Raw genomic sequence first — 255,890 nt, 5'->3', positions numbered from 1 at the left:
TGGTTTAAATCGTTTTTTGTTAACCGTCAGGGCTGGAACGCCGCATTCTCATGGGTGGCAGGTGACGTTTCCCATTAGGGAGACTAGGCCTGGTGCCCCACTTCTTCCAGTCAAGGCCTCCACCTCTTCTGGCTGAGGCCATGCCCCCCACCCCCACCCCCACCCTCTGTGGGGGAAAGGGGCTGAGCGCTCAGGCCCTCCTCCCGCCATGGCTCCGGCCGGGGCAGGGGGTTAGTGGAGATGGGGTGCTGAGAGCTCAGCTGCGGCCAGGGTCGAGCTATCAGCCTCAGCCAGGACCATGCCGGAGCGCTCGGCCCTGGCTGGAGCCCCTCCTCCCACAGCCCCACCCCTGTTCCACCCATGGCCTCGCCCCACTCCACCTGTTCCCCCCCAGGGCCCTGTTAACTCATTCCGCTGCCCCCCCCCCCCCCCCCCCAGCTGCAGCCCCATGACCGGAAAAGCCCTGGCCATAGGGCTGTGGTGGGGAGGGAGCACTCCTGAGGCCATGGCAGGCAGAGATTTTTCCAAGGGCTCCAACTCCACCACTGCCCACTCTCCTGGCAGTGCAAAGGCTGGGGAGGCTTTGCCTCTGCTACGCCCTGCCTATGCGCGATCTAGGATTCCCTTCGCCACCTGGACTTATTCCCACCTCTTCGTACTGCCGGGTGGTCTTGCTTCTCCCCCCATTCCCCACTTCTGTGCTCTTGTCTTCTGGACCTATAGCTTACACACACACCCCCCCCCACCTTGCCTGCCTCTGTGCAGCCACCTCATGTTGGACCATGGGCTCTGTCAGAGCTTCCAGCTGTGCAGCAGCTTCAAAAAGTCCACGGAGCGGAAGGATCCTACCTTCCAGGGCTCGTTGGCTGATACATCAGGGGTGATCTATTAGGTTATTCCTCACTTAATGGGAACATCTTCCTCCTCCACGATTAGCCTGTTCCCTCAGTTAGGAGATGAGAGAGAAAGAGACTCACTGAATGGATACTGCTAGGAAAGCAGAGGGGACTCTGTGACCTGGGAGTAAAAGGAAGGGGCCGATGGAGTCATACGATGCCAGGAACAGCACAAGTTTTGCCAAGGATCAGGGGGTTTTTTTGAGTCCAATAGGTGTCTTTGTAGCTACTGCCCCATTGAGAACTACTGCCTTTCAAAGGCTAGCCAAGCGTCTCCCAAGGGCATTGTCCCTGCGGATATGTCAGGAGGTAGGGTCCAAGCCCTAAAGTCTTTTCAAACACGGTTCAGCGGCATCTGGTTAGCTAAATGGGTGCATTCCCAGTGGGTAACCCAGGACCTCGCCTTCAGGCCATGTTGTCTATTTAAGACTAGCCCTGAGGCTAGTTTGAGGCCTCCTAGAGAAATCCCAGCCCTGGAACGGAAAGCTGATGCCAGCTCACTCTGACACATAGGGAAGTGCTGTCAGCTGTGTGGTGTGGTGAACACCAGAGAGAGACCAGCCGGACAGAACAGAGAGGACTGACTCCGGAGGAGTGCGAGGCTCCCGTGCTACTCTACACAGGTTCCTGTACTGCACTCATCCCTTCCAGGAAACCGTAGTGAACGGCTGGTGGGTGTTTGTTCTCCCAGCCTTTCCTCAGAGGGGGCAGCAGACACAGTGGTTGTAGGGGTGTTTTGGTTTTTAAATATACACAGGATAGGGCAGGAAGTGACAAATACTGCATCCAGCTGAAAACTACAGGGAGCATAGATGAAGGCGGAATGTAATGTGCTGTACTGGAACTCAGCCAGGTCATCAGAGTTGACACTCCTACTCTTACAAACCATCATAGGTTCTCCAGTGACCACACATGGTCAGGACCTCCAGCCTGAGGCTCATCTTCTCTCCTTCAGCAGGAGACTAGGGCTAGTCTGGGCACTTGGCTCATTGTGGACTCAGGGAGAAGGCGGCTGGGTAGTGAACCATCAGCTCCATTGTCTCCAGCAGCTGGATGGTCCTGATAGGGTTTTCCTGCAAGTACGAACCCAGCTCAATGCTTGCGTGAACAGATGACATGTTCACCTTAAGCATGTGTGTGACCCAACTAAGTAATCTACTCTCTCTCCTGGCAATTTAGTAATTCACCCAACACAGCCGATGGGACTGGTTTCTTCCAAGAAAAACACTGTTTCACTCTCGGTCCTCCAAGGAAACCTCCAGCAAAACAGGGAAGCTAGGACTTAACATTCCTGCTATTTCTAAGCTCTAAAACAAATAAATAAAGTTTTTGGTTCTTCTTTAGTCAACTCGATTTATCTCCCCTCCCTCCATGTCACTTCTTGCCATGATCTAAACTGATGCTTGTGAGTAGGAAGCACCTCAAAGCTGGGAACAAAATATATCTGGTGGGATGAGGCGTCGGGATGCTAAAGAGTGACTATGTTTTTCATTTGTTACAATCCATCATTCTGCCTCAGAGAACTTCCAAACAAAACACCAGGCACCTGTTTCCGTGGCACTCACCGCAGCTGCGTCCCCTCCCCTGTGGCTTGGTACAAAGGGTTAACTCACCCTGCAAGCTGTCTGGACAAACGCCTGGGGCCCAGCAGAGCCCACTGATGCCCGGGTGGCTCCAGAAAGGCACAAGGGGCGTGCCTCAGCGGAAGAGCTCCAAGTGAGGGAAGAGGCGCACATGCCTAATGGCCTCCTTGCCGATGGTGCTGGGAAACAATCCAAAGACGGGCCGACTACACTGCAAACAAAGCGGGAAATAACTGAGCCAAACAGGAATGGCCCAGAGTGGTGAGAGAAGAGCCAGGTGGTTAATTCCAATGACTGAGTGCTAACAACTAGATGTGGGCCCATGTCCCAGTCTTTGGATGCAGGGCCAAATGTTCCCCAAATTTATAGGGGGCAGGGACTCAGTATTTTGGGTTGGCCCATGTCAGAGAAGGGTCTGAGAATAAAATTCAAGGTTTACAGCCCTGGGAAGAAATGGGTTTGCAGCAAGGCCTTGGGTCTAAAACCAAGTAGCTCCCACCCTTTCCATCTCCCTGGACTCCTGAATGGGTGCCTCAGCCCCACTGGGCCATTTCCCACCAGTGCCCGATGGTTAATCCGTGTTACTTACCTACTGCTGCAGTTCTCTTAACTGCTTCCAAACAGCTCAGTGCGGGAGAGGGGAGCATGCTACAGCCAGGAAGGGAATACATACAAATCAGAATGATTATTTTAAAACACGGGGGCACATGGGTCGCATCAGGCCATTGGCCCAGCCAGCTCTTGTGGCGAGGAGCATGTCTAGCATCAGCTAAATACCGAAAGCATCTATTCAGCCAAGCACTGGAACACCTGCTTAACTGGACACAGGAGACTAATCCACCCCCCTCAAGGCTTGTTTAAGACCCTGCAGAATTACTCACGTGCTTAAGGACGCGCTCAACGTTTTGTGCTTTGCTGAGCCACAGTCTAATACATCTTCTCCCAGGGGCGTCTAGTGCGTCCTGGCAGGGGGATGGACTCAAGGAGCTAATAAGTAGATTTCCCCCCATCACTCAGCTCTAGGGTCCTAGCTGTAGCCAGAATCTGATATGTCCATGGATGGGGCGCTCCCCCTGGTAATGCCCTTCCAGCCGGATTCAAAGCCCACAACAGAGTCTTTTGATTGACTTCTATGGGCTTTCGATCAGGGGCCTAGACAGTGGTTTAGCACTGCAGCTGAAGGGGAAGGTTCCTCCCTGACACCCCCTGCTCCCCACCATCTTCAAAGTAGCCGCTGAAAACCTTTAATTAATTAATTGCACTTCTCTTACAACTCACACCCAAGCCAAATGGATTTGCATTGTATTTTATTCATCAGTCGTTGTTCTGGGGCTGAGGCCGCGGCTGCCGCAGGCCAAACCCTGCTTGCCATTACACCGGAGTGAAACCAGAGTCTTGCTGTGGAGCTCAGGCGGACGATGCTGGGTTTGCCTGGGTACCAGCCAGGAGATTTTTCTTTCCATGGCACTAAACACCTTGGAGATCAGAGAAAAAGTAGCCCTGCCCCCAAGCCATAGCAGCTGAGAGCTCTACCCACTGTGGCCATGGCCCTCACCACAACTGGCTTCCAGCAGTGCCGACTTGGCTACAGCTCCCGCTTCCCCAGGCAGCTGGCTTGTTGTGGTGGCGGCAGAGTGGTAACGAAGGGCTGGGGCTGGAGCTGGAGCAACACTAGGGTCATTTGCATATCTTATTTATATGCTAATTGGGCCTGAAAGAGCAGCTTGTTTCCAGGTCCTCCCGTCCTTGTGCGTTCGTGATCATTAGATTCATCTGGGTGAGGATAGGCGCGGATGAGAGCAGCAGCTCCGGTCCCTGCAGGCCCACTTGTTTCCTGGGAGAGCAGTGACGGGCAATTTTCTTGAACCCCCCATGTCCCTTAATGGGTTTTATTTCAAATTAATGACTCACCAGGCTACCAAGGAGCCCCTGTGAGCGCTGGACGAGGAGACGGCTGCCCACAGTGCTCACTGTGCATGTGAATTCACTGGTTAGCGTGGCAGGAAATCCCTACCTCATTAATTCACATTGAAGGCAGCTGGCCTTATGGGTAAGGCACGGGACTGAGACTTCAGAGATCTGAGTGCAGGTCCCTTCTCTGCTACAGACTCCCTGTGTGACCCTGAGCAAGTCACTTCAGCTGTCTGACCCTCAGTTCCCCATCTTCGAAGCAGGGACGGTGAGATACCATCTCAGCCGCATTGTGTGTGTGTCTCGTCTATTTCGATTGCAAGCCGGTCAGGACAGGGGCTGGAGTAAGGCACAGAGTCTCCAGCAATCACATGAGGAAATGAGGCTCTCAGCTCCCATACAATAGGAAGTTTCTACCCAGCTGGGTGGGAAAGAAAAGCTTGAAAACGTGACCCGAGTGTAACTGACACAGTGCGCTTGAGACAACAGCTCCGAGAGGCACAAACTACCCCTTCATGTCAAGGGGTGGGGAATAAACCACAAGACTCACTGCTCTGCGGAGTCCCTTCACCAGCAGCCCAGCAGGGGACTCCAAGGTATGTCCATACCACACCCTAAGCCCAGGTTCCAACTCAGGTTCAAGCCCAATCCCCCACTTTGTCCACACACACATCAGGTTGACTCAGGTCAGGAAGCACCCAGGTCCCAGGACTCTGCTGGGGTGGGGGATGGGCCAGAGCCTGAGTCCTGCTGTGAATCGGGTCCAAGCCCTGTCATTTTGCTGTGTGGACATAGCTCAAGCCACAGACCCAAGTCAGAAGGGCTGCATAGACGTGGTAGCAGTTTTGAGACCAGGGTCCATCCATCATAAGCCCAGGTTTACAACGCAATGTGGACGCTCAAGCGGGGGGTTGGAAACACGGAGTCCAGAAACCTGCGTCCCAGGGTTTACAGTGTAGTGTAGACATACCCTAAGTGGCAGGAGAAGAGAGCAATGGGCGCAGGCAGATATGCCCTGGCTGCTGCCTCTGCCTCGCCAGGCAGGGAGAGAGAGAGGACCTGGTACTCTAAAGGGGCACTGATTCCTTTTTGCTGCTCTTGGGGGGAGGAGGAGGATGGGGAGCAGACTCCCCCGCTCCTGCCATCTGCCTCTTCAGGTGGGGATGGGGCCATGGCGCAGGGATGGCCCATGCGTTAGGGCCCCGGATTGCATGAACCTAGTCCTGCACTGTCTTACTCTGTTTCAGAGTAACAGCCGTGTTAGTCTGTATTCGCAAAAAGAAAAGGAGGACTTGTGGCACCTTAGAGACTATCCAGTTTATTTGAGCATAAGCTTTCGTGAGCTACAGCTCACTTCATCGGATGCATACTGTGGAAACTGCAGAAGACATTATATACACAGAGACCATGAAACAATACCTCCTCCCACCCCACTCTTCTGCTGGTAAAAGCCCATCCAAAGCGACCACTCTCCCCCCAATGTGCACGATAATCAAGGTGGGCCATTTCCAGCACAAATCTAGGTTTTCTCACCCCCCCACAACACAAACTCACTCTCCTGCTGGTAATAGCTCATCCAAACTGACCACTCTCCTTACAATGTGTATGATAATCAAGGTGGGCCATTTCCAGCATAAATCCAAGTTTAACCAGAACGTCGGGGGTGGGGAGGGTAGGAAAAAACAAGGGGAAATAAGCTACCTTGCATAATGACTTAGCCACTCCCAGTCTCTATTTAAGCCTAAATTAATAGTATCCAATTTGCAAATGAATTCCAATTCAGCAGTTTCTCGCTGGAGTCTGGATTTGAAGTTTTTTTGTTTTAAGATAGCGACCTTCATGTCTGTGATTGCGTGACCAGAGAGATTGAAGTGTTCTCCGACTGGTTTATGAATGTTATAATTCTTGACATCTGATTTGTGTCCATTTATTCTTTTACGTAGAGACTGTCCAGTTTGACCAATGTACATGGCAGAGGGGCATTGCTGGCACATGATGGCATAGATCACATTGGTGGATGTGCAGGTGAACGAGCCTCTGATAGTGTGGCTGATGTTATTAGGCCCTGTGATGGTGTCCCCTGAATAGATATGTGGGCACAGTTGGCAACGGGCTTTGTTGCAAGGATAGGTTCCTGGGTTAGTGGTTCTGTTGTGTGGTATGTGGTTGTTGGTGAGTATTCGCTTCAGGTTGCGGGGCTGTCTGTAGGCAAGGACTGGCCTGTCTCCCAAGATTTGTGAGAGTGTTGGGTCATCCTTTAGGATAGGTTGTAGATCCTTAATAATGCGTTGGAGGGGTTTTAGTTGGGGGCTGAAGGTGACAGCTAGTGGCGTTCTGTTATTTTCTTTGTTAGGCCTGTCCTGTAGTAGGTGACTTCTGGGTACTCTTCTGGCTCTGTCAATCTGTTTCTTCACTTCCGCAGGTGGGGATTGTAGTTGTAAGAATGCTTGACAGAGATCTTGTAGGTGTTGGTCTCTGTCTGAGGGGTTGGAGCAAATGCGGTTGTATCGCAGAGCTTGGCATTTCAGCAGGAGAGTGAGTTTGTGCGTGGGGGGGGCGAAGGGTGAGAAAACCTGGATTTGTGCTGGAAATGGCCCAACTTGATTATCATACACATTGTAAGGAGAGTGATCACTTCAGATAAGCTGTTACCAGCAGGAGAGTGGGGTGGGAGAAGGTATTGTTTCATGGTCTCTGTGTATATAATGTCTTCTGCAGTTTCCACAGTATACATCCGATGAAGTGAGCTGTAGCTCACGAAAGCTTATGCTCAAATAAACTGGATAGTCTCTAAGGTGCCACAAGTACTCCTTTTCTTTTTGTCTTACTCTGTGTTTGCAAACACAACAGGGACCTGAGCCCAGCTGGCCCCACCATAATACTAAGAGTCAATGAACACTTGGCTGTTCTAGGGGCTTAGGAACCTGTTGGTTTAAAAGGGAGATTTGGGTGCGAGGGGCCCATAGGACAAAACCTCGGGCAGGGCTGCTTTTCCAGCACTGCAAAGCCACGTGACCACAGGCAAGCCTCTCCGCCCCCTCTGCAAACAGGGGCTCGGGTACCAGTCAGGTGACTTCCATGACTGCCGGCTTGCAGTATTCATGGCAGGGACGCGGCCGCACAGGAGAATCCAGCCCCTTTTGTGCTGGCTCTTGCACCCAAGCAATTCCTTCAAGGGGCCACAGTAGCACTGCCCTCCTTGTGCAAAGTGCTTTGAGATCCTCGGCTATTGTGTAATTATCCTAGTGAGCTGTGCCCTGGCTCCACTCTGCCAAACCAAAGCCTCCCAGTCCCTGCAGCAGGGATGAAGGATGAGGAGACTGCCTGAGCCACCAGCAGGCACCGACAGCGAGCACCTGGCGAGACATCAGGGCAATAACAGGGGGCCATATCACGCCCTGGATGTGCCAAGAGAACTCCCCAGTCACAGCAGAGCATTCCAGTTAAACAGTGAGGGCAGGACACAGGACTCTGCACTCTTAGGTACTGGCTTTTGAGGGCAGCGTGGGGCAGAAGGTTTGAAACACCCCCTGCCTACAGGGCCCCTGCCTGTCCCCTCACTCCCATCCTGAACCAGCTCTGCAGCATCTCCCCCCACCAGCGGCTCCCAAACTCTTTTGGCTCACTGCCTCCCCTTAAAACATTGATAGTGGAAGGCGAGTTTCTCCTTGTGCACATTTCTTTTAGGCCTTAAGTGACTTGATTTAAGTATTTATGTGCTCGCAGTGAGACACATGTTGAAGCACGGTCCCCGGAGGAAATCAGGAGAGAAGAGAGCCTGGCCAGGGAAGTCCAGGTGGAAGCGCAAGAGAACATGAGGTTAGGAACTGGTCAGGAATTTTTCAACAACATGGATTTGTTGGAAGATGCTGAGTTGTTGGAACCAAAACTTTTTGCAGGAATGTTCCCGTTTCAACAAAGTTTTCACTGGGAGAGGTGTCTCAGGACCTGCCTGGGAGCTCTGGCCAAATGCAGAGACCCACCCAGAATAGGCTGGTAGTCAGGGTATGCACCTGAGATGAGGGAGACCTAGGGTCAAGCCCCAGGTCTGCCTGATTCAGAGCAGCACTTGAACCTGGAACATGTTAGTTATTCCAGAGGTGTGCGTGTGTGTCTTTTTTCACAAAGTAACTTCAAAATGGGTCTGTTTTGTCTTGATACAAAATGGGAAACCCACTGGAGCGCAAGGGGACTTGGGCAGCTAGTGAGCACAAAAGCACAGGGAGAGAGAGCTCAGAGGTGAGGGGAAAGGAGTATTGGTTGAAAGCAGGGGCTTTAACTAGGCACAGGGCAGCTTCAGCTCCAATCCCCCTTGATCCCAGGTTATGGGTTCCCTCCAAGCCAGAGAGCTAGGCTAGTTCCACTACAGCCCCTGGCCTCTCTGGAGAGTCTTTCCCAGAGGGGTCCCCCAGACTGGTCCCAGAACAAAACTCCTTCCTCTTGGTTTAGGGATGTCACACCTCTCCCTTCATTAGGCTGTGCCACAAATCAGGCAGTGCTCCCCTGGCTCTGGACCCCAGTCCGGGTTCTACAGACCCTCCCTCAGTGCTTGGACTTACCCAGCTTGGTTGTGGCACCCCAGAGCCCTTTCTCTTGGGGGTGGGCTGTGATTCAGGCAGGCTTCCCCAGCCCCCCCTTTCTCCCCTTCAGGTTCTGATTCCTGTACCAGGGAGCCTAACTTGCTGCTCCCTTGTAATTCTCTTCTCTTGAGAGGTTTCAGAGTAGCAGCCGTGTTAGTCTATATTCGCAAAAAGAAAAAGGAGTACTTGTGGCACCTTAGAGACTAACAAATTTATCTGAGCATAAGCTTTCGTGAGCTACAGCTCACTTCATCGGATGCATTGAAAGCATGCGATGAAGTGAGCTGCAGCTCCCGAAAGCTTATGCTCAAATAAATTTGTTAGTCTCTAAGGTGCCACAAGTGCTCCTTTTTCTTTTCTTGAGAGTCACCTAACAGCTGAGTTAGGTCAGTTACTGAGATAGCTCCGTGATTAACACCTGGCCCTCATAACCCAACTAGTCTGCTGCTCTCTTGAATACTTGCTTCCTTAAAGGGGCCATGGAAGGGGGGTTGGCTGCCCCGGGCCCCACTACTCCTGAAAGGAGACAAACTACCCTGTTACAATGTACCTTTTCCAGCAAGCTCAGGTACCTCAATATGGGAACCTTTGCCTTAGACCATAGACACGCAGGGCATCTCAAGCTGTCCAGGCCCAAATGTGGGCGCTGGGGGGAACCCACAGGAGATGCTCAATCAGGATGTAGTGTTCTTTGTGTCTTATTCCCCAGTATTCAGAAGAAGAGAGGAGCCAGTGCCAGCCACCCAGTTTTACCTGGTTTGAGCATGTTGGGCCCAGCTATAAATATTCCCAGAAGAGTCGATGGTTCCCAGGACATTCCCCTCATCCCTGGTCAGGCCCAAGGCTCAAACGCACAGGGGGGCTTGAGCCTGGGGGCATAAACATCCATGATAATGAAGGAACATCGGTGCAATGCAGCACCCAGAGGGAAAAGATACAGGAGAGAGCCAGCCCCTTTCCATTGGACAAATGTCTGGCTGGCAGGGGACCTTGAGAAGTCCTCCTGTCCAGCCTGCACCCTGACGCAGGACGAAGAAAACCTAGAGCATCCCTGACAGGTCTTTGTCCAACCTTGGGGCAGTGAGGGCCCTGTGGTGAACGATAGGAGACAGCCCCCTTGCACTGCCGGATGGGATGGACTCTGGAAGGATGTGGGAGTGGTCTCATTATTGCAGCATGCATCAACTCTCACCAGATGGAGCGTGGGGGGGTAGGTTGGCCAATTGCTGTTGCGTAATGTTCATAGCCATCCAGGCACATGGGGTTAGCTGATCACCTGCCTGGGCAGATAACCCAGCATAGAGGGCAGGTGGCATAAGGTGGTGGCAAGGACGCACGGGGCAGCATCCTCTTGGTCAGTCTGGTGCCTTGCATCCTGGAGGATTTTTCTGCTCAGAGCTGCTCTCCTTCCTTGAACACGAATACTGCCATTCAGAGAGTTAAACCCGTGCCTCTTTGGCGGCAGGTACGTGGCTGGCTTCAGTGTAGCACTCCTTCAACTGGATTGTGATGAATGCCTCGGCCCCCGTTTCATTTGTCAAACATCCCCGCCCCCCCCTCCGCTCCGGTCTGTGACAGGCCAGTTTATAACAATGTTCTGAGACGTTCTTACGGCACAGATGGACCCAGCACCAAGGAAATTATTTGCTCAGACCTCGCTCCTCCTCTCCCCTTCAAAACCACTATATTTCTTTCACGCGTCCACTGACTTGCAGCACGGATTGACATGCTGCATGCGTTTCCCCCTTGGGTTTAATGGAAAATCATGGCAACCGCTGGTACTTCTACGGCCAGAAATGCCAAAATGACGGAGCTGGACACGAGCTCGGTGCTGTTGATACAGGAACGTAGGCAACTACATGGGCTAAGGGTCCAATCTGCTACAGCAAACGCTTGTGCCCACTGGACCAGACCCAACCCTTCGGAACAAGGACAGCCAACAAACAGTTGAATAAAACCCCTAGCAAGCTGTTAAAGACTCTGACTTAAAGCCCTCACCCAACATCTCCAGCCTCCTTGGCACTCCCTAGGGGAGTGCGGAGAGCCCAGCTACTGAGCCTGGTGTAAGCAGGGCAAGATCGTGGGCCACACGCTTTCCCTGCCCCTCCGGTTCCATTGTGCCCTCGGTGAAACAAGCCGTCCAGTTCCACGGTGAGCAGGCAAGGCTGCTCGCGGCTTGCTGAGAAGGGGGCTAACATAGAAACTTGGTGTACTGCCCTCATTCCTCAGACCAGTCACTGCCCGATGGACCTGTTCAGGTGGGTCCCCGCTGGCCACACAGCCAGCTGCTTGACCAGATGAGATGAGAACAATGGGATTCATCCCCCTTCCCCCACTCCCATTGGGGCCAGTGGGCGCCGGGCCAGCACAGAGGAGGGGGAGTCGTGGCTAGAGGCAGGAGTGAGAAAGGGACGGAGATCGCAGCTCATTTAGTGACCTGCGACAGTTCTCCGTGCAGCAATGGCGCTCCCAGGCTAGGGAAGGGCACGCGTTCCCCGGCGGTCGAACTCCTTGACAAACAGCAAGAGCAGCCAAGCGCAGGCCCTTTCCCCTGCAGACATTCCATGAGCTTTTTTTTCTTCCTTAGCCGAGTTAAACAAAGAAGTCGCCGCCGCCTCCTCGATGATACGGTCACCCAGGAAGGGCCCTGGCCAAACGGCGGCTCTCGGCCGCACCCTTTCGGCGCGATGCAGTGGGAGATTCAGGCAAGAGTCCAGGTTGGCTGGCGGCAGGCCTTGCTGGTGCGTGCGCATGCTCATGCAGAATGGAACGATGCCACATTTGGGCCAAGCGAGGCAGCAGCTGGCGGGTGCGTGGGTTTGCGAGGGAGAGGAGGCTGTCTCCATCGCTGTTGCCGTACGCTGAACGCTGACTGATCAGCCTACACTGTGGCTGAGGGCTTTTTGAAGTTAAATTGGCTGCGGGTGCCCTCCGACTCCTGAGAAGATCAGTCCCAGGGGAGAAGAACATTGCTCCACGCCCATGATCACTTAGCCTCATTATTCAAATCCCAGTTCTGGTTTAACCCCTTCATGCCCAGTGGCAGTGACTGGTGGCGCAGGTTGTGTTAATCAGACAAGGAGGTCCAGGCCCAAAGAGCATCACGGGATAAGAGGAACGACACACCCCATGAGCGGCTTGGTTCGGACTCCATGGAGCCTGTTGACATTCAGCCTTTTGTCCTTTCTGCTCCAAGCTCTAGGGAAATGGTTGCTAAGCACGATGATGCTGCCTCACGTGGACACAGATTCTTATGTTGGTTCATGCCCAAGTGATGACTGGGATCATACAGGGCTCTATGTTGAGTCATCTACATCAGTGTTCCCCAACGACCGGTCCGTGGATGGGTGCCGGTCCCTGAGCTCTCCCTGATACAGTTTAAGAAGGCAGCAAGCTGGTCCCGTGTATCGAAAAGTTTGAGAAACACTGGTCCACTGCTACCAGGAGCAGAGGGAGTTCTGCATCTAGCAAAGGGTGCTGAGCACATTGCAAGACTGACCTCTGTCTATGTACAGGGACATCTCAAGAGGAACTCTTGCCAAGCCTCAAGATCAGGGAGGCTTGGTGTCTGCAGTGAGTCGGGGCAAGGCAGCACTGCAGCCCACAGCTGATTTGATCGGTGGAGGCAGGCAACTTGCTGAGCGTGGCCCGCATTACTTCATTTGGGAGGAAGATGAAGGATTCGGGCTGGAAGACATAAGAACATCAGGCAGGCCCGGGGGGAGAGCATGGCTGCTGGAGGCTGGAGTGGGAGGAAGACGATGTTTAAGGAATCCCCTGGGATCCATTTAGCCTCATGCTCCCTTGGTTCTTTACCATTAAGTGCAGAAGCAGCTCAAATCTCCACTACACCATCCCATGCACCCTTTGGTGTAAAAGCATCGTTTAGGTCCAGATCCTTAAAAGGTATTTAGGTGGCTAGCTCCCACTGAAATCAATAGGAACTAATCACCTAAATACCTTCGAGAATCTGGGCTTTAATAAATGCTCCATTATAAATCTGCCTTCACCCCAGAACCATCGTTTCGAGCCATGTCTCCTCCTGGTGGTAGGGAACGTACACACCGTCTCTACCTCCATCCCCACGGCTGCGAGGCTCCAGGGAGAAGAGGCAGTGACGGGTGCAGCATTTCCAATATGCTGGGGCTACAGGTGCAGTGGCAACCGTCCTGAGTGCAGCGGGGCTCCCCCAGGCACACGGCAAAGCTCAATCCTGAAGAACCCCATGGAGCACGGACTTGGGGTCAGAGCTCAGCTGGGCTGTTTTCCTTTCAAAAGGGAGAGTTGTTTCAGGGTTGTGTTGTCCCGCCATGATACAAATTGGATTTTCCTGCCCTGACCTCTGCTGTTGGCAGCGCAAAACCTGCCAGTACCGAGGAACAGAGTCATTAGTATAAGGACCAAAAATCCTCTGCCCTGGACTTCATGTCATTATCTCTAGCTCGAAGCAGCTCGGATTCCTAACAGCCTCCACGGATGTGTTTCAAACCGACAGCTGGCAGAGGGCTGTCGCCTAGCGCCCCCTGCTGAAGCTGTGTGGCACACTCACCCCCACGCCATGCAGCTCTTCACCAGCAATCATTCCTTGCCCCATTTGGGGGCCTCTCGCGTGAGGCGTGCACAGTGTTTCACACATGAATTAAAGCACGCAGCACCCTGGTGCGCTCAGCGTCACCAGCCTCCACGTTACGGATGGCACCAAGTTAGTGACTTTCCCAAGGTCACGCAGCAAGTCAGTGACAGAGCTGACCACAGGAATCCAGCTAATGGTCCTTTCCCCAAGCGGCTTACCTAGAATCTACCCTGGGCAACCACAGAAATCCAGCCCAGCTGGAACAAACTAGACCATCCAGAAAGAATCCTTGGAAAGGAAAGAATCTGGACTGGATTTCTGTATCCACACGGCTGAGGTTCTGCTCCACTGGCCAGCTGTGAGTTGTGAGACAACGCTGCACGGAGAACATTGCAGCACTTTTGCAGCTTTAGCAGCAGATTGGTGGCGCAGCCATGCAATGGGTCACATGGGAAAAGCCGTCTCTGTAAGCTGCTGCCTCACTGGAAACCATTTCTTTTTTAATATTGGTTCCCATGCCTCTAAAATCTTTAATCACCACCATGCAGTTGTCACTGACCCTGAAGGCAATTCATAAAACTCATTCCTAGAGTCATCTATTTGAGATGCTGGTTCCAGAGAAAATGAACAGCCCCCCCATTTGCTGCCAAAGTTCACTAGCAACAAAGAAATTGAAAAATAAAAAAACCCCACAAACTAAATAAAAGCACTGAAAATGCAGGATGCTGCCTGGTACTGAAACCACAAGGTACTGACATTTACAGCCTTGGTTTAATCATCTTTCATCAACAGAATGTGGGGTTCGTTTAGTTAGCTACCCAGGAACCTCTTGGTTCAAGAACACGCACACAGGCCAACACCACCCCTGGAGCCAACAGCCCCAGCTGCAGCCTGCAGAGAGGAATCATGATGCTTTTGGCCACCCAAGGTAAGTCTACATGGGGGGGGATAAAAGGTGCATTCTTAATGTGGGTTAACTAACTCAGGTTAAAATAAGAGTGAAGACACAGCAATCCAGCTTTTAATTGGAGTTAGCAGCTTGAAAAGCAGAGTCACATCCCATCTTCACTGTTATTTTAACCCGAGTTAAGAACACTTTTTTTTTGGGGGGGGGTACAGTGTAGACACAATCAGACTCCAGCTCCAGCTGAGGCAGAGAGGTGAAAGGTCATATTTGGTCAGTGGCAGAGCCAGGAATAGAACCCAGGAGTCCCTAGCATGCCAGTCCCCCTTCTTGTAATCGTGGGAGTATACTTCTCTCCTCGTTTTGAAAAGTTAAGGGGTAAAGCCAATACTTTATTAACATTCTCTATAAACTATTTGTTCAGGGTCAAAAATCCATACCAACAACTCTTAAAGGGGATGAGCATCCTTGATTCTTACAGCTACAGCACCTTGGACTGGGTTTCCAACAAACTCTTTAAACTAACTTTAATGCAAGAAATGAAATGAGAGAAAACAGAAGAATGTTTGTGTTTCAATTAAAACTCACTGGACAATTCAGAAGGTACTAGCTGACCTTGGACAAATATTGAAATTTCGATTAAGGATGCTGCTTGAGTGATCTAAGGGTTTATTTGCATAAAAAAAATCTAATTAAAGCACTGCTTGGAAAAGTCAGACTCCCTGTTCATGCATACAGATGCCATTTGAGCCAAAGGCAGGTTGACACTGCTGTAGTTTCATAAGCCCTTGGGACTGTAGGCCTCTGAGCAGTTCTTAGAATGAGCTCAGATTAGACCATCTTTTATCACAGAGACCCTGGGAGAGTTTCAGAGAGTCAGCATTGCCTCCAAAAAAAGGGCTGTGATAATATCCTTTTCCTATTGACCCTGGGACCAAGGCCTCTGCATGTTAGACTGAAATGTATGTTTTGCGGGCAGGAGATGTTAAGAGGGGCTTGGCAGTGATGAGCCAAAGCACAGTAGAACACATGTAGCTGAAAACCACAGTTGCCAACTTTCACACAGTAAACAAGAACCCCGGCTTTCACAAGACAAAAATTAAGCTTATCCCATTTCAAAACAAGGCCAAAACAAGCCAATCCCTAAGAACCTCAACACTCTGTGTGACTAGATCTCCCCAGCGTGCAGTCTGGGACTGTGGTGGGCCCGCTGTGCACTCCGATTCTATCCCGCCTCCCTTGCCCCTGCTTGCTGGGAGCCAATAAAAAAAAAGACGCAACAAGCAACAAGCTAAACAAGCTACAAGCAACTCACAAGCCAATTAAGCCAAAAACAAGCCCAATTTCTGCGTTTTTTCTACGGGTTTGGCATGTCTGCTGAAAACCTCTTGGCATGGAAGAGGAAATGTGCATTATTTGTATATCACTGCCCAGCACTATTCTATGGTTAACAGCAGGAGGCAGGACTCCTGGGTTCTTTTCACAGCTCTGCCCCTGATTTGCTGTGAAGCTTTGGCTAACAATGTGCTGGAACCTGGCCTATTGGCTGCTCTCCAGATTGTGAACACTTCAGGGCAGGGGCCATGTTTTTGTCCTGTTTGTACTGTGCCTAGCACAATGGTCTCCTGATCCATGACTAGGGCTCCTACAGGCGGCCATCATATATAAAATTAAGAAGAATAAAACAACATCTCCTGGCTGGAGAGAGGAGAACGCTGCCAGGATGGTGCTGGAGTACTCATCTCCTGATTCAGCGTTCCTCAGACTAAGACGGAAGAAGCAGGAAGTAAAACAGTAGCGTGGAGGACGGGGTAACACGGATTTCAGATTTCTATTCAGTACAAACGCAGTGGTTGGGTGGTAAGTAGCCATGCCACAAACAGAAACCTGCTGAGGCTCAGCAGGTATGATCTAGAAGGAAATAGGGCTGAAAGAGGTAGAAAAGAATGAGTGGGGAGAACTGTCGGGAGCTGGAAACCATCAGAATGACCGTGGCAAATCGCATCTATTTGGGCAAGTTGGCCAGCTGTGTGAATAGGAAGCTGGCCTACACCTGACAGGATTTCTCTCTGTGCCAGTATGAGTTCACAGATACGAGGCACGTACCCTTCTCCCCCCCCCAGGTAAACCTCGATAGAGCGGACACTGTTGTAGATGGCACCTGGAATGACAGTTAAGGGGAGGGCTGTCAGCGGGAGCCGTCTGTTATATCCTGAACACTGCGACACGGCGTCGTGGGCTTTGCACAAGGACCGGAAGGCCTCACTCCCACCTCAACTCTGCTGCTGGCTGAAGTATCACTTCATCTCTCTGTATTGTGAAGTGAGGCTAAGTCCTTAACTGCCTAACAAGGGAGTCAGCAAAACTAATATGCTTTGCAGAGGGCTTTGAAGATGGCAAGTGCTACTGTCAGCCTCTATCAATTTCCATCCAAAGGCGCTATCAGACTAGGCTTGTTTTCCTTCACTGTTTAGGAAATCATCCCCTTTCCCTTGAGACTCTGCTTGTACCTACAGATGCCTTTGAAACCCCCCCCGCGTCTTTCAAAGCTCCACCTTCAAAGAGCAGTAATTGTAACCTGATAGTCCTGGCATAGTGCTACCATTAACCACCTGGCATTGGCTGTCAGCTACCTTCTGTCTTCACTTTCCCCATCTAAAAAAAAAGAAAAGGAGTACTTGTGGCACCTTAGAGACTAACCAATTTATTTGAGCATCAGCTTTCATGAGCTACAGCTCACTTCATCGGTTGCATAAAGTGGAAAATGCAGTGAGCCTAAGTTACAACAGAAAAACTTCAAAACCAGACTCCAGCGAGAGACTGTTGAATTGGAATTCATTTGCAAATTGGATACAATTAACTTAGGCTTGAATAGAGACTGGGAATGGTTAAGTCATTATGCAAGGTAACCTATTTCCCCTTGTTTTTTCCTACCCTCCCCCCACTGTTCCTCAGACATTCTGGGTAAACCCTGGATTTGTGCTGGAAATGGCCCACCTTGATTATCATACACATTGTAAGGAGAGTGATCACTTTAGATAAGCTATTACCAGCAGGAGAGTGGGGTGCGGGGAGAGAAAACCTCTTGAAGTGATAAACACCCATTTTTTCATGGTCTGTGTGTATAAAACATCCTCACTGCATTTTCCACTTTATGCATCCGATGAAGTGAGCTGTAGTTCACGAAAGCTTATGCTCAAATAAATTGGTTAGTCTCTAAGGTGCCACAAGTACTTCTTTTCTTTTTGCGAATACAGACTAACATGGCTGCTACTCTGAAACCTTTCCCCATCTAATTAACTTTTATCCCTCCTGCTTTCAATGGGGGAAGACTCAGGTTTTTGTTATTCGTAGGGAATGGGAGCTTTAGTGCAGAAGGTTCTTGAGAACCTGCTAAGCTGGTGCTAACCAAAGGAAACAGGTTTCTGCGACAAGGCACTTCAAAGGATGTAGTTCTGCTAGGAGGAAGTAGCACTCTAGCATTTTTCAGGCACTGCAGAATGGCCCCTATGTCCTCCCCCATTATACCTTCTGGATTTACTCAACTGCTAAGGTCTTGCCTTGGCCAGGATAATGGCCAGTGCCATAGGTAATAAATGAAGAGTCCAGCTGCGCTGACTTCCAGCTAACCATCCAGCCCTTTGGACTGTTCACCGACCACTGAGAACACTCCCTGCGCCAAGTAGCTTGAAAGTTAAAGTGAATTCTGCATCTGTGTGAAATGTATCATAAGAAACACAGTCCCCGGGGCCAGGTCTGAAAAATGATAAAGGCTTCTGGAGCGACGGCCAGCTTGCAAGAGTCTGGGCTAGAACAGGAGCATCCGTACCTGAGCCACAAGCCGGAATGCCCAAGCACGGGAACAGAGTGTATTTGTGACTGGCATGAAATACTCTGTCAACAAAAGAAGCTTACAGGTCATCACAGACTCCTTTGAACTTACACGTCTGTGATTAGGGTTATACCATACAGGTTTACAGCCAAAGGAAGGAGGTATTATCAGACCTGCTAAAATGAAGTGCGGGGGTGGGGGTGGGGGAGGCGGAACAGTTATGAGAAATGAAACTTTTTACCTCTAGGACACTGGTTCTAATCTGGTCCTGGTTAGTAGTGGCTGCAAGTCATTAGTACGTAGCATCTGTTCAGTAGCCTGTGTGAAATGGTTTGGCCTCCTGCTGGTTGCTATAGTGGACAAGCATTCACATCACAAACACTGCCACAACTGGCATCTTCCACAGAGAGGCCAGAGATTAAATGATCATGGAGACTAAAATGCCCTCTGATAGTGGTTTCCCCAGCTCAGGGCAGAGGCAGATTTGATGCTCCACAGGAACGAAGCTTGCGCTGCTGCTGATGCCCATGCCATAGCTACATGGTGGAAAGAGACTTCACCCTCCGGGGCTGTCTCAGTGGCACTCACTGGTTACCAGCATTCAATTAAAAAGGTAACATTATCCCAAGCCTGTCTGATACTTCAGCCTCCCTTCCCGCCACCTCCCCACGTTGCTGTTGCTCTTTGAAGTGCGGCAGAAGACTGAATCCATCCCTAATGCCACTTTGATTTCAGATTTACAGTCCAGCCAAAAAATTCCTCCACTGTCTGTTGAATCCTTAGAGAGAATCATGGGAGGAGAAAGTGTTTATTTCCATTGTAAGGATGTGTTCTAATATTTTCACATAAATCAAGCTGGGTTTTATGACGCTAATAAATTTGCCAGCAGAAATTTCATTTGCTGCCAGAGGCGGTGGAATGATTCAATTTGTTTAGTTCTGAGCGTAAGGGAATATAATTGAGAAGGGTACAGTACAGATGTTTTAATTGAGTTTTCAGAGAACATCTAGAGATGCAGGAGGCTAATACACTGGGACAGACTAGGGCCTCAATTACTCTGAGCTGTCACAACCACCCCTGCCCTCTTTTTCTGCCACCTCCCAGCCTTCCGCTGCTCCCATGGACTGATTAGATGGTGGAGCCACCACCAGGAGAAATCGTTCCTTATGCACACAAGAAAAGGCCAAAGCAAGAGAGATGCAGAATGTGCGTTTTATTTGTATGCCTTTTGGAGAAATAATTACACGCTGGGACAAGCTGAGTACGGCGTGGTGAGGATCAAAACAAACCCCTGTCATAATAGCCATTTAAAAATATCTCATTCTTAAACCAGACAGGAGACGAGTTATCATGCCACACCAAGCCAGGACAGCAACTGGACCCCTTCTGCCCCCTGCTAGCTCTGCATCTAATGAGACGGGCAGGGACCAAGCTGAGATATTTGCTCTGGCTTCATCCATCCAACTCCCTGTTTTCCTTCAACTTTTTGAGGCATTTCTTGTTTCACATTTTAAATGAAAAATGTTCTCCCCTGCCTTCCTCACTGTGGAGTGTCTGCCATTGGGAGGGTTGATTCTTTCACTGATTGAGGACAGCAGGTGTCTGGAAAGTCTCTCCAATGTTGCTTTTCACGTGTAGCAAGGAGAGCATTCCCTGGTGAGGTGCCAGGCAAGACACCCATTCTACAATGAGCCAGACATCCCTCGCTGTTAAGCTACATCTCAGATCAAGGCTGGTTTATACCTGTTCACAGCTTACAAAGGGGCCCCACGGAAACCACCCTTGTGCAGCATTCCAAAGGAAGCTTCTCAGGAGCAGAGTTCATTGAAGCCAGAGAAGAAAAGGCACACTGTAACTGAAGTCCATTAAAACTAATTCTGCCCGTCAGAAGGCAGACAGCTGTGGAATCTCAGGTACCCATGCAAGAAGGGGTTAGTGGGAAAAAGGGAAGCAGTACCATGGTTTGTAGTACAAAACAGGACACCATGCACTTGTGCTTTGACAAACACCACTCCCGGACCTTTTTGGGCTGGAAAGTGGAAATTTCCTGGTGGTGGGAGGGTCACTGCAGTTCTAGACTGCGCTTGCCATAAGATCATGAACCAAGCTATGCTGCCTCAGGCCCAGTTCCCAGGCTCCGGGCCAGCAGCTTCTGCACACTATACGGAGCTTGATGTTTGCAGCTGTACCAAGGAGAGTGCTTGGTGGAGACAGGCTCACTCTCAGAGCAGAGGTTTACTAGCAACTCTGCTCCCTGACCTGGACAGGCCAAGGGTGGGCGAGGAAAAAGGAGAGCAGGGTCTTTGAGCATTTGGCAGCCCTGGAACAGAGAAGGAATAAACGGCTAATTAAAGTTGCCTGATAGCTTCTGGACACTTGGGACGTGGTGTGGTGCTGTCTGTGGGACACAAGGCAAGAAAATCAGCTCACTGCTTTGAGGGATTGAGATGGATAGAAAGACCCTCGAAGCCAGTTACCAAAAGGAGCCTTGTGCCATGTACCATTTCCATCCATTCTAAGGTCTTTCACAGGCTCATTTCTTTGCTGCAAATGTGCAAAACCTATTCCTACCAGTGCCCGCCCCTGTGCTGTACAAGAACCGAAGGGCCCAATGTGCCCTGCCATGGTGTCTGCGATCTGTCCCATTCCTGGCTGTCAGACATAACAACCGTGAGAATGAGCAACCGAAGGAAGCAGGTGCAAACTCCTTCACTACTCCTCGCAGGTGGCTCCGAGCTCAGCTGTACTATGGATTTGCCCTCCAAACTGTTTCTCTGTGCTTTTGAACAATTCACTCTCACAGCCCACTCAGTAACCTGGCACCAAAAGAGCCATATCAGCTTCCTTGTAGCACTCAGGGCCACGTAGGTAGCTGAGTGATGCACCAGCAAGGGCTTCCAAATACTGTTTATAATTGGGAGGAGAGGGGATGTCAGGTTTATTATGCTGGAACCAACTCCCCCCACCCAACTGGCACATCCTGGTTTACACAATGTTCAAGGACATCTTTGCATCGCTTAAGGGGGTGAGGGGTTTTCCCCCTCCTGCTTTTAAAAGAAAGCTGCTTTTGCACAGCCCCAGCCACCTTGAATGTTTCCATGGCAGGAAATGCTTCATGTCACGTAGAAACCTGAAACTTTTATTAAAAAGAAAGCTTCATTAAAAAAAAAAAAGACAGCATGCCCAAGCTTACCGTTGGTGAAGTATATAATGCTAGAGACTGGCAGCTGTCTTTGAACCTGGCTTAATCACAGCGAGCGGAAATGTTTTAAAATATTTAAGGTAAAAAGTTTAAGAGTAAATGTTCTGCCTCCTGGTATTAAAGCCTTTATTGTATGATCTTTGACCCTGGGCCCTCAGCTTGCTAGAGTAATAAACGGGTCACTTTGCAGTAAGAGCGTTAGTAGCCCCAACAGCACAGAATCAATCAAAAGACTGTCGGTATCCAATACAATAGACAGTTCTCCTGCAAGAAGAGAAGTGTCTCTCAGCCTGTAAGCTGGGGTAAGGTGTGTTAAGTGGAATGTTTTGAGGGCAGATGATTGTTAAACTCTGTCTCAAACTGATGCAAGAAAAATTCTTAACCCTAGGCAGAGGGAGAAGTTAGAAGCAGGATAATAGCATTATGGACCATTTCCAGAGTTCCTCCATATTTTTACTCTCTCTGCTTATACTTCTGAGCTCTATTTCTCTGAGACAGGCACAGTGAGTGGGGCACTGCTGAATTCTCCAGCTGGCACTACATTCTCCCCTGAGTTTCAAGGCTAATTACCCAAAGCAAGAGACTGGAAATGTCAGTATGCCCAGCAAGTGCTCGAGGGTCTAATGCAGGTCACCGATAGGTAATTAGCACCTCCCAAGGCCACACAAATCCTGACTGCTGTGTCCATAGTCTGCCCTGCTGCTTCAGCACTTGTGAGATCTGCTCTGACAGCTGATGCCACTTAGCAGCACCAAAGAGCTAACGAAGTGAGGAAGAGACTGGGATCCAGAGCCCCGTAGAATGGGTTTGCCTTGGGAGGGAGAGTTAAGGCAACCAGAGAAAGCAGTTAGGAGCAGAACTCCAGGACCAAGTGTTGGTGTAATCTTATCGAACAGGCAAATGAGCTAATCCAGACCCATTGAGTCCACACTTCTACCCCATAGATCACACTGCAAATAAAACAAAGGCCAATGTTTTCTGAAAAGGTAGTAACAGAAATGGAGAAACTGTGAGAAAGACTTGTAACAGGATCAGTCATAGTATCCACATAGAAGCCCATTGCTTTCTACAGTCTCCTCACCCATCCTCCAGACATGCCACCAGTTGTCATCCCTAGTTAACCGGCTCCCTCACCATGCACCTGAAATTCTTTAACAGAAAACAAAAAAGTCTGCTACTTCCTTGGTGAGGGGTAAGTGGATCACTCCAGAGAACTGCTGTTGGATTGTGTTAGCAGTTATAACAGTTCCCTGTCTCTGGCAGAGATATTTGTTCAGCTCTCATGGGGAGCGGATGCAGTCCAGACAGCCTTCCATGTGCTGAAACCTGCAGCACCGTAAGGAGGCTGCTCCTGGACAGAGAGGAAGATGCTCTGTAATGGAGCTCCCCCAACTCAAGGCAGAAATGGTCAGACACTGAATAACCAGGGAGGCCTTCTGAGAGCTCCCAACCCTGGCTTCGCATGATCAGTCTGAGAACCTGAATCAAAAGGAGGTTGAGCAAGTTACATCAGCACCCAAAGTGAAGAGGGGATAGAAAGTCCTGACATCCAGATCAAACCTGCATCAACAAGCCGATTGCTTGCGAAGACCAGGTTGTTGGGTTTTTGATGACTGAGTCTGAAACAAGAGCTGAAATCCTGGAATCTCCTCCAGAGCCCTGGATGAAGAGCGCTGCTGCCCCATCATCAGAGTTTTGTCTCACTCAGGATGATATTTGCAGTCACAAACACAAAGCAGAAAAGACTCCAGAGCAGCACGAACCAGATCCAGAAGATATGCCGGAAAGGGGACAGATGATTATTGACTGTGCCACTGCCGAAGATCAGCTGAGTGTCCTTCCGACTACAGTAGGCCAAGAAAGCTGGGATGATGTACTGGATCCCATTGCCAGCATAGGCTCCCGTGATGCCCACCAACGACTCCAAATCGTGTGTGCAGACAGCCACCAGCACAGGGGGAATCAGAGTGATTGCTGGAAAGACAATCCTATCCACCACCCATGGGTACGTCCCACCTTCCCGGTGGAAGAGGGTCTTCCAGTTGTTCCGCAGGGTCACAGCGATGATTGGGAAGTTTGTGCTGATAGTGAAAACAGGAAAGAGGCCCAGGAAGTAACGAATGAAGGCGATGTTGGTGATATTACAGTTGGTGAAATTGAGCGTGTACATGTCCATGAGGGTCTCATTGCGGAAGCAGTAGATGGCCGTGAAGGACAGGAGGCTGTAGAAACCCAATATTAAGATGTAATCCAGCAGCACCAGTTTGTTTACATGTTGCTTCTTGGAGATTGGAGTGATGAGGGACGGCAGTGAGTGCTGGCACATGAAGGAGTAAACACACACCCCAAAGAGGTTGGGGATCCCCGAGAGCTGCGCCAGGGGTGGGTGACCTTCCCCTTCACCCTTGCCGATGTGGATGAGGGCCAAAATAATCATGACGACAAAAGCTGCAAAACAAGAGAGACAGAGAGAGAGAGAGAGAGACACTATGGTAAGCCATGCCAGCATCCAGGCTCCCAAACACAGCTCTCCTTGGTAGCGCAATCTCTGCACTAGATCTCGCTACATGTCTACAGCTCAGGAGATAAGGAAAACCACTTCCCTGTGGAGAATGTGGCACTGCATATCAAGGAGGAATATACAAGGGAGTTACCACTTTATTGGCTTTCAACATGAGGCTGTACATCAGAGAGAATTCATATGGGAACAGCCTTCTGACTTGGTCTTTAGCAAGTATATCTAACCATCACCCTCTCTCAGGAAATGGGCATCCTGTGCTCTACGAAGTCCAACACTGCTGTCATTCATCACCTTTTCACTGCAGGGTCTCTCTTCCTATCCACCTTGCAGAGGTATGTTAAACACCTTCCAAATATCCCCACCTACAAAGTTAGCCTAAAGGGTATTTGAGAGAGATTACTCTGTGCAGGAGGCAAGATCCTAAACCTGGCCACAGACACCGATGCCACTCGTGTGACTTGCTAGTTGAGGTCCCCGAAGCATTAGCCTACAGGGTGTGTGTTGGGGATAGGGCAACACACAGCTGCTATCACCCGGGAAAGTGGGTGGAACAACCACAAGCACTGGCTATTTCTTGGGCAGGAAGAACAGGCCGTCTACTGCTAATCCCAGAGTGGGGAGAGAGACTAAAGCAACATTGAAAAAATACTATTAAAATTCATCAGTTCCAGGCATAAAATCCATTTACCTGCCCTTTACCCGGATAATGGGAAAAAACCCAACTAATGATATTTGACTAGCCTGTCAAAACAAGGTACTTGCTATGGACAAGAAGAAATATGAATGGCTGGGTTAAAGTCTAGGCAGGAAATGAAGCCTTTATCACACTCTAGCAGTAGAACCTGGGCTAAAAGCAGTTAGCCACGTACAAGGAACAGCAGCCTAGCAATAGGCACAGTAAGAACCACATCCTGACATTATGGAAGTCACTGCAAGCCTGGGAAAGCTGGTCACTGGCTGAGTTACCGAAGGGTGAAACGCTCTGCCTGCTTGACAATGAAAGACAGTATTTTCAATCTGAGATTGGTAACGACTGGGAAGACAATTGCCCTGGCTCTTGTACAGCTCTGTCTCCGGCATTGGCTGAGAGGCCTAAAGCACAGCGGTGAGTTACCAGGTAATCAAAAATAAAGTAAAATGCTGACATTCCTATCAGACAGCTTCGAAAGTCAAATAAAACAGCAGACAAACGAAAGCAGCAAGTCTCCACGTGGAGCATCCCAAAGCAGGTAGGCCAACTGTGTGCTAAAAATGCTGGGTGCCTGCTGTAGGGGAACAAGGATGCTCATTTGTTCAGCAACTGTAATGCCTCCTACACCCACCAGCGCCTGGAGATTGTTCTGTGTTGCTGATGACCCCTTGCTGGGAGTAGATCTAAGGAAATATTTGATGTTTATGGAATAAATTCACAAGCACTCTGATTTATCCAGTCCATAGAAGGGAACAGATCAACTTCATTCAAAGCTTCCACTGATACAGAACTGTAACGTCTTTTCTCTTAAGCCAGGGGCAATTGTACTTCCCAGTATCCAAACGAGTCTTGGCACTAAGTGTGCCAGTAACTGGGCCTAACACCCCAAAACATCCATTTACCCATTGTACTGGCCAAACTCTGATACGTACCCTACTGCAGAGAGCCTAATGCAATAGACTCATTACCCAAGGACGATGACGACTCCTAAACTCATAGGGTACACATTACCCACTTCATCCCGTATCAGAAGCTGTTACCCACCTAATCCTTTATCGTATCTAGTTATCCACCTATTACCCTACAGCACACAGTTTCATTCCCTCTTTAATAATGTCCCCCTTGTACCGACCCTCTATCAGTAGGGCCCTACCAAATTCACAGCCATGAAACGTGTCACGGGCTGTGAAATGTGATCTTTTGTGTGCTTTTATCCTATACTACACACAGATTTCACAGGGGGAGACCAGAGTTTCTCAGATTGGGGGTGATTCCCCAAAAGGGAGTTGCGGGGGGAGGGGGGGTCACAAGGTTATTTTAGGGGGCGATCGTGGTATTGCCACCCTTATTTCTGCACTGCCTTCAGAGCTGGGTGGCCGGAGAGTGGCAGCTGTTGCCTGGGCGCCCAGCTCTGAAGGCTGCACCCGGCCAGCAGCGCAGAAGTAAGGGTGGCAATACCATAGCGTTCCACCCTTACTTCTAGGCTGCTGCCTTCAGAGCTGGACGGCTGGAGAGTGGCGGCTGCTGACTGAGGGCCCAGCTCGGCAAGCAGCAGTGCAGAAGTAAGGGTGGCAATACCATACCATGCCATTCTTACTTCTGCGCTGCTGCTGACAGCGACGGCTCTGCCTTCAGAGCTGGGATCCCGACTAGCAGCCGCCGCTCTCCAGCTGGCGAGCTCTGAAGGCAGTGCTGCTGCCTGCAGCAGTGCAGAAGTAAAGGTAGCAGTACCACAACCCCCTCGCTACTATAACCTTGCGACCCTCCACCCCCACAACACCTTTCTGGGTCAGGACCCCTACAATTACATCACCATACAATTTCACATTAGCGGAAATAATGAAATCTACTATTTTAAAAATCCTATGACCATGAAATTAACCAAAATAGACCATGAATTTGGTAGGGCCCTATCAGACTCCATGATGCATTTCAATCCACCCCACTGCAGTTAGCATTTTATTGGCCGCATGAGCTACCTACTTCAGATTTTTCATCCCCTAGTGAAAAAGGACAACGCTGGCTGATAATTTCGCAGGGGGTCTAGAATATAAACTGGCTGTTACATCAGACCTATTACATAAAAGCATTATTGGAGCAAGGTCACATTTGGAATACCAGGCACAACATCCATCCCTGAGACCGGACCTAGTGGAGAGAGCTGGGGGGATTCAGAGCTGGGTATTTACACACTTGCTCCAATTCTAATTTGAGCCAAGGAAAAAGATGCATTACAAACCCAAAGGCAATCATCACAGGAAGGGTCTTTCTAGTTCTCTGATAAAGTGTTCCCTCTCCCCAAATTACCACTGAGAGAAAGACTCCAGAATGCTTGTTAGCCACTCTAGTAAAAGCAGAAAGACCTTCAAGTCATCCAGAGCCTGCCTCAGGACACTGAGTATACTCAGCACAGCTGACAGTGAACTTGGACAGACTGACAGGAACAGGAAAGGAAAAGTGAGAAAGGAGAGGACACAAGGTTAAGGAACGAACGAGCCAGACAGGTTACACTGCTTGGGAAATGCAAATAGAGAACATTTCTCTCTCTTTTGGGAGAAGTGCTCGACTCATGAAGCCCAGTCTTGTATCTCTGTCACATCTTAACTATTTTTAACTGCAAGAGCCCTGCACCTCTTTCCCCGCTGAAGAGTGAGTGCGAATCTCTACCATCTCTGCTCAGTCAAGAGCTGACCTATCAGCTCTCATTCAACAATGCACAGCAAGATCAGCTGAACTCCCTGGTGAGCCTCAGAGTTTGCACCCCTTTTCAGAGTCTTTGTACAGCAGAATGGTAGCCTTACTCAGCTGCTCTGTGTGGACCGGAGCGCCAGGTGCTTTATTCACACGGGACTCTAGCAGTAGAGCCTTGCAGGCTAGCTTCTGTTTCCAATATATGCTCTAACAGCAGGGGAGCAGTGCAGGATCACATTTCCACTGCGCAACCTGTCAGAGTCAATCCCCACCAGTACCCCTGCCTCACACTCCATGCCTGTTACAGAGATGGGCCACATGAGACCTGGCACAGCTTTCTATGCAGGTGACCTTCATGCACACAAACACCAAGCTGTGGAAGGAGGCTAGGTGGCTGCTTCCAATTCAGAGACAAAAAGAAACAACTCTCCATCTTGCTTCTGGAACATTAAGATTTTCTGGATTAGAATAAAAACTGCTTGAGGCAGAACCTGAGTTGATTCCCTACTTTTTTAGGGTTCAGTGTACAGCCCCCCACTTTCACATTCTGCCCATGTCAGCCTACTCCAGTGATTCTGCTGTTCACCCCACAGTCCTTGGCAAGATCAGGAGAAACTGGTGACTTCCTTTATAAGAAAGCCATGCTTTGTTAAGCTGGGAAGTCTAGGGCTTGATCTAAAACACAGTCAATGAAACGGCTCTCCACTGACATCAATGGGCTTTGGATCAGATCCCTAATGGGGAATGATGGGGTTCCTCAGCACAAGGCCACCCACAGTGGAGACTGTAGAACCTGCTAGAACTACTGGTGCAACATGTCTGAAGCGTTCGGAGAACCTTGGATAGAAGACTGCAGAGAAGAGCAAGCTATTATGTTCTACAGAATGGCTGTATTGCCTAAATGAATTCTCTTCCTGACGCGGCTATCCCAGTGAAGCAAGTCTAACAAGAGGGGTTAAAAATCTAGCAATAGCTTGTCAAAGCAGAAGTGTTACTGCTCTGCAAGAAGCTCTCAAATGAAATGTTCTATCTTGGTGTTGGCACAATGTAGGAGTGCGATCCTTTCCAGTGGCTCATAGCGTACCCATCTCCCATCCGTTGAGGGGCATGGGCTGGCTGGGTGAACTGGGAGACTCCCCTACTGAAGTCCCGACCACAGATAGATCTCTCTAGCAATGCTTCCCCAGCAGTTGTGTTCTCTCTTGGCCATTGAAGTGGAACAGTGTCTCTCTCCTGTCCTGGCTGCTGAAATTGGAGAATTAAATGTTCATATATTAGATTTATTACCTGTCCCTGGGAGGAAGTAAGACACAAACGAAAATTCTGAAACCTAGTTATGCTCAATGATAAATCAAGATGAAAAGAGGACGACAGCCTCTGACTGACAGGCAGTCTCAAGCAGATGAGAAAAGGATCCCGTGTGTATACATGAAGCTTCCTGTTCACGTCCTTTTATTCTTGGGATAACAGGCTGAAGGCGAAGGCAAAGCCAAAATACTCCATTAAAGCAGCCTACGGCTCCAGCACTAACATTCCTATGGTGCTCCTGCACCTGGAGGGAACCTGGTTAGCAGAGAGAAAATGTGTTAAGAAAATTGCTCATGTGTAAGGAATAGGTTTGGGCAGGAGGGACTGAAATATGAAGCAGGGATGGAAGAGACCTTCAAACACCACTTCAGAAGGATGAGAGCCAGAGAAATATAGAAGACAAATATAGCTTTGGTCCAGTCCACACTAGTTAGCAGTCACCAAACAAAAAATGGTTGATAACAGAAATCTAGTACACCTTCTCCAATCAGCGTGGACTGGGATTATTTTTCTGAAAACTGCACTTGTCAAACCATGCTATAGCCTATACCATCCACACCCCACCCAAAGTAATGTACAGCTTGGTCTTATGCTGATCCAGGAAACTATGCTAGAACCTTGTTTAAAAATTCAATTGCCACTAGCATGATTTTCAGTTGTTGCACAGACAGCACCAAAACTGCCACCATTTCTCCAGGAAAGGTAGGAGAGAAAAGCAAGAGGATCAGACACCTTCATAATTGGGAGACAGGCCTCAAGAATGTCAAGGGCATATGTAAGATGCCTGTAAACCACTGGTTTTCCAGGTGTGTTTCATGGAGCACTCCTGGTGACTCCATCATGAAACACTTTGAGACCCAAGCAGTGGGAAATAAAAGTGGGGGGCAAGGAGGAGGAGGTGGTCTCTATGAGAACATTTCTTAGTAAGTGCATAGGAGAATGAAAGGAGATGGAGAATGGCCTCTCTACACCATGTGATGAGAACCATATAGATAACCTACAAGGGGGGAAGGGAGACAAGAAAGGAGGGAAGGCTAGAAAGATCACAAGAGACTATGAAAAATGAAATGCAACTGTAAAGTGGTGGCAATATGGTGCAGCATCCTGCCTCTGCTTCCTCCTCCGTCCCCGACACCCATGTGAACTGCAGCTTCCTTGGAAAACAGTGTTGTTTATGGCTGATTGACTAGTGTGACTGTGTCAGAGAGGCAGATTACATGATTTCAACAGGTTACTGGCAGGTTACAATCACCTCTTACACTTTAAACATATTTGAATGTTTAGAAATAAATAAAATGAGCCCCTGTACAAAAGCAGTGTAAGAGACTAATTCATACACACCCCAGACAGCTCATTTTCCACACACAGTGAGACAAGAGGTTCTGGGAGGGACATTTCCGCATTCCACCTTCTTGAGAGCACATCCTTACTGGTGAAGGATAGAAAAGGGTTGACAAATAGAACACAGCATGGCTTTTTAATTACCATCCCCAACCAAGGTTTTCTGTTGTTCGTGGGGAGAGGACACTAGCTCTCTAACTTGAAGACACAGGCCTCTTCTGAGTGGAAAGCTGAGGCTGTCTGTCCTCCTTGACCAAAGAGATGTTGATTTTAGAAAGATGACAGCTCTGCTATCAGGCTCTCGCAGCCAGATGAGTGAATACATAAGAACCTATATCCGAAAAGCGGCCCTGATGGAAAATCTGGGAGTCTCGGGATATTTAACATTCCATCTCTGCTCTAGTAGATCGATAACACAAAGCCATATAGGGAAGTGAGAAAGTGAAATCAGTCTTTCTGAGCTCATTTCCTCAGAGCCCAACTGGGATCCCTCCAGCAGCCTCATGCTTGCCATGCATTCCTCCACAGGGGAAGGGGGGATGGGCTGGGCTGATCTCAGTCAGTCATCCATCCCTATCACAGACAGTAGAGCAGGGAATTGGGAAGTCTCAGGCTCACCCCATGCGGGGAACTGGAGGCACCATGTGGGTGTTCCCAAGTTTGCTCTCCATCCCCCTGCAAGATGCAAATGCTGGAAGACAGCAGTCTCAGGTTGGCTCCTTGTCCCAGGTTCCTTCAAGGCAGAGGGGTGAGAATGTGGTATGCTCAGATCCCATCCTCTCAGTGCATGGGGAGCAGGGACAGAAATGCAGTTTTCCCTTCCTCTCTGTCCTAGGAGCAAGTCTGGGACCTGGATCTCTGTCACTGAATGGTGGTGGGAGAACACAGCCTTCCCATGTTCATACTCCATCCCTCTGCATGGAGTGAAGTGGCCAGCGTGACAGTCTTAGGTCACCCCTCTCCACCACACCAAGTTTACTCTTCACTCTCCACAAGGAGCAGGTGTGGAAACAAAGCATTCACCAGTCTGCTCCTCCTCTGTCTCTGCCACATCACCAATGCACCGCAGGTAGCAGCTTTCACCAGGGGACAGGACCTGGGTCTCTCCAAATCCTGGATATTTAAATAAATAGCTGTTAGACAGAATTTCGGGAGGTCAGAAGTAAACAGTGTCTCCATTTTGCCATTAAATTCATTATGAATATTGATGATTGAGACAGGGTGTCCTGGAGTCGAGTGCCTGGAGTGTTTTAATTCTACTTAGTTGCCAAGGAAGGCTTTCAACATTCATAATAATACATAAAAATCATAGCTGCGAATCCTCCCAAGAATCCAATTCCACTGGTGCTTTCATAAGGCAAAAGAAACCCTGTCAAGCCTGAAAAGCCACCGATAAGCCCTCCCCAATATCTGCCCTTTAGCAGTAAATCTGCCCCCCTAGAGCTGTTGCCCCAATATCATGCTCCACAATGATTTTCTGACTTCACCTTTCCTTGTAGCCCATCGGTGCAGCTCCGTGTGGCTGGACTGATGGAGCAGAGGCACTATGTTTAGAAGAGTTTCGGAGAGAAAGTTTTGCCTGGAAGGCAGAGAAGTTGCAGCCTTGCCTCCAGAACATCTTTATGCAGATGGAAACAGGAAGGTCCCAAGTCAAGATGTGCACCAAGAAAGAGGAAGAAATGTAAGGAGATGCGCCAATCACATCCATCAGATACAGTGTAACTGGCCAGGACCATGCAGCAAGTTAAGCCTCATTGGTGTTAGGTGATGGAGCATTTGCTCTTCCAGTCACTCTATCTCTTCAGTGACAATCTGAAAGGTGCCATGTTACAGACTCTCAGCCTGCACAGGTGCCCCATAATGCTCGGACAGCAGCCAAGAGCCAGTGGAGCGGACTAGGCTTTGTGCTGAACTCTGACTCTAAACACTGTGCCTTCCTCAGGCACTTCCAAGCAGGAATGTCTTAATCACCTTTGGGAACTGCTCCCGAGCACTCATAGGGGTAGCAGGCTGCAGATCAGCGGCAAGCAGTCATACTTTGCAGAGCAACCTCTGTTTCTATTTTCAGCTGGCATTATCCCCTTCATGGAAGAGAGACTGCAACAGGGATACAAACAGTAAGCAAGACGTGGATAACTGCATATATTTGCTGCAGTCATGAGTTGTGCCCTTTCCAACAACCACCATTCCCTCAGCCTGGAAACCATGATTAACACTAAACGAGCATCACCAGGTTACGCAGACATCTTGCTCTACATGTCATCCCTTCTAATGAACCGGAGCAGCACAGGGTGTGAAATGCTGCCACACCATCTTGCTATAAATGGAGGCCCCCTATGCCTCATTGCCCCCATCCACCCATTTAGAACTGTTTGTTTAAGCAGGCGCCCTGTTACAGCTTTGACACATTTGCAGGAGAGCCATCCATCAGTGCTGGCTGACGGTGTGACAGAGTTTTCCTCTCGAAGCAGAGAATCAATATGCCAGGGGATAACAATAATGAATCACTCTCTCGCAATGCACACTGCTCGCTTCCCATTTCATACGCAAGGCAGCGTGATGGATTCAGGGAGGGAGGTGGTACCAAAAGGGGAAGAGGAGGGGAGTAGGCATAGTCTCCCGGGGCCAGCTCCCTTTGGAGATGATTCTGGGAGAAGAAACCACCTCCTTTTTCTAACTCATCTACCGCAGTGATCTTCTGGACCCTTGCCAATCCAAAGCACGTTTTATGCAGACAGAGCACACTGGCTGGGAGCCCCAGGGCGGCTAGGTTGTCCTAAGAGGCGTGGTGGTAGCAGGCAACCACTGGAGTTTGGAGGGGCTCTATCCCATTCCAGCTGAGAAGTGAGAGGGAAATAAACTGAACAAAAGCAGAAGACAGCTAAGCTGTCTAAGCCTCAGTTCTGAAATACCTAGACACACTGGCAAGACAGGATTCAACTCACTTCATCATTCCCAAGGAGAGTCATTGAGTTGCACATAGCTTACGGTGTGGTTCTTTGGCAGGAGATATTAAAAAAAAAACAGAGGCCTTGTCTGCTCTGTGTGGACATTAAAAATCCCAATGGCACTTTTTGGAAGGGCAAAAATTTGCCTTGTGGGGGTCCTTACCCAATGTTGTTGCTTACCCATTGCCACAGAGGGCACTATCCACCTTGCTGTTTCCCTTGACCTGAGGAAGTGGCTGCCTTTCAACAGTGCTCTGTGTGATTAAACCCACTGATCCTTTGGGATCAGAAGGTGCTAGAGTTGTACTATACATGTAAGCTGTTCAGATAGCTCACTATTACCAGTCACACTGGTAAAACAAACCTCTGAAATTAGAGGCTTCTGGAATAAGCCCCGATCTGACTCCTACATTAACTCACGTGTCCTCCCTAGAAATTGTATGATCTCACCCAGTCAGAGTTCATGAGCCCCAGGCCTCTCGTAGCTGAAATGGACAAGCTGCTCCACACTTTAGTGAACGGTTCTGTATGAGAGGATGACAAAAACATGAGGTGGAACCACAGGGGTCTAGGCACAGTGATAGAAGCAATGAGTGGATCTGCCTCTGTGGAAGTGGGAGCTAGGAGGCTGTCAAGAACCTTTGACCCGTGTGATGGTGGAGCCTTGAAAGCACAATGCAGGCAAGAGTGTCCCTAACTCTGGGGAGACATGGGGGCTTGTAAGGAATACAGATGGGCACCTGTGCCCTGTGAGGAAAACGAGTCAGAGCCATTAGGGGGAAGGTGGCATCTCTGCCTCTGGAAGAGGGTTTTACTAATCTCAGACTAGGAGGGGGAAGGAAGAGATTTTGGTTCTAGAAAAAGTTACAGAGCAGTCAGAAGGGCTCATGGCCTCAGTGTGGACAGTTCATACAAGGTAAAGCAGGACTTTGGCTAGGGGACAGTTTGAAGTCTGAGGCTCCGTCTACATTGCATGGAACCGTAGCTCACCCAGGCAGCAAAAGTGCAATGATACATGCTGAACTTCTCCAGATCATACAACGTGGAGTGTGACTTGTGGAGAAAGGCAAAAAAAGGGAGGTCAGGGGAATAGAAACCGTGCATTTAGTGCATCTCATCCGTAACACCGATCACCCTGATGTTCTACCCAAGCTGTCAGCTTTCACTAATACCCTCTGCCACCCTGCCAGAGATTACTGCTGCCCTGACCCTGGCAAGATGCAGAGACTGTTTCACTAACAAAACCAATTATTTTTTAACAAATGAATCAAGTCTTTCCGCTGTCAGAAGCTCTAGGATAGGATTTTACTGCTGGAAAACACCAACTCTCTGCTTCTTCCTTCCCTGCTCATGGCAGTGTTTGCTACAAGATAATCAAGCAAACTTACAGTAACCTCCTCCAATTGCAACTCCTGCCATTAACTCTGTTGAACCATTCCTCTCTCTGATCCCATATCAGCTGACATGCTGTACATATGCTGCATGCCGGGGCACCTCAGGGAGAGAAAAAAAAACTGTTTTGTACCCTGGTGGTATCACTGCTCCTTCATCTGTTCATATGGGAGAGGAAAACTGGTTAGGGATATTTGTTCACTTCTGCTGGAGATCACATGTAAAGTTATTTTCTGCCAACGCTCCTTGGATCTCCTATGGCAGTGTCCTTAAGCCATTAGACCTGGTAGCTAATCCCAACTCTGCTTCTGGTATCTAGACTCCTGGTATCTAGACTCCTGGTATCTAGTCCCTGCTCTGCTACTGACATGCAACGTGACCTTGGATCATCCATGTCATTGCTCTGTGCCTCAGTTTACCATTCTGTAAAATGAGGATAATACTTTCCTACCTCACAGAGTCATTGTGAGGTTCGATTAACATTTGCACAGTTGGAGGTGCTAAGGCAGTGCAGAGTGTCTGAGGCCAGCGAATCTGCCTCGAAGCTCAACAGCTCTGGTTTACTTGGGCCCCCATCCAATGAAGTGTCACTTCATTTGCCAGTGATTTGCCATGTCTTGTCTGAATAATGCTCTATATTAATCATCCTTATAGACTCAGTGGAATGCACAGTTGCTCTCACTGTTGATGTACACTCCCTCCATCCCAAAATCTGCACAGGTGTCCTCATTCTGGATGTCTTCACAGAATACGGAAGTGGGTAGTGATCTGCTCCAGTATTCTTAGCCCTCCACAGACCTTTCTGAACAGGTTCTGCACCCCGTCACAGGCAACCATTGCTTTATCACCTCCTGACTGGAGATGACGTTCTTTTCAGGAACATTAACCCCTCTGGCAGGATCTTAGCAGTCCCATCCAGCACTGTGTGTCACTCTCAATTTGCATCTGAAGCTATCAGGTGCTTTCAGTCACGCCGGCACCATTTCATCCCATCCCAGCCTGCAGACAACACTGAAACAAGCTCCTCAGATATGTTTAAAAGCAGGCACAGCGGAGAAGCATGGCCTTTTAACTAACTCTTCATAAATATATTCTCTTCTTAGTGAATTATTTATCCCAGAGGGCTCCTAAAGCAGCTTTCTCCTCTCCAAAAGAGACCAAAAAAAGCAGAAGGACTTGGTGAAAGAGTGACATCAGTGTCCTTAAGGCAATCAAAAATGCAATACAATGTCCTGATTTATAGTTCAACTCCCTCCTTCCCCCTCCCAATGGAGGGTGTAAAGAAGAGACTAAGGGCAGAGGTCTAACTGGTCCTTCCTTAAGCTGCCACAGTAAGCTCTGTTTTTAATCACCAGAAGAGCAGCTGCCTAGAGAACTGTACAGGAGCAAACTAATCTCCTTGCAGGAGATTGAAAATATAAAAACTTCAGTTATAATAACTTCAGTTATTGTCACTACCCCTACACCAGCCATGGCTATAAGTCTTGTAGTCTCCCTTCCCCATCTGCTATAACTCGTGTTAAAAAAAACAGCAAACTGGCCCAAGGATTTTAGGGTGGATGACCTCCAGCTTGACCAGTTTAAATTTGAATCAGGACAACAGTGACCAAAAGTCACCACAACATCTGAATTCCATTCAGTGGTCTACAGGACATGATATTGGATAATTCTCAGTGGACAAATGTCTGGTACAAAAGCCTCCATCGCAATTGTTACACCCTTGGCGGTCAAAGTATAGATGCCGAGGGATGGAATTGGTATGGAAAATGACCTACCCTCTCAGCACAAGGAACACTGGGGAGGTTATTCTTTACTGCCTATGTTGCATCTGTTCTGTGGATACAGAAAGGACTTCAGTGTCCAGGGCTGTGAATCAGGCATCTTGAACCAACACTAAATTCAGATGGGAGAAAAGAAAACAAAAAGGAAAAGGAAAAGAAAACCCACAACAGCCTCAAAGCAAGCAACTAAATTCCATGGTTCCCAAGGACTGGAAAGGGAATTTTTTAGGTGGCTGAGAGGTCAACTGGAAGCCAAAGTGACAGATGCCAGTTCTGAAAGGGAAAAGTTAAGCTATTTTACGATCAGTAGGGTCTACCTACAACACAGCTTCTTCTGACAGCTGTGCTATTTTCCAGTACGGTTTGACTAGCAGAATTCTCAGAAACCACCTCCCTAACCAAACTGGTCTACAGCCCTGCCAGCAGGGTTTCAACTATATTTTGGAGCGAATGACAATAGGAGACGTTCTTTCAGAGAAGCCTGGACCTTTGAGATTGGAGGGGATGGTGGTGGTGAGAAATTAAATCCTGGTCAAATGACCCATTGTGTTATTGTTTAATTACTTAAAGTTATGCAAACAGGTAAACAGATATGTAAAGCAGTATGAAACGTTACTTTTTTGCAATCAAGTGGAAGAAGACAGGCTATCTGCACCTTTCTATAGGCAGGGCAAATTTAGCAGAAGGCAAGTCTGCCCATGAGAAAATAACGTAAATACTGAAATTACAGATGGAAAGAACTTATGAGATCTTAGTGCATGCCCTCGAGTCAATGAAAGATTGTTCCCTACGGTAATGCCCTGGCATTTGGGATGGGAACAATGGCAAGCCCCGAGATAGCGTGTAGGGATTAGAATAGCATATCTGGAGTCAGGAATTTTGGATTCATTCTTGCTTCTAGCACTGATTCACTGTAGGATCTTAGACCTCAGTTTTCATATCTGTAATAAAGGGGCTAAACTTACTGAGGTGTCATTACTCAGGGTTCCTAAAGCGGTTTGAGGTCCTTTAGCGAAGGTATTTCTAAAAACACCTGTCACCAGCCTATCTAAGAACAGGAAAAAATCAGTGAAGGATCTCGATCGTTGAGCCTGGAAGTGGAAACTGAGCATCAAAAGCTATAGCTGGGTATTAAGTGTCTGTGTGAGGTGGAGGCAGAGAAGGAGGCGGCAGCAGAGGCAAAGAGAAAGAGGAGAGATTTAATTAATGGTCTCAAGTTTATCCCCAGAATTTGGGCCAGGATTGTGACTGACCCACTTTAAGAAGTGCAGTAAGCAGGCCTGATGTGCTAATTGTCGGATCTGAATGCACCACAAAGCATGGTGGGGGGTGGGGGGGAGAGAACACTGCAAGCCAGCAACAGCCAAAACTGTAGGAAGTTTATTCCTCTCCAAAATGGATCTTGATTAAAATGCAATATTTTCTAATAACTACAACTGGAGCATCTGGAGCAGAGCATGCAGCAAGTGTCCTGAGTGAAAGCTGTCTGAGAACAGTTGCCACTGATGATACAATAACCGAGGCAAGACTCATGCTGTCGCAATCTTTAAAGCCAGAGGTCTCTGCTCATAAAGCTGGGAGATCCCGGCTGTAACAGGTTGCAATTAAATCGGTTTAGCTGCTGAATACACAATAGCTCAGTGCTTGCCCCTGAGCTCCAGCCTACCAAACGCTGTCCTTGTGTTATCTTTCCTAACCCATATCCTTCCCATGACACTGCGGGACGCAATCATCCAACAATGCAGAGCATCGCTGTGTCCTGGAGTGCCCCACGGTTCCCACTGGTGGAACACCTTGCACTCACCTGCATGGCTTCAGGCCCTGAGATTTTCGTTCTGCCTTTGCCAGATTCTGAGCTGTGCCCTGTGATACCCAGTCACCAGTACCCAGCAGAGGATGTGGGATATTGCTGAAGAAGGTGGGGATAAGGCGGAACCGTGGCACTGTGAACCTGGCCTCCTTGAGGGCTCCAGGGTAAATGATGGGCTGAGGCACTAAATAGATCACTTGTAAGTACAAGTGTGGGTGGGAATACCCTGCCACCAGCACCTAAGAGAATGCAGTAAGAAACAGGTCAGCTCTAGAAATAGAGTAAGAGAAATTCTACATGGTCATAATTCTGGGGGACCGAGTCAGGCTGCTGAGACCAACCTAAATCATTGCCTCCAGCCTTTGTCCTCTATCAACACAGGAGGAGGAACTGCGGACCGAATAAAAAGCAGAGTATTTCTTTGGGATATTTTGGGCATTTTAGATAAAAATCAAATCTCTCAAGGCTGTTTCCTTGACCAGGGTGTAAAAGCGATATTATTCCAAGAACTGGATTAGCCAAACTGCATTAAAGGATCCACTCCAAGAGTGCTTTAACCAGGCTAGGGAACAATCTTCTTGTATCATCTCTGACAATTTTACAACAGTTTTAGCTTACTTCGGGGGTGAATGCGTATAGGAAAGGGGAAAGGATGCTACAGCACAGTTCCCTGTAAAGAATCCTTGGCCAAGCTGATGTGAGAATTGGTACTAGCATTCTATGAGCAACAAACACCTTTCAATGTTATAGCTAGCAAAGTTTTGACTTGTAGTTGTACTCTATAAAAGTAAAAATATTTGAAGAGGGCTGAGGCCCAAATCTTAGAACACTGTTTCACCTTGCCAGCATGAATTATTCTACAACTGTCTTAGAAAATAAAAGTTTTAAGGTTAGCCCAATTCAAGACCTAGGCTAAAACATTGTAATCAGAACCTGGATTCTTCCTGCACTGTCGGATGTTGCTTAGGGCACCAATAAGGCTTCACTATCCCTGTCTATCTTAAGAGCATAAGAACGGCTATACTGGGTCAGACCAAAGGTCTCTCTAGCCCAGTATTCCGTCTTCCGACAGTGATCAATGCCAGGTGCCCCAGAGGGAATGAACAGAACAGGTCATCATCAAGCGATCCATGCCCTGTTGCCCATTCCCAACTTCTGGTAAACAGAGGCTAGGGACACTATCCCTGCCCATCCTGGCTAATAGCCATTTATGGACCTATCCTCCATGAACTTATCTAGTTCTTTTTTGAATCCTGTTATAGTCTTGGCCTTCAAACCTTGGGCCACTCTTTGCATGTCCCCTCTGTTGCTAAGGCCAGTAAGTTCTTCCTCTAAGTAGTGTTCCATGGAGAGATTCGTTCAGTCAGCCCCTTTTGGATGTTCCTCCAGCTTTCCAATGGCATGGACAGGGAACAGAAATACATTTTTCTGTATATACTGGCAAAAAAGAGCCATGTTATACCACAACCGTATCAATAGCACAACTGAGCCCTGTGTTAGGAAATTTTTTGGATAACCATCTTGTAACCTACTAGCTTCCTACCTGGTCTGTTAGAGACTGCATCTATGCGGAGCACATTCAGAAATTCTCCAAGGGCTGGTCTAGTCAGTGCAATTCACTGGCCTTAGCAATAGTGAGAACACTAATATAAACTGGGCTATGGGATTTTTAACCACTGTTATTTAACCTGTTCAGAGCAGGACTAGACAACTGTTAAAAACATCTGAGCTTGGTTTACGCTACTGCTCCCACCATGGCAAGCACTGGTATTTGGCCAATTCTGGGAGAATTTCTGAAAATGACAAGGGGAAACAAGTGTTAATTATTTTATTGCTATTCATAAGCCCAATACAGTGATTTGAAACAACGCTTACAACTTTGTAACGAGCTGTGTTTAAGATGTGGCTCTCGAGAGGTGCTAACATGGTTTCAGGTCTCCATATAACCCGAGACTTTAGCCATTGCATGTTCTACTCCACCTGATGAAATGTACTTGTGCCCTCAGGGAAATGCTTCTCCATACTAGTCTGTTTTCAGAGCAGTTCTTTGGGCCCAACCAATAGATTCCTGTCTGTTTGGTATCACCAATGTTATTGCACTTGTACTTTAAAGCCTCAGATCATTTCAAGAATTCCCCATACCCCTTGGCCTTCTGGGTGCTTCAGTATGTATCTGCCTCAGCTGCACACAAAGAACTTCCATAACATCAAAAAAATAAAGAATGCCACAGCTGGATGCAGCAGCCCAGCCAGAACAACCCAGGCATGGTTGTTCCTCTGAATTCTCTGACCTGGACCAAGTTTTCTTTGTGATGCAGGTGGTAGCGTTCTCAAGGTAGCTTATTTTTTGAAGTCTTTACATCTCATGGAGAAAAATGACCACTGTAGGCTTTGTTACTCCAAGTATTGCTTCTGAAGAGCATATGGCTCTGCGAAGAGGCGAGTGACATTTGATCATCACTCAGATCAGAAGGGGAAAGAGAAGAAACAACTTTCAAAGGCAAGGATGACAGCATTACAAACAAAAGTAGAGACGACCTTCACATGCAGCTCTCTCTCTCTCCGCTGCCAAGAGTCATCCTTTCCGCTACTGTCATCTTAATCTTCAGTACACCCGGGGCAGTGCAGACTGATGTCAGCCCCTGCGGCTGGGAAATCCACAGGCTTTCACTGAATGGGGGAAAGGGTGCAGTGTACGTCCTGCAGCAGACACACTGGAGGCCAATATTAACCGCTAAGGACAGAGTGTACAGATGGGTCAGCTGTGCAGAGGACTGGCTCCCCACAAAGCTGAGGCAAGTGCAAGTTCATGCACTTGTCCAAAGGGGCTGGCTTGGTCAGCCTATCTGAAAGGGGAGGTGAAGCGCAGCTGGCACTTTCTGAAAGAGGAGAAGCAGATGTGTCCCCTTCACTTAGTAAAAGCCAATGCGGATCAACCAGCCTGGTAGAGTTGCAGAGTTTGGCTCTGGTGCTCAGGATGGGTTCCAGAAACTACTTCAACACCACTCTGCTAGAACAGGCCAGGAAATGCAGTCACAGATCCTGGAGAGAGGGAGTGGTGCCTGGCCTTAGTATATCAGAAGGATACAATCAGCACACCAGGAAGCCCAAACCAAGCACAGGGGCTTAATCCTTCCTCTAACTCTGTTTGCAGTTCCCCCTCTCCTACAAGCTCTGCAGTAGGAGCCTAACCTACCCCAAGTACATGATTCAACCCCTCCCCAAGCTCTGCGGCAGAATCACCCCAAACCCAAGCCCTGCAGCAGGACTATTGCTCATTCACCTGCACATCCACCAATGTGATCTATGCCATCATGTGCCAGCAATGCCCCTCTGCCATTTACATTGGTCAAACTGGACAGTCTCTACGTAAAAGAATAAATGGACACAAATCAGATGTCAAGAATTATAACATTCATAAACCAGTCAGAGAACACTTCAATCTCTCTGGTCACGCAATCACAGACATGAAGGTCGCTATCTTACAAAAAAACCTTCAAATCCAGACTCCAGCGAGAAACTGCTGAATTGGAATTCATTTGCAAATTGGATACTATTAATTTAGGCTTAAATAGAGACTGGGAGTGGCTGAGTCATTATGCAAGGTAGCCTATTTCCCCTTGTTTTTTCCTACCCGCCCCCCCCAGACGTTCTGGTTAAACTTGGATTTAAACTTGGAGAGTGGTCAGTTTGGATGAGCTATTGCCAGCAGGAGAGCGAGTTTTTGTGTGTGTGTGTGTTTCGGGGGGGTGTGGAGTGAGAAAGCCTGGATTTGTGCTGGAAATGGCCCACCTTGATTACCATGCACATTGTAGGGAGAGTGGTCACTTTAGATGAGCTATTACCAGCAGGAGAGTGAGTTTGTGTGTGTATGGGGGTGGGGGGGTGAGAAAACTTGGATTTGTGCTGGAAATGGCCCACCTTGATTATCATGCACATTGTAGGGAGAGTGGTCACTTTAGATAAGCTATTACCAGCAGGACAGTGGGGTGGGAGGAGGTATTGTTTCATGGTCTCTGTGTGTATATAATGTCTTCTGCAGTTTCCACGGTATGCATCCGATGAAGTGAGCTGTAGCTCACGAAAGCTCATGCTCAAATAAATTGGTTAGTCTCTAAGGTGCTACAAGTACTCCTTTTCTTTATTTACTGTATAAACCCACTTTCCTTTTAAGAATCTTCTTTTCTAATAAATCTAGTATTCATTGATTCCTTTGCAATAAGTAACCACTGAGGTACTACCAGGGCCATTAAACATCATTATCTGGGACAGACATCCCCTAATGGCCTGACAGGGGAATCAATCAGGCTAAATCATGAATTTCCCCTACACCTTACCAAACACGTCTGTCAAGGAAAGAAAACCTTTGGGCCAAGGTTTAATGATCACCCTCCCTATTCTGGAGGCAGCTGGCTAGGGACAGACCAACGGCAGGCCAGCCAGGTGCCAGGTTGTCTCAGAGACGGGAGGCTTGACTGATGCAACCGCAGGAAGAGAGGAGACTGGGTGATCGGAAATGGGCCAGTGAGATGAGAAGGGATTATATTTTTTGCTACCTTTAATACCCCTTTAATGAGATAACCCCTCCTTCTGGGGAGCATGGGGCTTTCAAACCTTTCATGTGCTCAGGCAACAAAGGAGAGACACTGACATTTGAGATTTTCACACCATACGGGGTCAGTGTTCGTTATTTCAAACCGCTCAACATTTGAGGTTCTGCAGCTTAATCTCTCATCCACCGTGGGAGCTTCATTTCCCTAAGCAACACCACAGATAAACCTCAGCTCAGATATTCTCATCCAGCTCCCCTTGAGTACTGCTGGGGGTTTCAGATCAGGATTACAGGCCTTTGAACTTGGCTAACCAAAACTGGCCTTTACTGCATACAGAGTGATACTGAACAGGTGAAAAAGTCCCAGAGGCTGAACTAGGGAAAGTTCTTTTTCCTTCCTGACATGGGCTGATGATAGCTATCAGTTATCGAATCTGGGTCTGGAGTAGACTGAGATAAACAATCAGAATTATAAGCCTGGGCAAAACAGTGTGCAAATATGCAAACTCTTCCTGAAATATATGCACATGGCCCAGATTCACTGCCATTAAGTCCTTGGATGACTGACAAGATTCAGGGTGGGTTCTCCATTAAATGCATCAGTGCTTCAAAGAGAAAACTAAAGTAGTCACCTCCTGCCACAATGAACTCTATCCTGATGGAATGGATTGATCCCACTTATTTCCAAGACCTGGATCCTGAAGAAATTGACCCAATGTTCAGGAGAGTCCATGGGGAGAACTGCCACACAATCCAATAGCCTTATCAAAAAGAAACATCTCTAAAATGCCCATCCTCCCCTGCCTTGACACTGGAAAATCCAAGTGTTGGTGTTTCAGTTGCGAGATGGCCAGACTGTCAACATGTATAGTACTCTGATCACAAGAAGCAGAATTTCCACACACCCCTCCAAAAAAAAAAAAAGCTTCACTTTTTAGTGAGATACCATAAAAGACACACAAGGGGCTTAGGGAAGAAGGCAGAGTGCCGACTGAAAACAGCTTGTGTTAGTTAAGAAGTTTCTGAGGCAGCCTACGGTGCACCAATGGCAAGCCACTTGGGATTCAGCACCATTTTAGCAAGTGTTCACTTATAAAACTCATGTCTAAAATGAAGGTGACCCTGGCTTGAAAAAAAAAAATCAAAAATATCTACGGTTGACTCAGGTCTTTGAGAGGGCATGATGTGCAGGCCATGACAGAGTTAGTCCAACGTCTATATACAATACCCGTGATTCAGTTTCCATCAGTAGGGATAGAGGTGGAGGCTTTCTAAAACTGAAGAAGTTCATGGACTCACCTATCCATCGCATCAGGGATGTCATGATCTGCAGATACTTGGTCTTCTGGACATTAAAAAAGGTGAAAGGACCCAGTAGTAGAGTAAATGCTGCCTGGAAAGAGAAACAAACAAACAGGAATCAGGCTAAAAATCAGAATTTTGCTAATAAGGCCAAAAAACAGTGAAATAAACTTCTTCTGGAAAGCTCAGCTCAGACACAACTTCTGTTTGGTACCAAGATTTCTTCACTAGTTTTAAAGCTGGATTGGCTGAGACACAAGGAAGGGAAAAACTAATTGCTTGATGTCAGATTATATGCCTCAGGCAGACAGAGCTCAGGATCCTCTTAGCTTCTTGATGTTTGCTATCACCTGTACAGTACGCAGTTACTGACAAATTTTAGTACAAGCTATCAGTGTAACTTTACAGAACATTAAATATTAAACCTCTTTGTCTGGGTATATGCTCAATTTAGGTCTTGGTAGCTGTAGCTGTGACCAGTCTGGTTGAATTAACATTGATGGGCCTGCCTTGAGGTGTGCTAGCCTGAAAAACAGTGGAACCTGCCACGTGACAAGGGTGAACCAGCTCCAGCTAAACTAACCCTTGATGTGCTACATTTTCACTTTTACAGTAAAGCATTAACAGAAAGTAACATGTGCAAACCACACCCATGAACTGAAAACTCTGAAGATAAAGAGCCTCCCAGTGCCTTTGCTGTTAAGAAACACTCCATGCAGAGTCCATGCAAAGCTACCATCAGCAAGTGCCCTTATTAGGCATCCTGCAATTTTAATCACAGCTACCAGACAGACCGCAGAGGGGTCACTAAAGGCTAACCTGGTGGACACTGCAGCACCAGGATCCACTGAATATCTGACAGCTTCCCATCGCACACTCCTAGTCACTTGGCAGAAAGCAGGACTAACTGAGAAGCCTTATATTTCCTTAGACATCACACATCCCCCTACAGCTCCTCCCCAGTGCAACAGAGAGACTAAACAAGTGACTGAGCCGTGACCTCTTATCCAATCTCAGGTTTCAGAGTAGTAGCCGTGTTAGTCTGTATTCACAAAGAGAAAAGGAGGACTTGTGGCACCTCAGAGGCTAACCAATTTATTTGAGCATAAGCTTTCGTGAGCTACAGCTCACTTCATCGGATGCATCACGAAAGCTCACGCTCAAATAAATTGCTTAGTCTCTAAGGTGCCACAAGGACTCCTTTTCTTTTTATCCAACCTCAGTGGCGGCGGGGGGGGGGGGAGGGGGGGGGGGAGGTGCTGCTTACCTAACAGACTAATTAGCCAAATCAGATAACAAGAAGCACTTTAAGAACACACACAGAATGTCAAGGGCTTGAAAGAGTTCTGAGCACCCACTGAGTGAAGCTAATGTGGTATCCAGAGGGGTTGCTTCTACTGAGAAGGTTGGCGGAAGGGAGTGATACAGGAAGAGAGCTTTGCCCACCCTTTGTTTTTGTGGGGGGTGAGAGCGTGACAATCAATCAAGAACTGACTCAGACTCTCATCAGTAACACGTGCAAGCAGTAGTCTACAGGACAAAGGCCCAGAAGACACCAGCACACACTGTGTCCATTTGCATGGCAACTAGTAAGATTTTTTAAAATAAACAGAGCAATAAATACTTAACATTTACATAGCTCTTTTCATCCACACATCTCCGAGCACTTTACAAAGGAAGGTAGCACTCCACTTTACAGATGGGGAAAACTGAGTCACAAAGAGGCTATATGACTTACCCAAAGTCCCACAATGAACCCATGGAGGAGCTGGGACAGAACCCAAGTTATTTAAAGACCCGCACAACTCCAGGAAACTTTTCTAAACCCGTTCCAGAAAATATGTAATGCAACTTGAATGATTTCACAACACAAATATTGCCAGGTGGCCAAAATAAACCCAGGGTGGGGACTGGAAGTCAGGACTTTTGGGTTTTATTCCCAGCACAGTCAATGATTTGCTGCAACACCTGGGCAAGCCACTTACCCTCTCTGCACCTTGGTCTCCCTGTTTGCAAAACAGGAATGCCGTTGGGTGTGTGGGTGAGGATTAAGGTTTAAGAAATGCTTCAAGATCCTTTGCATGAGATCACCCAGGAAGCACAAAAGATATTTCAAATATAATTGACAAGTCTTAGACAGCAAAAAGAAATATCAAGGACTTTTCAGTTCTAATACAATTGAATTAAAAGGGTTATAGAAATTAGATTTTTTTCCTCTGCGCTTTTCCTTCGATCTCCTTTTTGTGTTATGCTCCCTGAATTCCCTCCATCCCCACCCAACCCACAGCCTCCTTTCTACTGACTGCCATTCAATCCCAAAGCAGAATGCAACCTCCAAGGGTCAGAAAGGTGGGGATATCATCATCATTAAGGATACAGAGACAGCCCAATGCACATGAGGAGAATGCAGGTGAAAGACCTGGACCAGCACCAACAAAGCAGAAGCCAAATCTACCACCACCGACATTACAGACCCATGCCCAAATAGCCTCTCTTAGAAACACACACTCAAACTGTTAACATAATCCCCCTTCAAAAGGGATGATTAGCTCATGCATTACTAATAGCTGAAACGAAGCGACAGACGAGGGATGGTGATAATTAAGGAACAGGTGTCTTGTGCAAATTAGAGCACACCAGAACCAACTGGCAGAACAGCACCTTAATCCAATGCACGGACAGACAAAGGGCCCTTAGGTAGCAAAGAGGCAGGGTTTGAAGTCTGTATCGGTCTCTGAGCACAACTGCAGCTTTAGTGCTTAAGTAGAGGATGCAGGGCCTCATTGGTGTGTCCATCTCTAGACACACTTGTAAACTGAACCTGGAGAGGAAGCAGGGAACTGAATTTTGTAACAGTTGTGGGTAAAAATATAAGAAGTCCTTTTGGGGTTTTCCCCCTCTAACTTCTGTACGGTTATAAATTCTCCAGCTCCCAAGCAATCTTTATCTACTAAACCCATTGACAGGTTCCAGAGTAGCTGCTGTGTTAGTCTGTATCTGCAAAAATAAATAAATAAATTTGTTAGTCTCTAAGTTGCCACAAGTACGCCTTTTCTTTAAACCCACTGATCAACTTCAGAGAATAGCTTCAAACTCTCCCTCTCTCTCAAGGACTCTACTCCTCAATTTATTAGGAATGAGATGAACACAAATCATCACGCATGAAGGTATGGATTTCCCCCCACCCTTTTATAACAAACTATCTATTGTTCATCATAAAAGCTTGGTTTCAAGGAATGAGGTGCGAGATGAGTTCAAGAGCAGTCTAAATATTACATTACCTTCCCCATCCAACTCCCATCAATGAATCATACTGGGCTTCCAAGGATCAGTAAGAACAATGCAATGGCTTTGACGGAGATGAATCAGGTTGCGCAGATTTGAGAGCAGACCCAGTTTATAAATCAAACAGTGCTACATGCTGAATTCTCTTTAAATGAGAAGTAGACAGTAGTGGATGGGATTAAATAGCAAAAATCAACCCCCCCAGAACCCCGCAAGTTCCATGAGATTTGAAACAGGACAGGTAATGGCCACCAGTTCCAAACCAGAAGCTCTTCCATTTAGCTCGTAAAGGAGGATCAAGAGATCAGTTTTAGTCCAGTGACTGGGCCCATCCTGACTAGTTCAGAATTGGAGAGCTGAAGAGACGGACCAGTCTTTTCAAAGATGTTTCAGATACAAGGCCTTGCAGCTGATTGGAAAGGTGTGTGTAGGAGAGGAGGAGATAAATATGAATACATAAGCCAAGATTTTCAAAACTGGGTGTTCAAAAATAAACATGCCGCACTGCCCCATCCCACCCCACAAAATAAAGATTTAAGTACCTAATAAGTAGGCTGTGGTGTTTCTCTCGGGGACGGGAGAAGTCAGCCATATTTTCATTCCAAGGATTTTTCAAATCATTGTGTCTTCTTCACAAGCTGCCAAGTTCACACTGATCCAGCTTCTCCTCCCCAAGTAGTTAATTAACTCCATAACTGCCGTTATCCCATTACCTTCTTCCTGAAGGAAAGGTGAGCCTAGACTGGCATCTAGGACACAAGCCACCTCAACTGCCAACAACATTTTCTAGGCTCAGCTCTTTCTCTAAAGTGAGCTGTTTTACAAACCTTGACTCATTACATGCAACAGTTAACAAAGCCTAAATCTGTCCAGAAAAACGGCATCAGTTACCCTCATGGAATTCAAACGGCACTACACGTTACACACCAAGGAAGAACTCTTGCATTTTCCAGTTCAACTCCCCTACTTTCTATCTTAGAAATATCTAAGGCCTCTATCACCTTGGCTACTAAATTTTATCAAAATAACCTTAGGCAGAAGGAACAGACAAATCTTTAACTGAAGTGGATTATTATACTCTGGTGGTTTACAACTACAGACAACGAATGGAGGCTCGTTCAGTTCAACATGAACAAGGAAGAAGAGACATCAGCCTTTCGGCTAAGATGAAGTGCTGTGTCTAAGAGCAACTATATCCCCTAAGGGTGTGGGAGAAGAGAATCCTTACCATGCACTTGCAAGCGATTGGCTCACTTATCGGAGGGGGTCATTCCCTAATCTCTCTCCTCCAACCCCGTCCAATACAAAAGAAAAATTAAAAAATATATCCGGGCCTGTTGAAGTCATGCAGAAAGTCAGGCACAAAAAAATGAAAGCCTCTTCTCCTTGCAAACTCCTGTTTGTGTTGCCAGCATGACCCAGTACATAACTAGATGGTAATGAGTTTGCGGCTTTTACTGAAGATTATGTTTCCAGTCAGAGAAAATTAGAAGTTTGCTAGCACAGAAGTGAAGACAACAGCTTGTCTCTCTGAATTATGCTCTACCCTGCAGGCCAGCGAACTCGATAGTTGGGCAGTTCTTGAAGTGTTAGGAGGCCTCCCCCCCATGCCAGCTTTTATTTCTGGCTATAACACTGCCAAGGTTTGGGAGGTTACAAAAAACAAACAGGAATCCAGCTGTCAGTGGCTTCCCAGCCTCTCCCTCTGTCAGCTCTTAATACTTCAAAATGAAAGACAGGCCTGTTGACTTGGAGCCTTCTTGCTGCAGGGACCAAGATGGGATTTGCCGTTATTGCCAGAAACACACACAGCGACTGAAAAAGAAATACAGTCTTTGTATTGAAATTTGCATGCCAGGTAAGAAGTAGACAAGCCACTTACGATAAGGTTAGGCTTACAAAGAAAGATCACAAGAAGGTACGGGTAAGTACTAATGTGGTTATGTAAACTGGATGGCTGTAGTGCCTTGGTCAACATCCACTTGTGACGATCAGCTGAGATGCTCCAAAAGAATGTTTCCAGGTATTAGACATATTGATCAAGAATCGAACCAGTGTAGAAGGTGCCTTACGCCAGAGTCAAAGGGTTATGCTGGTCAAAAAGGCTCTTTATTGGATCTGGAGGGCGAGTACGTCATCATAGAATCATAGAATATCAGGGTTGGAAGGGACCCCAGAAGGTCATCTAGTCCAACCCCCTGCTCGAAGCAGGACCAATTCCCAGTTAAATCATCCCAGCCAGGGCTTTGTCAAGCCTGATCTTAAAAACCTCTAAGGAAGGAGATTCTACCACCTCCCTAGGTAACGCATTCCAGTGTTTCACCACCCTCATAGTGAAAAAGTTTTTCCTAATATCCAATCTAAACCTCCCCCACTGCAACTTGAGACCATTACTCCTCGTTCTGTCATCTGCTACCATTGAGAACAGTCTAGAGCCATCCTCTTGGCTCAAGTCCTCAGTGTTCAGAATAAGCAGGCCGCACTTTATTGAATTCGGCTCTTCTCTCTCAGCTTTTTCTAAAGCAATGGGTCTCAGGGACTAGAACTAGCACCACAGACTCTGCAGGTAAACGTCTGTTGTGCTGAGAGTGTGAATGCACACGCCTGCCAAGGGACACTGATGAAAACAAGTTTCATTCACAACTGCCATCGGAACTTGCGTAGTTGCCTTCAAGATCTAATCTGCAGAAAAAGCATCCACAATGTTTAGCATTTATTGAGAATTAAACTACTGTATCTTTTTGATTCAGAGCCTGGAGGATCCCCAAATTCCGAGCAATGTTTGCTTAATGTGAGAACTAACCCCACAACCCCTGCCCTCTAAAACTTGAGCCAAAGCAACAGCCAATCCCAAATCAAATCTTTGCTCTGAGGCTCCTGGTTCTGACTAGTGGTAGAAGTGCAAACATCTCACATGCAAGGTTGTTCTCATGGTAATTTTCGCCCAGTGTCTCAGACATCGGTGACTGCACATCACAAGTTCCAAGCAGCCCTTTTCTTCCCACTGAAAGGGGTGAGGGGATACAAATAAACTCTCTAAACATGGAGAAATCTGACATTTACAAGCATAAGGACTTGAGATTTAGATCAGCTGGATCACTCTTTGGTAGACTGCGTTGCCTCGGCAGGCTAAACTGGACGCTTTACAGACGCTGCAAGGCTATGGATACGGAACGTTCCCATAGCAGAGCAGAAGTTAACAAAGACAAGTCCAACTGTGACACCTCCGAGAGGAAACTGGTCCCTGTTAAGATTAGTTGTTTAGAAACAGAAGCAAAGAGTCTCCTTGAACAGAGCAGAAAAAGCAGTCACTTAATAGCTGGTGTCAGATGAGTAGTAATTCTGATGCCAGCTCTGCCTGGGCAAGATGTCCCTGAGCTCATCAAGCTACTCCTGCAGCCTAGGTGAATGCTGGAAGCGATGGAGACAAATGTACCACAGCTAAGAACGGCCTCTGACAGCCAGCTGGCCTAGCAGAAACACCTGATGAGCTCCGTGACATCTGGCCTGCTCAGGAACCAGGGCCCTGCTGCAAGGCGTGAGGGCTGTGTAAGAGCCCCAGCTCTGGCTCCTGCCTGCATCAGGTTCTCTCCTACAGATGACATTTAGAGAACAGGGGAAGAGGAACTGAGTTTTAACACTGATGACACAGGCAGAAATATATGATTTCATCCTCTGATCTAGGGCCTGATCCAAAGACTATTGAAGTCGACAGGAGGAGTCTTTCCACTGATTTCAGAGGGCTTTGGATCAGGCCTTTGGCGAGCATAAGGACACTTCTGGAGCCAGTCAGAATGGTTTAAGGCACACTTCTGCCTGAAAGAACTTACCAGGTTTTAGGCTCCTCACAACATGATGTTTCTGTTCATTGTCGCTGAGGCTAGAACAGCCCAGAGTGTTTAGCCACTAAAAATGTTACCACTAGTGACTTAAACACACCCATTTGCAGCCTAGGTAACTGCCAAAACAGTGCCACCACTCCACTGTGGCACCCACCACCCTAATCACCACCCCAGCAGCCTCGGCCAGTCACACCACAGGTTGCAACACTTATAAGGACCAAGCTGCTACAGATTTCAAGAAGAGAGGCTTTGTGGGGCTCACTTCCTTGCAGTGCCCCCTTTCAGACCTCCCTCCAAGCCTCCTCTGCTGTCCCCCCTCGTGACAGAGGACACACTCGTCCCTCCTGCGTGATTTCAGCTCTCCAGCTAAAGTGCCATCTGGCACTTTACTTAGGGCTGTGTTCCAAGTTTCATCCTTCACCATCTATGGTAAGATATAATATATGGAAAAGGAGACTGATTGTTCATACAAGATTCCCTCGAGACCCTTTATAAAAGCTTAAAGATGAAAGATGAAAAGACAGAGCCCCCCAGCGGCTGGCATGTGGACCATGGCTGCTGCTGTGCTGACAGGCAGGAAGTTATCAGGAGGCAGGTAATTATTGACTCTCATTTAAATTGGTTAAAATCATTACCCAGCAGCAGAAATGGGATTGCTCGAAGAGGCTGAGAGGGTTTTGAACCTCTTCTTCCCCCCTCCGAGCAGTAATGAAGTTCCATGGAACAATGCTGCCTCCGTTAGACACTGCATGAGGAATACTTATGGATAAAGTGTAACTGGCCTCATTTCTACCCCCTAGAGTAAAGGAGAGCTACTTTGTCACAGACTTCTGCTGCCAAAGTATTGCTGGTAATTAACATGCAACTCTCAGGATACACCAGGGGAGTTTTTACAGTCATAACTCATAGGGAACATATTGCCTGTACAAAGAGCAATCTTCACAGCTGGCATTCTCCTTCGATATACGGGATCTACACAACATGGCTGGGTCGGAGGTTGAATATTCATCTAGAGCCAGAGCTACAGCTGCCAAAAGCTGGGATAGCTGCACTGAAGTAAGGGGAGCTATGCCTACTATGCCAACTGTGGACGTAGCCCCTAGTGACCTGAGGAATACATAGTGGTGGCATTACTGCCTCATGGCTGGTCAGTGGCCTACATTAAATGCATCTGTTTGTTTAAATCCAGTTCCAAGTGGACAAGTGTCCATCCCATGAAAAACACTATCACAAGTCTTGACCTCGTTGGGGGTCTCAGAGAGACTAAGGACTGAATGGACCAGAGAGACTGAACCTCCTCTGTGGCCCCTAGTTACAGCCCCTCCGCATCAAGGCCGCAGCACATTGAAATGGCAGCGGAGTGAAGTTGGCATGGTGCTGTTCTGGCCGTACCTTTGATGTGGATAAAGAGAGGGCTGTCAGAATCCTGAGCTAGCACATTTCAGTGAGAGCCAAGTTCACTTACTCTCCCCTCAAGCCCTCAAAACACCCAACACCCCCTCCCAAAACCAATCACTCAATTCCCTCCCCTCCTAAATTAAACAATCCAAACACGGCGAAGTGTTTTCAAAAAGTCCTCCTATGCAAAGATTGCAGTCCCTGGCACACACAGCCAGGATTGGAGCCAGCAGCAAGCTTGCATTCTCTGGTGTAAATATGCTTCCATAGTCATTTTTCATAAGCAAGAGAAAGATGGAGATTGGCAATCTCCCGAGGTGACTGCCATCTAATTCTTCATCGATGGAGTATTTATGGTACAGTCATCTGCAGTGTCTTGTAGTCACTTTAGCGCCACCTTGACCCCTGACCTCCCATACTCCGCATCGTCTAATTGCATCCGAATCGAGAGGGAGGGGAGCAAAGAAGCTGATCGCAGTAGGAGAGCGGAGTTTGAAAGTGGAACATCAGGGGCATGATACATAGCAGCCCCGCAGAGCGAAGTTGCAGAGGTGGGCCTGGCTGTGCCCTCCACAGACTGACCTCAAGATGGATCCGAAATAGAACAGGAACCTTCCTGACACTGAGCAGCCTTGAGGATTTTTTGCAACATTAGCGAGCACGGCTATAAACAGATTAATGAGCTTCATCTAATAAAGTGTGAGCGCACAGTCATTACTACCCCCCCGACAGACACTGCCCTACATCTATGCAGATAGTGGAGTACTGGCAGCTAACACGATCTTTCTATTTAATATAAACCCCCCTCAGGTTAGGTAGTGTTAAGGTGGGAGAAACAGATAGGCTGCGTGGCATATAGGCATGGAATACCCGCAAGCATGCCTCTCCATGAGCTGTTCAGTGCTAAGGGCTACCTGGGGAATTTACTCATTCTGAGCCTTCCTCTTCCCCTACCTTATCTAGTGCACACTACACAGACTGGTGCAATAAACCATCTGGATCACTTCAGGGATAATTTCTGCCCAGAAAGGTGACACCGATCACAGTTTGCCATAGGACAAATCTGGCCAGTCTTGGGTTATCTGTATTTATGGTAGCGCCTATAATTTTGTCATCAGTAGCTGCTGGTTTGGTCTAAAGATCACAGCTTTGGTCAAGATAACAACCAATATTTCACCAAACAAAAGCAACAGCTCACAGGATCATAGAACTGTAGGGCTGGAAGGGACCTTGAGAGTCATCTAGTCGAGCCACAGCACTGAGGCAAGTCACAACCATCTTCAGAGCACCTCCCTGACCAGTGCTCCCAAAGGGCTGAATAGATAGATGTCCCTCCCTTGCTGGTTGGCTGGAGGTGGCTGAGGGAAGGACTCGTTATTAAAGCCCTTTGTTAGGAGAGCTCTGGAAAAAGCTCAGTGTCAGGATGAGTGACAGTGTAATCTAGGCTTCGTTTAAGAAGAAAAACCACTTCTCATTGTGAAGCGAACAGACAGCTCTTTGCAAAAAACATGTTTCAGTCCCCTGCACTATCGATTTCTCTGTAGTAGGAGACAAGCTAATCCTTTAAAGCCAGTCACTTCAATCCACGTCCTTGCAGTTTCTTGGAGTTCTTCCACTGTGTACCAAAGGATCAGTCTCCTTCCCCGAGTCCTGGCATCAGGGTACATTCGCCTTCCATCTGATATTCCCCTTGTCCTAAGGGAAGGGAGGTTCAAAGGAGGCTAGCAAATCCAATACCAAAAGCTGAACTTTAGAGCTAGGGATACTGACATGACAAGTCTACATCCCGCTTGTGAAACGCTGCACAGATCTCAGCCACTGTGTGAGCCAAATCAATTACAAACCAAGTCTCGCTCACAGAGGCTAGGCATTAACCAAAGTTTTTTTTTTTTTTGGTTGGGAAACGTTGAGGGGAAAAAAGCCTTGTGACGCTGCCAGGTGATCTGTCAAAGACGCATGATGAGCAGGCAATAAACTGCAACAGAGACAGAAATTAATGACAAGACCGAGGGAAGAATGGCCAAGAAACGAGGGGTGAATTCAACCTTAATTAGCTCCATGACAAAAAGCGGAGAACTGCTTTCATTTCCCAGACACCATTTATTTTGGTGGAACTCGGCTCCCAGGTTTTGCAGCAGCAGCTTCAGGGCAAACTGACCTCACTTTAAAAAGTTGATGAGATGGAGACAGGAATGAGACTCCGAAATCAGCCCCTCGGACTGGGTTTTTAGTCCAACAGTGCTGCATTATCGAGGCATCTGTGGCAAAAGTTAGTGCACTGATTAGTTACACTTAAAGCAGGACTTCAATCGTTCTGTTTCTCACATACCCGCATACGCTGCAGTACTCCAGAAGATGACGTTGCAGTGTTCTGGATCACTAATGTAGGTTCTTCCTGCCTTCCAGTACTGTAATTGCCCACAGGAGTAATAGCTACCATTCTTTTACACTGACAGTCATTTGTTTTTATTTCCACATTCATTTTGCAATAAAAAGCACTGGAGTGTTTGTAGTTAGGAACAACATGCTCCAGCGCTGGCGAGAGAATCTTGCTAGGACACATCCCTTCTGAGAAGACAGCACAGGAGGCTCTGTACTCTGCTGTAACCCTGCTTTGGAATGTCACTACAGAACACTGCTGTGTGCGTGTTCTAGGTGATTGTTGTAAGCAAACAGGCATGCTGGCTTCACATCAGCACAATAAACTTCCCCCAAACAGTTGTCCTCATGATCCCTCTCTGCAGGCTTAGGCTTAGCACACCCAGTAGTGGACTCATACCAGGTGATGATGTAGGAGGTCAACACTCCCCTCCCACGTGTTCTCACTTTCTGGCTCTGAAAGTCTCTAGGCCACTCCTGGCACAGAGTCCTGCAAGAATAGATACCCGAGACAGCAGCTATGATCTACTGATTGCTGGACGTGACTGCTGTGGGGCACAGTGGTGAAAGGTGGCAGAACACAGGGAAAGTCTTCTCAGCTGCAGAAGGGAACACTCAGAACAAGAGCGGGTCTCTCCTCAGAAGATGCATTCAATTCAAAGCACCACCTTTCAACTCAAGGACTGTTTCCAGTACCAATGGACTTGGGGTGAAGAGTTAGATCAGCAGCTCATGCTGGGACAGCATTGCTACTAACCACTTACATCATATAAAGCTAGTGAGATCTGTACATGGGGACACCTCCACCATGGATGGACACCCCTGCTCCCTCCATCTAGAAAACTCAAAAAATGTGTGCGCCCCTGCCCTGAATTTTTGCATAGCATTTTTGGGTGCTGCTGAACAGCTGACACGCTCCACCACACAACTGGCTGCACTTCAGCTCCACCGCGTGGTGAAGTGATCCTTTATATATAGTTGTAAGGCAATTTGAGATCCTTTCGGCTCAAAAGGGTTTGTGCTAAGTGTAAGCTCTTGAGAGCCAGCTGGGGCTGCAGCTTTGAAAACCTCTCTGGAAAGGCTTCATCCACCCAGGGTTGTATGCAGCACAGGGGCCATTTGGGTTAAATAGTGGTCCCGGCCACCCCAATTGGCATTAGCATGCGAGGAAGGCAGGCTGTGGACTCAGGTGCTCGCATGTGGAAGAGTTTTGGCTTAATGGGGGATGCCCTTCACTAAAAGCCTCTCAACAGGGAGACTGCACATTGCTTCTTAACAGTAGAACCTACAGAAAGACAGGTATGACAAGGGGCCGAGCCCTACAGGGGGGTGAGTGAGGGCACACAAACTAACAGAGACATGGGTCTCTAGTGAGAAATCAAGGCATCTCTATGCCCAGATGAGAGGACAGATTCCCAAATGCAACCTTATACCCACAGAGGCAGACATGAGGTTACAGTCACAGCTGGGGGGGGAGGGGGTGGAGGGAATGCCAAGAGGGCAGCTCTAGAGCCAGAGAAGGGGGAACAGGGAGATGAAGAGACAAGAGAAAAATAGCCCTACAGATTGCAATCAAAGAGAACCCAAGCAGGAAGTACCATGCTGAGACAAGAGAAGAGGGGAAAATGCATCTACATAAAATGTACTAATTCAGCCTTACCCCTTTCAGGTTAAATTCTGCATCTAACAAGAGGATATTTGTTCCCCTTGATTATCTCCCCACCCTTCTGCACCAGCCTCTCTCAGTTTCAGACAGACCCTGCTCTGGTTGCTCATTATTCTAATCAGAATGTCAGGCTGGGGTGACATTGTCCCTTCCTGAAGAGAGATGGTGAGTGCCTGAGAGCCCGCTCATTTTATTCACCGCACAAGCACATTTCCAACTGGGATAATCTCCATTAAACCATCTGTGCTCCCCTCTTCACTTGGCCGGCACCCGCTGGGCTGCCTGCGATACTGCAGCATCTGTGAACCTGTAAAAGTGGATGCCATGTACCTTTCCCAATCAGCTAAAAACCAGCACATCCTCCCATGGAACAGCTATACCCGACATCCTTAAACACCGCAATGCCAGGCTAGGGAGAGGATCTTTTGAAGCGCCTTCCTCCAAAATGGCATTTGCTTCCCCCATTTGGGAGTTTTAGTCTGTTATGGGAAGAAACTGGGCTCCTGAGTTACCAGGAAGGGAGGGCTGATGGAAGAGAGGAAGCTAAAGCATTTCCGTCCGCCCCAGTGCAGAACTGAGGCAACATTTGCCACGGTCATGTTTGATCAGAATCTCCAGATGGCTGGCGATTCCCACCAATTTAACCCCTTATTTCTTTCATGAGTATTAATCAGCCAGCTTTTCTCTAGCAACAATATCATTATTTCACCATATCACTAAGGAAGGGTAACTTCAGGACTGTAACAAGAAACAGGTATGAGTCCAATGCAGAGACGGTTAAAGCTTAAATCCACTGTCCCTTCCTCCGGTCCACACAGAAGACATTTGGCTGGCCTTAAGGGAAGTGTTATAAAAGGAATTGCAGCAGGGCTCGATGACCCTAAATCTGTAGACTAACTGCACTATGAAACACACACAACAGCAGAGACTCAGATTACCTCCTTTTACAGCTCATTCCAGGCTGCCCTTAAAAATGGGCATAGAACAGCCAAATGACCCAGAAATCATTCTGGCTGCAGAAGACGCCACTGTGCTGTGACTAACTGGTTTGAAGGGAAGAACAGAAGTTACCAATTTGCTTTAACTGCAATCAGCATTTGCCATCTACAGGACATGGAGCCCATGCCTCCCTTACCAGCCGATTCACCCTGCAAGCTGCACCGAGTGCACTCATGCTGTGCCTTTCATAACCCCAGCTTCCAAACCCATCCAGGCCTCCCAAATGTCCAACTTAAGGAGGCAAATGCAAGCATCGAGTAACAGGACAGGAAGGAGGGAGTACAACTGAATAAAATCAACACTTTCCATGACCTGTTTATATCACAAGCCACCCATATTTTGGGACACAATTTACGACCAACAACACTCAGTCCATGGAGGATGAAGGTTATGTGGGCCTGGCAGGCTACGTGTCGTCCCTGCAGCCACACATAGGTGTGCTAGATTCTGTAGCAGTAATAGAAATACTGCACAGGCACGCAAATCTTCAGAGAGGGACTTAATCAGTCTAAACAGTCTCATTATGTACACAGTGCTCAACATCCACTCCCAAAAAGCAGGAACGGAACCCATTTCTGGAGGAGTTTTGGGACATTAAACCATGAAATAGGATTTTATGTCCATCATTTTCTCCTCCCTTTCCCCAGCCTAAAGATTCAGTGCTTGAAACAGTTATTACTGCAACTGAGAAAAAGGGAAGGGAAAAACAGAGTCCTTGGGAGAGAGGCAGGACTGATCTTCTGCTGACAGGTGGCATTTGAGGTGAAAAATGCCCAATTGGTATGATTCTTGCAGTTGCCACAGATTCTGCAGAAAACATTACATTTACCATTTAGCCTGGAAAAAATGGAAGTAAAAACGTTGCCAGTAATTTGCTGGCTGCACACACACAGAAAAAGGTGGGAGCTGAGGGGGGATTCATTCTTACTGAGGGTAGGAAGCAGAGTGCTGGCTACGGTGGGACCTTGGCTGGATTGCGCTGACCTGCTTAGACTCCCTCAGAGCTGAGCCTGCAGCTCGGCCACTGGGAACAGCCAGGAAAGATGAGGAAACTAGAGACAAGAGCTCAGGAGACAGAGCCTGATGCTCCCAAAGAGCAGTGCTGGTTTCTTTGGAGGACAGTGTGCCTTTCCTTCTAAGTTCTCGTGTTGTCTTTTTCCTCCTTCCCATACTGGGATTTAGTATGCAGGAAAAGCTCCTTGTTTCAGCTGCCTGATTCAGAACCCATTCACAAGAGGGAGAGTTAGGACTCCAGAACAAAAGGGCCCTAGCCTATAGGGACATTTCTCATGCTAGGGAGGAGAAGGTCCCATTTGTTTATGTTCTTGAGAGGTTTATTCCCCTTCTCCACTTCTAAATGGCTTGTTTCTTCCTTTGCATGGCTCGGCTCTGGCTACCCTGCTGGTCCTAGAGGATCCACTTCTGTACACAAACATGACAGTTTAAGGTGACAGTTATTCCGTGCTGAATGTAAAGTGTTGTGGTAGAGAGACATGTACACACACACGGATTCTGAATTAGGAAACCGCTCTGCCAAATTTTGATCTCTGAAGTATAAAACGTTTCACATGACTGCTGATCTCAAGTTTTAGTTTTGTACTACATGCAATATTCCAATTAAGCTTGGGGGGGAAAAAACACTTCAGGCAATAGGCCTCTCAAAGCACCATCATGTTTTGAGAAGGAAAAGCTTGACTGCACTGCAACCTGCTCCATGGAAAAATAAGTGACTAGGAAAGAGTTTGAAACAATGCAACAAGAGACAAGAATAGCAGTCCTTTTTCATTTAGTGGAAGCATTTGCATTTGAGAACGTGTCATTCAGTACTCTGGTCTACCCAATTCTGCATTACCGTTTGGCCACAAAGCCTACTTTCCTACAGCACAAATTTCAGACTGTTCATGCTACTTTACTGAAGGCTGTTGTGGTTTTGAACAAGTTATCCTTTCATCCCTGGAATTTTTCAAAGTGAAATTCCAACAAAACAGGGTAGATAAAAATCATTGATTTTTAAAAATAAATAAATAAAAATCTGATTTTTTTTTTTATTTACATCGGATTTTTTTGATAAAATGCTTTTTGAGGAAAAAACCTATCTAAAGATAGCTTTAATTAAGAAACATTATAGCTCAAAGATATCTCATCATGGAATAGGGATTATAAATTCTAATTCTTTCATGTAATGTTTAAGAAAAGTTTTGTAAAGGAGTTCCAGTAGTTCATGGATTAGTGACCCAATCTTATGGGATTCCACTGGCTTCTGTATAGATTATTTGGGTTAGTTTTTCTATCTATCCAATGGGACACAGTGCTTAGTCTAGAAGATACCATCAGAGATGCTTAGTTTTGCAGTTCTCAAACTGAATGTGTCTCCCCAGCGGTAACATGCTTGTTAACAGCAAAAATGTTTTTAAATAAATAAATATATAGAGATGAGAAATAACAGACCGCAACTCTATTGTCCCTCTGCAAATTTGTGTACACAGAGTCAATCCCTTACCTCTCTCTAAAAGTGCAAAGTTTCAAAAAGTTCAATGAATAGAAGATTTGTTGGGGGGAGGAGGAGAAGAAGAAGAATAGATCTGGACAAGGAGAAGTCTGGAGATAAATGTGAGAAGCGAGGGATATATGCTTTTTTGTTAAACTATATGTTTGCTGTTGAAGAGAAAAATCCAGAATACTTAATGCTGTTGTTTTAGTTAAATAAAACAATTTAAATGTCTGCCTGGTGATGTTCTCCTCCTAATACAGCAAGGCAAGAAAATCCTCCAAATATTAATGATTAACCTGTTGAATTGGAGATCCTTCACATAAATATCTGCCTCAATTACCTTTGGTAAATAAAATAACCAATCACTCATTTTCTGATAGAGCTGTAAAACTAATCTGAAAAGTTTTCAAAATAAATCACTGTTTAAAAATGTATAGTGTGTACCTTCTAAAAATGAATCCTACATCTATCTCAGAGTTGTGAAGAATATGTAGTAAGCTTGTAACAACCAACAAGAATGCATTTTTATTTAGAAAACCATGATTAAATAGAGTCTTCCCGACTATGATTTAAATCAATTTGATTTAAATCAAATCCACCCTGCAACAAAGCTAAAAAGGGAGAAGAAAACTTGTGTTTTATCAGGCCTGTACTGAAGCATTTCTAGCTCCTTACAAAGTAACATCTGATTGACACTGGGCTGTTAAAATGCATATTGCTATAATTTAATGATATCCTGTAAAATTTGCCACTTTGCAACACGAAGGAAAGACACCTTTTTTTCCATGGACAAATATAACACAGACCTACCCACTGGTCACCTGTTGTCTACAAGTTATAACAGAACAATGAAAAAGATTCATCAGCACCAAAGTCGGTTTAACTTTTAAACTCCCTTCAGAGCTGTGCCATATGAAGAATAGTTCTCCTGACCTTGACAACAACAACACTTCTTGCAGCGGATCTCCATGTGCTTCATAGACAGCTAAGTGTCAACACTCTTGGAGCTTTGTTAACATTATCCTCCTTTTACAGAGGGGTAAATTAAGACAGAGCTTAGGTGACTTGCTCAAGGTCAAGCAGCAATTCAACTGCAGAGCTGGGAATAGGAGTCTGGATTTGTCCTCTTAGACATACAATGTTGCCCATATGCTTATCTAGTGGGAAATGGTAGAGCTGTTAGTGAAGATGTAACTGAGCTCAAAGGTTGCACTGACAGTTTGGAGCTTTTCTGTATGTTCAGCCCATCACTGGAGCAATTCCATTTATTACCTAACCATATCTCATAGCATCACATAGCCTTGTTCCCACTGAAGGCAAGTGGAGAAAAGCACTGAAACCTTTTTCTTGATTACTCAGAAGAGAAAGGGTTAATCACTGCCACAGACATTAGAGGATAAAGTAACCTTCAAACCTAAACAAAGACAAGCCGGGGGAATAAAGTTCATGAAAGTTGCCCACAGAGACAGCAGCAAGTAACGCTTTTGTTTGTTTGGGTTTTTTTAATTTTTCAATTATCTTTATGAGTTATAGGTGTAATATCTGGGAGACACAGTTAGTAATTAATGCATTTCTGCCTTTCCTGACAAGTGCCTTCTGTTCGGTCAAAGAGTTATTGAAATTCAGAGAGAAAATCCTCAATCATGTAGGTTTTCAAAGAAATAGGCCAAGATGCAATTTAATAAAGCAATAATATTTCTTTTAAATAATTAACCAGGCTGTGACATTTACTAATATTCCTGAGATCTAGCTCCTGTTCCAGTGTTATTATTGCAATAGTGAGGAGTGCTCAGGCATGTGATCCAGCCACCACACTCTCCTTAGGATGGCAACTGAAAGCATTGCTTACATTTACTCCTGCCCCTGGGTTTACCTGCTGGCACTGATGATCTGAAGCATCCTTCCTCCCTCTCTTTTCCATACCGGTTTCTATTTAAACCCCCAGCTAAAGTTCCAGCAGGTCTGAGATTCAGGCTGCTTTTACTTTCAAAGCTATTAAAGCTCTTCACCTCCTTCTCCCCACTTCTTACCCCAGACAATGGTTTCTGTCTTCGTGTTTAACTCCTACTGAAGTCAAAGAGAGTTTGATTCTGCCATGCAACAGAGCCACAACAATTTGATACTGCAGTGATGGGCTAGAAAATCCTAAACTAGCCAGCCATGCTATTGAATGGTACAATAACAGAAACAGAACAATGTATGGTGACATGTTCCCCCTCAAAAAGCAGAAGTTTGTATAAAACTACAATATTTCACACACAGAAGATTTTAAAGACACACAAAAGTTGTTGCAATATAGGAACAGATCTAACACTCATATACAGCTTTGCATTAAACTTTAAGACCTCTATATAAAGTCAGAATCACTTCACCAAGCACTGAAGTGCAGCCACTTCTGGATTGCAACAGCTGTTTAAACAGTACTGAGATAGACAGCATGCAGGACGGAAAGTGAAGAATACTGTATACTAAAGAGAATGCAGGGGAAATTTCGCTTAGCACAATGTGGTTAGCCAAACTATAATGTAGTCAGGCTATCAAGCCTGCAGTTAGAGCTTTCAGCAAATCAGACAGGGCTGATGTCAGAATTCCATACCTTGGCTGTTCATCTGAACGCATTATGCCATAGAAACCTGTGTACATCATTTCAGACCAAATATGATATACGGACCACACCAGTCATCCAGTTCTGAGCACTCACCAGATAGAGTCTGTAAGCATCAATCCGCCTGATTGGCCCCCAGCACTTGTCTGTATCGTTATACTTCGTGCCATCTCCAACACCGCAGGAGTGATTGCCAGTTACGCGACTGAGAATGCAGTCGGGGGAGTGGGAAGAGAGAGAAACAAAAGCAAAACAGTAATTAACATCCCTCTGAATACACTAATTGCGTCTTCCTCTCTCCTCCAGAGAAAGAGGATGGGGCATGGTGGAGACAGAGACATGCAGAGACTTTCCCCTGATCTTGCTGCTTTATCACAGGCCCCAGAAAACATAAATCACTCTGAATTATGTAACCATAGATAGATTCTTGGGCTCTTCACAATTATTTGAAAATGCAGGTGATGGGACTAGATGGTTGAAGTTACTAATAGTGCGATATAGAGACTTGCACCTCTAGGACACTATTTCAAATTGAGCCCAGAGCGAACTTGAACAAATGTCATTCTTCTCTGATAGTTACTGTTACTTATGAGGAAGGAACTGGTCTCAGTCTAATTCTTAATGGACACCTATTCATATCACAAAAGGACTCAAATCTCAGCCTAGATGGCCACCTCAACCAACAGGTCAAGAACTTATTAAGGATCACTCCTGGGAATGGTCCTTCAATAACAAGGAAACACAATAATGAGTTCACACTGGTGCAGCCACTGCTGCATTAACCACGTGGGTAAGTAGGACTTAGGTCTGGCCCCAAAGTTGAATCTAAGTCAGGTCACGTGACTCTCCAGTCAATTAATGCCAGCTTAGCCGTCTCCAGTAAAGGAGGCGTCCAACCTCACTACCCCATCTGTAAACACCGATGACCTGTTCTTGGGTCATCTCCCTCTCTGGCTTCCAGAAGTCAAGGGCAAAACCAGGTCCACTGAATATTCGTTAGCCCTCCATCGCAGAAGCACCCAAATGCAAAAGGATCTGTTCCATCCTCTGTTGTCAGTGCACTAGATTCCTGGCTTACAAAGAACGGCCATCACTCACCAGGTCACCTGCATGAGCGAGACTGGCACAGCAGCTGCGTAGATCGCTAGGTCCCCATAGAGGTAGATGATTATACAGAAGTAAAACAAGTTGACCCCCACTGTAAGAAAAGGAAACGCATTAATAGGAGGGCTAGGGCCAGGTGGGTCCTTGAACTCTGCTCCTAAAGGAGTCAGTGGTTCACATCACCTCCTTGCCAGGGGGTTTTATTATTATTTTATTTTCTCCATCAATTTATGTATTTATTTGGTGATAAATTGCATGTAGGTGAGAGGTGCCAAGCTAGCTGCATTGGAGGCTGGAATCTTCTGCCCACAGGAGATGTACAGCATAGGCAGAAGTAATACAAGCTTCCTCCCAAAGCCCTGTCAAGAATCAAAGTTTACCTCTGACTCATTAAATCCCTGGCCTCTTCACTAAGATGGCCCACAAGGGAAAACAGTGACAATTGTGATGATGGCTCTGGTGCCATGGACATCCGCTTGCTAGAAAGTGGACTGAGTACAACCAACTCCTTTCACATAAGCTACATGTCAGGTGGTGAAGGCCCTCTGACATGGGACAGATATAAGCCAGCAACCTGAAGGTAAAAGGTGCCCTATTCAGGTAAGAACATGCAAGCCCATTCAGTTCTCTCTTCATTCTCCCCCACTCTTTAAATAAACTTATTCACTAGCGCCAGGGCACAATTCCTGTGTGGAAATTGTCTCACTTGAAAATGAGACGTGCCAAGGGACTGGTGAAGTTGAAATGCATTGAGTCACACCCCTGGGATGCAACACAGCATTGAGGTAGTTTAAAGAAGACTGAAGGCATGGAATACTCTGAATACCTACTCATTGCAGAATGGTCCTTTAGCATTGCCCCGACTTGAAGCTCTGCACCTACAAAGCTCCTGAACTCCTCAAGAACTTAGCCATGAGGTTTTAGTCATGCAGAGCTCCCAAGTTCTGCAGGGCTGAAGCTAAGCTTCTTTGGAAGGCTCCTGCCGAGTTTATAAACTTTGAGCTTAGTTTCAACCCTGTGGAGCGTGAAAACTAATTCTGCAGCACTTTTGATGTTAAATCTGAGTTTTACAAAAGTTTCACACATTCTCCCCTGCTCACAAAGCCCTTCATCACAACCAGGTTTTACCCGTTCTGCATTCAGCCGGAAGGAGGAAGATGAAATAGAGAATCTCTGCAACAAAGCTAGTTTTACGCACAAAAAAATCTTAATGGGGCACAAACAAGAAACTCTGCTGTCGTGAGCTGAAGCCAATGAGGATAAAGAGATGCCAAATTACACTGACCCAACTTTGAAGAAGTGGAGCCAGTCTAAACAATACAAAGTGAATCTCAACAGATTTTAATTTCAAAGGCAAGTGAACCATGAAAAAGCACGCAACTGTTTCACTTTAGCAGGAAAAAAAGAAAGCAGCAAGCATTAGAAGAGAAGAGCATGAGGAGAACACAATGTTTTGACAAGTCTGTGCACAGGACTGGGAATGATGAACTTGAGTTCAAATCCCCGGGAATGCTAACTCCCCGTGGCTTAGGCAAGTCACTTTACTTCGCTGTCTCACATACGCTATCTGTAAATGAGGCTAGCACCACTGACTACTTGCAGTAGGGAGGATTAATGCTCATACAAGGCTTTGTAGTTTAGCAGCTCTACCATACATTTAGATAATTCTACTGCACTCATCACTGTGGTATTTGGATGCTACATTCTGTACATTGTTTCTCTTTCTCCCTCTAAACCAAATATTCTAGGTTTTGTGGCTCACTTGATTAATGACCTCCTGTTTGGAAGGCAGCAAGGCACCTTCTCTGCCAAAAGAAATCAAAATATGGTCTCTATATTATCGTTACAGCACCAGCATCCCCTACCCAAGTTTAAAAATTCCCCTATCACTGGATCCTCCAAGATGGTACCTCTCAGAGCTGAGGTGACACTCAGCTATAGGAGAATGTCAGACTCTCTCAAGATAGATATGGGAGAACTGAAGGGGAGGTACTGGAAGAAAGGCGGGGGGGGGGGGGGGGGCGTGTATCTTGATGATCTGCCTGAGATACACTGGTGCTGAGATTATGTCCATATTACAGAGCCACAGAATCAACCTCCAACCAGCTTCTCATTATAAACCCAATCTTGACCTTCTCTTCTAACTTCCTTAAAAAGCTGTTTCTCATACATGTTCTGTAGCTACAGGAGGTTAGTTTTTCTTTTGGCAAAGTTTGAAAAATGAGGTCCTTCTCTTGGAAAAGTCTCTCTCCTCCCCCCCTCCCAACGTCATATTTAGTAAAGGGGAACTGCAGGCGCTCAGCCCCTCTGAAAAAGAGTCAGACCACGAATTCTAGAAACTCCCAATTTATTTTTGTTTTTTCCCCCCGTTGTCCTCACCGAGAACTAGTGCCTTGGGGTATTTTTAAGATGGTCACATAGGGATAGTCACTGTGCAACTTTGAAAACCATCAGATTCCAGGAGCAGGGGGAAGGACAGTTAAAAAAAATAGTTAACCCTTTAGACAGAGCTGCTATTCCAAGATCTGAGTTTTTAAAGATCAGTTTTCAGCCCTTTGTGTTGAAATGAGTCTTTAAAATGTAAAGAGAAGGTTAGGGCTCAAAGTCTGATTTTCCTAGTAATTACCTCCACTTCTTCCCCATTCAGTTTGCATCCAGTGTAACTGTCCTAGTGAAGGAAGTGCCAACTCCCGCCTCTGATGACTGCCCATGCAGTAGCTTTTATGTAGTCTTTGTACTTAGTTCAAGAAACGTATGGGAATAAAGCGTTAAGAAGTTGGTGAACTTGAAACCCCAGATCCTTAAAAGTCTGACTTGCTGATCTCTAGGATGCAAGCAGGCACCATCCTTTGTCCCTTTTGGTGCTCTGTGTTGCACTCAGGCAGCTCAGCTCAAAGAACATGCAGCGTTCCCAGCTTGACTTTCTAATCAGTGAAGTACAGGCAAGAGGTTCCCCCATCTTCTCTGACTGCAGGTGGACTTCAGTGTCAGTTCTGTTTATAAACTGCCACCAACCCTCCCTGATCAATACTTTCATTACTGGACACAAAACGGGAAGATCAATGACTTCCTGTGAGGACGGAGAATGATGAATGTGCACAGAATCCATTATTATGATAAATGACACCTGATCCCTGGCAGAGAGAGCTCAACATTGTGACCAGAGAGAGACATGCTTCAGAGCAGGCTCCTTTAAAAAGAAATTGGTGGGGGCCCTTTATTTTTCCTTGCAGCCCAAACAAGTCAGCACCATTCAGAAAACAGATGAAGAATCAGAGGTGGAAGATTTATCTCCAGCTTAACTCCGAGATTTGCAGATTCACATCCCGTCAGATTGTTAAACCAGTCAAGGGAAATGAGCAGAGAGCTCATTAGCAACAACAGGGTTTTTCCTTTTAACAGGCCAATGAGTCTCATTGGTAGGAATCTGTGACAAAGCCCCCCTCCCCCCTTCTCTCCAATGGCCATAGAGCCCCCCGACACCTCATGTCTGCCTGTGCTACACAGCATCTTGATCCAAGCAAACATCAGAGACAGTTGCTAATGGTACAATCGCGGAGGCTAATGCTTTGAGCTAGTATTTTCAAACTCCAGCTTCTGACAGCGTAGATTTCTCATTCCCTAACCAATATCCAACTGATAACTGCACAACCCCCTCATTCAGGGCCCTTTGATCTCTGTGGAGCCTTTCAAATGACTGGTGTGCTATGACAGTCTACAGAGAGGCATGTTTAACTTGGCTCTTCTCTGATCTCTTAGGTTTGAGCTTTTGTAGCAAAAACAGTGGGGCACCTTTGAACGGGAGCTGAGCAATAGTAAAGACCAGGCTATTACTTCTGACCAGGGAGGGAAAGCAGCAAATAGATTCATAGATACTAAGGTCAGAAGGGACCATTATGATCATCTAGTCTGACCTCCTGCACAACGCAGGCCACAGAATTTCACTCACCCACTCCTGCAAAAAACCTCTCACCTATGCCTGAGCTACTGAAGTCCTCAAATCGTGGTTTAAAGACTTCAAGGAGCAGAGAATCCTCCAGCTAGTGACCCGTGCCCCATGCTACAGAGGAAGGCGAAAAACCTCCAGGACCTCTTCCAATCTGCTCTGGAGGAAAATTCCTTCCCGACCCCAAATATGGCGATCAGCTAAACCCTGAGCATATGGGCAAGATTCACCAGCCAGATACTACAGAAAATTCTTTCCTGGGTAACTCACATCCCACCCCATCTAACATCCCATCATAGGCCATTAGGCCTATTTACCATGAATATTTAATTACCAAAACCATGTTATCCCATCATACCATCTCCTCCATAAACTTATCGAGTTTAATCTTAAAGCCAGATAGATCTTTTGCCCCCACTGTTTCCCTTAGAAGGCTATTCCAAAACTTCACTCCTCTGATGGTTAGAAACCTTCGTCTAATTTCAAGTCTAAACTTCCTGGTGGCCAGTTTATATCCATTTGTTCTTGTTCTCACATTGGTACTGAGCTTAAATAATTCCTCTCCCTCTCTGGTATTTATCCCTCTGATATATTTATAGAGAACAATCATATATCTCCCCTTAACCTTCTTTTAGTTAGGCTAAACAAACCAAGGTCCTTGAGTCTCCTTTCATAAGACAAGTTTTCCATTCCTCAGATCATCCTAGTAGCCCTTCTCTGTACCCGAGTCACAGCTCCCCCCGGAACAGCTAACTAGGTCGATCTCCTGTCTTATCTGGAAGTCACAGTGTTTTCATGCTGTGTTCCATGGCAGCACCACCTGACTTCCTGAAAGAGCTCTCATCCCATCATCATCAGGACCCTAAATATTTCTGGAAGGGGATCCCTAGCATCTAACTCTGATAACTAAAAATAAAACTTTAAGATGGGGGATTAAATGTAAAGCATTAGGCAAGTAATACAGTATTGTGAGGAAATTTACATGTAGTTTTTCTTACTCGGGTTAGAAGAGAAGCACATGTACTCCCAGCACCCTCTACTGGGAGACACTGCCTCTAACATCAATGATTAAAGCTTGAGATCAGCTGCAGCCTCCTAGAACATAGTCTCCCTTATAAACCCCACTCTCCAGTACTAGGTATTGTAGTCACCACCATTTGCTCTCCAATTCACTTGAAGAGGTTTTGCTAGCGATTTGAAATTTGTGCATGCACTGGCTGACCTGTTGCCCCCTTTCTGCAACATCCCCTTAATCTAGCAGGCTACACCTGCCGATATAGACAAGGATCCAAAACAGTATTGCTAGGCAACACTTACACAGCATTCTTCATCTTCAAAGTGCTTTACAAATATTAATCCCCAGACAACTACTGTGAGGTAGGTAAGTAATAGCCTTGTTTTGCAGATGGGGAAACAGCCACAAGCGAAGAGACTTGCCCCGAGGTGCAGCAAATCAGTATCAGAGCTGGGACTAGAAGCTCCAGGCCTAGGCTGAGACCACACTGCTCCTCCGCCACCATTAGAGTGGGGCACTTAGAGCTCTAAGGTGGGAATGTCAAAATAGCTAAGTGAGCTAGGAGCACAAGACCTGCTGAAAGGATTCCCATGCACTTTCAGCGAGACTTGTGCTTGCAAATGACACCGGTGCTTTTGAAAACGTTCCCCACCCCGGATCCTGATTCTCCATGGAACGCAATGAAGTTACATTAGCATAAAACTGGTGTAATGCCGTGGAAAAGGCAGCCCACTGTGTGCTAAGAAAAATACCGGTGAACAAAGGAACATGCCATTCACAAGACATTTGACTGCAAGAGACCAAAACTGAACACCATGGCATGTGTCTGATTGCAGAGACAGAAAACATGGGATTTCTTTACTAACACACTATGCTCTGAGTGTCATCTCTCTCGTTGTCTATGGCTTGTATCTCTATAGTGTGAGATTAATATAGCTTTATATTGCAGCTACCTTTGTAGGGTTTTCTTATTTCATTCTAGTTATAGATGTTTTTTATTGTATGACAGAAAACACATTTAATACAAAGACAAGATGCCTGCATCCATCAGGTGTGCACAGGGGACCCATTCAGACTGAAGCTCAGGATTAGAGAAGCCCTAGAGGTCACTTACTCGGCCACAGTCAAGTGCTCTCAGAAATGCTCCTCACTGACCTCCTTCCTTCAGACTGAAGCTAACTGATTGTGGAAATGTTTGGTGTGCTGCATCTTAAGAGTGTCAGGAAGGTGAGAGCAGCACACTTCCTGGCTCTGCTGCTGTGGACCATGTTTGCAGAGGATACAGAGAGAGGAGGTGAGCACTTAATGCATGGAGAGTCAGGGTCAGAGCAGTCATGCTGGGCAGAAGCAAGTGTTACTCCTACAATCTTTATACTCATGTGCTAAGGGAAATCTGCCCATTTTGCTTCAGGACTTTTTTGGCTAAACCTACTACAGCCCCTCTGCCTTCCCTGACCTAGATTCTGGCGTAGTTCCCTTGGCTGGGTTGGAAATGAGTCCATAACATCACATTCTCTGCAACTGCGATGGAGGACAGTCAGTAACAAAAATCCTACAAAAAGGATGGGGGCATGTTTGGCTGGGACTGTCAAGTCCTCAGAATCAGGAGGTTTAGAGGGAACCCAGAATTCACAGCAGCAGCTGCTTCCACCACCACGTTACAAGTGCCCAGGTTTAAGGAACAACGACACCTACTACCCTATTCAGGAAGATCTTTGGGAACCCTTGAGAAAGTGAGATAGTTACCTTTATTGAAGAACATAGAGGCCATCTGACCCATCTCCACCCTCTCAGTGATTTCAAAGATATTGGGTGAGCCACGTCTCTCTGCAAGTTGGAAACAAGAAAGTTCCACTCACTCTTCTTGATTAGCCCAAAGGAAGGACAGGCAGCATCTGGGGACATCCCACCTATCCTGGTAACACCATCCAGGATACGTACACCCCCTGCCATGCAGTCCCCACACCATTTATAGCTTTTCAGAGGAAGACATTTATGCCTCGGTGACCAGATGGAATTGTTCTAGGTAAAAGGGGAAAGAAAAAGCCTCTTCTGTTTGGAAGCAACAGAGTAAAACTAGCTTCATCCATTAGTCCATCTTGAAATCCATAATGGCATGAACTAGAAGAGAGCTCGTGAGATGTAGGCATGTGGAATTCATCTGTCATTAAGGGCTTGTCTATTCCAAAATAACTGTTCTTTAATAACTCTATGAGTGGATACTCTTATTATAGATTAAGAATGTCTTGTTCCTGTTTAGCTTAATCCATTTTCATGGAGCTATTCAGGAATGGCTATGGTGCTTTAAATTCATACCCCATCTCAATCCAAATTAACTTTCAAGTGTAGACAAGCCCTCAGGGTGAAAGGTGGAGGAGAAAAGTCTTACTCCACTTACAAGAGGGCAGTTGTAAAGGGTTTGGTTCCCACAGAAGTGGGAAAAGCCTTTCGTTCCCTATTAGAGAGCAAGTAGCAGCAAAAGTTGGATACTTACGAACTGACAGGATAGGCCGTGTCTCTGATCGTTCATAGCCATCTGGGAGGAGAATATCACTATCAGAGACCCCAGAGGAAGAATCTTCATCGTCGTCTTCCTAGAAGGTAGGAAGATAAGTGCAGCTGCCCAGGTTCTGCTCTGTGATGTGTGCTACCTGAGGCACAGCTTGTGGCAACAGTACAAGGAGGTAGAAACAACCCAATGAAAAAGCCTCAGTTCCATGTGCTCATGGTGAAAAAGAGAGGGGGACTGGAAGGTACAGACCGGTGAGCACATGGGGAGATGGCAGGGAACCATATTTTCTGGTCTTGGAATGTGGGGAGGGCACTCTCGGGAAGGAGGACAACACTGGCAGGGCATTAGGAGGTTAATGACAAAGTGAGCTACTCTCTTTCCGTGTGGGACATATACACAAGAGCAGAATGTCCATTCAGTAAAATCATAAAGACACTAGCAAGCTTGATGCAATGAGTTTGTAGATTTGGTGTCCAGATGCACAGTGTGGGCACCAGATTACATTTTCTTAAAAACCCAAACCTTTGCATTTCCCTAACTAGGCAGAGCAGGAAAACCCACTCCACAACTCCACCCCACCTTCCTACTGATCACGATTAAAGTCTGACCAAAAAATTATGCCTTGTACTGCATCATGAAGGTCACTAAACCCAGGAGCTGACAAACCCAGCAAAGGAGTAAATTCTACAGTCAGGACAGAGGCCAGAGAGAATGCCCAGCAGGAGTCCCTGGGATAAGACTCCAATGACTGATAACAAGAGCATTCCAGCTAGATCAACGGTGCCCTGCAGTGGCTGGATCTCACATAATTTAAGGATTTATAGATCTTAACACACCTTGAATGATGGATTGCTCTCCCCAACTCCTCTAAAGAGCATCTCAGGCCAAAACCAGCAGCATGAAATTGGGAGACACATGGGCAGGGTCGGGGATTTTTAAAGCAGGAAAAGAAAATCCTGGGTTTTATGAGCAATACCACAGAGAATGACCACATTTTATATGAAGACGTTAAGTACAGTGGAAATTTATTCCTTTATTAGACTTACTAATGAGGGGAGGCAGAGCCAGAACAGTAAACTGAGGAGAGCTTTTAGGGACTGAAGAATGATAGAGATTGGAAAATAAAAAGCCACGACACAAACCTTGTGCTTTTCCATTCTCTTCCAACGCAGCTGGGCGTTAGCAGCGGCCATGGCCTCCATCACAAACGTTGTAGTCATGTAACTAGACGGGAAATTAAAATTAGCAATTACTAATAGCTAACAAGGACAGCAGAATAGATCACTGCAAATTACTTTGACTGGGCTTTCCGAGGGAGACAGGCTCTTCATAGCTCTGGTACGTGCTGCAGCCTCCACGCTGTTGCCGAATCAAGAATGAAGCAGTGCAGAGGCGATTTTCTAGGGTTTGGGGATTCTTACATTTCTTATGTGAAGTCAGTGTTGGTGAGATGCTGGACTGACAGCTCTGGGGAATGAAGCATCTTTTGCATGGAACAGAGAACAATGCAGACAGCTGCAAAGCAAGAGTCTGCACTATCCTGCTAGTACCTGAGACCGTATTTAGAGGCAAGGGTCTCTGCGGCGCATTCAGCCCTGGGACTCTGATGAGATTGCCCCAGGGGTGTCAACTGGGATGCTGTTCTGCTAAGAGCTGGACTGAGACAGAGTTTAACAACTCAAATCTCATAACCTAGAAGTTCTCACGCATTAGTGAAAACAATGGCACGGAGCCCTAAGCATCAAAGTTTGGAAGTTTTGGACTCCTTAGATCCACAGGCAGGATTGAATCCTGACAGGGCTGACCCAGTCCTTTGCCTTTATGACTCAGATGAATGAAGTATTGTGTAGTTCACTGTGTGAAGGGTCTTTAGGGTGAGACCTTATAAACCAGAATCCTATGAGTTACGTGTAGCCCCTAAAGATCTCCTAGCATGTTTTGTAAGGGTAGGGGTTTGTCCCAGCACCCTTCACCAGCATTCCCCTCTTTCTCTTTTTGTACAGGGAGTTCTACCTCAGTTTGCTGCTGTCCTTCAACCCAGAGACGGTTTCATTTCAGTTGTGCTGTGTAGGCACACAGTATGATGCAATTTGGGATGTAAGGCACCACACAGATGTAAAATATTCATAAGAGTACTTCCTTATTACTGTTTCGTAAGAGTAGAAACAGGCAAGAATATGTTTTTTCTTTTGTAAACTAAAAACCTGGAGACAGCTATGGTTGCTTCATGGTATATTATCACATTCATGAGAAGATCTCATTTGCTGTTTGTAATTATTTTTGTTTAAGCATTTGGGCCTGGTAGACCCATTAGTCTCAACCAAAATGCTTGTGTAAAAACATGTTAAAACATCACAATAAAATCACAGTTAGGTGCAAATATCAGTAAATAAAAGGAGCCTCTTATTTTTAGGACTATGTCAGAGGTGCTCAAACTTTGATCAACCAAAAACACACAGGAAATTTGTCAGGAGCATGAAGCCTGCAACTAATTTGCATAAACGGAGCAGGCATCTGCCTATATCTCCAGTACAGGTGTGGCCCACAGATTACATGCTACCTCACTGCAACGGGGGTAGGCTTCTTAGAGGAAGATGGAGCATTGCATGGTAGGGTTTGTAATCCTGAGTCAGTTTCCCCATCTGTAAAGTGGGAATAATGCATACTCCCTGTCCTCACAGTACTGTTGTGAGGCTTAATCTTTTGGTAGCTGTAAAACACTGCGAGACCCTCAGAAGGAAGGTGTTACTGAAGGGCAATGGTTTATTATTGTTGTAGATTTCAGAGCAGCAAGCAAATTAGGACGTACACCACCAATTTTGCCAGTGACTGTAGAAGAAGCCGTCTAAGGAGTTAAATAACGAGAGGGAACTTTTTTTTAACCCAATGCCAAGGAGACGGCTAGAATCACTCACCCATCCGAGGTCCCAGTTCACCACTACAATCCACTTTGACACGTTCAGGAACGGACTGTCATTGTCTCAGCTAAATGACCATTTTAAGGTTTCTTTCCCCTCTACTGCTTTTTTTTTTTTTTAAAGTAAAACTAAAATCAATCTTATTTAAGGTTCAAAAACAGTTTTACGGCTTCACAAACTGAATTCATTTATCAAGTTCAAATGAGAAATTAGGTTTGCTAGGATAAACGTACAGCAGCCCCCTCCTGGACGCCACATAATGATTGCCCATGTAGACTCTCACTGCACTGAAAGTTCTCTAGAGGTTATTAGGGAGTTAGAAGCGCAAACACAGGAATGAGAGCAACAGGGCAACTAGGCTTACAAAGCACTTAGCACCAGTGTGCGACATTTCAAGTTTGGCACAAGAGCATCATGGACGAGCCAGCAAGATTTGCACCTCCTGCTGGCACTAAGATATAAACTGAGGAAGAACCAGAGCAGACGGTAGGGAGCTCCATACATGAGCTTCATGATTTGGAAATAAGGTATTTAAAAATGGATTGCATCTAAATCCAACAGTCACTCGTACTTCCAGAATTTATGTCTGTCAATAATAATTAACCAGACTTTTATAGAGCGTTTCTTTCACAGATTTATTGCAGTTTACAAATATTAAGCCTCAACACACCTGGGGTTTACAAAAATGATTTCATTCACCACTGAAATGCAGTTTCCTCTTGAGTGAAACATGGACTCTGTTTAATAGCCAAACAGTACAGGACAGGAAAAAGTTGTATCCAATCAAAACTGCAGAAGGAATTTAGATTGGCAAATGGAGGTACCCATAACAGAATTTGGCCAGGATACCAGGATTAAAATCCCAATACTCTTACAAAAGTGAGAGGGGACCTTTCATGAGCACCAGTGATCCAGACAAGGCTTCACATCTCACCAGAAAGATGACACCATCAACTACTGGAGTCTCCAGGCTGAATGTGTAGATCACACAACTATAGCAACAGCCCTTAGCTCCACCTCCAGGGCTGCAACTGCTGCACCAGTGCAGAGGAAACCAAGCTGAAGTCTGGTCAGCTTCAAGTTAGCCTCAGGGTTTCCAAGATCCCAGACTGGTGAAGGGGAAGAATGAGGCAGGCATAGTTTTACAGGAAGTTGCTTCCTCCTGTACTCCTGGTAGCAGATGGGAGATTACACCATCTGTGAGTTGCTGAATCACTACCAAACTGCGCTCCTCTGCAGCTCTATTCAGGCATCAGCTTAAATTGCTCGTGTCCAAGAACAGCCATGGGGCAGATGGGTTTGAAGGACCCAGGTGATCTTTTAATTATTCTAATGTCTTCTCACTGCAACATACCTAAAAGGTTATGGTCCCTACACAGAAGGGATTGACGTATATGGAATTTATAATCCGAGTCAATCCAGTCCAGATTCAGTTCAGTTCTAGAGCCAGAACATGCTGATTCTGCAGAAGGAGCAACATTTGAAAATTCCGTTCGTCTGTGGTGAATAAGTAGCCTTCCCTGTTGAGCATGGGTGAGAAAGGCTGTGAAGTTCACCTTCCAAATGTAAGTCAGTGCAGAGCTGCCTCCCCAAATCTGCAGGCAGACAGAGCTCCAGTGCCCCCTTGCTCAGAACCCTGCTAGGAGCCAGAGTGAAATTGACATGACAGGTCAGTTTCACGGCCGCCATTCAAAATGCAGTCAGCAGAAGTGAAATTGTCAGGAATCACATCAACTTTGTGTTGCTACTGGTGACTGGGAAAGATATCACTAGCAAAGAGACAAGCACTGGAGTTATCTCTGGGGGAGGAGGACGACCCCAAAAACAGAGGCTGGTTGAAGGGTACAGTAGTGAAGCTCATGCTTCAAGGTTTCAGCTGGCCACCTGCAGGGGTCTGGAGGGGGTTTCCCTGCCCAACATATTCTGGAAGCCTCAGGGATAGCCATGGCTGGAGATGGGAGATTGGGTGTAGCGGGCCAGAGCTCTGATGTGACATGGAGCATTCTCTCTCTCAGGTACTTTGGCTGACTGGTTCCTGCTCAAATGCTCAGGTCTAACTGATTGCCATATGTGGGGCTGGGGAGGTATTTTCCCCCAGTCAGATTGGCAGTGAGCTTGGAGGTTTTTCCACTTTCCTCTGCAGTATGTGGGTGTGTGTCACTTGCCAGGATCATCATTTTCCTGCCGGGTGGGGGGGGAAGAGGTTGGACACTACTGCACCTCAGTCTTTCCTTGTCTCTGCCTGTAGCACATAACAGACTAGTCTCCCATGGGCTGTAATGCTGCCATCTAATTTAAATGGCTGGGTTTAGAATGCGAGTGCTGGGTGGCATTGGTGGCCAGTGATACACAGGAGGTCAGAACAGATGATCTGGTGGTCCCTTCTGGCCTTAAACTTTACGAAGACCCTCTGCCATGCAGCAGCCAGAAGGCTCTAGAGTGGGCAGTGGAGACAAAGTACACTCCCTTCTACCAGCTAGAGGAGATGTAGCTCCACATTGCAGACATCCATTAGCCAGAAAGTTGATATTAAAACTACAGCCTCTAAACAGGATCCAGGTGCAGCACAATTGTGAAATCCCAGCAGCTGGGTGGCAGAGCGGCTGGGCTTCTCACCAGCATGCTGCCCCCAATTTCTTACATGTAGCCCTTAGAATAAAACCAAGCCACACTCCCAGCATGCTGAAGACAGGCAAAGAGAGACACCAAAATCCTACCTCATGAAGCCCAGGAACATTATGAGAATGAGGCTGACGAGCCAGCCAGCGGTAGCAAAGGCCTTCGGCATGGTTAGGGCTCCTGTCCCAACGATAAGGTTGAACATGTAAACCAGGCCAACCTGCAATCATCCAGATAATCAGCATTAGATAATGCAGCAGCCCTGGGGATCAGCTAAGATAACTCACTGACATGGCAGGTTGTGTGTGGGGAATGTGATCTGTATGCATGTCTAGGAAGGATAAGCACAAGATAAAAGTACATACAAGTGGAGGGGAACACTCAGAGTCAGAAAGGTTGTGCAGTGGATTAGTGCACTAGCACAGCACAGGTCAGGATTGATGTTCCCCGCCAGATTTGTTCTATTTACAATTTATGGAATGTTAAAAAAAAAAAGAAAAGAAAAATTAATGGAATCTTTAATAGACATCTGAAGTCTATTTAATAGACAATAGAAGTCTGCACTCCTGCCTGCACTCCTGCCTGCACTATGCCTGGTTGAGGCCAGAATGATCCTACCTGATTTTCATGAAATTCATTTCATTATTTTATTTTTTAAATTAAAGGAAATTCGTTATTCAGGCAGTAAATTCCTATCAACAGCTAGGGAGAGAAGGCACCTTCCAGCCACCCTAGAGAGAGTCAGGCTCCAGGGATTAAATCTTTGCTGACGAGCATAAATGCAAGAGGCACCATCACTACACACAGGCTGCCCTAGTGAAGTCAGTGTTTAACCTGAAACTGAAGGTCTGGAGCTGAAATAGCCTCGAGCACTAGACACTTTCCACTTCCATTGTCCTACCACCATTCTTTGTAAAGTATGGCTGAGCCAGCAAAACCAGATCTGCTGACCAAAGGAGACTGGCCTCCAAGCATCTTGTGACCTATACTGTTGAACAATATTTGTGGTTGGAAGCCCTCAGCTTGGTGCACATAATTCTCTCACTCAGCATCTTTGTGCTTGGAAGCCCAGAGACAGAGGGGCCCTTTGCAACAAGAGAGAATGGACTGTGTCATGATGTGGTCCACTCATGTTTCCTCAGAATCAAGCTATTCCTTTATCACAAGCAGTTTTAATTAAAGTGCAGCTGAGGCCTAATCTAAACACAAAGTTGCACTGGTTTAACTAAAGATGCAATTTTAAACTGATTTAGTTAAAATGGTGAAACTTTGTGTGTGAATATCCTTCAATTGATTTAACCTGTCTTAAATCAATGTAAGGGCGTTCACACAGGGATTTGCATTGGTTTAATGTAGACAAGCCCTGAGAGTTGTAAACTGGTCAAAGTGACTGCCAGATTGAAGGCAAGGAAATAATTTTCCTCCATGCTGCATGACTGAGGAGTTCTGCCTTTTTCCTCTGAGACACTGAGCAAGGATCGTAGAAATGGTGGGCAATTCCTCCACAACCTACTTCCTTCCACTGTACAAGGACTGGTCTATCCCATTTCCTGTTTCACTGTTTCTGTTCTAAATTGTCCCCACTTCAGTCACATGTAGTGCTTCGGGTCACCACAATGCAAATGGTGGAAAAGAAACAGACCCCACCTGCTGTGCTAAAGGAAGAAGGTGAAGACTGAGCAAAGGGAGGAGACTTTGCCCTCCCATTCTTAATGCAAACATGGTATGGGACACACCCTGAGAGTCTCCCCACTTCCTTATAAACCATGAGAATTTTTGTGTAAACGAGGGAGAAACCCACATGTAGTGCTTGGCATGGCCAGAGATCATAGGAGCCAAGCTTGGAGACATCATACAAAACACAACGCAAAGTCTTTTTTGTTAAGCTCACAACGAGACACTATACCTTTTCGCTGTTCAAACATGAACATCAGCTGATCCCCCAAAGGACTAAAATGCAGCCTTCCGCTTTGCAGAGAGGCTCATGTCACTCAGTTGGCAGGCTCCCATTTCCCGCTTACTTCCCCTTGTGTTCAGAGTGCCCAGGGGCCTGACTCACTTTGCAATGAAGGACTTGGACAGAAACCCAGATGATTTTTCTTGGCTTTGGTTGAACAGATGCCAAGACTGGCATCATGTTACTGTCCTCAGACTCTGGGGTAGAGATAGCCCAGCATCCTCAGAGGAAATGAGATAGCTACAGTTCCCTAGAACTCAGACTCCAGGAATTTCTGCAACACTAATATTTTGAACTATGCATGCAGTCAGAAAAGCAACTAAAAACATCTCAGGATTCCATATTCCCCCTCCATGGGGAAGATCAAATTGGGTTGGCTTACTAGTCAAAAGATGATTTTGCCAATGTCAGTACTGGAAATTCACTTAAAATAAAGAAATCAAAACCCATTAAGAAGAGAGCAGATTTCCTTCTCAACATAAGTCTTGAAAGCTTTAGTACTGGTTCACCAAAGTGTTTCTGCTCTTGGCAAGTCACAAAATACTGGACCTTGAAAGTGAGCGTGACAACTACTTTATTAGTAGTTTGTTTTTTTTTAAATGTTGACTATGAAAAAATGTCAATAGTTTCAAGAAAAACATTTAAAAAGGTACTTCTGCACCAATTCCCTATTCTAGCAATGTCTGAGATGTTCATGCTATTAGTGAAGTTAAAAAAAAGTGACTACTTCACATTCTCTCACATAATATTTTCTCCACCTAACTGAGCCAACTGGAATCTCTTGAACATGAAAATGCTTAAGACCACAAACTATGCAAAAGCACAAGACAATAAAAATTATCAAAAAACTGTAATCAGGCAGGAAATGCTTAAAATCAGGTTTTTCTGATTACTGTGTTGCTGCCCCGCCCCCTTCACTTTTCAGTTCTGGCCTGCTTTTAGCTGCCAATACTCTTATGAGCATAATGCCCCGTTCTACCCTCAGCTTTTGAGGGTTCCTAGACTCGAGATGAATGTTTTTAGCATTTGAAAGCTGAGATTCCTGGATCTCAGGTGGTGGAAAACATTCGTTCTATCTTTAATGGTTCTTGAGATAACCATTAAGATCGCTTCAGAAATGAAGCTATGGGGAAGTAATATGTGACAATTTTATTATCTGATATTTTGTGAACCCCCATTAGATATAAAAAAATCAGCATTCCCAATGGTGTACAGAACTAAATGCTAGCATTGTGGGTTCATGAAATATCTGATCTTAAAATGGTCACTAGTGCCCCAGGCTAGCCAGGCATTTTTAATATGCAGGAGTTAATACAGCAAATCCCACACTTCAGACTCGTATTTTAGATTCCTGAGCTATGCTCTGCCATTTATATCATCACCATAATAAATCAAGAAATCCAAATTTAACTACTAATTTTGAGATTATGCATAAGAAAGAATAGACTCTAGCTTATGCTCACAGAGCTGTATTGTCTTTGCAGGGCCCAGGCTGAAGAGAAGTCAAGTCTAGTGTTCTGAGCACAAGGCTGAGAGGCAGAAATACCTGATGTTCTAATCCCTCTAGTAGTGACTGTCACTTTACTTCAATGCCTCAGTTTCCCCATCTGTAAAATGGATATTATACTTACCTACCTCATAAAGGATGCTGTGAGGACTGATCATTTGGGACATCCCATTGAAAAAAATCACTTCTGTCTGAATTTTTTTATTTATCATTGTTACAATTAATATGTGAAATGACTAACAAACAGATCAGAGGAAAAAAGGTTTGCCCCCTTAAGCTTTCAATTTGTTTTCTTTTTATATTTGACAATGCTTTGTAGATAGTGAATTTCAGCATCCCACACAGCTGCACCTATTTGTGCAAGTCTTTCACATGAGATCAGGGGAGAGAAGGAAAAGCTTGTTTTAAAAATGTGGAAGTAAAACCATAAAAATGGGCAAGGGGGCTCAAGGGCAAGTGTAGTATCAAACTACTTGTAACTTATTTTTTCAAATCGATTAAGTATCAGGTTGATGGTGTCCCTTTAAGGTTTGTAGAGTAACTGGCGATGTAAAACAATACGCAAATACTATGCATTATAACTGATTATTTAAAATTAGTTTGTAACAGTGAACAGATGCATCTCAAAAGACACATGGACCAGAGACAGGCAGTAAGGTGACGCCATTTTCACATTCACATTTCTGACCATAAATACAGATGAAAAAAGGACCAAGCCAAACTTAACATATAAAGTCTCAAAGATAGGATGAAAGTTCTCTAAGCTAACTCACTAAACTCTAGATACTTGGGTCCCTTTCAAACTCTGAAGTGGCCCTTGTTGTGGTGTAATTCAAACCAAGATCTCTTGGGCAACAAGCTAAACATGTTCTACTGCCCTTACCCTAATATCTTCTAGCATTCCTTGCAACTTTGACATTGATTACTGTGTTCATCGGGAACCAGGAAGATAAGTAACAACATACCCTGAGAATAAGCAGGGTTGTGAAGAGAAGACACTGAACTAACAGCAGTGGTACATCCCAATGGTAATACTCACGTAAGGAGAGTACAGCTCCCCTGTGTCGGTAATGCCACCCGCCATGTTTGAGGATAGAGGGGCCTGGAACGGAGAAGCAGGTATCTTCTGTCTTTGCTATGTCTGGCCTAAAGAGACAACATGTCCAAGCCTGGTTATCATTATCAGCAGCTGCTCACGATGCCACTGAAAGACCGATGGACAACAATGGGCAAACAGAGAAAGATTTGAGCAGAATTGCAATTGGGACTCTGTCCTGCCCTGGGATATGAGCACACCTCCAGATGTCCCATCCTCCAACACACTGTCCTGACACCTCCGTTCAAAATCCTTAACGTTTGTGCCCTATGTCAAGACAGTAATCAGATAGCCCTACTCTTTTTCCCTGCACATCAGATACTTACCAGTTACGAACTGCAAGAAGCCGGCAGTACAAGAGAGGAGCAGATCATTCCATAATTGCCCTGTTCTGTACACTCCCCCAGAAGCTCTAGTATGGGTAACCGTTGGAGACAGGATACTAGGCTAGATGGACTATCTGTCTGACCTATTATGACAGCTCTTATGGAATGTACCAACCTTCCTGAAATGGCCATCAAACCAGGGATTTCCACTAACCCACTCAGTAGGAAAACCATGATTCTATAAAAGGATGATCTAATCATACTATCACCCAAATAATAATCGATATGCTTTAGAAATATACTGCCATCACGAGTTATTCTGCAGATTGCTACAATAAAAAACACCCAACAACCCCAATCTCTCCCCATATACTTTCCAAAAAACAGCCAGCTAACACTCTGAATGTAGAAACAGAATACATTGAAATTATACTTACCTAGGCCTCCAAAATAAAAGCATTTGGGGAACTTCACAACAGCAATAAAAGCGTCTGAAAAAAAGCCCTCTGAAGAATTTATAAGCCGTTAAAGAATTACAATTTGCCAATAAAATCACAACTCCAGTTACTTGAGAACTTAATCTAACTCATCCTGCTATATAGGAGAAACGATTTGGGCCCTGTCTTATCAAGTAACTACACCAGCTGGCACAAATTATCAGTACAAACTCCCTCCTAGTCCACACACAGAAGAACATTCAACTAACTTCTGGCACCACCTCAATCACAACAATAAACATCTCCACAGCAGAGTAGTAGAGGAGGAAAAGCTAAAATCAGCTAAGAAATAGAACCCACTACTAGATCACGATCTTGTTCTGGACAAGACAATATTCATCTCCAGTTCAATGGAGCAAACAACCCCACACAAGATAGTGATGCTAAAAACACTAAAGCAAAGCCTAAAACAGATCAAAACCAAGAGAGACTGCTACCGAAGCATGCCCAGAATTATCATGCTAGCAGACATCTCATCACAGAAAAATGTGCAAATCTAAGGTAGACTCTCCCCAAATGCCCAGTGACAATAAATTAGAGGTGGGAACAAGGAGAGACAAAGCAAAGAGGAAACCCACGTGACACAGACTGATTTGGAGACACAGTCTACTCCCTTGTCCAAAATACAACCCGGGGGGGGGGGGGGGGGGGCATGAAGAGAAACATCACACCCCACATCCCAACCCCCCAGCTCCCACCCCAGAGCCCCCCCCCACATCCCACCCCACTTCCCAACCCCCCAGCTCCCACCCCAGAGCCCCCCCCACATCCCACCCCACTTCCCAACCCCCCAGCTCCCACCCCAGAGCCCCCCCCCACATCCCACCCCACCTCCCAACCCCCCAGCTCCCACCCCAGAGCCCCCCCCACATCCCACCCCACTTCCCAACCCCCCAGCTCCCACCCCAGAGCCCCCCCCCACATCCCACCCCACTTCCCAACCCCCCAGCTCCCACCCCAGAGCCCCCCCCACATCCCACCCCACTTCCCAACCCCCCAGCTCCCACCCCAGAGCCCCCCCCACATCCCACCCCACTTCCCAACCCCCCAGCTCCCACCCCAGAGCCCCCCCCACATCCCACCCCACTTCCCAACCCCCCAGCTCCCACCCCAGAGCCCCCCCCCACATCCCACCCCACTTCCCAACCCCCCAGCTCCCACCCCAGAGCCCCCCCCACATCCCACCCCACTTCCCAACCCCCCAGCTCCCACCCCAGAGCCCCCCCCCACATCCCACCCCACCTCCCAACCCCCCAGCTCCCACCCCAGAGCCCCCCCCACATCCCACCCCACCTCCCAACCCCCCAGCTCCCACCCCAGAGCCACCCCCCACATCCCACCCCACCTCCCAACCCCCCAGCTCCCACCCCAGGGCCCCCCCACATCCCACCCACTTCCCAACCCCCCAGCTCCCACCCCAGGGCCCCCCCACATCCCACCCACTTCCCAACCCCCCAGCTCCCACCCCAGGGCCCCCCCACATCCCACCCACTTCCCAACCCCCCAGCTCCCACCCCAGAGTCCCCCCACCTCTCACTCCAGAGCCCCCACAATACCCAACTCCCACCTCCCTTGGGAGCCCCCCACCTCCCACTCCAACTCCCCCAGCGCCCATCTCAGAGCCCCCCCAGCTCCCACCCCAAAGCCCCCAGCTTCCACCCCACCCCAGGGCCCCCGCACTGCCCAACCCCCCACATGTCACCCCAGAGCCCCATCTCTCAGACCGACTCCAAACCCCGTCCCCGCCCCACAGGCAGCTAGCTCCTCCCGTACCTGCGCTCCCAAGGACCCGGCCAGCACACCCGAGACGCCACCCTCATCCCGCGGAACGTACAGAGCATGCGCGGACTCACCGCGCAGCGGCAAGACCTTCCGCACGCGTAACGGTAAGACCTTCCGCACGCGTAACGAGGCCAACCCTAGCCCCTGCTCCGCCGATTGGATGCGCTGGATCACGTGCGGCAGCGCGGAGCCGTCCGGCCGCACTCGACTCGGTGGCATGCGCCCTGGGTGAGGCAGTACGGCGGCCCCAGCGGGTCGGACCAAGACAAGAGGTGCCTTGGAGCCCCAGGACCGCATGGGCTAGATATCCCCCCCCCCGGGCTGGGCGTCCCCCCATGGTCCCCCCACCCGGGCTGGGTGTCCCCCTCCATTGCCTCCCATCCGCAGCCCACGGGGGGCCAGCTATCCCACCTGGGGCTGGGCGAGAGAGGGGCTGGATGCCACCCCGGCTCCTTCCCCCCCACCTGGGGCTGGGCGAGAGAGGGGCTGGATGCCACCCCGGCTCCTTCCCCCCCCCACCTGGGGCTGGGCGAGAGAGGGGCTGGATGCCACCCCGGCTCCTTCCCCCCCACCTGGGGCTGGGCGAGAGAGGGGCTGGATGCCACCCCGGCTCCTTCCCCCCCACCTGGGGCTGGGCGAGAGAGGGGCTGGATGCCACCCGGCTCCTTCCCCCCCACCTGGGGCTGGGCGAGAGAGGGGCTGGATGCCACCCCGGCTCCTTCCCCCCCACCTGGGGCTGGGCGAGAGAGGGGCTGGATGCCACCCCGGCTCCTTCCCCCCCACCTGGGGCTGGGCGAGAGAGGGGCTGGATGCCACCCCGGCTCCTTCCCCCCCACCTGGGGCTGGGCGAGAGAGGGGCTGGATGCCACCCCGGCTCCTTCCCCCCCACCTGGGGCTGGGCGAGAGAGGGGCTGGATGCCACCCCGGCTCCTTCCCCCCCACCTGGGGCTGAGCGAGAGAGGGGCTGGATGCCACCCCGGCTCCTTCCCCCCCACCTGGGGCTGGGCGAGAGAGGGGCTGGATGCCACCCCGGCTCCTTCCCCCCCACCTGGGGCTGGGCGAGAGAGGGGCTGGATGCCACCCGGCTCCTTCCCCCCCACCTGGGGCTGGGCGAGAGAGGGGCTGGATGCCACCCCGGCTCCTTCCCCCCCCCCCCACGTGGGGCTGGGCGAGAGAGGGGCTGGATGCCACCCGACTCCTTCCCCCCCCACCTCCCCTCCCTTCCCCTCCCCCCACCGGTGCTGGGCGAGAGAGGAGCTGGATGCCACCCCGGCTCCTTCCCCCCCACCTCCCCTCCTCCCTCACCTGGAGCTGGGCAAGAGAGGGGCTGGATACTACCCCAACTCCTTCCCTCCCCCTCACCTGGGGCTGGCCGAGAGAGGGGCTGGATGCCACCACGACTCCTTCCCACCCACCTGCCCCCCCCACACACCCGGGCCTGAGCCTGAGAAGGGCTGGATGTCACCCCCGACTCCTTCCCACCCACCTCTCCCCCCCCCCCCACCTGGAGCTGGATGTCACCCCGGACTCCTTCCCACCGACCTCCCTACCCCCCTTGGGGAGGGGCTGGATGCTGCCCATTTCCTCCCCCCTCCTTTCTGGGGCTGGAGAGTGATGGATCTGTGTCCCTCACTGCTTGGATGTGACGCAGTGGTGTGGGGGCAAATGGCTGCTCAGTGCTGACCTGTCAGACTAGGGCCAGTTTTGGTGTGGGGCTCGTCTCTTGCATTTTCTCATCACCTCTTACAGGTGTCACTTAGCCAGTGTCTCCTTTGCTGAAAAGACCAGGATAACCCATTAGGGGAGCAGAAAAATGTATGTTGGGGGCGGAGGGGGGGGGGGAGTTTGTAAGGAAGTAAAAAAAAAAAAAAAAGTTGGGGCCCATTATTTAAAGGGGTCTCAATGAGAAAGTGAAATTCATTATAGTTACTCAGTTTCAAAGAACAGATGTTGATGATGTACTTTTCCCTTGGCATCTTTAAAGACTTCAGTAAGTTACTTTCTGTCTCTCTTTCAGGTTGGAGACTATGAAGATTAACCAGAACACAGTCTTACAGGGGAAAAAGGTGACCCTGGTACCATACACCTCTGCTCATGTATGCCGGTATGTAGCCTGACATCTGTTTCTATTTTTAAAGTTCAACTTTATTTTTTAAGGGAATTTAGCGCTCATGGAAGGCTCTGGGTTACCAGCCCTGGGGCCTGAAATGATCTCTTTGTCTGTGTAAGTGGCACAGCACAAGCAGCAGCAATGCCTATGTTGGCTTGCCCCTATTCCTTGCTTCTGCTCCGGAGCAGCCATGCCTATGTTGGCTTGCCCCTATTCCTTGCTTCTGCTCCGGAGCAGCCACCTCTAGGTGTGAGATGGCAGCTCAAGGTCCTTTGATCCTTCCCCTGAGACTGTCATCAAAGGTGGACAGCAAATGTCAGTGGTGATATTTGTTTATCCATGTGGACACTTGTCCAGTTAGAAGTGGGCTGAGCCCACTAGCTCATTTCACGTTGGCCACCAAACAGTCATCAGAACTGCTGCTGTTTCAGTGCTCGCTATAACTTTTTCCAAATTGCTTGTGAACAGTGAAACTTCAACTCATAAAAGCTGAACTGGTCTCTGAAAAATTTAAATGTTAAGCCATGAGTTTGTAAACTGCAGACTTGGATGATTGCAGTCTCAGTGCAAAACAGACTCAAGTGAGGTGTCACACACCCCTATACTATACTTCATTTGTGCGCCTGGGTGAAGGAGTGTGTGTACTGATGCCTATGTTATTTCAGAAGTTACGTGAGTCTTGCAGCCCTGGCCAATAGGGCATCTATAGCAACTTGTAGTTTTCTGAATAGGTTCATGGTAGGGGGACAGTCTGACCCTTAAAGATTTCAGTGGAACACAACAGGTGATCTTCTAAATAGGTCTGCATTCAGTTTGTGGCACTCTCCATCAGGTACCACGAGTGGATGAAATCGGAGGAGCTACAGCGACTGACCGCATCTGAGCCACTGAGCCTGGAGCAGGAGTATGAGATGCAGCGCAGCTGGCAGGAGGATGCAGATAGTGAGGTGTTTGAATGTTTTGCAAGAGTGGAAAGGTGTAGTGAACGCTTCCGCCTCACTGTTGTTCGGAATCACAGCTAGCTCTGAGTTTCTGGCAGGTGTGATTCTACAAGGCTATACTGTAAGGGGTGTGAGCCATTATAGCAGGGCAGTAGCCCCCCTAGAGTTAAGGGTGAGACTAGCTTACTATTTAACTTCCAGTTTTGTTCTAAATGCTCTAAAATCCACGTGCTTAATCCGCTTGTCTTGAAAATTGCTGTGTCTCAGGGGGGTGGGGAGTAGTGTTAGTGGTTCAAATTTGGGGTCATTTAAGGAGTAGGTTCTCAGGATATAACCCTCCCTCCCTTAAAAATTACGTAACCAGCATTTCTGGGTCTCACTGTCATCACTGGAACCTCTGAAAACCAGAGGTTAACCCTTGTCTTGGTCAGTAGTGACAGCACGAGAAGACATACTGAAAGGAGCCAAGGGATAGACTAGGTGACTCAACAGGTTGCTTCAGTCTCTTATGTTCACATTCAAGGTTCTTTGCCTGAATTTACTGTAAAAGGCGATGAAGTGGGGAAACCTAATCCACATTAATTTTATATATTGCATCAAGTTAAAGTATTTGTGTGAGCCCTGGGTCCATGCAAACTGAAACCAGCATAGATTTTCTAGGGTGCTGCTGGTAGTGGCAGTTGTGATAAGCATGCCTGTCTGGCCCAGAGCCCTGATTACTGGTTCATACAGGCTATTAATACATGCAGGATGTTGCTTCTCTGCCCATTGTCCATCTTTATTGTCATACTTCAGTAATTTGTGAATGATTCTTAAACATGCCCTGTGAGTTCTGCTGCTGTCTCATTTTCCCCAGAATGCACGTTTATTGTACTGGAGACTGAGAGGTGGTCTGGGCAAGCAGGTACCGAGGAGGACTGCATGGTGGGGGATGTGAACCTGTTCCTCACAGATATGGAAGATCCAACAGTGGGAGAGATAGAAGTCATGATTGCAGGTATAATTAAGCACAGCCCCAGGCTGCTAATGCCACTATCACCCTAATGCTACCCTCTGCCCTGCAATAGCTGTTAGGTACGAAAGCATGCAACTGGCTTCAGGGGGATTCTGACAACTCTCCTCATCAGATAGTGGTAGCATTGGCTACAGCTAGATGGAAAGTAGGCAGATAACATACAAGCTTCCTGTGCTCGGAGCTCTACCAGTGCAATTCAGTCCTTATCTGCAATCCGCTTTCTGCTAGTCCAGCACATGACTGAGTTACAGGGTTTGTGTTATATAGATGGACACCAACGTCTGTTCTTGTCTCTTTTAGAGCCCAGCTGCCGTGGCCGAGGGTTTGGCAAGGAGACAACTCTGATTATGATGTTTTATGGTAAGGATAGCTAAATGTGGGAGGACGGAAGTGATGTGATAGGGACACACAGGCACACGTGCTCCCGTTGGCTGCTCTGCATATGTGGAGAGGGTGGTGGATATATACACCAGCCCCCATATTTAAGGAGCATGGGAATCTTGCTAGTCTGCAGTCATGACACAATGCAATGTTATGGAGATACATGTGTGCAGCTAGGGGTTCTTATCTCTCTTTCTCGCTTCTCCTGTAGGAGTAACAAAGCTGGGAATTACCAAATTTGAGGCTAAGGTTGGACAGGAAAATGAAGCTAGTATCTGCATGTTCAAAAAGCTTAATTTTAAGGAGGTGAGGTACCAGCCTGATCAGGAGAGCCTCCCCTTTTGAAGCAGCATTTAGCTAAGGCCTGAGATCAATCTGGGTTGTTCTTACCTTGTATATAGGTTGCCGTGAACAGGATCTTCCAGGAGGTGACATTGAGACTGGATGTGAATGAGCAGCAGAAACAGTGGCTCCTGGAGCAAACTAACCACGTGGAGGAGAAAAACTATAGTGTGTTGAACCTACAGACTCGTGCCTCTGAGACCTGACATCTCTTCCAGAGGCAAGCAGTCCACACCCCTGCTAAGTCTCCAGGGAGGAAGGGTTTGACAACATTACTGAGTGCAAGTATGGAAAACACCTTGGGACCAAGAGTGAATCAAATGACAAACTGATTTGTTATTACTCCACATACCTGGTGTACCACCTGTGAAATGCTGATCTTCCACAGCAATCGCGACAGAGCATCTACAGCGGCATTCCTTTGCAATAGTGCCTGGAAGCTGGGATGGATGAACCGATGCTAACAGGTTAAGCATAGAAGTACACCTTGGCTGGGAATGGCCCTTTTAGTCACAAAGCTCCCTCTGCCCTGTTCTAGGAAGGGACTGTCTACACCTCCAGGGCCTATAAACATCAGTGAATCGGCCAGCAATGCTGTTAGTCTATGGATGAGCAGAGTAGACTGGGTTCCTAGCTAAAACCTCACCATCCGTAGCAGAGTTCCTAGTGTCACAAATGGAGTCTGAGCCACAGGAGACTCTGGCCTGCTTTGTCATATGAACGGACACATACAATGCGACTTAACATGATCTAGTAGGCAAAATAGCTCATTTGCCATCCGTGGCTGGTAAAGTGGTGGATACAAGATTAAAAAATAAAAATAAAGTCAGTGGATCTGCTAGACAAGTTGTTACTATTCCAGGTACTGCAGGCACCAGGTTTTCCCCTCTTGGCTTTGTGCTTAATCTTGGTGTGCCGCCATTGGCAGCTGTCCCACCATCCACTTGTGCATGTTTTAAGCCGTTGTGTAGCTCATCACAGCTCTTGGCTAGTGTGAGCACAGCTTAATGGGAGAGGCCAGTACAACTAAGATCAGAGAGGGGTTGAGTGCCCTCCTCTCCCATTGAAGTGAATTTGTGTCGTGGGTACTTCATAAAGGACACCTGGCTGACTTCCTTCGAGCCAGCCATGGTAAACTATAACATTTCTAAAAGGTTAGGAACTAACGTGCTAAACTGCCACCATGTAAAGAGAGCAATCAAAGAGGATGGAATCAGAGTACTAAATTACCTCTGTGCATCAGACTTTAGCAGACGACGATTTTTGATAGGTAGAAATGCCTGTCTCAGTGTTGCTTGGTACAGGTACTGAAAAAGGGCCATCGCTGTGACAGGGTATCCATAAAAAGATGAGTGAGAAAATTAAATTGCACAGAGGATGTAAAGAATAAAGCAGCTGATCTGCTACTATGCTTATTTAAAACCATCTACATTACAAGACAACCAGAGAATGGCTAACCCCGAACCCAGCCTTTAAGGAAGCAATAAATAAAACCGGTGGAACTGACTGCTGCAAGGTGGTGTTGACACCTCTTAAGTCTCCAAACCAGGATTAGTGCTCAGGTGAACAAGAACATGCATTCTGATACCATAGTAGTCGCTACTGGGTCCAGTTGGCCCACCTTGATTATCACTACAAAAGGTCCCCCTCCCCCGCTCTCCTGCTGGTAATAGCTCACCTTTCCTGATCAGTCTTGTTACAGTCTGTGTTGTAACACCAATTGTTTCATGTTCTCTGTGTATATAAAATCTCCTCACGATATTTTCCACTGTATGCATCCGATGAAGTGAGCTGTAGCTCATGAAAGTTTATGCTCTAATAAATTTGTTAGTCTCTAAGGTGCCACAAGTACTCCTTTTCTTTTTGCAAATACAGACTAACATGGCTGCTACTCTGAAACCTGTCATACTTTGAGGTGGCGTCCTTGAGGGTAAGTGGTTGCTAGCAACCCTCCTCCATTATTTGACTGCAAGCTTTATAACTCAGCAAGGGAAATCTGACTGGCTCCCCTAATAGAATTGTTTAGCCATTCCAAAGAACAATCAGATCGTCACACATTAGCAACAGGCACTGGGCAGCTACTCAGAGCTAAACTGGATCAAGGGCAAGGAGGTGTAGTCAGTGCACCTAACACTCCCTCTTCAGAAAAGGCTGTTTGCAGTCACAGGCCAAGTCCCAGAGGGAGCAGCAATGGTTTGTTTCTGTTGTGGGGCAGGGTAGTAGGTTTTAACTGGCTTTTTTTTAAATCAGTAATTGTTGTCATGTGGAATTTTTAGTGCTGCTGTTTGTGGTGTTAGACCTAGGGCTTTCTATGCTGATTTTAGTTCATGTAAATGCATTTATTCCTATGACTAACATTAAAACCAAGTGCAGCAGAAGTGGATTGTGGCATTTTAATAAGTGAGTAAGTATTTAGTGTGGATTTTGTTATAGCAAAAGCCATGTGCAGTGTTGAAGTGAAGAGGAGCTTTACGTATAGCTGGGATTAAATTTACAAGGGCTAGTAATCTTCATGCTGTTTGATCACCAGCTGGAGTCAGGAATGAATTTTGTCTCCCTGGTACAATTTTGCCCAATAAGCCAGGTGCATTATGGGCTTTTCTCTGCTTCCACTAAACCAATTGCTATACACCTTTGCTGCAGAGAGAAATGGGAACTGAATGTACTTGCACTCTGGGATGCTAGTTTCTATGTCTGGATAGCTGCATTTTTCTCCCTTAAAAATCTACTGCCTAGAAACGTTGTTTTAAAAGTGCCACTGCTTACGGCATGAGGCCATTGAAATAAGGTTTATGCTGCTCTAGCAAAGTAATGATCGTGATTGCACTCAGTAGCTGGATGGGAACTGCATGTGTGTGAATGAAGAATTTTCTGCCTGAAGCTGGGCCTGTTCCTGCTGCAGTGAGAAGTCAATGGCGTAGTGTTGCTATGAGCAACGCTGGAACTAAACCCAACTGAAATGGATCAGGAAAATTATTTTCTAACTTCTATATAGAATTCTCCCAACTTTCTGAAGAGAGGCCTGGGCTGCTGGACATTGTTGTAGAAATGTAGTGGGGTAAAAGCCCTACTTTGATTACATTGCATGGAGTGAAAGACTTTGAATGGTGCTACTTTTGTTCCTCCTCTGTGATGCTGAAGTGGGCTAAGGCCTGTACGTGAGGTCTGGCAGCTAGTTGAAGTCAAACATTATATTCTAATAGAAATAAGTAACCCTTGACCCTATAAATGGAGCCATTTCATCCCATCCCTGCCACGTTATCTGTGTCAGGGGCATTATTAAAATGAGACAGGCTCCATAGTGGACAAAACCGGGGGCAATTTGCTGTTCCCAAAAGACCCATTGGGGGTGCATGTAAACAACCTAGGCCTGCGTGTTGCCCTCTACCTTACAACTGTTCCTTGTGCTGGGCCTGAAATGGTGCCGGACCGGGGGAGAGAATGGCCTGCGGTTTGGTATGTGTGTCGCTGGAAATTGTTCCCTCCTGCTCACTGGTGCCAAGGTCCTGAAGATGCCTGCTGCCCTGTGTCTGAGTTGTTCAGTCCTCACTTCTTGCTGGATTGAGGGGCTGAGAACACAAAAGACTAATGCATCTGTGTTGCTGCCGGTAGCTGGGTTCCCTTAGCAGTACCTCACCCTGTCTAGAAGTGCTAATGAGACCCAACCCCTTTCCCTGACTAGAGGCTGTGACATGAATCATGAATTTCCTCCTCTGACTCTTGGAGCCCTGCCACCCTTCACAAAATCATATCCAAGTGAGAGTTATGAGCAAAGAGATGATAAACTTTGATGACATCCTCTCCTGCCCAAGCAAGTGCTTTCACTGCATTGGAAACAGAGCTGCAGAAATGTAACTGGGGATGAGGGACGGATGCAGTTTACAGTCAACAGGGCATTCAGAGGGTTGGAAATCTTCCATTTCAGCCTCCTGCTGGGCTTCATCTAAGAGGTACACAACAGCCATCCCTAAACACACTGCCTCCAGGTGATGGGACCCAAGCTGCAAGGCATATAAATCCAAACGAAGGATTAGGGATCAGGGTTCTTTGTAGTAACACGGTTATGATGTGTCACACCAAGAAAGTTAGCTGGGGCAGTGGGTTGTTCGGGGTAGGAAATTCTGATTTCTAGATAAAGGAGTTGAGCGAGGATAGGGAAGGCCTCAGAAAGCGACCCTGGAAAAAATGGGAACAGCAGCCATGGCACCACCACGTCAAGGGCCATGCGTCAGTGTCTACAGGAGGAACCGACTGGGGAGCACACAGGACACAGTTCACAAAGGGAATGAATGGGCTCTTGGCACTAAAGCCAGGAAATGCAATGGCCAGATGCAAGTAGCAGACACAAAAACACAGCCGTACGGACAGACCAATGCATTCAACCATTCTTACCTTTATAATAAACCTTTTAATTTAGTTAGCGAAATACATTGCATGGTTGTGTCTATAATATGTGTGTACTATAGCTGGTGTTAGTGATTAATTCAAATAAACTCATTTTCCACACATTCTTTAATGCCATTAAAAAAAAAAAAATCATCCAGGAGTTGATTCTCAGGATAGAATTGTTCAAGGGTAGCTACTGCACCTGCCTTTGTTTCAGCCTATTCAGGAGAGTGTTCCAAAGCGCTGGGAAGCAACTGACAAGTCTCAGTCTGGGGGATCTCAGCAGCAATCTGGGGAGAGCTTCTTCGGGGGTGGTTGCTCCAGCTGCCTTTTGATTAGCCCATTTCTGTGAAGGGGGGAGGCCGTCAGCACTACTATTGAGAAAGGGACGGACTTGCTACTGAATCATCAGCCATCATATCTCTTGCAGTTCTTATGAAACTGCCCACTTTATTGTTCACTTCTGAGGGGAGCACCACCATGTAATGATTTTGCTGGGTTTCAGCTCTGCCCCAGCAACTGGCATCACATGCCCACTGTCGGACCCCCTGAGGAGTTGGGAACAGTGGCATTCTGGTGCACTGTGCTGGAGAGGGGTGAAGGACTGAGCTAATGCAAAGATTTGTCCTTCACAAGGACAGCCTTTGCCCAGCAGGGTAGATGCTGTGAGTGAAGCACTCTTTGGAAATTGAGAGGCCTCCGTTTCCAGGGCTGGGACAGGAGTCTGACCTTCCCTTAATGACCTGATTTCTACCTTCGTCTCATTACACGTTCTCAGCTCCTTCTGTTTGCCATGCTCTTCTCTTTAAAGGGATTTGCCTCTGAGGAACTTCATGGCACAAACTGCCCTGCCCCTCCTCACTCTTTGGTCTCCACTTGCACGAAATGCCTGGTGCCTGGGTAAGCCTTTGGTAGAGATCAGTTGATATTGGAGGGCCAACCAGCCTGGATGCACACCCAGCCACTGGGTGAGGTATCCCACCTGCTGGAGGCTGCTGGACCAGCTTGTGCCCATCAGTGGCATTGCCGCTGGAGACCTTGGCCCTGTGGGCCCTCAGTCTGACCAGGGCAGACTCCGGGAAGGTGCTGTAAGTCCTCGGTAGCTCTAGCTGCTTAACTGATGTCACCTTCTCCCCCTGCAGGCTCTTCTGTCCCTTCTTGTCATTAATTCTTTTCTGAGCCTGTTCCAGACCCCTCTCCAACTGGCATACATCCTCCATGACTCTAATGACCCGGTCAAACTGGTCCAGAAGGTTATTGACTGCAGAGGGTAGACGGTCCAAGTAAAACTGTACATTGTATGGCTCCGGGACAGGGCTCTCTGAAAGGGCCAGCTCCTCTGAGCTGCAGGAGCTGGAGGAGATGGTGGAACTGGCACAGCGGAAGATGGTGCCAGCAGACAGGAGGCGGGAGCGTTTGGAGTTCCTGGAGGAGTGTGAAATCAGGGAGTCCATCCCTTCAAACTTCACTTTGTGGCGGAACTGAATGACAAGGAAAAAAGAGGAAATCCCCTGAGAATCCCAGAGCCTAGTGCTGCTACCTTTGGTGGGGTAAGAGGGCCCGTGAGCCCCAACAGTGCGCTCTTTCCTGCAGTGTTGGTTATAGGCTTTTCCATCACACTTTATATTAAGGTTCCATTTATAATGGTTTAGGAAGGATTAATAGATGGTTTAAATCATTAGAGTCCAGGTTGCTTACAGCCATCTTTTCCACATACTAGAGAGACAAGGTGTGGGAGGTAATATCTTATTGACCAACTTCTGCTGGTAAGAGAGACAAGTTTTTGAGCTGCATAGAGCTCTTCTTCAGGTCCCCTTGTCTCTTTCACCAACCTAAGATGCTACCTCATGCACCTTGTCTCTCTAATATCCTGGGACCAACATGGCTACAACACTGCAAACATACTACTCTCTCTAACATGCTTATAACTTCCATTAACCATTTATGAATGGAGCCTTAGATGGGGAAGCTAAGGCAAGTGACTTTCCCAAGGCCAGGGAAGAAGCCAGCGCAGGGAAATGAACCCAGATATCTCTTAGCCACAAGGCTGTCCTTCCCCTCTCCAAAGAGAGGAGCAATCCAAGATCGCCTTGCATTATATGCTCCACTCTCTGCTTCTTCCAAGTCTTGACCTGCTAGGATCAAATCACACCCATGTAATCCCACTGCAGCCAGTAGACCGACTGGGGGATAGCAGCTGGGTAAAAGCTGAGCCTTACTATCCAGAAGGAGAGGAAGGGGGAAAAGCGAGCCCTCTTACATGGAAGCTAAATTCCCTTCTCTTCCTAAAAGGCTGGTCACTCCAGGGCAGGATAGAGGTTAGGGAAGGATAGGGGGCTGGAGTACAATCTCAGAAACAGTGGTGTAAAGCCGAGGGACCCCACGGAAGGAGTTAATCCAGATGTACCCTGCTGTAAGATCAGACTTTACCCCAGCCTAAGAGTTGAGGGATTCAACCAGTGCTTAATTTGTAATGAAAAAGAGGCCAGGGCTCAAGCAATTTTTTTACATTCATAACTGATGCAACAAGCCCAGAGGTGCCAGGGCTTGAAACTGCCAGGCCCAGAAGTGCCAGGGCTCAGCCTGGTCAAGCCCTGACACAAATTAAGCCCTGGTTTCAGTTCACCTTGCTCTGATGCTGCAGCACCAGACTCGGGCTTGCTGGCTGCTCTACACCCATGTTTCCCCCTTTCTTACCGCTTTAGTTTTGCTGAGCCCCATCCACAGTTTGAACCTCTTCACAAAGAACTCGATCATCTCGTAGTCCTGCGGTTCAATAGCAGGGCGGTACATTTCAGCTTGGACAGTGCGGTAGCTGTGAAGGATGATAGCACAAAGGAAACGGCTGCCAACGCAGAGCAAGCTGACCGTGAAGCTGAGGACGTATGCAGTGCCGAGGGTGGGGAATTCCTGGATCACGGACAGGAGAGCCACTTTCCCATGGAGGGCCGAAAGCAGTGCATAGACAGCACATCGGAATGTTCTGAACTCCTCTACTGTAGCAGAGAAGGCCTGGGAATGAGAGAGACAACGTAAGGGTTATCACTAGGAAAGGTGTCTTCACCATTTCCTGTCTACAGCATCCTGAGCAATTGCACAAGCCCCCGTTGCCCTCATGTGGGGGTGGGTCGCTCCCAGTCAACTTTCCAGTTCACTGATGAAGCAGAGCAAAACAGACGGCGTGAATGCACGTGAGCACTAGACTCTGATCTCATCTCAGCAGTGGGTGGGTCCCTCTTGGGGAGCAGTGGAGAGACTGACTGAGGAGCTCTGGGGAAGGGTGGTCCTCCTCTGACAGAGCTGATGCCCAGCGGCAGAGTAGCAGGGAGACAAACGCATTGCATTGTTTTGTATCAAGCCTATACAGGAATTCACTGCATAGTGCCTTGTACCGGTAAGAGTCATGACCACGCAGAACCCCATCCTACTCTCCACACACACTCCCACTGCTGAGAGCCAGTCTCTGCATAACCTACCAGACATCCACACTGGGCATAGACAAGGAGCAGCAGGAGGAAGAGGAGCGTGGCAGCCACTAGCTCTCCCAGTGCATGCTGGAATGTCTTCCCAAACGCAGACCATCTCCGGACAAAGCGCAGCTGCCGTATGATCTAGGGGGAGAAGGTCCATTGCGGAGCACGAAGCCTGGTTAGATGTCATCAGAAAAGTGACATTTCAAACAGCCCCAAGTATATTCAGTCTGCTCTGTCTCACACGAGGTGTCTGAGGAGCCTGTGTGGCCAGGTGAGGGAAGCCAGGCGAAACAAGGGCATAGTCTTTCTCAAAGGCCCAGCCTTCGTTCTGGCTATGACCCCCAGTCGCAATGTGGCCGTTAATAGCTGCAGCCTGGGCAGAATCTTCCATGCCCCTGTAACCAACCAAAAGCTGGCGTCTGTTGAGAGTTTTAACCTGGCTATGGGGTTAGGTCCCATCTACACTACATTTTAACCACATTGCAACCAGGTCATAGGACAGCAGTACCATAGTTGGGGGCCTTATGTGCTCATGCTGCACTCCCTGAATGGATAATCCAGGCGCACACAAGCCAGCTGGTACAGGGGGTCCCCGGTATATCAATAGGGGAACATGTTCCGATTCACATCGGTCCTGATCCACATATCAATCGCTTCTCCTTTTGCATGGCTTTTCTTTGGGTGCTTCCCCTGGCATTCAGGAGATGCTGCGAGGGAAAGGGAGGAGCAGGGATTGGGCGTGCTCGGAGGAGGGGTGGAACTGGGCAGGAAGAGACAGGGCAGACCATTATTTCTTATGGGGAAAAATTCTCCGGTATCCATCGTTTCAGTATCTGTCGCCCTTTTCAAGAACGCAACCCTGATGTATACTGAGAACCCCCTGTATGCACTCATCTGGCATGCACACTCCATGAAAGCGGTGTCTTGGGAATGGCCAGCTCTCCGATGTGATCTCTTGTGTCAGAGATCCCCATCCTCCCAGCTCTCCAGGGGGCTGCTCCCGGGGTCCCTTTCTCTTTACTGACTCTCCAGCTTTGACTCCCAGCAGCCTTTATCCGTTTGTTTGCTTGCTCGCTCTTTTATTGTCTATGCATTAAGCAAGTAATGGTCAACAGCGAACCATAAATACAGCAAGCCTGGAAGACAGCAGCTGGGCCACTCGGCCAATTCATTAGGAAGCAGGAGAAAGGAATGAAGATATTACATCTCAGCAGCAGCCCCAATGACAATTATAAGGTCATAGTGGCATAATTTAATATATGCATGCTAACGAGAAGGTATACATCATCCAGGCTGTTAGCAGCTCAGGCCTGACACTGTCTCACACCACTTGCCACCATGCACAAGGGCTGCTGGATGAAGAAGGATGTCCTACTTCCAAGTGGTGGTGAAGATATTATTACAGAGAGACCAGATGGGGCCAGAGCAGCTGGGACTCTCAGAGTAACAGAGAGAGCGATGTGCTGCAGAGGCAGGTTGGGGGATCAGCCATTGATGTCCGGCCAGAGACTTCAGAGTCACCTGGTTTATTTATGAGAGAGAAACCACTTTGGCTTCAAATTCACCCTATGATCTGCTCCCACATAACTCTCCATTGGGGTGAGCGGTGGGGACTGTTACCCAAGGGAGTTAGGGACAGCTGGCAACAAGGGTTGTGATTGCTGAAGGCACCACGAGTACAATCACATACCCCTTCATGTAACAAGAACCAGGGGTCACCCAATGAAATTAATACGCAGCAGGTTTAAAACAAACAAAAGCAAGTACTTCTTCACACAATGCACAGTCAACCTGTGGAACTCATTGCCAGGGGATGTTATGAATGCCAAAAGTATAACTGAGTTCAAAGAAGAATTAGTTAAGTTCACACAGGATTGGTCCATCAATGGCTATTAGCCAAGATGGTCAGGGACACAACCCCATGCTGTGGGTGTAAACCTCCAAGTGACAGAAGCTGGGACTTGATGACTGGATGGATCATTCGAAATTGCCCTGTTCTGCTCATTCCCTCTGAAATATCTAGCACTGCCACTGTCAGAGAAAGAATACTGGGCTAGATGGACCATTGGTTTGACCCAGTATGGTGGTTCTTATGTTTTTATCTCTCTACAAATTCCAGCCCATTTCCAGGTGCCCTCGCATGCTGGTGATGGCAGATGAGAATCTGGAATGTGTTTAGGTCATGCAGCCTGGCAATGATTGCGGGGTTACACCAATGTAACGGAGATCAAGATCGGCCCTGATTTATTCCTATGAACACCACCCAGGTGGCTTTCTAGTGATGGCTGTTGAGTAGATAAAATGTTTCCCACAACATGTGAACTAGGGCTCAGACTGAACAGAAAACCAGTGGAAAGGCTCAGATTGAGATTTCTGTGGGAGATGAGCCAGGCTGTTAATCAGCAACTTTGGAACATTGGGAATGGGGTTCCCGACATACACCAAAGGACCCTGGGGAGGTGTTAGAGCTGGGGAGTGGAAGTCAGGACTCCTGGGTTCCATCCTTAGCTCTGCAACTGACGTGACATGTGACCTTGGGGAATCACAGAACTCTGTGCGCTCACTCACCTTCAGCGTGGTGATGGTCAGCAGCAGGGCCGAGAGACAGACTTCCATCCGAGCCAGCTGTGCCACCTCATAGAAGCTGGTGAAAGCCTGGCGGTGTCCCCGGTAATGCTTGAGCCGCACATCTGCCAGCCAGATGTGCGCAAAGTGCAAGGCGCCAACTGCAATGGAGAGCAGCGCCAGGAGCAGCTGGAGCCAACAGCGGCTCTGACCAAAACAGGAGGCCCTCTCCTGAGACAAGAGCGACAGCTCTGGCAGGAGAAAGGCCACGCTGAAGACGAGCAGGGAGACCTGAAAGAAGCCAGAGCAAGTGAGAGAAGAATCTGCCTTCCTGCTGCGCATTGGGTTAAGTAGCAAGGACAAAGGTGGATACAGCAGGAACCTGGTAGCTATGGTGCTACTTCTGAAGCCTAAACAAACAGAGCAGGTAACTAGCATCATCCCAACAGATACAGAGTAGCTACTGCACACAGGAATTACTCTGTTGTGTGCCACATCATAAGGGACCAGAGAGCCAAGGTACACCACCCTGTCACTAGGAAGCAGAGCCTTGGATAGATCCCCCTGGACTATCCATTGGGAATGCACTCCTGGGATTCATCTTATCAGAGACTGTAACCACCACAGACCCACATACAGTCAGGCAAACATTTATTTGGACTGTAATTAGCTACCACTGCGGAGCTAAGGTTTCCCTGCAGACACCTATGATATCATACAGCAAACTCCTCCTGCTGAGACTGTTTGTGACACAACCTCTGGAGGAAGCAGGCCCACTGGAGTGGGTTAAACATTGGCTCCATTCTGCTGGGAGACAGCCCCGAGCCTTGGAAGCATCTCGCAACGCAGAGTACATACCACAAGGGCAAGTGGAAGGTCCAGCCGCGTGTGTAAGCGCAGCATTTGGTAGGGTAGGATGAGGATGGAAGGAACAGCCGGTCTGACTGATGGGAGCTCGAGCAGGAGCATTACGGCCACGTACAGGTTGACATCAGTGTTGTATTGGGTAAACTCCAGAAACACAGCTCTGGTCCTGTCGTGCAGGGAGAGAGCCAAGAACAGCGGGCTGAGAAGAAATATTTTCCAGGGCTCTGGAATGCTGGGTAATTGGGCCCAATTCTTGGTCCTCCTAATGGGGACATTTCAATCTGATTGCTGGGAAACACTGTTTCGACTTTCCACTTTCAGGGATAAAGTTGGGATACCCCTAACAGGTCACTAGCCATCAGATTCCCTAGGCTGTGCACAGACATACAATGCTACGTCAGCTATCCACCACAGAGGCAAATCACCTGCCATCTATAAATTACACCAGAAACTCCCAATGTTGCCATTATCTGCATTTATTCAGTCTCTCTCATGCCATTCGGATAAGCAAGGTTGAACTGAACCATTTCTGTGAGTGATCTCAGCCTTATGGTGATGCTTTGGGATTCTCTGAATATTTTGAGAGCCTCAATTCCTACCCTAAATCAGGGTCTCAGCCATGCTGCCTTTCGGCCCCCTGGCAGCCAGACTCAGAGTCAGGGACCCCCAAAATGATGCTGTGAAACCTACTGACCCCAGCCAATGGTGTATATATAGCATGTGAGCCAGCTGCAGTTACTGGGTCCCAAGGAGTCCCAGATGCAGTGGAAATAACAGTGCATTTTGTCCTCACAAACCCTGATTTTCCCATCTGGAGGTCCTCCATCCCCAGGGATTTGCTCCCTTATTCTAAGTGGCCACCGCTGGCAATGTGCCCTCAACCCGATTGGTTTTGGTGGTTAAATTGACAGTCTGCTCTCCAACCCGTGCCAGTCGGTGGCTCAGCAGTTCTGGCCATTGCACTGTGCAGTTCCGTGGCCTGGAGGATCTCTCTCTTTCTCTGAGTCATCTGGAGTTGCTCCGCTCCACTTCAGAGCAAGGGAATGGGGGCAATGGAACAACAGTGGCCACCACACAACAGGAGAGAACAACCGACATCACCTTGCACTCTCAGGATGGTCATGTCCCATTCAGACGGCTAGACAGACAGAGCAACTGCAGGGGAGAAATAGCCATGCAATAACCCTCCCTCCCACAGGTAAGCACTTAAAGCACCCAAAATGATGCTGTGAAACCTACTGAAATTAATTTCAATTTCCACTTCCCAGCCCAGTTGTCAAAGAAAAAGGTAAGGCCCTGAGTGACTTGCCTTTTGTTGATCCAGTTGCTGGCTCGCAGGTCAGCCAGTGTCCTTTGGGCTTTGGCAGAGCTGTTTCCAAGCTCCCTCCAGCAGCCAGTGTTAGTGTGGTAAACTCTGACGTGCCCCCAAATCCAAAACCTAGAAGAAATGGATGGGGAGACCAGAAAATGTAGCTGTGAAACAGAGTGAGCGAGAGGCTGGATTGGGAGCCCTAACTTGGGCTGTGATCTGGTCAGATCCCAAGCTAGAACAGGGATGGACCAGCCCCACATTTAGATGGGATACCTCCAGGGAAAACCCAGGGTGCTGCAAACAGGTGAGCTAGGGATTCAGGCCATAACCCTATTATCTGAGTCTCTAGTGACCCAGTGCTTCTGCATAGACCTTTGGGTAATACGTGAATTGAAATTCATGGCCAGTTGTTATTAAAGACTGCATGGCCTGTTCACTGAGAGACGAGATCTTTAATCCTTGTGTCATGGCCAACTTCCAACCTAGGAGGCACATATTCTGCCTCCCTGGATTTGCTCTGTATTTCCAGCTGGCTGTGGTCTTCTCCTTCACTTCCTCTCTTGTGCAATTGCGTAGTTGTTGTTGTGGGCTGTGACACAGTTGCTGTGTTCCAGTGTCTCCTATGTGTGATATAGCTATATCTCATCTATCCTGGAGTCTGCGGCTGCAAGGTGTTGAGCGCCTCCTGGATGGTACTGAGCATCCTCACCACTCACTGAAGTTAATGGAAGTTGCAGATGCCTAGCCACTTGCAGGTTCAGGTCCATAGTTTGTGAAATGCTTTGGGATCCTTCTGAATATTTAGTCCTGCCTCAGTGCAGGGGACCGGACTAGATGACCTGTCGTGGTCCCTTCAAGTCCTACGAACGACTGCTATCTAAATAGAAGGAACCTTACTGCTGATTGTCAGCTAGCACTCAGGGAAATTGGAGATGCCACAGCCCTGGGTGGGGAAAGGGGGCAAGAACTGGGGTAAATACGTCCCCCATGGAGTCATTGTAGGATTGGGACACTCCCCTGGAAAAGTTTCTTGTAAAAGCAAAAGTGGAACCTTCCTGGTGGTTCAGTGTGAAGCAACCTGGGGCTACTAGACTGGGGACTCCTGAGCTGACCCATGGGACGGGGAGCCCAGAAGCGGAAATCCACAGCCAAGCGTCTTGGTTGCATAACTGCACCATTCCTGCTCTCAGCTGCCAATTAGTGCCCACTCCGCCCTGTGCCAGCGTTCTTACCCGATAGAGTCATGGGATGAATTCTGGAGACTGGGATCAGAGCATGCGTCTCTGTCCACTTGGCCACTCCTGGAAACCTCTGCTCTGGGCGCTGACAAGTGGCAGAGGGGACAGGTTCTGTTAGTGACGTGACGTGTCAAGAGAGACCCAAGCCCAGGTTGGGGGAGCACTGAGGGTGCAGAAAACCAGAGGGGGAGGACGAGATTTTGGGTTGCACATTAATAAGTTCAGATGCCCATTTAGAAACAACACTCCTTATTTTGCTCTCCAGATCTAGGTTATCCCAGTGTCTCCCCTCTGCACCTAGCCTGTGTCCTCCACCTCCTCCATTGCCCTCCACCCCCTCCTTCCAATCCCAATTCCTTGTTTGTTTCGCGTTCAGCTGGGTGTTCCCCCATCTTCGCCCTCCCACATTGGCCAGCAGGGCTTGCTCCAAAGCATCAAAAGGGGGGCCTGAGCCTGCATTCCTGACTCAGACCAAACTCCCATGAAGGTCAGTGGGAGGCAGGACTGCAGGATCAAGAGCAGGGCTCTCTGTCCTGTCCCCGACCCTCCTTCTGTAGGAGCTCCCTTCGCAGCACAGTCAGCCTCTGTTGGCTCAGGAAGTTCCAGCCCTGCACCAAGATTCAATGCCTGGATGTGTCCAGTGATATCCCATAGCCACTGGGATGATCCTTAGTCCCCATGTCCCCGGTGACTTCACCTCCTCTGTGCCCATGTCTGGACCTGCGGGCTTTCCTGCCTTTCCATTCCCCTGTGTGCCGCCCTTCAATGCTCAGTGTTTGGGGAAGTGGCTGCTGGGCTGTGACCCCCCCAACCCAGTATTACACACAGGCTTCAACCCCCGGGACTGTAGAGAGAAACCAGTTAGAAACATCAGTACCCCCTAAACTTTCTCTAGTGGTTAGAGCAGTGAACAGGGAATCTGAACCCTCAGATGTTATTGGTAACACTGCATGATCTTGAGCTTGTCATAATCCTCCCGTGCCTCAGTTTCCCTACCTGTCAAATGGGGGATGATGCTTCCTTTCAGGTCTATACTCCAGGCTAGCTAAAATGGAGCAGCAGACTCTCTCTGGCTGGTCCATTTTGGGGCCCACATTCCTCCCCACCCAATACCCTTCTCCCAGCCAGCAGTGGGGGTGATTTTACCAGCCCTCACCCAGATCCAGAGGTACATTCTCAGCAGAGCTCTCCTGCCGGAGACGAGGCACCCCAACCAGGGTCAGTCGGGGATTGTTGTAGAGGTAGCTCAATAACACAGAGTCTATCCACTCCCACGTGTCGGTGTAACTGCAAAACAAAGAGGCCAGGGGAACAGGTGCATTTCACCCCAGTGCAGTATAACTGGCTGGCACCCTGTGTACCCCACCATCCCACCCCTGCAGAACATGCCCAGCTGAGTGGAGTCCTGCTGTGGACTCTCAGCTTTCCTTATTTAAGTCAGTATGTTTGTAGCCCTGATGGTTGTGAAGATAATCATGAAAATAGGAACTGAGCACAAACCAACTTAGCGTCGTCTTCCCTGAGTCTGCAGAGAGCCTGACACGCTCTGAAAGGGGTGAACTGCCCCATTCGTTTCAGTGGGTTAACTCTGAAATCTAAAGGGGGCAATTTAAATATCAACCCTGTTAACCATTTCACCGCTGATCATTAATATTATTTAGTGTTTGTATTGTGGCAGCACCTTGCAGCCTTAGTCATGGACCAAGGCCCCATGGTGCTAGGCGCTGTACAAACTCAGAACAAAAACATCCAGCTCAAATGAGATTATCCCAAAATTCCAAACTGCCTCCTACCCATCACCAGCTGACCCCTATCCAGCCCCAGCTTCCCCCTTGCTACTTCTACAGTGAAATTATTTGTATATTACATAGTGCCTGGAGGCCCCGTTGTGTGAGGTGCTGTATAAATATACTGTAAACAACAGGCCTTGGCCCAAAGTGTTTACAAGTTCTGCACCGGCCATTCAAAACCTGCAGCACAAGGAAAACAAACAATGTGTGGGTGATGTAAAAGGAATTACATTGACTATCAGTAGAAACATACAGGGGATGCTGCGTTAGGGGTCATTGTTAGTTCCATGGTAACTCATGTCAAAAACATTCCATATTTAAATTGCATCAAAGCCACCACCAGGTTTCCAGCCTGGTACCCTAAAACTCCACAGATTTCAGGTGTTCTCACTCCAGGGACAGAGACAGTCTTAGACCAGAACTGTGGTCCAGCTAGCCCATAATCCCATCTCCAGTGACCAGCATCACTACAGAAGGCAGTTATGTCATAACCGGCACATGGGGAAATTTTCTTCCTGAAGCCTATTAGTCAGCTGTTGATTGATGCCCGGAAGCATGAGTATGTGGGGTCTTCAGTATAATACAACTCTACATACTCAGGCTTCAGGGCATCAATCAACAGCTGAACAACAGGCTACAACAACACATCACTGCTCCGCCCCTTACCCCGCCTGGGGTCCTCACCTGCGCACAGAGGAGAAGTTGAGTCCTCTGTTATTTGGGGCGGCGACGGCCTGTCTGACAGCAGCGTGCAGGAGATGGATATTGCGATGGTGGACGCAGCTCTGGTAGTTGACAGTCAGAACCACCAGGAGAAAGAGCATGTGGGTGAGACAGCTCTGGGGAGAGGGAGAAAATGGAGGATTCAGGTAAGGAAAGCTGGATCGTGGGCTGAGAAAGGGGACTCCGCAGGATGGGAACTGCCATACAAGGGCAAGCCAAGGGTCAGTCGAGCTCATCTCCTGTCTCCAAGAGGGGCCAGAGCCTGATGCTCCAGAGGAAGATGCTAGAAACCCCATCATGGACAATCTTGGAACAATGGGAAGCTTTTCATTGCCTGGCCATCAGGCCCAGAGCCCTGCATCATGAGCTTTGGAGAAACAGCCAGGAGTTTGGACGGGATCCAGCTATCTTCAGGTGCAGCTAAACGGCACAAATCCAAACTCACACTGACATCTAGTGGCCACAGTGAGCCCTTCCAGCTGTGATTCTGCCTTTTAGTTCAATACATCACACATCCTCCACCCCACCCCTGCCGCGGCGGCCCCTTTGGCTTCTGGTACAAAACACAGCCAAGGCTTCTGGGCCTGGATGATGTATAAAAATCCACGCTGGCCTCCTTCTCTTGCCAGTAAACTGGTGCTCTCCTGTAGCTCAGCTCTGAGCACGGGGGGTGCATTATAACACTGGCACTGCGGTCGGAAGGAGGGGCTGGGTTCAGTTGCCAGCTGGTGCCCTTAAGTTGTAACTGGAGAGCTGGTGCCCTCAGGCAGGGTTCACTGCCCAGCCGGAATGCAGCTGGGGGTGAAAATAGAGAATGGGGACAGCAGAAAAGAAGGGTCTAGGTTAAATTCCCCGTGCGCCGTTCCTCAGAGCATAAGTGCGGCCCTCCGTGAATGTCCTGTATCCCTCCCTCGGCATCCCAAGGACTCCCTAGGAGCTGAGTGATGGGGGTCCCCCACTGGCTTCTTAGCAGCAGCCAAGTGAGGTGGGGCGAGTCCCAGGGGAATGTGTTACCCTCATCAGCGCTCGGAGTGCCCGCACTTTCCTCGCCTCCTCCTTGGCTTGGAGAAGCCCGTATCCACAGGGCACTCGCACCTTCCCAATGCGCTCGGGCATTGGCTTTACTATCGGCTCCTCCACCAGCCCCTCTCCTTCACTGTCCACCGGCTTGGTGATGAGAGCAGCATGCAGGGCCTCCAGCACCACCTGCCACGACAGGACAGTGGAGAGTGTCTGAGACCCAGCTCTCCAGGGCCAGGGGCTGTTACTCTTCTAAGGCCGCAGAGAGCAGCTAGTCACCCCGACCCACAGAGCAATGCCCCATGGGTGGAAGTGGGGGATGCCCAGAGTGAAGGGGGAGGGGTGTTGAATAAACCCTCAGTGGGGGAGGGCAAAGTCTCCAATCTCCACTGAATGCCCCCGGCTTGATTCCAGCAGGGTATGCAGTAGCTCCCATCCAGCCTCCTGGGATAACTGGGACAACACTGCCCCAACTTTACAGACTGGGAAACTGAGGCACAGAGAGGGCCAGCAGCTTGCCCCAGGTAACACAAGTGAGTCAGTAGTAAGCAGGGATTCAAACAAAGCCAATAGGCAAGTGTGAAACAGTCCCTCCTCTAAGTCTGTGTGCAGGAGGATCTGCACTGCGGTCTCCGGAGTTCCATCCCCACTGGCCACTCACTCACTTGTGTCACCTTGGGCAGGTCATTCACCATTTCCCTGCCTCAGTTTCCCCATCTGACAATGGGGGCAGCGTCATCCCACCTTAAGGGTGCTGTGAAATAACAGATGTCTGCAAAATGTTGTGTGGCTCTCAGCTGGAAAGGGCTGGGAATGGGCAAAGCCGGAGGGTTATCTACAGCGCTGAGAGGAGTAGGGGCCGTTACCTTCAGTGGCTCCAGCAGCACAAAGGAGGTGATGAAGGAGAAGACGCAGGAGATGAGCCACATTAGGGCAGTGTGGTCATGGAGGGAGGAGCCATAGAGGATGGTGACGGTGAAGCAGCCTGCTAGAAGCAGGAAGATGAAAGCATAGGTCATGGGCAGCACCCAGCCAGGGAAGAGCCACTCCAAGGGTCTGCGGGACACCCCTGCAGGAAAAGCAACCAGAGTTGTTGTTTAAACCCCCATCATCACTTGGGCCTCGCAGACTCAACATTACCCTCCCCTGCCCACAGCACTGGGGCAGCCCCACTGCTTCCCCTTGCACAGGGGCAGGGTTTGGCATTTCTAGGGCTATAGAAACCAATCCAGCTGCTTTCACTTGGCTTCCCTTCCTCTGTGCTGGGATCCAGGCTCCCCTCTCCTCCCTGGTTGCTGCCTCTCCCTGGAGATGCAGCCGTTTCAACCTGTGTTTGGAGTTATTCCTCTCGCCAAGCATGTGGTGGCCCAGCGGCAGGCATGTGGGCCGCAGCTGCGAGATTTGGCTTCCCTCCCAAACTGGTGCTGTGGGGCAGGAAACAGGGATGCACCGTTCACTTCCCAGGTGGTGCCGTGGGGGTGCTAGGTGCAATCTCTGCTTGGAGCAGTCAGAGAAGAACGGGAGGAAGAGGCGTTCAAACCATGACCTGCAAGTTGCCAACAGATGTTAGATCCCCGCAGTGACCCAGCCTTAGGGTCCCCCCGATGCGAAACCATTCTCACAGGCAGGAATTCTCTTCCTTCCCCCCACCTCAGCCCCATTGGTCCAGCTCAGTTAAGGGTGGGTCCCCTTTTCCAGGTGCCTCACACACCGATCCGGGTGGAGAAGGACGACACTGGGGCAGACAGAGGCTCTGGATCAGGGTGCAGCGCGCTGCCAGGGCTTGTCAGGGCGGAAATATAGGACAAGGACTTGTGCAGGAAACCCCAGCCGCTCCTCCCCTGCTCTGGGATGCCATCGGACCAGGTGCTGCAGGAACTTTCCATACTGTAATGGGAGAGAGATGGTGGTTCATGATCATCAACCACTGAGCCTGGGACTGGGGAGAAGCCCCCTGAGCTGCACCAGAGCCCTTGGAGATGGGCGGGACATTAAATACCCAAAACTAAAAGAAAACAGTACAAGAATTCTGGGCTCTGAATTCTGAGCTCACAAAAAGCACCACCCCTCGGGGTCGGGGTCTACAGGTGTCCCATTCCTGGCAGTGCAGCTGCGGGAGAAACGATCTCGGAGAAGGTCAGACTAGATCGTAATGGTCCCTGCTGGCCTTATGCTCTATGAATCTCTCTGGCCTGGGCTCCCCACTTAGTTTTTTGGGGGTGCTCTGAGCAGGGCCTGGGTACGTACACATCGGAGACTAGATCCGCCTCAGCTCGGGGCGAGAACCTGCCGCTGTCGGACGTGACGCAGTCCGAGGAGCTGCTCCACTGAGTCTCAGCTATGATGGAGTTGAGCAAATCTTCCTCTGTTAAGTGGAGAGGGAGAGGATGGTGCTCAGTGAGACAGCTTTGCAGCCAGGGCAGGAGAGGAAAGACAGGAGCACCTTGGGCTCAGTTCTAGCCTCACTGAGCTCAATGGCAAAACTCCCCTCGGCGTCAGTAGGAGCCAGGGCCATTCTGACTATTGTAGCAGCAGATGCATTTGTCACACTAAAGCTGGACCTGCACACTGTGAATCCTGAGCTGGAGAACGAAGATGGCAGTGGGAGGGGGAGGCTGGGAGGAGGAAAAGGAGAAAGGAGATTTGTTTGGGGTACCAGAGTGGGTGAGGCGGTCGCCACGGCTGTCTCTCCTGCTATCCTCAGAGTCCCCTAAGGAGAAGGACAGGGGGTCATCATCAGAGCTGGATGCGGACTCAATTCCCAGCTTCAGCAAGGCCTTCTTCCTCTTGAGGATCCGACTTTGGCTCACCAGGGGATCTGAGTTCAGAAGATCTGGGATGTCGAAGATGCTGTCGCAGGAGGGCCAGTGTTTCGCGACCCTGCAGAACCAAAGGGGCGACACACTGCTGAGCTCTGGTCCTAGTGCAAAGGAGGTCCCTTCCTGGCTCGGACGTTCAGAGTGTGACAGTTCTGGGTTTGGACAGGAACCGCCCTCCTGCCTGGCTGGTCATCGGTCATGAATTTGTCATCTGCAGTCTAACCATCAGACCATCCTATTAACATAGGCCCCGTGTCCCCTCTGCTGCATGGGGCTCGCATTTGTCACCTGTCTTTTTATGGGCCTGTGCAAATTCCTCAGTCCAGACATCAGCTGGAGAGGGTTTATAGACCCCTTCCACCCACAGAGATATCTCCATGGACTTGTCAAAGCTCTGAGGAGTCTCCTCATCTTAGCTGCCTTGTAGTTTCCCCACCGGGACCCTCCTTGATGCTCTGCATTGCAGCCCCATCCTTCTGGCCAAGCCCCCTACCGCCCTGGCTGGCTGGATTACTGGCATCAGAGCCCGACTGCAGAGCTGCACCAGCCATTCCAGTGCCACTCCAGGCCCGCACAACCAGGGTTACTGTATCTGCCGGATGCCAGCGCAACTGCAGATTCGTTAAAGCACAGAGGCTGAGCTCTCCCTCGATGTAAAGCTGACTTGGGGAGTCCTTCCATGAATGGGATGTAGTCGGAGCTGGCTGGGGAGTTAAGTTACAAATGCCTGAATGCAGGTTTTTCCAACAATGCTTTGGTTCAGAATATAATGGGTTAATTTTCACCAGCAAGCAGAGACCTGATGCTCTCTTGCCAGCATGGGTGTGTTACTGGGGCTGTTCTCTCATCCCCATCTTGGAAGAAAGGAGAGGGTCACCCCATCAGCCCCCTGCCTGCATCTGCCTCTCTGCAGCCATGTCCCCCCTAAAGCACTGATTCAGAATAGACACGAATCTCCTTCAATTAAGGGCACTGCATCCCCTTGTCCAGCCCCCTTTGCTGCAGAAGTACCTTGCATTGCCCACTTCGGTGAGATTCTCCTGGGTGGACACTGGCCTCCTACTCCCAGGTGACTCCTGAAAAGGAAGGGATGAGGGGGGTGCAGATGAACTATGAGGGGAGACAGAAGCCACATGGTCAACAGGACTCCTGGAGAGTGTCCCCTGGTACCCATCCTGCCTTAGAGCAAGACGGCCGTTTCCCTTTGGCTTCCAGCCCCCTATGAAGCTCTTTATATGAATGACCATTGCCCTTTAGAGAACACACCCTTCCTTGCATCCAACCAAAGAGAAGCTTCCAATAACAGAGAAAGAGAGGGTGCTGCTGAGATTGCACCCTGTTTTACTCTAGTCCAGCAACGAAAGGATTAAGAAAAGCCCTCAGGATGAAGTGTGAGGGGCTCTCCCCTCTGTGCGGGACCTGCCTCTGGTAGCTGGAGACACTGGGTTTGCCCACACTAGACCAGTGAGGGTTTGTATTTGCACTCTCATAGCTCTGAAAGCAGAGGGGTCAGGGATGAGGGCTCTGCGAGGAGAGTTAAGGAGTGACTCTACTCAGCAGGTAGGATGGCCTGGGCTGAAAATGGTGCTGACCTCCAGAGAGTGAGCAAACCCACCCCATCTGCAAACCAGGGCGTCCTGACTCCTGGCTCCTTTGCTGGAGCTCAGTTTTCAGAGAAGTCATCTTTTCCAAAGCCCAAGGGCAGTGGTGTGTGTCTAGAAATACAGTGCTCACCTGGGAGGGCAGCAAGACAGACAGACACGTAGCCCCTCACCTCCCAGGGCCTTTTCTCTGTACGTCACCAAAAGGTGCCCATAGAATGGCCTTTCACTTACACCACTGACAGAGCTCCCGTCCATGATGGACTCCACCCCGCCTGGGATAGACAGGAAGGAGGAGCTGCCCCGGTCAGCGTGCTCCAGGCACACATCCATCTCCACAGTCTGAGAATCCTGCACAGGTGGGTTGGGGTCTTCCACAACCACCTGTCAGAAACAGAGGAATGAGGAGTGCTTCCTGCCCAGAGGCTGTGACCATCCTGAGGGCATGCGTAGAACCAGGTTCCAACCCGGTCCCTTTGCACTGGCGCATTGCCCTTCTCGGAAGATGTTGACATGTGTTAGATTCGGTCACCTGCATATGCACATGCTAGTGTGTGCCCAGATGTCAGTGAGCGCATACGAAGCAGCAAGTGCACAAATGGAGGCAGGGGGTCTGACAGCTGGACCCTAAGAGTTACTATTGCAATTTCAGTTTGGCATCGAGAGAATTCCCCTAAGTGACAGACAAGTGTCTAGGGGACTGTGCACTGAACAGGGACACGGGAGACCTGGTTCTGTTTCTGACTCCGCCACTGACCTGCTGGGTGACCTTGGGCAAGTCCCCGCCCCTCCCTGTGCCTCAGTTTCCCCACCCGTAAAATGTGGAGAATGATACTGGCCTCCTTTGTAAAGTGATTTGAGAGCTAGTGATGAAAAGTGCTGTATAAGAGCTAGGTACTGTCATTACTCCCTAACTGAGCCTCTGGAAGTCAGATCATGTGGAAGAGCTTGGCAGCTGTGTGTGCTCATGGCAGAATTTCTTCTGCATAATTTCCAGTTCTCCTATTATTATACTCAGATTGTAAGTTCTTTGAGGCAGGGGCTGTCTTTTTGTTCTGTGTTTGTACAGCACCTAGCACAATCGAGTCCTGGTCCAAGACAGGCTCCTAGTACAAATAACAACTACTATTAATAATATTATAACCCTGTTCTAAAAACAGCCTTAAGGGCTTATATGTAAATCTGGTCAACATTTTGAAATTCTTAATTTTGATGAAGGTTTTTTTTAAATCAATTTTTTAATTTTATGAAAAACAGACAAACTTTTTACAAAAATCACACCCGATTTTTTGACCAACTCTAATTTTCCACTATCTTTGGCCGTATATTTAAGCCTCATCTTCCTACCGTGTCTGTAAAATAAGATGGCAACATTTCAGAGCACGTCCTTGAAAAGATTACATGGATTTTGTGCCGGTGAAAAGGGATCTGACTGACAACCCTGGATACTGGCATGTATTATTAAATATTTATGCACAAAACAGGCACTGCAGAGGTCCTTCACTCTCATCATGCCAAACTTCCCGTCCCTTAGGGTGGGGACGGATGGACCCTGGTGGGGTTGTAGCAGCAGGTTTGGTGGGTCATGTAGCTGCGGGGAGGAGGTTGATTAGATGTTGTGCGTAGAGGGAAACTACTGTAGTACCTTGCTGTGAGTTTTCCTGAAGATGAAGGTGAAGAGAAGCTGTATTGGGAAGACCACCACAGACACAACCATCCCCACAGCAATGCTCTCTGCTGTCACTGAAGCCTGGCTCCCCAGGGGGACACTACTGGAGAGAAACAAAGCCAGAAGAGAACGTGGTGACTCAAAGAGTCCTGTGTTAATAGGGAGTGGTTCCAGACACTGGGACATTCATACTGGGCAGGGGCCCACATTTTGCACAGGCCCCTCTGGGCGCAGAGCCATCACACGAAGACTGAGGATCTATGAGGAAAGGTTAAAAAAATCTGGGCATGCTTAGTCGTGGGGAAAGAAGACTGAGGGGGCCTGATAATCTTCAGATATGTGAAGGGCTGTTCTAAAGAGAACGGTGATCAATTGTTCTCCAGGTCCATGAAGGTAGAACAAGAAGTGTTGGGCTTACTCTGCTGCAAGGGAGGTTTAGGTTAGATATTAGAAAAAGCTTTCTAATTCTGAGTCATTAAGTCTGGAATAAGCTTCCAAGGGAGGTTGTGGAATCCCCATCACTGGAGCTTAAGAACAGGTTGGACAAACACCTGTCAGGGATGGTCTGGGTTTACCTAGTCCTGCCTCAGCGCCAGGGGCTGGATTAGATGACCTCTTGAGGTCCCTTCCAGCCCTACAGTTCCATGAGTCTAAAGCATCAGATACTTCCTCAGCACCTGTAACACCATTCAAGCTGTGATTTTCAAAGGCATTTAAGAGAGTTAAGACATCCAAATCTCATTGCAATCCAGTGGTATTTGGGTGCCTAAGTCCCTTGAACTCATTTGAAAATTTCAGCCCCAGTGGCTTTCCCTTTCCTCACTCACTACTTTCCATCCCTCCCTCCCTCCGTCTCTTTCTGTCTTCTTGCACAAAACCCTCCTGTAAGAGACAGAGATGCAGTGGGATTCACCTGTAGCCCTCAACTCCGATGGCTCCATACCAGAGCACACATATGGTCAGGAAGAGGTACACAGCAAGCACGCAGCAGGTAATCCTCTGCACCCGGGTGAAGCGGCTGTGGGGAGAGCGGCCCCAGACGGAGAGCCACACGTGCCAATCAGAAAAGCCAAGACGCAGCTGAGCAGGGAAAACTCGAGAGAAGCATCTCAGCTCCTGTGGGCCTGGAATCAGCATAATGCAAATGATCAGCATTCCCTTCTCTTCCTCCTTGGGGATTCTATCCCTACTCTCCTTCCCCTCCTGTGGGCATTTCCCTCTAGCTGTCACCTCTGCCATCACCAACACCTTCCTTCTTGATCACCACCATGAGTTCTTTTCCCGTTGTCTTCTCTGGTGTCTCCATTGCCACCATCACTTAGAGAACTCCTTCCAGTTAGTCTGGGCACCAGCGGCACCCGCGCTGCCAAAGATACCTTCACTCCCCGCCCACTGCCAGCCTTTCTAGTGTCCTCATACCCGTCTCCATTATCCACTAAGATCACATTCAGCGTGTGGCCTAGCGGACAGGGCTTTGGAATGGGACACAGGAGATTCCCTGCTGACCTGCTGTGCAATCCTGGACAAGTCATTTCCCCTCCGTGTGTCTCCAATTCCCCTCCTGCCCTGGGTCTGCCTCGTCTATTTACACTGTCAGATCTTTAGGCCAGGGACGGTTGCGTACTGTGTGTTTGTGCAGCACCAAGCACAGTGGCTCCTGACCTGGGTCAGGGCCTCCTGGTGCTACTGCCGTAATAATGCTAAGGGACTCTTTGGATTGCCTCTAGAACATAGCCCCAGGGGCAACGCTCACATGCAGCCAAGACTTCCTTTTCAACCAGCCCTTCGTTTTTCTCATTTTCCACGGACAACCAGTCATCCACCAGGAAGAAATACATATGGTCGGTCTGTCTGTCCCAGATAATGACATGCTGCAGGTACCAGGAAGGGTCCAGCCCTGGGGACACAGAGGAGGAGAGAATGACGCACCTGCGTTTCTAATGACTGCCTTCCCAGGACAGTTACAAATGGATTTATATCCTGGCTGCTCACTTCTTTGCTCAGTCATCCTTCAATGGAGGGAGATGGAGAGGAGAACTCTAGCCTCTGTCCCATTCTCACCTGAGGCAGGAGTCCATGGCCATCTTGTTACAATATGTGCTTTGCAACGTAATCCAGGAGCTAAGAAGCTGATTAGTTCTCAGGATGGATGTACAGAGGCTAACCTATTCTAGTGAGCTACTGAGTTCCTCTTGGTCAGAAGCACTTGGAAACTTAGTTTGTGAGTTCTTTGGAGCAGCAACTGCATCTCACCCAATATGTGTGGGACAGCAGCTAGTGCACTGTGGATGCTACAATCATGCAAATATAGAATGACGGTAACAATACATGGATACATTGTTGTAATTAACATTCTAGCTTGCAATTGTCTTTTATTGGGACTGAGCCAAAGCTGTGTCTGTAGAACTGCTAGTGAGGGATGGGCTGGCTTATAAATTAGTAAGACCACTGCTGCCTTTGATCCCTCACCCTTTTGTGTGGGTCATTAAAGTGAATCATTTTGCTCTGAAATGTAAGTGTGTACCAGACACATTATGCACACCGTGCAGGCCACAACCAGGGAAGAGAAAGCGCGATGGAGTTAAACACGAAAATGTGTCCTGATGCTATGGGTCAGCTCTAAGGCACAAAATCGGGGTAACTCAAGGCTAAAGCTAATCACTGTTCACAATTCCACCGGTCTGCACATGGCTTGCAAAGAACAGAGGGCGCCTCTTTATACCAGATGTGCTGTTAAATTATAGGTGCAATGAGACAAATTAAGGATAGGATTTGAGCTTTAACTCTGAATTTGCTGGCTTCAGTTTAAAGGAAACTTTATTAGGTCAGACCCTCAGCTGGTGAAAATCAGCCCAGCGCCCGTGAAGTCAATAGAACTACACTGATTGACACTAGCTGAGGATCTGGCCCTTTATAGTTGGGGTGGCCAAGATTTTTAGCAGTGACTTGTGATTTTGGGCACCCAATTGGAGACCCCTTAAGGGGGCCTCTATTTCCGAAGGCGGGTGCTCAGCGCTTCCAAACATCAGGCTCATTTAAGGGCACCCAAAATCTCTAGTCACTTTGGAAAAATCATGCCCTGGGACATAAAGGCTAGTCTGAAAATTAACAGAGTTAATCACTACTAATGAAACGTTAATGACACGTAAAGAATCTACGTGTCCCATTGACCCCAGAACATGGCAAGAGCCATGCAGAGTTTATGCGGAGAAATCCATGGCCGATGTGTGCCTTACCAGTGTTGTCATGCCAGATGCGGATCTTCCAGATCTCTCCCAGATTTGCATCAGTCTCCACCTGGAAAATATCCTGGCTGTTTCTCTGGAAGGCCCAGCCCTTGTCCAGGTGGCGAGAGCCACTTTTGTTCAGCCCATATAAGCTGATCCCTACATGTGCAGTGGTACCTAGAACAGACGTGTAACGTGATAGCTGACGTATCTATTATCCCCATCAGAATTCACCCACCTTGTCCCACCACAATCCAACTCGGCGGCCAATGGCTGACACAACAGATGTTTCGGCCTTTAAGTGCACACAATTGGATGCCTCCAGGTGGTGTGGGAGAGGGGCATTGGTCTAGCTGCCTGAAAGAGGAGCAAACTCGAACAGGCATTGGGGAAATGTATGGTTTCCAAATTTATTCTACCCTGGGCCTCCCCTTTCCTGTCTATCCCCCTACGTGCACTATACACAGCTCCACCAATGAACCCTGCCCTGTCTTCAGAGACAGCCCACCGCTCCTGGGGCAAGGGAGGAATTAATGCTGTAGGCCCATTCCGTTCTGGGCTTTTCGTGCACACAGCTCCATCGAGGGACTGATGCCACTGGGCTGGAACGATGGAGCATGATCAAGAGATCAACCTCTGCTCTTCAGAAGCTTTCTAGATCAGGGCTGCCTGCCTCAAGGTTCACATCACTCCTCCCAACCCCCTGCAATCCGGCCCTTGACGGGAGCAGAATGAGGCTGCCCACCCACTCTACCTGATCCTCTTTTCCAGCCAGTCTTCACCATTACCCAGTACTTGTACCGTCCGGGCTGGCCGCAGCGAGGGACGATGCCCACCCGGGTGATGTCAATGTCGTCCAGCTTGTGGGCGATCAGCACCATCCCCAGGTAGATGGCGAAGAGCACGCAGCAGGTAATCACCACCAGCGGAGCCTGCCTGGAGCGCTTGCTCTGAAACCCCAACACAGGTGAGGGTAGAAGCAGGTGGAGGCGGGCTCCATCGGGTGCTACCCACCCATCCGCCCCTGGAGACGCAAGAGGCAGGAAGCATCTGTGCTACCCTCATTGTCATTACAGCAATTCCAACGTGCCCATCACTCTGGCATCTGGGCACCTGAACGCCTTCAGATAAATTAATGAATGGAGCAGTTGTGGGTTCCTGCGGACCAACGGGCACCACTGTTAGAGGGAGATCTGGCGTGCTGGGAGCACTAAAAGGAAAACAGCCCCGAAGGACCAGGAGGGAATATTTCCTCCAATTTCCTACCTTCGACTATGAGAGAGCGGCTCATTTTACTTGGAAATGGAAGCTCCTGGGCATGGGGCAGTGGGGAACTCTGATCCTAAAACACTACCCCAGAGCAGGAGTGGCTATTCAGACAGATCTGGTAATGCACGTCTCTGCTGGTGACGTGATCAAATAGGAGACGAGTTGTTCTCCAACAGACCAAACTGACTTTGAACCTGAGCCTGGTGGCAACAGTGTCGGTCTTTATGTTCAATCACGGGGTGCGAACATGGCAGACCTAGCCAAGATCCAGCTGCTGATCACTGCACAAGGGAGTCTTGCTTTCCCTTCATCATCTCCCCTCTCCCTCTCTTTGATGAGGAAATTCACCGGGGGCTAGGGGCGTCACAGCCTAAGACCTGTTATGCACCATTCAAGTCTCCTTGAAGTCTTCAAATCAGGGCATACATGGGCTCAGGTGGTGTCTAGCCCTTAGCCTAGTCCCCTCTGCACAGGGGAGAATTTCACTCCCCCCACCAGTTCTAGACCCAGGTGAGCCGGGTCCTTCCTCGCTGGGAGAGAGCAGACAGTTACAGGATAGCACACTCAATAAGGCTCAATTGATCGAGCATGCAGTGTGGAGACCAGGCTTCCTGCTTCTACAGCCTGGCTCTTCGCACAGGGAGCCCCCACTGCCTTTGACGGGCGTTCTGCCTGCAGAGGGTCTCAGGCTGCCACTAATGCAGTCACTGGTCCGTGTGTGTTACGTGCTCCCCATCATAGCCACAGAGGATAGGAGCTGCGACAGCCCCAGCCTGGCTCATCAGCTCAAGCTGCAGAAGGGCAGCTTTAGCTCTGGAGGTCCCCGGGTGCTGGCCAAGATGCCAGCTGTCACCATTACACTGACAGGGACAGTAACCAACCATCTCCTCCTTGCATGCCCGGGATGGCCAGGCCCGGCTTACCGGGGGCAGGAAGAGGATGCTGTGAGGTGGCACAAAGAGACTAGCTCCGAAGACGGTGAGATGTTCTGTCAGGCACACAATCTCCTTCTGGCTGGTGGCGGCTGTTGGCCTCAGGCCCTCTGTGCTCCACTGCATGCTGGGGAAGTGGAAGTACTGGCAGAGGCTGGCAAAGACTGTGACTGCGGCGCTGACGGGTGCCTGGGAGAAGCGGTTGGTGATGTTGACGTGATAGTCTTGGAGCGTCCCGTTGAAGCGGTGGCTGGAAGGGAGGGGACAGCACAGGGGTGAGCTTACGGTTCAGTAGCATCACTCAATACAAAGGATGCCAACGCCCCCCCTTACAGACTTCACACACCACTGAAGTGCAGCCCCCGCTGGGGCAGGATGCAGCCACTGTTTACCATGACAGATGCACAGTTTAGGACAGGAAGTGAAGGGCAGCGGATCTAAAGCAAACTGCAGGAGGAATGTGGCACAACGTAGATCCCCGGGATTCAGCCAGGACGCTGAGCTACCATCAGGCAAGTCCCGCAAGCAGGGCTGGCCTCAGCCATACTCCACATGTGGGGCTGCACCGGCCCCATGTTGTGATCACACTTTCCCTGCCTGCTGTGCCTATGAGCTCCCCAACCTGCTGGCCTGGTTAGCAAACGTTAACACAGGGATCCAAACTTCTGACTCCCATCTTGCACCTCCAAACCCCATGCCAAAAGCCCCTGATCCAAACCCCCAGCCCTGCCCAACGGCAGCACTCTGAGCTCCTCCAAGCCCTGCTGATGCTCCCTGGAGCAATGCCAGGCACCCTGACTGGCCCCCACCGCACCCCAAATGTACCACACAGTGGGCATCTGCCTTCCCCCCACCCCCACCCCTGACTTTGCAGAGGGCCCCTTAAACCCCATCCTCAGGCTCCACAAAGCCAGTGAAAAAGGGGTGCACCGTGCAACCCAAGCAAAGTAACATCACAGCTGTGCGCACTGAGGTTGTTGCCCTATAGTGGTTAAGAGCTATGGATCTTCCCCTCTCCCTTAGCTCCCAAATACCCTGCTAATCCTTCCCGGAGAGGAAAGCTCTCCAATGAAGTAGTGTCTTTTTGCACAGGGAATGGATTCTCTTTGCTGCCCTGGACTGGGTCACTGCACCCCCTGGGCTCATCCCCTTCAGAAGGCGGGCTCTGATGTTGTGCTGGGGAGGCAGGCTGCAAGAGTCAGCTGTTTCTCACAGACACCAATTATTCCCCCCCCCCCCCCCGGCCCCGTCCATAAGGCAGGTGAAGCCCTCAAACCCCAGGGAGCAATGCTGCAGGAAGGAACCTGCAAATTCCAGCACAGGGGGTGAATGGATACTCACGGAGATGAAAGCAAGATGGTGACCTCCCTGCTGCTGCCTCCTTGCAGGCTGTCAAAGATGATTTCTTCCTTCCAGGCGTAGTGGAACTCATTGGGAACCAGGGTGTAGTGCCCGTAGAAATGGATCGAGGGCTCGCTCTCCTGGCTAGGGTCAAAACCTGTAAGGAGAGGGACGGTCACTCCCCATGGGTTTGAAATATTCAGCCAGGTCTGGCACTTATTTACCTGGGCATGGGGAATCTGTGCTTCGGAAGGGCACAGCAGCAAGGAAGGGGACTGATCTGGAAGGGCCACTTCCTTCACCCGAATGAGAATCTGGGTGTTTGATGCGGAGAAAAGCAACAAACTGAGCTGACTGCGAGTCACCAAACCCATGTCACTTGTAGCCTCCATTTGCACTCCGGCATGCACCAGAGGGCATGTGTGTGAACAGGTGGATCACTGCCCTCTGCTGATGGCATCAGGCTCATTCCAGGGTTTGTGGCTGTGTCGCCCCCTAGGGGCTTGCCTACAAACGGGCTCTATGAGTCCTAAAGGGCAGCTTGTGGAGAGTCTCTGGCTAACACTCGGATCCCTATTGTCCCCCACGCCGTAGCTGAGGGTCATGGTGCCTCTATGCAAGAGGAAGAGGGAACCCCAGTGCTAATCTGCATCAAACTGCCCCCCTCCACCAGCTGGACAAAGCTCTGCCCATCTCAGACCACGAGCAGCTCTTTGTCCTGCTAACGACTCACCCTCCTGCACAGTGACGCCAACACGGATGTGCACCCCCTCAGCATGGCTTCCCGCTGAGGCCCTCACTGTGAAATTGCCTGACTCCCCAGGAGGGAGGAGGATGAGCGTCGGGGGAGAGGTCCGCTGCTCCTGCTGCCCCGTCGGCAGCCTCAGCCCGATAGCCCTCTCCCCGGCCAGGTTGGAGACTGGGATGGGCGCCCCTCCAGGAGTGGTGAACTCCAGCAGCGCCAGGCGGGTGGAGATGGAGGAGTTGGCGTAGTAGTTGAACGGGAAAGGGTTGACGGAGATGTCCATGAGCACCTGCACCACCTCCTGGCTCCCTGCCAGCTGCCCGGCCACCGCGCTGGGCACGGAGAAGAGACACCGCTCAGAGGGCGCCTGGCACAGCAGGTTGGGGGAGTCGGCCCTCTTGCCCTGTGTGCGGATCTCCGAGACAGACAGCGACAAGGTCTCCTCATTCAGGACCCGGGACCTCATCAGGGACTTCATCAGGGCCCGGGTGAGGTTGAAGGCGGTCAAGGCCGTGCTGAGACCAGGGGCCCCAGACAGAGGTGGGTGGGGGGCCGTGTCCAGTGCTGATAATGTGCTCCCTGGGAAAGATTTCACACCCCTCGGTTAGAGTCCTGCTGCTTCCCCTGTTCCTCCCACGGCCCCACCTGTCCTCACATCTCCCTTCACTAGGGCAGCAGCCCCACCAGCAGCACAGAGCCCCTTAGTGTCAGACTTCACCTCAGGCCTGGCAAGGCTGCTGAGAACGACAGTCCAGGAAGCAGAAGGCTGCTGTGTCCTCAAGGACACATCTGCAGCACCCAAAATCACCGAGCCTGACTGAGGCACTTAGAGCTGGGCTGCTACTGGATCAGAGAGCTGCCCAAGACACTGGGGGAGTCGGTGGCAAGAGGGCAGAGTCATGGACTCCCAGGGATACGGCCCTGCTGCCTCCCCCGCCCTATCACGCTGAGGTGGCTCGTTGCTTACCCAGAATCCCCAGGATGCTGTTGCCGGCAGAGGTGGGCGTCTCGTGACCCTCCTCCGTCTCCGAGCTGATGACTTCAATCATTCTCTGGGCTGCTGCCAGGGTCCTGGCCTGGCTCTCGGGGCTGAGCTCTCCTGGGAACGCCTGAAGATAGGAAAGGGGGGCCCCCGGGTCACACTCCAGCAGATCTGTCCTACCTGCCTCAGCTTCCCCACCTCACTCTCCCCCTATCACGGCCGTATCCCGCAGACTTTGCTCGCCCCGACTCCCACTCTCCGTCACTGCCACAGCCAGCCGAGACCTGCCAATCTCCCCACCCCACTCCACTCTTCCCTTCTTCTGTCTAAGACGGGGAGGCGTTGAGAGAGCACCCACCATTGCAGCGCCCCTCCCTGTCCCTATAGCCCTACCCAGTCTGCCCGCCCTGCAACAGGGTGCCAGCAGGACGTGCTCACTTCTCTGTCTCCCAGGCCTCTCTCCAACTCTCCACTGACCCAGGCAGCAGGAGCCATCACCACATACTCTCTTGTCCCTCTTCTCCTGCACCCTGCTCTTTCACCCCGATGGGAGGAGGTTGGGGGGCACTGGGCTCCCGGATTCCCTCTCCGCCCATTCCTTAGGCAGCTGTCCCAGAGGAGGCCCTGCCTCCACAACAAACAGCCCCATGCCAGGGGGCTTTGTGAGCACATGGGGGGGACCAGGGGGCTATTCACACCCACCCAAAGGGGCACATTTTCAGTCTGGTGCATGGGAAAACGGAGGCAGACAGCGAGGAAAGGGAGGCTGAGGAGAAGGGGCTTTCCTCAAAGCAAGGAGCCTGTCTGCCGCCACGGGAGCGACAGTCAGGGGAAAAGAGATAAGAGCCAGGTCCTACCACACACTGCTGCAGCGCCGCGCTCAGCTGGGCAACCTCCTTCACACTGGAGATACTGAGGGAGGCCAGGGCTGCGGTGACGTTGCTGCGGACGGCGATCCGGTCCCTCAGCTCCTCCTCATTGCCCTGGCTGCCCGAGTTCTGGAGCACACACGCACTCGTGAGCGAGGCACTTCTGCTGGGAGAGGGGAGGGGCGTGTGCACGCACGTGCAAAGGTCAAGCATGCGTGTGTGTGAGTGCGTGTGCATGCAGGTGTCAAGGAAGAAGGGGGCTACCGCAGCGGAGCCCTTACCTGATTCAGCAGGGTGATGAGGGCCAGGGAGTATGGGATCACCTCCTGGGGATTGCCCTGCTGGACCACACCCCACAGTGCTGATTGGCTCTTGTTCTTCAGCCAGCTGGTGACGGTCGGGAAGCCCGCCGGGAGGACCGGCATGGCGAGGAGCAGGGTCCTGGAAGGAAGGAAGGAAATAAAGTTATCCCAGCCAACTCCAAAGGCTTCATTCCTCCCAGCAGCCGGGGACAGTGGGAGCTTTGGACCCGTCAGTGGAGCCATTTTCGAATCCAAAGCATAGTCCAAAGACACTATCGGTTGCCTCTCTGATCTTTCAGCTTCCAGGACGCACACCTGTGCCGAACACCGGCCAGGCTCATCTCCTCGTGCGCGCCCCTCCTGGATCTGCCCACACTCACTGATTCAGGGCCAGGGTCTTCGCCCCTTGCGAGTCCTCCAGCTCAACCAGGACATTGACAGCGGTGTGCCTGCCACCTGTGGCCGCAGGGAGGAAGGTGCCGAAGGAAGATTTGATCCCGCGGTAGAGGCAGAAGTGCTGGCAGTGCCTGCCGTCGGGGGGACACCTTTCAGCAATCAGGGTGTAAATCAGCTGCACTGGGCTGCTATCTTCATCCACCCAGCCTGAGAGAGCAGGGAAGGGAGACGTGGACGGAGGAAGAGCAAGTGTGACTTAGCTGGGAGTCCAGAACACGGGCACCCACCCAGTCACTGCCTCTTGGGCTCCTTCAGGCCATGGTTGCATGTGCGACCTGCCAAATCCCCCGGCTCGCAGCCCAACTGATTCCTCCCTCCTCTCTTGGCAGGACTCTCAGCCTCAGGCCTCCCTGTGTTCCCAGTGCCGCATCGGGCTCTGCAGCTATTGCTAACATATGTTGCAATACGGAGCACCAAGAGCATGTCAAAATCACCTGGCTTAACCAGGCAAGTGCAGAAGGCTGGCGGCCGGCCCCAGAGACTGTCACCTCCCGAGGCCCTGAGAGTCTATCCATTATTGTATGCACAGAACCCAGATCCGCACCTTGCCATAGTCACAGTTAGCCAGGCCAGGTGCATTGTCAGCATGCCCATTCGCTCCCACCCTGGGGGCTTTGTACCGGGGACTCGGACTGAATATCCCTCTCACCCTCCCATGTACATTGCACTGGGCTGGGAGCTTCTCCCTTTTCGATGGCACTGTGTACTCTTTGGTGTCCAAATGACCAACTTCTGCCCTGTGCATGCGTGGGGGGCAGCTGCCCAAAGGATGCCCTGGCAGAGTTACCTGTGCACTGGTATGAGACCAGGGTCTCCAGGAGGTAGAGGTCGTGTTCAGGTGTCAGGGTGCAGACCCCTCCCCTGGGCGGGTTGTTGGGAGTCAGAGTGATGCTGGATCCCCCCTGCAGCTCCCCGCCAGGCTGGGAAGCTGACAGCGTGAAAGAGTAATTCACCCCATCCCGCAGGACCCCTTGTCTGATCACCAGGTCCCGGTTCGAGTCCCCCGTGGAGGTGGTCACATGGTCCAGGGTCAAAGGTTGTCCATCTGAACTCTGAGCCGTCCACTTGTACTGCAAGGGTCAAAGAGAGAGACATGGGTGAGACAGCAGCCCAATAGGGGAGCCCAGAGAATCAGACTGTCCCTTCTATAGTGCCCATCATCCAAGCCTTTCCCAGAGCTGACAAATCCCAATGCATGGAGCCTCACAGCACCCGGCGGGCACATTATCCCTAAAATTAAAGAGGGGAAATCTGGGGCACAGAGAGGTTAAATGACTTGACCAAGGTCACCCAGAGAGTCAGAACTAGAACCCAGCAGTCCTGCCTTCCAGTTTCCTGGTCTAGTCACTCAACTATTCCTTCTGCTGTAAGATTTATCCTCTCTGAGTTATCTCCCAGCACCCCTTCCCCAGTAACACCCCCTTTCCTCATGGGCCGGAGCACCTCGAGTATGGCTAATCAGAGTTCACGTTCCCTCAAGCTCCACAGATCAGCTGGCTATTCCAGTCAGTGCAGAGTCACTCGTAACTGTAAGCTCAAAGCAGCACCATGAGCCTACGGGCATTTATGGGGCGAGGAATGGGGGTGGGGGGACAGCAGTGCTTGGAGAGCAGGGATCTCTCCACTGGGGTGCGCGTTAAAGTCAAACCACCAAACCTCCTCCCAAGTGGCAGGAGCTGGGGTGTGAGCAAAGTACAAGTGGCTCCATACTGGACTTTTCATGCATCAGCAAAGCAAATCTCACTATGGTCCTGTTGTCACAGCTCTGGCACTGTCCGGCCAGAGTGACGTGGACGCTCCTGCTGATTTCATAGCTCGACAGGGCGCTGCAAGAACGGCACTCGATGGTCACGGGCAGGATCTGGCCAGCCTCGATCCAAACCTGCAGGTGGACGGCAGGATCATTCAAACCACATAGGAAAACAGCCCTCCCCTGACGTACACCCCTGTGGAAACGGAGCAGCCCCAATGCAATAGAGGGGATGAGCTCCTGGGACACAGGGCGTGAGCCCTTGGTGACAGGCGAGTGTGCCTGGCACCCAAAGCGGGAGACACAAGGCCCAGGCCCTGGGGCTGGGGTCAGGTGCCAGGGTGGCAGCACAACCACATGGCTGCTGGCTGGTATCTGCCCAGCACTGAAGGCACATGGACCAATCCACGCACTTCCAAGCTGTAACCCCATTTCTTGAGCAGCCACAAGGCTCAGCGAGGGGTCGTCGCCCACACGTTCCTGCTGAGAAGGCAGCAACTGCCTCCGTGACGGGGCTGGCTCTGTGCCAGTGAGACTGAGGGTCTGGTCCCTCAGCGTCCTTCCCCAGACTGACCCCTCCCCACTCGAAGCTCACCGTCTGGGCCACGGAGACTGGTTCCTTCCCCGGCTTCTTCACAGTGAGAATGAAGCGATAGCCAGTGTCTCTGCAGAGCACAGTGCGGGGAACGGTGACGCTGGCCCCTCCCTGCAGGCGAGGTGGGGCACACCAGGGCGAGGACACATTCTGAGTGGGAGACACACAGAGAGACCTGATTAACTCACTCCTGGGCTATCTGTCCCTGTCCCACGCCTGAGCGGGAGGACGGACGGACCCTGGACAGCAGGCTGAGGATTGAGTGATCAATGGGGGCGGGCGTGGGATGAAGAAGTGGGGAGCTGTGAGGTGGGGGGGTTTGGAGTTACACAGTATCCTACAAAGGAGGCACCTGCCCTCCCCTAGACTCTGATCCAACCCCCTCTGCTCCAGGGCACTCAGAGCCCCAGCCCCTCCCACAGGCGAGCGGAGATGAGTGATGACAGGCACTCCTGCTGGGTTCCCTTTGTTACCTCACAGCTCCAGTGATATTCCAGGGAGGGGTCTGCGTCCCTCCCCACGTCAGGGTCGTAGGACCCGCTGCCATCCAGAACCAGGTCCAATTGGGCAGACCAGCTCCTCCACGACCCACCTCGGATGAAGGGAACCAACTTGCTGGGGATGACGGTGATGAGCAGGGAAAGCGTCCGGGCCAGAGGGGTGTGCTGGAGGGAGGCAGTGAAGCGCAAGCAGTGGGTGCCGATGTCCAGTGAGAGCTTGGGGAGCATGAGTGATGGGGTGAGCAGGTCTGTGTGCTGCAGGGGCACCTGGTCGGCCTCAGCCAGCTGCTCACAGCTGGGGCTGCTGAACACCTCCCAGAGATACAGGGCCTTGTAGGTCGTGCAGCCCTTCAGGTCTACGCTGGCCTCGAAGTAGCTGGTGCGGGATCTGGGGACAGACGAGGGCGGCTCCACCAGCCTCACCATGGGGCTGTCACACCCCAGCTCCCGCACGGTGACCGTCATCTGCACCAGGACAAAGCTGACCTCATTGTAGATTTTCACCTCCACTAAGAAATCCCCAGCACGGACATAACGGTGAAACATCCTCTTGTCCCCGCTGCCGGCAAAGGTCTCCTCTGAGTCCCCGAACTTCCACACGGAGCGGAGATCACTGCCACCCATGACCTCCAAGTCAAATGCCACCGTCTGATTGAGGAAAGCCCCAGTCCCATTGCTGGACAAGGTGGCTGCCTCTATGGGCACCTGCAGGGCCACAGTCACCGTCAGAGACGCGGCACAGAACGGGTTACTGGCCTCTACATGAATGGTCAGGTTACCTGCTCCGGGTGGCATGTACCCAACCTGCTGGCCTGCTGCTTTATAGGCAGGGTGCCCAGGGAGGTGAAAGATCCAGAAGAAGGTGACATTCTCCCCAGCTCGCACCTGTGCCATGAGCGCCAGCTCCTTGTTGGACTCCAGGACGGCTGGGCAGCAATTGGGGATGTGCAGCCCCCGAACCTTCTCCAGCACCTGCACCACAACGGAGGCCAGCTGCACGCTGACGTTGTTGGAGGCCGACGCCAGCACCCGATGAGAACCCGCCGCCGGGAAAGAGAAGTGATGCGTTCCTCCACGGACATCCAGGCTGAGCCCCAAAGAGGGGACGGCGAGAGCAAAGCTCACATTCGTGCCCCTCTGGGTGTGTAGCGTGAAGACTACCCTGTCATCGGTGCACACGTCCTGCTTGTCCACTTCCACTGCCAGCCCGGCCACGGGATCTTGGACGGCCACAGGATGCTGGACTGTGTCCTCACTGACATCGTTCCAGGCTCGGAGGTCCACCTGGTAGACTCCAGCCGCACTGAATTTGCAGGAGACGTTCTGTCCACAGAAGAGCTGCTGCTTCTCCTTCCCCCGCAGCTGCCACTCCCACTTGACATCAGAGCCTGCTGCCACCGAGCCCCAGAGCTGCCTAGAGGTGTCTGACATCAAGAAGAAGGGGAGAGAGCTTCCTTCCACTGTGAAGCTCACCCTGGAAACGGGCTCCTGGACTCTCAGCTCTGTGGAGCCGTTGCTGGAACCGAAGACGTTGGAGACGGTGACAAACACCAGCTTGGAGCCCAGAGTGGAGTAAGCGTAGGACAGAGAGGAGGAGTTGGTGACCAGGGGCCGGACATGTTCCTCAATGTGCCAGGAATAGAACAAATCAGTCCCAGAGGCCACAGAGACAGACAGGTTCACTGGCTTTCCCAGAGCCACGCTGTCGCTGGCAGCCTGGACCTTCACACCGCAGACTCTCGCCACCACCTGCAGGGTGCGGCCAGCAGACGCCTCTCCCAGCACATTCCCAGCTCTCACCTCTACCAGCAGCTCCCCACTCGCATTGTAACAGTACGTGAGCGACTGTCCCGTTGCGGTGAACACTCGGCGCAGCCCTCGAGAAATCACCCAGCGGAAGGTGAGGTTGGAGCCCTGGGTAACCTCGGCGGTCAGCATAAAGGGCTCGGCAGAGGCCAGGTACCTGCCCTGCACCATGTTCCTGCTGTGGATCTGAACCCCCTGGGCTCGCTCCTGGACCTCAATAGTGACATTCGCCTTCTCCGTGCTCACTGCATTCTCAGCTGCGACAAAAACCACGAAGACACCGGTGGCAGAGAAGGTGTGGGAGAAAGTGGAGGCCCCCTTCTGAAAGCCACATGGCTCTCCAATAGCCCAGAGGTAGCGCACCTGGTCTCCTGATGCTAGAGAGGCGTGGAAGGTGACCTCCTGCCTGACTTCACAGACTGGCCGCTCAGTGCTCAGAGTCAGCAGCTGCACTGGGGCCAGGACCGTAATGTTGAGCGAGGAGTTTCTATGGCTGACCTGGTTCTCTCCGGTCACGGTGACGGTGATGTCTCCGGCTCCACGGTAGGTGTGGGAGGTGCTCTGACCTACCTGCGGCGGAGAATGGTCTCCAAAGTTCCACACGAAGGTGGCCGCACTGTCCCAGGGGACCTCAGCCATAAAGAGGTAGGAGGTGCCCAGTGCCAGAAAGCTCCCCGTTTCACCGCTGTGGAGAATGGAGATGGTGCCAATCGCCCTCTGAGCCAGGATATCTACTGAGGCATTTTGCCGGCTCACCGTGTTCCACACAGTCACTGTCACCCGGTATGATCCTCCCTCCAGGTAGGTGAATGTGATTTCTGGAGACCCCGAGGTCACTGGGTCCTCACCAACACCAAAATCCCAGTGGTACCGATATTGGTGCTGGGGGTCTGGCACTGGAACAACCTCAGCCTGGAAGCACGTGGGTTCCCCTAAAGCTAAAGCCAGCGTCGGTGCCGTCAGCTTAACCGAGCGGATTCGATCCTCCACGCAGATGGCCAGTTGGCGAGAGGTGGTGCTTACTGTGCCACGTACAGTCAGGTTCAGCTGGTAGCTCCCCGCTGCTGGGTAGCTGTGAAAGACCGTGGGGTCCCCGTCCCCAACAGAAGGGGGGTTGCCATCTTGGAAATCCCAGAAGAACTGAACTCCTTGGCTCGGCCCCGTTACCACTGCTTGGAAGGGAGTCCGTTCCCCACTGGAGAGACAGTTGGGTGCTAGGATGTTGGTGATCTGAAGCCGGTACACCTCTGCAATGGTGGAGACACGGGCAGAGGTGGCGGCATTGTGAGCCATCACCGTCACCGTGTAGTTGCCTTCCTTGGCGAAGGTGTGAGAGATGAAGCTTAGATTCAGGTTGCTGTAGACGAACCCGTCCCCCATGTTAAAAGTCCACAGGACATCTGTGCCAGAGGCCAACACGGCACTGACAACTGTGGCTGAACCCAGCTCAGTAGGTCCGCTGGCCACCAAGCGGAGACCCGTGACACCTTCACTGACCATCACAGCCACATCAGACGGCACCTCACTGAGGCTGTTGTTGGCCCGCAGCACTACGTTGTAAACCCCGCTCTTCTCAAAGCGGTGGCGCACCAGCAAATTCCCTCCCTCCTGCGTGGGAGAGCCATCATTGAAGTTCCAGGAGTAAACAATGCCGTAGGGGGAAGGGCGGGGTAACGCCTCAAACTGGGTCACCTCGTTCACCAGCGGGGAGGCTGGAGTCACCAGAATGGTCACGGAAGCTATAGGGCAGACCGCACGGACTTTGGCCACCCGCTCCACTCCATCGTATTTGTTGACGGCCTCTGCAGTCACTGAGTAGTCACCTGTGGAAGCAGAGAGGAAAGGCAGTGTGGGAAGGAACCGAGGTTTCTAGGACTCTTGTGCCTAGAGAGAGAGAGAGAATGTGTCACTCCCACTGTGCTCAGGCTGTTTCTCTGTACTCATTTGAACTATAATTGAGACGGTATCTCTCTCCCATCATCCTTCTGTCTTCCTTTCCCATTCTCTCTCCCTCTACAACTCGTGGACTAAGAGCCCTTCTGAGCCCAGGTGACCCCTCAGGATCAGCCCCTTTCTTACCTGGTTGAGTGTACGTGTGGGTCACTCTGGCCAGCACCTGGACCCTCTCTCCCTGTGGATCTGGACGTGACAGCTGAGAATCGTAGGGGGGAGACAAGAGGCTCTCCACCTCCGGGCTGCCATCCCCAAAGCCCCACCTGCAAAGAGAAACAGCTCCATCTCACAGACAGGGGTCTGGTTCAGAGACTGGGCAGTTGTGTGAATATCATGAATTCTCAGCGTTAGAACAACAAATGCAAATGTACATTTTGGAAGGGACATTAAAGCTCGTGTTTCAAGGCTAAAGCCAGTCTCTATCTAGAAAGGATCAGGAAGAAATCCAACATCGGGGGAGAAAACAGATTATCTCACATCAGAGAAAGGTGCAAAAAACCCAACCCCACTGTAGCCGAAGACAGGAGGCTGGGCGAGACGGACCTCACATCTGATCCAACATGGCAATTCTTATGTCCCACTATCAGTGCATCTTTTCCAGCTCAGTCTCTGCCTAGTTTGTGGTGTGGGCTTTGCAGAAAGTTGTTGCCTAGAGAGCGCTCCTTTTGGCATTTACTGACATAGCTGGCCCAGGCCCTCCAACGCCACATCACCTGAGAACATTTCTCACCAGAGCCACTGGTAACTTAAGCCCGTTGGGGGTGGATCTCAAACCCAGCCAAGTTTTACAATTCTATTTTCACCCCTTGAATAATCTCCACATATCCCACCTTGGTTCCTCATTCCTGATGAGAGATACCAGTTTCAACCTGCCACCTCTTAGAATACCCCTTTACAGCCTTGACCCAGTTGCGGGGGAGAAAGAACTCCTGTCAGAGATCACACATAAAGAGGCACTGATACAGGATGTCAGCAGATGGTACAAGGAGTGCTGCCCATGAAGGCTGGTCTCTCTAGGAAGTTCCTTGGTGATCCGCTCTGGGATCAGACCACATTAGTCTGCGGGAGGAATTCTCCTTTCTTGGACTCCATGGGACTCTCACCTCACAGTGACTTCCATGGCAGTGTCCACTTCCACTCTGAACACCAAAGTCTGGAGGGTGTCAACTGCCACCACCCCAGGGAGCCCCAATATCTCAGGGTTGGCTAGTGGATTCATAGCCTCGGCTGCCAGTGCCACTTCCACCACCTCCGAACTCACAGGGTTCTCAGCTCGCAGCTGTGCAGAAGGAACAGAAGGGCATCAACCACGCAAAGAAATTTGAACAGACAGCATTCCCTTCTTCCGACTCCCCATCTACTCCAGACCTCTGACCTCCTCGCCCACTCCACCAGGACCGTCGATGCCTCCCACCCCACAGTACCATGACCACAGATTCTCCTCCCCCCTTGATTTGTCTCTCAGACCCTGGCTGCAATGCACTCCCATGCGACTCGCCCCACCCATGTGACACACTCCCCTGATTCCCAGCATAGTGCATCCTGCCGCTCATGTTGGGGGAAGAGGTCCAGGGAATAGTAGCACTGCGGCGATGTTCTCATTGGGAGCACAGGGAGAGTGGGGCCCGGAGCCAGGAACAGACGTTGGCCTGAGGGTCAGGAAAATACAACACACGGAGATGTGCAATGGCGGCTAATCACTGCCCAGACAGCACCCTCTGGCAACTCAGCAGCGGCAGAGTGGAGCATACAATGACTCCCATCAGAAGTTAAGTCTCCGTGGGGGAAAAGCAACTGGGGCAAGTGTGTAGAATTCAGAGTCCTGAGTCAAGCTGCTACTATTTGACAGTGGCTGTTCCGTGCTTCTGCCTGATGTGTCTTGAGTCCTGCCAGGCCTTCGGCTGAACGAGCAAGTTTTTACACCCTTGTGTTTTGTTTTTAATAATAATTTGCATATTTGTCTGCCTATCCATCATTCCTCCCAAAAGTATCCCTCTGGGGGTGGGGACTAATACGGTGCTCCTGACTGAAGGGTCTCCTAGCATTTTATAAACATTTAACCCCTTCCGAACCAGCCGGTGAGGGGGATATGAATTACCGCCTCCTTTTTACAAGCGGAGAACCTAAAGCACAGAGTGTCTTATTGAAAGTCACACAGCACAGCAGTGGCAGAGCTAGAAAAGGCACCCAGGAGCCCTGACTCCCCAGTTCCTTGTTCTGACTCTGAGACACTCTTCCCTTGCTTTATGATCTGGGCCACAGCTGAAGGAACCTAGGGTTGGTTCTCACACTTGCTCACCTTCAGCTGGTATGTGGCAGGCCTCTTGAACTTGACGCTGTAGGTCTGTCCATTGTAGGCGAACATGTCCATGTTGTCGATGACCCAGTTGTAGGAGACAGAGGAGCCCTGGGTCAGCTCTGCGGAGAACACCTGCCAAGCAAAACAATCAGCAGTTTACAGCAGACCTATGGGCTGGGCTCAGATTGCTTCCTCTTGTGTTGAGTAGGGCTAAGGGGTGGAAAGTGCCAACAGGCCTAAAGCAAAGCGATGGAAGACTTCACCCACATGGAACATCGGCATTTGCCTGCTCCCCAGCAGCCATGCAATGGACGTAACACAGCCGGCTCCCTGACACTGAAGCAGGAAGGTGAGACACACAATGCCCCATGCTAGCCTGGCTTTTGGGGCCCCAGTGCATCCTGAGGGAGAATAGGACAGGCTCCAGGGCTACCCTTCTTGGAAGTTTCTGCTGGATGAGGACAGGTTCATCTTGCAGCTGCGTGACCATAGGTTTGGTGTTATAGTAAAACCTTCAGGCAGCCCATATGCCAGCATCCAATAGGGTGACGGAGTGGCAGCGGGGCCAGAGATGTTGGAGGGATGCCCTTGATGATAACCCAGCCGTGATAACAGCAGCAAGATGACCTACCTGAGACACATCCACTAGCATCCTGCGGGGGCCAGGCGGCACCACCCGGAGCCCTTCGATGACATTGTATGACTGGATCTTCACTGACAGCTTCTGGGAGCTGATCTCATTGGACACCAGCACATTCAGCATCTCCATTCTCGGCTCCTCCATGCGAAGCAGGGCCGAGGAGAACCAGGTATCTGCAGTGTCTCTGTGGCAGGCGGGGACATGTGCTACAATGCTGCCCGGGCAGGTGGCCTCAAACAACACCCCAGCCTTACCCACGGGTGCCATCCAGCGAGCCATGGCATTACAGCCAGAGAGAATCTTGATGACAATCAGAGTCTCTCTCTTGGTGGCCACATTGAGCTTCCCGCTGACCGGTGTCGGGTGGATAATCTGCAGCCCACCGACCTTGGTCTGCACCTCCACCGTGCAGTTCACCTGCCTGCTGCTGACCGCATTCCTCACTGTTGCCGTGTAGGTGTACGCCCCGTGTGCCAAATGCCTAGCCAGCCGCGGCATGGCTGCAAAGCTCCAGGTCTTGCCCACAAAGGTCACTCGGAGGTCACAGACGACATGGTCCACCCAGGTAGGGCTGGCAAAGCTGCTGATGCTTCCCTCCCACCAGCCAGCCTTCGCGAGGCTGATATAGCTCTGCCGCCAGGGGGAATGGGAGTGCTGCCGGCACCAGAGGAGGGAGCTCACCTCTGCGTTATGCTGTATTCCAATAATGTCGTCCGGAGACACGCTGATCTCCTCTCTAGGCAGGAGAACCTGAAACACGCAGAAAGAGTCGTCTCCCATTGCAACCACAGCCTCTGCTGTAACCAGACCCCGGCCTGCGCCTAGTCTCCATGAAACATCCTGCCTCCCCACGTTAGTGGTGGAGAAGAGAGCACAAAGAAAGGAGCAGGAATCAGGGGAGAGCAGGAAAGGAGAAGCCAGGGGAAGGAGAGTCACAGGGCTGGCCAAAATTCCTGTGACATGCCTTCATTTTCCTGGGTCCATCCCAGAGTTCATTTCAGGCATTGCAATGCAAGTGTGAGGGTTGTCTCTTCACACCACCACGTGGTGTTGACACAGAGTGACGGTGTGTCTCAACATGATGATGTGGCCTGAATTACACATCACCACAAAGACTCATCATGGTTTCAGAGTAACAGCTGTGTTTAGTCTGTATTCGCAAAAAGAAAAGGAGGACTTGTGGCACCTTAGAGACTAACCAATTTATTTGAGCATAAGCATGAAGTGAGCTGTAGCTCACGAAGTACTCCTTTTCTTTTTACTCATCATGGTGTCACAGTGGGATTTACACACGCACACACACTTGGAAGAAAGGGCAGGAGATGACCGGGCAGTAGAAGGTGGGAGAGAGAAGATGCAGCAGAATAAGGTCCTGAGAGCACTTACCTGGACATGCCTGTTTGTGCTGCTGGGAGCGAGGAGCACGGGGAGGTCAGCCACTGGCTGGTAGAAGGGCGGGGTCCCGCTGTAACGTGGGGGGTTTCGGATGGGCAGGATGCTGGAAGTCACATTCTCAAAGGCATAAGAGCTGCAAGGACTGGAGATGTTCAAGCAGCCTTCTCTCAGTGGGCACCACTGCTGCCCGCTGGGGCAGCGACCCGTGCTGTTGCAGAGCGGCCGGGGGTGACAGCAGGCGAATGGCGTGTGAAGAAGCTCGCAGCCTGGGAAGAAGCACACGTGCTGCAAGATACGCTGGCCTTGGAGAGCTCAAAGAGGGAGCAAACTGAGTTATGGTTGTATGGCAATGTAAATTGGTAAATTCTGGCTCCTTCTCAGGCTCAGGTTGGCCACCCCTGACTTAGGAGATACAGTGGGGAGGACGGGCAGAGAACGAGAAAGGAGTGGGGGAAATGGGTGTGAAAAGGAGGAGGTTGAAACACAAATACAGAGAATGAAAAAAAGGAATAGGAAGGAGAACAGACCAATGAATCAATTAATATGGCCCACACAGTGATTACAGGGCACTAGGGCAGGAAATGAACTTCCTGTCACATGAACATTTTCAAGATACGGGTCCAAATTGGAAGTTTCGAAAACTTCCATGAATTGAAAAGCCATTGCAAAAAATGGAAACATTTTATTCGGAACATTTCAAAATGCTTCATTTGGAGTTTGACTGTTTTTCTCTTTAACCCTTTTTTTTAGTCTAAATTGACTCACATTTCAAAATAAAAATTGTATCAGCTCAAAAAAACCAGAGTTTTTGTTTTGAAAAATTTGAAATGGGAAGTTTAGACAATTTCAAAACATTTTCCCCCCCTCAATAATTTTTTGAGTTGGGAGATTTGTCAACCCTGATCCAGTTTCAGTTTCGACAAATCTGCATTTTTCAGTGAAAAAACAGTTCACCGAAAAATTCCCGACCATCTCTACAAGTCACCTAGTTGTGGGAGACTCGCTTGTCAGGGTTCTTCTGTCCCTTCCATGCAACCCAGAGGGGCAAAGTACGCAGATGAGGTCTGGAGGGAAATGTGAGGATGAGCCCACCAGTTTATCTTAGCATCCCACCAAGAGTCAAACAGAGCCAGAGGCTTTAAGCATAGAGACTATCAAACAGCTATAATCTCTCCCTGTCCTTTTATAATGTCCACCAACCCACCAGCACAACCCCATTGGTCTAGGCAGATGGTCTGTGAGTATCAGAGAATAAGAGACAGAGGTATGGATGCTGAACTCTTACCAGGAGGAACCAAGTGCTGGTTGGGGTTGCAATGTGGGCGGAGGATCTGGAACCGGATCAGAACAGGCTTCTTTGTCCCTCGTATCCCGAAGTCTACAGAGACTAGAATACCAGCGTGGCTGAACCAGAGGCCTGGAAAGAGCATCAACTACAAGACACAAGACCAGGAAATAAACATGTGAAGGAGGGAGGTCCAAAGAGGCCTCCTGGAAGGAACTGGCAGGGGAAGTTGAGGGTGAGGTGGTAATGGAGGGACCTGTGCTGTTGTGATGTTCCTGTGTAGTTCAAATAAGCTTCCTAAAGATCAGTGCTTGACCTGAAGCGTGGCCACGGTTATCTGGTTTGGGAATACAGAGCCTGGCTCTCTCTGATGTTTCCCATAACCCCTGGGCCATAAATATTGAGAGAACAGCCTCATCTGACATGGCAATGCTCCTGGGTTGATTTGTGTTCTCTTCCCAAGAGTTTGCCCTATCCCAAAGGCTTCTCAGCAAGTTATATAGACTAGAGAGGGAAGGGAGAGGAGGTCTCTGATGGACCCATCCAGCGTTCACACACACCAGCCATCTTGCTCTGTTTGCACGCTACCTCAATGCTGTCAGGCCCCAGGAGAGGAGGCAGCTGCTCAGTGCTGACGTTCCTCACGTCGTAGACTCCGCTGAACACCGGCACGCCTGTCAGGAACACATCTGGGCTGGGCAGGGTGACTGCAAAGACAAAGCACATGGACGGTCATGTCCCAGCTTAAAGCTCTGTCGGGCCCTGCTGCAGGCTTGCATCACAGATGAAGTGGCAGGCTTGTAGGATCCACCTGGCTGCGCTGCGGTCTTGACTCAGCAAATCTGTAAACACGTGCTTTAGCTGAACTGGGGCCTAGATCTGCCAGGGTGGGGACTGGAAGGAAAGGGCATGTCGGGGGGGAGCAATAGGGCCCATGTGAATGGGCTGAACGAACACAGAAATACCCATGTGTATATTCAGAAATATACGTGGCCCTGGCATACACCTGCCATCAGAGTACACGGGAGTCTGCCAGGGTCTGGGGTAGAGCACTACAGAGCATCAACTTTCAGGTGCTAACTGTGGAGAGGAAGAGTGGCCTTGTGGTTAAGAGATTGACTTGGTGCTCAGGGTTCTGTTCCCAGCTCCTCCACAGACTCCATGGGTGACCCTTGGGCAAGTCACTTAATCCCTCTCTGCCTCAGTTCCCCCAGTTTAGAACAGGGATAACAACACTTCGGTCCTGTAAGCTCTCTGGGGTAAGGGTGGTCTCTTGCTACATGTCTGTACAGCACCTAGCGCAATGGGACCCCAATCTCCATTGGGAGCCTTAGGCATGACTAATATAAATACATATTAATGACAGGGCCCTCCTCACTGGGAGTTGGGAGGCACTCCGCTTCTCATAGCATGGGACCATGGCTTGACCTTGGTCCTCCAGGATGAAAGGGCAGTATAAAGCAATGGGTTATGATACCAACAGCCCGCCTTAGCACTCGGCTCCTCCAGGGGCTGCAAGGAAATGCCTTTTTATTCCTGTTGGCAATGGTCAGCAGCGTAATCTCCCAGTCCAGTCAATAAACACATTCCCACCCCCAGGTGCCAGCAGGACATATGGTACCTCCAGCTCTCCTCTCACAGAGGAACGAGGACTTTGCAGAGCACGGACTACTGCTCCAAACCCCTTCTGGGTCGAGGAGGTGCATCTGGACACAGCCCTCCTTGCCCTCGGGGCGACCGAAGGGGGTCCAGTTCTGGAACGAGTCCACAAGGCTCCCATCGACCCAGCGCAAGGAACCCAAGGAGCTGAGCCCAATCCAGACCACACCAGCGCTGCCAGGGAGAAAGACAGAAAGAACCTCTGCTTAAAGAGAAACAGCATCAGCAATGCAACACAGAACGCAGGGAGTGGCTGGGAAAGGGAGCAGGCCTTGGGGCAGGTGGTGGTGCGGTTAGTGCCTTTGACCCCAGTCAGCAGAGGAAAAGCACCCCACCATCTAACACTGAGGAAAAGGTCTGACATGTCAGAATGGGTGGCCATGGTTCTGTCTCCAGGGATACCCCAAAAACACAGACCCCACATTTCCTGGAGGCTCCTCTGCACTAGAAATGGCTCCTATTGCAGCCTGCCCTGGTGTGAATGAACTAGTGCGTGCTGCAAAGGCCCGAGCCATCTTGATTTGGGTGTGCCACATTCACTCACAGGGCTCCCCAAAGCCACTGCCGGGCGGCTGGGTCGTTACACCTCGCCCATAATTCCCAGCACAGCTGCCTAGAGGATCCCTGAAGCGTGTGAATAAGGTTTGATTCCCAGGGGTGCTAAGCACCTGCCGCTCCCTCCCAGGGATTTTAAACGGAGTTGTGAGCACTCAGAACTTCCAAAAATCCAGCCCACCATGTCTATGGCTCAGAATGGCTATTGCGCTTGTCCTGTTGCCTGCTTTGAGTGGATCTGTCTTTGTCAGGATCCACACGTGCTTTTTAAGGGTGTGAGCTACATTCAGCTATGTCATCACACAACCACACCCGGACAGCCCGGCGAAAGGCTATTATTGCAGCACACATTGCCTGACATTGCCTCTAGGCCTGGCTCACTGTAATGTACCCAACACTACCTTTGGGCAATGGGGCTAGGGGAGGACAAGGAGCTTGCCTGTATTATTGCCATGGTGCCTGAACAAGAATAACTTTAGTAGCAGTGACTTCACCATTGTAATCAGAGCAAAGAGAATGGGGCTGGAACAGGATACGCACCCAGAGAAAGTCTCCTGCAGGAAGCTCTGCACCTCCTGAGTTCTTACAACTGCCAGATCTCCACCAGGGATCCCCTGGCAGAGCCTTCTCGCATCCTGCCAGGTTTCCTTGGCGTCGCTGAGCCAGTAGCAGTTCAGATTCTCTAAATGGATCCGTCCACCTTGAGAGCAACAGGATTCATCTAAAAATTAAGAACAGCAGCTGAGAAGGGTCCCCATGCTGCCAGAACTTCCGCTGTGAACCTTCCGGGCTCAGCCTGACACAGCACTCGCGGTAGAAGGCGAATCACATTCCCGAGAGCCTAGCACTGCCAGCTCCTCCAGCTGACGTAGCCCAAGGAGATAAGTTCTGGCACAGCCACATAGACTGAGGAAGGTTACCAGCCGCTTTGGTAGTGCATTCCCGCAGGTCCTTATTCCTCTCTGGAACACTTGGCCGGTGGAGCGTGTCAGGAGGTGGTAACTAACCCTCTTGGGCTTCCTTCCCCAGCACTATGACCTAGCACGTCACCATCTGTGGTGTAACATACGGCAAGGAGAGATCTGCACCATGGCATGAGCCTCTTCCACGCCCAACAACGCCCCCTCTGCAAAGGCAGCATCAAGGCCTGAAGGAGCATAGTGAGGATACCCCCCATAGCAGGAGCTCCCTTCCCTTCAACACCCCATTAGCTCTAGTTGTCCCAGTGCGGAGGCAGAAGGATCAAGAAGGGCCAGCGTTGATAATGCTCTGGCTCTCCCTCTCTGTTTGCACTCCAGAAGCAGATGGAGGCCTGGGATAAAGCTCTTCAGGTGACAAACCTACTTGCCTCACGGAGGAAGCAAAGGAACTGCAAACGGCTGCTCCAGAGGAACTATTCGGTTTGAGACAGGAACAGAAACCCAGAGCCTCACCTTGAGGTGCTGCCATCCAGCTGACCCTCAGGAGAAAACAGAATTGGGAGTAAAAGGACCTTTTTCTGTAAGGGAACTTTTGCAGCACATAAAATCCTGGGTTTAGGAGGAAGGAAAACTAAACGATAGTGAGTGTTACATCGAGTTGACATCTTTCACCCCATAGGATCCTAAAGCACTTTACAGATTTCAGATACAGGAATCACTTCAGCCACCACTGAAATGCAGCCACCTCTGGGGTGGAACATGGCTGCTGCTTAAAAGCACACAGGGGTAACTTAGGCAGGAAAGCTAGAATATCCAATGGAAACTGCCTGGGGAAGGTCATTGCATGAGCAGAAAACTACGCCAAGACACTGGGGCTTTAAATGGCTCTCTATGGTCAGTATTAGGTTTCATTATAAAAGAACCCTCAAATGTGGGGGCAATGGAAGCAGGCAGTAACCCAAAGGAGATATCCTGCGTTCAGGTTTGGAGGGAGTGAGCTGCTCTCTCTCTGCCCCCCCACTCCTATTTCTAGCCCGTCTGTGCAATTCCCCCACTTCCTCTGCTGTTTAACTCCTTCTGCTGTTAAGAACCCCGGAACTCATCTCCCATTTGCTGATGTCCCAGCCCAGACTCCAGGCTCTGCATTTTTCATGGCCAAAGCCCAAAGCCTTTTGTTCTCTTGTCCAAAGAGAACGTATTTAACTTGGAGAGAGCCAGGACAAGCAGGACTGGGGAGAAAATGGAATTTGGTATTTAAAGCGCTGCATCGTAAGGGGTAGGAGATGACGAGTGTGTTATTACCCCAGCGTCGGGAACCTAAGCAACGGTTGGCAGGCCTAAGCGCCAGCCTTCTGAGCCCCAACATCCCTCTGTTGAAAACACTTACCAGAGAATAAGAAAAATCCAATCCAATCAATGAGCCCGTCACAGTATCCAGCGTGGTTGCCGGAGAGCCAGCGAGCGCCCTGTCTGGCATTCCTGGGTCTCCTGGCAACAACCAAAATGCCCCTTCCACAGGAAGCCAAAGAAATCCATTGCCATGGCAACCCTAAACAAAGTTTGATCTGTTCCAGGCCCCCATCAATTCCTCCAGCAAGGGAGGAACCTCTCCTGGCTCCCCCGTCCCAAGGAGCGGCATCCGCAGGCTGCTGGCAGCGCTTTGGCTGGGCCGTTCTGATAGACCAAGCCCTATTGAAAAGTTTGCTACAGTGGGGTGGGGGGGGCACTTGGTTTGGATCCCCGCCCTCCCCGGTGGTTTCTGCTCCCTGTCTCCCACTCCTCCCTGACAAGAGTGGTATGGGATGGAGGGTGACTCGGACGCTTCTGCCTGCACCTATAAGACTAGGATCAAAAAATCCCCTCCACTGTCTGTTCTCCCAGGCACAGCGCCCTTCTCACCTTCAGGCAAATACAAAAATCACACTCCCACCTGCAACACACCCATTTCCTCCTCCCACACCCACTTTCTGCTCTGCATCTTCACTCGTGTTGTCCCTTGCATGTGAAAAGGTCTCCCATCTCGATCTGGGAAGCTGCATGGCCCCATCACCGCAGTGCACAAACACCTCATCTACAGTCACAAATTTCTCCCCACAGCAGCCCTGTGAGAGCCCAAGGAGCAGAGAGAGTAAGTGACAGGCCCAAGGTCACACAGGGAATTGGCGGCAGAGCCAGGAACTGAATGCAGGTCTCCTACAGCCCAGGCCACTGATTTAACCACAAGACTATCCTTTCTCTGGGTCCAGAGCCCTCGCTCTCCTCATTCCAATCCCTCCCCAAAGCCTTGTCCCTCAGGAAACCTTTCTGGGATGGTCTCCTCAGCATTCAGCTCTCTGTACTCTCCCCTTACTGGACGGTTGCCCTGTACTTGGTCTGGTCTGTGTTGCCTCCTCAAGGCAGAAATGGGGGGTGAAATCCCAGCGTCGCCAAAGTCAACAGCAAAAGTTTCATTGAGGCCAACAGGGCCAGGATTTCACTCTGTCTTTTCCGTGCATCTCCAGCACTATATAAATAATGCACCTGCAGGGCGCAGGGCATGGTCCCTCCTGCCCCATTCTCCAGGGGAGCGCTCTTCAAAACCCAGCCCCTCCAGCCCCACACAAACAGTCCGGACATCAGGAGGTTCCATGCAGCTGGGGTGCAGGGGGAGGACAGAGGAGTCCAGGTCAGTCTTTACTGCAGGCCTTGCAGCCACCAGGGATGCCCCAGTTGACAGATTGCTACTTTGGGCTCGCTCAGCCTAGTGCTGACGCTATATGTGTGTTCACGTCTCCTGGTGCGATGCTGAGTCTTCTCATTCCCATTCCCCCACACTAGCTCTGGGAGCAAAAAGCCAGCTCCCTGGGGTAGGATAGCAGCACTGACTGCCCCAACGCCACAGGCTCAGCTGCTCCTGGCCTGGGAACATGGCACAGGCCCCAGACAAGATAGAGCAACCTGTGGACCTGCCTCCCCTGCCTCACTCCAGACACACTCAGCACAGCTCCCTTGCCCCATACCAGGCATAAGGACAAAGCATTATCTTCCAGGGCAGGCTTCCCTCACCTCATACTGGCTATAGGGACTGGGCAGCGTCTCCCCTTGCCCCATCCCGACACCCCTGGGCATGGAGAGTCAGCTCAGCTTGCTTCCTAGAGGAATGGTGCGCCAGTTCCTCCTCTGGGCACACTACACGCCTGGGACATCCCCCAGGACTCTCTGGGGTGACGAAGCCTGGGGAGAGGGAATCCAGCCAGAGCTGTATTAACACAGCAAGTAGGTCACAGTGGCAGCGAACACCCCAAACTCTACACTCCTAGGGCCAGGTAGTGGCATGTTGGGGGGCAGGGAAAGGTTCGGAGGTTTGAGCTTCTGTTGCTGAGATGGAGGACCAGCTGCAGCCCTGGTGTAAGCAGATGCAGCTTCCCACGGACATTGATGGGAGCTGCGTCTGCTTACGCCAGGGCTGAATTTGGCCCTAGTCTGCCTCCAGAGAAAAACGTCCTGATGGGTCCTGGGCAGGACACAACAGGAGCTGAAGCCACTGTACAACTAGCTCTAGTCACCTGGGTTTCACTCCACACACATGACCAAGCCTGTCCTCTCTGTTTCCTTCCGCTCCGGGAAGGACCTGCTGGGATAAGGTGACTAGATACTCTGTTTCCTCAAGCCTCACTAACCTTCTGCCCCAGGGGCCTGGCATCAGCATCCGCCATGGAGCTGCCATCACAAGAATACAAAAGCAAACACACACATGCTGGCTAAGTTCCCTCTAAGCTGCGCGGCCCCGCAGCTCTCTATTAAGCCCCTTGCAGGATCTCAGGGCTGCGGCGGGGAGAGACGCCTCTCCCCCAGTGCGGACCTGCCCTGGACTTGCCGCCATCGGGGAAGAGGAGTCCCTCTCCCGGCCTGGCCCAGACCCACCGGAGCTGCCGGGGAGAGGAGCCCCTCCCTCGGCACAGCTCAGCCCCACCGGAGCTGCGGCTGGGGATAGGCGCCTCTTCTCCGGCCCTGAGCTGCTGCAGTGAGAGAGGGCTGGGGGCGGTGGGGTGGGGGGTCCTCACTCCCCACCACAGCCTGCACCCCCAAATTGCTCATCCCTGGCCACACCCCAGAGCCCACACCGCTCACACCCCAACCCTCTGCCCCAGCCCTGAGCCCCCTCCCGCACTCTGCATCCCTCATTCCTGGCCCCAACTCAGAGCCTGCACCCCTCGCCAGAGCCCTCATCCCCCACACCCCAACCCTCTACCCCAGCACTGAGCCCCCCCACACTCCAAACCCCTCCGCCCCACCCCCACCACATGAATTTTGTTATGTGCACCAATATGAAGGTGTTGTGTCGCACATCACCTCCATATTGGTGCACATAACGAAATTCATTCCGCACATGGACATAAACAATTAGAGGGAACACTGGGAACTTGTCTTGCAAAGCACACAGAGCCAGAAAGCCCAGGGCACCTGAGCATTCAGCATGTCCAGCGCCAGAGTCCCTGTCCCAGGGACACTACAATGGGATGATCTAGTAGTAAATGTGAAGTACATTGGCCAGGTATATCAATTATCTATACAATGGGCTTGCACCAATGGCTTGCTCCATAGTCCTAACCTATGCCGCTGGGCATGACCAAGAACCTAGAGAATGCCCATAGCCTAGTGCCAAAGGCATGGCCAGAAGCCCATCACCAAGGCAAGAGCCCAGTGCAGTATCGACAACTGACTGCATGGAGCTGCTCTCCCAGTGGGAAGAGTTACTGCAAACCAGAAAGAAGAGGGGTCAGTGCTCAACCATTACAAGGAAGACTCAGGCAACAAAGAGGTGCTCAGAGCCTTCCATGGCTTCGGCTGCATAGCCAGACATTTGCCAGCTACTACTGAGCTGTTGCGAACCAAGAGCTTAGAGCATTTCAAAAAGAGAGTAGGTGGAAGATTAAGAAGCCACCTGCAATTGTACAAGCTGAAGACTCCGATCTCATAGGCTATCCCCCTTTGCAAAAGTAATGCACAATCAAGTGCATTGTTAAGGGTTCCTCTCTTCCTCTGAATCACCCAGCATTGGCCACTCTTGAAGAGAGGATATGGGAGTCACTGAACTATCGGTCTGCTCCCCGAGGGCTGAGAGCGGACACCATATGGGCATCACCTTCTGCAATTCCACAGAGACCCTATTGTCTCAGCCTGGCTGCTCATGCTGCCTCTTACAGGCTGCACGCGCAAGATGTCCTCAGTCACTCTGGTTTTACGGAGAAGGAGAACATAAGGGGCTGAGGTCCAAGACGCTGCAGGGCAGAATTCGACTACAGGAGACCACACGGCAAAGTCAATCCAAGCTCTCGCGTTCTCCTTTCCGTTTGCTTCAATATGAACCAACATTTAAGCTTAAACATGCCAGGTGCCATTGCCCAGATGCCCCTTGAGAGCTGCTGAGCATACCAGAGAGTCACCACTGCACTCTGCTGCGAACCCAGCTGAGCAGCAATAGACCCTGCACAACAGAGATTCTGCCCCAGCAGGGAAGTGCTGTCCTCTCACCTCCCCACCACTCACCGCTGGGGACCTTTGCCCTACCCACTCACCACAGACAAGGCCCCAGGTACCAGCAGTCCCTCTGTCCAGCAGGAGGAGGAGCAGCCAGCCTAGCTGCAAGCCCTGGCTCAGCATCACCCCTGCCATGCAGCTCCGCAGGGTACCACAGTCTCCGAGAGAAGGATCCACACAAGGGCCATGGAAATGACCTGTCAGTCTAGGGTTTCCTACTAAGCCCATCACAGTGGCATCTGGGCTAAGGCAATGCTGAGCTGCATTCTCTCTCTCTCTGTGAGAATTACCCCTTCGATGTCCCTCTGAACCTCTTCTCGCTCTGTCTGTGTCCCCGGTGCTGTAAGCTCTCTCTCCTTATTGACTTTGCTGTCTTCTGCAGTACGTTGATCGCTTTTATAGGGCTTTACTCGGCAGCTATTTTTTTAAACCTTTTCTTTGTGGCTGCTACAAGTCTCCCTGGATACGCAGCTGTAGCCCTCCCTTCTCTAAAGGTCTGCGTGGCGGGAGCTTTCCTCACACAGACAGGCAGCTGGTTTTAACCTGATCCTCTTCCTACCCCCCTCTCCCTGTACAGCAGTGCCCACCAGGTCGCCTCCACTGCTTCCCTGACTCGCTGAGACCAGGGCACTCCCTCAGCCATTCCTCTCTGCTCCCTGGGATCGCAGCACCCCTCTCCAAGCTGTCTCTGTCTGCCTCCTGCACCTGTTGCTCAGAGCACAGCACCCCTGGGCCTTCAGGATGTACCTGGCATTTCCCCATCTCCTGAGACTGACCCTTCACAGACTGCCCTGCCACGCCTCCTCCAGACTGTGCTGTCCTGAACCTGCTTTTATGCCCTCTCCAGGCTGCCCTGCGGGGCCTTGTGCTCCTGCTGTTGTCTTCTCCTTTTTGTAGTGCGCGACCTGGGGCAGAAGGGAAGGGAGCAGGAAGGACAGGGTCACAACCTGCCATTCTTCCTCCAATACCCAGCACTGCCACATGCCATGGAAGTTCCCCGACCAGTTCCCCATCTCAGGGGGGAAAAACCAACACCGATACCAAATAAACGCCTTGCAATAGCTCACCCAGAGTCTCTTGTCCACTTGGCATCTTCATCCTCCAGAGGACGGAGAGGTCAGTGCCCTGCTGGGTGTGGATCCCGATGTTGATGCTCTCTCCTCTCCCCACTGCCCTGGGGCACTCGATGCCCACCGGCCCCACAGGCAGGATCACACTGACCGCAGCTCTATGTAGCAGGGACCTCTCCCCAACCTGAGCCCTGACTGTCACCACATAGATGCCAGGGAGGGCATACATATGCTGAGCTCTCTGGCTGCTGCTGGAGAACTGCTCCCCTCCATCTCCAAAGTCCCAGGTGTACAGGGTCCCAGGCAGCAGGGTCTCAGCAGTGAATTCAATCACCTCATGGAGACTGTAATGGGTCCGAGCAGAGAACGAGAGGCTCACCTGACAGAGGGGAAAGAGGGAATCAGAAGCAGAACTACATGGGTATTGATAACAATCACATCTCCGATCCCCATCCCCCAGCATGCCATGGGAAGACCCTTTTCCATCTCTCTCACTCCCACAGCCTCTCTGCCCCACACTGGATGGGGCCTGTCTCCAACCCCTCTGTCAGGTGGGGGCTCCATCCAACACCCTAAACCCCCATCTGGAGCTCCCGCTAGTCACCTTTCCTTCTACTCTCCGAGAGTAGAAGGTGCCATAAGCCCACCTCCAGCAAGCACATGCTCCAGCTGAAAACTTCTCCCAGTGCCAGTTGTCGCAGAGCAGCAGCCTGTCCCCACTGGCTGGGGAGGAGAAATACTTCACACTCCAGGTCTGTCTACCCAACAAAAGCCGCACATGGGCTAGCCTACCAAAGCTAGCTTGGGTAACAAAAGCAGGGAAGTCAGCGCAGCTCGGGTCCAGTGCGGGTCAGACACACCTGGCACAGACCCTGGGTACATCCTCAGCTCCCAAGCCCGCGCCGCACTATCTTCACTGCTGTTGGTACCTGTGCCGGCTGGATTCAAGCTAGCTCAGGCAGACCAGCCCCCACACCGCTTTTGCTGGGTAGATATACCCTCGGACGAGACACAATCCTAACTCATGGTGCGGTTACCTGGACAGGGTACACGGCATGGACAACCGTTCTATTGCACGCTTGGCTCGGGATTTCATTGGAGCACACTTTCCCACAGTCCACGGGCCCTCTGCTGCCTAGTGACCCACACAGGCAGCGGTCCTCCAAGTCCAGGCCATAATGGGTGTGCGCCTTTTGAGAGCAGAGCGTGTGGCAAGAGGCCTGACTCTGCGTGCCGGGGTGGAGGTAGGAGTAGAGCAGGACTGTCTCTCTCCTGGTCTCTGGGTCTTTCACACAGGAGATAAAATCAGTGGCTGAAAGGGAAACCGAGCTAGGTGAACCCTTGGCTGGACTGTTATTAGAGAAGGTGTAGAGAGCTCAACAAGGCGATGAGCTCAGATCACACAAAGAAATTTGAGCCCAAATGCAAACCCTACACAGAGGCGCTAACCAAAACTGCAAAGGCGAGCTAATTGCAAAGGCTTTGCTGGAAACCGATCCCTGGTTCTCCACTGCCTGGAACTTTGGGTCACCCTTTACACCTGCTCAGAGTGGGGGTGAATTGCTCCCACTTGGCGAACTTGGCTTTAGTGGCTTTTTGCACCTAGTATCTACATCTGTGCCAGGGAGCGAAGAACACCACGAAGTGCCAGCACTGGTGAATCAGGCCTGCTGCCATTCCCTTGAACTCCAGATAGGCCCATTCCAAACCCCGGCCACCCCTGGACTTCAAGGGGTTAGAATTCCTGGTGAGGGGTTGGATCCTGTGGCTCAGGGCCATCTTTTGCAAACCACTGGGTCCCCTCCTTTCAAACTTCCTCTAAAAGTTCCTTTCTGGGTTGAAAAGTCTCACGCTTCCTTTTATTCCAAAGAGAAAAGGAGTACTTGTGGCACCTTAGAGACTAACCAATTTATTTGAGCATAAGCTTTTGTGAGCTCCAGCTCACTTCAGCGGATGCATACTGTGGAAAGTTTAGAAGATCTTATTATATACACACAAAGCATGAAAAAAATACCTCCTCCCACCCCACTCTCCTGCTGCTAATAGCTTATCTAAAGTGATCACTCTCCTTACAATGTGTATGATTGTAATGATTACACATTGTAAGGAGAGTGATCACTTTAGATAAGCTATTACCAGCAGGAGAGTGGGGTGGGAGGAGGTATTTTTTCATGCTTTGTGTGTATATAATAAGATCTTCTAAACTTTCCACAGTATGCATCCGCTGAAGTGAGCTGGAGCTCACAAAAGCTTATGCTCAAATAAATTGGTTAGTCTCTAAGGTGCCACAAGTACTCCTTTTCTTTTTGCGAATACAGACTAACACGGCTGTTACTCTGAAACCTGTCTTTATTCCAAAGGTGATTTTTCTTTTAAAGTTTCAGCAAACTCTGGTGAGCTGTTCTTTAGTTTACATCACACTGGCCATGGACTTGCTGCCCCCTTTGGCAGGTTTGGGAAAATCAGCTCGCCTCTTGGGCATAACTCCGCAACTGCACAGGCCCTTTGATGTGTTAGTCTCCGAATTCCCTCTCGCCCCTTTCCTGTTGACATTCATAGACCCCGTCAAAGGGTGAAATCCTGGCTCCACAGCAAAACTCCTGGTGATGTAGGAGGAGCCAGGACTTCGCCCTACATTTATTATAAGCCACCCCTCATCACACAACGCTTTGCACATGGAGTTGGCTTCCAGCAGCTAGGCTATCTGGGACCTTACGTGACCTCCTTTTGGGTCACCTCTTCTTTCTTTAACCCTGAAGCAGTTTTTTGATCTGACCCTTCTTACTCTCACCCAGTTTCTCTATCCCATCTAGATCCTCCTGGTCTGACCCAGCTTTCCCTGTGGATTCTCTCCCCTGCATCCTCCCCGTTACTCTTCTCCAGCTCCCCTCTTGGTCTCAATCAGCAGTATCCTGTGTCTGCATCACTCCCCCAGGCCAGCTTGCTGAGCCACGCCCTGCAGTGCTTTGCTCTGTGATTTTGCTTTGCCGCACAGTCTGGATATCTGTGCTTGGCTGATAGAGGGGTGGTCGCTATGGGAAGGGGCATCCTGACCTCACATCGGGAAAACTCCCAGAGTCTTTCCAAAAGGGGAACAGACCAGAGACAGACGAAGCGTCCCTAGAGCTGGACTGATGAGAGCCAGAACACTTTCGCAGCCTGTGAGTTACACAGCTCTTGGTTTTCTCAGGTGCAGCCAGAGAGTCCAGAGATACAAAGGAGGTGCTGGATGAAGGCAGTTCCCTCACTACCACTGAGCACCAGAGGGGACAGTCAAAACACTGTTTATCTGAGGAATTCCTCCACCCCCCTACATATTCATAACACATGCTTGGGATGCTCTGTCGGACTCGCATGGGCTGGGGTTGTGGGGGGGCAGACACCTCGCAGATTTGTTCCATGCTTGGAATTCCATCCCGCATCTGAGATCTTCCTCCCCGCCCAGCCCTTCCTCTCCATCAGCGCAGGGGGTGCCATGGGGGTGGTGGGGTCACTCACCACAGGTCAGAGCTGAGAAATCCGCCCTCAGTAGCCCGATGCTGCTGAAGGCTGCTGGCTGGAAGCAATGGAGCAGCTCCGCATCGTGCACGAGTGCCGGGCCCTTCTCTCGCACCCAGGCCCCGAGCCAGCGCAAGGTGCAGCTACACACGAGGCTGTTAGAGACGAGCTTGCTGTGGAAGGAGAGGGGAGGGCAGTGAGGACGGAGGTCGGGGACCTCGAAACACTTCCCTCTGTTTGTGCAGAGAGCCCCACCCCCAAAATGGGAGAAATAAGCTCATGATACCAAAATCGGGGGGGGGAGGGTCAGAGGGATACAGGGATGGAGAGAGGAGGGACAGGAACAAATGCACCCAAGACAGGGTGACAGAAGAAACAGAGACAGGTAGAGAAAGGTCTGAGGGAAGGCACATCACCGTACAGCGACTGCAGTCTGCCCAGGTGGCGGAAGGCTCCTTCCTCTATGGTGTGGATACAGTTATAGCTCAAATCCCTGCCAAGGAGAGACCAGAGAGGAGACCCGGGTGAGGAAGGAGAGACAGCTCTGGGCCCAGATTCACCCTCAGGAGGGAGCAGCTGCCGCTGGGGGATGGTGCTGGAAAGCTCGGGGCTAGCACGCAACGGGCAATGGGCTGCTGCAGAGCTCAAAAGAAGCATGGCTCCTGGATACTGTCACCCGCACCACAGCCAGCAAGCTTTAGGAGGGGCTCCCCCCATGCCCAGCTGCAGATGCTGGTAGCATCAGCCTCGTGGGCTGTCGAGCCTCTGGCTGAGAACATTGCCAGTGGCCCTTTCTTGCCACCAAAAATCAGATTGTGAACTGAGTGATGCAAGCCAAAGGGGAAGGGGTTGGGCCTCTGGCTAGGGAGTTACTTACAGCACCTGGAGGCTGGGGTATCCAGCAAGCTCCTCTGCTCGGACTTTGCTCAGGTGGTTGTGGGACAGGTCCCTGCATTGAAAGCAAAGAGTTATTTGCACCCAGCGTAGGCCCTCGCACTGCTCCATAGCGACAACTGGCTGTACGAAACGTTCACAGGGAAACCCCGAACCACATGCCCCTCACCCAAGAGGCTACTCGCTCTAATAGCTTAAGTGCCAGATGGGGGGTTGGGAGGCTGGGGGAACCTGATCACTGCTCTGCCACTGACTTGCCATGAGGCCTTGGGCAGGTCGTTTAATTTGACTGTGCCTCCATTTTGACTGGGGATCGAAAAACCTGCCCTGGGTTCTCAGCAACTACCACATGGACACGAGGGGGTTGGGACGCCTGCTCTGGGTTCTCCAGGACTCTGAGCCTGCGTTTTAATCCAATCCAGAAGCCACCCCATGAAGGGAACCTCAGGAATGTGCTTAATTATCCTCCATGCATGTTTCCCCAAGAAGCCACTGTCTAAGTGCTTCTGCCGTGAGATTTCGGGCTCTGCCAGGTTCCTCGCTGGTATGTTGGGCAGGGGCAGCAAGGGGTGGGGGTTGCTTATCGCAGCATAGCTGGATGTTTTAATAAAGTCAACATTCCTTTGCAGCAAACATCCACCCCCTGCTGCTGGGAGACTCTTCCCTCAGAATCCACAAGGAGAATGTGGGGGGTGGGGAGAAGCCATGGTTACATTGGGGGGAAATGAAAGCTCCTCACCCTTCAATCATCAGGCCTCAGGTACTTGCAGTGGCTGCAAAAGGGCCCTCCAGGGTCGCTCTCTCTGGGGGTCCCTGCAGTGGAACCAATCAGGTTCCACTGGGAGGAGGCAGGGGTCTGTGCCAGCATGTTATTGGGCTTGTACTGGAGCATGCAGACTGGCAATATTCAGACCTGGGTCTCCAACAGACCCTAGTCCAGTGGGGAAGATCTGAGCTGTTGGTCTGGCCCGTTATAAGGAGGAGCTCTTTGCAATCTGGCTTCAGACATCAAATTCCCCCATCCTGCACTTTGGGGGCGCTTGGATCTAGGGTTTTGGATGTCCCCCCCCCTTGGTTAAAGGCTGCACTGGAGGGAGTTTTAATGGGAAACCCCTTGAGGCAAGAGGGGAGCTCACATTAGAAGGTCATTCGGTGAGGTAAGGCCAACTCGACTGGATGGAGAGGAACCCTCTGGCAGGACCATCTCCATGCCAAGGCATTGCAGGCCTGCCCAGCCACCATCTTCAGGGTGATGGTAACCAGGGCTGCCCAAGTGACCAGCCCCCAGTCTACTGCAGCCAGTAGGGATACGAACAGCCTGTTCTGTTGTCCCAGGAGACAGCTTTGTGCCTGCAAACTGTGGGTGATCGGGCCTCATTGCCATGGTGATTGATGGGAACGAGGAGATAAATATTGATTTATGGGTTTCATCCAGCCACGTTGACACAGCCTGAGGTGCCAATGCGTCTGGAGGGCCATTGGCTGGAGCTCCTTAGGGACGCTTGTCACAGAACCATCTCTTCTGACAGGGCCCCCCAGAGGCACATACCTTCTCCATGGTAGCCCTTTTCTAAACCAACCCCTCCCTTCCCTTCAGCCACTGGAGGCAGGAAGTGCCAGACCCTGGTAAGAAATAAAGAAAGGCTCCAGCCTTCTGTAGCACCTGTGCATCAGGACATGTTACGGAAGGCTCACAACCCCTCCTGGGGAGCTATATAACATTCAGGGAAACTGAGGCACAGCACAGTTAAGTGGCATGCCTGAAGCGAGGCAGTGGCTGAGTCAAGAATAGAACCCAGATCTCTTGTCCAGCAGTTTGGGGCTCAGACTAGGCTATACTCCCTGCTTTAAATTAAGGACCATCCTTCCCTTGAAATTACCCTGCCTTTGAGGTTTGTTTGCCAACTAATATGCATCAATGAGGGCAAGGTCTCTCAGGATGGGGAACTGAGCGAGCCATTCAGAGACGCTGACTTGGGCCTGTCTGCTGAAAAACTAAATTGATCCGGAAAGCAGTTTCATTTGCAACAATGTTAACGAAACCAGCTTACTGCAGAGCCCTTGCCCTCCAGAGAGCATGCAATGAGAACTGTGATCGAAATCAACACGGTCGCCAACCTGCACGTGTGGACGCCGGTCATCTGGCTCGCTTTAAACTGGTATCGTGAATGTGGGTGCAATGTCCTTGGGACGCTGCCGTCACTTTATCCTACTCTAGCAGCTCAGACGAGCACAGCTGCCATTAAAGAATAATCACTAAAGATTAACACTGTGTACTTATACAGCATGTTCCTCCCAGCAATCTCCACGTACTTTATAAGGGTGGGTGACGCATTATTATTCCTGTTTTACAGCTATGGGAGCTGAGGCACACAGGAGTTGTGATTTGCTCAAGGTCACTGAATCAGTAGAAGGGATGGGCCTACAAACCAGGTTTCCCGAGTCCCAGTCCCATGTTCTGACCATTAGGCCCCAGTGCCTGGGAGGGCATCCTTGGGTCAAGGGCTGACATCCTGGTGCAGGCACCTGGGATTCTTTGTGCAATGCAGTAATTCCCTGACTGCCTCTGAGAGGGGTCTGAGAATGCAGCATCTGCCTGGGGTGGGGGTGGGGGTGGGGGAGCGTCAGGAGAGGTGTCTAAAGCACTGCTTTCAGAGTAACAGCCGTGTTAGTCTGTATTCACAAAAAGAAAAGGAGGACTTGTGGCACCTTAGAGACTAACCAATTTATTTGAGCAAAAGCTTTCGTGAGCTACAGCTCACTTCATCGGATGCATCACGACAGCTTATGCTCAAATAAATTGGTTAGTCTCTAAGGTGCCACAAGTCCTCCTTTTCTTAAAGCACTGCTGTCTCCCTGAGATCCTGCAGGCCCTTTCCCCAGAGTTCAAAGGCCGAAGGGAGCCAGAGGAGGAGTGCACATTCCTTGGCAGGCCCCCAGGATCAGCTGGGCAGCACCCTGGGATTTCATTAACATTCCATCAAAGCAGCCTCCCCCAGGACAGGCGCTGCCCTGCCTCGTGGGGCCAGCACTGCAGAGCACCTGTAAACACACTGCAGCCCTCTCCCTGCGTGGGCGGTTCCTCCCCTCCCAAGAGCACAGGCTGGAGACACAGCCCCTCCAAAAAGGTACTCACAGAATGGTCACTCTCCAGGAGCAGGGCTCTCCCGGAGGAACCTCTGCCAGCCCCGAGCGAGAACAGTTCACTGCCAGGGAAGTGCAGACACAGCTGGCTAGGCACGGAGTGGCTTCTTCCAGCGCTGGGCTCTCTTCGCTCCCCCTGCTGCACCTGGCTCCGGCTGCTGTGGACATCCTCTTCCCACCTCCAAGCCCCTCCGCTCCCGCCCCGTCTGAGGCCTGGGTCCTTGCCCCTTCCTTGTTGTAGGCTAAACCCCTGTCATTGCCTGTCCCTGAATCTGTCCTGCACCGTCCAGCACCCCATTGCTTTGGAGGTGCTGCCTTCAGCCCCATCATTGCTGGTTTTACTGCTGGGGCCCCCTCAGCTTTGGGCCCAGTGCTGAGGCTGCATAGCAACAGCGCCCCACAGAGGAGAGCAGTGGAACTGCAGGCACCCCCACAGGCAGACTGACGCACCTGCTTTGCCCAGGAAGGGCAGAGCGCTTTGGCCTCCATGACCAGCCCTGAGAGGCCAGTTGTTAAAGAAAAGCTGTTGATTCTCCCCTTGCAAACAGGTCCAACTGTACAGCGCTGGCATTAAAGTGACAGCACCAGGAAAACAAACCAACCCCCTTCTGCTGCATTTACATTGCAGCCCAGAGCTCAGGAGAGAAACTGGCTAAAAAACAGAAGTGATCCTGACTAGTTTGATTTTTCAGACTCTAGAGAAAAAGGAAAAAAGGGGGGCGACAGGAAATGCATGTTCCTCTCAGCCTTGGTAACCTGAGGTGTTAGAAATAACAAAGAAGGGGGAATCGGAGTTGAGAAAAATATATATATGAATTTGTAGGCGGGCAGCACTGTGACTAGTTCATTACAGACCATGGCGGCACCTCGTATCATGGTAGTGCTGAGCGATCCAGGCCCTTGATGCCGGGTGATGTACGCTCACAAAAAATCCCTTTCATAGGGAGTTAATCATTCAATAATAAAGCAAGACACAGCAAACAGGCGGTGCAGAGACAATTATGAGCAGCGTGAAATGCCTCAGGCAGTGAGCACTTGCTGCCTAGCCACTGGCACTTCCTACATGAATCTCACTTACTTCTCTGATCCATAAGCTGCCCCCGCCCCCCAGCCCTCTCACCCCACTTCACCACTGCAGAGATTTTTTGTAACAGCAGAGGCAGGCAGTGGCACCTGCCTCCTGTTACTGACACCTTGCTCCTTCTTGCAAGAAAACCTTGCAGTATGTCAGCGAGTGAGCTCGGCAGACCCAGCAGGAAGAAACAAAACGGAACAGCGGTTGTCAAAACAAAGACAGAGTGCGTCAACACAGATGATTTGCTATCGTGTTTGTTTGCTTGCTCACTAATTTGCAAAACGTATCAATTCCCCAGGGATTTGCCCAGTCACGCATGTGAACTAGGGAGGTTCTGTTGCATATCCCTAACCCCGTTCACCATATCCTCAGTCCTATGGCACCTGCCTGAAACCCTTCATCTTCTCCTGTGCTTCCTCCACCTGAGACACCCAGGACCCTTGTCAACCGCCTCAAGATTCTCTCGACCCAGTAGCACCTTCCCCCCACCTTCCTTGCTCCTGTCGTCCACGCTCCCCCACTAGCATGATCTCCATCCAGAGAGCATTGCGTGCCTACCGGGGAAGTTGCCAAACACTGGAAAGGCGGCCTCAAAAGAGTTAAAAAAACCCATCCTGGTGTCTCCTGGTTGAGGTGGGTCAAGGGAGCTGATCTGGTGGCTCTGGCATTTGCAGCTGGCCCTGGGAACAGTTTGGGATTCCTCAAGGTGGTGTTGCTATTGTGCCCTTTGTTTCCACCCTGGAGCTCAGCAGCAATTCAGTGCAGTGTCTGGGGCCAAGAGTTCTCTAAGCACAACCGCTGGCTGATTTCTCTCTCTATTCCCCCCCACCCCATGCACAGAGCAGGGGCCCCTGAGAAACTCACATGTGCTTTGTCCACCAGCTCCTTCCTGCTACCTCACCAGCAATAGTGACGAGAGAAATCTTCCCTCTAAGCCTTCAGCTGTAGTGAGTAAATAAATAATTCCCCAAATGCCTAGTGAGCAGAAGAGTGCCGAAGTCAGCAGGTTTGGAGAGCAGATCTGAATGGAGAGATTTGCTCCGTGTATGGAAATATGATCTGTGAAATCCGAGGTCTTGAGCAACAGCTACCTGCCCGCCGCAGAATCCGCTTCCACTGGTCACTAGCTCAGTCATTTTCCAGGGGGGAGGGTATTGCCCTATGCAGCCGTGACCTGACCCCCTGCAAAGCTTTTACACAACAAAATAGGCTTTTCTCCCAGGGCTGCTGTTTATTTGTGGATGCCCCCAGTCATCCGTGCCTCTATTTCCGACCTGGTGGCACCTTAACGGAGAACAACACTCATTTAACCAGCAGGCCCTTGTTCTTGTCCATTGTCACAGCAGTGGTCTTCACCCCTGGGATCTTTGGGAGAGCTGCTTGCAAGCAGCCTCTGGGGACAGATAAAAGATCCAGACTCAGGAGGAAATCCATCATCCCTGGAGCTGGGCTGCTGGATCCATGGAGCTGGGCTGCACGGCAGCTGTGGCATGGCTCTTGCCTGAGGTCCTGGGTTCAAATGCCAGCAGAACCCTCCATGAGGCAGCCTAAAATTACAGCCCTGGATCTGTGGGTGTGAGGGCAGGGGTATTGCAGGGGAGGAAAGGGCAGACAGCTGTGGACTGCAGGGCCTAGCTCAGGAAGGTGTGGATGTCTGAGCCTGCTTCTCAGTTCAATTCATTAGAATTTATGGACAGAATGAAGACCTGTCGAGCCCTGCTATTATTACAAGCACGCCCCACTTCTGATCAATGACATGGTTGCAGGGTGTTCCTGATTTCTAAAGTGTTTCCATTATTTGTCTGGATTCCCCAAATGGCTCAAAGGGAGGCATGTATTCTGCCTTGCAGATTACTTTGGCTGTTTGCTTGCATCACACACTTGCTCCTCTTCCCCAGCTGCTCCCTGGAAGGTTATTGAAATAACCCCCTGCTGCCATTACCACACCAGGAGTATTTCATTTCCCTGGCACTCAGCTAGGCTAAAGCTGTAAAGAAGCCTCAAGTCAGAGTAGGGTGAAGAATGGCATGGTATGTCCATGGAATTTTTGCCCTGTTTTTCCGTCAAATGTTAATGAACATGGACATTCAAGTGTCTCTGCCCCCACCCCTTATACACAAGATCCCTGGCAATGAGTTCCACAGGTTGACCGTGTGCTGGATGAAGAAATGCTTCCGTTTAGTTTAAAACTGCTACCTATTGATTTCACTGGGTGACCCCTGGTTCATGTGTTACATGAAGGGGTAAATGACACTTATTCACTTTCTCCACCTCAGTCATGATCGTATATAGCCCTCTCTCTATCCTAGCCCCCCTCAGCCCTGCTCAATGCCCCAGAGGTAGCTCCTCAGAAAAGGGCCAGTCATTTTAAGGCAGGAAAGGATTTTTGCCCAGGGTTGTAAACTAGCTCTAATTGCACCTTTGTTGGTCTGTTTTTGCTTTCGGGACATTTAGGTTGGATATTAGGAAAAACTTTTTCACTAGAAGGGTGGTGAAACACTGGAATGTGTTACCTAGGGAGGTGGTGGAATCTCCTTCCTTAGAAGTTTTTAAGGTCAGGCTTGACAAAGCCTTGGCTGGGATGATTTAGTTGGGGATTGGTCCTGCTCTGAGCAGGAGGTTGGACTAGATGACCTCCTGAGGTCCCTTCCAACCCGGATATTCTAGGACACTGCCACTGTCATTTAAGGGTTTGTAAAGCTCTGGCTAGAAACAACACCCTGCTTTGGCTTCCTCTCCGACTGTCAGGTTTCCTTCACCTTAATAAGCTTTGTTCACCCACCCACTTAAATGTAACATGTGCATTTTAAAAGTATGCACCGATGCTTTTGGAAGACTAGCTAAATCTGCAGCTCTGGGCCAAAAGCATGAAGCAGAGATACTCACCCACCTTCCTCCTGAGTCCTCTGAAAGCTCCAACTACTGTTGGATGACAGACTCCTCCCCTAACAAGGGCTCTGGCCCTCCCACTTATCAAACCATCTGCAGCCGATCTCCCCCAGCCCAGGACATTGCAAATTTACCAACCATCCACCAGGGGACAATCTAACGGGCAGCTGAGAGTCAAGACATTTTTCCACGGTTACGTTCCAACGCCATCTTTAACACTGCACCCTCCAACACACCTGCACCACAATAGGTGATTTCATTAGCTGCGGTCCACTGGACAATAACATATTTACTCAAATCACATGGAATTTAGCTACTGGTGGCCCATATAGCTGGTGTGTGAGGGAGGGGAAGATAGGGGCTCTCTACACAATTTCACCAATGGGTCGGAAAGACAAGGGACAAGACAGATGTCTTCACACCCACATGGCCCAGTGGGCAGAATGAAGATTGGTGTGAAAAACAAAACACGAGTCAGGAAATTCTCCATTAAGTTCTCAGCTGAAGCACTACTGGACATGTCATTTTTTCTGTTGGGGGGGCGGGGGAAATAGGTTCTTAATCAAACAACAGACTTTTTGGCACTTGGGTATTTTTCACCACAGGTGCATCAAGTGAAAGTCCACCATTTTGTGTCTGAAGCACAGTGAAAAGGTGAAGTTCTCAACGTGGGCAGGAGCAGCAGCCCATTTAGAGAACACCCCCAATTCCTTGAACAGCTGGGTGTGAGGTCCGCTTACAGCCGACCAGCCGGCAGACACATTAGAACTCAGCGAAAGGGGATGGAGGGGATCCTGCTTTGTAGGGTTCCACTACCAAGCATGAATGCAAGAGCTGAGGGAGAGCAATCATCATTGTACAGTAGGACTTCAGAGTCACCAGCACCTTGGGAACGGAGGTTGTTCGTAACTCTGAACAAACGTTTACAACTGACCATTGAGTTAATGCAGCTTGAAACTTTACGATGCAGAAGAAAAAAAATCTTAATTTAAATGAAATTAAAAAATAAAAAGATTAACCATCTTAATTTAAATGAAACCAACAGAAACATCACTTTTTAAAAAAAAAACTTTCCCTTTATTTTTAATAGTATATAACACAGTACTGTATTGCATTTGCTTGCTTTTTTTGTTTTGGTCTCTGCTGCTACCTGATTGCATACTTCCAGTTCCAAATGAGGGGGGTGGTTAACGATAGCTCTGAGGCTCTACTGTAGTTGAGCCCTGGAAAGTTTCTAGTGCTTTAGAAAACTAGTCCTGCCACGTGAGATATTGCAGTTATGACCAGACAGCCGTCTGGGTTTGTTTCGCATTGTACTCACCCACGTCCTTCAGCTGTACATTCTGCAGGCTAAGGACTTATCTGTTTAACCCACTTAAGCTACCCAGCATTGTACACACATAAATAGTGCTGATTTCACTGCTAAGCTCAAGCCACAAGGTGGCAGCCACGGAACAATCTGTGCCCGCAGCCAGGCTCTGCAAGCACTGCACTGGACATCTCCCCCTCCATGGCCTATTTCCTCCGCTACAAGCCTCTCAGGGACGTCTCACTGTTCACAGAGTACAGACTCCAGGTTATTGCCACCAGGGAGCTGGTTAGTAACACGGCGCTAGTTCAGCTTTCCTAGTAAAGTCATTACGCCACGGAGACAGGCACTGGAGTCAGAGTAAAGTTTCTGTAACAGATCATCTTCTACAGAGGCGGCTCTCTGGTTTAGTAGAGATGGTGTTATGACACAGGCCAAACCCTTGTCCGGCTAGAATCCGGGGCAGGGGTGGAGCCCGCTGATCATAGCTCTACTCATCTGTCCCGCTCTCCCCTTTATTTCAACCTTATTCTCCCAGTCAGGAGGCATTGACTTGGCTTCCAAACAAATCGCCTCCATGAGGGATGGAACCCAGAATCTTCAGCCAAAGGACATGCCTCTTGCCAGGAGCTAAAGAAGCAACTCCATTCACTGGTAGCAGTAGGAGGCTATGAGACCAAGCCACACAAGAAGGGACAGAGCACTTGCTAGTGCGTCAGTCCTTTAAGTTTACCCACTATTGCCTTCGCTATTAGGCATCACTGTTCTGCAGCTATCGCCTTCCTCTTGCTTACTGTAGTTCTCCTCCTTTAGAATCTAAGTGCCATTGCTCATCAACAAGCCCAAGACAGGCCCATCTCATACACATCTGGGAGTGGAAACAAGTCACCCCCACCCTTAGGAATCTGCATACCCTACCTGCCTACAACATGATCCCCTCCAGCAACTGCTGCTCCTTAAGGAGGCCCTCATGCATTTGTTTTCCCCTGCCCTTCTTCCCAGCCTCTGGTCTGCACCTGCACACCAAACGCTGTTACATCGCCATGGGTGCGTCTGATGTATGGATTAGACCTTCCTTCCATGCTTCCTCCTCTCTTGATCCTTTCCCAGTCCCATCTCAGGCTCCTCTTCTCCACGGCCAGCTCCTTGCTTACCTGAATGCTCTGGTGTAGGTCAGGAGCACACACCTTAGCGATTTGCTAGGTCAAGTCCTGGAATTCACCCAAACACTCCCCCACCCCCTCCTTACCAGAGGGGAGGGAAATCAGTGACAGCCTGCTCCAAGCTCACCCCACACCAGCCCCGTGTTCATCTCTTAACCCCTTCCCCTCTGCCACTTGAGAGAGGCTCGGATGAAGCAACCCCCATGTTTACCAGCCCGGGCCACTTGGGATTGTTTTGGAATGTGCATGGTCTTGTGAAATGGTGATGGACTGCAGAGCAGCTGGTTTATTTTCCCAGAGAGTTTACAGGCTGCTGCCCTCTAATCAGGTCAGTAAACACTGAGATAAGACAGTCCCTCAGGCTTGCTGTGACCCTACCCTGGGAATCCTTTCCAGCAACAGCCCTAGCAGATTACAGCTGGTACACACGGCAGTCTTATGGGCACCTCCTCCCACCGACCCGAGCAGCGGGGATTAGAGCATTTTAATAATCCAGAGACATTAACCCACAGATGATCCCTCTCTTCTCCCTCCCCGCCCCTCACTGGGCTCCAGAAGCAGGCCAGTTGGCCCAGAATGCATCACTACATTGCAAAGCGCCACCATCCAAATGCACCGGAAACCTTTAAACCACCAGTTTCAGCAGGCTTGGAATTTCCCATTCGCCAATGGAGGGAGGTGTTTAAAGAGAGCCACACCCGAGGCAATTATTCTTACTCTGAAAATAAGGGGCAGGGTAGGGCTGCTGGCCTTTACCCCTACCCCAAGCAGGACTACTGCACAGGGCGGTACTTTAGCCACACAAACCCCACTAGCAGACATTTCCTGAAGTGCAATTCCCCCTGCCCCAGGGTCCCATCTACACTATAGTGTTAGGAGCTCGTACACGGCTGACCGCTGCTCCCACTGAACATGGGTGGGTACACATTCAGGGGCCGGGCTGTGGCAGAGTTTTAACACTGCCCCTTCTGTCGAGAGAGGAGGCCTGCTCACCTGTGCCTGCCAAACCGGGTAAGCCAGTCCCACCTCTGGGCAGCCGGCTATCCCAAAATGCATTGCGCCACAAGCTGAGCCAGCACAGGGGTGCTGCCCAGATTTTTCCCCCCACAATGCATTAGCGCAGTGGGGCAGCATGTCAGGGCAGTTGAGAGGATTGTTCCAGGACAAAGGCAGCTAGGTGGAGGTGCTGAAACACGTTCGCAGCAAGGAGCCATGGGCAGTTACATGATCAGGTCTCTCTCCATAGCAGCCGAGGTGCATAATCAGGAGATTGCTCAGAGCCCCCAGGCGGCCAGCTTTAGAAGGATTTAGCCATCCAATGAACACACAAAGTCAGGAGGGTTTTTTTTTTTCCCCGGTAAAGAGCATTTCTCTTGAGCTTGACAGTACAATAATACCTCAACTGCAAACACGGAAATCAAAACATCCACAGGGAAAAACTGCCAAAGAATAAATCCTCCCCCCCTTAAAAATCAGCGTGATTGGAAACATCTCATTTCAGAAAACAGAGTCTATTTAAAACCCTTTATGTTACACATTTCAGTATTCAAAACCCTGATCGGTTTGGTCTCCAGGAGTAACCAGACATCGAAGGAGATTCCCGCTTGCAGTTATCGGTCATTGTGCTTTGCTCCAAACACCCCTCCTCTGCAGGAACAAATCCCATGGGTATAACATGGCAAGGGAAGCCCTTCTCAGCTACTCTAGGGAGCTAGATCCTTTGAAAGTTCACTTCCAGTGGGCTTGGGACAAATGGTTCTGTGAAGCGTGTTCAGGACATGGGTTTCACAGCATTCACACAAGTGCTCGGTTAAACCGATTCAATGGCAGTGCCCACTGGGTACCTTCAGACCAGGGGATTTGATGTGGGGTGGATCACTGTGGACGGAAGCCCCAGGTCAGAGGTAACAAAATATAACAAAAAACCCTAAACAAATAGTAACTCTTGGAAGGAATGTTGTTTGGTTCTTGGCCAAACTGGAGCTTAAAATACACTGAAGCCTAAGGCTGAGATATTCAGATATGTCCAGTGATTTTGGGTGCTCAGCTGGAGACACCTGAAAATGTATCCAAGCTGCTTTAAGAACTGACCATCGAATCAGGCCCCTTTAAGGGGTCTCAAGTCAGGCACTCAAAATCCCACGTCACTGCTGAATGTCTTCCCTGCATTTACATGGATTTAAGCTTTCAGTAAAAAGCCAGTGAGAATGAAAGGTGCTCCACAATGCCCACTGCAAACACATAGGGGTTTGATTCGGGCCCGTGGAATGGTCCAACCCCTTACCACACATGAACCCTAAGCTATTGAGACACACAAACATCTTGTCGTCCTCTGAATGTTAACACTGCTCTGGAAACTTGCAAAGGAGCCATTGTGCTTTTTTTCCTTTAGATTACAGTAGACAAAACCAAACTGTGCAATCCAAGTGTAGGGGAAAGGACTCCGCTCCCTAGCGAAACTGGAGACTGGGGAGAAAGCGAGATGCTGGTGGAGATTTGGGGCAGACGCTGGAGAGTTTGCTACCTCTCCTCTCCTCTGCCCGGGGGGCTTTCAGAGATTGCTGAACAGTTCATTTTTCTTGCTCCAGTCCATCTGCGGCGCCCTCTTGCTGGTGCGCTTCTGGTGCGCGCGTTCCTTGGCCACAGACAGGGGAACGTTTAGGTCCAGGAGTGGATCAGGCGTGGAGTTCTGCTTCTCCTCCTTCTCTTGAGAGTCAGACTGCAAAGGTGACCGACAGGCACAGTGAGTATTCGAGCATCCCACCGTGATCTCACACACTCAAGCAGATGGTCTGCCTCTATCCCTCACGATCCTGAGTCTTCTCCCCTTGCCAGGCTATTTCATTAAGCCACCATTGGCACACCGGATTGCCTACAGTTACCTTCTGAATAGCCCCCGGTGTCTAAGGAGGAGCCGCCTGATCCAGAGAGGTGCTGCATACGTGCCGCTCTCCTGTTTTCAAGGGGAGTGGCCCGCACTCCGCCCCTTTGGAAATCAGCCCATTTTTATTTAAGAGCCTAAAAAGAGACTGAGCTTTTTGTGCAAGGAGACTGTGCTTTTTGTGTTCTCTGGCACAGGTGATGCTTTGCCAGGCCTGGTCAGAGAAGGGAATGAGCCCATTGCTACATAAGAGGGTTCCTGCTGTTCCATCAAGGAGAAGTAATGAGTCTCCGAGGCAAAGGTCTCTTCCCATGCACCAGGAAGCGGCTCCCCAACTTCATCCCACCCCGCCAGCCAAGGAGGTAAATCCTAGCCCGCTCCTCGCTTCTGCTTCAAATCAAGCAGCCGCCCCCCAAGTGCAACCCAAAGCCCTGCCGAGCAGGCACCCTGCCATACCTCATTGTGGATCTCTTTAAAAGAGGGGGACACAGCCATTGGCCCGGGGCTCAATGGACTTTCAGACACAGACTCTGGACGCTGCTCTCTGCTGTCCTCCTGAAAGAAACAAAACCAAGTGAGACCCTGAGCTGTCCCCCCTGCCAGCCAGAGGGGTAGGCCATGCAGTTGGCACACTCCCACCTTTTCCCCAGCCATTCCTACCACCTCTCTCCTCTGTGCAGTGGATCCCCTATAGGAGAGGGAAACTCACACTGAAGTCACATGGAGAGGAAGGTTTCGTAATGCCTGCCAGCGGATGGCAGGGCCAGTTCCAAATACTGGCCTCTTGAAACAGCCTGTGCACGAAAAACATCTAGTGATCTACCTTATTCAGGAAGAGAACAACTTCTGTGAACCAGTCAATGGCCAGTAGATTCAGAGGTACGCTGTGCTGGGGGTGCTTTACACAGGCAGGGCCCTGGGTGGATCTGCAGGAGCCGGGGGCACCCAAGGGTGGGTGTGTTGGGCAGCGTAGAGGCAGATTAGTTGGTAATTTTTAATGCGGAGCCCCAAATATCATCTGCAGATTCCGCCAGCTCTCCTGCTTCTCTAAGAGATTGAGGCACTTGCCCTGAATGATACGTCAGAGCCCTAGAGATTTCTATGGCGGAGGAGCCCTACTTCCAGAACTTGTACTCCACCCCCCTCAGCTTTCCATTCCTCAGGGGATCAGAGGGGCTGACAGCTGCTCAGCACCATTTAGCAGGAGCCAGAAGGTAAGGCAGATTGAAACACCAAGGCAGGATTAGCCCAAACGCCAGAACTCCCCTTAACATCGCTCGCCTGGACTGGAATCTCACTAAAAGCGAGATCCTCTCCAGGAAGGCTCAGGGCCCCACCATGGATTGCAGGGAACCAAGCGCTTTCCTGGGGAGGGAGATGCAAACATCTCTTATGTCCAGAAGGTCTGTGTGACTCCCTGCAGAGCGGAGTGCCGTTGATTCCAATTAGCTCCTTCCTCAGCAGGACCAGTAAGTGGGGGGGTCTGGGAAATCCTTCTTCCGAGCACAGGCTGCAGATTAATAAGCATCTTCTGGACAGGCTTCAGTGCTTCCTGTTTGGAGCTGGACAGGATTGAACACAGCAGCTGAGCTGCCTCTACCTCTGGCCTTAGCATGGTATAGGCCGGGGGGGAGAAAGGGCACGTGGAGACCCCTTCCCTTCTCCCGCCATCTGGAAGGACTGGTCACATCGCAGCTCCAGGGCTAGGGTTAAGCTTTGTTGCTTCGTGCCCCAAAGGTACGAGATCCATTCTCTGCACTGGAGAGCTACTCCTACACACCCTTCTTGAAAGCTGCGTAGTTCAAGGGGCATAGTGCCCCAGTGTGGACACACTTCTACTGTGATTCCATAGTTCTAGCTTGTTCCTGCCCATTCTGCACTTTTATCCTAGTCTAACTGTGTCCATACTAAGAGTCGTGCCGCTGTAACCACGTCGGTAGGAAAGTCCCAGCCCTAACAAACAGGTCCAAACGCGATGTGTAGGCGAGGCCCCAGGCAAACAAGGTCCAGCTGAGTGTGGGTGCAGAGAACGCTTGGAGGTTCTTTAGGGCAGGGAGTGCACCAGAAGAAAGCCCAGTAAGGTTGTCAAGCCACAGATGCAGCCATGGGAGGGGTGCGGGGAGGGAGAAAAGCTACGGTCCCGCTACTTCCCAGACACAACTCTACACCGGTGCCGATGTTCCCATCATAACAGCCGTGGGACTCCTATGTTCTGTCTCTTTCTGCCCCAGTTTCTACATCTACATGAAACAGCTCATCTAGACTCGGATAAGGATCCAGGTGGAGGAATCCGTCCTTGATCCCTGGCCCCTCTCCAATATCCAGGCTGTCTCCACCCACTGGCACCACCAGGAAGCCCGATGGAGCAATCCCAGTGGCAAGATTTGCCTATTCCTCACCCATGACATTTTGCCCTAGTCTGAAACAGCAGCCTGTCTCGTCTCCCTCCTTTCCCTGATGTATATTAAGATTTCCCGGCAGGCCCTAACGAGTGGATGCCTTACTTTCTGCACCACGGTTAATGAGGTTTTGTTTTTCCAAACCAGACTGGAAGTAACGAGGCCTTTGGAGTCCAGCCCCTTCCTAAAGAAAGGGCCATTCTCTTCCCCGGGAAGGGGTGGAGCTAGGCAGAGATGGGCCCGTCTTAATGTGTTTGGTGGCAGACACTGAAGGAGTCAGTTCTCCCTTCTTTTGCAAAGGTCAGCACCGCCCTGGAACGCAAGCTGGGAATGTGACAGACTCCAGGAGCCACTCAGCTTTGGGGTGGGGCAGAGCGACGGGGAGGAGGGGGGCACGTATCCTGTGCTGTCACTGCAGCAGGCAGCAAACGTGGCATTTAGATGCCATCTATAAAAGCTGAGACTTGGCAAGATCTTTACCTTCTCTACTTCGCCGTTGGCAACTGGCTCTGGCAAGGGACCTGGGGGAGAAGACACAGACATGTAGTTACAAAGAGCCTGCAAAATCATCTCTTAACCAGCAGCCACTGCCTTTGCTCGGCCTTACATCCATGCACTGGGATCCTGGCATCATTGTAGACATGGGGCTGCTTATCCAGTGGCCTCCCAGCTCTGCCTAGGCACTGCACCGCAAAGGCTCAGAGCTAGGGGGAAGGCAGGCTGTCCCATCCTGTAGACAATGCTTTCGTTTGGCTGGCACGGAGACTGCCTTTGTATAGGCAGAGTCGTCAGACCCACATAACTCCCCATAAAATTACCCCTTTGGGGTGGAGGGGCATCCAAAAGGGAATGCCACTGCAGCTGCCAGATCAGCAGCTGCCCAGCGTGCCACTCCCAGTTACCCAGAAAGATCCAATGGCCGTTCACTTCCTTACTGCTGGCTCGAGAGAGCAACTCCTGTTGTGATTGGAGGTTAGCCCTGGGCGTGGGGGGGCAGGGCGCATGGAGGAAAACCAGCTCATATTCACCACTAATGCCAGCTGAAGGTTCCCAGCTCTCTAACTGAGCGACACTTGCCACTACCAGGTGGGAGCAAATTCACCCCTCTCAAGTGAAGCTGGAAATGGTTCAACAGAACTGCCACAGACCAGGAGGACACAAGACAAAAAAGCACCTCTGAAGACACCCCAGAATCTTAAAGCACCAGCCACTGCTTAAAGTAGAACCCCCCGTGGGCGGAGGGCAGACCTTTCATTCCTCCCTGTGCGCCCTGGGCACTCAGCTCTTTCTGCCTGGAGTAAATAGGCTGGCTCATGCCTCCTGCGGTGTCTCCTCTCCCCTTTACTATGGGAAGTTCAGTTTCCCAGGGAGAAAAGCAGTGAGAAAGCCCCCAAAGCTAGATTGCTAGGCAACCAAAGAGCCAACATCCACGGGACTGCTGGCTCTCCCTCCCCCCACTCCTCCAGCCATGGACAAAGCTGCTGTTTACCATGGAGAAGATCCAGCCCCTCTATCTGCCACTGCACCCTGGACCTGCTGCGTCTTCCCTGCCAAAAACAGGAGTGTTTTTACTGCAGGATAACGAATGCGGGGAAACCCTAGTGGAGACGAGGCTCTGCAGTTCTCACTGCGATGCAGTGAGGGGAGGTGAACCATTGGCAGGGGGCAGAGCGTTGACCTCACCTCATGACCTAGTGGCAAGGACTCCGGTGCCTTGTCCCCACTAGGATTTTGCAGCAGGATAGTCACCACATGTCAATGATCTTGTTGTGACCTCCTCTCCCAAACACCTTTTGTGCAGTGAAGACAAGGACTTGTTTCTGCCTAGTCCAGTGCAGGCGCAGGGGGTTAAAACCGATCTTCTCAAACACATGCTAAACAATGGCTGAGCCCAGTGCTCAGCTGCAGACACACTGAGAACAGGGAAACCACATCCTCGCAGTCCCATATGGCCAGAGCCTCCACTGCAGGGATAGGTCTCGAGTCTATGTTACTGGGGACAAGCGACCAGTGCAACGAACCCAAGGAGGTGGCTGCTGATGTAGACCCAGATGTGTGCCCCGTAGGCATCTTCCATCTCAGCACTTTGCAACACACTTACGAGACCCACTTTGCTGGTGGATAAGCTACAGTGCTGAGGTAAAGTGACTTTCCCAAGGCCATGCAACAAGATAGTGGCAGACCCAGGAACAGAACCCAGTAGCCCTGGCCCCTGCTCAAGCCACTGGACAGCAGGCCCTGTCAAAGTGTCATTGCATGAAGAACTCAGTGGCAGGAAAGCTCATGGGAAACTCCTAGAGCAAGAGAAGATAGGACATAACCCCCTGCAGCCAGACACCAGGATGGAGGCAGAGAGAGTGGAGGAGGGGAGTTTCTTCAAGCCAACCTAGCCTCGCCCAGCCCACCCCCCAGCTTTAAAGAGATCCGATGCCACAGAAAGCACCACTCCCCTAACCTCCCTCACATCAGCCCCATCAAGCATCTCAAGGCTCCCCAGGCAAGGCACAGAACCCAAGGTGAACCCAGGCGATGCTATTCTGAGGGGCTACTTAGAACATCTCGGTATGCACCCACCCGGAGGGCCAGGCTATTTTGCTGGGGAAGAAGGAGGTTAACAGGATTAATTAAGAGATTCCAGAGAGCTTCCTGCTCTCCCTCCCCCCCGCACCCCGAGGAAGCACATAAAAAGAATCACAGCAAGTGTGACCTAGGAGGTGCCATTCACTTCCTCCCCTCCAGCAGAGCAAGGGCTTGAAGTGAGACCCCCACGTGCCAGCAGAGGCTCAGCTCACAGGGGTGGTGGAAGCTCAGAGGTATAAATGGCAGACACCTGTGTCTAGCTCCTGAGATTTCCAGCTGGCTCATTAAACTCATGTCAACGTCTGCTCGGCAAACTGACCTTTTCCCTCAGAGCCAAGCACCGGATTCCACTGTTGTGGACCCCCTAGCGCCACTGGCCATGCAGTTCTCTGCTACTAAGCAAGATTTATCCTACCTCAGAGGCCGGGTTTGGATTTGGAGAGTAAATATATCGGGGGCATATTTCAAGCTGAACAACCCCCCCCCCGAATCGCTTGTTTGCTTAGGGGTTTTTGAGCCACACTGGACCCAGATCTTCAGAGTCTGGTGGCAAAGTCCTGGATTTTCTGCTGCAGTCCCTCCCCACACCCCCAAAAGAATCTAGTTCTCCAGAACATGAGCTCAGACCCTCAGCAAGAGTTTCCTGCCCCTAACCAAGCAGCTAGCACCCAGCAGAACCCAGCTCTCCGCTGCCAGTTGCTGGCAGACCGAGGGGGGAACAGAATTGCCTAACCTGGGCCTACTCCGGCCATTGGAAGTGCTGCAGTGTTAACCCTCCTGCCTCTCAGTCTGGCCAGCTTCCACTCGTTTAGCATCCTAGGGTTCCGAGCTGCTAGAGGAAATCCAACTATTGGAACAAGGATTCTTTAGGCCCAATAGAAAGCTCTTTAGGCCAGTCACCAGGGCCCACTTAACACTGGGCTGCTATTTTGTTTGGTGATTATTAGTCTTGCCAGATGCTGAGGCCCTTCTTGCAGACTCCCTAGCTCTCATGCAGCCAAGGGGTTCAAGCCAAGACCCTCATATGTTCTAGAAGAGGTGGCTTGTGGCAGGGACAGCTGGGCCCTTAAGCCTCCCCAGCGGTAGAATTACTTTTTTTGATACAGTTACTGGAGCACCAAGTCCAACGTAAATCTTCAGAAAGGAGTCTGTTCCACTTGTCTCCGGGATAATGGGAGGGCACGGACCATGAGCTAGAGAGGCCAGTCCTGCTCTTGACATGGCCTGCACTCTGATCCGGGGGGGGAGAGGGGGGGAAGGGAGAAAAAAAACCAGGCCCCTCCTCTCATAAACCCTGTCAAAGTTTAACCATTTCAGCTATAAAATTCCCATAACCCCAGACAGACGCCTGCACAGTCAGGGCGTGGGGTGACCGAGTGCAAGGGAACCAGGCCAACAGTGCCAGATTGTTCCCTGCTGGCATGCAAGATGCCAAGGAAACCAGAAAGGCCTTTGGCTTGCAAGGTAGCTTCCAGCTTTGCAGGTAGAAAGTCTTTGATTTGGCTGCGTGACACCGGTGCAAGCTATGTCATGTTCCTTCAGGGTTAAGTCTTGGCGACTTTTCTTCCCAGCTTCCCATGGAACTGGCAAGCAAGAGGAGCTGGTGAACCAGAGCACACCTTGGAAACTAATTACGTGCTGTGGATTAGGAAGAGAGGACACAAGCAGTCAGCACCAAGGGCTGCGTGGAGATGCTACAGAGGTCACTTCTCACCAGGACAGATCTCTATCCTCTCTCGTTTTGGACAGGAAATGAAACCACTCATAAGCAGGAAACCTTCTGTTCCCAGTCTTCATCTCCCCCCTTAAGCCATCCGTTTGCAGAGAACCTCGCAGCCTTGTCTAGGTAAAACCCACCCCTCCCCAGCACAGCAGCTGCTACCCAGTCACCTGTCAAGTGCTCCTCCGAGGGAACAACTTTGCACTTCTTGAAGAACTCATCTGTTAAGCTATCCACCACCAGCAGCTTGGTCTCATCTCCCCCGGCTTTGATGGCCGTCACCACGTCAGAGTGCTGCTTCCCTTCCATGCACTGTCCGTTCACCTGCCAGAAGGGAAATGGGCAGAGTTAGAGGAAAGACCACGAAAGAAGAAGATTTGTACTGTTACAAGGCTGGCTGCAGGTTAGACATATGCCGATACCAATCACATGCTGACTATTATCCCATTCAGTTGCTGTCCAGCTGGTATGGGAACAGGCAGGCTACTGCAGGTTTGTACATCGTGAGGTGTCCCCCGCCACCAAGCAAGAGACACATTCACTCTTGCCTATGTCAGACTCTTGTTGTCTGGCAGCTCAGAACAGCCAGACCCGTAGCCTGGACAGGCAACAGTCACCATGTTACAAGAGGAATGGATGCTTGATCTACGTTGTGATATTCCTCTCTCAGCTTCCATTGGCCTGTTCCACAAAAATCCTGCACTTCAGAAAGACCCTGTGACCAGTTCTCTTATCTGACTGCCAAGCTTGGGATCCAGGCTGCCCTCAGACAAGTCACCACAAAAATATTCTGGCTCTATGGGAAGTGGGGAAGCCCTGAGCCTTCAGCCCAATTTACAAGTAGCCACGATGGAGGAGGAATGGGTTCCAGCGAGCCCTCTGGCAAAGCCTGCCCAGGAAGAGTGGGTCTGGAAGAAGAGCTAGCCATGCCACAGAGGTCAGATCTGGGGTTTGGACACTCTTGGGGCTCTGTAGTCTTGCAAGTTAGTCACATTTACAATGTTTCCTGTTTTGCACAAGTCTCTCTCTCAGCCTGACCTAACCACTCACTGGACCGCTCCTCAGCATTACCGGCTCTGAGCTGCATGCCTCATTTCTGAATAGGACATTGACTACATTAACTCAACTGACCTGTGCTCCTTCCTACACAGCTGTGCTGTGGCTGCAGCTGAGCAGATCTGCAGCTGACGGCAGAAGCGAGCGGCCAGGCTCTCCGAGTACAGAGGCTTTTCACAAGTCCCATTCCTCTGTATTATAACTTATGGACAGGGAGACATGCCTGCAGCAGAAAGGCAACCGAGGCTATGTCCACACTAGAAAAGGTTTGCCACCATTACCCCATCAAACCCTCCTGGTGTAGGCATAGCTGATAGCAGCCAGAGGGTGCTTTTTTGCCACTGTAGCTTTGTACCAGTTTGGTGAGCAAAATAACCTATCCCAGCAAAAGCACTTGATACCAGGATAGCTGCATCCACACTAGGGCTTTTGCTGGTATGGAAATGTCACATACATAAATCACACCTCTAACCAACCCTGTTATACCAGCAAAAGTTTCTAGTGTAGACCAGGCCCCAGTCATGAATCACAGAAGATTAGGGAGACACTACAGTGCTTTTAGACTGAGATGGAAACCCAAGGAAGGAAAGAGGAGTCTCTGGACCAAGAGGTAGTGGTCACTAGCATACCCCAAAAACCTGTTCATTTAGTCCCTTCCTATTAGCCTTAGGCCGTATTCGGGAACTTCAGACTAGTGGCTCAGCCCGTATGCTGCTTCCCATGAAATCCACACTTCTCCCCCCTGCACCCCACTACTCTACAGCTGTGCACATTTGACTGTGGGGAGGAAGGCTAACCCATAACTCACCATCTCACAGCCCCTCCCTGCACAGGGAGCACGAGGCACTTGGGTTGCTAGGATAAGAAAGGATTTGACCAGCTGGAGACAATGGCTTTTTAACAGAACGAACTGAGACAGCCTCACAGCTGACTCAAGGGCAGCATGTCCCACCATGAACATTTAACCTATGCTCTGAGCGAGCGGCTGGCAGTGGGAGGTGGGAAGGCCGGAGTGACTTGGTGGTGACTGTCCCATCAGTGCCCTGGTGGGATTCCAGCAGGCTGAGTCAGAACAGTGCTGCGGAGACTTGCACCCGGGAATGGCCTGAAGACAGGTGAAGTGGCTTAGAGACCTGGGCCAGGAAGTCTTTGGCGAGCTCTGTGGAGGGCATTCCCAACGGCACATCTGGAACGAGGAAGGCGGGGTAGCCTGAAGAAAGGCTTGTAATTGGTTGTGATGGCAGCCAGAGCTCTGCCACCCTCGAGCCCCTGCAGGTCCCCAGAGCTAGCCTTTCGGGGATTAGCAGAGCAGCCAGCAAAACCTCATTAAAATCAGATTTTCTCTAAGTGATTAGCACAGGACGACACAGCAAAGCTGCCAGGAGCGCAGGGCAGCGTATGCACAGAGGTTGGGCAACAGACTTGTGGCAAGAGCATGAGGCATTGTGTACACACAGGCTGGGGGACAGCTGCCACACGGGCTCCTACACGGCCAGGAAAGCGCCTCTGCCATCTCCCGGCATACATATCAGGCCTGAACATGCTCAGCATACCACGCCCTAGAAAGCAGAGCTGTCAGTCACAGACAGGATCCACTGCAGATTCATCCTCCTACTGCCAGCAGTGAAGGGATTCCTGTAATGTCCTGGCCCCAGACAGCACCATGGGAGGAGAGGTGGGTGGGTGTGTCCGTCCAGAGACTTTGGTTGTGACTATAGGATGACTGGGCCAGCATCGGGACTCAAGTCATAGACAAAGCCACACTGCAGAGGTGGATTCTAACTACTCATTTCTTGATGAATAAAAACAGGCGCCAAGTGAATGGACTGCAAGACTCGAGTTTTCCTTAGTTTACACGGGAAAGGAACAAACTACCCACGTTACTAACCCCAGAGGAGCAGTCTGGGCCCAGTTCAGATGACTATGCTCGTGGGTGCAAGATGTGAAATGCAGCATCTTCATGATGTTGCCGATCTCCATCCCCCTGGCATCCTATGGAGGCCCCTACCACACACTGCCCTCTGCTCTCCCATGCTTCACCACTCATTCTCTCCTCCTTCCCTCGCTGCACTGCCCACGCCTCCTGAATGTACCTCAATGATGCGGTCTTGGGGACGTAGCCCTGACAACTCAGCCGGCGAGTCTGGATCCACAGCCCGGATGTACTGCCCCGGCTTGGTTTTGTCACTGTGGAGGTTGAATCCATAGCCGTTAGGGCCCTTCTTCATCGGACAGAGACGAGGCCGCAGCTCTTTCTGCCGGGAAGGAACACACATGAAAGCGGTGGTTAGTAGTCACTTACCCTGCCTCCTGCCACCAGCCCAAGATCAGAGCCTCAGCCCAGGCCTGATTCAGCATCCATCCGGAAGCAATGTGGTCTCACAGGAAAGGGAGCCAACAGCTTTGCATTCCAGTCTTAGCCCTGCCTGACATCAACTAGAGACATAGCACCGGAAAGTCAGCCTGTGTCTCCCCATCTCCTACAGTACGTCTACACTGCAATGTAAGCCCAGGGTTCAAACTCGGGCTCAAGCCTAATCCCTCTTCCGTCTACACACATATTACCCTAACTCAGGACTTGGACCCAAGGTTATAGGACCCCACAGGGTTGGAGGGTCTGAGCTGGAGTCAAAGTGGGACCCAGGGTTCAAGCCCTAATTCTTTGCAATGTAGACACAGCCCCACTGACTCGTGCTCTGGGAGTCCACCAAAAGCATTCCATAATCCCACAGGCTGACTTTTTTTGACCCCCGGACAGTCAAGTTTTCCCACACTGCACCACAAACTAGGGGCTAAAGCAGCCACATTTTAGGAGGGTGCTAGGAAGTCTGGGATACGGGTGGTTAGACTCGGGGCCATACAGTGCAGATGCTGGAGCCCCAGGCTAGGCCCAGCATTCAACAACTCCTAACCTGGTGTTACAAATGTATGTAGACGATCAAGTCCTAGGTTAAAAAACCCAGGGTCTGCTAACTTGAGTTCTACTACACCTGGGCTTCCCTTGCAGTCTAAACATATCCCTAGTCTGTAAAACGGACCCAGGAGTTAGCTGCGTCACAGAGGAGTGGAGTACTAATTTGTATTAGTCTTCATAAAGGGCTTTGACGATACGAAGGGCAGGGTGTATTATATCAACTCCCTTTCTTCTCCCAGGGAGGGCACCCTCCCGTCCTTGGCCTGTCCCCCAGATGGCGGAGAGTGCTGACGTTTCATTACCCAGCTGTTTATCTTCAGTTGCAGGACTCAGCGTTGCTTTAGAAATAATTGCCACAGGAGGGTGGAGGAACCGACCCGCCCACCCGGCCTTGAAATGCAGCCTACTGAAGCCAAACCGATTACACAGCATGGGGATTTCTTTAGAGAGGGATTGAAGCACTCCCAGCAGGCGTGGACAGTGCCACAGTGCTGCCCAAACGTACTCAGGCCCCAGCTCTACGCTGCTGTTCAAATGGCAAGAAAGGCAAGTATACAGCAAGGTCAAGCCAGAGACTACATCAAAGCGCTCTGTATCCAGGAGCCCCTTCCAATGCCTGTGCTTAGAAGACAGACCTTCCCTGTTCACAGCCCCCCCTTTCATATAAGCACAATCCCTCTTTAGCGGATTTCTTTCCGGGACTTGGGAGGTGTTGCAGGGTAACAGACTGTGCTGTGTCGGACTACACACAGATACAAGTTGTGGACTCATCTCCCAGGACAGCCTCTCCCCCAGAAAGGCACATCAGCGACTCTCAGGTGCCATTTCTACTGATTCCCACCTTAAACGGTCCATTGCCCTGCGCCTTTCCTCCACCATCAAACCAGATAACAAGGGAGCCGTGTCTGCAGGGCCACTTCTCACCACCCCAGCAACTCAGACCCTCTTGGATCAGTTCTTGGCCCTTCTCGGATTTAATCATCTGGCATTGAGAGAAGCAGAGCCTGCTTTCTGCTCTGCCCCTCACACTGGGATACCTCCGAAGGGCTGAAACCCCAAGGCTGCACCGTGACACTAAGAGGCATTACTCAGAAACCTTCCCTTCACAGAGAGGCACACAGCAGCTTCTGCACCTGCACTGGCAGCGAGCACAGAGCAGCTGGCATCACAAGCTTGCCGCGATTCCTGCGTGAGCACTGGAGCCCATTTCCCTCCTCGTGGGGCCCCTGAGTCAATCAGGTGCGACTTCACCAGAAAACAGATTTAGTTTCCCGGGAGAATGAGGTTTTAGTATCTAAAACAACAAGCGCCTCTGGCTCAATGCCTGAGAGGGCAGACGGATTCTCTGGCTCTACATCTAGCTGTCAAGACATTCTCAGCTCGTCTCTAACAACGTCCAATCTACGGGCAGATGCACGGGATAGTTCAGCCCACAGCATGGCTTCATTGCTATCTGAGGATGCCCAAATAGCCAGGAGAGCAAGACTCCCACTTCATCCCATCTAGCCAGGCGCTTGTCTCCCATCCCATCAAGCAGACCTGGCTAGAGAACCACCCGTGGAACAGCCAGATTTGATGACTAACTCACGTATAGAAACCACACCCTGAGAAACTCCTAGGACACAGAGCAGCGGCCCATCTGCTCAGCATACAGGTCACCACAAACATCACCAGGGCCAGAGTCCAGCTCCAGGTCTTTAGCCTCATCTCTAAAGCCTTCCATGAAATCAGCCCTTGCTCCCTGGGAGTGAGCACGTCACCCCCTCCATGGCCATGACCTCCTGCAATAGCTACCTTCCACCAGAACTGTGGAACTACTGATGAACAATGGGGAAGGCTCATCACACCGGCGACAGAACTGACCTAGGCCACAGCTCTCCCCCTCACAGGAGAGCCACAGGGCTCACCACCCCTTTCAGAATGAACTGAAAAACTAAATTCCCCTGACTTGGCTTTCCCTCAGCAAGCTCTTTACACACAAACAACAAGGTACTCTACTGCCTAGTCACGCTATTTCGCCATCTGCCAGGAAGCAAGAGGTTAAAATTATTTCTCTTTTCAATACTTGGGAGGTGCTCAGACACTACAGCGATGGTGCTACATAAGTACCTCGTGACACTTCCAGCCTTCTCCATTGCCTCCTTCCCCCAAAAGTGGTTATAACCAGGCAAAAATCTGAATGGCCCCACAACATCTAGTGGCCCAGAAGAGATCCATCTGCCAGACATCTCTGAAGAGCTGAAGCAAGCCCGTCCCTGGAATTAGATTCCTCATGTGCAGTCAGACCTCTGCTAAAGGAGAAACATCAATTTCCAGTGTCACTCCAAGCTCAACCTCCCCTCCCCTTCCAATATCCTCCACTCCCTTTCTATTACATGCCAATAGCCATGCTTCTGGGTACAACAGAATTTAGTGGCCCAGCTTGGAGGGTATGTGGAACACAGCCAAGTCTGTGTTTATTGAAACCACCGTTATATTTACAGTAAAGCTCTGAGAAGGGCACGGGTAGGGAGGCGGTGAAAGAGGATGAAGTGAATATCAAGCTTCATTGGCCCTCCAACCAGACCGACCAATTACCTGTCTTGAAACTATCCACCAGCAGTTCAGCAAGAACAGAACCATCAGTGACGGAACAGCTTTCCCTGGAGGATCTCAGGGCACATTAGTGGCACTTAACACCTGGGTAAGGTAGATACCCCATTACAGGTGGTAAGCAAGGCAGACAGCTTGTGGCTTGCCTAGAGCAGTGGTTTGCGAAAAGTTGCAGGGGGCTCTCGGGGAAAAATTCCCTAATGGCAGACAGAACTGTCTCTAGGGACCCTGGGCAGCACGGGGCCAGCAGCCCAGAGCCCCTGGACTTCCAAGAGCTAAACAGATCAAAGCAACCATATCTATCACACTGAGGAGATTTCAACTTCAAGATGCCTTATAAGAAATGGAAAGGGAGGTGGATATTTTTTGCTGTTTTAAAAGTTAAATAGGCAGCTAGTACTGTTTGTAAAATGATTATGAAGAACAAGTTTAAGCATTGTTGTAACGTGCATTGTTTGCCTGGACTGCTCAAGACCTGAATGCTTGTGTGGGAGGAACTCTCTGTGTTGGCTTCTTAAATACCTTCCTGCTGTTTCACATCTGATACTCCTTGATGAAACAGAGGAGCCTTGTCTTATAACAGGCTTATTCCAAGTGATACAAGCTACGAAAGATCTTGGAAGAGTGTTGCCGTTTTCGTAATGTAATAAAAATACTGTAGTGGTAAATAATAATAATAGTGTGCAATAAGCATGTCATAAAAACAAATTTTACATTTTCTAGATCACTGCTTTTATCATTTATACTCAGGTAAAGGAGAAAATCCCTGGAAATATTAATTTTTAGGAGGGGGTTCACCAGACTTGACATTTTAGTGAAAGGGGTTCACAGGTTGTTAAAGTTTGAGAACCACTGGCCTAGAGCAACTCAGCGAGGCTTCAGTTGAATGCTGGTGTCCCAACACCAAGTCCCTGCTCTAATTACTAAGGAAACTCTCAGTGACTGCAAAATTTGAGAAGAGGCCAAAGTATGGCGCAGTCAACGCAGGTGGTAAAACAGAACATCTCAGGAGACAAAGAATATCCAGATCCCCAGAGACTTACAGCGTCCCCCACCCCACAGCCTTCCTCGACTGCTTTTACGTGGAGATCAAAACTGCTTCTGAAGCAGAGTCTTAGTGAGGAACCGACTCTCAACATGCCTGTTGACACTTGCCCCAAAATGCCACACAGCAACAGATTTGGAGCTACTCGTAATAACCTGTGAATAATATTAACCTGGTCATTGTCTGCTTCCTGCATATATTGAGTTAATTCAACAGCAGCGCTATCACAAGATGCACCCAGGAAGCGTGGTGCGGGGAGGTGGAACAAGATATACACTTCTCAGAAAGAGCCTCTGTGATTCAGGAACTTCTTGTGCTAACTGGCAGAGGCACAGAGCTTTTCACGGATCCGCTGAGTCAAGTACACGTACAATAATTCACCAAAGGGTGGCATGTGAGGTCTATGCCAAGAGCTCACCGATCATCACAATCATTGCTAAATGTACGTATGGATAGTATTTATGAAGCAATGTGTCTATACTGGAAACTAAAGCATTGAACTGAAGGCAGGTCACCAGGAGGGGAGGGGCCTGGGACAGGTTCTGGTAGGCAGGGGGTAGTAGATGCTTATCTCTCATTCTGGCCATTGTCTCTCTCACAATGGAAGTCTATTAACACACGTTGTCACCACCAGCTAATCAAGATTACAAAAATCAACAAGAGATGGCAGAATCTACAGAAAGGAACACAGAGCAGGAGGGTGTCCAGCTTATGAATAAAGCTCAAAGGACTGTTTTGATACATCTGGGGTTGCAGGGAGAGACACCACATCCTGCACTGAGGAGACAAGTTGGCAGTGTGGCTGGCCTCAGGAAAAAGGGATCACAGCCTGCCTGGCTGAAAAAACACTGGAAGGACTCTGGAGTGAGCCTTGCTCTATAAAATGTGAAGGTATCTATTTAAATAAGTCTAGGTTCTAGAATGGGTGTTATGATTTTATTTTACAGGGAGGTGGTGGAATCTCCATCATTGGAGGTTTAAGAGCAGGTTAGATAAACACCTGTCACGGATGGTCTAGATCAGCAGTTCTCACAGCCCAAGGGAGGCACGAGCTGTGTGCTTGCCCTTTAAATAAATAAATAGCTCTGTCAGCCCTGGGTGGCTGGGGCTTGTGCAAAAGGCAGGGATAACGTGGACAGCCAGAGGCCTGTTGCCCTGGGGCTGACAGCTGGAGCCCCACCATGCAGGCTTGGGCTCTCCTTCCCCCACCCCCTCAATCACGCACCACGAGGCAGCCTGGGCTTGGGCTCTTCTTCTGGAGGTAGTGGGGCTCCAGCTGTCGGCCCCAGGGTGGCAGCAGCAGACAGAAGTAAGGGTGGTAATGGGGCACTAAGTCTGATACAGACAAATATCACTTTTCACACTGCCACCCTTACTTTTGTGCTGCTGCTGCGGGGGGTAGAGGTGTGTGAGCATTGGGGTGTAAATGACTACAGGCACAAAGGAGGAGGACCTGATCAAATAAGTTGGAGAACCACTGCTCTAGATAGTACTTAGTCCCGCTGTGAGTGCTTGTGTTGTCTGTGGCCAGCGAAGTAAGGTGCTGGCCTACGACTGGTAGACACATGGCTTCCTTGCACTGAGGGCAAGTGGTAGCGAGGTGCCTCTGTCCTGGGTACCTCGGGAAGTGCCTCGCCGCTCACTCTGATGCTCTGATTTCATACCCAGTGGAGCTCAGACTAGATTTGGACCACAAGCCCATGAAACCGAAAGCAAAGAACTTTGGCTGGATTGGAAGAGTCCCTCCAGGTCAGGGGGACAGAGAGCTAAGGTGAACCCAGACTCCAGAGGTCAGGGCTAAGACCTGCCTAAGACTCTAAGTAAGATAGCCCTGCATGTAGCCATCCTGTTGATTTGAAATCCTTTCCCAGTAAGATTATTGTTCATTTAACCCCAGGAGCAAAGAGTACTTTTGCTTTCAGAAGGCTGGGTGGGTCACTGTATTTATTGCCAGTCACAAGCTCCTGACGGGAAGATTTCCAGGTGCTGGGAAGCAGGGTCGATGCCTGGGGCCGGTAGCCCAGGAGAGCTGGCGCGAGTACGCCTTTAGAACCTGGGAATCAGACCACCACTCACAGCACAGACGTAGCCTAAGAGTGGGAGAATCGTACGGTCCCACCCCAGTAAAAGCACAGGGCCTGGCATCTGGGGGGGTGCCCTCAAAGACCAGAGAAGGGTCAGAGGTGCAGCTAGCCCTGGAACCGTAACAGCGACCATCTGATTTGGACAGTGATCTAGACAGTGTAAAGCAAACCCTGCCCTACACCCCAGGCTCTAGCTTAGACGCTAGGAGGCTTAGTGTCTGCAAAAACACAGAGTTAAATGACAGCAGTACTTGGCCCAACACCCCCCTCTCCCATCAGTAGCGGCTGATAGGATCAAACACTCTGGGCTGGCACCCATGCTGGCTTGGGGCTGCAGCCCCATTTCCCAGCACACGCAGCTGCCCCCCTCTGGATCGGGGCATGATAAATCCCTGACCTACCTACCCATCATACTTCCAGCGTTCCCTCACTGCGATACCCAGCCACCAACACCAGCAATTAAGATTTGCATAAAAAAATTATTATTGCAAGCTGCAGGGCTGCATTCTGGACTCTGCCCTTTCCCTCCTTTTAGCTCAGCTGCTCTTGTTTGTTTAAATATGGATTCATGGGCTTCTGCTGTTGGGAGACTTGTGCCCCTGCTTCCAAAACGCAGCCTCTTGCTCAGAGGCTGGTATCCTGAAGTTCCAAAACCAAATAAGCCTCAGGAGGAGTCTAACCCAAGGGACCTCTTGCTGCCAATGCAGCCAGCCTGGCACGCACGCAAGATTGCTGGAAAGAAGCCTCTCTCCCTGCCTCTGCTGCCCCAGCTGGCACAGAGCTCAGAAGGACAGCAGGGCACCGTGCTGTGGTTTCTTCATGGTAGTGTATAGAACGGGGGCCCCCAGTCGAACAGGGGGGTGGAAAAAGTGCCATGAGCAGCACTCAGTTTGCCTCTTACCAAGGACAAATCACAGCAGAGTCTTGAGCAAGACCGGATCTCCTGCCCCAGCCTGTTGCCAGCTGGAGAGAGACGGCTCCACTCTGTGGGCACACGCACCACCCCCCCCCCCTCCGTTTGCTGGCAGGGGCAGCAAGTTACTTCCCACCGATAACACCGAACAAAGCAGGGAGGCCAGGTTATTCCTCCGGAGCCAGGACTCAGCCAAGAGCTGGGAGGTGTAGGGAAGAGGACTTTGCACAGGCCTGGCTGGTGCGGCCGAGTCCCGTGGGCGGTTTATAAATACAGTAAGTCATTAATATATTCATTACATTTCATCCTCTGAAAGGCAGGATCCTTCATTAACTCAGGCCTCACCACAAGCCTGCCCAGCAGGGGGTCGGGGGCTAAACAGGGCCTTTGAAGGGGATGAATTTAAAGACAAGAGTTTTTCTGGGGGTGGGGGAGAAGATCTTTATGATCCACTGAGAAATTCATTCCATCTCCTCCCCCCAGCCCCGGGCTACGGAACGTATCCCCCAGTGCCAAATTCACACCGGTCATTTCCCCGCCACTGCAGGGGCTGCATTTCTAACGGGCCTCCCTTTCAGCTTCAGAATGGAAGGCCCTGGGGCCTTTCTAAAGACAACACCCCCCCAGGAAGGATACTAAACCCAGCCGTCTCCTCTGAATGCTGAGCCCACCCCCCGTTGTTCTCCTGCAGCTCTGTGGCCAAGAAACCATTTTGACTGCTCTGATTTTTTTTAGCACCTCTCTATCTGCCATACTCAGTGCAAATCTACTCTCATGAGAACGCAGCATCTCCGCTGCAGCCTCTGAAGACAAAATGTATATCCTGCCCCCATTTCCATGGGACTCCCCCACTTCCTGTGGGCACACTCAGCCGGGGATCCCCAGAGGTAGGCATGGAGGGATAGGTTAAGGCAAGATCCAGAGATCCTAGGTAGGGAGGGGACCCGCAAATCCAAGATACCCCATGCCAGGGCTATCCATTACCCGTTTCTCAGCCCTGGACTGAGGCTCCAAAACCACTCAGCACTCTTTTAGCCAAAGGTTTTAAACTGTCCAGCTCTCTTGGTTTAAGTGTGGGGGAGCACCGTGGATCAGATATCAACTTAAAAACTCTTCTAGACTTAGGGTAAGGTCTTCACAAGCTCCAAGGTCCCACTGAAAGTCAATGGGACTTAAACTCCAAAGCTACTTCAACATGGACAGGGTGAGATTATTTGTACTCAGAGTACAAAGCTAGACAGGCCTCGTGTTGAAGGAGGCGTCGATTGCCATTTGCAACAGGCGTGGAACGGTGTTTCTGTACTTTTTGTCCTGCGTTTGTTTAGTTCTTTGCACAGTGGGGCCCTGCACCATGACTGTGGCTCATGAACTCTTTTGCAATACAAGTAATAAATAGCAACACCTAGATATGAAGGTGTCCCTCACTATGGTATCTGTAACACCTCACCTGACCAGTGCCAGCAGTCACAAACAAGCTTTTATTCTCCAGATCGCAGGACAATGGCCTGGAATGAGGCGGAACGAGAGAAAGTAATATGGAAAGCTACAAATGATGGGGTATCTTCTCTTACAGAACTTTTTCTCTGCCTATAGTCCCATGCTTCAACATTCCCAGCAAAAAGTTATCTGGGGCTTCTATTTCCTGGTTCCTGCTAACCACCATCCACACTGTAGTCATGCTCTCATCTTAGCCCTAGTGCCTTCATGGAGTGACCCCACCCACTCAGCTTGTTAACCTGTGGAGCTTACTGCCATGAGTTAGTATGATTGAAAGGGGGGTTCGATTTGTTATATGGATAAAGAAGATATTCAGTTGACATGATTTTTTTTTTTAAATTAACACTATAAACCCTCATGCTGCAATGCACAAGCCACCCACTCAATGACAGGGCTGGGGAGAGACTCCCCACTATGGGCAGCTCATTCCACCACCACCCATTATGAATTTTTTAGCACCTTTCTCAGAGAGGAAGGATGGGCCAGTTCAAACACTAGCTTGGGACTTGGGAGACCCAGGGTTAGGTCCCTGCTCCACCCCAGACTTCCTGTGTAACCTTGGGCAACTCACTTAGGATCAGAGTCTCCCAACTCCCATAGTTATGAGCTAGGTGCCCAAACACCTTTAAAAATCTGCCTCTTAGGCTCTCTGTGCCTCTGTTTCCCATTTGTAAAGGGAAGATAATACTTCCTTACCTCACTGCACTGCAGGAACTCAGAAGCTACTGGAATGGGGGCCATATAAGGATCTAAAACTAGACTAGACATCCTCTGAAGCACTTGGCACAGGCTGCTGTCAAAGATGGGATGCTGGACCAGTGGTCTGACCCGGTATGGCAATGCCTAGGTTCCTAAAATAATCCTCCTTTGAGGACGGTTCTAGGTTACATTTTTTTAGCTATTACAATCAAAGACTAATTTCCTTTCCCCTTAATTCCTGGTACATGTTGACTTGCCATTAAAATGCTTGATAAAGAAGCTGTTGCCCATTTTACACAAGAAACTATTCACTGTCTAAAGGTCACCTTCAAACAGGGTCTTTGATCCACCTTGGTGACAATTAGGGTTGTTGTTTTTAAGATCACAAACAGTCTCAGCTCCCCCAACCCTAAATTCCCTTTAGCCACCAAAAGCAAAGCAAGCCTTAGCATACAAGTCCCTTTTCTTCATACCAGTCAACCAGCTAAACCAGATGCCTTGTTGTATGGCAGGGAGCGTATCACAGTTGTTCCTGTGATAGAGCAATCTCGAAGTACAGGAGGTGCAAGGTGACCATTGTCAGATTCCATGAAACATGCACCTTTGTATTGCGTTGCATTTGACAAACAGAATGGCAACATGCTAGAAGGGGCAGAGTTCAGTGTGACCGTTCATCCTGATTTGGGAAATTTCCTCACTTGAGCGCTATAGCTACCATCTACACGGCAGTGCAGCCTAGAGGCCTCATTGAGATTTCCCCCCTGGCCCCCGTTGTGCTAGGCACTGTAAGGGACAGTCCCTGCCCCCACAAGAGCTTAGAGTCTAACAAGGCCGATTTTCTCAACCTTTGCGTCGCACTAGTGCTCGCTCAATTTTGTGCCTGGAGCCTACCGTACCAAAACGCATACTGGAGCCAAAGTCTCCTGGATTGACCACACCCATCTCTTCGCCCACATACTGTATCAGGAAATGCCTTGACAGAGAGAGAAAGAGGGTGAGGCAATGTCTTATTGAACCAACTTCTGCTGGCGAGAGAGCTCTTCCTTCATGTAGCTCCAAAGCTTGTCTGTCTCACCAGTAGAAGTTGGTCCAGTAAAAGACGTTACTTCTCCTACTTGGTCTCTCTAATATCCTGGGACTGACAGAGCTACCACAACACTGCAGGGAAACACCTTTGACAGAAACCCACTATGCCCACAGTGCCCCTTCAAGATCCCTTAAGGTACAAGATGCTCTGGCTTCTTGCACTGCACACGAATCTCACTACAATGCCATGCTCTGAGCAGAGCATACCATGACACAGAACAAACAAGGAGAACAAGTTCCCTCAGAAATACGGTTTGCTTTTGAAACAGAGTTGGGTTCTTCCCTCCCATCTCAGATCTCTCCTCCACAGCTGAGGTTCGGGGGTTGACACTGGTTAAGCAATAAATCCCAGCAAAAAAGAAGGGGCAGCAAGCACCCCAGCATGACTCCAGCACTCATCCTCTGGGCCCATGCCCACACCCTCATGAGTTCTAGGGCACAGGCAAGAAGAGACTCAGCCCTTGGAACGACTTTTCCATTGCCAAGACTGAAATTCCCACTGACACGATGATGCAAAGGAAGAGCTGCTGAACCTTCCCCCACCCCCTCAGAAACCCACACAGACTCTTCCTTCCTATCAGCAAGAGACACATCTGCATGCAAGGACACCTAAGTTCCCCTCCTCCTTTCTCCCTGCAGAACAGGGCATTCCTGTGAACCCAGCATCACGGAATCCAGGTGCCTGTCTAAACAGGATCTGTGACACACAATACACTCACTTTAGGTCCCCACTGTAACAGGCTAGCTTACCCTTGGAAAGCTGGATGCCTGGGGCCCAAGGAGAGACACCTGGGTGTGCATCAGGTGATTTCCCTATCAAGTGGGGCAGGAGACTGCTGTAAAGGGGGCCAGGGGGAGGCTCAGGAAGCTGCAGCAAAGACTGAGGAAAGGCTCCTGCGGGGAGGACCCAGAGACCAATAGAGTTGCCCCAGCTAGGAGTAACCTGCTAAAGCAGGAAGGTCCTGAGACACCAAGGGAGTTCGAGGCTGTGCCCAGCTTAAAGATGGAGGGAAGATTTTTGGATTTCAATTTAAACATGCAGGTAATCAACTAGACCCTACAGGAGGGCTGCTGTTATTGGTATTTGTAAAAGCCTCGTTTGGAATTTATTAAGGAACCAAGAGGGGAAACTGAGGCAAAGGGCCACTTGCAGAGCTGCCCTGAGGCCCCCTGGGAGGAGGCCACTTAATTCCAGCACGCAAGTACCTCTGACAGAGACACTGGATGCCTCTGCCCACTAGGGCTTGTGATCACATTTAAACCATTTCCCAACACTTAAGACCAGAGAATTTGCAGCCACATGGTAAGTATCAAACTCACGTTCTAAACCCAAGCTACAGTACCCAGCATGCTTTCTGCTATCATTTTGAAGAGCCCTTTCCTGCACTGAAACTGTGCTATCTGAAGGTCTGCCGGAGAGCTGGCCCATCACAGTTCTTGGGTCTTTGCTTGACAGCGGTTTTGTAACCCGGGTATAATTCATGAGGTTCGGCCTCCATTTCGGATAGGCCCTTATTAACAGTGGAGCGCAGATGGCTGCTTGAATTACCCACTTGGAGCCTGGCTCTGTACAACACAGAGATGCAAATGGCCTCTTTGCGATGCACAGTTGTACTGTGCAGATACCAACAGTCAGACTAACTTGAGATGCATTTTATGCTCCTCCACATCTGCTCTGTGACTCAGGAGAGAGTTTCTTAGCATTCTAGGTAGAGATTTTGGCTTCACGGTTTCCCCCTGCTTCTGCGTTTCAAAACCCAGCTGGGAAGTCAGCAGCGATTCAACTAGCCATCCCTCGCATTACACCCTCATGAGAAACTCATTATTCCATTACCTAGGGGAATCACGCATGGTACAAAGAGAGCCGAAGTTTAACACTAACTCGAGAGATGAAGGTCCCAGGAATCTGGTTGGCTGCTTGAGTTGGCGGTGCTACTGAAAGCTTTGCTACTGTTAAAATCTGCACTCTGACCGCTGACAAGATGGGGCAGCTACAGTCTGCAACAGGTCAGGATGCAGCCTTAGCAGCTGCCGCCGAGCTCAGAAAGCAACATGTGGTTTTCAGACACCCACATGTTGCTTCAGCACTCGGCAGGAAGCGCAAACGTTATGAGCAGAAAGTCGAGCACAGCCTCCTACTTACAGTTGCGCCTCAAGTCGTTATGCAAGTAGTTGCTCCTAAGGGTGCAGCAGAGGCCGGACCAGAGCGGATACATTCTCTCTTGACCCCCTGCATAAACAGTATGGCCCAATTTGGGCTCAGTCTACTCATTCCACAAAGAGAACCCCTCCCCCCCCTTACCCCATGACAGTTTTATTGTTCAGCTTTGCCGAGTCAGCTCCCCTTACAACATTATCATTATGCAAATAATCTTCTGTTCCCTTGAGAACCTCGGTGACAAAAGCAGAAGTGCTGATCCTGCTTAGTAACTGGCTGAAGTCTCAGCTCTGCAAGGCCAGGGACGCTGGGACCGTTTAAGAGCTTCCGCAGCCTGTCTTCTCTAGTGCTTGAAGAAGGAGTATCACCTGTGCACCTTAGAGACTAACAAATTTTTGCTGATACAGACTAACACGGCTACCACTCTGAAATCTGTCTAGTGCTTGAGTTTCAAAGGTGCTGACGGCCTGCAGCTTTCCTTGGCTGGGAGTGGGGTGGGGAGGAGGAACTGGGATGGGGGAGGAGGGGAGATCAGGCCTCAAGCACCAGGAACAGGACTTGAGAGTTTCTAGTTTTACAGTTTATAGTCCACATTGGTATTTTTATTGTGTTTATCATATTGATTATGAATCATCCCACTCCCCTTGAAAACCTTGATGGGGGAGACTTATCAAGTTGTTACAGCAGCCGGAAATGGAGGGTCAAGTTCAAGGCTGTCTGTGCTCATTTAAAGAGCCAGTTCACATAGTTTTTAAAGGTTCCAAAAGGGGACTGGTGACATTTCTGGCCCTGTTGCATGAACAAAGTGTGTGAACCTAAGTTTATAAGCAATGTTGCACCTATGTGCCAAGTTACATCCTGGAATAAGCTAACCCTTGTGGGCTATGATCACACCAGTGTGACAACTGGGGTTTCTCCCCTCCCCAACATAAGGCATGGGGACAAGCAAAGAACATGCTCCGCTCTTCAGGGAGTCTTGCATATCATCTTGCTTAGAGTGTCCCAGTTTGGGCAATTCAGAGCAGAGGTTTGAGATAAAATTTTCTAAAGCACCTCAGTGACTTATTCCATTGACTTTCAGTGAGAATGAGGCTCCTAAGTCACTTTTGAAAACAGGACTTGCCTCCAAGTGATGGAGGAGCCTTTTTGAAAACGCTATGCTTATTCTCTTAACCAGCCTGGACTCCCTTTTGAGTTCCCATAGGCTGCGAGGTCTGAACTCTGCCTCAGGTTCGATAGTCATCAGTTTATAAAATCAGATCTAGGAGCAAGGTCCTGATCACTTGTCTTTAGAAGGCTCGTAGCACTTCTTTCAGGACTAAAAATGTACGCCCAAGTCACTGGGGCCAACTCCAATTTGAGTCTCTCTTCCCCTGTAATTCTGATCTTATGTTCTTCACTTTCTGCCCTAAACTTTTCTTTAGCACCCGTGTATCATTCAGACTGTGGCTGCCTTTCAGTGGTCAGCAAAGAGGTCCATCAAGAGGGCTGGGTGAACCATTGATTTCTTTTCAGTTCACTGCCAGTGCCAAGAAATAAAAGTTTGGTTCGGGTCAAACCAAATTTGGAAGATTCCAAAAAATTTCAGCCAGTCAAAAGAGTTCATCTACTATTTGCTGAACAAAATACATCCAGCTCTATCCACCACATCATCTAGCCCCTCACCTAGGCCTTTGTCCAGTCAACTGGGTGTGTCCTAAGCAATGTGGACTTCTACCATTTCTCTGTGGAATAATCCACTAGCTCTCCTCATTAATGATGTTTCCACCCTATATTCATCCTAAATGTTCCTTTTCTAAACTGAATCCCCTTACTCCTGAATATGCCCCCTTCAGATCACTCCCTCCCGGATGTTTACACCCTACCACCTGGAGAGACTTTTACATTCAGATTCCATAGACCATCTGTTGTTGCTTGTCTTACAATATAAATAGAAGCTCCTTGAGGCAGGGACCATCTTTTTGTTCTGTGTTTGTAGAGCACCTAGCATAATAGGGTCCTGACCCAGCCCTGAGGAGCACCATAGAAATGTCTATTCATAAATATGCAACGCTTAATCATCAATACGCAAAGGTTTTTCAAAGTGCTTTCAGCTCCAGCTGGAGGGGAGGAACAACCATCAGAAATGTGCAGCAAGAGTCAAGGTAACAGAGCCCGCCCCTTGTTCCACTGCTACCTTGGGGCTCCCCAGACCTTGCACTGAACAGCCCTGTTCTGTCTTGGCTCCGAGTTAACACAGGGAGGACCGTTTACTCCATTCCAGTGAGTTGCGGCATTGCAGAGGAGGGGAGCCAGACAAAAGCACAAATGTGTTTGTGGAGGGGGCTCTCAGAGGCAGAGCTCCCCCTCTCTGGACTATGCCAGCTGAATGCAGCAAGTTTTCCCCCCATTTCCTAGAACAAAGCAAGCCAAATACCAATCAGTCAGTGCAGGACAGCTTACCCTCCTGCCAGAACCTGCCTTGAGCTCATTAAGCAAATAAAGTCAAGTCCAGCCCAATAAAGCAAATAGGACTCTGACACATGCAAATCTGGTGAGCACCACCTGGAGACTCATTAACCCCTACAGGACCCAGAGAACTCCCCATCCCCTCCTGCCCCAGAACACGAGCTGACAAGAGACTCTAATCAGCTGAGAAGTTCGGACAGTTAGGGGATTCTTCTTGATCCGGCAGCTGAGCCTTGAGTTGCTTCCCCCTCCACAACCAAAGGGAGACAAGCAATTCTCGAATCTCAGCCAATGAGGGAGGCAAGTGCTACCCAGAAATTATAGGAAGAACTCCCTTTCTGTGTCCCACCCAATGCCACTTGTATCACATCATCTGGATGCCAGGGGACAGATTTCCAAGAGACCTCAGCTTGCATTTGGGACCTGACAGAAGGGCCGAGAATTTCAACAGTACTCAGCACCCAGCAGTTCTCACTGTTCTCAATGGGGGGGGTGGGGGCGGCGCTGGCCTCTCTTGAAAGTCTGGTCCTAGACACAGTTTAATCTTTTCCACTGAAGCGGAGAGGGGAAGAGGAGGTCCCTGGCCTTTGAATGGAGAAGATCACTGTGGAGACTCCCCAGACACACCTGCAGCCAGTCAGTAATCAGCACTGAAAAAATGTTGCAAGACTAATACCTTACAGGTGAGATTTTAGCAGAGAGCCTCTGAGCCTCACTGCAGGGAGCTTCCTTCCACCAGCACTGAAAAAAACACTGCTGCCAGCCTCCAGGTCAGTGTTGACCCTTCACTTCCTCTCATGCAGCTCTCTGAGGAAAGAGCTCCTTAGGCACCCTGAAGGGGAATATCCACAAACAGATCTTCACTTTGCTGTCACGTGCATAGGGTCCCAGAGGCCAGCCAGGTATTAGTCCCAGCTCAGATAGGGTTAGAAGTTCCTGCTACCTGTTCAGAAACACTGACCTTCCGCTGCACTGGATGGGCCGTGGGGTCTGTCCCATTTTGCAAGCGTGTGTACTTCCCGTTTTTGGGAAGGAAGAGAAACTGCCCTAATGTTAACTCCCTGCTCTGGGCTTGCATCACAATGCCTGAGCCTCCTTTGTCAGCCACCCTGGTGACAGGAGCAGTCTCTCAGTTCCACAAGACACAGCTAGTGACTGGGCAGAGGAGGAGACCACCCTAGGAGCCCCATGCCCCGAGCTAGTGCCTGATAGCTCTCATCACACTGGCTGTGCATATGATCACTGATCAGGGATTCCACCTCCCCCACATAAATTCCCTGTGCCCTGCTAACATCCATCTGTCTTGTGCCATATAGATCAAGTATTTCGTGGACCCCCCTCTTCTCTCAATGCAGCTGTTTCCGTGGAGAGCTGAGCTTTCTGAACCACAGCTAGGTGTTAAGTAACTATCTCGTGGCTTGGCATTGTCTTGACGCTTTCATAGGGTTTTCATCCACGGGCCTCAAAGAGCTATGAATAATTCAGCCATACCCAGGCCTTCACGGTATGCTGAGCCACGGGCAGGGAGATCACACGGAGCACAATTATTTGTCCCTTTCCCAAAGCAAACAGGACTCAGAGCTGCCTAAGGCCCTGGGCACCCTGCCACGATGTAAACATCTTGTCAGGACACTCAATTGATATGGTTGCAACATATTAAAGAACAGTGGTAGGGAATGCTAGATTTCTGCCCCCTACAGAAAAGAAAGGCAAACTACATCAGTTACTTCTTTCTTCATCTCCTAAGTGACATCAAGAGAAGATTCCTCTCATTTGAATGAGGTAAGATGAACAAAAACTTTTACCCCAGCCCAGTCTGAGGGGAAGTGATTCTCGCTCCCCTCAGAGGGACTGGCAAAAGCCACTTGAAGCCCTGTAAAAATCCCATTTGTGGGATATCCAGAAGAACAGAACCTTGCTATCAACAAGTCTGAGCAAGAGCTGTCTGCTCCAAAAGGCCTGAAATTTTCCAACAGTTTGTGCAAAGTGCATGTGACACAGTAGGGCAGATGGCCAAAGGGAAACATGTGTTCTGGGTCCAGGCTAAAGTCCAATATGGGGAACAATTAGCAGAACTATCATTCCTCAGCAGTTAACAGTAAGAATGTAAGCTCAGCAAAGGCACCAAAGTCCATCCATTCCCTCCTATCACGGTCTCCAATGATCATCTCTTTAAGAATGCTCTGCTCCTCCTAATTACCGGATACAACAGCTGGTGTGAGAGGACATCCCTCCACAGAGTCCAAGTCTAAAGCTCCCAGAACCTTTCTCTAGGCCCCCACTGGTTGCCTTCTAGTATTAACAAAACCTCTGACAGGTGACTCCCTTGTAGACCATACTTTGAACCTCTAAATGCTCTAGAGCTGGAGCTCTCAAAATAGCGTTAGGGCCTGACCTTTACAGGTGCTGAAAGCCTTCAACTCTCAGAAGTTGAGTGGAGCTTCTTTGAGATCACATCTGAGCAATATGGTTATATAGCGATAGTTCAACCCTTCACTTTGATGAGCCGTTTTGTCCTATTTATATCCTCAATTGTGTGATAATTAAGCCCTCTCAACTCTCTTCTTCGGCCTGTGAAAGTGTCAATGGACCAGATGTCTCTCCTCACACCCTTGAACGCCAGTGAGCAATGCACCTACCATGTCAACTATAGGATTTTATACAAGGTAAATTTATCCTGATCAGAAGGAGGGACACTGCTTCTTCCAAGATTTATTTCTTAGATGTTTATTTCTCCATCCCCAGGGAAGTTAACCCAGCTTTATTATTTAATGAGATCTATTGAAGAGGTCCACCACAGACTGGTGAAAACATACAGTCTTAGTGTAACCCACACACCTTCTGGGTGTGGTGTTCTGTCCCATCTAGTGGCACTGAGACCACTTAGAGAAAGAGAGAGAGAGAGAGAAAATGAGTCTGCTCTACAGCCTTAGCTAACAGCCAGTTGGCTTTTAGCTCATGCTTTAGAGGCTCATGCACTACGCTCCAGAGGTTCCTGGGTGGATGCCGCCTGTCTGTTGGCATTACATTTGCAACAAGGTACATCTTTTCCATTACGTAAATATTCATTAGGTCATGAAGCTAGGGCATCCGTTAAAAGCTACTCCAAGTAGGTAAAAGGCAATTATTCTCAGTTCCAGAGTCTCTTCCCCTCCACATCTTCTCTCCACTGTGTTTCCATCTGTATTTCTACTAAGATATTGTAAAAGACAGACAGACATTTCTGAATTGATAAGTTTCCATATTTCAAGACTTGCAGTCAGCATGGATCAAAATTCCCCTCCCCTTTTATTTAGTTTTTATTGTTTCTATGACGGAAGCACCTAGAATCCTGGCTCCCATTGTTCTAAGCACTGCAAAAACAGAGACAGTCCTTGCCCCAAAGAGTTTACAGTCTAAGCATTTAGTTAGACGGAGAAGCATAAAGAAACAATGAGAAGATACTAGTCAGTATGAAAAACTGTGGTCACAGCACACCAGCAGCCTGACTATTGTTGAGGTTTTGGCGGAAGAGTTGTGTTTGGTTTTGTTTCTTTAAAAACGTGCATCACAGCAGAGAAGAACAACACAGTTCTATTAGTTTTCCACCACACTACCTCCTAACTAGCCACCAGCCTCTGGTTCTTTCTGATGAGTGCAGCAGGCAGGCACAAAGTCCACAGAGATTTAAGAACTAGATCCTCAGCTACACACGTTCCCCAAAGTTAAAGGGCCCTAGACACTTACTCTGAGACCCATCTCATCCTGACAGAGCCCCCATCTCTTCCCTCCTCACCAACTAGGAGCTATACAATATGAATGAGCGGGAGAAGCATTCAATCTTATACTGATACATGCAAGAGTGGAACTTTAGTCCCATAAGCATTGAGAAGGAAATATCCCTCCCCCATGTGCTTCAACCACGACCCCACATCCATACCTTTAAGAGTAACTATACCACCCTCACTGTAACACTTGGGAGGAAAGTGGATTCTTCTGGGATATTTGAAATAATGTTACTTCTCAACTACAGCAACAGGGCAAGATGGAGACCTAGGGGTTACTAATGAGCAGGAGATGCTTAAATGAGACAAACAAGAGACACTTTTGTGAAAAGTAACCACAGCAGGTAAAACAAGTAACACATTTAAGAGTATTAATTGTAGGGAAAGTTCCTACATTTTTCTAGTTTGTTTACTTTGTGCATTTGTACACAATGGGGTCCTGGTCCATGACTGGGGCTCATAGGTGCTTCAGAGTATTTCCACCAACAACTTTGAATAGTCAGTATTACTGTTTCCCTCATATAATCGGTTTCTTCTGTTTCTGTCACTCTTTCATATGGCTACAGGAGAGAGTATTCCTAAAACGTTTGGATGTAGGAAGGGATTTGAACCTAAAGAAACTAGAGGAAGTTATCTGGCCTGGATTCCTCTGCCTCCCTCACTTATCTCTCGTTTGCCCTTTATTTATACATCTACCTCTACTTTCCAAACAGGAGGAGATGCATTTAACAAAAAATTGCAAAATGTGATGGTAAAAAAACTACACAAAGATAGCTTTATGGGCAGATGTAGTACTTGAGACAGTTAGTATATTTAACAGGCTAGATTTCAAGTTGATGGCATCTCTTTAAAAGGGGCACGGGGGTTAAAATTTGGGCTAAAATATAAGCTTGAGATTTAAAACAAAAACAACAAACAAACAACACAGAATTTAATTTCATGGCAACATGAATGTTGGTATCTCACCCCCACACCCCAAAGACATTTCCCTGCAGCATTTGCAACCCAACTATTGCTGCATTTTGTGACCACAAGAGAACCAGAAAGTGAAACTGACTAGCAAGGATAAGCTAAGAAGAAATTGACCAGTTTATCAAAGCTGAGAGAAATGCAACAGTCTAGAATGGATCCTGCATTAAAATCAAACTAGACAGAAATTGTAAAAGTCTTTCACTACCATTAAGACAGGTTAGGGAACTTTTAAACATAGAAAACATTTGCCCCTTTAAGGTACCAGTGCTCTTCCCATTACAGTACAAAATGGTACTTGGGTCTCCTTCCAGCATAGGACAGCAGAGACTGTGCCTGGCAGATATGGGGATAGAGAGATGCTAGAATCCAACATGGAAATTCCTGGAGTATGTACAGATGGCACCACCTGGCCACCCAAAGTTCCCCCCTCCTCTCTGAGCGCTCCCCCCAAGTTCTCCCCCCCCCCCCCCCAACAGAAATCTGTACTCAGCCAGACCCTCCTGCCAGGGCTCTCCTGCACCCAGCCGAAGCGAAGGGACAGCCTCACATTTCATCATCAAAGGTGAGGATGGAGTTATCCCCGGCTACAAGAACAGTCAGCAGAGAGCCTACAGGGAACCATGGGAGCCTGAGAGACACGATCGTAAGAATGCCCCTACTGGCTCAGACCAACAGTCCATCTAGCCCAGTATCTGGCCGCCTAAGAATGGCCGTGCCAGGGCATTGAGCCATCCTCTGCATGGAAACTCTATGGGGTATTGGAGGGGACCACCAGAGTCAGTCACACTCACCCAGACCTTGGCCCCCCCCGCACCTTAACTGCCCCCCTTACTCCCAAACCTGTCCGAGTTCTTTCCCCTTCTGCCTAAGCCCTGGCCCCCGCGGTCTCCCCCACTCCCTTCTCCCCAGTACCTGCGGCTTACTCGCTGCTCTCTCCTCGCCCCCAGTTCGCCACTAGCCCCTCAAGGGCTCACCCTCCCCACCCCGGGAATGACCTAGGTTTACCCGCTCCGCAGGCTGGCTCTCCTCCTCCCTGTCTGGCCTCTCCGCCTGCTCCCTCGGCGCCTCCTCCTGCGGCTCCTCGTTACTCTTCTCCTCCGGCTTCTCCTGCCCCGCGGCGGGCAGCCCGTGGATCATCTCCTCTTGGCACTGGACGCCCAGCTTCTGCAGTTGCTCGTCCGTCTCCGGGTCCACCACCAGCAGGCGCACGGCGCCCACGGCGGCTCGGATGCGGCTCACGACCTGCTGGTGACTCTCCTTCTCCACGTTCTCGCCGTTCACCTCCACCAGCCGGTCCCCGGCCCGCAGCCCCGACGTCTCGGCCGGGGAGTCCGGCTCCACCAGCCGGATGAACTGGCCCACCTTGCCCTTCTCCCCGTGCAGGTGGAAGCCGTAGCCGTTCGGCCCCTTCTCCAGGCGGCAGAGCCGGGGCAGCAGCTGCCGCTCGCTCCCCGCCCCGTCACTCATGTTGCCGGGGGGAGGGTGGAAAAAGAGATCGGCGGCTCCGAGAGGCAGCGATCCCGGGAGCTCGAGCCCGCTGCAGCCCCGCGAGGATCCGGGCAGGTGGCTCCAGGGCCGGCTCTCCGCAGCAGGTGTCTCGCACGCGGGGTCCCGCGGGGAGACCGCGCGCCAGGAGGGAGACCGCTGCTGCCGCTGCCCGGAACCCAACGAGCCAGGGGCGCCAATCCCCGCCCCACTCTCTGTCTGCGCGTTCCACAGCCTGTCACCGTCCTTTATAGCAGGGGGCGGGCCCGGGAGGGCTGCGGGGCGACGCCAGGCCAATCGGAGTAAGGCGGGGGCGGAGCTGAGGGGAGATGACGCGGCCCATGAGGCCCGGGAGTTTAATCCAAGCCGCGAGAAGGCGGGATTATGCAAATAGCAGGAAATAGCCTCCCTCCACGTCTTGGCTGGCAGCTGAGCCTCGCGCCTGCAAGGAAAGTTCTCCGGAAGCAGAAGTGTCACAAAGTAGCAAAAGTGAAGATTCTGCAGGGCTGGGAACTTCCTTCCATCAGAGACAGGGAGTCTAAGAGGAGCAGGCGTGGGGGCAAGTTGAGTAACCCTCCCTGCAGCCAAGCATCAGGGGGTAGCTGCCTGGCTTAGTCCGTATCCACAAAAACAACAAGGAGGCCTGTGGCACCTTAAAGACTAACTGATTTATTTGGGCATCGGCTTTTCGTGGGTCAAAGAAACCCACTTCTTCAGGTGCAGACTTCCCTGCAGACTCACGATGAGCAGGAGCTTCCCAGGGAGGCAGAATTCCTGTAGCGGGAAGACGTGCTGCTAAGAAGAGAGGCTCGGCTGACTCATCCTCCTTGTTCAGTGAACGCCCCAAGCGGCTCACTGACAGCTCGCAAATGACTTTCTCTGACCAGCTTCTGCCAGCACCGGAATCTGTTCAGTACAAGTGGTTCTGGATCTGACTGTGGTGGTGACCCAGTTGCTTGGGAGTTATGGGCTTCACATACTTTAGGAACTGGTCGAATTACTCATTGCTGATAATGTTCATTGCAAGCGTAGCCCCCTTTTCAGTTTCAGAATGATCTTGAACAGCTCCTGGTTCCTACTAACCTTTTCATTACTCCGGTTCACAGAATCGTTTCAACTTTCAGTCCCAGGGGCTGTTCCTGAACTATCTGCTTTAATTCTGCCTTTGACTAATTACTATCTGGGGTATAGGATTTTTCAGTCACATGGCATTGTTTCTGCTCTCTGATTGGATAAGTGCGGTTTTTGAATAGGAGAACAACGAGTAACAAACAACAGGCATCAGGCATGAATTCCTGGAGAAATCATCAGCCATGCTTAAATTACTGACATTTGCAGGATTTGTGAACATTTTGACTCACCCAGGAAGCAATCCTGATGTGTCCCACTACTGACCCCCAACACACCTCCTTGTCCAGCTAAGGGACACACACAGCAGGTGCATTGCATCCCAAACCTATGCTATAACAGTCTTGCTATTCCTGTTCTCTCAGTGGTGTTCTCATTTTGACATGGCCTAATATCCATTAGAGATGAGTGATGGCACCAAACTCACTGAAATTGCTGCCTTTGGCAGATTTTAATCTAGGCCTCCAGAAGCAATTGAACTTCTGTGTTTACTAGAGCAACAGGAATCACGTAAGTCGAAACAGTATCAGAGGTTAGATTCCTTAGTCAAATTAGGTGGAGAAGAAGGGAGAGAAGATGAAATTACACCATGAACTCTGAGCTGCTGAGGGCACTAGTCTGTTTCTCCATGTGGACTGACCGCTTTACAGATATGGTGCTGGACTTTTTCCCCTTTGGTAAAGGTTGTTTGGGTGTAATGGCACAGGCTGTGGGGGGAGGTTGTTTTCTTTGGAGCACCCAGATGAGGCTGGGATCGTTAGCCTTGTGCGGTTTTCTTCTTGAAAAGAACTTCTCTCCCTTTCTCCAAATTCCAGATCAGTTTCCCCTGAGTTCCCCTTTGCAACTCTGCTAATTGGACTTTGTCTGTTCATCTACACTGTGGCTTTATGGACACAGCAAAACTTTGTGGGCTGCCTGAGGTTAGTGCTGTAAGTCAAACTCACTCCAAATAGCATCATGAGGGGCCCTTTAGCCTTTAGAAACCCAACATCATCTTTTTGGTAAACATTAAGGATAACACTGAGGCTGGGAGTTGGGTGAAGCTGCAGCTTCATTTTGTAGGCGAAAGGGGAGCAGCAGCTTTCTGTTACTCAAGAGACAACATTACTCGGGACATGCATTTACGAATCTAAGATGGAGTTTCCTTTGCTCACGACAGCCCATTAGACTTCAGTTCCTCTCTCCTTAACTGAGAAGGTAATGGAATGCAGAAATCTTGAAATAATGGACCACAACAGTTCTCAACTCCTCCCTCCTGGTGTCTTTGCCTGCCCTTTATTCCACATTTATTTGACTCTAACATTTTAAAAGAGGACATTTGAAGGGACACAACTTAGAAATCATAGAATATCAGGGTTGGAAGGGACCTCAGGAGATCATCTAGTCCAACCCCCTGCGCAAAGCAGGACCAATCCCCAATTTTTGCCCCAGATCCCTAAATGGCCCCCCTCAAGGATTGAACTCACAACCCTGGGTTTAGCAGGCCAATGCTCAAACCACTGAGCTATCCCTCCCACCCAAAAACTTGAAAAATCCCATTCAGATCTGAAAATATTGCACTTACTATTATAACTTGTAACCCCTATGATCACTGTACCCAAGAGTCAAATTAGACTTTTCACCCCAGTATGTTTATTTTGTGCATTTGACACCAGTTGTGTGCAGTCCAGTGTACTATTCTGGTGATGGTGCATGCCCCATCCCCTCCCCCAGGCCCTGTCAGAAGTTGCTTACCTGTACCGCAGCAGCAGAGCTAAAACCAATGAAGTGAGCTGTAGCTCACGAAAGCTTATGCTCAAATAAATGTGTTAGTCTCTAAGGTGCCACAAGTCCTCCTTTTCTTTTTGCGAATACAGACTAACACGGCTGTTACTCTGAAACCAGGCAGCAAGTAATAGTCTGAGCACCTCAGGTGGTTTTGCTTTTACTAAAAAGAAAAGGAGTACTTGTGGCACCTTAGAGACTAACCAATTTATTTGAGCATGAGCTTTCGTGAGCCACAGCTCACTTCATCAGATGCATACCGTGGAAACTGCAGCAGACTTTATATATACACAGAGAATATGAAACAATACCTCCTCCCACCCCACTGTCCTGCTGGTAATAGCTTATCTAAAGTAATCATCAGGTTAGGCCATTTCCAGCACAAATCCAGGTTTTCTCACCCTCCACCCCCCCACACAAATTCACTCTCCTGCTGGTGATAGCCCATCCAAAGTGACAACTCTTTACACAATGTGCATGATAATGAAGTTAGGCCATTTCCTGCACAAATCCAGGTTCTCTCACTCCCTCACCCCCCTCCAAAAACCCACCCCCATACACACACAAACTCACTCTCCTGCTGGTAATAGCTCATCCAAACTGACCACTCTCCAAGTTTAAATCCAAGTTAAACCAGAACATCTGGGGGGGGGGGGTAGGAAAAAACAAGAGGAAATAGGCTACCTTGCATAATGACTTAGCCACTCCCAGTCTCTATTTAAGCCTAAATTAATAGTATCCAATTTGCAAATGAATTCCAATTCAGCAGTTTCTCGCTGGAGTCTGGATTTGAAGTTTTTTTGTTTTAAGATAGCGACCTTCATGTCTGTGATTGCGTGACCAGAGAGATTGAAGTGTTCTCCGACTGGTTTATGAATGTTATAATTCTTGACATCTGATTTGTGTCCATTTATTCTTTTACGTAGAGACTGTCCAGTTTGACCAATGTACATGGCAGAGGGGCATTGCTGGCACATGATGGCATATATCACATTGGTGGATGTGCAGGTGAACGAGCCTCTGATAGTGTGGCTGATGTTATTAGGCCCTGTGATGGTGTCCCCTGAATAGATATGTGGGCACAATTGGCAACGGGCTTTGTTGCAAGGATAAGTTCCTGGGTTAGTGGTTCTGTTGTGTGGTATGTGGTTGTTGGTGAGTATTTGCTTCAGGTTGCGGGGCTGTCTGTAGGCAAGGACTGGCCTGTCTCCCAAGATTTGTGAGAGTGTTGGGTCATCCTTTAGGATAGGTTGTAGATCCTGGATTTGTGCTGGAAATGGCCTAACCTGATGATTACTTTAGATAAGCTATTACCAGCAGGACAGTGGGGTGGGAGGAGGTATTGTTTCATATTCTCTGTGTATATATAAAGTCTGCTGCAGTTTCCACGGTATGCATCTGATGAAGTGAGCTGTGGCTCACGAAAGCTCATGCTCAAATAAATTGGTTAGTCTCTAAGGTGCCACAAGTACTCCTTTTCTTTTTGCGAATACAGACTAACACGGCTGTTACTCTGAAACCTGTCATTTTGCTTTTACTGTGAGGCCTGGCTAGAAATTCCTCTGAACTTAAACAGGGAGGCAGAAAAACCCTTAACAGTTTTTTTAAAGGAATTTAAAATGCAAATTAAATCTAGGTTGGTTGGTTGTTTTGGGTCTCCCCCTTTCTTTTCCATCATATGTGATCATCATCTGCTGGACAGAATGAAGGCCTGCCGCAACTTCAGCTGTGTGGACACAATTAAAAATGCAAGGACAGAAGCTCCTGTGGAATAGATGGGAGCTTTAATGAACCCTTCTGCAGTTTGTTTATACAATTACTAGTATGCTTAAGAGAATCACAGCAACACAGAGCTGACAGTGTCCACTGGGAACTCCAGCAAAGTGGACTTCGTGCCCTAACATTGCTAGTTAAAATTCAAGCAGGATGAATGTCCTTAGGGAAGTGGGTCACCTTTCATATCATTTCACTATACAAGGCAGGTAGGCAGCTGAAGAACCAATTTAGTTCTAAGGAGAGCCCTTCATGAAGCACTGAGTAATTTGCAGAGTGGAAATAAAGGCCTTCTAAGGAGGCTTGGGAAGCACATCTGTAATTACCTCCTTTAAGGGTTAGCAGCAGGGTTTAAACCTAGACTGTCAATACTGTAGAATGGACCTCCACAGCTAGATGAGTAACACAATTAACTGGCAGTAAGCTATCAAAGAAGAGGCCCAGCCACAAGAGGGGGAAAATACAACACATGCTTTGCAAGCATGATACACCTCCTCTCCCTGAGAAGTAGTGCAAGCTGATGTATTCTTCAAGCAAAAAATGTGTTTTTCAGGAATATTTTTATAAGCCAGGAAATACAAGTCAGTGGTGGCAGGGATGGCTTTAGCACTGTGCAGAGAGAGGGAGATGAAATTCACCAGACGAAGGAAAGAAACACACCATATACCCTGCAATTCAGGAACTGAATGATAAAGCAGAAGGTGGCAGCTCTCTGAACCAATGTTTATTTTGCTGATTGGGAAGAGATCAGGGAGGTGAAGATACTAATGCAGCAGTGGTCACCAGTCAGGGTTTTTTTTTTTAGTAGCTGCTTATTAAGTTAAGATCAAAATTTAGGATGCAAAACAGAAAAGAATTTGAAAAAGAAAAAGAAAAAGCCAACCAACTCTCTCTCTCTCAGAGTAACAGCCGTGTTAGTCTGTATTCGCAAAAAGAAAAGGAGCTGTAGCTCACGAAAGCTCATGCTCAAATAAATTGGTTAGTCTCTAAGGTGCCACAAGGACTCCTTTTCTCTCTCTCTCTTCTTTCTTCCTTTTTTTTTTTTTTTTTTTTTTTTTTTTTTTTGCAAGCATCAGCCTATCTACAGAAGCAATTCCATTGGTGGGAAGACAAAGGTATTTGGGGAATGCTAGACTCTGCACCATGAGACCAGCAGGGGGAGGAGGTTGGTTTTTATTTGACAGACCATGTTTACTCTTCCCAGTCACCTTGGGACTCCGAAATGTGCAGTGAAATCGTGGGGGCTAGGCAAATGCACACTAAAGATTCCGGGGCTTGAATTTTACACCCTACTTCTCTAATGCCCAGCAAATATTGCAATGCAGATCCCACCCAGCAACATTCTCTCTCTTCTCTAAAGATCTGAGCTGGAAATTGCTCATGCCAAGAATTAGGCAGACACATTTACTCTCTAAAATACTGAGCTTTAATTCTGTAAATTTGCAAACAACAATCCATGAACAACAAAGACATTGCCCTGATAACAGAGAGAAGCTCAAGAACGTGTGCCAGGGAATAGACTTGCTGGATGTGATCCTGCCACATCAGAGATTCCCATGTGGAATGGTTCAGCGCAGTGTCATTCCATAGCATTCATGACTTGGCAGATATACTTGAACTATGTAAACAAGAAGATAGTCAACAAAAGTATTTTGGGTTTTTTCCTGCCTTTGCTTTCTAGGATCCTGGCTAATGTGATAACATGGGATGCTAGGGTGACTTTGATTTTATTGACAAAGGACTTGATCCTGTTCCCATCAAACTGAATGGGAGTTTTGACATTGATGCCAGTAGAAACAGGTCTAAAGAAAGGGTAAAATAAAGCATAAATTCAGCAATGTTGATTTTAAAACTTACACAAAGGGCTTGCTCCTGCTCCCTTTAAACTCAGTGGCAAAACTCCCATTGATTTTGGAAGGGTCAGGATCAAGCCCACAAAATTCATAGGCAAGCATGATATAAAGTGTTTGCTGATTGAGGTGTCTGAGGCATCAGTTCTTTACAGAGTGGGATTAATCTGATACCTGTCAATGGCAGGAAGAAAGATTTGCATTATATACATAGACAGAAAGGAAATGCAAACAAAATCCATAGGTGGGAGTTTATAAATCTCCTGTGTTATTGCCTCTGCTCTGATTCAAAGCCTTAACCTGGACCAGGAATTAGCCTCCCAGATACTGCACTCCCTCTTCAGACAGCCCAGCAGCATGTTACATAGACTTGGTGCAAGTTTAAATCCCGACATGAGTCTTCCTTCTTGTGCTGAGTGCGGGACACAGATGCAGAGCTGAGGGTGAAATCGGTAATGCCCGTCTCTGGCAAAGCATAGGGGGAGGTAACGGACTTGCACCCTGTGAAGAAAACATTCCTGAGATTTCAAGTCAAGGGGAAACAAATAGCAGGGCCCTGTATCCAGAGAACTGCTCAGGCTAGTTTGAAGCTCTGACTGACTGACTGGATGAGGAGAACTGTGCATAAGACAGACCAAATTCAACCACAGGAATAAAAAAAATACAACACGCAAGTAATGGACAAATCAGAAAGTGACACAGTCATGAAAGATCTCCCTGAGGCCTCTATCATGCTGTTCTACAGGCTAACTCCAGCACTGGTTTGACAAATGACGTTTGTGCTGCCTCTTTGGAGCATTTAATTATTAGTTAAAGCATTTCAGTGTTAAGTCAATCCTCCCATCAATGGGCTTATTAAGCATTGTCAGGGCACTGCCCTAGATGATACTAATAATTACAGGGCACTGCTGTGATGAGGCTCCTGCTGCTGAAATATTTATTCCGGCAAAAGTCTGTTCTCATCTGACAGAGCATAATAGCCAATGTGACCAACTGGAGCCAATTCCTGCTCACCTCTGTTGCTCCAGTGGTCCTGTTGGCCTCGGTGTGAGTTAGGCCCTGTCTACACTAGGAGCACGTTACCGGTGTAGGAATACTCATATGCTATACCAGCAAAGCGCTCCTAGTGTGGACACACCTCGACCAGCAAAGGTGTGCTTTGTATCAGTATAGTGAAACCACACCGCCCAAGTGAAACAAGCTAGACGGGTAACAGCACCGTTTTGCGGGTATATCTGCATCTACACTATAGACCTTGGCCAGCACAGCTATGCTGGTCAGGGATCACATCTCGTCCCAATATTTCTATGCTGGCAGAAGTCTGTAGGGTAGACATAGCTTTTGCTGTCAGGGGGTCAAATAAATTAACTTTCCTTAAAAGTCCCAGAGCCCAGAGGAACAGGGCCTTTTTCGTTTTTTTAAGCATACGGACAAAAAAAAATATTAGCCCGGTAACTCTAATGGGTAATTATTCCATGCCCTTGTATACAACAGGCACGAGACAGGTGCTGCACATACAGACAAGACAGCTACCTGGAGAGAGTAATGCCGTCACTCTCAGGGCCCCAATTCAGCAAAGTCAATGGGACTCATGTAAAGCATGTGCTTCAGTGCCTCGCTGAATGGGGCCCGGGGAATCACCAGGGGTTTGCAACTTTCACTAGAGAAAGGAAAATGGAAACCAGACAAATGGTAAAATCATGGTAAAGGTGACGCAAATGGGCCACAGTCGGGAAATCTAAACTTTAAAAAGGAATAGCTGTTGAAGAGCTGGCTCGAGAGCTTGGCAGACAGAGTCTCTAGCTACCAACAAAATAACTCCTGTATGGGCAGCGGTGAGGAGCCTTCTCCCACTATCTCCCATCAATATGCCTGGAAGTAAACGGGGAGCTTGCTCTCCATGCCCATTTGGAGCTTGGCCGCTCTGCTGACAACTCGGTGCCAATTGCAAGGGTTATTTCTGTGCTGTGCACACCCGTCTCTTAGGAACTGGCCAGAGACTCATTTCACACGGGCCACTCCCCAGAGCCAGCAGACGGTGGTCACTGTCAGCGCTGCTAACTTTGGGCTGCATCTGACTCTCCCTCAAGCCAGAGAGAATCTTTCCCTGGGCTTCAGTAAGAATTCAGATTGTAGCTGAGCTGGTGGCCTAGAGGTCAAAGGCTCTGTGCCCTGTTATCAATTCCCTGAGCCCTCCTGAGGAAAACCAAACCTAAAGCAGGACCCATATCACTCATTTGCCCCGTGTTTCCCTGGTGAGCCCCGGGGCCTTCTGAATGCTGCGTAATCAAAGGCACCACATATGCTGCAAAAGCCAGGCTGGCGGGGGGTGCAACAGGGAGAGAGGGTCAAAGCCTCCTCTTCTGCAGCTGTGACCAATTTGTGTCACAGCATCAAGGGTATTTGAACACACCTGGAGAGAGGCAGCAGGGGGTTGCCTTTGAGAGCATGAAATACCCGGTCGCTCAGCAATTAGGGCCTGATCCAGAGCCCAGTGAAATCAACGGGGAGACTCTCAAAGGCCTCAGTGGGCTTTGGATCAGGCCCTTAATTTTCAGCAGTTTTATTTCAACAGCAAGAGGCACGGCTTCTAACTCCATCTGCAGGAGAGCGACCAGCGGAGTGCAATGGAATGAGCTGGGAGAATAAGATCTCCCCTGTCCCGGTGGCGGCCAGGGGGTGGATCCTGCAGCAAGTGGCCACAGGCTGCCAATGCTGGCTCCATGCTCACCCCCACCTTAGCAGCGCGGGTGCTAATGCTTTAGAACAGGAGAGGGGTGGGATCCAGAGAGCGTCCGTGGCATGCTGGGACTTGGCCTCTCGTAAAGGATTAAATAGCAATTTAGCCTGAGATAAATATAAATAAGAGCAGAATTTAAACATTTCTTTTTAGAGTCAGAAAAATAGATAGTGATTTCCTCTCTCTCCACTAACGCTGCGATCGGCAGCTTTCTTCCAACATAGCAGGCACTGTAATAACACTTAGCACCCCAAGTCCTTTGCTTGGGACATGCTCAGCGGCAGGAAGAGGTTGGGCAAAGGGGACAGCCCAGCTGCAGGGGCCTGGAGGAGGTGAGAGGAGTGGGGAGGGACCAGCTGTCACAGGGAAAAGGTCTCCTATGCCTCTTCCTTTAGCAAACACTCCTGCCGATTTCATTCGCTGCAGGAAAACTTCACCTGTTAATGCAAGAGGGAGAGAAACGGTTCTTCCTGCCCTGGCCCCCTCAGCCTGGTGAGACTCCAGAGCAGATGTCTCATGGAAACTGGTCAGAAAGGTGGTGACTCTGGCCTGGAAGGTGTGGGACCCCGGCTATGCAGCAGTGCTGACCTGGCCCAATCCAGATAGATACAGGGCCGTGGCTAAGCTGCTGAGGATGACTCGGTCCCGTCTTGAAAATGGGGCACTGGCAATGCAGCCAACATTGACTTGGCCCAGTCTGGATAGACACTGGACTCTGGCTTGTTTTAAGGCTGAACCAGCCGAGTCCTGATCATTGGGGTCCTGGCTATGCAGGCGAGGCTGACGCAAGCCACTCCCAAGAGGCCAGGCTTTGGCTGTGCTGCCAGGAGTGACTCCCCAAAGGTTGGACTCTCACATTGTAAGATTTGCTAGTCAGGCGAAACCCAGAACTGGCCTTTATTTGGCTGCTGTTGTAACTTCCCCGCAGCCACCCACACTCATGCACGTCCACACACCCCCGCATGCACACCCCGCCCCCTCTCAGGGTAGGTTTGCCTTTTTCCTATTGTAATTTATGGCCAGAAATATTTGTAAAGGTCTTCTGACCAGTTTCCTCTCCAGCCCCGCCTTGCTCTTGCATTATACCAGGCCCCTGTGCCCCAAGTCCTCCTTCCTGCCCTGCCATCCTCCTCTCTCACATGAAGGAACAGCAGCTGGTCTTCTTCTTCTGTGACTCTATGTAGTCGTGAATCTGGAACCTGGGCTCGTCTGGCTGCTGCACAGCTCGCTGCTTGAGTTCTCTGAAAGAAGCACAGCGGTGAAACATCGCACCAGCCACCCCTCGCCCAGCAGAAGCAGCTGTGCATCCCTGAAGAAAGGTGGACATGATGCTCTCCACCTCCCTTTCTTCCAGGGGGTGTGATGAGAGGGTGGAACACATGGCTCGGCTTCTTGAGCAGACCTGGCCCTGTTCTACTTCCCCTAGCAGGATGTGCCATGGGGGCGACCTCAGCCCACTCCAGTCCTCTCTGCCAGCCGATACATCTGGCCAAGTCTTAAGCCAGTGTTCAGGAGGCCAAGAGCCACATTGACGGAGAGATACTGAGCTCCAGCCAGGGAAACAACATGAATTCAGGGGAAGGTGAAACAAAACCCCGTGAAGAATTGTATCTTGGAAGGCTGGGGGCTGCGGATGGGACAGATGTGTTAGCACAGGGTTAATCCCACTTGCTGGCAATGGACCTGCATCATGTAGCACTGGGATAACATTCAAGGAGCCTTTGATCTTTCTATTTCGTGGTGGAACGCAACAGTACCTCTGTGAATCAGTGGCTAGCAGCAGCATAGCCCCCTTTCAGCCCTTTTGCCCTGGCCCCTGCTGCATCTGGCACGTCGGTGGTGGAAAGCAGTGAGGTTTTTTGAAGTGCCGCTGGGAATTGGACCCACATCCCAGGGACATTGGGTGGCAATTCACAGGCTTGTGACCTGACTGTCAAAAATTAACTCTGGGCTAGAACTTGGCTCCCCAGCCGGAGAGCAGAACAAGGTCTGGGGACAAAGGAGACAAGGGACCAGCTCCTCAGCCAAAGTCAATGGAACGCTGCCCCTTTACGCCAGCTGAGGCTCTGGTCCAAGAGCTCTCAGGGATTCTGATGCTTTTATATCCCACTCTAGAGGAAAGCGTCTGAGCGTTACAGACTTTGCCCATAGGAAGTGCTGGACTGGAGCGGACCAGCAGCCCATGCAGACCTGCAATCTGTCCCTGCCCTGGGCAAATGCCAACTGCTTCAAAGGAAAGCATCAGACCCCCGCATTGACCAGCCCAGGTGTGCATGCTTTACAAACATCAATGAGTTAAGCTTAATAATACTCTGAGATAGGGCAATTTTATAGCCATCGGGGGATAAGCAGCTTGCCCACACAGTGAGTGTGTAGATCCCAAGAGCCCTGGTCCCCTGCTCTAACCACTAGATGACACTTTCCCTTTGAAGGCAAAGATATCTCCCTCCCCCAGGGGCACATGTTCCCAACTCTGTACGCACATGTTAAATCAATGCCCCTTGGTATGGGAAGGCAGCCCTGGCATGGGAAGCTGCCCTTTCAGTCCTTCAGTTACTCACTTGGCAATGGCCCGAAATGCCAGCTCCACATTCATACCCGTCTTGGCGCTGGTCTCCATGAAAGGCACTCCGTATTCCTGCAGAGGGGGCGCAGCACCATCAGCCACTGCGCTGCCAGTTACTACCCCTTCTCCTAGCTCCCGTCCTCTTCTGAAACACCCCCGCCGATCTACCAGCAAAGCCAATCTCAAGGGATTCAAGCCGGTTCCTTGGGTCTGGGCCTTTGGCCAGAAGAGGCCCCAGACGGAACAGCAACCGGAGGCAGAGCAACCAGCGGCGGCGCTATGCACTTGCACAGCTGGTTACTCCGGGGAGGTCTGGTTTGAAGGAAGATTGAGGAGTCCAGAAGGGGGAGAGCAGATCAGAGGCCTTCTGAGGGGGAGGGAAACAGGGGTCTCTCTGGGGATCTGGAGAGGATGCTAATGTTTTGGTGGAGCCTCATTTGACCGTATCATAGAAGATTAGGGTTGGAAGAGACCTCAGAAGGTCATCTACTCCTACCCCCTGCTCAAAGCAGGACCAATCCCCAACTAAATCATCCCAGCCAGGGCTTTGTCAAGCCGGGCCTTAAAAACCTCTAAGGATGGAGATTACACCACCTCCTTATGTAACCCATTCCAGTGCTTCACCATCCTCCTAGTGAAACAGTGTTTCCTAATATCCAACCTAGACCTCCCACACTGCAACTTGAGACCATTGCTCCTTGTTCTGTCCACGCCACTGAGCAGACAGATTAATGGTCTCTCACATACCTTGGCAGGCTGAGGGGTGCGTCCTTGTACTGCACACTGCTCCAATCTTTAACGCCACTCCCACCAATGCAGCCCTCTCAGGGTCCTCCCTCACACTGCAATTCAATTGCGCCCCCACACCCTATCTTCAGCCCTCAACCTCCTGCATCTCATAGCCCAAACCCTCCCTGCCCTCCCATCCCATCTAGCCTCCTCCCCTACATCTGACCTCTCTCACTTTCATCCCTTCAGTCCAGACACAGTCTCAGAGTCAGTGCTTAATTTGTAATGAAAGAGCGGCCGGGCCTCAAGCAATTGTTTTACATTTGTAACTGATACAGCAAGCCCAGAGGTGCCGGGGCTCCAAGCTGCCAGGCCCTGGCACAAATTAAGCACGGCCCAGAGTACGTCTAAATCTGAAAGTGGTTTAAGAGCTGGAGGAACTGAGGTGATAGATGGATGATTGGCTCAGAGAAACAGCTCTGTGATCCCGGGGAGTAGCCTAGTTAAGGTCTGTCCTGCACAGCAAAGGTGATCATAGCCCACATGGGACTGAGGATGATGAAGGGAGGGCCCAGATACCTTCAGGGATGACAGACACCCTGCAAAACCTTGGGGCAGCTCACCCTGGCTAGTGACTCTCCATCCTCCATCCTGATGACTCTCTCGCTGCTCACATCAGCCTGTAAACAAAGGGAAATAGTTACCGGAGTGGCACAGAGACTCACAGATCAGCCTTGCACTAGCAGGCCATCACGGAGCCTCCGAGCCCTTGACTTCACTTGCTGAAGAATCAGACTTGTGCTTCCCTCTGCTGGCAGAAGTGGGCATGGACACACACGAGTGTCATTTTGCAGCATTTAAACCGCTCACCGGGTTCTCTTAGGAAAGTTCCAAACCCAGGTAAATGTCACAGGGAGGGACGTGGGCACAGCAATGGGAGCTCAGAGCTCATGGATTCTGTTCCCAGCTCTGACACGGGCTCCCTCTGGGACCTAGGTGGGAAATTAAGGTTGGAAGAAGAAGAATGCTCTATACAGGCTACGTGTTATCAGAGAACCAAGTTAAGGAATTACAGAATCTAAAATGACAGGTTTCAGAGTAGCAGCCGTGTTAGTCTGTATTCGCAAAAAGAAAAGGAGTACTTCTGGCACCTTAGAGACTAACCAATTTATTTGAGCATGAGCTTTCGTGAGCTACAGCTCACTTCATCGGATGCATACCGTGGAAACTGCAGCAGACTTTATATACACACAGAGAATATGAAACAATACCTCCTCCCACCCCACTGTCCTGCTGGTAATAGCTTATCTAAAGTGATCATCAAGTTGGGCCATTTCCAGCACAAATCCAGGTTTTCTCACCCTCCACCCCCCACACACAAATTCACTCTCCTGCTGGTGATAGCCCATCCAAAGTGACAACTCTCTACACAATGTGCATGATAATCAAGTTGGGCCATTTCCTGCACAAATCCAGGTTCTCTCACCCCCTCACCCCCCTCCCAAAAACCACACACACACAAACTCACTATCCTGCTGGTAATAGCTCATCCAAAGTGACCACTCTCCCTACAATGTGCATGGTAATCAAGGTGGGCCATGTCCAGCACAAATCCAGGTTTTCTCACCCCCCCCACCCCCATACACACACAAACTCACTCTCCTGCTGGTAATAGCTCATCCAAAGTGACCACTCTCCCTACAATGTGCATGGTAATCAAGGTGGGCCATGTCCAGCACAAATCCAGGTTTTCTCACCCCCCCCACCCCCATACACACACAAACTCACTCTCCTGCTGGTAATAGCTCATCCAAACTGACCACTCTCCAAGTTTAAATCCAAGTTAAACCAGAACATCGGGGGGGGGGGGGGGTAGGAAAAAACAAGGGGAAATAGGCTACCTTGCATAATGACTTAGCCACTCCCAGTCTCTATTTAAGCCTAAATTAATAGTATCCAATTTGCAAATGAATTCCAATTCAGCAGTTTCTCGCTGGAGTCTGGATTTGAAGTTTTTTTGTTTTAAGATAGCGACCTTCATGTCTGTGATTGCATGACCAGAGAGATTGAAGTGTTCTCCGACTGGTTTATGAATGTTATAATTCTTGACATCTGATTTGTGTCCATTTATTCTTTTATGTAGAGACTGTCCAGTTTGACCAATGTACATGGCAGAGGGGCATTGCTGGCACATGATGGCATATATCACATTGGTGGATGTGCAGGTGAACGAGCCTCTGATAGTGTGGCTGATGTTATTAGGCCCTGTGATGGTGTCCCCTGAATAGATATGTGGGCACAGTTGGCAACGGGCTTTGTTGCAAGGATAAGTTCCTGGGTTAGTGGTTCTGTTGTGTGGTATGTGGTTGTTGGTGAGTATTTGCTTCAGGTTGCGGGGCTGTCTGTAGGCAAGGACTGGCCTGTCTCCCAAGATTTGTGAGAGTGTTGGGTCATCCTTTAGGATAGGTTGTAGATCCTTAATAATGCGTTGGAGGGGTTTTAGTTGGGGGCTGAAGGTGACGGCTAGTGGCGTTCTGTTATTTTCTTTGTTAGGCCTGTCCTGTAGTAGGTAACTTCTGGGAACTCTTCTGGCTCTATCAATCTGTTTCTTTACTTCCGCAGGTGGGTATTGTAGTTGTAAGAAAGCTTGACAGAGATCTTGTAGGTGTTTGTCTCTGTCTGAGGGGTTGGAGCAAATGCGGTTGTATCGCAGAGCTTGGCTGTAGACGATGGATCGTGTGGTGTGGTCAGGGTGAAAGCTGGAGGCATGCAGGTAGGAATAGCGGTCAGTAGGTTTCCGGTATAGGGTGGTGTTTATGTGACCATTGTTTATTAGCACTGTAGTGTCCAGGAAGTGGATCTCTTGTGTGGACTGGACCAGGCTGAGGTTGATGGCGGGATGGAAATTGTTGAAATCATGGTGGAATTCCTCAAGGACTTCTTTTCCATGGGTCCAGATGATGATGATGTCATCAATATAGCGCAAGTAGAGTAGGGGCTTTAGGGGACGAGAGCTGAGGAAGCGTTGTTATGGCATAACATTTTTATGGCTGATTTAGAACAACGCTTCCTCAGCTCTCGTCCCCTAAAGCCCCTACTCTACTTGCGCTATATTGATGAGCTATTACCAGCAGGAGAGTGAGTTTGTGTGTGTATGGGGGTGGGGGTGAGAAAACCTGGATTTGTGCTGGACATGGCCCACCTTGATTACCATGCACATTGTAGGGAGAGTGGTCACTTTGGATGAGCTATTACCAGCAGGATAGTGAGTTTGTGTGTGTGTGGTTTTTGGGAGGGGGGTGAGAGAACCTGGATTTGTGCAGGAAATGGCCCAACTTGATTATCATGCACATTGTGTAGAGAGTTGTCACTTTGGATGGGCTATCACCAGCAGGAGAGTGAATTTGTGTGGGGGGATGGAGGGTGAGAAAACCTGGATTTGTGCTGGAAATGGCCCAACTTGATGATCACTTTAGATAAGCTATTACCAGCAGGACAGTGGGGTGGGAGGAGGTATTGTTTCATATTCTCTGTGTATATAAAGTCTGCTGCAGTTTCCACGGTATGCATCTGATGAAGTGAGCTGTAGCTCACGAAAGCTCATGCTCAAATAAATTGGTTAGTCTCTAAGGTGCCACAAGTCCTCCTTTTCTTTTTGAGAATCTAAAATGGCGCCTGGTTCTGGGTTTGGGGCAGCGAGTCACATCCACCGTAGGTCCCTGAAACAGTGGAACCCAGGGTTTGGGCCCTGGTGGTGACGCTGTCTGTGGGATATCATAGCTTCTTGAGCTTCCCTCCATGCCTACTGGACAACTCAAGGAGTAGCTGAGTTTTCTGTCTGGTACCTTGGTAGATAGGTACTTGGGTTTGACGAAATACAGACAAGGCCACACAGGCTGATGAAGTTGGAAAATGGAGAAGTGTGAATGCTGCCCTGCATGGTCAGAGCTGATACGGATTAGCAGTGGTTGGAGATCATGTTCTTCCAAAATGGGGCAGGCAAAGCCCCCCCATGAGATGGTGTCACTGAATGAAGAGGGGGAGCCTCAGAACCACATCTGTACGGATTTGGGGTGTCCTTGGTCTGAGGTGAGGGGCAGACAGCACAAAACAAAGAAGGAGAGTAGCTGTACATGAGCACATCTCTCAGTCACCCACCAGGAAGCGACACTCACCTTATTGCCTAACAACATAATGACCACATCCTTTTGGGCATATTCATGTATCTGTGTGAGCCAGGCCTGCAAGAGAGGAAGAGGGTCACGTGGTATTAAAGATGAACAGCGGAGACAAGCAGGTTTATATGCAACTATAAGTGTGTGGGGAGAGCCAGGAAGGCCTCTGCATAGCAACAGCCAGATAAAAGGGGTGGAACATGGGCTGCTATTTCCATGTAGTTTTGGAGCACTTATGCCCAAGAGTCTCTGGGACACACAAATAATGGCTGGTGAAAAAATTCAAGGATTCGAAATCTGCTTTTGTTCTGATGTGGAAAGAAACGGAGACTTTTCAACATTTTTCATGGACCAAAACAGAGAAAGAAAGATCCCTGCTCGGCCTGATTTGGGGCGGAGACTAAAACCTGGGTCATCCACATTCCTGGGGAGTGTCTGAACCATGGGGCTATTTGCTATTCTGGGGTGGTGCATTGTCTCTCTCACCCTTGCCACCAGCAATTCCAGCGGGGACCTGAGAAACCTTCTCAACAAAAGTGGTGTCAAACAGATCCCTCTCCATGAAAAGTTTTGGTTTTGACCATTTTCTGATGGAAAATATGTTTCATCGAAAAATTCCCAGCCAGCTCTCATCTCTGGGCACCTTAGTCAACGGTTTGTCTTTGCACCTCAGTGTCCTGTAGAGTCTGCCAGCCCGTACCATCTTGCGCCCATTTCTGAGCCTCAAGACACTGTCTGCCAAGAGGCAGGATTCAGAGGCAGCCTCCCTTTGGGTCCCTGATTTAGTAGGGTGCCAGCTACCTTCGGTGCCCGTTGACTGTGCATGGCTTTCAATACATTGTAGCACCGAACAATTCTTCCAAACCCATCTGACTTAACAACTCATGTTACCGCCATCCAATGCAGCTGCATCACCAATGTGATAGGTTGGAGCGGATAATAGTCTACTACAGTTGCCAGCTAACAAAGTTTCTCCTTCAGCTCAAGCAACAGAGGCTCTGCTTTCAGTGCTGAAGACCCCAAGTTCATTTCTTGCTGATAACCCAGGATAAGAGAGCCCCACTGGTTTCGACGAGAGCCGAGGGTGCTCAGCTTTCTGCACTATTGGGTTCAGTATTTCAGGTTCTGGACCCAGAGTATAACGATTCCCCTATGCCCGCTGTGACTAAGGCAAAAGTTGCCCATTGCATCGTAACACAGAGCAAACTGAACAGGCAGAAAAGTGGCCGTTCTGCATTGCTAGCTGACAAGCATTGGGAAAGGCCCTCCCATTACATCAGTCTGCCAGAGCTTTGAGAATGAGGAGACTTTGCTGCCCCTCTCTGGGGGTTTAGGAGTTAACGATTGTGTCAGTGAGGTCCAAGGAGATACATACTGACCCGAACATTGTCAAAGGACATTTTGCTGGTGATGTCATAAAAGAGGAGCAAAGCTGGAAGAAAAGAAGAGAGACAAAGCGGGGGTTTAATGAAGATTCTGTTCCTGGGTATTAGTGGCAAGAGCAGCTCCTCTAGGTCTGTAGATTCCGGTTCTCATCTGACCCCGAATCGGGCAAACCACAAACCCGCCTAAGAACCTACCCTGGGCATCTCTGTAGTAGGCGTGGGTCATGCTACGAAATCGCTCCTGCCCTGCTGTGTCCCAGATCTGCAAAGAAACAGCCCCGATGAAAACCAAGGGAGAAACCCCACTGCCACCGGTTTCATTCCCAGCTCTCCAATTCCAGGGGAGCGTTGGCATCCGGGCATAACAGAAGGGAAAGAACCAAGACCTCAGAGTCAGTGCAAGGGTTGGAAGCACTCAGGGACACACGGCTTGTATATGCCACTCCTTGTGTAGGAGGGGATTTCCAGGTTATAAAAACAAGTCTGAAAGAGATTCAGAGCTCTGGATTAAATTATATTTGAGGTCCCAAGCAAGACTTCAGGCTGCGAGTTGCCAAAGTTATATGGGGCAAATGCATGAAAGGTTGGTAAAAACTAAGCCTTTGTCCCTGGTCTTTATGAAGGGATGTTTTTAAAGGTGTTGTATATTGTACACATATTGCATATCATGTACCACATCACACCCAGAACAGTCTTTTCCCCCAAGGCCTCACCTCTCCCTGAGAAATGTCCATATTAATAGCTATCAAACACTGGCTGACTGTGCACCGTCACTGCAAGAGTTAAGCTGGGAGAGAAAAGATCGGCTTCCCTTCCCCTCCCCCCAAACCTTATTAGGGAGTGTGTACACATGGCAAAGAATAGATAAAAGCCATGGATCATGGCCTATTTGTACAGACACCCTCAGACAAAGTATCAACTGCACATGCTGCATCAGGATCAGACACTGGACTCACCTGCAATTTTACTTTCACACCGTCCACTGCCACGACTTTATTCTGTAAGAGAAAACAAAACCACATTGATTTAATATGGTGGGAAAGCCAGGTGTGGTCTTTTGTGGGGTGCACCTTCCCCATACTGCATTCCACGGTACCATAGTCATCTTGAACCCTATGGCATGGTTCAGTATAGACCAGCTCCACTGATGCAGGTGCATGCAATGCTGGATTCAGAGCTTGGAGACAAAAAGAGAAGGAGGTAACAGGTAACTCTCTTCTAGGTCTGTCTCCTTTCTCTGCAGCAGCTTCTCCTGTCAGCTAAATAGCAAGGCAGGATATTAAGAAAGATAGATATTAATTGACTCAACGGCTCATACTCATGGTGTGAGCCCACTGTAAACATTCAAACTGGCAGCTGTGGAGAAAGCTTCCAGCTTGGGCATCCCTCATGGATGCATTTTCCTACAATTTAAACATCCATCTGGAGAGATTGGGAGCTAGTGAACATAAGAACGGCTCTACTGGGTCAGACCAAAGGTCCATCTAGCCCAGTATCCTGTCTTCCAACAGTGGCCAATGCCAGGTGCCCCAAAGAGAATGAACAGAACAGGTAATCATCAAGTGATCCATCCCGTTGCTCATTCCCAGCTTCTGGCAAACAGAGGCTAGGGACACCATTCCTGCTCACACATCATGGTCATGGCACCCTAGAAGTACCATAGCTTAGACAGATTGCATTAGAAGCAGAAAAACAGAGACATCCAGAAATAATAATGTATGGAACGAAGGTATCTAACAGAACATCTCTCCTGAAGCCCCCTTCAGAGGTTGGACCAAGAAACCAACAGGAGGTGGTTGTTACCAGTATTTCCAGGGAGCCTGCCCTGCAGGGCACTTTACACCAAGCTGCAACATTCTCACTCCTCCACTGATCTGAAATTCAGCCTGTCAAAGAACTTGAAACACCCAGCACCACAATCTGGCTGGTTTGCTTTTATCTCAGAGCCTCTGGGCCTATTTGGCAGCCAGAGGTGCTAACAGATGGGCTGAAACCTGTGAGGTGCTGACTGCCCGCAGTTCCTGCTGACATCCGTGGGAGTTGAAGAAGGTGCTTTGCACTTTGCAGGATTGGACCTAACACGTGAGTGACACATATTTCCGAGATTGCCCCACATAACAAACAAAAGCAGTCACTTGAGAAACACAAGCAGAGATCAATGGGAAAATTCAGTGCAGCCTCAACCTGGGAGAGAATTTAGCACAGCCCTGTCCAGCTAAGGGGTTCATTTGGTGGCAGTAATGGAGAGGAGTAAAAATCCTGCAAACCTCAACCAGCTACGTATTAGAGAAGCAGCAAGTACCATTAAATCCAGACCCATGCTCCACCTGCTCAGACTCCTACCTGTGTCTGCAAACAAGCTTGCTGGGGATGTTTTCATACTGTGGACAGTTGTCCAGGCCCTTGATATTCACCTTATTTTGATTGGCTGGGTGGGTGTTTCTTCTCAATGGATACTCTTTTTACTCCAGTTGTTATGACTGGTCGGGTGGGTGTCACTTGCCAGTGCATTCTCTGATTGGCTGGCTGCCCTCCTAATGAATACCCTGGATACTCTGGTTGCTTTGATTGGGCACCTCTTGACAGTGGATATTTACAGAGTGGTGCCAGACTCCGAATGGGTAAGGAGAGGGTGCGCCAACGTGGGATGCTGCTGCCAAACCTTCCCCTGGCTGCAGATGACAAATCTGGCGGAACTCAGTAGTGGGGGCATTAAAAAGGCATCCGATGAGCAGGTTAAATGCAGCAGGTCATCTGTAATTAATACGAGCACACTAGCCTTGAACACTTGTCACCAGAGTAATGACACGATGCAAAACAGAGAGGCCCAGGTAAAGCTCTCCATTCAATAGCAGGGAGCTTGCATCTGGCTGAGGCCTCAGGGCAGTGCATGGAGTGCTGCTACAACAGTGCTAGAATACACAACACCGCATGCATGCTCTCGCCCAGCCCAGCCAAGCCACGCACAGAGACAGGAACAGGGTCTCCTCCGGTTGTTCTTGTCTCAACGTTGATTTTAACTTTGGAGCAGAGACTGTGCTGCATGCCCAGGAGAAGCCCCACAGAAAGCAACGGTTCGGCTCTTGGTGTGCAGAGACAACTGCCCACCATGCCAACCAATCTGGAGTTTCATGGTTCACTTGTACAGTCCCATCTGTCTGTAGCCATCTATTGTCTCCTGTCTTACACTTAGATTGGACACTCCTTGGGGCAGGGACTGTCTTTATGTTCTGTGTTTTAGAGCACCTAGTACAGGGGGTCCTGGGCCATTTGGGGCCCCTAGATATTATGGTTATACAAATGAAAAACAATAATAATAAAATAAGGCCCAATCCACAGGAATGGAGTCAAAGGTGGCATTAGTTTCTGGGCTGCTCTGGGAGTCAAAACAAAGCAGCTCATAGGGGCTGAGGCAGGGGACAGAATCTGCCTCTCCATCTTTGTATGTGTAGTAAAGCACCATGTAACCCTATGGTGCTGTATCAGCAATTCCGCACAGAGCTACCATTGGCAATATAGAAAGCCCTGAGGTTAAAATGTCAAGTCACTGACATCAAGAACGTACCTTCATTTCATATACACCTACACTCTCCCTGACACAAACCACCCTCCACAGCATCACACGGTCACGTATCTGCATCCCAGGACACACAGATCCCAGTGCCCACAGACCCACAATGCCGCGGGCACAGCCCTGCATTAATAATCAGTTGCACACACCTGCATTACAGACAGGGCTTGGTGAACTAGTCTGGGTAAAACAGGAACCAGATGGAACATTTCATCACACCGAAGCTGAAGCTCATTTGAGGGCTGGAAGAGTAAAGGTAACGCTCTGAAACCCTGGCTTCAGTTTTGTGCCCCTCTGCCTTGCACAGCCGCAGCAAGAGACGCTGGTTCCAGGAGAACAGATGGTTTCTGGCCCAGTTGCCAACAAGGATGATCAGTAAGCATCCTGGGGCACGGACCATCTTTTTGTTCCGTGTTTGTAAAGTGCCTAGCACAATGGGGTGCTGGGCCAGGCTTGGGCCTCAGAGGCACTGTGGTCATACAAATCAATAATGATCATCCTCCTCCTCCTCCTTCTCCTCCTCCCCCCAGGAAGCCTCTCATTGCTAGAGTCCAGCTCAGTTGTGCAGGCTTCAAATGTTCACAGAACGGTGGAATAAGAGCCCAGATGTTTGGGCGTTTATCTGGCTCAAACCTCTGAAGTTCACCTTTCACTACTGATAAACCTCCGGCATCCATGCAGGCACACCCATCCACACCGACATCATCTCCAATACATCCTTTGGGAGAACATATCCTCCATTCAAAGAGCCAGACTCCGATCTCTGTGGAACATGGCTTAATTCAGTGGACTAACTCCCAATTCGCCCCAGGGGGAGTGAGAGAAGAATCAGGCCCTAAGTGTAAACGGAGGGCTGGAAATATAAGATAATGAGAAAAAAGCCCATGTCAGGACAGCAAAACCTGGGTCTGAAACTTCCTCTTCCCTTATTCTAATGTACTTTCAGGGCCTACACACTACAAGGATTGGTGCCCTCTGAACACACTAGACTGGAGAGATAGATACGCTCCAAAGCTGCAGCAGCGTGACTGGCTCCAGCCCCAGCAGCATGTGGATCACATCAGCCATTCACATAATACTCTCTGTTTAGCCAGGCTCTGGGCAAAGAGAGAGGGCCCCTCCTCAGTGCTACTCGCCCCTTTTCTTCAGGCAATAGCTCCTGCAATCGAAGACACCAGGGCAGTTTAACTGAATACTCTTCCATTCAATGATTATCTGAATGGGGGCAGAGGGGGTGTTTCACGCTCATCCCCTGAGCTGTAACAAGAGGCTCTCCCTAGCGCAGAAAGCTGCAGCGGTCTCACCCGGAAGTCTATGCCGACGGTGGCTATGAAGGTCCCAGAGAGGAAGGCCCCATCTTTGAACTGGAGCAGGAAGCAGGTTTTCCCCACGCCCGAATCTCCAATCAGCATCACCTACAACACGGGTGCAAAAACTCATTAATAGTGCTGGGGGAGCATGCGATTCGGGGTAAGGGCAGAACTGGGGTGAGGATGGTGCAGCCCTGTTGAGGAGGAGCACTGACTGGAGTGGTGGGTGACACAGTCAGGGGCAGCCTGGGGTGTTTCTTTTTATTCCCGGAGCTTGTCAGAGCCATTTCCTTTCCCAGCTCCCTTTCTCTTTCAAACACAGATTTGAACCCCACACAAAGCAACACTGCCCTATAGTCTAGGTCTCAGATACAGCTTCCCTTAAAGCAGGGTCTCCCCAGCAGTTCGTCTCCTCAGTAACACAGGCTACTGGGAGGTGCAGGTGCTCTGTGCTTCTGCAAGTCAGGCAATGTTTCTCCGCAGTGTCAGCTGCTCCCCAGACTGGGAAATGCTCCTGTAGCTGCAGGTGAGTCCTAGAAATTTAACTTTCTTCCCTCCCTGCTTCTGTGGTGGTCTCTAATACACTCAGAGCCAGGAACAGCTCATATGTTCAGAGCCATCTCACCACCACAGAGTTTCCTTCTCTTCGCTCCCACTGCACTCAGCCATGAGAGCACATGTGACCGGACTCCATGGAGCTTCCAATGGGCAAAATAAGACAGACAGACAGACCGAAAGAACGAACTAGTAGCGGTGGAAGTCATTACAGGAGGGATGTCACTGCTAGAGAGTCTGACCGTGACCCCATTATCTAGCAGGGAATGGCTAAACGAGTTTCCCCTCTATATGAACATAGCATTGAACTGCTGCTTCTGCTGGTGCTTCGGAATGGCGCTAGGCCAGGAGCACGGTGCTGCTGGCACTCTTTGTAACTAGACACGTTTCATCTACAAATACCCCATGGATCTCTTCCTAGAGAATGGGACACACCCTGGCGCTATCCCCCTCCAGTCAGTTCTCCAGATACCAGCGTCAGGTTTCTCCCTGAGATCACAGGTAGACGGACAAAGACCTCAGGCCCATCTCAAGAAATGGCTCATTCTTTCTGTTGTCCCCTTTGTCCAGGTCCAAGGAGAAAGTCCAGGATATACACCTTAGCACACTCAATCGGCCTTCACCAAACATGGACACTGCACCAGAGCAGTAGATCACATTGTGGAACAGGTCAACCAAATACCCTGAGAGAATCTGCTTCAATACAGAAATAAAACCCCCTCCAACCACACACCCCTAGTTGTCACCACACCTACCACCACACACCGGAACTCATACAGAATAACATCAAACAAATACAACCCATACTTGATGGGGACTCCATCCTGAAGGAAATCTTTCCTGAACCCCCACTTCTGGCCTACAAACCACTCCCCAACCTCTCCAAGTTCATCATCAGAAGCAAGCTCCCCGTAGACCAGGGCTCACCAACTCAAAGTGGTGCCAGACCCTGCGAGAATAACAGATGCAAAACCTGCAGCCATATCTCCACTGCTCCAGTGATCAACACCTCTCACAACTCACCTTTCAAGATCCATGGATCCTACACCTGCCTATCACAACATGCGGTGTACCTCATCCAGTGCACTAAATGCACAGTAACTACTATGTGGGCGAAACCAGACAATCACTACGCTCTCGAAGGAACTCACACAGGAAAACGATACAAGACAAACACCCTGTCACCTGTGGGTGAACACTTTTCACCAAGCGATCACTCTGTATCTGACCTCTCGGTCTTCGTTCTCAAGGGAAACCTGCACAACACTTTCAAAAGACAAGCTTTGGAGCTTAAATTCATAACTTTGCAAGGCACTAAAACTCATGGACTGACCAGGGACACTGGATTTATGGCTTACTACAACAATCCATAACCCACTAACAACCCCCTCCCCAGCTGCCTTCTTCCCCCTTCCTTCACCCCCCCATGACTGGCTGGGTGTTAACGGGCCACTTCCCTTTGAATGGTCCCTTGAAATAGATGTTAACTACTTACACTGAACAATCTGTTCCACCTTGTATGTAGCTGTGATGCTCGGTGGACCTTTCCCAGAGCTCTGGGTAAACTCAAAATTGCCTCTCTCACCAACGGAAGCTGGTCCAATAAAAGATCTTACCACGCCCACCTTGTTTCCTTGAGCAAACTCTGACAGCCCCAGGACTCTCTGCCTTGCTCCAACCACCTCACCCACACCAGATACCAAAACAAACACACAGCTCAGCATCCACTCCTCCTAAGCAAACAGCAGCTTGGCTTCATTGGCACCTCCGCATCCATTTTTACACCAGGGAGGGTGAGGCGGCACCCTGGCCAGGAGAAACACTGTGCATTATTAACAAGTATTCAGCTGCCCAGAAAGTGCGATCCCCTCCTGCCTGCTCTGCCATAACAGCAATTTCCTGGCCGTCACTGGGTGTTAATTCATCAGGCACATGGGCAGCCCCCATCCCCTGTTAAAACCAGAACACGAAGCAGGGCCTGCAGCAAGCGACCTGCAGAGAATGAAATAGTCTAAGGCAGGGGTTCTCAAACTGGGGGGTTGGGACCCCTCAGGGGGTTCTGAGGTTATTACATGGGGGCTCACGAGCTGTCGGCCTCCACCCCAAACCCCGCTTGGCCTCCAGCATTTATAATGGTGTTAAGCATATAAAAAAGTGGTTTTAATTGATAAGGAGGGTCGCCCTCAGAGGCTTGCGATGTGAAAGGGGTCACCAGTAAGAAAGTTTGAGAGCCACTGGTCTAAGGTCCTGCCTGTCAGTGGAGATGAGCCCCTGCACCCTCTGTGGAAGTCAATGGAAGGTGCAGGTGCTCTGTGCTTCTGCAAGTCAGGCCCTGGCATTCTAGCTGTCCCTGCCCAGGCATGCAGACAAGGGGTCTGTCCTGGAGGAAAGATGGGGAATGGGATCATTCTTGTTGGGCCGGCAAATAAACTGTACTGCAAAAGATTCTGAGTCCCCAAATGACCCTTCTGCAGGCGAATTCACCTTGACTGATGTCGCCAAATCCTTTGGTGCAGATGCACCTGAAGAGAGGCAAGCTTTGGGAATAGCACTCTATTCTGGCTCTAGCTTGCTCCAGGTAAAGTTTCCAGGTTGCTTTTGGGAAAAAAACTCTCCCCCCATAAGCCCATCAAAAAATCAGAGAGAAAGGAGCAGGAGGAAGGTGCGAGCATTAAAAAAGAAAAGAAAAGAAGGAAGTGGCCAAGAAAAAAAATGGGGCCAAATTCAATTTTTCGGAATAACGAAAGCAAAGCAGAACGAACCCTCGCAGCAATCGCAGGCAGGGGCAAAACAAGCTGCTCAGCAGAGTGGAAGAATGGCCAGGGTGCTGGGGGGGCTCAGAAGTGTCCCTCCCCCTCCCGTGATTCAATTCCCTGCTCTGGCACAGACTTCTTGTGTGACCTTGGGCAATTCACTTTGCCTCTCTGGGCCTCAGTTCCCCCAGCCATACAATGAGGGTGTAACAGCCCTGCCCTGCCTCCTGGAGGTGTTGTGAGGCGAAATACCTCAAAGACTCTGGGTTCTCTGGGAGTGGGAGCTGTATAAGATAGGTATTGCAGCAGGGAGTGAGCAAAGCAAGCCCCATGAGGAGATGTTTCTCCCTGTGTTAACAGCTCCGGATGCAAATGCAGAGCTCTGTGAGCATAGCGAGACCCAGAAAGGAAAGGGAAGGGCTGCACACATCTCCCTGTACTAAGACTGATAAGCACCCTTCTCAGCTGCAGGCTGCAGGCTCAAGGAGCACAGTGAGCATCTATTCTGCTGGTCCCAGGCTGGGTCTGGATCAAGTCCAGCTCACATATTCCCATGCGCCGGGGCCTGGCCTCTCCTCTGTACAGTGACAATTTTAGAGGGGGATCATCAGAACTCCCTACCGACGATCACATCCAATTTGGGGGGGGACGACCACTTTTATGGCTGGTAGCAGATACCTCTGCTGGGAACCCTGGCCATGTGGCTGACTGGGTCCCGTGCCCATCCAGTGAAGGCGCCTGATGGCAGCTGACTGTGGGGACAGAGAGAATGGGGAAGCTGGCAAAAGGACAGAACTGACAGCTGCCAACCGCCCTTGCACTGTGCACTCTTGGGTGCGGGCCTCCATGGCAGCCCTGCTCCCCCTGCCTTGTGAAGTCCCATGGGCCCCCCGCCCTTGTCAGACATGAAGCCAAAACCCTTGGGATTGGTTCCCACCTACTCAGGCTGTGCCCAGCCAAGAGGTGCTTTGGATCAGCTTCCCTCTCCCGGCCACGGGAACGTATCCGCCCCTACAAGGGCTGCTGCAAGGGGTGGGAACCGCTGGACGCAGCCCCCGGGCTAGGCCAGCACCAGCCTGCGGGGAGGGGAGAAGGGAGGGCAGGGGAGGGCACCGTCCCTCTGTGCTCTGCACACGCAGCCACCCCCACCCTGAGCTTCGGAGGGGATCCCTGAGACCCAAGGCGCGTCTGACAGGCCGTGGGGGAGCGGGGGGGGGGCGCGAACCTGGACCCCAGCACGTCTCTCCCCCGCCCTGCCCCACTGGGCCCTTCGCCAACTGTCCCCGCTGCAGAGATGCTGTCAACACGCTGCCCGCCAAACCGCTCGCTTCCTCCCGAGCGCAGCTCGTATCTTGTGAGCCGGCCCCGGGCTGCAGGGGGAGCCGCGTGCCCCAGCGAGCGCTGCAGACGGGGAAGAAAACCGGCCCCACACGAGCGTGGCCATCGCGGGAGAGGCTCCCCCGCCAGCCCAGGCTCCGCGGCAAGTGGGAGCGGGTCGGGGGGGCCGGCCAGCGCTGGGGCTGAGCAACCCGCCCCCACGCTGCGCCGACCCCTCCTGGCCCCCGGGGCGCAGGCAGCGCGGGGCGGCTGCCCCCTCCGCCCCGCGCCCGGGCGGAGCTCCCCACCCGCGGCCGGGGCAGGCTCCCACCTTGCAGGCGAGCTCGTAGTCCTGCCTGAGCGACGGGAACCGCTCCCGGAGCGCCGCGGGGCACCCGTTCTGGGCAGGAGCCGCGGACCCTGCCCGGCCACTCATGGTCCCAGGAGCCCGCTGCCCGGGCAGCGAGCAGGAACTAGGAGAGGCTCGGCAGCGCCCGCCCCGCTGCTCCTCCTCCCTGCGACCCGCCCCCTTCCCGGCCCCCCTGCGCTCTGTGCAGGGGACCCGACCGAACCCGAGCGAGCCCAGCGGCCTCCCGCACCAGTCAGCGACAGCCGGGCCCGGCCGTTGCTCTGCGGGCTGCGCAGAACCGAACCTCGCTGCGCGTTCCAAGGGCCGGGCCGAACCCCAGCGCCCCCTTCCCCGGGCCGAGCAGCTTCCCTCTCCCAGCCCGTGCCCGGACCAGACCCAGCGGTGCCGACCCAGCCTTCAGCCAGAACAGAACCCGGTCCCCTGCCCGGACTGGACCCAGGGGTGCCACTGGGCAGCCTCCAGCCAGAACGGAACCTGGTCCCCTGCCCAAACCGGACCCAGCGGTGCCACCCAGCCCTCCTTTCCCCAGGGCTCAACCAAGCCCCTGTCTGGCTGGTCCAGTTCTGTCCCCTTCACTCCCCATTCAGGTGCCCCATCTGTCATAAATATAAAGGGAAGGGTAAACCCCTTTAAAATCCCTCCTGGCCAGAGGAAAAAAATCCTCTCACCTGTAAAGGGTTAAGAAGCTAAAGGTAACCTCGCTGGCACCTGACCAAAATGACCAATGAGGAGACAAGATACTTTCAAAAGCTGGGAGGAGGGAGAGAAACAAAGGGTCTGTGTCTGTCCCTATGCTTTTTTTTGCTGGGGATAGAACAGGAATGGAGTCTTAGAACTTTTAGTAAGTAATCTAGCTAGGTATGTGTTAGATTATGATTTCTTTAAATGGCTGAGAAAGGAACTGTGCTGAATAGAATGACTATTCCTGTCTGTGTGTCTTTTTTGTAACTTAAGGTTTTTGCCTAGAGGGATTCTCTATGTTTTGAATCTAATTATCCTGTAAGGTATCTACCATCCTGATTTTACAGAGGTGATTCCTTTATTTCTATTTACTTCTATTAAAAGTCTTCTTGTAAGAAAACTGAATGCTTTTTCATTGTTCCCAGATCTAAGGGTTTGGGTCTGTGGTCACCTATGCAAATTGGTGAGGATTTTTACCAAACCTTTCCCAGGAAGGGGGGTGCAAGGTTTGGGAGGATTTTGGGGGGAAAGACGTGTCTAAACTACGTTTCCCAGTAAACCCACTTAGAGTTTGGTGGTGGCAGTGGATATTCCAAGGGTAAAGGATAAAATTAATTTATACCTTGGGGAAGTTTTAACCTAAGCTGGTAAAAGTAAGCTTAGGAGGTTTTCATGCAGGTCCCCACATCTGTACCCTAAAGTTCAGAGTGGGGGAGGAACCTTGACACCATCCCTCTTCTCCTCCAGCTCAGCCTCCCACCCCACACTCCATCTTCCCCCCAGCTTCTCTGGAGCCAGGTGAAGGGGGGCTTGGTTTGACTCCCATGGGAGATTTAGGAGAGCCAGGTGAGGAAGGCTTTCCAGCTGGGCACAGTGGATCCAGCAGGATCAACTCATCAGCCTGCATCCAGCTAGCCAGAGCCCAGAACCACAATTGGTTGTAGGCTGCTGCCCAGGGAGGTGTGGGCCTGTCCCATAGAGAGGGCCTTAGGTACTGGGAGGTGGGCGGCCTCAGCCAGTGACAGTCATTGTGTGAGTGGCTGCAGGCTAGTAAGGGGGACAGCTGCTGGCTCACATGGAGTGGAGGGACCCAGAGAGCAGGAGCTGGGGATGTATTGCCCTGTGCATGTCTGTATGGACATGCCTTGGCTGTGTGCATGTCCAGCTACCTGGGTGGAGGAGAACATATGGGAAGCCTTCAGATCACACACAGGCCGCTACCTTCATGAGAAGGACTCCTACTTTTTGGTTTGTTCTCAGAGCTAAGACATCCACCAGTACACACTAGAGACAGGGCTTCATTTGTAATGAAAGCGGTGCCGGAGCTCAAGAAATTGTTTGACATTCATAACTGATGCAGCAAGCCCCGAGGTTGCCGGGGCTCTGAATTGCCAAGCCCCGAGATTGCCGGGGCTCGGCTCTGGCCAGCCCCAAGGTGCCGGGGCTCTGAACTGCCAAGCCCAGAGGTGCCGGGGCTCGGCTCTGGCCAGCCCTGGCACAAATCAAGCACTGACTAGACAGGGACATGAATCGAAACCACAGAGCTGGATTCTGATCCAGATCCAAACCTCGTCTCCCCAGAATGGGCTGAAACCACACCCTGGCTCTGAAACACCCACAGTTGTGGGGGTGAGGGACAGCGTGTGTGTCGGTCTGATCCTGATTTTACCCAAGCTCAGCTCATTCTGCTGAGCAGGGGGAGCTGCCAAGAGGGTCATGAGCCCACAGTCTCCCTTGAGTTATGGTGAATCTGTCCGGCCTTGAGCTCTGCCTCACTCCTCGCTCCTTAACACTGTCTCTGTACCCCCCGCCCCTTAACTCCATGTCTTAGTTCATGCTGCCCCTATGACTAGATAGCCTCTCTCTGCCAGTCCACCACAACGCTTCCCTCTTCCTTCTAGTCCCTCATTGAAACCCACCACTGCTGTCAGATTTTACTCTTGGGAGATACTATGGGGATGGGCACCAACCTAGGAGAGAGAGTATTTCATTGATCAGTTACGACTCTGTCTGCTCCCATCCTCATGTCCCGTCATTTGATTACCATCTAAACGGGAGAGATGCAATCTGCTTGGGGCGGAGACCTCCCTGAACTCTGTTTCTAAAGCACCATGCATGGCTGTAGCACTGAACATATTAACCTACTCACCGTTCTCAGCAGTCATTAAATTGCCCTACTGGGGAACAAAATTAGGCCAACTTCACCCTAGCTTCACACAATGAATCCAAAAAGTTAGAGACTGCTTGAAGGTAGCTTTCTGATCGTTCATGGATGATCTGCTGCCTTCCCTCCAATGGTACCCGCAACACATTCAGCAAGCAGAGAGCAAGGAAGCATGCACCACCATGGATAGCAGACATCCTCTCCAGGCCAGCGGAGCAGAATGGAATCCAAACAGCCATTGATTTAGGACAGCCCCCAGCTCCCCTCCACCCCTAGTCCCCGACCTGTCTGAAGGCTGCCTGGGATAACAGGGGAGAGATGGAACAACCTGGAATTCTCCCTTACCACAGTCTTTTCAAAACCCTATTGCTTCCAGTCAACCTCAAACTCATTTACAAGGATATTTAAGAAAGATGATGAAATTAACTTCATCTTATAGAAGAAGTTCAATGGGAGGGAAACCTCCTAGCCATATACTGGCAGGGCACCGAGGGAAAGGGAAAGAGTGGGGAGGGTCATATAATCCTCAGTTGATACATTAACCTTGCAACTTGCTGGTCTCTCTGGTTGTATAAACATAGCAATGAAAAGTGCTTTCATTCCCTTCATGAATCAGCAATGGAGCACTTCGCCAGAGAATGGGGTGGTAACACATCCCACTGGACTCATCACTAGGGGAAGAAAACAAACCACTAACAAAGGAGCAATTTCTCACATCATGTAAACCAAGGATTCCAGCTAGCTGCTGACTCTGGGCAAAACCCTGGGACCTGAGATGAGGGTGCCCATCCTTGAGTTCTACACAGGTTTGGTCATTCCTCACCTGCACTAGATAGATTCCAGGACAAGTCTTTTCTCACCCGGTGGAAATCCAGTTTGAGAGCAACCTGAAATCTGGCATTTTTCAAGCCTCAGGAAAAAACAAAACAAAAGAGAAAAATCTCTGGGATTGAAAGGAAAAGCTGGCAAATGCGACTTTGAACATTACTTGGCATTTGCCAACAGTGCCCTGATCACTCTGCATCTGGCTTGCATCCCTTCCTCTGAGCCTTGATCCGTCTAGTCTGATTATACTGCAAGTGCTTTGAGGGCAGGGACTGTGAATTCCTAACCATTTGCACAGCATCTAGCACCATCCTGATTGTGGCTCATGGGTGTATTTGCAATACAAATATTAACTAACAGTGATTCATAATTTTACACCTGGGGAAACAGTCACAGAGAAGTTAGTGACTTGTCCAAGGGTACACACAATCTTTGACAGAGCCAAGAACAGACACCAGGTCTCCTGACTTCCCCTTTTGCGTTCTGACCATGACCTCTTCCCTCCACACCCATCAGACACTGATCTCCTTCAGTCCGAGCCCTGGCCACTACAGATTAAGAAACAGGTTGGAACGTCTGGCTAAACATTCAAACTCAAACTGAAAAGGGTAAATATGATCCTCTAACACCTCTGGGGTCTAATTCAGATCTCATCTAATGGGGGAGGAGAAAGGGAGAGGGGCAGAGCATGGGAACAACAAAAGGGATCTCACAGGAGCAGTGATGTGTGAAAGCAAGGAATGTTTTCCTCTTTGTGAGACAGCAGTGTTATGTTACCCAAACACTCCACTTTGCTAATGCATTTCAGGTGATGCCCTTTGTACAGAATCACCTACATGGTAATTATTAAGAACTAGTCCTCACTAGAACAATACCACAGGCATTCTGACAGACAGGGCCAGATCCTCAGTTGGTGTAAATTGGTGTCGTTCCATTCAAGACAATGTACACAATGTGAGGACAATCTTGGAACAGATTCTGCCCTCAGCAGCGCTGGGACAATTCACTGAATGCAATGGGTCTGATCCCACCCCAGTGCACATCTGGAGTAGTTCCACTGAAGTCAATGGATTTACACAAGTGTAAAACTAGTCGGCATGAGACCAAAAATCAGGACTTGTCTCCAACATGCAGAAGTTATGCTTTCACTGGTCTACAAACTAAAGGACGAGTGCAAACGCAGGGTGGATGGCAGAGACACGCTCCACGCAGGTGTTTCTGTTACCGTGCTCTCGCTGGTCTCCGAGTTTTGTTTTAGCCAAGACTTCCTCTACCCCTCAGGAGAGAATAGTTTAGGAACCTGTATTTCCAGTCTTTGTAACTGTACTGAAGAATATGCACATGGAACATGTACTTACCGGCCAGTTAAACTGAACACAGCTGAGGTCATTTGGGTGGATGTATTTCAGATGATCTAAAGCGATTAAAAGCTCCTACTGAGTGCTGTAATAAGTGAGGATTTAATAATACCAGGAAAGATTATGACGGTCCCCAATTTTGGGTGATAATTATGTTCTGCAGACCTGAAATTCCTCCTGCAGTTTCAAGTGAATAGGTTCTTAACCTTTTTGTCCTGAACTCTTCAACAGTTGCCACACTCCTCCCCAGAGAGGGTTGCATTTCAGTGGTGGGCGAAGTACTCCTTATACCACTTCTATGTATGGCCCAATCTTGTCCTTGTGGGTAGGCTCCATGCTGCAGCAGGGCGGTGGAAGGAGATGAGACCAGAGCAGTGCATTTTGCATGTCAGTTAGAGGAGTTATTCTATCAGTGCTGGAAAGTGAGGGTCAGGGAAAAATGTCCCTCAGAACTCTGGAGAAGTTTGGATCTAGAGCCACATCTGAATGACCCAGCCCAGCTCTATAATTAACGTATCCTAATCCCAACACCTGTGGATTTAGGGGTCATGTGGATTCAGACAGAATTCTAGAACCCAGTTTCCTGGGTCAGGAGGCTCTCTAGTCTCATGCCATGTAAATACCACCTCTACCCCTTTGTGGTGACACAGCCGGGCAAGCAATAGCAGGTGATGAAAGGAACACACAGAGCCTCTTGCATGAAGGAGGGATGTTTCCCTTTGTTCCATTGCAACAAAGGAACACAGGGAGGAGAATTTACATAGCTATTGTGCTCCCTGGCTGGGGACAGAGGAGAACCTGTTATCAGTCAAACTTATCTGCTCTTCTGATTTGCATTTTGGAAATGTGACTGATCGCTGAACTCTCTCCACCTCGGGAAACAAAATGGCCAGCAGATCAGTCACCAGCTCTACAAGGCCTCTGTAAACGACTTCCCCTTAGTTCTCACCAACACTATAAGAGAGACAGGATGGGCGGGGTAATCTCCCTTATTGCACCAATGAGCTTAAAAAATGGAAATATTTTGTTGGTGGAGAAGCTGGTACAATAAAAGAGATTACCCCACCCACCGTGTGTCTAATATCCTGGGACCCACACAGCTACAACAACACTGCATACGACCACAAGAGGGCAGGCTTACTCCATTCAGCCTCTAGGCATTTCCTGCACTCCTAGATCATTTTTCATCTCTGAGACACAGCTGACCATGAGGTTGTTAGGAGCCAATTATGATTATTCCCTCGGTTCCTCAACCCAATTTGGAAAAGGAAATCCCTGTTATTAATTGCTACCTGCCACCCAGACAGCTTCATCCTCGCCTCACTGAAGGGGAATAAGGGATTAGACCAAGCATGCTTATCCAGATGAGAACACAACCATCAGGGGAGATACCCCCCAATACTCAGTCTTTAAAGGTAATGGAAGCAATTCAGGCTTCCAGGGCCTTGAGTGAAAGTGTCCATGGCTCGCCAGCGCAAGGGATTAAGCAGCATGTACAAAGCTATAGTCTCCCAGTTGTAGGTGCAGCAGAGAAGCAGGCAACAGATCCAAAGAGAGTCACTCTGGAAATTGAACTGGGCCACTGTAGGAGTGAGCTTTCCATCAACATGCTGTGTTTCTAATTCAGAGGGAAGGGGTCTGGGTTGCCTCTAGGCCTCTGCCCCGTAGAGGAAACAGGTGCAGGCCAAAGGGTATTTTCTGTCTGTACAGGATGGCTGAAATGCCAAAGGCCATGTCAGCATGCAGGCAGCGCTCTGGTGTGCAAAGGGAAAGCAGGTGCATGATCTCCAGAGGAGCCAGCAGAATATCCTTCAAAATCAGTCCCAGCACATGGGTATTTCCAGGAATCTCGTGGCATTCCAGCAAGGTTCCAGAAAGCCTGATCCTGCACCCTGGGTAGTACGAGGAACCCTGAGTCGGGCCTAGGAGTCAAAGAGATTTTACATAGCAATGGCACGTTGAGGTTGTGAATATGGACACAGAAAGGTCAGTGGGGCCAGAACTTGCAAGGTCTCCACGTGTCGGACTGCCCCCGAGATGAGCAAGAGTCTGTGTGCACTGTGTTTGCAGGACTGGGTCCAGGAAACGCAAAATCTGGGTTAATGGTTGCTTTATTTTACCAGAGCAGTGCAGAGCTACTGGACCATACTGGTGAATCTGGATCAATTTGTTCAAACGGGAGCACCCTACTGATAGAAGGAAAATGTAGATATCAACTATATAGCACAACTATTATTAATTTGTCCCTATTACCATAGTACCCAGGAGCCCAAGTCATAGCCCAGGGCCCCATAGTGCGAGGTGTTGTACAAAGGCAGAACAAAAGTGGCTGTATAGAGTCACACGCTCAGTGGAGTTGCAAGTGTCTAACTGAGAGCAGAATTTGTTCCACTGTGTCTATGTCACTCTATAAAGGCATGTATATTATAATGTTCTTGGAAGCCAACACTATAATGGAACACGCAGCTAGACTTCCTCTATAATCCCATGTTTTCACCAATTCTTACCTTTCCTGTACATTTACCTTTTGGATTCACTCTGACTGGTGTGACTCAGGTGAATTTCGTTGAATTGAGTCCGATTGGTCAGCCCTGAGCAGCATGCGTCAGTGACACAATACCCTTTCCCCAGTTTTTGTAAATTGATTTTATCTGGATAAGTCACAAAACACCTAAACTCAACACAGCAAACCTTCGCCGACAGCGAGTTCTCAGTGAGGCAGACTCACTGACAAGGTTGGAGCGAAAAGTTAATATGCAATTTGAAAAGTGCCACCTTCACGCATTCACAGCAACAAGTGTTTTTGCTTTTTCGGGACAGCGTTGGGCAACTCCAGCATGCAGCGCAGCTTAATTCTGTGTTGCCACACATTGTACAGCTATATAGAACACAACCGGGTTTTCCCTTACATACAGGGTGCTGCTCTTTAAACATACAGAGAAGGGAACATCTCCTAGTTAATAAATACGATGTCCATGTCTATAGAATTTCACTGGTATGCCACTGGCACCCACTTTTCTATATTTTCATGGACTCCAGCCAAGAGGCAAAATCTTATTTTGATCCATCCTCATGTTTCCCTTAGCCCTGTTTTCAGATGGCCAGCTAGATCCTCCGTGCATGTCACATCTCTCTCTGATTTTGTTTCAAACTTTCTGCAAACAGCACATCACTGCTATTAGAGGAAGCAAATGTAAACAAAACAAAAAAAACCATGCTTTACGTGGAGAATTTAATGCCTCTGTGGCTGACGTGCGATTTCGATACCGTGTAATACTGGAGTTATCTTTGGATGCCACGTTTTCAGGTGGCTCTTCTGATTGCTTACTGTCCTCAGACTTGTATGCTGCCATGGTAAGTCCTATATTCCTTTTTTTTTTTTTTAAGTCAATACCACTTCCACTAATGAACGCTCAGCTGCAGAAGAGCAGAGTAGCCAAAGATTCAGCCCTTACCGTAAATCCGATGCCCACAGTGGCAGAAAAAGAGCCGGGAATGAACTTGCCCTGGTCAAACTGAACCAGCAGTGATGTCTTCCCCACTCCACTGTCTCCGACCAGGATAGTCTGTAAGAATCAAAGAGAGAGCCATTAGCATCCCCTGACAAGTGACTCAGGAAGCTGAGAACTGCCTTTGCTGTCTGGAACTCTGCAGGCTTCTCCAATACGTATCCTCTGCGTGCTGCGTGGGGAAGAGCATGGCAGTTCCGTGCCCCTTTTCCCCATGTACCTACAGCTGGGTTATTTGTTGCTTGTGAAGTGCCTGGATCCCACGGAACATATTCTGAACTGGTGTAAATAGCTGCAGCTCTGTTGAAGTCAGTGAAGTGATGCCAATTTCCACAAGCTAAAGATCTAGCTCCTAGCGTCTGATTCTGCCCTCATGCTGGTTTTACGCTAGCTTGACTCCAATGACTCCGTTAGTTATTCCTGATTTACACCAATGTAAGTGAGATCAGAATCAGTCCCATGGCGTCTCTGAGGGATCCAGGCAGCAGCAAACACCCAAATGATGAAGGTGGGGGGATCTGACCCAGCTGACTGTCGTTAACCCTCAAGCACCGGGGAAATGGAAAGCTCCGTTCGGAGTCCTTAGCCAGCACTTTTGGGCCAGAGACCACGTGGAATCACTGGGCTCAGGAGACTCACTGCAAGTCATTAGGAGTTGGGCTCCTGAATCTCTAAATCACTCTTGGGACTTAGCCATGTAAACCACCTAGGGCTTGCAGTGCTGAGCAGCACAATGCCTCAGCACCTGTAGAAACCAGGGCCCAGCACACAGACTTCAGTTCACCCTCGTCAGTTCATCGCAGGTGGTGTCTCGCATCTCCCGGGACCAGTACTGTGAGTGCGTTAGCCACCAGTATGGGCCTGAGCTAGTGACCATGAAGTACAGGGAAGGAGTCCCATTGATTTCCATGGGTGCTGGATCAGACCCCCAGAGCTGCAGCCCATTGGAGTCAATGGGAGTTTTAGGGGGAGCTGGATCATATCATGTGTGAGAAAAGATGCGGGTGTGCATAGGAGTAGTGGGCAGATGTGGGTATGTAAAGAGTCTCTCAGGATCATGCTAGCTCCTCACATCCTAATATTCTCCAGGGAGCCCTCCTCCCTCCTTTTGAAATGCGTCCCACACTCCTCTGTTCTGCTGTGGCCCTGCTTTCCTTTGTTCCTGACGGAAGAAGCACAGGATCAAATCCGCACAGACACACCCCTGGAACCCCGACCTGGGATATTCTATCTACTACCCAAGATCCATAAACCTGGAACTCCTGGGCGCCCCATCATCTCAGGCATTGGCACCCTGACAGCAGGATTGTCTGGCTATGTAGACTCCCTCCTCAGGCCCTACGCTACCAGCACTCCCAGCTACCTTCGAGACACCACTGACTTCCTGAGGAAACTTCAATCCATCGGTGATCTTCCTGATAACACCATCCTGGCCACTATGGATGTAGAAGCCCTCTACACCAACATTCCACACAAAGATGGACTACAAGCCGTCAGGAACACTATCCCCGATAATGTCACGGCTAACCTGGTGGCTGAACTTTGTGACTTTGTCCTTACCCATAACTATTTCACATTTGGGGACAATGTATACCTTCAGATCAGCGGCACTGCTATGGGTACCCGCATGGCCCCACAGTATGCCAACATTTTTATGGCTGATTTAGAACAACGCTTCCTCAGCTCTCGTCCCCTAAAGCCCCTACTCTACTTGCGCTATATTGATGACATCTTCATCATCTGGACCCATGGAAAAGAAGCCCTTGAGGAATTCCACCATGATTTCAACAATTTCCATCCCACCACCAACCTCAGCCTGGTCCAGTCCACACAAGAGATACACTTCCTGGACACTACAGTGCTAATAAACAATGGTCACATAAACACCACCCTATACCGGAAACCTACTGACCGCTATTCCTACCTGCATGCCTCCAGCTTTCACCCTGACCACACCACACGATCCATCGTCTACAGCCAAGCTCTGCGATACAACCGCATTTGCTCCAACCCCTCAGACAGAGACAAACACCTACAAGATCTCTGTCAAGCTTTCTTACAACTACAATACCCACCTGCGGAAGTAAAGAAACAGATTGATAGAGCCAGAAGAGTTCCCAGAAGTTACCTACTACAGGACAGGCCTAACAAAGAAAATAACAGAACGCCACTAGCCGTCACCTTCAGCCCCCAACTAAAACCCCTCCAACGCATTATTAAGGATCTACAACCTATCCTAAAGGATGACCCAACACTCTCACAAATCTTGGGAGACAGGCCAGTCCTTGCCTACAGACAGCCCCGCAACCTGAAGCAAATACTCACCAACAACCACATACCACACAACAGAACCACTAACCCAGGAACTTATCCTTGCAACAAAGCCCGTTGCCAATTGTGCCCACATATCTATTCAGGGGACACCATCACAGGGCCTAATAACATCAGCCACACTATCAGAGGCTCGTTCACCTGCACATCCACCAATGTGATTTATGCCATCATGTGCCAGCAATGCCCCTCTGCCATGTACATTGGTCAAACTGGACAGTCTCTACGTAAAAGAATAAATGGACACAAATCAGATGTCAAGAATTATAACATTCATAAACCAGTCGGAGAACACTTCAATCTCTCTGGTCACGCAATCACAGACATGAAGGTCGCTATCTTAAAACAAAAAAACTTCAAATCCAGACTCCAGCGAGAAACTGCTGAATTGGAATTCATTTGCAAATTGGATACTATTAATTTAGGCTTAAATAGAGACTGGGAGTGGCTAAGTCATTATGCAAGGTAGCCTATTTCCTCTTGTTTTTTCCTACCCCCCCCCCCCCCGATGTTCTGGTTTAACTTGGATTTAAACTTGGAGAGTGGCCAGTTTGGATGAGCTATTACCAGCAGGAGAGTGAGTTTGTGTGTGTATGGGGGTGGGTTTTTGGAGGGGGGTGAGGGAGTGAGAGAACCTGGATTTGTGCAGGAAATGGCCTAACTTCATTATCATGCACATTGTGTAAAGAGTTGTCACTTTGGATGGGCTATCACCAGCAGGAGAGTGAATTTGTGTGGGGGGGTGGAGGGTGAGAAAACCTGGATTTGTGCTGGAAATGGCTTTTAGATAAGCTATTACCAGCAGGACAGTGGGGTGGGAGGAGGTATTGTTTCATATTCTCTGTGTATATATAGAGTCTGCTGCAGTTTCCACGGTGTGCATCTGATGAAGTGAGCTGTAGCTCACGAAAGCTCATGCTCAAATAAATTCGTTAGTCTCTAAGGTGCCACAAGTACTCCTTTTCTTTCTGCGAATACAGACTAACACGGCTGTTACTCTGAAACCTGTCATTATGCAAGGCACTGCATTTAGCCGTATGGAGTGGAAATCTATCAACTGCATGAAAAAACTTGCACAGATACAGACAGACATCATCTTCCTTTCCAAATGCAAACAGATGGACATCGTACCAAAAGGACTGAAGGTAAAAAATCCATTACAATCTACATACCACACAGACTATGCTGACAGCTTGTGCCACACGCTCTCAAAGAAACTGCGGAATCACCTGATCAACATCCTCTACAGCAAACAGGGACAGATTAAGAATGAGCTCTCAAAAATGGATACTCTCATAAAAAACCAACCTTCCACACAAACTTCCTCGTGGCTGGATTTTACTAAAACTAGACAAGCCATTTACAACGCACACTTTGCTTCTCTACAAAAGAAAAAGGACACTAAACTTTCTAAACTACTACATGCTACAAGGGGCCACAGCAATGGTTCCCTCAACCCACCTAGCAATATTGTTAACCTATCCAACTATACTCTCAGCCCAGCAGAAGCAGCTGTTCTATCCCGGGGCCTCTCCTTCTGCCCCTCCACCCCTACGAACATGATACAGTTCTGTGGTGACCTAGAATCCTATTTTCGACGTCTCCGACTCAAGGAATATTTCCAAAATACCTCTGAACAACATACTAATCCACAGAGGTCTCCCTACCAACACTACAGAAAGAAGGATTCTAGGTGGACTCCTCCTGAAGGTCGAAACAGCAGACTGGACTTCTACATAGAGTGCTTCCGCCGACGTGCACGGGCTGAAATTGTGGAAAAGCAGCATCACTTGCCCCATAATCTCAGCCATGCGGAACGCAATGCCATCCACAGCCTCAGAAACAACTCTGACATCATAATCAAAAAGGCTGACAAAGGAGGTGCTGTTGTCATCATGAATAGGTCGGAATATGAACAAGAGGCTGCTCGGCAGCTCTCCAACACGAGTTTCTACAAGCCATTACCCTCTGATCCCACTGAGAGTTACCACAAGCAACTACAGCATTTGCTCAAGAAACTTCCTGAAAAAGCACAGGATCAAATCCGCACAGACACACCCCTGGAACCCCGACCTGGGATATTCTATCTACTACCCAAGATCCATAAACCTGGAACTCCTGGGCGCCCCATCATCTCAGGCATTGGCACCCTGACAGCAGGATTGTCTGGCTATGTAGACTCCCTCCTCAGGCCCTACGCTACCAGCACTCCCAGCTACCTTCGAGACACCACTGACTTCCTGAGGAAACTTCAATCCATCGGTGATCTTCCTGATAACACCATCCTGGCCACTATGGATGTAGAAGCCCTCTACACCAACATTCCACACAAAGATGGACTACAAGCCGTCAGGAACACTATCCCCGATAATGTCACGGCTAACCTGGTGGCTGAACTTTGTGACTTTGTCCTTACCCATAACTATTTCACATTTGGGGACAATGTATACCTTCAGATCAGCGGCACTGCTATGGGTACCCGCATGGCCCCACAGTATGCCAACATTTTTATGGCTGATTTAGAACAACGCTTCCTCAGCTCTCGTCCCCTAAAGCCCCTACTCTACTTGCGCTATATTGATGACATCTTCATCATCTGGACCCATGGAAAAGAAGCCCTTGAGGAATTCCACCATGATTTCAACAATTTCCATCCCACCACCAACCTCAGCCTGGTCCAGTCCACACAAGAGATACACTTCCTGGACACTACAGTGCTAATAAACAATGGTCACATAAACACCACCCTATACCGGAAACCTACTGACCGCTATTCCTACCTGCATGCCTCCAGCTTTCACCCTGACCACACCACACGATCCATCGTCTACAGCCAAGCTCTGCGATACAACCGCATTTGCTCCAACCCCTCAGACAGAGACAAACACCTACAAGATCTCTGTCAAGCTTTCTTACAACTACAATACCCACCTGCGGAAGTAAAGAAACAGATTGATAGAGCCAGAAGAGTTCCCAGAAGTTACCTACTACAGGACAGGCCTAACAAAGAAAATAACAGAACGCCACTAGCCGTCATCTTCAGCCCCCAACTAAAACCCCTCCAACGCATTATTAAGGATCTACAACCTATCCTAAAGGATGACCCAACACTCTCACAAATCTTGGGAGACAGGCCAGTCCTTGCCTACAGACAGCCCCGCAACCTGAAGCAAATACTCACCAACAACCACATACCACACAACAGAACCACTAACCCAGGAACTTATCCTTGCAACAAAGCCCGTTGCCAATTGTGCCCACATATCTATTCAGGGGACACCATCACAGGGCCTAATAACATCAGCCACACTATCAGAGGCTCGTTCACCTGCACATCCACCAATGTGATTTATGCCATCATGTGCCAGCAATGCCCCTCTGCCATGTACATTGGTCAAACTGGACAGTCTCTACGTAAAAGAATAAATGGACACAAATCAGATGTCAAGAATTATAACATTCATAAACCAGTCGGAGAACACTTCAATCTCTCTGGTCACGCAATCACAGACATGAAGGTCGCTATCTTAAAACAAAAAAACTTCAAATCCAGACTCCAGCGAGAAACTGCTGAATTGGAATTCATTTGCAAATTGGATACTATTAATTTAGGCTTAAATAGAGACTGGGAGTGGCTAAGTCATTATGCAAGGTAGCCTATTTCCTCTTGTTTTTTCCTACCCCCCCCCCCCCGATGTTCTGGTTTAACTTGGATTTAAACTTGGAGAGTGGCCAGTTTGGATGAGCTATTACCAGCAGGAGAGTGAGTTTGTGTGTGTATGGGGGTGGGTTTTTGGAGGGGGGTGAGGGAGTGAGAGAACCTGGATTTGTGCAGGAAATGGCCTAACTTCATTATCATGCACATTGTGTAAAGAGTTGTCACTTTGGATGGGCTATCACCAGCAGGAGAGTGAATTTGTGTGGGGGGGTGGAGGGTGAGAAAACCTGGATTTGTGCTGGAAATGGCTTTTAGATAAGCTATTACCAGCAGGACAGTGGGGTGGGAGGAGGTATTGTTTCATATTCTCTGTGTATATATAGAGTCTGCTGCAGTTTCCACGGTGTGCATCTGATGAAGTGAGCTGTAGCTCACGAAAGCTCATGCTCAAATAAATTCGTTAGTCTCTAAGGTGCCACAAGTACTCCTTTTCTTTCTGCGAATACAGACTAACACGGCTGTTACTCTGAAACCAGTAATAAAAGTGCTGCTGGCCCTTATTTACCCCCATGCAATGCCACCATCTTCAGATTATATCCTCAGTGATGCTTGATGTAGTGTATATAATAGTGTAGTATCCCTTTAAGTAGTTGGGAGCCCTCTAATGATGCTCACCATGTTCTGTTTTAGAAGCCACCAGAGCCCAGTTGGATCAGCAGTGTGTTTAGCTATAGTGAGGCTTCTAATCTTATGTACATTCAGCAAATACAATTATTTGGTCTCCACCGTGCCCATGTGGTTCCTTTATTTTATGTTTGTTGCCTGAAGGGCAAAAACACCCAACATCCAGGTAACCTCATATACAACTAGGTTTGCATAGGTGTAACTGATTGGCTCTGTATTGGGAATTTAGCATTAATTTCTGATGATGCACAAGGAGGAATAGAATCCAGACCCTCCAGTGCCCCTGTACCTTAGCCGTGCTGGCTTGGCAGGGCTAACAGGAGTAAACTAGGTAGTAAAACCTTATTTTTGTCACCTACGACTCGGACACTGGAAGGAAGAAGGTGTCAGTTTTACATGCTCTCTTTTTAGAGCAAAACTGGATGTTAATGACACCACCTAGCTCTTATCTAGTGCTTTTCATCCATAAATCTCAAAGGCCCTTAAACTGGCCGCCAGGAAGTTTAGACTTGAAATTAGACGAAGGTTTCTAACCATCAGAGGAGTGAAGTTTTGGAATAGCCTTCCAAGGGAAGCAGTGGGGGCAAAAGATCTATCTGGCTTTAAGATTAAACTCGATAAGTTTATGGAGGAGATGGTATGATGGGATAACATGGTTTTGGTTATTAAATATTCATGGTAAATAGGCCTAATGGCCTGTGATGGGATGTTAGATGGGGTGGGATCTGAGTTACCCAGGAAAGAATTTTCTGCAGTATCTGGCTGGTGAATCTTGCCCATATGCTCAGGGTTTAGCTGATCGCCATATTTGGGGTCGGGAAGGAATTTCCCTCCAGGGCAGATTGGAAGAGGCCCTGGAGGTTTTTCGCCTTCCTCTGTAGCATGGGGCACGGGTCACTTGCTGGAGGATTCTCTGCTCCTTGAAGTCTTTAAACGATGATTTGAGGACTTCAATAGCTCAGGCATAGGTGAGAGGTTTTTCGCAGGAGTGGGTGGATGAAATTCTGTGCCCTGCGTTGTGCAGGAGGTCAGACTAGATGATCATAATGGTCTCTTCTGACCTTAGTATCTAGGAATCTATGAAAAAAGAGGTCGGTGTCATTATACCTGTTTTACTGATGGGGTAACTGAGGCATGGAGAAAGTGAAGTGACTTGTCAAAGGTCACCCAGCAGCCCAGTGGCAGAGCCAAGAATAGAACCCAGCTTTCCTGAGTCCCAGTCCAGTGTTCTGTCCAATAGGGAACTCTGAATCAGGGAAAGCAGGGACTTGAAGCTAGTGTCTCCCACGCCCCAGGTGAGTGCCCTAAGACCCCCCGACACACACTCCACCCCAGTTGTATTGCAAATACATTTTATAATGTTTTGGTTTCATTCTGTTGCAGAATAAAAACAAACCTCGAAACCTCGACATTTTTCGCAAACTGGAATCTTTGTTTTGCAGCCAGCCCTAGTGCTCCCAGCTGTCAACTCTCTCCAAAGGCATCGTGCGGGATCGGACCCACAGGCAGTACACGTTTACTCTGAAAAGGTGCACCGCATTTTGAAAGGAAATTGCTTCACCCAACTTCCCACCCCTTTTGTGTTTGCTTTCGATGAAGACAGGAGTGGTTGAGATTTGCAGGCACCAATGTTCTCAGATACTGAGCTCAAAGTCTCAAGTGGGAGCGTTCGCAAAAACTGAATATTACATATCTGCACAAGAGTATTCGGGCTGGAAGTCCTTGCACGCTCATCTAATCAGGGACCAGAAACAACATGACGTGACTTATCTGATCAACCAACCACAATACAGCTCAAATAACCAATATTCACAGAGAACTGCCCAGGGTCAGGCCAAAAATTTTCCAAAATTACCCCCAGAATTGGACAATGGATAAATGAGAGGAGATTGCAGCCTGTTTGTGGAATATCCAAGGGGGGAAAAAACAGGCTACGTTCATTATCAATTATTTTCTCAGCTCTAATAGTGAGTGTAAGGTAGGGAAAAGACCGAAGAAAACTCCAGGATCGAAATGCTACAGTTACCATTTATTTTTCTCTTTCTGGCCTCTGTTTAAAGCAAAGATGGACCCCATGCTATAAAATCCAGAACTGAGTCCACATCGAGATTTTGCATTCTCACAAACTTTGAGGATGGTTGGATTCAGGTTTGTGCTTCACTCCCTTACAGAGCGAAGGGCAAGCCACCCAGTTTGGAGTTAGGTTTCAGAGTAGCAGCCGTCTTAGTCTGTATCCATAAAAAGAAAAGGAGTACTAGTGGCACCTTAGAGACTAACCAATTTATTTGAGCATAAGCTTTAGTGAGCTACAGCTCACTTCATCGGATGCATTCTAACACGGCTGCTACTCTGAAACCTTTTGTAGTGATAATCAAGGTGGGCCATTTCCAGCACTTTACAAACTCAAAGATAGCTGGGAGTGCTGGTAGCGTAGGGCCTGAGGAGGGAGTCTACATTGCCAGACAATCCTGCTGTCAGGGTGCCAATGCCTGAGATGATGGGGCGTCCAGGATTTCCAGGTTTATGGATCTTGGGTAGCAGATAGAATACCCTTGGTCGGGGTTCTAGGGGTGTGTCTGTGTGGATTTGTTCTTGTGCTTTTTCAGGGAGTTTCTTGAGCAGATGGTGTAGTTTCTTTTGGTAACCGCCAGTGGGATCAGAGGGTCCTGGCTTGTAGAAAGTGGTGTTTCGTGTTCTCTGTGTATATAAAATCTCCCCATGATATTTTCCACTGTATGCATCCAATGAAGTGAGCTGTAGCTCACGAAAGCTTATGCTCTAATAAATTTCTTAGTCTCTAAGGTGCCACAAGTCCGCCTTTAATTTGGAGTTAGATTCCCTTCCAAAAAGTTAGAGTGGGAGCTGGAACTGAGGTTTTGCTTCCAACCTGTCACTAATTGAAAGGGAAGCTGCCTTGTGAACTTCGATTATATTGCAAAGAGAAAGTCACAATTTAAAAAAAAAATCCTTACATGTAATAAAAATAGTTAACAGGAAAGCTGCCATTTCAACACGGCTAGAGAAACAGGAAGAGCAACTCAACATGTTGTGATAATATTTGGCAATTATACAGTGCATTCCATCTTCATAGCACTGCACAATCGTCTGCTGGCTTAGCTGCACAATCCCCCCCTTCCACTCCCCCAGGAGTAGGAAAGTAACTATTGTCAGCCTGCATTTTACCGATAGGGAAACTGAAACATTAACATGAAGTGACTTGACCAAGGTCACAAAAGGAGTCAACCAGCTCAGTTCTCCCCTGTATCCATGCTCCACTTGCCACAGAAGAGCCAAAGTGACTTCACACAGCAAGTCAGGGGCAGAGCCAGAACTCAGGTCCCAGCCCAGCACTGTAGTTACTAGACCACACTGTCTCTCTGCTGAATTTTGCCAGATGAAGCACAAAAACAACTCAACTGCTCTAACGAAGGGCAGGTGAGGATGGCAAAGCTAATGATACATTAGTAACCCATTCAAGAGAGGCGAACCACCATAGCTGAATGGACAATTAGCATTTGGCATGGTTGGTGTTTTAGATACACACAGAGTTAAATAACAGTTCTCCAAAGGAGTGCCCTGCAAGAGCCTCCAACAGAAGCAGAATTGCAGCTGATTGCTTCCCCTCCCTTCTTCCTCTCTGCCCTAGTTCTTTCTTCTGTATTTCATCTAGTGTTTCTGCTCCTGTGATTGTAACTTGGCCAGGTTGTGATATGAAGCAGAGCACCAGGAAAAGACTGACTGAAAGAACAAAGCGGAAGTGTCTGGATGTCACTTACCACAGACACGGGATTTGCAAACCTGAGAGAGAGAAATGTCCCAGGCTGGAAGGAACCAGAGCTCTCTTTTTAGAGCATTTTAAAGAAAAGACCTGACAGAGCTTTAGGGAGAAAGGGGCAATTGGAGGGACAATGCAGCTGTCCTTCGCTGGGGTGATTCTCTTCCTTGCAGGTGAGAGGTTTCTATTGATCCAGTCACACCAGAGAGACCGCCTGAAAGGCTAATCTACCCACTGAGAGTCAGTATCCTTCGCTTCCCTTTCAAAAGGAGAGAGGCTAAGGGTGTTTATTGTCATCTCTCTACTGGGGATTTATGCTGGGTAACTTGAGCATTAGCACTAATGGGAATCACCCAAGTCCAACCCCTGTGGAGCCAAACGAGACCCTCCCCCTATATTTCTCTGCTGGTCGGCAGCACGCTGCATGGTCTGATAGGGACCAGCTGGGGTGGAGGGAATGGGGCCCCTTGGGGCGTTGAGTTCAAGTTGCCATTCTGCCTCCTCAACCATTCAGTGAAGAGGAAATGACAAGGTTTGCTTTTTGATTTGTTTTTCAGGCTACTCCTCTGGGCTGGCTGCCCTGGAGCTGACTGGCCCTGGGGAGGTGAGCAGGGCCCTGGGCGAGTCGGTGTCGGTGCAGTGTCGGTACCATAAAAGGTATAAAGGAAATAGCAAATACTGGTGCAGAGGAGCAGTTTGGAGAACCTGTCACACAGCTGTTGAGACCACAGGGTCGGAGGCCGAGGCAAAGAGGGACAGAGTCTCCATCAGAGACAACCCCAGGCTGTGCACATTCACAGTGACCATGGAGAACCTGACGCTGGGAGATGCTGGGATTTACTGGTGTGGGATAAGCAGATTTGGATACGATCCGGGAGTTCCTGTTGAGGTGACTGTTGTCCCAGGTGAGTGTCTGCTCGGATCTCTGTACGGCTCCTACATTGCGAGTGAGGTTGAATGGGGGATGGGTAAGAAAGAGAGACGGGCACTTGAGGGCAGGATGTTCGTACATCCCTACCTGTCCCCAGAGGTGATTTTCTGATCTGACTCACCCCTTCTGGTATTGCTGTGGGCCACGAGCAGGACACGTGCGGGTCTGGAAGAGGCTGTTGCTGTGGGCATGCTCGAGTCAGAGTTTATCGTCTGGCTGCCACAGCAGCTCACTCCCCCAGACCAGCTCAGAAGAACCGGGGGGCACAACTGTAGCCCCATGTTGACTAAGGGATCCAGCAGGGAGCTTGCCAGGGAAGGAGCCAAGAGGCTCTCTAACCAGCACAGGAGCAGAGCAGTAGCCAAAGGCAGCGAATGTTGGCTGAAGCTCCTGATCCCTATTGAAGTTTCTTTAAAATGTGGCTGTGCTCTGAAAACCGGCTGGAAAAAACCTGGCACCTTGATGGTCTCTCAGGGATTCCAGGTCAAACGCGCTCCCTTTACGAGCACCAAGATGTTAGTTTTCCAGCTGTAGGCCTCCTGCAAACCTGGAATCTGAGGGCCATGCTGGGCTCCTTCCTGGCAGCTCATCATCACCAGGACTAAAAATTCTAGGGGGCAGATTAAACCTGCTAAAGATGCTCCAGGTATATTCAGTCACCTTTGTAAATGAACTCACACCAGTCCTGGTCATGCTCCTTATCTGCATACTTTCCATGGGCATTCATACGAGTTTTTTCCGGGAAAGCATTTTCATAAACCAAATTTTACATTGACATTTGAATGTGGAATATCTCACACAGCTACCCAACTGGGGAGTAGAGACGAACTCTTGTTGTGGCTCAGCTGGCCAGTCGCAACTCACCACTGCTACAATCACAAATATTAACCTTTCATATGTGTGAAATTCACCACTGTGCAGAGGGACATTACCCCCTTAGGCCATTTAGCCTCCCTCTGTAGCAGCTAGTTAAAGAAGAGAGGGGTCCAAGCCACAAAATATGGATCCAGATTTTTCACCCCACAAGGTTTGGGGCGTGTGTGTCCAGATCGAGGGCTTGGACTCAGCCCTTTACAGGCATAGGGGCCAACTACAAAATTCAGATCCAGAAATCTCTCCCCCCCCCCGACCCCCACTCCCACTCACTCACCCACACTCCAATGTTTGGGAAGAGATTGGATCTTCCCACCCCTAATTTGAAGGAAAACTGCATAGAAATGATTTTCAAATCACTACAGCTACATTTCAAAGAGTAAATGCCTATTTTTAAAAGTCCCTTACACATAATAAATATCAACAGTTAACAGCAAAGCTGCAGTCTCAACTGCCTGATGACCTGGTGTGAAACACAGGAAGGGCAACTCAATATATAACACTTAGCGCCTATACGGTGCTTCCTGTCTTCACAGCAGCACTGTACAAATGACAGGTTTCAGAGTAGCAGCCGTGTTAGTCTGTATTCGCAAAAAGAAAAAGAGGACTTGTGGCACCTTAGAGACGAACAAATTTATGAGAGCATAAGCTTTCATGAGCTACAGCTCACTTCCTCGGATGCATACAGTGGAAAATATAGTGGGGAGATTTATATACACAGAAAACATGAAACAATGGGTGTTACCATACACACTGTAACAAGAGTGATCAGGAAAGGTGAGCTATTACCAGCAAAAGGGGAGGGGGGGGAACCTTTTGTAGTGATAATCAAGGTGGGCCATTGATCCTTGATGATGCGTTGGAGAGGTTTTAGTTCGGGGCTGAAGGTGATGGCTAGCGGCGACAAAGAAAATAACAGAATGCCACTAGCCATCACCTTCAGCCCCGAACTAAAACCTCACCAATGCATCATCAAGGATCTACAACCTATCCTGAAGGACGACCCATCACTCTCACAGATCTTGGGAGACAGGCCAGTTCTTGCTTACAGACAGCCCCTCAACCTGAAGCAAATACTCACCAGCAACCACACACCACACAACAAAAACACTAACCCAGGAACCTATCCTTGCAACAAAGCCCATTGCCAACTGTGTCCACATATCTATTCAGGGGACACCATCATAGGGCCTAATATCAGCCACACTATCAGAAGCTCGTTCACCTGCACATCCACCAATGTGATATATGCCATCATGTGCCAGCAATGCCCCTCTGCCATGTACATTGGGCAAACTGGATAGTCTCTACGTAAAAGAATAAATGGGCACAAATCAGACGTCAAGAATTATCACATTCAAAAACCAGTCAGAGAACACTTCAATCTCTTTGGTCACTCGATTACAGACCTAAAAGTGGCAATTCCTCAACAAAAAACTTCAAAAACAGACTCCAACCGAGAGACTGTTGAATTGGAATTAATTTGCAAACTGGATACAATTAACTTAGGTTTGAATAAAGACTGGGAGTGGATGTGTCATTACACAAAGTAAAACTATTTCCCCATGTTTATTTCCCCTCCTACTGTTCTTGTAAAGTGCTGGAAATGGCCCACATCGATTATCACTACAAAAGGTCCCTCCCCCGCTCTCCTGCTGGTAATAGCTCACCTTACCTGATCTTACCTTTCTTTTTGCGAATACAGACTAACACGGCTGTTACTCTGAAACCTCTTACCTGATCACTCTCCTTACAGTGTGTATGGTAACACCCATTGTTTCATGTTCTCTGTGTATATAAAATCTCCCCACTGTATGCATCCGATGAAGTGAGCTGTAGCTCACGAAAGCTTATGCTCTAATAAATTGGTTAGTCTCTAAGGTGCCACAAGTCCTCCTTTTCTTTTTAGAAATACTGGTGCAGAGGAGCACAGTGGAACAGCCGCTCCAAAGTTGTTGAGACTGAAAAGTCAGAGATCAAGGTGAAACGGGGCAGAGTCTCCATCGCAGACAGTCACAGCATGAGCACATTCACTGTGACCGTGGAGAACCTGACTCTGGGAGATGCTAGGATCTACTGGTGTGGAATAAATATAAAAGGTGCAGGTGATCCTTATTCCCTTGTTAAGGTGACTGTTCTCCCAGAAGAAAAGGAGGACTTGTGGCACCTTAGAGACTAACCAATTTATTTGAGCATAAGCTTTCATGAGCTATAGCTCACTTCATCGGATGCAGGTGAGTCTCTGCTCTGATCTTTTGATGGCAACCTGGAGCAAGGGACAGATTAACTCTCCTGTGGGACCAGGCTATTAGATTTTGTGGGGCCCCTGTATACAAGTCTTTTTCCTAATTTAAAACAAAATTATCACAATTATGGCATTGAGACTATTAATGCTATACTAAACTTGCCTTTTAGTTAACATAAAGTCATTCTGTGGTTACATTTAAGTCTTAAAACATGTAGAATATAGTAAAGTTAATTCAAAATAGCCTACTTCTTACCTAAGAACAGCTGTTATATTAGTTTCTTTCTGGGAGGGAGTTTGGGTGTCGGGCGGAGGGGGCTCCAGGCTGGAGCAGAGTGTTGGGGTGCAGGAGAGGGTGAGGGGTTCAGGCTCTGGAAGGGAGTTTGGGTGCAGGAGGGGGTTCTGACCTGGGGCAGGGGATTGGGGTGCAGGAGGGAGTGCGAAGTGTAGGCTCTGGCCGGGAGGCATTTACCACAGGGAGCTCCCAGCCAGCAGCACCGTAGGGCTCAGGCAGGCTGCCTGCATGCCTTGGCCCCACACCAATGGGAAGCCGCCGGCTGCTGACACGTCTCTGTGTGCCCCTGGCGGGAGGGGAACAATGTGTCTCCGTGCAGTGCCTGCACTTGCAAGTGCCCAGTTCCCAGCCAATGGGAGCTGCGGGGACGGTGCTGGCAGCAGGGGCAGCATGTGGAGTTGCCCTCCTGCCAGGGGCTGCAGAAACGTGCCAGCAGCTGGCTGCTTCCGGGAGCAGCGTGGAGCCCTGGCATGTAGGCAGCCTGCCTGAGCCCTGCTGAGCAGTGGCCCCCCCTTAGCCCGGCGCTGCAGCCCCTAAAGCCTCTTCGTTAATCTGGCCCTGCCTGGAACCCAAGTGTCTTCGATTGGGGAGTGCTGGTGAGAGACTCAGACAGCTATTTATAGGCCCTAGCTTATCCCCAGGATAGCATCCTGGTCACTCAACCCTAGTGTACAGCAATAGGCTTTGTGTTTGGGTCGGTGAGGCTGGAGGAGTGAGCTGATGTGGGCGCCCAGGGGTTAGTGTATGTGTGTGTGCATGCAAGCTACACCACCTACTCCCGGGCAGCCCCGGGCACCCACGCCTGCAGCAACTCTCAGTGCTTGGAGGGCCAGCAGGGTGCTGCTGGAGGCCTCCAAGCACCAAGGCAGGGGAATGGCAGCAGTGGGCTGCAAGACCCTCCCCGTCACACATAAAGGCAATCCTGTCGCTGCTGACCTGAGGCTGGGGGCAGAGGGACCAGGGGGCAGGGACTCCTGGCAATGCAGCCAACTGTAGGGGAGACTCCCCTACTGAATGCAGGACTGGGATGGGGAGAAGCAGCAGGCCGGGGGGGGGGGGCAGGTGTGGAGAGGGGGAGCAGGAAGGAGCACAGAGTGGGGGGTGCTCTACCTTGGGAACCTTGCTGTGCATGCCTAGCTCCATTGCAGCAGGTCTCTTGGATCAAGCTGGACCCCCAGGCACTATGGGCTAGTCCCTGAGGGCTCCCCACTCTGGGCTGGCTCAGGAAGCCACGGTGTACTAGAAACAGAAGCAGCCAGCGGAACCTGCTCCTTCTGTCGACATTTCCTTGTGAAGATCAAATAAAGGGAACGACTGTGTGTGTTGAAATTTAAAATCCACACAGTGGCCGGTGTGAGACCTATTATGGGACAGGATCAGTGTGCAGAACAGAGGGGTGTCTGGGGATCTGGTCCTGGAGCAAGGGGAGGGGGGGGAAGCCTGTATGATCTCAGAGGAAATCCCTAGTGGGGCTCGGGTTTGAATATCTCCCTTGCTGCAGGGGCTAAATATTTGGCCAATAAACTATTACAGCAAATCGAATGGCCCCCGCAGGCTGAGTGCGTTCAATCTGGAGACTGCCGTCAATGCTTGGAGTACAGCATAGGGGAAACTTAGTACTGCTCTGATGCCCTGATCCAAAGCCCATTGAAGTCTCTGGATACACTCCCACTAACTTCAGTGCGCATAAGGCCCTAAGTGCAACCTTAACTACGGAGCTCCATGCTGTGTACCCCAAGCGAAATCCCCCCTCCATATCCAGTCCCCACCCTGAGATCAGCCCACTCCCATGCAGTGTACCCCAGCTCCTTGCCTTTGCTCCATTACAGAGCTCGGCTTTTCACTGATGGACGGTGGCTGCCATCACCTGGTTGTGTGGTCGCTTGTGTGCGGTGCATTTGTTAGTGACAGTCTAGACCCCAGCAGTCACCTCTCTGCATGCCAGCTAACACTCATACTGTGCGCTAATCGTCCCCCTTGGTGAGAGACCAAGAACTGAACTGGCCCTAGAGACCGATGGCTCCCTTCACTTCTAGGAGTGCAGTGGGGAAGCTTGCTCTGCCTGTGGTGGGAGTGTTCAGTGAAGAGAGGGCTCCAGGCTCCAGCATGGGCAGGCTGGCACCTTTCACCTGAAATGTCGAGACTAAGAACGCAGCAGCCTATGGAGAAGTGACATTTTGAAGACCTCAGAGCACTGTCTTTTCTGGCTTATATTTTCAGCGCTTTCCACTGCAGTGATGGTAACCACTGGATCTCTCTCCCCAGCAATAAGCACAACAAACGCAGCTGAGCACCCCAAAAGGTAAGGGCAGTTAAGTAAATGTAAAAGCAGGGTCTAAGCTGGGGTGTTCAGGGCTGAATTTCCAGGCCCAGCTTCGCACGCGTGTTAGAGTCTGCAGCGGCAGAGACGGGCACATCCTGGTTTATGTATGCATGCTAAGGGGCCGAACGCCAAGCTGCCTGATTGGTGCCTGCAGATGGGGATTTTGCACATCCAAAACCAGAGGTTCCCACCCGCCTGCTGGTGCTCGTGACCCTGCACTGCCAGGCTGATGCACCGTTTCCCGGCCCCGTGTGTCATCGTTTACACAGGCACAGAGGGAGTGCAAGCACGCTGCAAAAGGCTGTGGGAGAACTGCACAAGTTCTGCAGGCTCAGGAAGCTACAAAAGCACAGAGAATAGAGCCGCTGCCTCAGGGTCTCTCAGCGCGTACCGGTGTGACAGAGCTAGGACTAGATCTCGAGTGTTCCTGGGCTCCGGTTCTGTGGTCAGGCCACTAGCCCAGGCTGCCTCAAGACCTTTACTCTGTCTAACTGCACTTTCTCTATTGGCTTCCCTAATAACGCCTTGCAACCAGTGTACAAGAAGCTGCCATCTTATTTCTCACCCTTCCCGTAGAGAGGTAGAGACCTTCCCCCAAAGATCACCCTCCTCCTTCAATCTTCACCACTCCAACCAGACACGGCGGCAGCAGGCAAATCCTCTCTTTTCTCTTGGCCTGCTCTTCCCTCTGATTCATATTGCCAGCCCCATCTGCTCTGCCTTCCCTCCCTGCCAGTTGTAGCTACAGCTGGTAAATTAAATCTTCCCCTGGATATGGTAACTTAGCCAACTCGCTTACTCTAATTATATCACATCTCCCTTGGCACACGTGCTAATAAATAAAATTGTCTTGGTTTCTGAGCTTCTAGTGTCTGTACAGAACCCAGTTTGCATTTCCCTGCTCTGACCCTGTCTCTCTTTTGTCCCGTAACATGAGCTGGTCAAATAGCTGACCTGGGTCTCACCCTTCAGCCCCTGGTGTAGAAACTGAGGGCTGGTCTACAGCCAAAGCCAGGGTTTAAACCAAAACTTAGGTCAGCCTAGCAACGTTGCTCTGGGTGTGAAACATTCACACTCCTGAGAGATGTCATGAAGCCGACCAAAGCCCCGGTATAGACATCACTAGGTCAGCGGAAGAATTCGTCTGTCTACCTAGCTCCTGCCTCTTGCGGGGGTGGATTTACTACAACGATGGAAAAAACCCTTCTGTCACTGAAGCACGAGTCTACACTACGGCAACACAGTGACTGCACTGTCGTGTAGACAAGCCCGAAAAGGGGTCAGTTTTATACCAATTCAGTTAAACTGGTGCAACTTTGTGTGTGGACACTTACATGGATCTAAAGCTGGATTGTAGCAGTTCAGCTGGGTCAGTAAATTATCAGCTCCACGCTAAACCCCATACAACCAGTTTGAAAAACTGATAAGAGGAGCCTTCAGGCAGGGCCGTGCAATAGTTTAACAGCATCAGTTTTTGAACTACTTAGAGTTAAAGTAGTGCAACTTCGGCATGCAGGTAACCCCTGACTGGAGAATCCTGTGCATTGTTCCCCGGGGGGAGCTGCGCTGCTTTAGCCATGCTTTGTGCAGGTCTCTTTCTATAGAAGGTAGTGGAAGGGCTTCTGCATTTATGAGAGGAGACTAGAGATGGGAGAGGGCCACTTTTTTCAGCTCTGATGAAATGCCCAGTAGGCTGAATTTGGACAGTATCAAGTCTGGCTCTGGGCCTCTCTCTGGAGCTTGGTTGGTTGGAATGGGAATTGGTATTCACTGGGTCAAGGAGTGGCTGTGGGTCCCTGGGGCTGGGGGTGAACAATCCCTAGAGCAGGGACGGTCATGGCATGGCCTGTAAATGGCTGCTGGCGGTCCAGTATACAGAGGTGCATTTGCACAAATACCTAGGGCAGGGCTGGCTTTGTTCCCTGACTGAATTTCCACCACCCCCTTCACTGACAGGTAGGCAGTGTCTCAGAGATGTATTTTTCCCTTTGTCTTCCAGTTCTCCTTTCACCAGCGCTCTGTTCTTGCTGCCAGTGCTCCTGCTGGTTTTACTTATGTTACTGAGCGGAGCCATTCTCCTGGCCAGAAGAATGATGCTGAAGAGGAAAAAGGGTGAGAGGTGGGGGCTGCCCTGGTCTCAGATGGCTCTGCCCTCCTTTCATTTCCTCCCTCCCCCCCCAATCGCTTACTCCCTTGGCCAATAAAGCTTCGTGAAGCCCTGATCCTAACTGCTTAGTCTGCCAAAAATCCCATGCAAATCAGGAGTTTTGCCTCAGTAGCCAGTTCTCCCATTTCTACGTTCAGTGCAAGGGAAGTGGTTTAAACAGAATTGCAATTATTTAGAGAGCAGCCAGACTGTGCTAAGCACGATAGGGACACACAGCAAAACACAGTTCCTAGAGGGAAAGGCTTTCAATTGAAGCAGGCAACACCCAGGCCCAGTGCAGGGGAGGGGAGTCTGAGCCCTGTTTCACTGTTTCTCTTATCTGATTTTGGTCTAAATCTCTCTCCCCCTGTCTGAACTTGGCATGGGGGCGGGGGGGGGGGGGGGGTAAGGGCTAAGGGACTGAAGACATCTGGGTTCTGTCCTTGTGTGCAACATGAGAATAAAAATTCAAGGCTTAGTCCATTAACATATGGGAGGCACTTGGTTACTACAGCGAGAAGCACCATAGAAAATCCTATGCAACAACCCCCTTCCTCTTCTCTGACCGATACTGAATTCCCTGCACAAACCCCTTCTCATCCCAGTCTCTGCCACCCACGCCGGGGTCAGTCCTACAAGGGGGTGAGCAGCCAGCCCCATTTTCCAGGCAAGGAGCCTACTCACACTTGTGCAGTATGTAAGCATGGGCTAAATGCCTTGCGTGAGTGTGCAAGAGTGCTCAGCCCCCTGCAGGCTCACGCCTATTTTCTTATTTTACACACGTACTCTCTTTTCTCCTGCTCCAGGTTGCATCACCCCTGAGCCTGTGATTAGTCAGAGCTGCGGTTTAGTGCAGTTTCAAAAATAGCAACAGCCAAGTTACCCAAGGCACTTGCTCAGCCCCAAGTGGAGCAATGAGATGGAGACTGAGGAAGCTGGGGGGAGAGGGGGTTTGTACTAACACTATTGGACGGGCAATGTAATGCACCTCAGAAAGAGACGAGGCTAACAATGTCCCCACTATCACGGCTAGGGGGCTAAGCCACCACTCCCAAGGGGATATATGCAGCTGACTACACCCCACACACTTGACTTTGCCCTCCTGGTACAGAGATTTCCAGTGAGCAAACAGCAGCAGGCCATCTGCTTCTCCCAGGGAAGTTCCACTTGTCCAGGGTTGCACCCATCTGCCAGGAGGAGATCTGGCCCCGTAGCTTTGCTTACAGTTCATCTGTGTTTATGGGCCATGGCTTGCCAGTGCCCAATGCCACAGAGGGCCTCAGAATTCCTTCCTGTTCACAGTCTCCATCTGCTCTTTGCCCACTGGACACGGTGCAAGGGCAACTCCAGAGAATCACAGCAGGAGCAGCAATTGCCGTCCACTTGTGAGTGGGGAATCTGGGTGTAAAACTGGTGCTTATTACACTGGTGAAGGCTGTGGAAGTGAAATAGGCTCAGGAGCTCCAGGGATGCAGGTGGTGGTTCTGGCCTGTAGGATGCATCTCAGCCACAGGGGTGGTGGAACCAGAGAAGATCCATCTCTCTCCTCTTGAAAGGCAGGAGGGTCTAGCTCCATCTGTGTGTTCCTCACCAGTTCTAGGTACATGCCCTGTGCCTCATCCCAGCTATCCCCCGTCACTTCCAAAAGTCTATGCCCACCTAGTCTAAGCACTAACAGCTCAGAACTAAGCCCTGGAGAAAGAGGCCAACATTTTTGTTATGATAGTGGTAAAGGGCTAAATGCTTCAGCATTTTACCCCTCCTTATGTAGGATCTGGAGGAGCCCATCTCCCTTCCCCACTCCCAGCCTCGTCACTCCTCCTCTGTAGATCTTCTCTTTCAAGACGGTTACATCAGTGTAATAAGGGTCTGTTACCTTTCAGCTGCTGGAGCCATTGGGCCTAGCCCAGCAGTGAATGAGGTAAGAGGGGGAAATGAGTGCTGCGCTCTGAGACAGTGGGTTAATTCTCCAGCCCCAAGGAGAACAGTGGAGTTCACGTCTGAGTAAGAGGGTGCTGAGCTCAGTTATTCAACCCCTTGGAACTAAAATAAGAGGAGACTCCAGAGTGAGGGACAGGCTGAATCCCTGGGAAGGAGGTTGGTCATTGTAGGGGGGCCCCAGCCATGATTTGGTCTGGTGCATAAAGCATTGGATGTAGTCAGGAATAGCTCATTGTGAGACCTTGGGTAAGTCACCATCTCTCTGTGCCTCTCTTTCCGGTCTAAAATGGGAAGAACACTAGTTCCCTTTGCAAACAGTTTGAAGATTCCTGGCTGAAAAGCACTAGATCAGCACTTCTGGAGAAAGCAGGGAGACTGTTGCTAGGTGTTCGGGGAGTTAGAGGGGAGGAAAAACCAGGGGACAAGTAACAGAGGTAGGCTGTGCCCCTGGATCACCCCAGAAGCAGTGCCTGGTGCTGCTGCAGGGGCAGAGAGCGCCAGCTCAGAGATCCCAACCCAGATTGTGTTTTTTTTTTTTCCCTTCAGGCAGTTACCAGCACCGAAAGTGATGTTTCCTATGCAACTGTGAAACCAAAGCCTAGAAAATCCATCCCTACAGCCCCATCCCCTGACTCTGCTCAGGCCGAGCCCAGTCCAGAAAGGGTGGAATATTCAGCTGTAGTAAGGATTCTGGCATTCAGTTCTAAAATGCAAGGATGTTTGAAGAGATTCTTCTGATCCCCTTTATTCTCTTTAAATCTTGCTTTTGGGTTCTACAGGGCATGCTGAGTCTTGCACAAGAGCACTTGCATGCAATGTTCATGTGTCTTCTAGCACATTGAACCCTGTTCCTTTCATTAGCAGCAAGAGGAGTTCAGGAAAGGCTCTAGAAAAGTTTATCAAATTTCTAGAGGCTTTAGAAAAGCTTAATCTCCATCAGGTCTGGAAAAGTTTGGACCACCTCACACTCAGAACAGCAGCTGAAGTCAGAGCATAGAGGGCCAATTTTGCTTTGTTCTGCTTTGCACATACAATGTTGACAGACCGTAGTTGCTGGTGGGCAGGATTGAACCTGGGGCCTCTGAAGCTTAGTGCATGAGCTAGAAGCCAGCTGGCTGTCAGTGAAGGCAGTAGAGCAGACTCATTTTAGCTCTCTCTAAGGGGTCTCAGTGCCACTAGATGGGACAGACACCACACCCAGAAGGTGTGTGGGTTTTACACAATTTGCCTACATGTGGGTAACCGCATGTACCAGCTGAGAAACTGCAGGCCCAATCTCAGCCCATGCAGGTAGGATGCAAACAGGCCATGCACAAAGAGTCAGCTGCAAATTTAAATGTTCCAGTCTCATGTGACTTGCCCAGCAGTCATGTCACGTGCTCATCCACAGGACTGGAGTTCCACTCACCACCATGCCATTCTTGGAAAGAAACTATTCCAAGTACAGGAAGATCTGCACACGCACACACGACAGGGATGTGCATGAGCATTAGGAAACCTGTGCTGTGCAACCAGCCTCATCCAAGCAATTGAGTTACTTAGACAAAGCAGCCAGGGTATGAGCGCTTCTGTTCCTCAGCATCTGTTCTAGTTACGGTCTCTCGCCCTTCATTTCTTTTCTCTGACCAAGGCTGTTTTAAAATTTCAGGCTCCAGGGATGACAGATATTTCTTACGCCACAGTGAAATATCCAATCCTGGATGAGCAGGCAATCTATGTCAACGTGGGCAGGTCATCCAACCAACCCCGCTTGAGCAGCCCTCTGGAACAAACAGAGTACTGCGAGCTGAAAAGGAAATAGGCTCCCCCCCGGAACATCTCCCTCCTCCCTGTAGTTGTGTGGAAGTGTGAAGATTGCAACTGCTTGGAGCAGCGCTGCAAGGGATGGAATCGCCCAAGATGAGCTGGTGCTGGGGGAGACCCAGCCAGATTAAGCAAATGCCAGATGGAACTACAGTCTATTGAACTGTCTCGCCAGAATGGTCTGATGCAGCTGAACATGATGTGGTGTAATGGGGGGAACGCCGTGGAGAGGCAGAAGAATCACTTCCTCAGTCTTATTTATTTACATGTATGTCAGTCCTCACCTGTGCTGTCTCACGCAAGTTAAAGCCGGAGGGAAAAATAAATAAATAAATAAATAAATCTGATTCTGCAGAGATGGGTCCAAGTCACGTAGGTCTGCTCCAGTTTCCTAGATTTGAGTGGAGAGAGGTTGGGTTTGGGAGCCAGACCCAGGGAGCATGGTGGTGGTGACATCTTCATCCAGCTCTCCTGAGACAGTGAAGCTGCTGCATGGGTCATAGCTGCTCAGAGAGATAAGGGAGAACTGTGGGAGCAGGACCACAGAAAGACAAGGGATGGAGTGCAGCTGGCATCTGGGGACAATGCTTAGACAGGAGCATTCCCAAAAAAAGGCAGCCTGGACTTTGATTGGAATGGGCCCCCCAATGGAAGACAGCGCCAGGGAGGAAAGGAGAAAGACCTCAGACACCAAGCAACATGGAATGGCACCTGCTCAGTGGGATGATGCAGCATTGTTGGGGCATAGGCCTTGGAGAGAGAAGACAGCAGCCCTGGGAGGGGCGAGTTGGCAAGATTGAACCAGAGAGACAGGAAGCGGGAGGGAATTTTGCATCATTTCACTGCATGCGTTCTGTTGCTAAATGGGCAGTGACCTTTCAAGGGGGAGCTCCCACAGCACCATGGGACAGGGAAAGTGGTATTTGCCTGTGCAGAATACATTCCCTTTCGATAGGGTTGGCCGGCAGCACTAATGTGTGTTCTAGTTCACTGCCATGATACCACAAAGAGCTGATAAATAATTCACAGCTAGGAAGCTGGACGACTTATTGAATAGTCTCGATCCTTTGCCTGTTGTTCCCCACAGCCAAGCTCCCAGGTCAAGGAGGCTTCTGCCTTGCACTTACAGAACAGAAGTCAGCAGCATCTCTAGTAGGTCTCTAGAGTAGGACGATACAGGTCGAGGCTCCATGGTTTGATGCCTTCAGACCAAGGCTGGCTGCCTATCTGCTTTAACCACACATACGTTACAGGGGTAACTGGGTGACATTTGATGGCCCGTGATACACACAAGATCAGACCTGATGAATAATAGTCCCTTCTGACTTTAAACTCTATGGCTTTCAGACTCAGGAGACTGCACAGGGCCTGCCCCTATGCCCATTGAAGTGAAGGGTGTCAATGGGAAAAAACTCCCAAAGGGCTTTGGATCAGGCTCATGCATAGTAGCCTGGCAGACTAGAAACAAATCATGTTATTTTAACTCTCTGAATGCCACGATGAAATCACTGTAGCCATGGGCAAATTGCTATTGAACACAGAAGGTAGGACTGCAGCCCCGAGACAGTGGCAAAGCCTGGTGCTTTAAGACCTCGGTCACATCCTATAAGGCCCATAACCTCAGCCTCAGTTGTGTCAACCACCGAGAGGAAGCTGAAGAAGCCAGTGATGTCAGACTTTTACATTACTTTTGTTTTAGTTAGTGTAACCTACAGTCAGGGACATGGTGTTCCAGGGGGTGGCCCAGACTCCGCTCGCTGGGGATGGTGGGTGGGTTACAGCTGCCAACTAGAGTGTGGAATTCACTCGCTGAAGATACAGCCTCTCGGGGTGGGGTGGGGGGGTGGTGCTGCAACATTCCAAGTTTGGGAGTAAGTTTAATGCTTATGAAAGGAGAGGGGGGTAGGGTGTCAGGGGCTGGAAGCAGCAGCAGCAGCAGCATGGTCCAAGGACAGGAGACCAAACTGGGAGTCAGGAATCATAAGTTCTGTTCCCAGGTCTGCAACTGACCCACTGTCTGATCTTGGACAAGCCCTTTCACCTCTTTGTGCCTCCGTTTCCCCCATTGTGAAGCATGGCAAATGGCTATGCACTGAGAGATCTATGGAGGAAGAGTGGTATATACAAAAGAGTTCAGTAGGGTTATTTACAGGGCTGGTTTGATCCAGGCACACAGAGCATGCATTGTGCTACAGTTCTGCCAACAAATCACTCCAATACTGGCCCAAAGACACATCCTGCTAGTCAAGTCCTGAGCTCTCCCCCAGGTCTGCCGATGGTCTCACCCTTCTTCAGGGCCTACCTTACTAATCCTGGGCTTTTCTACAGCAAAGGCTGCCAGCTGATGAATTACACCAAGTCTACTGTGGTTCTGCTGCGAGGTGCACAGAGAGGGACGGGCACAAGCTCAGACCCTTCACTTGCATCTTCATTCAGGACACCGTAATGAACCAATGCACAACAACTCAGCTCTGAGCACTCACTCCTGCCTCCTTGGTGATTGTCTAGACAGAGACGTTCCAAGAAGCAGAAGGGCTGACAGGAGTCAGATGTATGAACCAGGGACTGTGTGCACTCGTTGGGGGGGGGTGGGGAGGTTACCACAGCTCCTCTACAAAGTGAAGGCAGTAGGGGAGGAGTAAGGCAGATCAGGCAGGGTATAAAACATTTCCTGATAAGTACCCCGGGTTGGGGAGTGGTATTCTGGTTCAGACTGGATTCTTCAGAGACCAAACAAAAAGAACTTTTGGGATAATTAACTCACATTTAAACTGACTCAGGGCCTTCCTTCTGCTTCATGATCTAAAAAGTGATACGAACTTGTAATCACAGGAAAAAACCCAGTTTCAGGGTTTGAAAGGACTAGCATCTTCCAGAGCCCAGTGTTGGGGTTGGCGGGGGGGAGGGGGTGACCACTGGTCAGCTTTTTATCACACATCTTTTGTTGCTTTAGATCCTCTCTCTGTAATGCTTTTGTCTTAAGAATAAAGGTGCTTGCTTAGCAGGAGCTATGCAGTGACTTGTCACTATTGTCAATACACTGGTCATAGCTCTTGGAGAAAGCAAACCACAGACACTTGCCTTTGAGGCAGCCCCAGCAAGCCAGTCTATCACAGTGTAGATCAGGGAGCTGTGCAGCCTTAGAAACCCTGGTCAAAAGGGAGCGAGATGCAGGTCTCCACCCAGGAGAGGTGATGGCTGGGAGCTGGAAATCTTTCCTGGGTGCCTTCTAGGGACCATGGAGGGGTGGGAGGGGGGAGAAAATAAAATGTGTATTTGCAAATATGCAAGCAGCATGGCAGCCTTTGTACTAGAAGCATCTGATGCAACCGGGTCTGCTAAGCAAAAGTCTGCTGCTGCTCTGGGACTGGCTCTTCTCTACCAGGGAGAACTGAATGAACGGGTGTGTCAGAGCTGCAGGAGATGGGCCTGGGGACCTCCACTATTAATATGACAGTAGCACTCAGAGAGCCCCAAACAAGATGGGTCCCCACTGTGCCAGGGGCTGTATAAACACATAGGACAACCTGGTCACTGCACCACTCTGGTCTAAGGAGAGGAAAGGGATACAATATATGGGGGAGGAGGAGTGAAATTTACCCCTATACGGAGAGCTCACACAGTCTTGGGCACCACTTGTCTCTAGTTCAGGTGTGGGCAAACTTTCTGGCCCGTGGGCCACATCTGGGTGGGGAAATTGCATGGAGGGCTAGGGCAGGGGGTTGGGGTGCAGGAGGGAGTGTGGGAAGGAGTGCAGTGTGCAGGAAGGGGCTTAGGGTAAGGGGTTGGGGTGTGGGAGGGAGTGTGGGAAGGAGTGCAGTGTGCAGGAAGGGGCTTAGGGGAAGGGGTTAGGGTGCGGGAGGGAGTGTGGGAAGGAGTGCAGTGTGCAGGAAGGGGCTTAGGGGAAGGGGTTGGGGTGCGGGAGGGAGTGTGGGAAGGGGCTTAGTGTAAGGGGTTGGGGTGCGGGAGGGAGTGTGGGAAGGAGTGCAGTGTGCAGGAAGGGGCTTAGGGGA

At 49.8% G+C, this 255,890-nt stretch overlaps 6 protein-coding genes across 13 annotated transcripts; 2 read left to right on the top strand and 4 right to left on the bottom strand.

The window, feature by feature from the left end:
- Positions 1 to 19,477: 19,477 nt before the first annotated feature.
- SLC38A12 (solute carrier family 38 member 12) lies at positions 19,478 to 83,873 on the bottom strand. Of its 2 annotated transcripts, none has more exons than XM_077834487.1 (10): positions 83,754 to 83,873; positions 81,101 to 81,207; positions 76,696 to 76,817; positions 72,203 to 72,284; positions 71,043 to 71,142; positions 70,295 to 70,375; positions 63,582 to 63,681; positions 62,580 to 62,688; positions 43,816 to 43,909; positions 19,478 to 23,929 (listed from the first exon to the last, which is right to left on the bottom strand). In XM_077834487.1, the coding sequence occupies exons 2-10, from the start codon at positions 81,143 to 81,145 to the stop codon at positions 23,169 to 23,171; spliced, it is 1,494 nt and encodes a 497-aa protein (XP_077690613.1). In that variant the 5' UTR covers positions 81,146 to 81,207; positions 83,754 to 83,873; the 3' UTR covers positions 19,478 to 23,168. The 2 variants fall into 2 exon arrangements, with proteins under 2 accessions (XP_077690613.1, XP_077690614.1); XM_077834488.1 differs by lacking the exon at positions 83,754 to 83,873 and adding an exon at positions 81,921 to 81,987.
- A 74-nt stretch (positions 83,874 to 83,947) lies between these two features.
- On the top strand, positions 83,948 to 90,399 carry NAT9 (N-acetyltransferase 9). Of its 5 annotated transcripts, none has more exons than XM_077833824.1 (7): positions 83,948 to 83,990; positions 85,780 to 85,866; positions 86,705 to 86,814; positions 87,670 to 87,810; positions 88,129 to 88,188; positions 88,421 to 88,515; positions 88,611 to 90,399. In XM_077833824.1, exons 1-7 carry the CDS (start codon positions 83,980 to 83,982, stop codon positions 88,755 to 88,757), a joined length of 651 nt encoding a protein of 216 aa, XP_077689950.1. In that variant the 5' UTR covers positions 83,948 to 83,979; the 3' UTR covers positions 88,758 to 90,399. The 5 variants fall into 5 exon arrangements, with proteins under 5 accessions (XP_077689950.1, XP_077689952.1, XP_077689955.1 ...); XM_077833826.1 differs by having other exon boundaries at positions 83,949 to 84,034; XM_077833829.1 differs by lacking the exon at positions 83,948 to 83,990 and adding an exon at positions 85,492 to 85,511.
- Positions 90,400 to 93,701: 3,302 nt separating this feature from the next.
- LOC144274967 (polycystin-1-like) lies at positions 93,702 to 152,109 on the bottom strand. The gene is made up of 47 exons (XM_077834056.1): positions 151,613 to 152,109; positions 148,460 to 148,531; positions 148,004 to 148,075; positions 147,583 to 147,755; positions 145,122 to 145,396; positions 144,082 to 144,463; positions 137,115 to 137,295; positions 135,982 to 136,193; positions 134,949 to 135,067; positions 134,361 to 134,508; positions 133,067 to 133,341; positions 131,672 to 132,430; positions 131,041 to 131,172; positions 129,845 to 130,020; positions 128,868 to 129,004; positions 124,956 to 128,611; positions 124,483 to 124,632; positions 123,882 to 124,019; positions 122,925 to 123,207; positions 122,062 to 122,284; positions 121,661 to 121,820; positions 121,368 to 121,508; positions 120,496 to 120,637; positions 119,517 to 120,107; positions 118,784 to 118,940; positions 117,434 to 117,692; positions 115,996 to 116,191; positions 115,251 to 115,418; positions 113,768 to 113,911; positions 112,928 to 113,138; positions 111,991 to 112,114; positions 110,580 to 110,729; positions 109,756 to 109,820; positions 108,582 to 108,805; positions 108,173 to 108,290; positions 107,637 to 107,812; positions 106,792 to 106,994; positions 105,920 to 106,111; positions 104,867 to 105,021; positions 103,549 to 103,679; positions 102,387 to 102,555; positions 101,152 to 101,280; positions 99,834 to 100,008; positions 98,979 to 99,266; positions 96,414 to 96,548; positions 95,635 to 95,949; positions 93,702 to 94,418 (listed from the first exon to the last, which is right to left on the bottom strand). The coding sequence occupies exons 1-47, from the start codon at positions 152,107 to 152,109 to the stop codon at positions 93,702 to 93,704; spliced, it is 13,695 nt and encodes a 4,564-aa protein (XP_077690182.1).
- Positions 152,110 to 159,566: 7,457 nt separating this feature from the next.
- Positions 159,567 to 192,559, bottom strand: NHERF1 (NHERF family PDZ scaffold protein 1). Its single transcript, XM_077833679.1, has 6 exons — positions 191,870 to 192,559; positions 170,786 to 170,947; positions 167,807 to 167,960; positions 163,817 to 163,857; positions 161,394 to 161,492; positions 159,567 to 160,775 (listed from the first exon to the last, which is right to left on the bottom strand). Exons 1-6 carry the CDS (start codon positions 192,329 to 192,331, stop codon positions 160,608 to 160,610), a joined length of 1,086 nt encoding a protein of 361 aa, XP_077689805.1. The 5' UTR covers positions 192,332 to 192,559; the 3' UTR covers positions 159,567 to 160,607.
- Positions 192,560 to 198,417: 5,858 nt separating this feature from the next.
- RAB37 (RAB37, member RAS oncogene family) lies at positions 198,418 to 220,417 on the bottom strand. Of its 3 annotated transcripts, none has more exons than XM_077833636.1 (10): positions 220,297 to 220,417; positions 215,335 to 215,445; positions 211,416 to 211,457; positions 210,655 to 210,721; positions 210,454 to 210,506; positions 209,075 to 209,140; positions 205,523 to 205,579; positions 204,166 to 204,242; positions 202,744 to 202,845; positions 198,418 to 199,365 (listed from the first exon to the last, which is right to left on the bottom strand). In XM_077833636.1, the coding sequence occupies exons 1-10, from the start codon at positions 220,399 to 220,401 to the stop codon at positions 199,152 to 199,154; spliced, it is 894 nt and encodes a 297-aa protein (XP_077689762.1). In that variant the 5' UTR covers positions 220,402 to 220,417; the 3' UTR covers positions 198,418 to 199,151. The 3 variants fall into 3 exon arrangements, with proteins under 3 accessions (XP_077689762.1, XP_077689763.1, XP_077689764.1); XM_077833638.1 differs by having other exon boundaries at positions 199,224 to 202,041; XM_077833637.1 differs by lacking the exon at positions 215,335 to 215,445.
- Positions 220,418 to 239,277: 18,860 nt separating this feature from the next.
- On the top strand, positions 239,278 to 252,186 carry CD300LF (CD300 molecule like family member f). The gene is made up of 7 exons (XM_077833343.1): positions 239,278 to 239,493; positions 239,878 to 240,225; positions 245,885 to 245,966; positions 247,987 to 248,099; positions 250,017 to 250,054; positions 250,621 to 250,755; positions 251,723 to 252,186. Exons 1-7 carry the CDS (start codon positions 239,454 to 239,456, stop codon positions 251,873 to 251,875), a joined length of 909 nt encoding a protein of 302 aa, XP_077689469.1. The 5' UTR covers positions 239,278 to 239,453; the 3' UTR covers positions 251,876 to 252,186.
- The last annotated feature ends 3,704 nt before the right edge of the window (positions 252,187 to 255,890 follow it).

The sequence above is a fragment of the Eretmochelys imbricata genome, chromosome 14 (genome assembly GCF_965152235.1).
Source record: "Eretmochelys imbricata isolate rEreImb1 chromosome 14, rEreImb1.hap1, whole genome shotgun sequence".
NCBI lineage: Eukaryota > Metazoa > Chordata > Testudines > Cheloniidae > Eretmochelys > Eretmochelys imbricata.
This window is presented reverse-complemented; position numbering and strand designations above follow the sequence as displayed.

What these genes read in the sequence shown, in the direction of transcription:
- LOC144274967 (XM_077834056.1), bottom strand. Translation starts at nt 152,109, where the DNA reads ATGGAGGCCAAAGCGCTCTGCCCTTCCTGGGCAAAGCAGGTGCGTCAG. An exon ending in CTGTGAGAGGAGAGCTGGAG is followed by an intron (nt 135,068 to 135,981) that starts GTACCATATGTC and finishes TTGTCTTTGCAG; the next exon opens with TCACCCTGCCCAGCCCAGAT. An exon ending in TCATCACCCTGCTGAATCAG is followed by an intron (nt 121,509 to 121,660) that starts GTAAGGGCTCCG and finishes TGTGTGCTCCAG; the next exon opens with AACTCGGGCAGCCAGGGCAA.
- RAB37 (XM_077833636.1), bottom strand. Translation starts at nt 220,401, where the DNA reads ATGAGTGGCCGGGCAGGGTCCGCGGCTCCTGCCCAGAACGGGTGCCCC. An exon ending in GTGTGAAAGTAAAATTGCAG is followed by an intron (nt 210,722 to 211,415) that starts GTGAGTCCAGTG and finishes GTTTCTTTGCAG; the next exon opens with ATCTGGGACACAGCAGGGCA. An exon ending in ATGGAGAGTCACTAGCCAGG is followed by an intron (nt 204,243 to 205,522) that starts GTGAGCTGCCCC and finishes CCCCCTCTGCAG; the next exon opens with GAATACGGAGTGCCTTTCAT.
- NHERF1 (XM_077833679.1), bottom strand. Translation starts at nt 192,331, where the DNA reads ATGAGTGACGGGGCGGGGAGCGAGCGGCAGCTGCTGCCCCGGCTCTGC. An exon ending in AGAGCCAGCCTGCGGAGCGG is followed by an intron (nt 170,948 to 191,869) that starts GTAAACCTAGGT and finishes CCTTCCCGGCAG; the next exon opens with AAAGAGCTGCGGCCTCGTCT. An exon ending in CCCAAGACCGCATCATTGAG is followed by an intron (nt 167,961 to 170,785) that starts GTACATTCAGGA and finishes CCCTTCTGGCAG; the next exon opens with GTGAACGGACAGTGCATGGA.
- NAT9 (XM_077833824.1), top strand. An exon ending in GATAGAAGTCATGATTGCAG is followed by an intron (nt 87,811 to 88,128) that starts GTATAATTAAGC and finishes TGTCTCTTTTAG; the next exon opens with AGCCCAGCTGCCGTGGCCGA. An exon ending in TCTGATTATGATGTTTTATG is followed by an intron (nt 88,189 to 88,420) that starts GTAAGGATAGCT and finishes CTTCTCCTGTAG; the next exon opens with GAGTAACAAAGCTGGGAATT.
- CD300LF (XM_077833343.1), top strand. Translation starts at nt 239,454, where the DNA reads ATGCAGCTGTCCTTCGCTGGGGTGATTCTCTTCCTTGCAG. An exon ending in TGAGGTGACTGTTGTCCCAG is followed by an intron (nt 240,226 to 245,884) that starts GTGAGTGTCTGC and finishes TTATATTTTCAG; the next exon opens with CGCTTTCCACTGCAGTGATG. An exon ending in CTAGCCCAGCAGTGAATGAG is followed by an intron (nt 250,055 to 250,620) that starts GTAAGAGGGGGA and finishes TTTTCCCTTCAG; the next exon opens with GCAGTTACCAGCACCGAAAG.
- SLC38A12 (XM_077834487.1), bottom strand. Translation starts at nt 81,145, where the DNA reads ATGGCGGGTGGCATTACCGACACAGGGGAGCTGTACTCTCCTTAC. An exon ending in GGGAGCTGTACTCTCCTTAC is followed by an intron (nt 76,818 to 81,100) that starts GTGAGTATTACC and finishes GGATGATTGCAG; the next exon opens with GTTGGCCTGGTTTACATGTT. An exon ending in CTCTATGTTCTTCAATAAAG is followed by an intron (nt 63,682 to 70,294) that starts GTAACTATCTCA and finishes CTTTTCTTACAG; the next exon opens with TGGGGGTCAACTTGTTTTAC.